Source organism: Lytechinus pictus, chromosome 10 (genome assembly GCF_037042905.1).
Source record: "Lytechinus pictus isolate F3 Inbred chromosome 10, Lp3.0, whole genome shotgun sequence".
In the NCBI taxonomy this organism is placed as follows: domain Eukaryota; kingdom Metazoa; phylum Echinodermata; class Echinoidea; order Temnopleuroida; family Toxopneustidae; genus Lytechinus; species Lytechinus pictus.
Genome location: NC_087254.1, coordinates 10,418,504 through 10,661,354, shown reverse-complemented (window position 1 = coordinate 10,661,354; position 242,851 = coordinate 10,418,504). Strand labels below are relative to the sequence as shown.

The following is a 242,851-nucleotide window of genomic DNA, read 5'->3' as shown; positions in this document are numbered from 1 at the left end:
AAATCGATCAATAGTACGTCCTCTTTATTCAAACAATTTTCTTTTCCTCCAAAGCCCCCCTCTTTTGTGAAATAATTGATGCGGTCTGGAATTTAACAATTATTTGACTATATAACCTCCCGGAGAAAATCAAAGGAAAAAGAAAACGGAAACCGCAGATATATAAGATCCACTCGGTGGGAAGTAGGGCAAACAAAAGCAGAAATATGTCGACATTCCTTGGCTTTTCAAACTCTCTTATTCCAATCGATCGTGAGAAAACAGACAAAATGAAAAGAAAGAAAATGTCATTAGTATACTTTCTTTCCTGAAATGCAAAAAAAAAGAGGTTTATTGAAGTCGTCTTTGAATGGATGTCCTTAGAAAGACAAGCTATTAACTGCAAAAAGACACCGATCGGCTGGATAGAGGGCATGTGTTGGAAACGAAATGTAAACATCGTAGTGAATGAGGGCGCCAAATGATGTAAATAGTTGTGGTTGACGCTAAGAACTGTGAAGTTACACTTGAGTTTCTTTCCGTTTCATTATCAGTCAAGTGTTGACACAGGTATCTTCAAACCATTTAAATTGCTATCAGCGTTATTCAACCTTTCACATTCATTTCATCAAAGTAATAAAGATAACGATATTGCTGAAATAACGGAAAAGGGAATATATCCACTTGCGCAATAATGAGAGTCGCCTGAACTTGCTAGGGTTAGAATTTGAAACCTGCCTAGGAATGGGTGCAATACCAACACCCCAATAGGTGCTAATGATTGTACCTTTATGCTCATCAGTGCACCTTCAAGGGTGCAGTTTTGTAGCTATATTAACCACTCTAAATTGGGTGCAGAGATGAACCGTGTAATAATAAAGGTGTTAATTTTGACCCTATTATCAACGTCAAGTACTTTACACCTTAAAGAGTGATAAGTTGCACCTTTCAGAATACAATACATTTCGTGGTGCTTTAAAAGGTGCATTTTTGCACCTTTTTCCACCTAAGGTTTAACCCCAAAGACGCATCTATAGTGTTGTGTAGTGCAAACAGCATTTATTTATTAGGCAGGGCAAAAGTCACTACAAAGTTACATACTTGCGCATTTACTTTCAATTTTGTTCAGTAATTAATAATTTACTTCGTATACTGCCCAAATTGCCAAACATTGTCGTGAAATACTTCTGTTTGATAATGATCCCCGGGTACTGGCAATGAGCGGGATGGTCGAGGGCAATGACCCGTCAAAGGCCTGGCGAGCGAGACACTGAAGGCCGCTCTTGCTATTGAAATAAAAGTGGGTTGAGGAATGGGGTGAAGTCTAGAGGACATTTGAGGGCGACGGGTGGGGGCCCGTTAGAGGGGGGGGGGGGCTTCGGGAAGGGTACGTGGTCAAAAGAATGTGGACTGGTAGGGAGTGGTGGTCAATATTAGTAAATGAAGAATAGTATCCCTGGGAGTGGGAGCGGTTTATATATAACTCTATTGTGAGAATTTACTAAAACATTTTTGTACAGTTTCAATTCTATCGCATACATCGGTCAAGTCCACCTCGACTAGTACGTTTATATGAATAACATGGATGAAAAATCAAACAAGTGTGATACTGAAAACATGCATTAAAGCTTGGATGTAAAACGAGAGTTATTACATTTAAAGTTTTGCTTATTTTTACAAGACGGTTATGCGCAACGCAGGTGATATGCACAAATGAGTGAATCTGTGATGTCACACACCCACTGTTTTTATTGTATTTCATCATAAAATGTGGATTAAGGAATTGTCTCTTCAATGAATCGCAATATATTGAAACAATTGGTATTTCATAGAGTTCAGGGAGGGGGAAAACCATTGTATCATATTGTAAGTATAATATTTAGCAATAAGACCAGAATACGCGACACAGGTTGGGACTCTGGATATCGGTACGGATGGTTGCAAAATTTTTGTCATTATACAAACAGGCCTAATGCGAAGGCAAGTAGCATGTTAAAATTTCATTTTATATACTTTCTTAGAAATAATCAGAAAGTAACGTTTTAAGGATCATTTGTGGGAAAAATCATTTACAAACACATATGGCAAGTTCCCCCAAGTCTGCGCAGTCCCCCTTGTCTGCGCACACGCGTATCTGTGCGATTCTAATAATAGAAGATACACAACGAGCACGAACTTTAAACATGCAATACATAGACAGGTATTCATAAAAAATCCGACTCAAAATGGTGGAAAAATAATGAATTTAGGGCATTTCATGTGACGGCCTCAAAATACAGCCTTTCTCATAAAAATCCCCGAATCGTGTGCAAAGCGAATGCGTGCGCAGACATGGGGTACCTTTTTTTTTCAATCTGAAATGACTGCCCGAGGTTTTTCAAGAAAATCCTATATTTTCTTTCATTTTTTAATGAGAAATTTGGTACACTTACTCTTAATAATGTAAGGAACATTATTAATTGAAAGATTTTGTGAAATAAGAAGAAATTCATGTTAAATCTTAACTCAAATTGTTAGGTGCGCAGACTTGGGGCCCACCATCATATATCTTACCTAAAAAACTAATGAGAGCGCCAAGCGTGAGCTGAAGCGTATCCTTTTGTATACTGACTTAAAAACGAAACATTTAAGGTATATACAATCGTCATGAATTATGATATGCGTCGCAATGTACAGGCAATGCAAGCGCGAAGCGCAAGCGAATTCTCATTTTTATATAGGGACCTGAAAGTTTGGATCCAAACTTTCTTAGAGCACGCAACCTTTCTTTCCAAATTGGATATTTGGGATGTTTGAAAATGTCTAGAAAATGGATGGATGGATGACTGTGACGTCACACTTCTCTACCATGTTGTCACGGATACTGCAAGAACATTTCAATTTCAGTTTGCTACAAATCCATACGATCATATTATATACTCTGGCTTAGTTCTCGTGAAACTGACGTCAGTCGGATTGTCCTGAAAGAAATTTGAAGAGGCTACTCATTTTGTGCCTACCCTGCGGGATGGTAAAGGTTTCTCTGACCGCTGCATGACTCCCGGGTAAATGGGTCGCGTATTTAGAGGCTGTCAATCCAGGCGATATTTCGGAAGGTTTCACTTAAAACCCAGCTTAAAGTCAGCAAAGTGGCTCGATGTAGCCCGAGTAAGCCTTTCACTGATACTTCAACTGTATACAGTATACATCCTCACTTCGGCGTAGATACGTAGCATAGAGTAAAACATGAAATATGATAATTATTTCATACATATTGTTTTGAAGGATTGAAGAATATAATTATGCAATTGCGAGTATAATCATTTTTATATCAATGCATGATCCCGTTGTATGAGGTATCCGAAACTAAGCTTTCTTTTAAAAAATCGAAAGTTTATAAAGGCCCTCCTAAAACCGCACCTGTCTACTTCTTCTTCTTCTCCTTCTTCTTCTACTCCTCCTCCCTTCTTCTTCTTCTACTTCTTCTTCTTCTACTCATCCTCCTCCCATCTTCTTCTTCTTCTTCTTCTGATTATCATTATTGTTTGTTATTATCACCATTGTTATTGTGCTATCATCATCATTACTGCTAATATTATTATTATCGTTTTCTCCTTGCCTATTCTACTCTTTTACAAATCCCATACAATATTTGTACAGACTCCTTGGATTTTTCTTCTCCACCCCCTCCCACCTCCTCCCCGCCCTTTAGATTTTTTTGTTTTTATGAACCCCTATGACTTTGCGATAAACGATGTACTTTTCTTTGGCCCCTGAATAACCTCCGCAGCAGGTGGAAGGATAATATAATTCATACATTTCCTCATCTCACAACTTGATGTCGAAGGAAGTGATTTCCAGGAAACAATTATAATTATTTATCTTCATGGTAATCCTTGTTTTAAAATCTTTCCTCTGTCTGGTAAATCAAAACCACAAACAAGAAGTGAAAAAGTATTTTACTCACGAACCACGAAGATACCAACGCCCCTTAAGTTTGTTTCATGCACACCAATATAAGAGTGAAATCATATGGATTATATAGGCAAAACCGGGGGTATCAGCCCCGAAAAAATCGGGTCCAAGGCCACTCACCCCGTGAGAGAACTACCACCAAAAACCATTGAAAGTGATGGTTGAAAGAGGGGAGAGGAGACCTTGTTAAAATTATTCGGGCATGTATGCCTAGGCCTATATTAAAAATAAAAAAATATAAAGGGCGATACGCAAATGAATAGAAAAGAGGATCTAGGCATTCTTCTCACACACATGACACAAAGTTCCTAATTATATTTCTTTATTAATCAGGTGGTTTCTTCATTAGTTTGTTAGTTAGTTAGTTAGTTAGTTAGTTAGTTGGTTAGTTAGCTAGTAAGTTAGTTAGTTACCTATTTTATTTACTTAGTTATTTACTTAGTTAGTTACTTAGTTAGATAGTTGGTTGGTTCGTCAGTTAGTTATTACCAATCTATTTCTTTATTCATTACAATGACAGGCATGCACTTATATAGCTCTCTGATCATGCTGCTTAGAAAACGGGAAATTAACAGATGTACCACTTTATGAATAATGTATTATGTGAGTCAATTAGCAAAATTAATCACAACCTTTAAAATGATAGATCGCTAAACAAACTACGGTATCATACATTTTTTACTGTTATATTAAAACTCTAAATTTTGCCTTCTATTTCTAAAAATCTCTCACTTTGTTATTATCTTTCACAAAAACTTAATTTAAGAAACAAACGGGTTTTTCTCAGATGTTGAAAAGATGTTTGGATGTTCCTTGAGCACGTACAAATTCCTTTCTATTGTGTACTAGGTTTTATGTACGTTCTACAGTCTGCACCGCTGAAAACTTAAGAAATACAAGCCGAGCTTATCCCTGATGAAAAATAAAGCTAAATCTGAATATGAAATTGCAGTTATTACAGTAAAGCCATGGAGGTATTAATAACTCCATGGTAAAGCGAAGCCTTCCTCTGGAGAAGTTTGTCTGTGAGTTGTTTCCATAATCAATATTGATGTCAGTATATATAGCCAGTAATTGGCTTGTGTAATCCTGTGAACTCAATTAAAAATGTTTATGTGGCAACACGCTTTCTGGCATTTCCTGTTGAATATATGGCATGACTTTCTTGGTATAACGCCGGGTCTCTGACCCGCTGGTGGTCCCCGTGGTCCCTCGACCCATCCATGGGATAAGAGAGGATCAACCCATCACTTCAGTCCAGACAATGTCCCAATACAAGAGGGATATCCAAGTTTGTTTTCATGTCTACGCTCTGTTATCATACCGATCGAGCTTTCACCCTTGCTTCCACTCAATCCAACGACAGCATCACCCCTGTCAACCCCCCCCCCCCCCCGCCCCCTTCCTTCCCGCCCCCTGTCACTCCCATCCGGGCTCCCATCCATCCCCTCCGCCACCAACACCACTCCTCCCTCTGTTCCCGCTAAAAGTCTCAAAGTTTTTCGTATTTCGTATTCATTTCCCTTTCTCTTCTCTCACCCATGCCATAGTTCATCGTATGAAAATGCGGGCATACTTAAAGGACAAGTCCACTCCAACAAAAAGTTGATTTGAATAAAAAGATAAAAATCCAACAAACATAACACTGAAAAATGTCATCAAAATCGGATGTAAAATAAGAAAGTCATGACATTTTAAAGTTTCGCTTAATTTCACCAAACAGTTATAAGTACATCCTGGTTTGAATGCAAATGAGGAGACTGATGACGTCATCCACTCACTATTTCTTTTGTATTTTATTATATGAAATATAAAAATATTCTAATTTTCTCCTCATTGCCAAGTGAAACAACGATTAATTCCTCTCTGAACATGTGGAATTAGCATTGGTTAATACTATATGGTTCAGTCAAGTTGGTCCTTATTGTCAAATTTGTAAAAAATGAAATATTTTATCATTCAAACAATAAAAAAAACAAAATAAATAGTGAGTGAGGGACATCATCGACTGTCTCATTTGCATGTCACTCAGTTGTGTATATCACTGTTTTGTGAAAAATAATTGAAACTTTAAAATGCCATAACTTTCTTATTTTACATCCGATTTTGATGAAGTTTTCAGTGTTGTGCTAGTTTGATTTTTCTCTATTTATTCAAATCCACATTTTCTGGTGTGAATTTGACCTTTAAGGATTATACACAATTGAAAAAAAAACACAGTCAAATGAGATATTCTCTGATAAATTATCAGACATATAATACGGGTGGAATGAGGTTTAAAAAAAATGAGTGAGTCAAGTTCTGGATACTGCGAATTCTAAAAAAAAAAAAAAAAAAAAAAAAGTATTGCGTAAGAGTGATGCGAGCGAGTTAAAATAAAAAGAACAATTGGCACTTCAATATTCTACCCTATTCTGTCATGGATAGGGTAGGCCTATTTTGTAGTAGAATTTGCCAAAATAATCAATAAAATTCGATGAAATATTATGCAATAAGCCCCAAAACAACAATAAAAAATAAATGGGCTAGACCAGGGATCCAACTATGCATGATTAGACCTCTTCAGTATATTTGACACAGACAGTGTGTTTGGGATCTAGTCTTCACCCTAGACATAGTTTAATTGGTTAAAGTGTCAAATATGAGTCTGAACTTCCAGACTATTGAGGTGAGACCACACGAAAAGTAGAGGAAGTGGGTGTAGACCGATTGGCAATTTACCTAGTCTGCAGGCACAGACCCTGATTGAAACTTTGATCAACAAGTGTGTCTCCACACAAAGACTAGCACATACAAAACTTGCTGTTAGCGAGAGGGCTGCAATTCCAGACCCTTTACTCGAGTGAAGGGTTTGCACAGCAGACTACAATTTACCCACAATCCATGCGAAGAGGCCTTCGATCGTAACAGAGGAAGTCAATGACCAGATTTATTTTGTTGATTTCAAAATATATGCATCTCTGCTTCTCCTTTTTCTTCCTTCATAAAAAGAAATAAACATCTACAATTTCAAATTATTTTCCATGAACTTTCCCCTTTGTGCAGTTGAGTGAAAACTTAGAAATCACCGTGACGTAAACAATGACGTCACAGTATGAATGCTCAAGTGGTTGATTTGCCTTTTTCGAGGAAAAGACAAGAAAAGGTTTAAACCGAGGTCCTATTCAAGGGAGTTGCAACCATGACAACCTAACAGCTGGATATTACTTGAACATAGCTGCTATCAATTCATTTGCTTAATAAAATGTATCGAGGTTTATTGTCAAACAATCCCATTTTTTAACAAAAAGGGTGCACATAAATAAAAAATATATATTATGAAACACCCTCGTAGATAGCTCGATCGCATCGCTCACTTGCGCCTACGAAGACCTTTTATCGTACATGTATCGTATTTGCCCCCCCCCCCCCCGAAAACAAATCCTGTGTAAGTTATACCAGATATCTAATGTTTTTACTCATCACATACCAAAATATCTGTCCGCAGCCATTACCGATATCCTGTAATGAAACAAAAAATATGCACTGGATCACGTCATCTCCACTGCATTGGTCCAAGGAAAGCGAAATGTGTTTTAGAGTCAAATGTTTGTCTATTAGGTGTTCCTATCTGGAACTAAGTATAAGTAATAAGGTAAAATAAAACACTATGTCGAACTTAAATCTGGATATTAAAAAATATTAATATCAAATTTCGAATCGATATCAAAAGCCTCCAATAACTAAATTCGATAGGTACATGTAGAATTGGACTTCAAAAATTGAACCAAAATTAAGAATAATGTTCATCTCTAGTGTGCGTTCAAAAAAGGAAAATTCATCAGCATGCGTCAACTTGGCTTTAATGATAGCGAAAAAAATAAAACTAACATAGTGAATGTTTCGCGAGAATTCGTGTAAGGAATAACCAAGCTATATGATATATATATTTGCGATTTTTACCTCTTTGCCATTTTCACTTGGCATCTTTCCAAGCGTTTATTTCGAAAAATGTCCTACTATTATCTGCCAAAAAAAATATGTTTGGACCTTCCCTTCATTGAACGAATATTTCTCCAACCCTGACATTTCAGTATAGTCATTCTATTTCACTGAACTGCAACACTAAATTGGTCCACGGGGACTTAAACAATGCTAATCGGTCTCCAGGGTACATTCAACATAATGTAAACCATGAAATTGACAAAATACACTCTCAATTATCATGCAATTCTTCAATAAATCAATCAAAACATTCTTTAGTAACCCGACATGGATTGATTTGGATTTTCTCTTCGAATTTGATTTCCTGTGTCAACTTTACCTGCTCTATAGCCCTAAACGGAGAGGGGGAAACCCCAAATGTTTTCGACTTGTGCTCTGCAAAAATTGAGTAATACGTGTATGTATTTCTTGATATGAATAAATAATTAATTGGTAAGTAAAAAGCACTGGCATATAGATTATGGGGCTACCCCCCCCCCCCCCCCTCCAAAAAGGATTTGCAACCAATAAAAGAGGGGGAAAGATGGAAAATGGGTGAAATATGATATCATTTTCTAAATAGTATCCAAATCAATCTCATAAATAGACTTTTGTTGAAAATCGTTCAAAATGTTTGCTCGCTCGCAGTTTCTTTTTAATTTTGCCCCATACATGTACGCCATGCCTGGCCGCTCAAGTTTTGGGCTTTTAGTATATAAAAAGGAATTGGCTATTCGTAGTTAAACCACAACTTTAAACCAGAGCTTGAAGAAAAAACGGGTGTAGCGACTTGGAGAAAACAAAGGTTAAACTCTGCAATGAATGGAGGGCAAATTAGTGACAGATAAGAGAGTAAACGATCGTAAATAATGAATCTGATGATGTACATACAGTTATCTTGCATGCCATCTTTTTATTGATCAGAAACTTTGTCTTTCAAAAGAATGGGTGACGGAGGAAGATACAGATTACGCGTCATAATTCTCTCCATACTTGCCCCTTATCTTTTTTTTCTCACCAACACTAATTTTGAAGATTGTCTAAAGTTTCAATTTAAACCCCATAATGAGACCCAAAATACTATTATTCGTAGAAACAGAAGTGTACGGTGACTGTAATATACATATATTTCAGTTATTGATATGAAAATCTAGAAGTCGCAATTAAACAAGAATTGAGACCCTGACTGTATTTTTATCATTTTTTCTTGTTGATAGGTGCGGGAGCTGTAATTTTTTTTTATCAGGGGCGGATCCAGCTTTCGCCAATAGGGGGGGGGGGATATTTTCATCTATATGTTTCCCGATTGGATATTCTAAGTACTTTTTGCAACCGTGAACATCATGGGTATACGTTTATCTAAACAATATTGATGCGAGTGCGAAACGCGAGCTTAACAAATTTTGATATTCTGACCTAGAGTTTGGAAAATCTATAAGTACCTTTGGTAATAAATAGGATGGGTATCTATCTCAACATTTTATGCGAGCGCGAGCTGACAATTTTTGAATTTCCGACCCAAAACTGGACATTCTAAGCACTTTTTGTAACCATGAACAAGATGGGTATCTATGTAAATAATTGGTGCGAGCGCGAAGCGCGAGCTGAAAATTTGTGATATTCCGACCTACAATTTGGACATTCTAAGCACTTTTAGTAATCATTAACAGGATGGGTATCTAACAAGTCTTTTTATGCGAGCGCGAAGGGCGAGCTTAGAATTTTTGATATTCCGACCCAAAGTTGGACATTCTAAGCACTTTATCCATGCAGGATCGTCACCTTATCTATCTCAACATTTTTTGCGAGCGCGAAACGCGAGCTGACAATTTTTGAATTTCCAACACAAAACTGGACATTCTAAGCATTTTTTGTAAACATGAACAGGATAGGTATTTATTTAAACAGTTGTGCGAATTTGGATTTTTTAGGCACTTTTGGTAATCATGAACAGGATGGGCATCTAACTATAAGCATTTGATGCGAGCAAACATGGGTTTGGCGCCCCAGGACAAACATAAAATCGGCGCCCCTCTAGGTTGAACATCAATTTGGTGCCTCTATGTCGAACATCGATTCGGCGCCCCCCTAGGTCGGACATCAATTCAGCGCCCCTAGGTAGAACATAAATTCGGCGCCCCTCATATCGAACTTAAATTCGGCGCCCCTAGGTATAACATCAATTCGGGTCCCCTAGGTTGGACATCAATTCGGCCACCACCACCGCCTCTCCCCTTCCCCCTCTTTCTCTCTTCCAGGACCCTGTGAACGTTTTTTTTTTTTTTTTTGCTGGGGGGCTGAAGCAAATTTGACAAGCAAATAAATAAATAAATAAATTAATTAATTAATTAATTTAAGGTTTTGCTACAAAATGAATGTAGTTTTGATCAAATTTTTTTTTTACAATAAAAAAAAAGGTTTCAACACTAAAGCTTGCTCATTTTCCATACATTTCTTCAATTTGACACACCTACCAGAATTCCAGGGGGTGCTGCCTATGGACAATAATACACGCAGCATCGCCTGGGAAAATCTTGGGGGTGCTTCACCCCCAGCACCCCCGCTTCCCAGGGCCATGTTCTCTTCCCCCTCATCTCGCTGAGATCACCAGTTTATATTCAATTTCTCGCTTCAGTAGTGGGCGTAATTGAAAAAGCTAAAAGTAAGCTGAAGTTAATACTGTGACAATCTAAATTTCATAATTCATTCGATGAAACGTTATTGCTATGATGACGATTTCATGGGATCTTCTTTGTCAAACGTATGTTCATAACTGAAATTTATTTCATAGTCATTTAACTTCCGGATGAAAGCAAAAACGTCAAAACTCAGAGAGAATGGTATTTCAAGTATAGACTGATTAATTAATTTACTTATTTATTCATTTATTTTATGCATTTATCATACATTTATTTATAAATTTAGTCATTATTTTATTTACTCATTCAAATACCTATTTATCAATTTATCATTCATTTATTTATTCATATATTTATATACTTTTATGTTTAGGCATTTCCCTATTTGCACAATTATTAATTTGTTTATTCATTCATTCATTCGTATTTCGGATTTATTGTCAAAACTTCTTTGTTATATTATTATGGTTTATCATATGATATTTTGATGCAAAAGAAAAAAAAATCGATCAAATCTTTTCAAATAATTGAAAACTGATAAAATCATGAATAAAAAACTATTATGTTGGGCAGATGTCATGACATACCGGCGAACAGGGAAAATCATATTGGCTATGACATGTATGACGAAGGGAAGGGCAAGGTTGACCGGTTTTTACCGTATTGACTTTAAAGGGGGAGATTGATGTTTGTGTGTACGTAAAGGGAAAATATTTATATAATATTGACTGGTCTTGAGGGGAACATCAAATATATTGCCAGCAAAAGAATCATATTGGCCCGAGTCTTTAGACGAGGGCAATATGGGTCTTTTAAGGCAATATATTTGATGTTCCCCAAAAGAAGGGCAGTCAATATTTTTATTATCATCCAAATCAGATATCTAGAGCAAAAATCATATCTTTTAAGAATAGAGTTCTGTTGTGTCATGATAATATCAGTGTCTAGGCTCTGCACTTTACCATTATGACGTACTTGCAAGCGCCCAGATCCAGCGTTGTCTTTATTATGACGTAGATCGTTGGTGCGAGGAACATTATGAAGCGTATCACTTCAGTCGCATCCTCAAAGGCCCGGATGTGAGACCAGGGAAAATACAAAGGTATATTTTGCGTCGTCTCTGTATGCAAAGTCAATACGCGCATTGAGACCGATGAAAATACAAACAATATACCTATCCCTTCCTGATAATAATAAAATACAGGGAAATACGGTTTTGTAAATGACCAGGGGCGGTATTCTGAGGTCATTTTATCTTTAAAATATTTTATTTTATCGCTTAAAATGAAATTGGTATTCTGAGATGACATTTTAAATACCGTGTTTACACTTAATCGGCATTTGGTTCTGAACCAAATGCCGATGCAGAATCGGCATTTGGATTGCGTTTACACGTTGTTACAGCTCGCGGTTCAGAACCGCGAGCCGATGCAAAAACCTGAAATGATACGCATACCAACAATATACGTCATAATAAAGACAACGCTGGATCAGTGCGCTTACAATTACGTCACAATGGTAAAGTAATTGAAATGCGCACAAATTGCCGGTGCAGAATCGGCTTTCTGTTTACACGTAGTAAAAAAGCCGATTCTGCATCGGCTTGCGGTTCAGAACCTACTACTTTGGTGGTGCAAATTGCCGGTTCTGAACCGCGAGCCGATTCAAGTTGCTCGCGTTTACACGCTATGAAAAAGCCGATGCTGAATCGGCTCGCGGTTCAGAACCGCGAGCCGATTCAAATGCCGATTAAGTGTAAACACGGTATTTATCTTTCAGATAAAATTTAAAATTTCATGTTGCGTATACATTTTATCTTGCGTATTTATGATGATACGCAACAGAGCAGTGGCTGCGTAGACATACCCATCGCGGGTGATGTGCTTGCGCCCAAGTTACTTTGAAGAAAAAATGAAATAAACTTAAAAGAGGGTAGGGGCTATTTTATCTCCGCGACGTTCATTTCGTCAATATTTCTAAGTGAATTAACTCCAAATGTTGGCATGAAAATTAAGAAAAATGATATCTTCATTGAGAACAACACCTTAAAGTTATTCCTGTACAATCAGGAAGCATTTCATAAGACTTTTCTTGACTAATATTGTCTTTGAAATGATGCTTGAAAAGATGCGATATAGACTTCGAAAAAAAAGATGAGAGTATTGCCATTTTTGTTAAAAAGAAATCTCTGTAAAGACGCACAAGCGTATAGTGCAAGCGTATTGAAGTCAATAAATTGACGCAATCTCACTCCTTCGCCACACCTCCCAGCGGAATGGATTTCCATTGGTTGAGTAATATGAGAGAGCTATAAAAGCGCGTTTCTAATTGGATATTGATTAAAAAATAGGTGTGTCTTACAGAGATAAAATGAAAATAAAATTGTTCTCAGAATACCAATTCGGAGAGATTTTAAGGGTATTTTATCTCACTGATTTTAACGGAGATAAAATATTTTATTTTATCTGAGATAAAATGGATCTCAGAATACCACCCCAGCTCAGATGTCTGATACGGGTGATAATCTACAATATTACATAGGTTATGTAGATTCGAATCAGTGATAGGTCAATACGCCATCACGTGACCATAGCTGCGAGGATCGCATTTGTTATATTCTAGGTTTTGACGTCACCTCAGGGAATATACTGCGTTGTATTTTCAACTGCGGCGTTATATTCACTAAGGTGACGTCACTCGCTGCATACAAGTTGCGTAACGAGGTAGTTTATTTGATGTACGCGCTAATGTTAACGCGTCGATTGCATGAAGAACGCGTTTGATGTATTTAAAAAAAAAATCTATTATGACGTAGATGGATCAGAGCTGTAACAAGAATTTCGGGTTTGAGCCAGATGATGAATGCAATTTCTGATGGCGAATCCACATATACTATATAATATAACAGATATTGCCTGGTCTATCGTTTTAATAAATAACATTTCAACTCCCCTCCGACGCTAGATTTTCCCCTCGGGGTAATATTTTCCCTCAGCGCTGCGCGCTTCGGGCAAAATATAATCCCTTGGGAAAAATATAACTCCGTCGGGGAGAGGAAATGTTATATTCAAACTCTAGGTAGGCAATATCTGTATATTATTACCTATACGAAGTGTTTCTCCGTGGCAATCATTATCCATATTTAGCTTTCTCTGATTCTGCAGCGGTCAATATCATGCCGTATTTTCTCTCTTCCGGGAGAGTGTTTCATCAACATTTTCATCCGACAAGTTGTCAGATCTGACATCTTTCTCTGATGTTGATTGGCTGAGAGGTACTCTTACTATGGTAACTGTCGGATAAAATGGGACTTGTCGGATAAAACGTCCGACAAGTCCTTTCATGAAACGCTCCCCCGGGTTTTCCCATTGACTTTGTGTGTAAATTTAACAGCGGGCAATATTCGCGAAATCCGGTTGGAACCAGTTTGTGAAGAGACCGCAGTTGTAGCGCAGCGCGGCTCTATATACAGCGCAGCGCATAGTGCGATGCGTGCCATGCACATAGACCAATAATTATGTGTGTGCACAGTGTGTACCGGTATGTGACGTGAGAAAATGGCTACTTCTAAGAGATTCGCTAGTTATGGTGCTGACGATTTTGAAGAAATAGTGACAAACAAAGATGCTGAAAATACCAAAAAGTCTACGAAACAGGCCGTTGCTGCAATCCGTGAATATCTGCTTGAAAAATCTCTTCTGGGCGATTTCGAGACACTGGATAAAGAGACCCTTGGAAAGATTTTGGGGAAATTTTATGTCAGATTTCGGGGAAATCTTTTTAATCAATTTTACTATATATGTAATAATAATAATATTAACTGGCATAGAATGAGACACAAACCTATATTTCCCTCTCTGCATCCAGTATTGCCCGCGCCTTCGGCTTGGGCAATATTGGATTCACATCGGGCAATATAGGTTTGTATCTCATTCTATGCCAGTCAATATTATATAAATATTTCTAAAACCACTCAGTACAAAACTAAAGATTATCTGGACAACAAACCAGTTTCGAATATAAATGGGTACTCCAGATTGAAAATAATATGATTTGTCAGAGCAGATAAAGGAAAATCTGACAAACAAAACACTGATTTTTTTTCAAAATCGGACAAGGAATAACAAATTTATGACATTTTAAAGATTTGCATTATTTCGGTGAAGCAGTTAATCTATGCATGTCTTCGTGAATATTCAATGAGCAAATTGATGATATCACATCCCCACTTGCTCTTTTGTAGTTTATCATATGAGATTGTGTTTATTAAAATGTTGTCCTCCAAGAAATAAAACAATGGGATTGACAACTGATTTAATGCAATTGATATTCACTGCTGCAACATATTTCATTATAAGGGAGACATTATCATACATGCATGTATGAACATATTAATTATTTCATGTAATAACATAAGAAAAAGGAAAGTGGGGATATGACATCATCAACCCGCCTAATGAATATTCATGACGATGTGCGTATAACTGTTTTCACAAAATATTGCTCAACTTTAAAATTCAGAAACTTCCTTATTTGTTATCAGATTTTTATGATATTATCAGCATTTTGCTCTATCAATTTCACTATATATAATTTCATTTAGATATACTATAGATATAATTTAAATATGATATTTATTCAGATATAATTATTCTCAGCCCGGAGTACCCCTTTAAAAAATTCTTTATAAATAAAAAGTTTTTATAAAACACTTTAAGAAGAGGAAGCATCCTACATATTAAATGCAGAATGCAGCTGTCAAAGTAGGTTGTCCTTGCATTAAATTGATGTCAGAATGTCATGTTTTCATTGTCATATTTCTTTTCCCTCGTTCTCGAAAAAAGACAATAGCATCTATTGTCTCAGTGTTCTATCTTTGATTTTGAGATCAGAGTAAAATATTTGGAAGTTAATTTATTGTTGAAGGAATGTTGGGTCAAATTGTCTTGTTCTCCTCCTCCTCCTCATCTTTCCTTTTCTTCATTATTTTTTTCGGTCATGTTGAAACTATTATGACGACACGCATGAAATATGCGTTTTAAATGTCAACGATCCGTAATTGATTGTAGTTAACGTTGCCATGGCTAATATAATGTGGAGAAATTTTCCTCTCCTCCCATCAACAAACAAATTAGTTTTTGGGGGCATTAAGAACGCACGTCATAATATCTATCATGTCTATGTATCGTGATTGATTTATATCATGGAGTCAAGACTCATGTAAACTCTGGAAGGGCTTTTCCCCTTTTGGGGATGTTTTATTCTCTTTTAGCTAGTCGAATATCAATTTCAGAGAAAGTATAAGTTGGGGCCAATGAACAGATAGGAAAATGAACGGAACAGCATATGATGCAAAATGTCAACGAAACAAGATAAAGACCATCAAAGGTACAATGATTTCAGTAAACAGTAGAAGTAGTAGTAGTAGTAGTAGTAGTAGTAGTATAGTAGTAGCAGTAGTTGCAGTAGTTGCAGTAGTAGTACTAGTAGTAGTAGTAGTAGTAGTAGTAATAGTAGTAGTAGTAGTAGTAGTAGTAGTAGTAGTAGTAGTAGTAGTAGTAGTAGTAGTAGTAGTAGTAGTAGTAGTAGTAGTAGTAGTAGTAGTAGTAGTATAAGAAGTAGTAGTAGTTGTTGTTGTTGTTGTTGTAACAGCAACAGTAACATATCAAAGTTCCACAGTCCCTCGGAAATGGATATTCGATCCGTCTGTCTCCTATACACAATGGCCCTGGGAAGTTGGGGTGCTGGGGGTGCTGAAGCGCCCCCAAAATTTACTTGGGGTGCTGCGTGTGTTACTCACCGTAGGCCGCACCCCTTGAAATCTCTTAGATATGCTTAATTTAAATAAAGGTCGAGTCCACTCCAGGAAAATGCTGACTTGAATAAGTAGAGGAAAATCTAACTAGCATAGTGCTAACAATTTCATCAAAATCGGATGTAAAATAAGAAAGTTATGACATTTTAAAGTTTCGCTTATTTTTAACAAAACGGTGATATGCACAATTAGGTGAGTCAGTCGATGATGGCCATCACTCACTATTTCTTTTGTTTTTTATTGTTTGAATTATACAATATTTCATTTTTTATAGATTTGACAATAAGGACCAATTTGACCGAATCATATGGTATTAAACAATGCTATAATTTAACATGTTCAGGGTGGAATCAATCGCTGTATCACTTGTTAATGAGGAGAAAATTATAATATTTCATATTTCATATAATAAAATACAAAAGAAATAGTGAGTGGATGACATGATAGTCTCCTCATTTGCATACCAGCCAGGATGTGCATAATTATAACTGTTTTGTGAAATAAAGCGAAACTTTAAAATGTCACAACCTTCTTATTTTACATCCTATTTTGATAAAATTTTCAGTGTTATGCTTGTTGGATTTTTCTCTTTTTATTCAAATCAACTTTTTGTTGGGGTGGACTTGTCCTTTAATAACCAACACTTTTTTTTTTTTTGGGGGGGGGCTTGTCAAATATTATCCAGCATCCCTTGTAAAAAAAAATCGTTGCAGGGCCCTGCCTATATACAAAATGTTTACTATCAAACTTGTCATGTTTAGCAGACATAGAAAGAGTTGTGAACCCTGTAGACTTTCGCCCGAAATGATTGCGATATCGGAGATTACTTGATGTTCTGAAAATTATTTAATCTTACTGAACTATAATCGGGTGGAAAGCGGCTCCCCGATATTCAATACATTTAGTGGAATGTACTTTAAAGTTGATGACGTCAGGTCGTCAGAGGAAAGAATATGATTTAGATTAAAAGAGAAAATACATTTACAAGTCAGTTCATATCGACAGACAGACATGAAAATTAGCTTAAGTGATTCGTCTCAAGGTCCTATTTGTTCTAAATGTACAACAGACAATATTTACCATAAATGAATCAACAATGAGCCTAACTGAAATAATTCAGCGTTAATGTACAAAACATCGACTATTGACGTAAATATTTTTTAATCTCGGTTTATTTGAGATAGGGAAAGCTCGAGACAAGGTGCTCGAGATGGATTGAGGGGGATGGAGTGGGGAGGGGCGGGAAGGGGTGGGAGTACGGAAGGAGACATAAACAAAGGATCAATAAAGGGGCGGGTTAATGTCTTGGAGTAAACCTCTTGATCAGAGTGCGCTGAACTCGATTTTTCTTGGAATTCCTTTCGTCAACCCTGCCCTGTCCAAGTCACCAGTGTATAAAAGTCTGATTTTCCAGAGGTAGGATTTCTTCGCCCTTGCCAATTCTTTACCTTTTAATCGCTCACGATTTCGAGTACATACGGACGCACTTGGGAATATCAGCAGTGGGAGGTCCACATTGGGAGAAAAGTGAATGAACTTGACCGTCGGGTGATTTGGCCTCAGGCCAAAATAGCCGTCTGGAGTAAACTGTATACAACACGTTCATAACAGGCGAACTTGTGGCGAGCACGGTATCAAAAGTCCGTTAGTCAAACAGGGCATATTTCGGCGGAGTCATGTTTAGAGTAAAAATGTAATCCAAATTATCGCGTCCGCTGCGACACTCGAAATTTCAACGATTAAAAATAAATCCTGATCAGTTAATTGTGAATGATGAACAGCCGAACTTTTGATTTAGTTTTAGTCCTAATGATTGGTTTTTAAATCTCAAAAGATTTAAAAGTAAATTTTTGAAGATATCTTTTTAAGATTAGGAATAGAAAATAATTGGCCCGTGTACTGCAACTTGAATTCAGGCAGGCGCGGATCGAGGGGGGGGGGGCACGTGCCCCCCCCCCCCCCTTTGAGAAGCAAAATGAAAATTTGTCATGTAAAAATGCCATTAAAACAGAGGTGTGCCCCCTCTTTTAAACTTGAAGACCTTTTTTTCAAATTTTTTCGGGTACGAAATATCCTTTATTTGTGGTTGTGGGGGGGGGGGGGGCTTGTCAAAATTTTCCTCCTAAAATTTTGCCCCCCCCCCTTTTGGAAAATCCTGGATCCGCCCCTGAATTCAGGGATGGGATATTTTATGGGGGGTATATAAACTGAGTTTGAGGACCCACTGCTCAAAGATTTCGACAAAATTATGATGCATATCAGTCTTACACATCCTCCTTGACGCGCGCAAACACGCAAGACATTTCGATTTTCAAACACTGTATAGTCATGCTCATTGAGTCCTAATTGCTTCTATAGGATGAAGCGAGAGCAGAAACTTCGATAAACTGAACTAAAAGAGGAGCCCTTTAAGGACTGCTTTGCATTGACTCATAAACAATATGTGTATCTCGTTCATAAAATGGTTTGAGCGCAAAGTCAGATCAGAAATATTATCAAATAATTCAAGCGCGAAGCGCGAGCTGAAAATTTTGAGGTTTCGATCTGACAAGCATGGATAGTCGCAAATAACAGGATGTGTATCTTGTCAAAATAATGAAAGGCCGAATCGCTAGCAAAAATGTGTTGTATAATGACTCATTGAACAGGCATTGGGAGCGCGAAGCGCAAGCAGAATTGGGATTTTTATATAGTGGTTTGAATTTTTTGTATCATCCAATTCTTCATTTTTCCTTATTTTATCCACTTTTTTTTAAATTTCTTATCGATCTCTTTAGTCCCCTTTCTCCTCTGATCATATTTTCTTTATTATTTTTCCGTCTTTCTTTTCCTTTTCCCCTACAACAGGGGGCAGCAGGCGCTTGTCCCCCCTCGTGTTCCTGGATTAAACCAGGAACACAAGTCCCCCCGGGCCCCCCTCCCTTGGATCATTTGGTAGTCTGTACCATGGAATAAGTCGTTATAATGAGCAGCTAGAGGAGAAGCGAAAATGCAAATCAATGGGGATTAATTAAAGAAATAAGGCTCAATCCGCATGAGGGAATTGAAAACCTAGTTTACACTGTAGTAGCTTTGTACTAGTAGCATTTTGTCCTGCTAAAGGTTCCATAAGCCTAATTACAACAGGAGGGCTGAAGATGGGTTCGACCCAACCCATTCGAATTTTTTTCAATTTGATATTGCTGATTGACAAAAGTGTATGAATATAATTGAAAATCTAACACAGCTGATTCTAGAAATGGTAACTACTGAACTTCCTTTGCCCAAATTGGGAAGATATAAAATGACTTTGGAATTATTTTTTGACTGGCCGAAAAATTAAGGCTATTTTACTGTTTCAGTTGATAAATTATTTTGATATCATCATAGTTATCTTCATAAATGGCGATTTATTCTTAAAATGAGCTGGCTACGATACTCTTCTCTAGTCAGATATCCTATCCAATGGTAGAAAACATTCGACCCTCTAATTTCACGTTTACTTTTTATGAATTTTTCAAAAGTGCCATTTTAACACACAAGTCTATGGGGAATGTTTTACGCGCGTGACACCTAAAACCTTGACAAAACGCGACGACCTCTTGCGACGAGGAACTTTTGGTTGTTTTGTTAAGGTTTAAATCACGACCTATCCTAATTCATTGACAATATTCACTAAAATTGTTAACGAAGCCATGTCTTTCGATAATCATATGAGGAGGAATAAAAGTAACTGAAATAAGGGGAGGGGGTAATTGGAAAATAGAAAAAACTTTCAGGTCATTGTAATAAAAGTCAAAACTTCAGTCGCGCTTCGACTCAATTTGATATCCTTTTCAGGTCTGAATATCGCATATTTTCAGCTTGCGCTGGTTTCTATGCAAATGCTTTCATTCAAATGATATATTCTTTGAGACGAGTCTCAATATTGCGGAAACTTATATAGGACCACTTGCATACAGATTTGGGGGGGGGGGGGCTGGGGCAATGGATCCCCAAAAACAGTTTCATCATTCGCTCTGCTATCTCCCAGATTTTTTCAGACCTTTTGCTCCAAACGACCTGTCTTGCCCCTCAAAATTGTAGGCGCATTACGATACTCTGTAGGAAATTATACGGAAAATAGATAAATAATTCTGTTCAACGAAGTAATATTATTATGAAATAGAACTTCAATATTTTTATTGGATAAACTCTTTGGCCTGTGTTTTATTATTACTAACTTTAGTAAGCTTTAGTTATAAATGCTTCAAGAATAAGGTTCCTAGGCACTTGACAACTTGCAGTAGGCCTATATCATGTTAAAGTATATAGAATAATTCATCTTTCTATTGAAATATTCATGAAATGTCCTGCGAAATTTTATTTGACTTTGAAGATTATTTTGAATTGAGTGAGGGTGCCAGGGTGGAATATGTATGGCTTCATTATTGATGATCGATCTGTCATTTAGGATTCATCAGCATATCATTTCTTCCTTTGTACCATTTTTAGTCATATAAAGTATAGGATAATGTTATTAGAACACGTTTGCCACTCTGATTGGTTTTTCTTTTTTCGATTGGATGTTTCGGCGACACTATGATTTGTCGCGCCATTTTTAAAGAGCAAGTTTGGAAAAGTTTTGAAAAGGCATGGCAAAAAGACGAAATAAAGGAAGAAAATCACGGTAATCATTGGTATATTCTAATTTTGTATTGTTGTTTGTAATGTCTTAGTATTATATAAGTCGTATGCATAAATTAAGCCCGATTTAGATAAAGATGATCTAGAATAGATGCATGATAATTTTGAGTGCATGCAGGGTCTCTGCTGTAACGTTACACTGCTGGACCAATTGTATGATCGATCCGAATGCAGCGGGTGAGAGAGGGCGTGGTGATACTGAGTGATATCTAGTCGTATCGTAGGTAGCTCTTTAATTTCGATCTTCGACTTGATCTTCGACTGTGCTGTTCACTGTATCAGGTGGGCAATGGTTCCAAGCCAAAGGGGTACTCACATTTTTAGTTTGGCTGGAGCTCCCGGAAGACGGGTCTGTCGACGATGACGTGCGCCCTCTCTGACTCTGATTTTCCAAAAAGGGTGACCAGATTTTCACGAAATCAAATTCTAACCATTAGACAGGAATAACTGTCATTTCTGGGGATTTAACAATTTCTGACATTTTAGTTTTTACTATCAGAATATGTATTGGTGAATGGAGCCAACGCAGTTCAGCGGAACAACCAAAATACAGAGACTGAAGCCAGGTTTTGGTCTAGAAATCACAATGAAACACTCAAACAGAGTCTACTAACGTTTATAATTATAGGCCTAGGGCTAGGCCAACCTCGCAATACTTGTGAGTGGGCCTAGGACTAAGAGCAAGACTCTGGGACAATCGACAAAGCACGATGCACGAGCGGATCGACCGAGCCAGGTCTTAATGAAAAAAAAATCAACAAAGAAGGCTACACAATGTTAGACTTAGACTTGTAAAAAATTATAAAGGAAGCTGGAACTTGGAATCGAGGGTGATCGAAAGAATGAAGGAGAGAAAGAAAAGAGCTTAAAGAGATGAATTGAGAAATGAGAGGAAAGAAAGAAAAAATTGAAGGGGAAAATGAAATTGAAGGAAAAAATTAAAAGAAAAGACTAACGTTAGGCCTAAGATTTTTAAAAAGGATGAATGAGAGAATAGGAGAGAAAAAAAATGTTTCTGTCATTCTTTGAAATGAAAAAAGAAAGGAAGGGAAGATGAATGAATCTCAAAAGAAAGAATAAAGGAAGAATGAAATTGAAAGAAAGAATTTTTTTCCTTTATTCTTTGACTTTGAAAGAAAGAAGAGAAACAGGAAGGGAAAATAATAATAGGGGGAAGGAATTAGAAGGAAAATAAAGAATGAAAGAAATGGAGGAAAGAATGAAGGGAGGAGAGAATGAAAGAAAGAATAATGGAAGGAGAGAAAACAAAGAAAAAGGAGAGGAAGGGAGGAGGCAAACTTAAAGAAAACTTTAAGGAAAGAAAGAATAAAGGAAATAGTCAAATACAAAGAAAAGAAAGAAAGAAAATAAACAGAGAGAGAAAGGCTCAGGAAAGAAAGCTAGGAAAGATTGGAAGTAAAGATAGATGGAACAAAAAAAAAGGCAAGCAGGAATGATAGAAGGATGAAGAAAGAAGGAAAGAAAAGAAAGAAAAGAAAAAGTTCAAACTTAAAGCAAACTAAAAAAATCTAATAATGTAACAAAAATCTTAAAGATATTTGGGGTTTTTAAATATATTTTAGAAAGTGTTAGAAAACTAAAATGTTTTGGAAATAAAAGATAGATGAAACATCGCGGCATCACACACAGGCATCTCTCATCCCATCACAACAAGACTCAAAACAAAAGCTGAAACTAGATCCAGTTATGAAAACTCAATAACTTGCTCCTCCGATTACATCACCAAATCAGTTATCTGACAATCCATAATATAATTATAAAATTTCCGGCCGATTTTGTGATTATTTTGGTGGAAAAAACTGATTATCATGTGAGATTGTTTGCACAATTTAGAATCTGTGCCGATGCCTAGCTAGCGAGTAGCCTGCCACACACAGGTGGGAGGCCAGTGCAGGCCACGTGTATGCAGCAGCTAGTACATGTATGTATGCTGACTTTGTGTGTCTTTGTGTCTAGATCAAAGAAAAGATATGTAACTATTTGTTTGCAATATTGGGTAGCAAGAAAATCACCGCAGAATTTGCAAAAGTTTACAGTAGATATAATCAATATTATTGTTGTCTCTGCTTTGTCATCTGTTGGTTATTTGATGAAAATGCTTCACTTTTCTGTGTAGATTTTTTTCAATATTCTGAAATATGGGGACAAATAGGCGTCCCGGGAATGGTTTGTTGGGACGCCGGGACAAAGGAGCAAAATAGGGAACAATCCCTGGAAATCCTGGACGCCTGGTCACCCTATACAGGGTGACCAGATTTCACAAAATGGAATACGGGACAATCGAAAAAGCACGCTGCACGAGCAGATCGACCAAGCCAGATTCAACTGAGCCAGGTCTTAATAATAAAAAATCCTGAGGGCCAGCCAAATGTATTGCTGTACTCATGCGTGACCAAATTATTTCCAAACACCCCCTAAACGAGCCTTTCTCTGTGTGCAAAATAACCCCCTAAACAAGTTTTGTCTCGGGGCCCAAACACTTTTCAGAAACAAGGAGGAAAAGCCCCAGGGAAAAAACATACCCTAAACATGTTTGGCTAGTCTTTAAAAAAAAGCTTTGGAAAAAAATACCCTAAATATACTATAGGGCCTACGTTTGACCCTGCGATTGACCAGTCTTTCAAAACCACCCTTTAAAAAAAAAAAATGTTTTTTATAGCCTTATCTAGTGCACCCGCAGCCCGCGCTCCCAACGTGGAAAAAAACGGCCCTTTAAACATGTTTTTTTGGTCACGCGTGTGAAAAGCCACAGCAATATATTTGTAAACGCGATAACTTCATTTAGCGTTACCTAGGCTCATACAATCTGGTGTGTATAATATAGCATGGATCCCAGGAAGCCCATTGATTTTGAGGTCCAAAGGTCAAGGTCACAGTGACATGTTTTCATTTTACCATTCTGCAGTCCTTGTAAATGCCATAACTAATGTTGTAACCCGCAAGTGAAAACCCGACCCGTACCGTCCCGTATAATCCAATAATTTGCAAGCGGGACCCGCTGACCCGTCGGGTTTTAACCCGCAAGTCAATTTATCTTTAAAAAATGAAAAATATTATTTCTGCAATCCCCACACTATACAGGCTCAAATCAGGAAAATATATGCCAACTACTAACCTAGCCTAGAGTGAATTTACTTACAATTTGCAAATTTGCCTTTTATTCCGGAGAGAAAATGTTTTTTGGGGTGACTTTGTACCACGAAATGGGCCCGCTCTCATCTCGAAATTGAAAGCATTACGCAATTAACTCCTCTGATTGGAGCCGCAGCTCAGCGCGCGCTAGCTAGCCCAGGCTGCCCAGCAAAGATCGGCAATGTTGTTTTTCAGTCCAGGTCGGTCGACACGGCGACTCACACCAATCATAATTACAATATTCAATTCTATGGGACCTCGTCTGTAAAGTAATCAAATTGAAATAAATACCAGGATAATGATACAGTCTTTTTTTCTTCTTGTATATCTCCATATTATTTCCTTCTGTTTTTGTATTTCTTCCAATTCTTTGTAAACTAATACAAACGTGCACGAGGGCGCCCATGAACTTACGTAAACAGCTCGTGTTACTAGTGCTTAGCTAGCTTAGCTAGGCTTTTATTTATTTTTTATCTCTCGATCGATCGGTCAAGAGAGAGGTATTTGCAAGAAACTTGCAATCCAAATTTACATCTTCAGAAATCTTAAAGACTTTCAATCAATTGTACATCGGAAAAATTAAGAGATCTGGGCATTCAGGGTGCGGGGGCTTCAGTTTTCATCAGAAAATGTATGAAATAACGAAAAAGGAGGGTTAGTTAGCCACTAGACTAGACCAGCTTAGCATGTCTTCAAAAAAATTACAAAAAAGGGCAGCTAACACTCTGACCTGACGGCACGCTCTATCAGGTCATGACCTAATTTGGTAATCCAATAAGCAAACAACTGTCTCACTGCCGTGCACCGCAAGTCCCTTGAGCTCAAACAGCGAGCGTTGCCGTGGAAACGGGCTCAACTCGCCCCACTCCAAGTCATAAAGCAATCCTTTCTCTATCACTCGCTCCTTGCCAGACATGATTACGCAATGTATTCTGGCTTCTGTCTACATTCTCCGAACACATCCCCTCCCCTCTCTCTCTCTCTCTCTCTCTCCCCCTCTCCCAGTCGTAAAACATTCCTTTCTCTGACTGAGCTGCACTGGCGCTTCTTTGAAAGAGCAACTCGATGTATTTTATGTCGAACTGTCTCAGTCCTGTTCAATGTTCACAAGACAAAAATACGCCGGCATTTTTTAAAAGGAAATATCTACGTCTCTAAAAGAATCCGCCACGTAAGAAGCACATGATCCTTACTCAATTTTCATTGTTAATGTTTTTATTATGCGTCGTTACTTCTCCCTTTTTTTGGTATGACGGTCTGCGGGTTTGAGAATGAACTCGGCCCAGCCCGCAACCCGCGATCGGGGGCATACCGGCACGGGTGCGGGTTACAACATTAGCCATAACTTCAGTTTAAATTAACCTACATGTATGCTCATATAATTTGGTGTGTATGATATTAGCATAGATCCCAGGAAGCTCTAGCTGAAATCCTTCTCTTTGGTCAAGTCTTAACTTTCTTGGTTTATCGTACATTTAAATAATTTTTTGCTTCCTCCTACTTTAGGTAGGTGCAGTGAAGCAAGACGTCTAAAGGAACAACTGAAAAGATGGATCTGTGCTTTGTCCAACTTCGCCACCATGGCATTTGTGAGGTGAAGAATTGCAGTTCAGTAAAATCATCCTCGGAAGCAGTACATATTGCAAAGCCAAAGGTGAGCAGAAATGAGAAAGTGAAATTTTGAAGTCGATCCTAATTGTGCACCAGTAGGCCTACCATGTACAAAAAAAAAGTAGAGTATGAAATGCGTTTAAGACGTTTCAAGATTATCTGGTCTGAGATGTCCAGATGAGATCCAGATTTTGGAATGCCTAGATGGTCATGGCAACCCTTGCTGATGATTGGGGAGTCTCCAATCTCCCAACCTTCCTGGGTGTCACTTTTCTTGGGGTTCATGACTACCACAGCATTTTAGATTCAATTTATTTTTCAATATTTATTCAATTCCAATGAAACTATATCATACAATTGTGTAATAGATATTAAATGAAATTGAGCAATTAACAATTTAGAATGCAAAACAACTGTCATAATTTACAACATTACAAGATACAAGGTAAAAAGAACAGTACAGTATTGGAATTGGGTAGTCCTTAAAACCCAGATGGAACTGTCAAGATGACCACCCTTGATAAGAATACAGTATATAGAATTAAATACATAATAAGTAAATAAAAATAATTTATGAATATGTACATTCCGAACTCTCTTATCCGGACACGTTGGGACCAGCACCAATCCGGATAAGGGATTTATCCGGATCTGGGAGACCCAATACTGTTGGATAATTTACCTGCTAAAATGGGTGAGGTATATATCGAGCATACTTTGAAAGAAAGAAAGAATGACTCGATGAAACTAAGTTTTACAATTAGATCATCGCGGCAGGTTTTGCAGCTTAGCAATGTCAGCCATTGTTACACTGACTGTAGGCTCAAACATGATAGATGGTGCTGTCCGTATTGAGGCCTAGTGTTAGCTAGTGAGACAGACATGTGCTGTTTTTCCCGGGAAACCAAAGAGAACGTGATGAAATGTTTGCGCTGCGCCCTGATTTACTGGAAAATTATCCTGCCTAAGTTCTTTTGGTGATTTGGGTGAGATATTTTCATGAAAAATAATGTTGTATGTAGACTATATTGGAAAATATATGTAATCAAAGTGAGTTTGCGTATAGGATTGAGTTTAGATTGAAATCTCATTTCCTCACGTACTAGAATGAATTGAAAAAGAAAAAAAATCTTGGCAAGTGTGCGTCCGGATAATAGAGAGATACAGATAAGGGGAGGCGGGATAAAGAGAGGTCGGACTGTATTGGGCAAATTATTTTATACTAAAAAAAAAAAAAAAAAAAAAAAAAAATGGGAAATCCACACAAACCTACCTCAAAGCAAGTGAGACAGTGAAGACATGATTACTGTTGATTAAATAAGAATTCAACTTCCTTTTGAAAATATACATTGAGTTGAGCGACCTTATTTCTATAGAAAGATTATTCCACACAGCTAGCTAGCTGATAGATTAATCTTGTATCTCAATTTGGCAAACAGGCTAAAGTGGTATCTAGCATTGTCTGAAGCTCTGTGGCAGCGTTGCTACTGCTGAGTAAGTAGTGCCACAACATCAGCTAGCACAAGAATCCCAGCCTAATGGCCATTGATGTGGCTAGTGTGTCTCGAACGGTTTCAATGAGGCCATCAATGAAGAAGGTATAAAGTGTTTGGAGAGAACACCCCATCCTGCTGACACCTTGTTGGATATGGGTGGGAGATGAGATTTTTTTCCCATCCCTGTAGAAAAGACTTTGCATACTTTCGTATACCGAAGACACGCAATTGTTTGAGAAATGCACAGTTCAAGTTTGTCTGGAAGGGCCTTGATGAGGCCATCGATGAAGAAGGTATAATAAGTGACCTGCCACCCCAAAACCTAAAATAAGTCGACCATAATGAATATTTAGATTTTTATTGAGCTTGAAATTCATTTCCTAAACTTTAAAATGATATAATACTATATTAAAATTGACCAACAATAACCATCACAAGTACTTGATTGAATGCAGAGGAAATTCAGCAAGAGCTTAAAAAATATGGAGAAAACAAGGTTTGAAGTTTGGGGATCACTCAAGCATGACATGTGCATACTGTGTAATCTCAGTGAACCTTCCAAGCAGTCCGAAAAAGTAGTGTCCAAGAAACTCTTGTATCTTTTCTTTTTTCTTAGATTTTTGGTTTTTGGAGACTATATTACTATTTGGCTATTAACAGAGAACCTTACCTGGCGACTTATTGGTAGTTTTGGGGTGGTAGGTCAAATAAGTGTTGGGGATAGCACCGTACCATGTCTCACACCCTATTGGATATAGATTGGAGGTGAGATTTTGTTTTCACATCCCAGTAGACAAGACTTCCCATACCCTCTCTAATGGACTTGGGTTGTTTTTGAAAGGTACAGTTCAGGATCAACTGCTCTCAGTTTGTCGAGTGAGCCTTGGTACCAGACACTTGTCGAAGGCCTTTTCAGAGTCTTAAAAGGCAACATAGGTTGGTCTTTTCTCAGCTTGTTGGATCTCCATGATCAACTTGAGACATAGAGCTGTATAGTCGGCAGGAAAATCCTTTTCTAAAGCCAAATCGGAGTTGGTCAGGTACATGCTTATCCGTGGCAGATAATTGGTGTTACAGGTGTGGTTTGAGGCAAGACTTCAACAGCTTTGAGATGTTATTTTTAACGAAATTAATTTACAATTCACATTTTAACAAAGACAATCTCAGAACAAATACACATTATATATAAACAACACTCCATGACAGGTTGAGATGACATGTTACAGATTAAAATCAAACAGAAACTTAGATCATTAATCATTACACTGTACACTTCCATATTAATAATGCATATAATATTTCCTATGGAACTCAGATCGATTCAGTTTAAAAGATATATAGCATTCTCTTTTTTTTTAATCTGCATTAAAAGTACATACACACTACTTGAAAAGTTGGGTGGTTTTTGCTAATTTACATTAGAAAAATTATTATTTGTCATCTGTATAGTCATTGTATACCAGTTTTAATTGTATCGCCCTTTTCACTGCAAAAACAAAATGAATAGCAGCCGTTGCATTACCCTGAAAAGGGTACTTTTTATGTAAATGTAAATAATGTAAATGTAAATTTGGGATAATGAATGTTTTGATTACAACTACATTCTCATAGAATGAAAAAGATCTCCCATTCCAGTTGTTTGACAGAGATTTGATTTCTTCCAATTTAGGTGTGAAGTTCAGGTTATAAAATGAATAGATATCACTCAATTGGATTTTTATGCCTAAATATGAAAAGTAATCCACAGGCTATTGAAAAGGGAAGTGTTGACATAAATGCATCATACAATTTCCAAGTTTAATAGTCTTTTCAACATTGACATTTAAGCCAGACATTTTATTTGAAGTATTTAATATAGATATGCACTTACCAAACTACTGTTCATTGGGTTTAGGTAAATAGCTGTGTTGTCTGCATATTCGCTTATTTTGATTTCAGTATGATCATATATTTTCAAATCAAAGATTTGTTGATTTTTTCAAACTATGCAACCTTAAATTGTGAAGTGTGAAGAGATGGTAAGATGGGACAACCCTGTCTTACTTCTCTGTGTAATTTTCAAAATTATTTGATGAGTATCCATTATTTATTACACATTCTTCAATATCAACATAAAGAAGTTCAACCCAACAAACAAACCCTTCACTAATATAAACCCAAACCTCAAAGGTTTGTACTTTGAAAAAACACCCGACTGCTCAAAGACTTTTCAAAATTAATACAATGTGCAAAATCACCAATGTCTTGAATCATTGATTTTGTTTTTGTCTGCAAATTGTCCTCAAAGTTTCACATCTTAAGACTTCTGGAACTGTACTGTTTTGTAGTGTAAACACAAAGGATTCCATTTTACATTCAATGATTTTAATGAAAATATATAGATATTAATCATGCAATTGCATAAACTATCATTAATTTTCACTCTTCTCTGTTCCTTGCGTAGCTGTTAAGATGACTATCAAAAGTGAGTTCGGTGGCATCTCCATGGACATGATGGCAAGTTTGTGGCAAAAGAAGAGGAAGAAAGTAGAGAGCCGAAACTGACATGGAAGAGTTTGATTTTATTCCAGTTCAGAAAATGGCTGGTGAGTCAAAAGGCATTTTGTTTCACTTCCACCAAAATGCATGAATTCCAGTCCTTCCTACTCTAGGACCCAGTTGGACTACCTACAAAGCCACACCCCTCAGAGCCTCGTCCCTGTATCCACTCGACTACATCGCCTGCAGGTTCACAAACCCCTAGATGCACCTATCCCCACCTTGTGACATACACCAAACCTCAACATTGGACCGAAGTAGTCTCCTATGTTTGCTACGGATGAGAAGCCTTCTCTTGACATGCCCAGAATGAGCTTGGCTCCAATTTCTATCAAATTGGGATCATCGGTGAGTTGAGTCTTTATATCTTTAAGATCAATTCCAGCAAGTTTCTGACAAAAAAAATGTGGAATGGAATTCACACACACTTAATTTGAAAAGAAAATAATTGCAAATCAGTCTGACAAAAAGATAAATGTAGAGGCCTGGGGCCGTATTCTGAAAATTGTCTTAAGATAAATATTCTTGTATCTTTAGAGTTACAATAAAGTCCGTATTCCGAAAATTCTTGTATCTTTTCTTGTAAATTTTCTTGTAACTTTCGCTGAGCGCGTATGATGTCAGAACTAGAATTAAGCGTAAAATTAAAAACGGTGCATAAATATCCCTTTGCGCAAGATAACATATCGAGATAACAGGTATTCTGAAAATTCTCTTATCTTTGCGTTCTGTTAACTTCCTTGCAAAATACAAGAAAATTTACAAGAGGTAGGAGGCTATTGTAACTTATTGTTGCATGCGATATTTATCCGTCTGCAATAATTATTTCTTGCTGCATCCCGCAAGAAAGAACATCGTGTTTTACAAAAGGAGACATTCCAAAGACATTATAACGATGGATTGGTAGACTTTTCAGCAATTAAAAATTGGTGTTCGAGACGATGAATCTTTTCAGAGAAAATATGTCTTTGAGAAGATCCAAGTGTATTTTTAGCACAGAAGCGCACAAGCAATAGCATCGGGGGCGCAAGGAAATTACGCCTCATATCAACAATGCGCTTCATTATTTTTTCAGAAGAGATGCTTCTATTGGTTGACCTAAGCATATATAACAAGCTCAATGATTGGTTGATGATGAAATATTGGGCGTGTCAGAGATAAAATATGTGACGTCCTTACAGAGATAATACAATTTTCAGAATACCAATATAAGAGAATTTTAGCGAGCTGTTATCTTGCTGACTTACAAGAAATGTTAAGACAATTTTTAGAATACCACCCCTGCTATCATAAGCAAAGCTTGAAGCGACAGCAGCCAAGAGGTTGTGAAAGGTTATCCTTTGAGAGAATATACTTCTCAGGATTAGGAATCTTAGGAACTTTCTGATGGTTCATAGTCAGACTTGTGTGCATTCTGTAATTTTGGGAGCAAATAGTGATTTTCACCGATTATTGTTATAAGCTACTGAAAATCCTTGCAAGTGCATCTTATTGGCTTAAAGGACAAGTCCACCCCAACGAAAAGATGATTTGAATAAAAAGAGAAAAATAAAACAAGAATAACACTGAAAATTTCATCAAATTCGGATCTGAAATAAGAAAGTTATGACATTTTAAAGTTTTTCTAAATTTCACAAAACAGTGATATGCACATCCAGGTCAGTATGCAAATGAGGGGACCGATGACATCACCCACTCACTACTTCTTTTGTATTTTATTATATGAAATATTTGAATTTTCTCCTCATTGTAACGCGGAAAAGGTTTTATTCCTCCCTGATCATGTGGAATTCGATTGTTTTAACAGTTTGTGGTTCAACAAGATGGCCATAATTGTCAAATCTGTAAAAAATGAAATATTGTATAATTCAAACAATAAAAAACAAAAGAAATAGTGAGTGAGTGACATCATCGACTCTCATTCGCATATCACTGAATTGAGCAAAGAACTGTTTCATGAATGATAAGCGACACTTTAAAATGTCATAACTTTCTTATTTTCCATCCGATTTTGATGAAGATTTCAGCATTATTCTTGTTTGATTTTTCTCTATTTATTCAAATCATCTTTTGTCTGGGGTGGACTTGACCTTTAAAGCAAAATGATCATTGGAAATTGGTGACAAATCATTTCATGAAATGTTCCCCCGATGTGATTTGGGATTAGTGGGGTAAGCTGTCGTATATCACTTTTATACTGACAGCCAAAGTGGAGTTACCCCGGAGTCCAGAAGGGGTTACTCCACTTCGGAGGGCAGTATAAAAATTCTAGGATTATTTTGATCCAGATTCAAAGTGGAGTACTCAGCCCACTTCGAGAAGAGGGTTACAAACTGAGTTAGTCCGCACCGGAAGTGCGGTATTGCCTATCTCACGCGTAACTTCATTCATTTCCACATGGGGGAGATTCTGTGCGCCACACATATGGCGCGAAGAATCTCTTGGAAACCACGGAAACGACTGTGAATACACCACTGCTGAGCTAGCCAGTTTGAAAGGTGGTGTAATGTCCGCAGTACAAGCGTATCAACTCAATCCGGAGTTAATCCAGAGTAAATTCAACTCCACTTCGCCTTCAGTATAAAAACACCTATAGAGATCATCATTTGTTTTCATCATAACTTATCAAACAAGTAGATAAATTAAAATTAAACTTGGATCATGAAATCATACATAATTTACCTTCCACAATAAGTTCAGCCCCTGTGCCATTTACCACTGGCATGCGTAAGCACTATTAACTCTTAAACTCGGGTGCTCCCATCTCCTGCAATCAATTTATTTTTGTAACCTCTGATTCCTGTTTGTTTTTGTGTTTTGAATTACTAAACAATATCAATGGTAGTTTGATATTAGATTTTGTTGATTCATAAAAGCCCACAACAATTTTCAAAAAATTGGAGCCAATCAAATTTCTCTAAATTGATATTGTGTCACTTAAATTTATTTTAGCTGTTTCTGAATTAGCCCCTGATCAACTTTGCCTCTCTATTCTATCTCTATGCAGTTACACACTTTACAAGTTATGAATGGAGAGGAGAAAGACGAGGGATCCAGTACTACCTCTCCACCTACTGGTCCCAAGCCATGCACTCAGGATGTATAGGACGTCATTTTCATACTGGCTACTAGATTTTAAATGGATGTGAAGAGGTAAGAATCAGAGGGACCATGATACCCCCTCCCTTCCCCCCCCCCAAAAAAAAAAATAAATAAATGGGTGTTCGACTGTAAAATGAATGCCATTTTCTGAAAAAAAACAGAGGATGGATGCTAGGGTTATTTGTACACAAACATATGACAAAACAGATATTGAAAGCTTGTTTTTTTTTCAGGTGAAAAAAAAGGAGAATTGGTCAGTTTAGTGAAAAAAGGGTCAGTTGGTGAGGGGAGGGGGGGGGGGCTGATGATGATGTGATGTCAGTGAGGATGATAACTGATATTTGATGGGTATAATGAAGATGGATGTGATGATGATGATGATGATGATGATGGTCATAATGGTGGTGATGATGATGATGACAATGTAGCTGAAGTCCTGGTAGCTCTTGTTGAGGATTAGTGTCCTCATCTGTCAGGTAATTTTTCTGAGATTCTGGGGAGGATTTCATGAAGAGTTCTGTGAGTGATGTGCAATGACTAATTTGCTCCCAGCCAATTAGGAAGAAGGATTTTCATTAACTTTTATGTTCTGTTGATAAAATTCATTGACTAAATTCTTTGTGAAACAATCCCCAGTATACTTCATTTGACCCCATATTTTATATGAAATCAAATTGTGCATTACAAATATTTGCTCTCTATTCTTCAATGGAAGTAATCACCTAACCCCCCCCCCCCCCACCAATTCGGTGGATTCACAATATGGTGCCCTCTATCGGTTGCAGTGGACAGACTGAAATTCGCAATGCCTCATGGGAAAAAGTTGACATCCGTGGCAGACGGTAGTACTAGAGTACTAAAGTGCATGCGATAATTCAGCGCTGGCCGACACGGCTCGACCGGATATGCTGTTAACTAGGGTCCAGGAGATGGGAGAGAAATTTGCCCGCATATTTCTTTGTGAAATTTTGACCGATTTGGTGAATTCTTGCTATATGGTTGTCATTTTTAGAGCATCACAGCCCACTACTGTAGCACTGTGTGCTGCAATGTCGATGTTGACCCCAAAGTTAGAAATTTGGCCTGTTCACTGTAACCGATAGATGGGGCGCATCATATTGTGAATCCACCGAAATAAGTAATTCTTATCAATGCTTAAGTAGTGCTACACAAGAACGGAATATTGTTTTTATTGCTGTCGTCGTCATCACTATTATAATGTTTCCCAACTTTGTCTATTTAATGGGCGATAATTATATCAATTCATGTCCATGTTAACATGATTATAAACGTGTTTGGATATCACATTTTCTCATTCATATTTTTTACATGTGTGATTTGTTTAGTAGGTTGCCATGGCAATAGGAAATACTGCTCATCATTATCAGAAGGAGATGGATAAAAACAGCTTTCAGCCTTGTGATGTCGTCACAGACCTTCTTGCCAGTCACATCAAGGATGAGTGAGTACACACTAAAACAATGCCATCATGCATTTTATATCCTTTATTGAGGGGCACCGTATTCTGCAGGCTACTTTGAACTAGGCCATGGGGTGATTTCAAATTCGGTGTTCGGTCTTGGTGTTGAGACCATGAAAATGCTGCAGAACTGAGCTCCAACACCGAGCTGGGTTCCGAAGAACGATACCGATCGCGTTATCGATAGCTTATGACGTCACGCCTCTCAACTTTACGTGAGAAATTACAGTTAAATCTCATCGTACAGAATGCAAAGGCTTAAATCACTTCAAGAATCCGAAATAGTAAAATTTATTATCCATTAAGATGTTTAAGGCTTGATGATTTGCCCTTATCTTAACTGTAAAAATCTAATTTTCCTGGGGTGTTTCATCCTGTTTGTGAGCTTCAAATCATCAACACCAACACTGAACTTGAAATCACAATTTTCCCAATCCCTGGGGGTTGGTGTTGGTGAATGGGGAAATTACCCGTAGATCGTCAACACCAGCTGTGATGCTCGGTTCAGCAGACGACATTCAACACGAACTGCGGGAAATATGTCATATTTTCCGTGGTCAATCCTAACACTTGCGATCCAACTACTCTACTGTCTGCGACTCATGTATGCGCTATTTGCTTTTTGCCATGTAGCAACTGAGAAAAATTACGCTTACTACTGCATATGCGCGTTGCATATCATGTGCGCGACGTGAATCTGCTGTCTGATTGGCTGGAAGGCGGATTGAGCTTGCGATTCAGTCATAAGGATTCGACATGTCCAATCCTTAAGATTTTCCTTGCGATTTGTCTATGACCGGTCTGCAACTCTCAAGCTGACAAGAGCTGTGACGTAACATTTCCCTTCACTCGGTCATAGACCAGTCAGGTCGTAAGGTGTGCGGTGGCCTTAAGTCGTACTTAAATCTTTGTGAAACACCCCCCATATTATATAAATGCAATAGAAATCATGATCTCTATTGAAAAACAATACCGGAAGTGTTTCACAAAGATTTAAGTGTGACTTTTCTCTTTGCTTATCATGCTTAAATGCTGTCATGATATGTAATGCACAATCTTATTGATTAATGTGCGGTAGTGCATGCCCACTTTAGTATGATTTGACCAATGCGCTGATGCCACTTATACCACACGAAACTAGGGATTTACATGTAAGTGCGACTCCAAGTCATCCCCCAGGATGCATACAAATACATAATATATCTTAGCAAGTGTTGTGTTATGAATTGTGTAAAGATGTATGCATTATAAAATCAAATTATTAAATCCTGGATGATAATGCAGGATTAATATGCAAGTGGAAAACTCAGATTGCGGTGTTGGTATGTCATCAGGTTTCGGCTTTTCAGAATTAAAAGCATGTATGTAACTTTTATCTTAACCCTGATAGCAGTCAGGGGAAGTTGTTGATATCAGCTTCAGTTGCACTTTCATCAATATTTTGTCCTTCAACTGATTGAGACAGTACGCTTACGTGGTACGCAATTCTTGTGTCAGCTTCCATGTGACAACATCAAAATCCATGCACAGATTCTTCTTTGCGTCCTGATTGATTTACGTTGTATTTACTATTGCCGACACTGATTTTCATGTGCATCAACAAATTCTTTTTCTGAATAATACCAGCATACTTGTCAATTGTCATTACTCCTTTGATCTATGAAGAATTGAACAGAAGATTTTGAAGCTCAAAGACCTAAAGGCATGTTGGGAAGTTTTTAGGGTGCAACTGCTGAGCACAAGTGATAGGAAATACCTTTGATAATACCAGGGAATTATTTGTGAGATACCTGATAATACCTTGGATGTAGACATTTGAAGTCGAAAACTTATTTGCCTTTTGCCTCTCGTTGACTTCTCAAGAAGAATTCTGGACCCTGTTTTAATGGCACTTTACAGCATTAGATCATGGACATGCAACACTTTTTTCACTTTGGTCAAATTTCTATTTTCATTAGCACCCTGTGCTTGTTGCTCTGCATTCTTGAAGCTTCTTTTATGTAATTATTAAAGACAGAGTAATCTCTTTGGCAAGAGATCTGCATATGATCCTCAAGACCAGTTCTTTTGTTCTGGCAAAATGGAGCGAGCAAGTCAGCAGGCAATGACTGGATTACGAACATAGCATCATATATAAACACTACATCAACTGATTCAGGCTTCAAGGTGTTGGGAGATTTTATGCCTTGTGGTCTTCATAACTGTGCCAAAAATACTAGCTCGAGTGAGAGGCCCTGGTGTCGGTGTAAAAGGGGACACCCTGGCAAGGTCAGTCTTATTGCTACAGGCAATATATACAGAAATATACTAAGCAAGTCTCGCATTGTCTTTGTTTCTACAATCTTTTCATTCTTCCCTTCACCGCTGCAGTGGCAAAATTCTTCACTCTCTTTTAAGCGATGAGCCTTTCAAACCTTGAAGGGTCTCTAGAGCATTCCTGCAGGAAGGAGTCTTTCCAATCTTTTACCTTATAGGATGCGTTCAGGAAAACTCTCTTGAGCTAGACAGTAAAGAACCGCATCGTTCGTCAAGGTCTTGGCAGAAGAACCCATAGAAGTGTCAAACACCTTGGACAGGTGTGTCAAGTCTCCATAGAAATTTGTTTTTTTACTTTAAACGTTCTAACTTCTTGGTTACGATTAGGGCTTACGATTACAATGATTTTGCAAATGCTTTAATAACAAACACATTTCTATTGCGCACCATATCTATTCCAAAGAATAATAATATATAATAATAATAATAAAGGTATATTTACCCAGGGTAGCCACTTCAGTTCCGAAAACTGTTCTCCCAGCGGGCCCTGCTATTATTACCCGGCTAAGCTAGGCTACCTATTCGGTGCACACAGCTCAATGCACAATGCTCAAGGCACCTGACAATCCAACATAAATACAACATAATAAACAGTAAATTAGAAAAAAAAGAGATCTTGCCTGAATAAAATTCATATACTGCAACCATCCTTGCATACAAGAGCACGGTTTTCTGATGATACTCTGACTATGTGTAGATCCAGAATGTTTCCAGAGAGCCATACAAAGTAACATAAAGGAAGCTTTCCAAAATTAGTCCAGCAAGAATTTTATTCTTAGCTCTGTAAAACAGTGTAAAACCTAAACATCAGCAAGTAGAAAAACTCTAAGTTCTGACACCATTGAAGTGAGAGCTACCATGAGCTGACATATGCGCTCCAGTGTCATAGAGTCATCACAAGCAGTTGTCTGACTATGGTGCTTCTGGCTGATTTTGGAATTGTCCATTGTTCTTGTGCAGGTCTTGACTCAGATGGAATTAAACTATGGCTGTGCATCGGGATGCTGCGTCGACATTGATGGTACTCTCTAGTGCCTAGTCAACTGGTTGTCGACAATGCATTAGATGAGAGTGCCACAGATAGCTCTCCTTGTTAGAGTTGCAGCCTTATTCCAAGGTGTGTTTGGACAGTAGCGTAAGATTGTACAGACACATGGAGCATGTTAGATGGTTTGCAGCAAAGATTACTTTGTTTCTCCAAGCATGAACGCGGAAGGATCAATGTGGTTTCCGTGTGACTCTAAAGAGAGGCAGATAAATGTCAATCATTTCAACATGACTCTCCTAAAGTTGTGCATTGACACAATGGCTACCTTCCAAAGTGTCTAACACGGAATAGATTGATAGATTGCAGGCCACTGTGAAGGATTTGTACTCGACGGGACTGTTTTACCTCTTCTGTACGTTCAGATGAAGGTGACGTCTGAAGAATTTTTAACATCTCAATCAATTGTCAGCCCACATTTGTCTCTCTTACTTGAAAAAAAAGGAGATCAATATGTTTGATCTGCATTGCAGCTGATAGTAGAACTATTGTTATTCTTGTCTGGTTGAAATGCTCTCCCGAGAGGAAGGCATTAAGGGAACCTTTGTCAAAGACACCACTTGCACCACTATCGGCTGCACATAGCCATCTATGAGGTATCCAATAGCATTTCCACTTTTGTTTTCATCATTCATGACACAACACTTGCCAAGTCCACTAACGTTTACAGTCTTGTGAAGTCGCAACACTCGTATTTTGACACTTAGATTTTTATGGTTTAATGTACTGTCCACAGTGGACTCTATCTTAAGTCCGTCTGATGCTACTAGAATACTGACCTATGACCTAATCATGTGACATGGAACACTCAATAAATGATTAGTAATATCATGTATAACAAACACTGGTTTAACATTTCCCTCACTGAAAGGTATGTCCAGATCACTTAATTTGCAACACTTCATTTGGCCTTTATGTGAGTTCGAGTCTGGAAATACGTAGATAAAGATAAGAAATACCGGGTATCATAAAAGATGTTTTTTACTTGAATAAAGTTGATTTTGTTTATACCAATGGATTCCTTGACCTAAAAAAAATTGTGGTTTTGGTGCCAAAATCATGATTCTATGTTACTTAGAAGCCGCGATATTGTCGAAAACACCGTTTTTGGCGGCCATTTTGTAAAAATCCAAGATGGTGGCCATATTGGTATCGGTGCAAATGGAAACATTGCTATTCTGATTCCTTATACAATAACCTTTCCGAAAATGTATATTATTCAATTTCTCCAAAAAAAATCCGGCGAAATCACATAGTGAAACTGACTATGGCTGGAATTCTCTGCTTATTTTGTCTATTTCTCAGCAATTACACAAAACCAAGTGCATGCTCTTTGATTAACCCATTGGAGACTGCATGCTTTTGCTTCATGTATATCACATGTTTTACGTAACAATTCAATGCAAATTTGTACTTGTGCTCAATTACAACTCAACTTTCTCCAATGCTCAATCATATATGATTTTTGTACTTCTGCTCGATTTGCGACTGAACATCAGTTTCTGAATTCCTCTCCTCTCCAGGACAAGTGCAAGCTGTCTAGCCTGAACAAGAAGGATACAGTGAGCAAGATGCAAGCTCAGGTCGTCCAGTCCCCGGAGCGGATGAAAGCTGACATATCATGCATGCATTCCACCTTAGCCTTGCATGAGGAGACTAAGAAGGAGAAGGGACACAGAGTGCTGGAGCTACAGGGTCAGAATGAGAACTGCCAGCTGCTTCTTCAGTCCAGTGATCAAGGAATGTGATGATTACATCTATCAACCCTGAGGTAGGACAGAGGTGGGTGCACCACTTACCAATATGCATGTGTTTTAACAATTGATAGAAAGATTAAATCATGGAGTTCTATATAATTATAAGAATACTAAAAAATTGAAATTTATTGCTATTTCATTTCTTTTCATAGATAAAAGCTAGTTCAATTCAGAATCATGATGTCTAGTAATGGTAAAATTAGCAACAATTTTCAGCCTATTGTGGCCATAATTGCGAACTAAACAAAATTGTGTAGATATATTAGTATTAGGCCTGGAACGATTTTACATGTAGGAGCTCTTTCAGGTTTGTGTAAATTAACTATGAATGTGATACAATTATTGTTCATTTTTGACAAATTACCTCGATAACATCATTTTTAAACCTGTATCATGTATTTTAAAAAATTATTATCATTGTTATCTTGTCATTTTGTTACTATTACTTGAGTATTTGAGTGATCCCAAGTGTCTAATCGGGATCTGCCGAACATTCGAACAGTGTAAATTTTACTAATCGAATAGCGATCGGCGGCAAGCCATTCGAACCATTCAATGTTTACTCCCAGGCCTAATTAGTATTCTTATAATTATCTTGAACCTCAAATAAGATCATTATTAAGAAAATATTTGGAATGCTATTATTTTGAACTGGGGTTGTAGACCAGTTGTAAGGTGTGCAACAGGATTGACCGTCCAACGATAGATAGCCAGGAAGATGAACAATGTCTCTTTGTTAACTGGGTTGGCTTTGTAGCAACCAAGGTTCTAAACTAAGATGATGAAGAAATTAGTGTCTTTTTGTAAGGTATCCAAGGAGCTGCCAAACAACCATCCTTTCTTGGCAGTTGGCTCAGAGCCATGAATCATAACCATCATTGCAAATGATATTAAAATTTTGTAACATCAGTACCTTCACTTTGAAATGTCCTCATCACATAAAGTCTCTCAGTGATTAATGGGAGAAATACAAGTAAATCTAGATGTCAAATCTGTTGAGACCCGAGAAACGAACTTTAATAGCTGACTCTGAGGTACATGTAAAAAGCACATGTTTTGAACAAACTGGTCTGAAAAATTCCTTCCACTATTAAAGATGAGTGTTCAATTGTAATATGCAAATTGCAGACTGTACTGGTATTTACTTTGAATGCATTCCATATTTAACTGTAAACTTCCATCATTTGCATAATACAGGCGAGTCTGCCTCAGTCAAATCTTTTGAGACCAAAGAAATTTGTTTCACTTGGGTGAAATTTGCCTCGGAACATGTATATAACACATGTTTCGTGCATTCTGGTCTGAAAACTGCTTCCATTATCGTGTATATTCAACTTGATACCAGAAGAAGGTCGAGTTTATACAGACTTTGAAGTTTAATGTGACCTTGTGTTTGCATCATTTGCATATTACAGGGAAGGTCAGGCTACATTAAAAGGTGTGAGAGATCAGATTCAGGTGGAGAAATACCAGCTGAGGGACTCTACAGCCCAGGGACCCATTTCATAACAACCCAAGAACTATCGTAACTTTGCCATTATGGTAACTACCATGGCAACATGGCCTTGCAGCCCATCACAATCAAGGTTACCATGGTTGTTTCAATAAAGGCAATGTTGCAGTAGTTGTAGCTCTTTATGAAATGGGCCCCTGGAGGGTCATCTCGATGGACAGAGGGATTCTAAGCAAGAGGATCTACAGCATCAACACGCCATCACAGCCTGCAGGAGATGTACAGAGGAACAAAGGTTAGTACTAAAGTCGATTTTGCATCAGCTTTCATTAAATTTTGTCAAATTTCACTTGATTCCATTGAATAAATATGATTTTTGTCTCACCTGCATAGCAGAGTGAGACATAGGTGCTGCTTTTCCGACGGCTGGCGGCGGCGTCAACACCAAATCTTAACCTAAGGTTAAGTTTTTTAAATGACAGCATAACTAAGATAGTATATGGACCTAGTTCATGAAACTTAGACATAAGGTTAATCAAGTATTACTGAACATCCTCCCTGAGTTTCAGGTCACATGATCAAGGTCAAAGGTCATTTAGGGTCAATGAACGTAGACCATGTTGGTGGGGAATCAACATCAAAATCTTGACCAAAGGTTAAGTTTTTGAAATTTCATCCTAACTTTGAAACTTTATGGATCTGATTCATATAACTTGGACATAATAGTAATCAAGTATCATCAAACATCCTGTGCGAGTTTCAGGTCACATGACCAAGGTCAAAGGTCATTTAAGGTCAATGAACTTTGGCCAAGTTGGGGGTATTTATTGAATTACCATCATAACTTCAAAGGTTTATGGATCTAATTCATGAAAACTTGGACATAAGCAGACCTGCCAACCAGTACGTTTTAGCCGTAATAACTACGTTTTTGCAACCAAAATATGGCAGTACGTTTTTGCAACCAAAATATGGCAGTACGTTTTTTCTTTGAAAAATATGTTTTTTGTAAAAAAAAAAAAAAAAAAAACGTACACAAATATGGTTATTAGATCAGTGTAAATTCAGGTAACTTATTTTTTTTTCAATCATTTTGTTAAAACAAGGGGAAGATATACACATGTTTTAATGTTCTGTATTTTTTCATCTGCAAGAGCAGTGCGCATTTTAGCTTGCATGCAGCTTGAGCGCCGCGATGAGCGAGTGCACCAAGCATATTATTATGAAATACACTTTTTTGGGGAAAAATACAGTTTTTTATATCACAGAATACAGTTTTTCATTCCCAGAGGTTGGCAGGTCTGCATAAGAGTAATCAAGTATCACCGAACATCCTGTGCAAGTTTAAGGTCACATGACGAAGGTCAGAGGTCATTTAAGGTCAATGAACTTTGACCATGTTGGGGGTATTTGTTGAATTACCATCATAACTTCAAAAGTTTATGGATCTGATTCATAAAAATTGGACATAAGAGTAATCAAGTATCACTGAACATCCTGTGCAAGTTTCAGGTCACATGACCAAGGTCAAAGGTCATTTAAGGTCAATGAACTTTGGCCATTTGGGGGGATATTTGTTGAATAACCATCATAACTCTGAAAGTGTATGGATCTAGTTCATAAAACTTGGACATAAGAGTAATCAAGTATCACTGAACATCTTGTGGAGTTTCAGGTCACATGACCAAAGTCAAAGGTCATTTAAGGTCAATGAACTGTGGCCATGTTTGAGGTAATTATTAAATTGCTGTCATAACTTTCAAAGTATACAGATATATTTTATGAAATGTGGACAGGGGTAATCAAGTATCACTGACAAGTCTTAGGTCACATGATGAAGGTCAAATATCATTTAGGGTCAATGAATGTAGTATTGTATCATATGAATGGTGTCTTTTGTGAATAATTATTTTATAGTAGTTTTCAAAGTCAGCACTGCGGCTATATTGAATCGTGCGATGCAGGTGAGACTCCCAGAGGCACTCCACTTGTTCTTTTATACTAGTATAAATTAGCAGGATACAACATTTAGTTTCCATAAACCAGAGCAAGTGTTCTCAGGCATTAGGCTCGGTGGGCTTATGCAGGGCTCGACACTAGCGCCGGTCCGACGGTCCCAGACCGTTAAAAATCGCTGTAGGGCCAGTATATTTTCAGAAATAGCAAAATTTACTGGTCCGACATGACCAGTAAAAAATATCATTGTCAGGCCAGTAATTATTCCAAAAATAGCAAGATTTATGGGTCCGACATGACCAGTAATAAAAACCATTGTTGGGCCAGTAACTTTTCCAGAAATGGTCAAATTCACTGGTCCAACATAAACATAAAAAATATTCCATGACTCAAATTGCAAACCATTTTCCTCCCGTTAAATTCTGTCATTCACACACAGAATACACACAGAATGAATCGCATGTAATTTTTACTAGGGTAACATACTGTACATGTACAGTGTACATGAAGCCAGCCACACAGCCCACATGGTAAATTTTCTACTGGCTGCACGAACAAAACTTGGCTAACCTCTGGCAGAAATCTCACACAGAACTGTCAAAATTCACAGTTCACACTCATGAAAAGCTCTTATAATGTCCATATTTCCTAAAAATTGGGGTAACTCTGTCATTTTTAAGCAGTAAAAGAAGGAAATTTTCACTTCTGTTTTAGTTCAAACAGATCGGGTTTCGAGTGATATCGTCTGAATACATGGTAGCCCCATATATGCATTTGTGTGTGTGTTGATACACTTGGTTTCTGACTTTCTTTCGTAGCTATATTTTAATTGAGCCAAAAAGAAACTGACAATTTATTTATAATGATAGTTTTATCTTTCTTCCTCTGTTTTCTTTCTATCTTTCTTTTAAATCTTTCTTTGTTTCTTCCCTCTCTTCTTTCATTTTTTGTTACTCTCTTTCTCTTTTAATTTCCCTTTTTTTGTTCTTTCATTCTTTCTATCGATTAAACAAATATTTCTTTTTATTTCTTTTTCTCTTTCTGTCTTTTTTTATTTCTTTAATTCTTGAGTCCATCCATCCTATGTTTATCTCTTCTTTCTTCCTTTCTTTCTTTCTTTTCTTCTTTTTACCCTTTCTTTCCTTCATTTGTTACTTTTTTTGTTTCTTTCTTCCTTCCATCCATCATTTCTTCACCCTTTCTTTCTTCTTTTCTTTTGTTCTTTCTTTTTTCCCTTCGTTCAATCTATCCTTTTACCTTCTCTTTCTTTCTTTTTTTTACTGCTTGCTTCCTGTCTCTCCTTTCTTCTTTCGCTCTTTCTTTCATTCCTTCCTTTCTTTGTGTCTGTCTTTTTTTTCTTCCTTTCATCTATTCTTTTAGCTTTTCTTTCTTTTTTATATTGCTTGCTTGCTTCCTTCCCTTCCTTCTTTATTTCTTTCCTTCATTTTTTTTTCCTTCTATCATTTTACCTTTTCTTTATTTCTTCCTTAATTCCTTTCTTCCTTCTTTCAATCCTTCCTTCCTCCATCTCTTTCTTTCTTTTTTCCTTCTTTCCATCTCCCATTTTACCCTTTCTTTCTTTTTTATTACTTCTTCTTTCTTTCCTTCACTACTTTCTGTCTTTTGTTCTTTCTTTATTGCTTGTTTCATTTCTTTCCTTCATTCCTTTATTTCTTTTGTTCTTTCTTTCCTTCCTTCCTTTCCTTCTTTAGTTCTTTCTTTTTTCCTTTCTTCACATCTATCCTTTCTTTACCGTTTCTTTTTTCTTCCTTCCTTCCTTTCTTTCTTTTATTCTTTCTCTGTTTGTTTCTTTATTTCTTTCTGTCTTGCTTTCTTTTTGTCTTTCATTCCTTCATTTTTTTTTTTGGGGGGGGGATAACAAGAAAGGACAGCAAAATAAACTCGCGCCTTTTTAAACTGTTTTCTTTATTTTTTGGGACCAGTAGATTTTAGGTTAGGACCAGTAAAAAAATGAAAAACTGGGTATCTACTGGTCCGACATAAATAGGTTGGAAAAGTAGAAAAAAAGGGTTAGTGTGGAGCCCTGGCTTATGACCAATCAATAAAATTCTTTGCCAAACCTATCGGTCTGTATTCTGAAGTCGGGTTTAACTTAAACTCAGGTTTAAAGTTGTGGTTTAAGTATGGATAGCCAATTGTTACATAAATCACTAACAGTAGAGATATCATATTTCAGCTCATTTGGCTCTCAAGTCATTCATAATTGTCTAGGAAGTGTAAAAAGATGATTGCCTTCACCATGGATGAATCAGGAAAGAGCACAGTAAACATAAAAAACATACAGGTACAACTTTGTAAAAATTTTGACACTTTTGGCTTCCCATAATTTTAGCACAGAGTTAGACCATGGTCTAAGTTAAACCTGACTTCAGAAGATGGGCCATCATGTTTAGTGATGTATTAAAAAGGGTAATTTTGGTCTGTAGTGTGCAATGTGCTGAAATCTGACAAATTCCCCATACATAGACCTGTGTACAAAACTTGCTGTGCAGTATCATGACATTTATTGTAATTTCTAATGAATAATGATCATTAAAGATAATTTAATAATAGTGGATCCATGGGATACCAGGGCCCCGTCTTACAAAGAGTTACGATTGATCTGATCAATCTCAAGTATATGGAAATCCATCAATGTCATAATTTTCTTTGGGAAATTTGCTCAACGTCCTTTGAAAACAAAGAGAAGAATATTGAACTGTCAAGAAAACGGTGAATGTATTGAATATACATCATTTCTAGAAAATATTTTGAACAAATGTGTGATTTTAGATGTTGACGTTGCTGGCTTTCCATAGTTGCAATTGATCGGATCAATCGCAACTCTTTGTAAGACGGGGCCCAGAAATATTCCACTGCTTAGCCCATTATTGTTATCATCTAACTTGTGGAATATATCAGGGGCCTGTCTTACAAAGAGTTGAGCTTGATCCAATCAATCGCAAGTATGGAAAGCCAGCAAAGTCAACATATAAAATGCTTGTTTTTCAAAAAAAATCTAGATATAAATGTCTATCCATAAATTCATTGATTTCTTGACAATTTGGTGTGTTCTCCTTTGTTTACAAAGGACATTTTGCAAATTTCCTGTAGAAAAAATTATGACATAGATGGATTTCCATAGAGTTATGCTTGATTGAATCAATCGTAACTCTTTGTAAGACGGAGCCCTGGCATCCCATTCTGAGCCATCCAAGGTAATACAGTATATGTATATAATTTCTTTTAAATCATTAAAAAACACTACAGGGTACTTTTATACATGGTTTGACTCTGATGGCTCTTAACAGGTGAATTGTTTTATTCAGGCTCTTCACAAATCTCCAAAAAAAAATCAATAGGTTCAAGTTGTGGCGGATCTATCCAGGTTGAACACTATACCATTTTAGGGGCCATATTGTTTTTGCACAATACTCGGCCTCTCAAAACGATTGTGTCTAGATCAGCACCTGTGTTCAAGGGTGTTCTGAAACATTCTGAAGTAATGTGATTCCAGACAGTTGATTTCTTAGTCTATTTTTTAGGGTTTCCTCCAAAATTCTATAAACCATGATAATAAATTTGAGAAAAGAAATTAAACGAAGTGTTTTGTTGATATTTCTGTGTGTGTTTTAGATGAATGATGAGGAGAATAGCCATGAACAACAGATGAGGAAAAAGCAGGATAACTTTGAACACCTCCTAGTAGCTGTAAGTAAACTCTGCACCCATTCCTTGCTTAGGTTAAGCTTAAAGGTCAAATCCATCCCAGAAAAATGTTGATTTGAATCAATAGAAGAAAAAAAAAACAAGCATACCACTGAAAATTTTATCAAAGTCGGATGTAAAATAAGAAAGTTGTGACATTGTAAAGTATCGCTTATTTTTCGAAAAACAGTTAATGCACAACTCAGTGACATGCAAATGAGAGAGTCGATGATGTCCGTCACTCCACTATTTCTTTTGTTTTTTTATTGTTTGAATTATACAATATTTCAATTTTTACACATTTGACATGAAGGACCAACTTTAATGATTCATAAAATGTTAATGCCACATGTTTCTGGAGGACTAAAACTTTGTTTCATAGGGCGATAAGGAGAAAATTAGAATATTTCATATGATAAAATACAAAAGAAATAGTGAGTTGATGATTTCATCACTCTTCATTCAAGTGAAATTTCTTGTACAAATATTTCTTGTTCATTTTACAGTAATTGTGTGCAAATCTTTATATGTGTGTACATCTACCTTTCTATATATCGTGCTTTATCTGATACATTACAAAATAAGAACTTGACTTTATTCAGATTCCTGTAGTGATTTACTTTGTTTTATTAAAGATTGTAAAATCTTTGTACCCCCCCCCCCCTTTCTCTTTCTTGTTGTTATTAGTCTATGGTATTTACATAGAAACATCATAGGAAATTTATATAATTTAGTTCCCTGTATTTATTTTCATTGTTTTATTAGAGATGTGAAACATCTCTTTTTGCCCCCCCCCCCCCTCTCAATCACTCACTCTCTTTCTCTCTTACAGTTGGACTTATACCACAAAGATCTCTCTGTTAGCTGGGAGCAAGCCGATCCAAGATAAACCAGGAAGTCAATGGATTGATCAGAGCCTTCCAATCTTATTGTAAAGTAAAAATATGGTGTTTATTGAAGCCTAAATCATGGTATTGAAATGGCACTAGATAGTGCCATTTGAGGTAATGAATTTAGTATCTTATTCTCAAATGAATTTTCTCCTTTTGTAAAACTTTATTCATCTGACTTTTTTTTTCAAAAGTCTGCTCTGCTGCCATATATAGAATTGCATAATGCAGACGAGACTGCCATCATAGGCATTCCACTTGACTATTTTATGATACAGGGGATTTCTGTCACTTAAATTAAATTGAACAAGCGTCAGTTTAGACTTATGTCAATTTATCCAAAAGACTGAGTATCAAATATTTGACATGCGTATGCATCCGTTAATCATGATCCCATTTTGTTATGTATTTTATGATAATTTTTTTTTTAAGGAGCCGGTCCAAGCTATCATCTCTTTGCTGACAGTTTCTGAATTGTCTATTGTTTCTGTAAGGTAGGATTACATTAAGTCTAGACAAGATTGGAAATGAGTTTTGTGAGGCTTAGGCTTCATAAGAATTAGATGGTTTGGTAATTAGGCCTAGTAGCTATGTGTGGATTTGACTTACCTTTCAACTTTAAGTTAGTATTTGTGTTTATTTTGTTTCGTCTATTCTGCAAAAGTGGATCCAAAGGTTTTCCAGAGTTTTTCCCGACTGTGTTTTATCTCTGGTTTTTTACCCTGGGCCTACTTGTCGTAGAATTGTTAGAGGGGAAGTTCATTCTGATACATGTAAGTTGGTTTTAACAATACTAGGAAAATTACTGGAAAATATTGGTGAAGGTTGATTGAAATCTATCAAAAAATTACAAAATTATGAATTTTGGAAGTTTTGATTTTGTGATGTCACAGACCATGACCCCGTCTTACAAAGAGTTACGATTGTTCCATCAGTGTCATAATTTTTTCTTCAGGAAATTTGCAAAATCTCCTTTGTAAACAAAGAAGATCACACCAAATTGTCAAGAAATCAATGAATTTATGGATATACATTCATGTCTGGAATTTTTTTAAATAAACATGTATTTTATATGTTGACTTTGCTGGCTTTCCATAGTTGCGATTGATTGGATCAATCGCTACTCTTTGTAAGATGGGGCCCATATGTCTTGTGATATACATTCCAAAAATTGTCATTTAAAAAAAATGAATAATTTTTTTCATGTGGGAGATATATCCCTGGACACATCATTTCATTCCTTCTTCCAAAAGAAAATTATTTTTATATTGTTTTGCTTTAATTAAATCAACTTATTATCAGAGTTAATTTCCCCTCTAACACGGAACATCCCCTCCCCTAAATTTTTCCCATAATACCTATATAAATATTTATTTTTCATTTAATATCTATAATATGTCCTATATAATTTTGTCATTTATACACCGAGAAAGTTCATGAAATGAAAATTTTCAATTTTGATATCTATTTTAATTGCTAAATTAGAGAATAGAAAATTATTTCAGTATCATCTGCATAACAGAATTAAATACAAAAATGCCCAACTATACTTCCTTTTCAGGACGCTGCATGGTATGGTCAGAATATCAGGTCATCAAAATTAGACTAATTTATTCCAATCAATTAAAGTTTTGGCTTTTAATCCAATTTGCATCAATTTTAGAGATTGAAATATTTTTTAGGTCTGGCATGCACTTACAAAATGTTCTGTAACTTTTTAACTCTGTATGGGGACATTGCAAATTTGTCTTAGAAGTTGCACAAAACTAAAAAAGACAAAGAATTTATAGGTGGAATGATGTGTTGATATATGTATGATGTATGTATGACCATACTTGGGAAATTTTTGTATGATTTTATCATTGATTTAGCTTTTAAATTTTTCTAAAACCCAGCAATATTTACTGTTGGGAAAGTTGTTTCTATAATATTAGATTTTTTTTTAATCCATAAAATGTTTATGACACAAGGAAATCAATTTGGTAAGGGGGTGTTTCACAAACAGTAAATCTTACTAAAAGTCATAAAAGTCATGCTAACTGTCTTAAGTTAAGACAGTGTGAATGGGCACATCATGTCTTATTGATATGCAGCAGAGCGTGTAATATGAGCGTGATCCAACCTATATGGTAATCCATTGTTTTCGACACGCAACTTGGAATTAAGAGCAATTTTCAGTCACTCTTAAATCTCTGTGAAACACCCCTTTAATTTGTCTCTTATATCACATGTAATATCTAATAGCTTGGACCTGCCCTTTTTAGTTTGATTGTATGTACTATATACTTACTTTGTATTAATGACTATTTTTTTTCTGAAAAGAATGTAAGACCAGCAGCACAGAAGATTCATTCGAGTTGGAAGACCATAGCAGTTGACCTCATTGATGGAGTAGGCCCTTGAACTCACAAAGATGACTTTCTGTCTGGCTTCAGCTGGGGTCTTCCTACCAGAATCATTCAATTAGTGACATCATTACCAAGAGATCTATTTTTTGGTGTGCAGAGGAGGGCGCAGGACACTGTTGTGCGTGGTATACAGCTTCCATAATGTAAGTGCTTTATTGATGATTCTAATGATATTCTGTGTAGCCTAGAGTATGCGAGACAATGCAGTTGGGTTTTCCAGCAATTATTACTACGAGGGTAAAAATTCAAAAATATTTAGCAGTCACACTTTTTTAATTCAGGACATTTTTAATCTTTGGGATGAAATTCTTTTAATGAAAATCTTTCAAAACCATCTACCAGTAGGCAATCTGATAAGTATATGAAGTCCCCATCTGTTGATGTTTATTGTAGTCTCTATTCTTGTACATTTAGCCATTCCCTTTCTGATTCCATAATCTCTTGTCTTTCTCATACCCCACCCTCCTCCCCTCAGCTTCCACTTTCTTCTCTCCTTTCACCTTGACAATACTTGCATTATCTGTTGATCCATTGATTGTCTTCTTTCTTTATGTACCTCCCTGTACTACCTGTTCTAGCTGCTGCTCTAAATTCATCTTTGTTTCACATCTTTGCAACAGGATATTTACCATGACTGATAAAAAATGCGCTAAAAACACAAACTATTATTTTACTAGAAAATTTATATGTATTTAGAGACTTTGATCTCATTTTGTGATTGATTCAGAACCATTTAGAGCATTATGAATTTTGCAATTAATTTATTCCATTTTCTGTACATGTTAATTTTGGGGACTGACTATTTGAGTCATTGTATTTCCCATTCACCATAAAACTCATGTTTGTGCAAAAATGTATATGCGTACGTATCATGTAATCGCAGAACGTGTAGAGATTTAAGTTGCCCCGCGTTGGAATGATAAGATATGTGATGAAGGTTCACTCTCATCATCGGTTCGTCTGCCCCCAATTTATTTTTCAATACTCATCTTCAGATATAAAAAAAAAAAATTATGAGGGTTGTGTGCTTCAATGTTTTTTTTCCACAATGTGTAAACAAAAAGAAAAATGCTCCTTCAGTCACAGCAATGCATGTAAGTCTTGAATCTAGTCTCAGAAGTGCAATGTCAAATTTAGGTTTCTTTTCGGCCAGCAGTTGTGATTTGCTTTCCAAGCTACTTATACAAGGGTCTTGCCATTGCAGTATTTCTTGTTGACCCTTATCAATGTTTGTAGTGGGAATCTTGCACGTTTGTCAAATTTCTTCAATTGAGTGGTTTAGCCGAGATGGCTGTTGGGTTCGTGCCATTGATCAAGGTTGATCAAGAACAGGTTTGCACTTCCAATTGACCCTTTTCCCCATTTGTATCTGCACAAAGAAGAAAGGAACTGTTGACCTATATATAAAGTGCTGCTCACTTCTAGAAATTTGTTTCACTTACATTGACATCTCTGTATTGGATGTTTGGACATCTAGTCATCTGGAAATGTGACAACCCTCAGGTTGTGTCGGAAGAAGAGGAATGGTGTTCTTTTCAGCTTACGCAGGATATCTGGAACTCTTCAAAACATCGTGCAATTGGCACACATTAACTGTTGGGTATTCAAGTGCTTATATTTTATGAGGCGCCTGCACCTTTGATTACTCTCAGTGGATCTAGTTCCAGTAATCCAGTTGATAATTTCTTGTCTATTCAATCCATCTGTGATGTTTTCCTGTGTTTATTGGATTTCCTCAGATTCATTTGATTTTGATGAAATGAAAAGCAATTTGAAGGCGTGGGAAGTTGGATTTTCTCAACCAGGTCATCCACTATCTGGTCTGTCAAGCAGGGTAGTGATCCACCAGGGGACTGTTTCATGAAAGTTGTCAGCACTAACAAGTCTTTCTCCTACAGTTACCATAGTAACAGTCATAGGCCAGTGCTTCTCAGCCAATCAAAAGCAAGGATTTCACTAAAAATAGTCCGCACTGACAATTAAGTCAGTGCCGACAACTTTCATGAAACACCCACCAGATTGTCAACTCTCCAGTATCCCCCCATGTTTATTCAATCATTGCATCATCTGGTAATTTCTCCTTAGTCTCCGGGAACATTTTAAGTCATATCCCGAGTGAACAAGAATTGCACTTATTCACTAGGCTGGCTTTATGTTAGAGGGTTTTCCATGTTTGGGAAGGCATTTGATGGAACTTGGTATATCTGATTTGGTAGATCCCATTGTCTTTCACATTCATGTTAGCTCTCTACTGGGCTTAATTCACTCCAAACCAGAGCTGCTTCTAGTATAAAGAGAAGGAGCCAGAGTGGAATGCCTCTTTGAGACCTGACCATGGTGATCAAGGAATACCTTGAATAGCCTCAGTTAAATCATCTGAGTGTTGCAGGGACGATTGTGTGCTGTAGCCTATTAGCAACCTCTTTTTGAATGGCCTAACAGAAGAAGCCAGAGCGGAATGACTTTTCGAGACCTGACCATGGTGATCAATGAAAGAGGCTTGTCATACCTTGAATAGCCTCAGCAACAAGTGTGGCGATGACAATTGTGTGCTCTAGCTTATTAGCAACTAAGTTTTGAATTTCTTGTTGAACATAAGGAGTATATTGTTCCAACTGTTAATGACCCTATGGCTGAAGGAATGGTTTCTTCCATCCAATCTGAAACGAGTTCTGGAAATTTACTTGGATACAGTTTCAAAAGTTTGGCATTGCTTCTCAGTGACCCTTTGTTTAAAGAAATGGTCTCCTAATTCCAGTCTTGAATAAGTTTTAGATCTTTTAGGGGTTCTATCTCTGAAATTTGACATTGCACTTCATGACTAGGATACATGCATTGTACTGTTGATGGTTGATAGGGGATTATAAACCATTTGTGGGATATAAAGTGCACTTCCTCAGGACAGGCTTATGTTGAGGTCTTGATTCTCATATCTTATCAGTTCAACTGCCTTGCCTTGTCTCTCAGAGTTGTGTGGAAATAAGTGATGGGTACAGTATGCAAACACATAACATTTGATCCTTTACCAGGGATATAGTCAAGGCTGGCCTCGAGGTCACTTTTTGCCGGCCTTGGCCTCAATCTCGCGTACAAAATCTATGGGAGAAGGTTTTCTCCAACGGCCTCGGGACTCGGAAGTCCTTGACTACATCCCTGTCCTGTACGAGATGGTGAATAAAATGATGGGAAAACAAAAAAAATATATAAAAATAAAAATAAAGAGAAAAACAAAAAACCAACAAATTATTTTTTTGTTGGTTTCGTTTTTTAATATCTATTTTGAAATGCAGTGTTCTTATAAACACATTGCATTATGTACAGAAAGAGGTGTATTTATTTGCAGAATTGTAATGGATTCTATTTGCTCAATTAAAAAGAAAATTCTTCCCCTTTCCCAATAAAAAATTAAGAAAAAATAAAGAAACAAAAACAGCCCCCCCCCCCAAAAAAAAAAAAAATGAATAAATAAAATAAAACCAAAACACAAACTAATTAATAGATATAATGCAATTATTTAGAACAATGTAATATCAGTCATGGATAAAATATGTTGAAAAGATGTGAAATAATGGAGGATTGGCAGATACAAGAATAGATAGTACAGGGAGGTATGGAGAGGGAGATTACAATGAATGGATTAACTGGTAAACCTGTAGAAAGGAGGAGAAAAGAGAGGAAGGGGGAGATGGTATTGAGAAAGGGGGCAGATTAAAGGAATGGGGTGTCGGCTTTGTTCAAGGATGAATAAAGAGACTACAAAGGAGATCAACAGATTGATTTGGTACATACAGAAAATTTATTCAAGGTATTCAAAATGTAGATAAAAATACAATTGTTGCCTTGTCAATGCATTGTCTTCATACTCTTGGCTACACAAAGTATCATTGAATTTGAAAATAAAGCACCTACATTACAGATGCGGTACGTCATGCATGGCAGTGTTCAGTGCCCCGCCCTGCACACTTAGAAATAGGACTATTGGTAATGATGTCACATATTGAGTGGTTTTGTTTGCGAGACCCCAGCTCGGATCAGGCTGTAGGTCACTTTGTGAGGGAAGGGGTTCGCTCCATTGAATCAAGAGGTTAGCTGCTATGGTATGAAGACTTGGATGAATCTTCTGTGCTGCTGGTCATTTTTTTTGGTATTTTTTTTTCAATAAGATACCCAATAAATCCTTATGAAAATTAATAATTCTTGCCTTTTGTCTTTACTTTTGTGATCTTTTATCATTTGTGACCCCTCCCCTTATCCATTGATTCCCTTCCCCACCCTTTTATCTGTTGACCCCTCCCCTTATCCATTGTGATCCCCTCCCCCACCCTTATCCATTGTGATCCCCTCTCCCACCCTTTGACCCCTCCCCCTTATCCATTGTGACCCCCCTAACCCCCACCCATCCCCCCCAAAAAGAGAGAAACTTGTTCTGCCCTTTGGGGTTATTTATCGGGGCGGCACCATTCCATGTTTTGGCCAGGTCCTTCTGACATGACCTCTGTGGCCTTATTTTGAGCATTATACAATGGGTGATTTCCAGTTCGATTTTTGTGCTGGTGTTAGTGTTGCATTCTATGGCTCCAATACAAAAATGGTGAAAATCATATTGATAGCCTTACACCAAGTAACCATTTTTTTTCTTTGACTAGTGTTGATTTTGTTTGGGTGCTGTGCTGATCTAAAAATCAGCCCCATACCAACACCAGTCAACACCGAACTTGAAATCACCGACTGCATATCAAAATAAAGTAATCCAAATTTGGAGGGTTGATTATGATTTACCAGAATATGAAAGAATTTTTTCGCATCTTTATAAATAAATCTGAAAGTAAGGATATTCCATATTATTTTTATTGTAATTAGTTGTATTTTTTAAATATTTTTTTGGGGGGGTTAAATGTGTATAGAAACTGATCAGCAAGCCAGGGCAACCTTTTCCAGTATTGAAAATGACCAAGAAAACAAATGTTGTGAAGGTTTCATCTCGGCCCTACCTATTGCCAAAATGGAAGGGGGGTATTAATTTTTTTAAATAGTTCTTTCACATTCTGGTAATTGTTAATATTTCAATACTCTCTTTAAAGACATTGGTTAACAAAAAAAGTCTTGGTTAACAGATGTGTTGTATTTCAAAGGGGAAAAAATCAAATTGATGCTAGATATCTGTGACAGAAAATTATCTGCGGACCTTTAGTATAAGGAATAAAATTTAGATGTTTAACTTTATTCTTCATTTTTGGTCATTGAATAATGAAAGGGATTCAGTTTTTACAACACATCGACAAGTGACATATTGGACTTTTGCAGCTCAGACTCAGCAATATGTTAACCAATGTTATTGATCATCTAAATTTGGATTACTTCTTTTTTTTTGGTAGTGCCACCCCTGTGGTTCTGACAATCATCCACATTTTCCTGGATTAGCTCATTTGCGTGTTTAACCTGAAAGATCCCAAAATATCCCCTTATCCCAGCCATGGCGCACTTTCCTTCAGCATGAAATTGATTCATATTGTGCTGCACTCAACCCAGGTGAGGTAAATTGGTACCTGAAAGGAATTTGATACGTTATACCGTATTTAATGTAGAACACTTAAGAGACTTCTGATAAAGTATTAGCGCAATTAAGTTTAATTCAAAATTTGTTTTTATTCGTTCGAGAAATAATTGCACCCCTCCCCAATTTGAAAGGTCATCATCACGCTTCAATTAAATGAGCTTCTCTAGGAAAACGGTGATGAATTTGAAAAAAAAAGTTGTTTATTCCCGTTAAGTGCCGCAATTTTAACCTTCATAAAGACTGGGGTATTATTTTGGAGGCTGGAAAAGTTGATCGCGCGATCACGACAAAAATCGACACACACGCCACCCATGGCAATTAAAAAAAAAAAAATATATATATATATATATATATATGTATTTAAAAATATTTATAATTTATTTGTGATTAATTGCTTGTTTTTAATTTATGCATGAAATTTGAGTTAGGCTGTAAACCTATAAATAAAGTCATTAATATTTAGTGCGCCACTGAATAGGAAACTAGATAAATCAGCGCCTTATAAATGCTATATATTATTAAAGTGCTATTTCTTTTGTTTAAAGATTCTTTGTGGAATTCTGATCAAAAGCACATAAATAAGATCTATTTTCTGCGCATTTATGTATTTTATTATGTATTTCTTTGTTTTCTTTCTATTTTTTTGGGGGGGTCGATGGACTTTGTCGAAACATTAAGATAATAGACATGAAATTATATGATTTTAATTAGTAAACCTAAACTATATAAAGTTATGATTTTTGCTGGAAACAGACTTTGCATATAATTTGTACATGAAATCACGTTTTACATAAATTTTGTTCCGACGTACAATTCCATATTGTTGCGTGAAAAGTTGCAAATTTGGTTTACAAACGTTGCGCGAGACTTTGAAAGGAAAAAAATATCATGAAACGACGCAGCGCGAACTTATCACGAAAAATGTTGAGGGTGGCAGTGCTCTTAGACCCCAGTCTTTTATGGTTAAAAGGACATGATAGGTTTTGGGAAACCTGGTGTGAACTTCATAAAATGAAGACGAAAAAAATAAGCCCAAGTTTAATAATCCTTCAAATCAAATGCAATTTTCGAACAAGATTATGTAACTGTCTCTTTTTTTTCCAATTTAAATCTTCTGAATTGAACATTCTTTTTTTGGCAGTATTTCGAATGCGCTATTTTTCTCGAGGCCTTCATTGTGTATAATATCAATTGTACACATTTCATGAAATTCACATTGTTCATTCATTCACGAAATAAACGGATAACATCACATGCAGAGAGAGAGAGGGGGAGAGAGAGATGGAAAGTAGTGGGATGAGAGGCGGGATGAAATAATAGTAGATTCACTATTGTGCAAACATATTAGTGTCAATAAGTATGAAACAAATAAGAACAAGGTAAGAATTGGAGAAAATTGCGATTAAATTTAAATGTTTAAATATAAATAGCCATACTTTAAATTAAAAAAGCGAAGCAGAAAAGGTGAATCAAAAAATAGGTACAACCGGATAACAATGTATTTGGATGCAAATGGATAATGAATGCACCCCCCCCCCCACCTGCCGAATGAAAAAAAGAGAAATGATTTTTGAGAATTATTAGATAAATTACATCGAGCCCTATACCCCCTCTAATAATAATAATATAGGGTATTTATATTGCGCACATATCCACCTTGTTAGGTGCTCAAGGCGCTCCTATATTACCCGGCTAAGCTAGGCGTTCATAGCGCACACAGCTTTTTAAGGAATTACTTCCTACCGGTACCCATTTACCTCACCTGGGTTGAGTGCAGCACACTGTGGATCAGTTTCTTGCTGAAGGAAATTACGCCATGGCTGGGATTCGAACCCACGACCCTCTGTTTCAAAGTCCGAAGACTAATCCACTGGGCCACAACGCTCCACTCTCTACTCGAATAATAATTAAAAAAATACAAATCGTGTTTGAAAAATGATGTATATTGTTTAAAAAATTGAGAAAAATAACTACACAAGTAGCCCGAGTAAAACGAAGATGCAAAATTAAAACCCCTTTCCTTACCACAGAAACAATCAGCAGAATTAATATAATCGAACGTATGTGATGAAGAAGGGGGGGCATAATTATATCAAACGAGTCGGGGAGTGTATCAATGCATGTGTTTGTGAAAATAATGATGGATGAGGGGGCGGGATAAGGGCGGGGGCGGGGGGCTTTGTGCAACCTTAATTTGGTATGATGGATTAATAGAAGATGACGAAATTCAGCGGGGGAACAGACGAAGAAAATGAAGATAAGAAGAGGATAGAATTGCACAAGGTGAATAACAACGCAGAAGACGAAGCGGGGAAAACGATACCATTTAATAAAATATATTTCCTAATGGAAAGAACACGGTGTCGCACAGTGTTTCCATGATCATGGTCTGTATGAAAATAGTCTGCTGTGCAAACTCTTCACTCGAGTAGAGGGTCTGAATTGCAGCCTACTCATGCTTTGTGCACTGAAGGCCCTCTAACAGCAAGTTTTGTATGTGCTCGTCTTTGCGTGGAGACACACTTGTTGATCAAAGTTTCAATCAGGGTCTGTGCCTGCAGACTAATAGTATGATCATACTATTAGTCTGCAGGCACAGACCCTGATTGAATAGGATTCACAATTTTAAAATGATTATATGTAACATTTTCACACAGAGTGTGTACATCATGGACAATGTGACAATGAAATTCACATATTGTTAAAATGCCCGAAAGTGACAGTGTAAAGATGATTTCAAAGGCGTGTTCCACACCGTGGAACTCACTGTGGGACATTTGTGTTCTTTCCAACATAGATATTCTAGTCCATATAAAAAACGTCGGTGCACAATGCCAAATTCATTTCTCAGATACATGTACGTGACTGCAGTCATGGCCGTGGAAAGCGGGATAATGGATTTTTTTTTGGGGGGGGGGGGGTACGCAGCACACCCTGGAAATCGGGTTGGTATGCTTTAACATATATCATTAGGCTTCTTTTACCCAATTAATATATAGACCAGAGTTACATATGGGGGGTTTAAATTCACCTTCATTCGGGAGAGAAATCCCTTGGTGAGCGGAGGGGGCTTATCAAACAAATTTGAAGAAAATTCACGTTCATTCGGGAATGATTGTTTTTTATCATTATTTTATGTAACATAGTCACCATCATCCTCTCTTCCAAAATCCCTGATTGCAGTGCACCTCGATCTGTTACCTCTGAACATCAGACATAATATACTACACTTCAAAAAAGGTTTTGTAACTAAGCCATATAGGAGCAATCATTTTCTTAGTGCTCCATTATGTGATTATGGTATCATTGTGAGGCGTTATTATTCCTCGTTTTTAATCGTTTTGCTCATGTAATCATGGAATGCGCAGCCCTAATAAAATATGCAGCAATGTCAAAATGAAATGTTGCAAAATTAGTTGTTTCCAGTTGTGATTTCCAAATTGTTTTGATGATGGATGGAGTTCGAATGTGTTTACCATTCCACAGATGTATAGTGTATCCAAACAGACCCTAGGTACCATGGGGAAATGTTAAATCACACTGCATATTTAAAACGAAATTGAGAATTTTGTAAAGACAATACATTTTACTTCCGACTTTGCTCAGTTTTCAAGGTAAATACACATTCCATGATAGCACAACATTATGGTACATCGTTGTAAAGAGGAAGAATGAATGTTGAAGGGGAATGAAACCTTTGGAACAAGTAGGCTTGTGTCGAAACAGAAAAATCAAAGAATAAGCACAAAGAAAAATTGAGAAAAATCACACAAATAATGAGAAAGTTATGAGCATTTGAATATTGCAATCACTAATGCTATGGAGATCCTCCCATTGGCAATGTGACAAGGATGTGTGATGTCACAGGTGAACAACTTTCCCTTTGATGGACTATAAAATACCCAAAAAATGTCTCTTTTGCTTTTACTTTATGGTAATACAAACTCTTTATCCATGATGTATTCTTTAAAAATTTGTATTACATGCCCTCCTATAGAAAGAACACAATGATCTATTGATAGATGTGATAAAAGAGGCAATTTATGTGAAATATCTACGAAAGTAATGGGGAGAGTTGTTCACAAGTGACATCACACATCTTTGTCGCATTGCAATTTGAGGATCTCAATAGCATTAGTGATCACAATATTCAAATGCTCATAACTTTTTCATTATTTGTCAGATTTTTCTTAAACTTTCGTTGATCTGTTTCTTTGATTTTTCTGTTTTCACACAAGCTATCTTGTTCCAAAGGTTTCATTCTCCTTTAATGATTTCAGATTTACTTTTCATATCAAAGTAACCCAAAAAAATAATCCTTCTATTTAAGGGGTTTAGTGTGATGTGAGTCAAAGGAAAAGCTTGTTTAAGAGATGACAAGAAAATGAATCCGTATTTCCCAGGTGTTTCATCACGATAACCATTGCATCTTTAATACTTAGTTTTTCAATCATTTTAATTATGCTCCTTTTGTAGTGATAGGCATATAAAGTGCGTATAAAAAACGGGACAGTTTTAAAAAGTCTATCAAAATTTTGTTTCATATTATGATGTCTATATTTTGATGTTAATAGATGCTCTAACGTCTTATCTTTTAAATGTCGTTTAAGAAATAAGTTTCGTTCATGCTTGAGCGCACACGGAACGTTTTTGTCGGGGGTTCAAACAAGGGCTTGCGCCAAATGGCAGAAAATTAGAAAATATTGAGAATGAAAGGTCTCGCTTATCAGCAGACTTCCTCTAAGGTTTTCATTATCTTTGCCATAATTTTCGAATTATGCTTTCAAAATCATTAGCAAATCATTACTTTATATAATATTAAATATTTTCTCATGTTCTGCCATTTGGCGCAAGCCTTTTTATAAACCCTGACAAAAACGTTCCATGTGCGCTCAAGCATGAACGAAACTTATTGTTTTTAATGGCATTCAAAAGATAAGACTTCAGAGCATCTATTGACATCAAAATTATACAAATAATAATTGAAACAAAATTTTGATAGACTTTTCAAAACTGCCCCGTTTTTGTCTCACCTGCATAGCAGAGTGAGACTATAGGCGCCGCTTTTCCGACGGCGACGGCGGCGGCGGCGGCGGCGTCAACACCAAATCTTAACCTGAGGTTAAGTTTTTGAAATGACAGCATAACTTAGAAAGTATATGGACCTAGTTCATGAAACTTGGCCATAAGGTTAATCAAGTATTACTGAACATCCTGCCAGAGTTTCATGTCACATGACCAAGGTCAAAGGTCATTTAGGGTCAATGAACTTAGACCATGTTGGGGGAATCAACATCAAAATCTTAACCTAAGGTTAAGTTTTTGAAATGTCATCATAACTTAGAAAATATATGGACCTAGTTCATGAAACTTATACATAAGGTTAATCAAGTATCACTGAACATCCTGCATGAGTTTCACGTCACATGACCAAGGTCAAAGGTCATTTAGGGTCAATGAACTTTGGCCGAATTGGGGGTATCTGTTGAATTACCATCATAACTTTGAAAGTTTATGGATCTGATTCATGAAACTTGGACATAATAGTAATCAAGTATTACTGAACATCCTGTGCAAGTTTCAGGTCACACGATTAAGGTCAAAGGTCATTTAGGGTCAATGAACTTTGGCCAAATTGGGGTATTTGTTGAATTACAGCCATAAATTTGAAAGTGTGTTGGTCTAGTTCATAAAACTTGGACATAATAGTAATCAAGTATCACTGAACATCCTGTGCGAGTTTCAGGTCACATGATCAAGGTCAAAGGTCATGTAAGGTCAAAGAACTTTGGCCACGTTGGGGGTATTTGTTGAATTGCCATCATATCTCTATAAGTGTATTGGTCTAGTTCATAAAACGTGGAAATAAGAGTAACCAAGTATCACTGAACATCTTGTGCGAGTTATAGTAGTTTTCAAAATCAGCACTGCTGCTATATTGAATCGCGTGATGCAGGTGAGACGGCCAGAGGCATTCCACTTGTTTTTATATGCACTGTATGTTCATTTTTTCTCAGAGTTCAATGTTTTCCTGGTTTTTTATGTAAGGCTCTTGAAAGGCTTTAAATAAAAAAAAACATTAGCAGAGCTTATGAAGAGCTGTACCCTAAATTACAAACTGAACAAACAAATAAAAAAAAAACAATGTATAATCATATCAATACATAGGATATAGAGGCTGGATGGAAGGGTATGGGGTAGGGCAATGGATAATCGCGAGTTAGATGTTTTTGTATGTCGTAAAAGAGTATCACTAGGAAATGTAAACCATAACTCAATGGTTATATAATGAATCTAGCCTCCCTTTTTTGAAGTTCGTATTTTACTTCAAATTCAAATAAGAAGTTTTACTTTTTTTTAATAATATGTTTCATTTCACTCTGTCGCTACACTTTCCCGCAGGTTTTCAGGGATGCTGTCACAGGCCTCCGTGCTGGTTTCTCCATTTTATTTCTATATAACCCTAACAAACAAAAAGGTGTTGAATTGACAAAACAATTTTTGTCACTGGGAAATGTAAACCATAACTCAATGTACATATAGTTATATAATGAATCTAGCATTTCTGAAGTTCGTACTTTGTTCAGATTCAAATAAGAAGTTTTACTTATTAAAATAACATGTTTAATTTCACTCTGTCGCTACACTTTCCCGCAGGTTTTCAGGGATGCTGTCACAGGCCTCCACGCTGGTCCCTCCATTCTCTTTTCAATTAACCCTAAGAAGCAAATTATGATAAATTGAAAAAATGAAATATATTATTAAACGATTTGTCTGTAGAAATTGTCGAAACCAGCTAGACCATGCAGCAATTTGATGAAAACTTTATTGAAAATGACAATACAATTGCCAATTAAGTTTGAGGAAAACTACCTCTTTTTACCTGGAGGGGGGGGGGTCTCCGTTTCCAGCCCCTAAAATCCGACCAGGGCCCCGTCTTACAAAAAATTAACAATTGATCCAATCAACGTCAACTATATGGAAATCCATCAATGTCATATTTTTTTCTTCAGAAAATTTTCACAATATACTTTGTGAACAAAGAGAAGCATACTGAATTGTCAAGAAAACGATGGATGTTTAAATTTACTTCATATCTTGAAAATAATGTGAATAAACATGCATTTTAGATGTTGACATTGCTGGCTTTCCATAGTTGTGGTTGATTGGATCAATCGCAACTCTTTGTAAGACGGGGCCCTGGACATTATCGGTTACCACAAAATGTCACTTTTACCATATACATCTTTCTTAAGCCCTGATCGCGTCTCGTCACGACGGTAGTGAGAATTCCATAATCCCAAGTCCATAATCTCGCACGGAGCGCCACGGCCTGCTCGATCCACTTGACCGAAATGCTGGCATGACCTTGAGTCGTGGTCGTTGACGAAGTCGTTGTCATTATCGAATATCACTCGATCCAACCAGGGTCTCATATGGGTTTGAAGGAGTCACTACTCACTACTCGGGGGCTTGGTCGACATGGACGATCGTGATCTATACCGCCGACACTGATAAGAAAATGAAAATTTAAAAAATGTAATTTTAGTAAAAACAAACAAAACAAGCCTCTGGCAGTCTCACCTGCATTATGCGATTCAATATAGCAGCAGTGCTGACTTTGAAAACTACTATAAAATAATTATTCACAAAAAGCACCATTCATATAATGATACAATAAAGGCGACGTTCATTGACCCTAATTGACATTTGACCTTGATCATGACCTAAGACTTGATACTTGATTACCCCCACATGTATGTCCACAATTCATATACTATATCCATAAACTTTGAAAGTTATGACAGCAATTTATTAATTACCTCCAGCATGGCCAAAGTTCATTGACCTTCTTCAATTATAATGAGGGGCAAATGCATCAGATATGATTGATATAAAATTTTGTCATTATTTTTAAGATGTCTTTCGCATTCCCCGCAGTGGCGTAATTTTGAAGGGGCCAGATAGGGCGTTCCTGACAAATTTTCTAAAAAAGCTGTGAGCAAGCGAAGTGAGCAAGCAAATGTTTTTATCCTTCTTAATACAAGAATCTATTTTTAATACATTTTGACTTGATATTCAGAAAATATATATTTCATCCTCTTCCTTTTATCTTCTTTCTTCTCTTTTTCCTTAGCCGTTAAACTTTTGAAGGATGTAAATGGCCCAAATACCACCCCTCCCAATTTGTACACCAGTGACAAAAATGTTTCATTTCAGGATTTCACAGGATTATTAAAAACTTTTTAAAGGGGTTAAGAATTTGAAGAAAGCAATGATACTATTGTTCTTTTGCTACATTTTATTGATTTTATTTACGCATATACCTCTTGCTAAAATCAGTGTCACTAGCATTACTAATATTTTATAGAAATCTGAACTTATATATCGGATGGGGGGGGGGGGCTGGCCAATTAATGAATTGAGAAGTGTTTTTTTAATGTTTAGTGTTAAATTCTGATCATCTCTACCTTGCAATTGTGTGGCCGATTTTGTAATATATTGTAATATTGTAATATGTTCTATAAAAAAAAAGAAAACGAAATTATTGTATTTAAATGATCGCTGCTTGGACGCTTCGATCGTTTGCTCTATTATAGATTCTTAGTCATTCTAAAGGAGCTACACCTTCACTGTTTGTCAAGAGCAAGTCGCATCGATACATCACTAAACAAAATATCTGCATTCAGGGACACCGCGTGGATTCGTAGCTTCAGACATTGAATTCCGTCTTACGCACACTCATCAAATGTTTAAACGTGAAAACAACGATGATTACCACCGTCATCGTCAACATCACAGTCATCATCGCCACCATCATCATCATCATCGCCACCATAATCATCACCATCTTCATCATCCTCATCATCATCAGCAGCAGCATCATCAGCACCATCACCAATCATCACTATTATTATAATTATCATCATCGCCATTATTAATTATTTTCATCATCACCTCATTATCATTATCACTATTTCATGGGAGTCAATCCGAACTTGAGCGAGGGGATGGCACCTAACCCCCCCCCCCCTCCTCCTCTGTAGTTTTGCTCTTTTTACGTTGGTTCATTAGTGAACATTTCATTTAATAGCGTTGCAAGTTTTATAGTTACCTTAATATTTGTTATGCAATGAAGTCCTGATCGCGCATCATGATGAGAATTGTGAGAATTTCATATAATCTCTCACGGCATCCATGCATGACCAGCTAGATATCCACCGCAGAGCATCCTTGGCCGAAGAACTGGCATGATCTGCAGTCGTTGTCGTCGTGGAAGTCGATCGTTGTTATCATCGAATACGATTCCACCAGGGTCTCATGGGCTTGAGGTCATCGAAGGCTTGGTCGACATGGAAGATCAAGATCTACAAGGCCTCTCAGCTAGCAGACACTGATAAGAAAATGATAATCAAAATTGTTTCATTATGGTTAAATCATTACCATTATCATCGTCACCACCATCGTCGTCAAGATCTGTACCTGAATGGAATAAACTCCCTCTTCAAATAATGCAGTTTCGCTTGACAGCTTCCAAAAGCTCCTGCAAAATCACCTTGAAAGTATCCCTCACTCCTCCTCATAACGTGCGTCCAAGTCTATTTTCATCTTCGAGATAGGCTGCAGAGCCCTTTGAAGATTACAGCAGATGATGATGATGATGATCGTCATCATTTTCACCTGTCCATCACCATTATCATCATCGTCGTCATTAACATCACCATCGTCATCACCACCACCACCATCACCACTACCACCATCATTAGGTAGGACAAAAAAAAAAACGAAACTGCATTTCTACTAAACAGCATTACCTTAATATATTCTTTATAAGCATTATTATCACAGACATTGCTCAAAACTTACCTCAAAATTTCCTAAGTAGTGAAAAATAAGGCTCAAATGTGCTGGAAATGAATGCATATTGGTGCATCCCTGGCTATATGCTATACTGTGTGGGCTAGAGTGGCTAAATAAAAATGCTGACCTGTGCTGACCTAGGACTGTGTGAGCCTCTGAGAGGAGCCGTGGAAACGTCACATCAAGAAAATAGATAATCAACTTGTCTGCCAGAAAATGTGAAGATATGTCGCCAAGTTTAACTACAATTAATTGTTCACTCAAAATATAGAAAGAAAATTTGAGGCCAACTCACCTATTGACTTTTTGGACACATGTCTACAACACAAATCTAGTGCCATTGCCTAGCCTATTATCGTCATCATCATCACCATCATCATCATCATTCATCGTCATCATGTCATTATCACCGTATCATCACCATCATCATTATCATCATCAAAATCATCATTATCATCATCAAAATCATCATTATCATCATCAAAATCATCATTATCATCATCATCATTATTATCACCATCACCACCATCATTATCACCTCACCGGCCACCACCACCATCTTCATATCGTAGTCATCATTATCATCATTTCTCAATCTTAGTGGAGGGGACCACTCACACGTGACAGCTCCCGGTGACCGCTACACTAATTCCCTTCGGTTTTGCATGATCTACATGAACACGTGTATATAAATTTAGTTTGTCAAATATCAACGTCAAAAAACAAACATTAAAATGACTAATCTTACCAAACAATAGTCCACTTGTTGTCTTATCTTGCATGTTGAAATACACACTGCAGGCGTCAAACGTTTGATCTTTGATGAATAAATATAGGAAGAAGACCTTTGACAACACCAATGAATATCTGTAGGTTTCTTCACTTTCCATCAAAGCCATGCACTGAAAAGTTGATTTCTCCTTCCCTGCTTTCATGCACGTTGAACGAAAAGCATCCCTTTTTATGTGTTTGAATACCGCCAATTGTTCTGAGGGAGTTATTCAGATTTTCCCGCCATTGTGCGCTGTGTCGCCTTGAGTGAGTGCGCATTACGTAATCGCCATGTTCAGCTCCAGCAGTCAAGTGCAATACATCATGGACCAACGAAGAGAAGTCTGAGTGGAAAGCCTGATTTCGCAGATTTTATAGATTTTTGTTAATTTGTAATAAATAATTAAATAAATTCCAAATGATTATTCCAAAATTGGCGGATCCAGGAGGGGGCACAAGGGAGGTATTTCCTCTATAATTTGAAATCCAAGCCATTAATTGAACATACAGTGGCTATCATCTATAAAACTTATGTATAAGTGTATGTGCCCCGTAAGAGGTGAATGTATCCATTTTCAGTAATCAAAAAGTGACCATTTTTAGATAAGAAATGTGCTGCTTCGTTTTTTTATTTGGTCTTAAGTGTTTTATTTTTTTAAATTGAATAGTACCCTTTTTAATCTGCTAATTTTCGTCCCTGAAGATTGATTCTCATTTTATTTGTTATAATTTCATGTTATCAAATATTACCTCTTTTTAAAAATTCTCTTTCACTCTTTTTTTTTTGGGGGGGGGGGGTCCTGGAGGGGCACGTATATAGTACAGAGAAGATATAAATTGGTACATTATATTCAACAAACATTTTATGCCTAAAAAGTGTATTTATGGCATCTCATCTCACCACAAGGTAGCAAAATTAGGCCCGGCTTCGAAATCCTTTTAAATTTGATATCTCATTAAAGGAGTAATCCTTCTCCCCGTCCTTTTCTCTCTCCTCTCTTTCAGTTCTTTAGCTTACAATTTTCCCTCTTTCTTTCCGACCATTCTCTCTACATTTTCCTTCTCTTTTTAACATTTTCCCTCTTCCTTTTCTTCTTCCATCCCTTTCCCTTCGCCTTTTCTCCCTTCCTCTTCTTCTTTACACTCTCCATTTCAGTACTTTTTATTCTCTCCCCTTTCTTTTCTTACCCACTTTCCCTTCGCCTTTTCTCTATTCCCCTTCTTCTTTACACTCTCCATTTCAGTACTTTTTATACTCCCCCTTTCTTTTCTTTCCCTTTTATCCCTTCCTCTTTTTCTTTACACTCCCTATTTCAGTACTTTTTATTCTCTCCCCTTTCTTTTCTTTCCCCTTCGCCTTTTCTCTTTTCTCCCTTCCTCTTCTTCTTTATACTCTCCATCTTTCTTTTCTTTCCCCCTTTCCCTGCTCTATCTTCCCTTTCCATTTTTTGTTCCCCTCTATTTCCTTCTCTTTCCCCCTTCCTTTACATTTCCCTCTCCCTCCTTTTTCTTCTCTAGCATTCCCCATTTCTCTTCTCCTTTTTTTCTGGGGGGGGGGGGTGGGTTGGCAGTGCCCCCTCCTTCTCTTTCCCCTTTCCTTTACATTTCCCTCTCCCTTCCCACTTTTTTCTTCTCTTGCATTTTCCCCTTTCTCTTTTTTTTTTGGGGGGGGGGGTGGGTGGGCAATACCCCCTGCCCCCCTATAAGGCTACCACCATCGATTGCATCCCTAATCCATTAAATTGCAAGTTTTTACATTAACCCACAAATGAAATAGAACAATGGACCATCTGCAGGCACAATATCACTGCTTACCAATTATCCCAAGCAGATTCATAAAAACACTGCCCCTCCACAAAAACCTTCAGCTCCAGTAAACATCCCAACACTTCTCGGATTTAAGATTCTTGAAAAGAAAAGGACCCAATTCAATCATATTATAAATCAAATAAATACAACTTTTAATTCAATATTACCGCTTTTCTGATAAAGAAAAAAAAATATGCAAAAATAACATTCAAAATCAGGCAAAACATTTTCAAGAGTGATGAAAGACTTTATATGAAAATCAAATACATCTGTCTGTATCTGATACGAGCTATAACACCGATTCCACAATAACAATAATCTCTTTTTAAAGCCGATATTTTGGCATACATGTACTTCCAGATTTTATATTTCACAGGCTTAATGACAAATTCAATAGATATATTGGTTTAAAGATGATGAATAATATCATCTTCAAATCAGAAAACCAGGAGCACAAGTTCAAACTGGAGGCTCAAAATTTCAACTGTTTAGCAGTTTTGGCCCGACCTACTCATTACATTATTACAATAAGACCGGCTTTCTGCCAAAGAAATTAAATCACACTTTTGCAAAATGCTTAATACTTTGAAATGTGTTGTCCTACGTCCCTTGACATACATGTATATGTGTCTTGGCTTACTTTCAAAGATGTCCAACTCATTATCATAATCATAATAATACAATAATAACTATACATAACATATTACATTAAAAAATAACTTTCATGAATTAACTAAAGCTTGTCTAAAACTTTGGCATTGAATGTGATTAAGAAGGGTCCACACAATACAAGCACTGCTTTTTAGTGGATCCCTCCATTTTCTCAGAATTTTATTTCATAATCTTTAAGATATTTTGCTTATATATAATACTCTGTTTTGTTTTACTTATAGATTAATATCATATATTGTACATGCCTCAATTTATTTTGTCTGTATAAGTTCATTGTAATTATTTCGACCACATTACTTTGTTCTGTTGAAAATGAAATAAAATAAATTGAATTATACTCTCATCTAATATTAAAACATTATAAAAGCGTAGTCGTCACTGGATATTTCAAATTCAAATTTGGCACTTTTTCAGCCGTTAGATTTAAAATCTGCCATTTACCTAACTTGTTTCAACTTCCAGACAGGACTGCTCCTCCATTTTCCATACAACGGTTAAGGTACGATTTTCCATTTGAACTCAATAGTCTCCTACAATAGTAATCATAGGATAGTAACACCCAAGTTTCAAGCAGTGGGTGTTCAAGTTAGAGCTGAATCCAAACTTGACTCTGGATTTAGAATACAATACTTAAGTTGTTACTGTTCTAGGTAGTTATGTACTGAGGGATGTAACACTAGCCCCACCACAAAAACTGGTGCATATTTTCTCCCCCAACACTAACATGACCATCCTTCGGCACCACACTCAAATGCTTATAAGCACCATACACTTCAGTCGGGAATTCACTCCCTACATGTGTACCCTCGATTTCATTTCGTAACAGATTCAAGCACCACCTGAAACACTTTTTGATCAAACATGGCTTTCATTAAGCTTTTTTAGGTATTCTTCTTGCTCCTATTCTAATCTTCTTTTCTCTTTGTTTTCCCTTTCTGCTGCTACTCCTCGTTTCTATTGCTATAACTGGCGGAGAAGCAAAATTAAAATTTGTAATGTCGTTTAAAACAGAAGTGTGCCCCCCCCTTTTGAAAGTGAAGAAAATCCTGGATCCGCCCCTGATTGCAATATATTATTGTTTGAATTTATTCTGTTTTTTTTTTATTTCACACTAATATTGAGATGGATATACTGCCTTAACAAGACGTCTGGGGGGTGTTTCACAAAGATTCAAGAATGACCTAGAGTCGCACTTAAATGCCTTAAAATGCACGACCACATTGGTCGGATCATGCCAAGAGGACGCGCACTACTGCGTATTAATCAATATGATTGCGCGTTACATAATCTATAAGCGTCGGCATTTAACTGCGACTCTAAGTCATACTTAAATCTTTGTGAAACACCCCCCTGGCTTTTATCACTCAGTGTATGTTGAGAGTCTTGGGGAGTGTTTCACAAAAAAAATTGAGTGTGACTTACATTTATGCTTAAATGCTAGCACGCACATGATATTCAATGTGCAATCTTATTGATAAATACACAGTAGGAGCGCTTCCACTTATCATGATTTGACCAATGGGGTGAGGCGTTTTATAGCTCACGCAACTGGGAAGTTAAGTGTGACTTTAAGTCACACTTAAATCTTTGTGAAACACCCCCCCCCCCCTTGATGCTTAACTGTGGTCCCCACCCCATGGATATATCAGTTGACCTCTGACAAGCTTTCTAAAGATGAGTAACAATGACATCTTCTCTGGTTTGAGAGAGACAGCGGGAGTATGTCCAACTTGAAGTGCTTCTTGTAAAGACATCAACTGAATCTGCACAAGAGAACAACGCCAATCATCATAAAAATTACAATCGTGTTAGAACGAGGTGCTTGGAATAATGTTATGGAGGCAAAACAATAGGAAAAGAAAACAAACAAAGGATATAAAGCTCAAATGGCAACGATAGAAATTGACACAAAGCTAGTAGATTCAAGGAGATGTACAAGGAGTACCGGTATATGTTAAAATACCATTAGAGCCTGTGATAGGGTACAAGTGACTGTAAAAACAAAAAAAGGGCAGAATAAAAAAAAAATAATAATAAAAGGGCAGAATGTTGGCAGATGAACGGATAGAGTAAAATAGTCCTTGTCGTAAATGCAAACAGGTTAAAGGGGAACAAACTGACACTGTGTGGTCCACCATACTGTGTGTCATAAATAGCTCGTCATAAAATATACCGTTTGGGATAGCTATGAATAATAAAGAAAACAATCAACCTAATTATTATTTGTATTGATGTGGCAAATTTACTACAGTACATGGAAATTAAATATTTTGAGAGGAAAAGTAGTTGTTTAGCTACTATTACTGCAGTATAAATGTGTTGAGTAGTGAATTCATTGACCCATCATCTCTTTCATCAAAACATACTGTACATGAATGGGTTACCTGCAGAGAAAGCGAAGCTGGTTGCCAAGGCGATACAGGAAGCACTTGGAAGTGGACTTCCTTGTTGAGCATGTTCGATCCGCCGAGCCATAGTAACAGTGAGAACCATGGGAAGGTATGGAGTAGCTCCCTCAAGAGAGTGAGTAGGCTTTGGATGCACAGTATCAATAGACGTAGCTAAAGGACACGTTGAAAAATTACAAATAAAACATGAAGGTTACTGCAATTGATATACCACTGTTGATGTTTTGAATGCCTATTTAATTCTTTCAGATAAAGAAAGCCTGTCTTTAGATTTGGTAAACCCCTCTTCTTAAAAATGTGTTCATTACTCTTCCAATTCATTACTACGTTCCAGAGTATGGATATGTATGCCCTAAACCAGTTGTGACGTGGATATGAAATGAAAATAAGTTTTACAGGATAATTTTTTCAATTTTACATGAACACGTATTTTGACTGAGTGCCCAATCAGAAAAGAAAATTGATGTTTTGACCGATCACTTATTGGAATCTAAATAACCAAAGTGAATATAGACCTATTTACTTACCAGGGTAAAGACAACATAGAAAAGAGCTGTGGTGGGTAGCATGAAGAACAGGATGGTGAAGAGGAGCGTCCCCATGAAGAGCTGATCAACGTCGTAGGAACATGAATCGACCCGCTGACGAAGAACATTCCACTTCTTGCCCTGAAACAGACGCGCCAAGGAAAGCAATCCTGCTATCTGAAGACTGTAGATTCTAATTGGGAAAAGTTTAGAATGGAAAATCTGACTAGGTGACTTGTTATGATCATGATTTCATTAATTTTCTACTTTCAGATAAACACTTTTCATACATACATATAATTTACAAACAAGGTAATAGATATCTTTGGTGGGAGGATCATAAAAAGCACATAGATGGCTTGGTAAAAGTTATCCTTTTTTGCCTATCATGACAAAGGTGCACAAGTTTGCCCCCCTAATAGATCAGTTCAGAGATAACTCATGGGCAATTTTGGTCAAATGACCTTTCTATTTTTTTTCATTATGATAGGCAGATTTCAAAGCAAGATATTGTGTAAGCATGCCTTACATAGCAGGATGGAGAAATTGCATAGACCAGGTGACTAGAATAGCACACAATGAATACTCCATGAAGGTATTTGTTGCATTTCTACTTTGAATGTATTAGCATGTTGTTATAACAATATACTTGGCCAACTGTGAAATGCGAAATACCAGTCGCTAGTGGGGACGCAATTTGTTTTTTGTGGATCTCGTGAAAAACACAATTCAAAAGAATATATAAATAATCAGGACATCAAAGTTGGTGCTTAACTCATTAAATATTAAATCACCATGTCACTTTAGTAAGAATGACCTTCTTCTGATCATGCCCAGAGTGGAAATCCGAACTGGCCTATTGTGGTGTAATCCTGAGAGATTGGTTGACAACAGTGTACACAACACCACAAAGTCATCACAGTGTGTTTCTCTTGCAAATGATTAGAAACCTCATTTGGATATTATGGTTTTCCTGGGATTGCACTGCTAGATCTACTGATTTGTCCACTGCACAACTTTGAACCTCTGAGTTTGGACAAATCGCATTTTGCTTATTTTCTGAAAATGTGAATGAAAAGCATCTTTGTAATATCAAAATTCTGGATGATTCCCAGAGGCCACTTCCATTCACGAGTGGAAACCATGTGTGACCATCATGGGGTTTCGAAAGGCACCCTAAACACGTATTTTCCATATTCTGAAAATGCACCCCCTTAACAAGTATTGGCGTGTGAAAACCTACCCTTAACAAGTATTGGAAACAAAATGGTACCCTTGACAAGTATTCCATTTAAAATAAGACCCTCTAAACAAGTACAACGATGTCTGAATTGTTATGGCATGGACGTCGGCTTACTTTCCTTGGGTTTAGTACCACCCCACACACCTCACTCAAATCGGACCCTAAACACATAGCTAGTGTAAAACTACTAGTGTTGGGGCAAAAAGTACATCCTATATTAAGTATTTTAGTCTAACCTTTTATATCCTCGCAAATTGGACTGTTAACATGTAGTTAACCTAGCAAAATATATACCCCTTTTTCATTATTTTAGTGTTTCTGACACCCCTATTACGTTACAAGCGTAACATGCCCTATCTTTAAAAAGAGATACTTTTTACGTGTTTTTGGTCACGCATGGTATCCACTCGTCAATGGAAGTGCCCCCCCCCCCCCCCCCTGGTGATGATTGCAAAAAACCTGTATCATAATGATCTACCTTGCAGCATACACGTAGAAACAGTAGATATGGAAAGTGAGAACTGATAGCAGGTCAGAAAACAGCGCTAGCTGAACAGATAACCCCAGTATCCCGGCTCCTGCTATGCACCACAGCAATGAAGTCATGATTGGAAGTAGAACACTTAGATATCCTGCAAAGAGAAAAACAAGAAATATGTTTCATCATTATCTATACCGGGACTTTAAGCGGTGAATTAAACAAGTATATCTCAGTCTGCATGACTTGCCTGTGCAATATAAGGGAATCGAAAGATGCATCAAAATCTAATGTACAAACCTTGCTGTACTTGTTGCTTTCTTGGGAGTGTCATTGTAGCGTCGTGGTCTGGTGGTTAAGACTCTTGTCTTTCAATCTTAAGGACATGGGTTCGATTCCAAACCATGCCGTATTTTCCTTCGTCAAGAAATTTACCCACATTGTGCTGCACTCAACCCAGATGAGGTAAATGGGCACTGGCAGGAAGTAATTCCTCAAAAAGCTGTGCCCACCGGGGTAATATTGGAGCGCCTTGAGCACCTAGCAAGGTGGATATGTGCCCTATACAAATCCTATATCATTTTTATTAGGTGGTCTGTCTATGACAGATCACCTCTTATGTTTGTCCGAATTTTCTTTCTTTATTTATTTTTATTTCTTATTTTTATTTCCTCCATTTCTTGTGGACAGCAAATCTCAGAAAGTTCATATTCAATAATCATCAAAATATCACCACATATCAACATCAATAAGACCTCAATTCTGCAAGAATCTTAATGTCATGACGTCATCATGACGTCATCTAGACGCCATTTTGTAAAATCACATTATCAATCATATCTCCATTATCAATTATCAAAAATAAATCAAATTCACATGACATAAACTTCAGATCAAGGGTCATCAGGTCATGTCATCAAAGGTCACCTGAAGGTCACGACGCGCGCGTACGCGCGCGTCAAAATTTTAAAATGCTAAAAATCACTTTTTGACCAAAACAGAGTACGTTTTAGGTCATTTTAAGGACGTTCCACAGTTAAAGTGAAATCCATGTCATTTTCACCAAACTTTGCACATAGATACTTTAGAACCTTAATATTCGAAATATGCAAAAATTAACATAGGTCCATGTGCTTGATTTTTTGCTATAGAGCTTCAAAGTTCACCTAAATTGATGTTCTTAAAAATTGCGCATTCAAAATAATTTGGCATTTTTAGACCTCACGAGATCACAATAATGAGTTTAAACCTTTATTACTCAGTCAAAATACATGAAAAAGTCATCAAATTTCGCAAGAGAGTTAATAATTGTATCGTTAGAATGGAGAATCTATTTATAGTGCTATTTGTTTGCAAATTTAAGTTTAACAGCACTGCCAGTTCTTAAAAATGGCGTAAAAGATAACAAAATCCTAATCTAAAAAATGTGAAATTTCAGTAACAAACTACAAACGTACAATAAATGCTGCACTTTATTCAAAATCCATGTCATTTTCACCAAAATTTGCAGAGTTGTAAAGGAAGGTATATCTAAGAGGTACAAACATTAAAAAATAGGGGTTAATGTGCTTGATTTTAAACTATCAGCATTTTTATTAGAGCAAATGTGCTTTTTAAAACACCAAAAATGCGCCGAATACTTTGTATCTATGTGAAGAAAAAATCAAAACCACTCTACCATTTATTCAAACTCGGGGTAATATTCGTGATTCTTGGCAGCACTGCAGAGTAAAGTATTTTGAAAGTGTAGATAATTTTTTTTAATCGTCCATGGAATAATTCCACTTTTTAGCTTCATGAAATAACACATCGGATCTGCAGTTTAAGTGCAGAAGATGAGAAAAATCAGCTCATACCCGCAGCTAATCAATCACCTGTTCATCCATTGTGACGTCAGCGCGCAGAGTGTAAACTATGCGCAGATCATAATGCGCACAAACATAACTGTGGAACGTCCTTAAGCATTTCAAAAAATTGCGCGCGCAAACGTATGCGCGCGCGTTTCCGCGCGTAACGCCTTGAATGCAACTCAGAAACACCGTTTTTTTTATTTCATTGCATTGATCATATAATTTTGAGCAATTTGATACCTTGATCAACCTTCTACGACCATTAATGAGGAAATTAACACCCGTTAAAGTTTGCAGCACGTGTGCGCGCGAGCTCTCACTATAGGCCATATATGGGCAAAAACATGCCTATAGAAAATCCGCTGTAGCTCTTCAGAACGCATGGGGACCCCCAATTTTTTTTTCATATTTTGATAGAGTATGAACTAGAGATATAATTTCATGTCTCATTTGACCCTCAAGTATATTATGACGTCATCAAAATGGCGTCGGAATTCAAAAAATCCATTTTGCCTATTATGACGTCATTATAATTATGCAAATCTTGCTCTAACTCCGTGAATATTGGTCAATTTTCACCCAATTTTTGATATGTTGTAGCTTAGTTCTTACTCTTTCTGAGTTATTGCCTTTATTTTTCATTTTGATAGACAAATCATCCTCAAAAATTGCAAATAATAATGGCATGTCATTTTTACTCATTTTGCGTGTAATCTCTATGGGACATGACTTTTTCTCAAAACTAGATTCTACATTCTTCTATTTCGTAAGCCATATCTCCAATTTTTGTTGCTAGTTATCCCTGAGCTTTTAGTATGTTGTAGCTGAGATTCTAAGCTTTCGGTTGCGTTTCCTTCATTTTCCGATCAGATGTCGGGATCATGCCCGTAATTCACTTGCAAGATTGGATTTGAGATTCTGGTGTTTTGCTTACGTGTTAAGTCTATGGGAAATATTCTAGCTCAATCGGTTAGGCGTCAGACTTACTTCTCATTCCATCATGCAGGCAGGGGTTCGAGTCCGCGGGTGAACATGATTTTTTTTTTTTTTTTTTTTTTTTTAGCTATCTTGTACGAAAGACCATTAGTGCCACGGAGAAAAAAAAACACTATTTCTACTAATCTGTTATAACAGATTACGGTATTTCTACTAATCTGTTTAAACAGATTATAATCTGTTATAACAGATTACGGTATTTCTACTAATCTGTTATAACAGATTACGGTATTTCTACTAATCTGTTATAACAGATTATAATCTGTTTAAACAGATTAGTAGAAATACCGTAATCTGTTATAACAGATTAGTAGAAATACCGTAATCTGTTATAACAGATTATAATCTGTTTAAACAGATTAGTAGAAATACCGTAATCTGTTATAACAGATTAGTAGAAATACCGTAATCTGTTATAACAGATTAGTAGAAATACCGTAATCTGTTATAACAGATTAGTAGAAATACCGTAATCTGTTATAACAGATTATAATCTGTTTAAACAGATTAGTAGAAATACTGTAATCTGTTATAACAGATTAGTAGAAATACCGTAATCTGTTATAACAGATTAGTAGAAATACCGTAATCTGTTATAACAGATTATAATCTGTTTAAACAGATTAGTAGAAATACCGTAATCTGTTATAACAGATTAGTAGAAATAGTGTTTTTTTTTCTCCGTGGCACTAATGGTCTTTCGTAATCTTGCCCACGATCAATTATAAGAATTCTAACAAATAATAGCTAAAATATTGCAAAATAAAACAGATTATAATTACTTTTTTATATCATATCTATTTATCTGTCTGTCTATCTACCTACATGACATATCTATCTCTCTGTCTAATATATATCTTTCTGTTTCAATACGTCCCTCTCTCTCTATCTATCCATATGTCTGTCTGTCTATCTACCTACATTGTATATCTATCTGTCTGTTTATCTCTCTCTCTCTCTCTCTGTCTAATATATATGTATCTATCTGTTTAGATATGTCTATCTATCTATCCATCCATCTGCCTGTCTCTATCTATCTATCTATCTATGTATCTATCTATCTATCTGTCTGTCTGTCTCTCTATCTATCTATCTATCTGTCTATCTATCTATCTATCTATCTATCTATCTATATGTCTGTCTCTCTATTCATCTATATGTCTGTCTCTCTATCTATCTCTGTCTCGATCTCTATCAATCTATATGTCTGTCTCTGTATCTATCTATATGTCTATCTATCTATCTATCTATCTATCTATCTATATATCTATCTATATGTCTGTCTCTCTATCTATCTATATTTCTGTCTCTCTGTCTATCTATATGTTTGTCTATCTATATGTCTGTCTATATATCCATGAAGCTATCACGAGAAGGAGAACCATCTTCCAATTTCTCTCTTAATCCTTTGTTATCGCTTCCTTCGGGCGAAGGAACGATATCTAACATCAATTGGCGAGCCGCCAGGCGAAAGTTAGAGCCCGCTTACATAACGCGATAGGACCACGCAGCATGAAGCTATTACGAGATAGCTCGTAATAGCTTCATGATATGTCTGTCTCTCTATCTATAAATATGTCTGTCTATCTATCTGTCTATCTATCTATCTGTCTGTCTCTCTTTCTATCTATATGTTTATATATGTTTTATTAATATAACCACCAATCATCTCTCTATCTATCTATATATCTATATATCTATCAATCTATCTCTCTATCTCTAAGTCTGTCTCTCTATCTATCTATATGTCTGTCTCTCTATCTATATGTCTGTCTCTCTATATCTATCTTTATATGTCTATGTTTTATTAATATAACCACCTATAATTTATCTCTCCATCCATCACTCCATCCATCTAATATAATTATCTTTCTTGTATGTATCTGTTTGATTATGTAAATCTGTTTGTCTATCTATTTTTCAATCTAATATCTGTTTAAATATTTTTTTCCTGTTTATCTATCTATACGACAGACCACCTAATTCGTCCGCATGACGAATTAAAATCTAGTTCTTATTATATTTCTTTTATTGATGAATGTCCCATTGCATTTTTTCGTTACAAAAATCTGCACTGGATCCTGGTCTATAAAAAGAAAACAACAACTAATGCAAGACCAGAGTGGATAGGTGTTGGCTCCTTCGCAGCCATGGTTTGTACAAGTCTTCTGTATCAGACTATTGCTCACGTATTGCATAACAGCATCACACTCGAACAAAGGCAAAGACAAAAACTGCAACCTCCACTTACATTATAGCCTGGGGCGAGGCAAGGGCATTTTTTTAACAAATTGCCTGAGAATTGGTGTGGGTGCCAAATGCAATTGCCTACATATTGGCTAAATGTAAGTACTTCTCTCACACGCAATACAATCTGATGAATTTATTCTTGCCTATCATCATGATTTGCTATAGAATTTACATTTTTCTAGCGTTACTTTCAGATTACTTCATGTTTATAAAAAAATATTACTCCGTTTCAAATATACTGAGGACATTTGCATGATAATGTTAACAAAAGGTGAATTAATTAATTATTTTTCATCACTGATACTTATATTGGCATCATTGCCATGTTAATGTATTGATTGAGATTCTGTCAGAACAGCATAGGTGAACAGGGGCCATTCCACAGAGAGCAAGACCGCTGAAAGACCTTTCAAAGACCATGAATTTTGGTCGATCTTACAGAGGTCTCTCAATGAACCTACAATGGTCTTTGAGGTCTTACACGAGTCCTGACCAATCTTTCAGCGGTCTTTGTGGTCTTCATGGGCTCCAAAACTTTTTGAAACGGTTCAAAACAGTCTTAAAACAGTCTTACAAGAAAATGGTCTTTCAGTGGTCTTTCAGCGGTCTTTCAGCAGTCTTTCGATGAACTTTCAAAGGTCTTAATAGTCTTTCAATGATCTTTCGGCAGTCTCTCAAGATTTTTGCGGAGATCACTGTAAGACTCCTGAGAGATCATTGAAAGATCATTGAAAGACCATTGAAAGACCAGGCAAAGTCCATGGAAAGAATTCTGAAAGATCACTTGTTGCATAAAAGATCTCTGAAAGACCATTGAAAGATCTCTGTAAGACTACTCTAAGACCAGTATGACAAGAAATATCCATCAGTCTTTCAGAGTTCTTTGAGGGGTCTTTCTGAGCCATTCCACAGAGATGACAAATTCCAGTGATCTTGAAGACCGCTGTAAGACCTCATCAATTTGAAGTCTTTCAGTGGTCTTTCAACGGTCTCCGTTTTGTGGAATGGGGGCCTATTGAATCTACAAGCTGGAATCTGTTGATTCATATGTTTATTGTGGTGCAAATTGGCCTTTGTTTGGCACTGCAAGAGTTAACATAATGTACTTACCAATCCAAAGGTAGACATGATAGAGAAAAAAGTTTCCTAAGAAGTGAGCCAAGAAAGTGTTGAGCTTCAGACCAGCTGGGGCACCCATTAACCAGTGTAGTAAATGCTGTAGACCAATGCCTGTTTGCTGACAAAAAAAACATAACAAAATAAGCAGTATAGTTACCCCACCGGTGTAATTATTGTAGTTGCACATATCCCAGGACGAAATTCCATTAGGGTCCAATAGCCTAAAGGACCATCAGAAACCATTAGAGCTGTTGGAGTCTAATGGTTTATGAAATATGGGACCAACAGAACCATTAGAAAAATATCTATTGGACCAACATCCACCTACAGAAAAATGCTGATGGACTAACAGAAAATTTCTGTTGGTTAAATATAAATTATGTTGGACCAACAGAAAACATCTAATGGACCCATAGCATAAATCTAATAGACCAATATGTAATTTATATTGGGCGAACAGAAAACTTCTATTGGGTCCTACAAAAAAAATCATATTAGACCCACAGGAAACTTTTATGGCCCCCATAGAAATCTGCTATTGGACCAACAGGAAACCTCTATTGGACCATCAAAAATATTCTATTAGACCCACAGGAAACTTCTATTGGACCAACAGAATAATAATATTGGACCAACAGAAAACCTCTATTGGACCATCAAAAATATTCTATTCGACCTACAGGAAACTTCTAAGGGACCCATAGAAATATGCTATTGGACCAACAGAAAACCTCTATTGGACCATCAAAAATATTATATTAGACCCACAGGAAACTTCTATTGGACCAACAGAATAATTCTATTGGACCATCAAAAATATTCTATTAGTCCCACAGGAAACTTCTATTGGACCAACAGAATAATTCTATTGGACCAACAGAAAACTTCTATTGGACAATCAAAAATATTCTATTAGACCCACAGGAAAATTCTACTGGACCAACATAATAATTCTATTTGACCAACAGAAAACCTCTATTGGACCATCAAAAATATTATATTAGACCCACAGGAAACTTCTATTGGACCATATTGGACCAACAGGAAACCTCTATTGGACCATCAAAAATATTCTATTAGACCCACAGGAAACTTCTATTGGACCAACAGAATAATTCTATTGGACCAACAGAAAACCTCTATTGGACCATCAAAAATATTCTATCAGACCCACAGGAAACTTCTATTGGACCAACAGAATAATTCTATTGGACCAACAGAAAACCTCTATTGGACCATCAAAAATATTCTATCAGACCCACAGGAAACTTCTATTGGACCAACAGAATAATTCTATTGGACCAACAGAAAACTTCTATTGGACCATCAAAAATATTCTATTAGACCCACAGGAAACTTCTATTGGACCAACAGAATAATTCTATTGGACTAACAGAAAACCTCTATTGGACCATCAAAAAATATTCTATTAGACCCACAGGAAACTTCTATTGGACCGACAGAATAATTCTATTGGACCAACAGAAAACTTCTATTGGACCATCAAAAATATTCTATTAGACCCACAGGAAAATTCTATTGGACCAACAGAAAACCTCTATTGGACCATCAAAAATATTCTATTAGACCCACAGGAAACTTCTATTGGACCAACAGAATAATTCTATTGGACCAACAGAAAACCTCTATTGGACCATCAAAAATATTCTATAAGACCCACAGGAAACTTCTATTGGACTGTCAGAATAATTCTATTGGACAAACAGAAAACCTCTATTGGACCATCAAAAATATTATCTAAGGGCGTGTTTATGCTTCCACTTTTCAAGCCAGAATCAGCGTTTCCATATGTGATTAGTCCAAAACACGGTTGCGCCCATGCTTACTTTCATTTAAACGACGTTTCAAAACGCCGATCGTAAACTCACAAAAAGGTACATTTCAAAACGTTGTTTGACCAGAATCAGGGTTTCTGGGGAAGTATTAACAGAACCACGATCGTAAACGTGTTTAAATGACGTCATTTGGTACATGCTTCCGGTGAGATGAAAATCCGCGGGCAAATAGAGTCACATGGTTCTATATCTCCACGGAATTACCTCTCATCTCTCTGGTTCTGATACTGACCAATGTACATTTGCATGTGTGATTAATAATTTAAGTACCGGTACTATAACTATACTCTTCTAATTTGTTATCACCATGAATAAAAATCTCGGAACATGAGTTATGATGAGGAGACATCGGTGAGCCTAGTAGCATAAACAAAGTAATAGATGTCTTATTATTTCCTTATGTATACTTTAATATTCTTTATTTTTCTCACTATTATCATCACCATGGTGGAAATTCTATGGCTATGTCAAGTTGCTCCATGCAATTACTAAAAATATCGGAAATTTTTGTTGATGTTTAAATAATAGTCGACCATAACAACACTCGGAAAAAATAAACTTTCGAAAAAGGGCGCGCCCAATTTGATCTCGCTTTCCTGTTCAACGAAAATGACGATGAGAAGCCAGCTGTATATCGTGATTTCACCTCTGAAAAGTTAAGCATAAACAGCACTCCCAGAACCACGTTTACGATCGGCGTTCTGAAACGACGTTTGAAAATGCTGATTCTGTCTACGCAATGGAAGCATAAACACACCCTTAGACCCACAGGAAACTTCTATTAGACCGACAGAATAATTATATTGGACCAACAGAAAACCTCTATTGGACCATCAAAAATATTCTCTTAGACCCACAGGAAAATTCTGTTGGCAAGGGAATCCTAAACAAAACAACCTTAAGTCTGGCCGCCTCAATCATTTTCAGGAGAAAGACCCGCATCTTTTTACATACTCTGATACGATTACACTCAGAAGAAAAATAAATCCAGCTTTAAACTATATAGATTGAGGGTATGATAAATGAATGAAAAGAAAATGTATTCCACTAGTCCATTCGCATTAAAAAATTAATTTGTATTCTTAGAAATATTCATCATGAGAACAACTCAAGTAGGAAGTGGGTGGATGATTATCTAAATGTGACATCACTTTTTCCTCTTTTAAATAATATGAGTAATGATAGAGTACACAGCTTGAATCTCTCTTTTAAAATCAAACGTTTTTCCTTGTCTCTTACCTTTTTCTACATTTTCCCCTTCTCTTTCTGTTTCACACTATTCAAACAGATGACAGAATTCTCGATAAACTTTTGCTCTTCCTTCCATTTACAGGCATTTGCTTTGATTTTTGACAATCGTAAATTCCTGTATTTATCACTTCCGCAAATGGTCCCTATTCTTTGATTGACTTTAGGGCAAACCTGCCCGCTATACTTACATCGGCCCAATCTTGGACATTAGCTGCTAGTAAGGACAGTAGATCAGCATTGTGCATCCATATCAACATCAAAACACCAAGTACAAGATCAACCATCAAAGTAGAAAATGAATTGCCAACCCTGAAAGAAATAATTAAAAAATACATTTATCTCATGGTTATCATAAAGTCAAGAAATCACTGAGGAAGCAGGGATCTGTTTCATAAAAAGTTACAGCTATGGAAACTTTGCCATCATGACAACTACCATGGTAACAGGGGCTCAGCAGCGAATAACAATCAAGGGTTCCATGATGGTAGTTGCAATATTAGCAAAGTTACCAAATCTTTATGACAGATAGCCCAGGCCTTAAATATCAGTATTGTAGGGCGAGACAACTTTTCTATGGGGGTACATTTAGATATTTCAGCATAAATGCAAAGAAAGAGAAGGGCAAGACAAATTTCCAAAGCCAACGAGAGAGGTATTGAGGCTATTCAATAAGGCATGGCTTCCGATATGGCTTCTGATTAATATCAGCCCGGAGACAATGTCATTTGTACTCCATGGTCCATATTCTGAACTAAGGTTTAATCTAAACTCTCGTCTGAAGTTGTGGTTTAACTATGGAAAGCCAAACGTAACAGAAGTCTCAAGGAAATGAGGGTGAATTAATCAGCTCATTTGGCACTCTAACCATTCAAAACTGTGTGAGAATAATAACTTAAACAGTTTTCTTTACCATTCATGCATGGATAAAGAAATCAGTAAACATAAGAAGCATTCAATGTTAAGAAAGTCTTCTCATTTTTGGCTTCTCATAATTTTAGTCATGACTTAGACCACGGTCTAACTTAGACCCGACTTCAGAATACGGCCCCATGAGCAGTATGAATGATTAATCAGTTTGCTTTTCATGTTTGCTGGCCCGGGTGACATTGAATGTAATCTTATGATGGATGTTTCTATTTCATCGAAAGTTGTGTTACACGTATATGGATCTTTTCACCTCATAGGATTAGTCTTTGGATTTTGAAAAAGAGGGTCACAGGTGTGAATCCTTCAGCAAGAAGATTGGGCGCACATTTTTCGGAAGAGGACGTGACACGCGGAGACGAGGAAGAGGACGTTACACGCGGAGACGTTGTCTGTAATGGCAGATTAAATTTTCCCTTTTTTCTGGATCTATGTACTTTTTTAGAATGCTCCATTACCATTGGTGTTATTATGAGCAAAGAGAATTCCAACAGATCTGAAAGAGAACCATATCTTTTAAGAAAGAGGAAAAATAAAGTTCTTGTGTCGCTCTACAAAGTAATACACATCCCGATATACGGATCTCTGAAGGTGCCACGTCGGGCAACCAGACGGCTGAAGCCTTTTCAACAAATCCGACTGTGTCTACGCATACGGTTACTACACCTGCCTGCGCAGAAGATACACACTACCAGTTTACCTCTGAGAAAACCAACATGGCATCCCCCCATGGAATTCCACACCGGTAAGTCACTCAGACTTTACAAAAACAACTGAAAGGATAATTGAGAAGTTAGATACCTTAAACTCGAATGTATCAGCCATATGAAGGGAAGATTCAGAGATTCGGGCAGATATGGCTGATTTGCAAGCCGCAGTCAAAGAAACAAGGGAAAGATTGACAGTTATCGAAAATGATACTTTGCCAAAGATGCAAACAAAGAACGAAAACGTTGAGAATGAATTAAAACAAATGATAATGGCTTTAGAGCTTCATGATCGGAAAATGAATCTAATGATATACGGAGTAGAGAAAAAGAAAGATGAACAAGTTGTTGAGGTTGTGAGAAAGATCATTCATGAGCTTGGGTTTTCGAAGGAAGAAGCGCTGAGTATGGTCATTTCAAATGCACATCGACTGCCAAGACACATCACACCCGGAAGTGATGAAAGTAGGCGTGGTCATGATCCAATCATTGTACGCTTTACTACTACTAAGTACTAATTATAATAATAGGCATTTATATAGCGCCATCTATCTAGAGATATTCTATTCCGAGGCGCGTTGTTATTATCATTATTACCCCGGCTTTAGCTCGAGCTGCCTGTCAGCGCTCATGCATTCAAGGAATTAATCCTGGCGGGTACCCATTCACCTCACCTGGGTTGAGTGCAGCACAATTTTTTCAAAGTCAGAAGACTAATCCACTGGGCCACAATGCTCCACAACTACTACCATGTTGGATAGAGATGCCATTCTAAGTGCGTATCAACGAGCCGAAAGTCCGGTGACCTCATCACAAGGTCAACATGCTATCCGTCACGCATTCCGCGTCGTAACCGACCTGCCTGCACCGATGAAGAGAAGGCGATTCTTGCTCTTGCTTGAGCAAAAAGCATATCAGATGAGAAAGAATGAGAATAAATCTACAAGAATCAGATTAAATGGTGTAAATCTGCATCTAGAGTGTAGGGAGAGAGGATCTTCATCAGCTTGGCGTATTGTTCTTGGCTGACACACCGTATATGGCTTGCAGATCGAAAACATAACAATAAAAAATGTAAGAAAATGAAGAGAGAAAAGTTGGTGAAAATAAGCGGCGAAATAGCTTACCTTCGATTTTATCAGGAACGCTTCTTTTCATAATGATTAAATTAACCTCTCAACGAACATATGTTTAAAAAACCTTCATACTTGCGATCAAGTACCTCTTATAATCAGATATCTACAGCTGACCAGACAGCTTTTTAAAGAGAATGTGATAATAGATTAGTTTAAAAAGGAAGGATTAAAAATGTGTTTATTCATCATTCCGGGGAAAATTTCTTTAAGAAGCACTGGTAAAATCAGCATTTACGTGAGATGAGGACACAGTTCCTTTCAACGCAAGGAAAGCAATTGAAACAATGAGAACTTAGATGATTATTTTTATTCTTAGTCAGCAAGGAAATGATCCACGCTGTGCCACACTCTACCTAGGTAAAGTGAATGGGTACTCAGCAGGATAGATTAGAAATTACAGGTCCAGCTAAAGCTAGGGTAATAATAATAACCAAAGTTTGCCTCAGAATAGACTACTAGTATTTCATGAGAGATATAGATATATCAATATAAATATCATTATTTAATTATCATTATCATTATTATTATCATTATTATCATTATTATTATCATCATTATTATCATTATCATCATTATTATAATTAACATTAATATTATTATCATTATCATCACTATCATCATTATTATCATTACTATCATTATTATGATGATTATCATTTTGATGATGATGATTATTATTATTATCATCATCATCATTACACCCAGACAACAGGGCACCATAGATATGAAATTAGCTTGAAAATGAAAGCACACAAATCCTCACCTGATGAAATCATTGCTCGACCTTCTGACCTCTTCTGATAATCCCTCTTCTCTACCTTTGTCGTCCTTCCTCATGAACTCCCAGAACTGGTTTAATTTATTGGCAAGATGAGATCCAGTCGAGGGGAATGTGAGAAATCCATACAGGCGGTCACTCTGAATTAATCTAGAATCATGCAAATAAAAAAAGATCAAAGCACAGAAGCTGACACAGTCAAAGATCAAGAAGAAGGTGCGGTGTCCTATGTAATCATGTTGCCAAGGCTGTGGGTGTTATTTACCGTTTGAGACACTTTCCAAGATATATTTTGATTATGTTATATTATGCTTTGATTTACTCCCACATAAATTATTGGAATATTGCTTGGTCAAATAATCATGATTATTTTATGACTAAAAAGCTGTACGAATTTTATCTAATTCACCGTATAATGCCCACTCCTTGCCAATATTTTCTAAGCTGACAAATATGACAAATAAATTGAATGTTGCCATATTTATGTTTATGTTGTCTAAAGGCATTTTACCTACTCTGATAGCATCTAAATTTGTCCTTAATTGTAATGTACATAAGTATACTACACGCGATGCTGTAGAATACCATATTCCTTAAGTCAGAACTAATTTTTCAAAGAATACTGTATTTTATAGCGGTCCTCATCTTTGGAGTACTATTCCAAACCATCTTAAGAATCAACTTTCTGTTTTACAGTAAACGTTCCTTTCAATTATTTTTATTAAACTTGTACTCAGTAACTTGATATTATACATGAATGTTTACGACTTTGACTTTTTCACTTTTTCATTTTTGTCCCCCCCCCCCCTTTCTTACTATATCTTACTTACTATCATGTGGAATAAGTGACCAAAGTGATTCCTTTTGTAAGCAAATCTTTATCATCTTTACCGTCTGTACATTATCATTATAATATACCAAGCATGTTATCTGAAAAAGTTATGACCACACATGTGTGTTCTAAAATGAATTTCAAAAATATTAACTAGGCAAATATAAGGCAGGTTACATGTACCCTGAAGAAAATGGCAATTATCAAAAACATGACAAGCAATCTTGTGGGGCGTTGCAAGAAACTTGTGATTGATTGCAAGTCTATTGTTGGTCCCTAAATCAATCATATGTCTTGTAATTAATTGTAGATTTGTGATTGATTGCTAAACTGCTTCTTGAAACAATTTGCTACAGTTGAAATTGATCTATTAATTTTAAAATTGCAACAGCTATTGATTGCAACATAATATTTGCAATTGATTGAAAATATTTTCTTGCAACACCCTGTTGGACGTTTACAGAGGCAGAACTTATCATAAATCAAGCCAACAGAAAAAAAATGTGACATCACAGCTGTATTCATCCCACAACTGGTTGTCAACAGCTCAAAATAGCCCAAGCTTTTTCAGATCACGTTTATAGTGCTTGCCTCTAACTTACTGATACCTACCTACTATAGAACAGGGATTTTTTTCACTTTCTGTAACAAAATACTGTGACATCACTAATTCTAACATTTTTATACTACAGCACAGCACTATCTCGAAGAAGAAACAGGAAAATACAAAAATGAAATAGAGATTCAACTACCATTTCATGTTGTGTATTGCAGGTAATCACCTTGTTTCCTTGATACTGTCCAAGCAGTAAAACAGAGATCTCATGAATAAGACTGGCAAGATAAAACAAATCTCACAGATTTGACTGCATATACGAAATCCTTTACTACTGGAGTTTCTTTGTAAACATGACATGGGTATATTGGGAGGAGACGCCGGAAGTGCATTCTTAGAAAAGTGACGGACAGCTGAAAATAAGAAGTCCACTGCCTCACATTGGTGGGTTATGGGTTTCTTATGTTCCTTCAACATGGAAGGCGTGGATCCATGAGAATCATTCTTCGCTGAATCTGCACCCCGCTTGCTATCGTCTAAACAGACGTACTGGGCGTTTAGTATATGATAATCATTGAACAGTACGAAGAGAATGCGAATGTTCCCTGGACCGCCTACATGTTGCCAAGGTGATCGGACGATCCTACAAGCCGGAATCTCATTGTGATGTTTTTGTGTCATTTCAACGATGCAGCCGATGTGACGACTCTTCTCGTCTGTATCTGGTCTCGGGTCTCTGCTCACGTTCTCATATATACCGATGACAGGGAGATTAATCTCCAGTTCTGGAGCATGATCATCTTCAGATGGATGGACGATGGCTAAAACACACATGCACCGTTTGTCCGGGTGTGTGGTTCCAAGGCACAACCCACTCCTTGCATTCAACAAGCTTTCAGGGAAGAAGATTTTGAGTACAGCAGTCCCCTCCATACTTCTTCCAGTCCGAGATGCATCCAAACAATTCAAATTTCCATTTAAATCCCACAGTGCAGGCTCTGTAGTAAAAAACAAAACAATCAAAGAAAATAATAATGTTATTAGATTAATCTTTTTATACTTATACAACATAAAACAGTCTTTTCCAATATTTGGTCATTTGCTAAAGCATGTGGTTTCACTTTTTATTCCTCAAGTGACCGATTGTCACAGGAAATGAAGTTTACTTGTATGTACGTAAGATTCAAATTAAATTAAAGAAACATTGAAAACAATTTTACATTTGGGCAAATAGCATGCAGAAGCAGATTCTAAATCTAGATCTAGACCTCTATATGAAATTGCTTTAAAATCATTACTCTCTTAAAATTAGCTGAAGAAAGGAGTCGGAGTGTCAGAAATGTTCCTTCCTGATTTCGGTTGTACTTGTAGGCCTAAACTAAAGCTACATCATCATCATCTACTAGTCTACGGTCTCTGTTATGTTAGTCGTTCCGCTGAACTCCGTTGGCTCCACTCACCAAATAGAGAGACCGAAATTCTAGCTCGATCGGTATATACAGGGACTCAATGGCCATACATGTATTAAGTTCGGATAAAACAGGGAAGTGAAGTTGCACGACAGCCGAAGTAAGTCACTGTTTTTTCCCCTTTTTTTGTTTATTTTTGGTGCAATTCAGGCCAAAACGGAATATTATTATCTTTACTTTGGTCATGTTGGTACAGTTCATTTTAAATATTTTTATGAAATAAAGACAAAAATCGATGAGCCCCGTCGGGAGGATTTTGCATTGTTAACCCCCTAATGGTGGCTGCACGATAGCGAGCCGTCTGATCGAGGAGAAATTAAAAAAAATATAAAAATGTTTAAAAACTCCTCGAAACATTAAACAGACAGCTGCCAGCTGTCTAGAAACACCATGTTGTTGTTGTTGTGGGTCGTTTCCACACCCAAATGATCTCCTCGGTATACTCTCAGTGTGTCTGTCACAAGGTTGATGAGCTGCTAGTGCTTGTTGGTAGTATTTGCTTAGAAACACCATTGCTTTTTTTTTAGCCCAGTCCCACTCATAAACATTTGTGTTAGTGAACATTAGAAGAGAAGGGAGTAACATTTTCTGGGGATCTAAATAAATTTCTGACATGCCCATTTGTATACCATTTTCATCACAAAGTCTGCCACAAATTCATTAGTAATTTAATTATTACTTACAATCAAAGATAAATACTTGGTCGAATTTCAGACTGTTGAACATGGTCCTGAACTTAGTCTTAGTTACAGCGTCTCGAATGACACAAAATTTTCACGCAATATTGAGCACTCGTCATTCATCCCTATAGTCTATTCATCCCCATTCGCATTCGAGTCTCTATGTGGCAACTAACATGTCACAGAAAAAAATCTATATTCAGATTCTCTGCACCTTTGATCTGAACTCTGAGAACACAAACAAATAAAAATAATAATAATACCCCCTTTTAAAACTTAATGGAAATAAGATGAGGTTATATAAAGGCTAATAAAATTTCCCCAATAAGTGGTACTCTTTATTGTGTGAAAATGATATACTGTATATTGGGGAAAATAATTTCGTAATATATTGCTGGCCAGCGAAGATTGCCCATTTCACCATTATGTAAGTGTGTTTAAAATAAAGCCGTTTAATTGTTCCATAATTAACTATTGGTCATACGAATCAAACTCATATTTTATTCTTAAAGCTAATAGGGCCTATTCTATGAAAACAATATAGTACTCTTGCCAGCTCTTAATTGTTAGATCACACCGGCTTATAGATGTTAGTATCCCCTAAGCCCTCTTATCAAGAAGAAAAAAAAATCATGTTATTATTCATGCTTTTAGCTTTATTTTTGTTACACACATACACTGCATCTATAGGTTCGATCCATATAATGTAATTTATGTAGTTTTGTAATATGTTTCATTTGTTCACTTTGTCTTATTACGTATTATATTTATAACGATCTCTATGATTCTATTTGTCATTTACATCATCAATATACCTGGCAAAATGAAAATGAAATATTCTAGAGAATATTAATTTAAAATGCTACCTAATTTGGAATCTTATCGATAGGTAATTCTCTTACTCTGGTTATGTTTATTTTTCTCCTTTTTGACATCTTGTTCTTTTGCTATTCAGAAGTGTACGTCGTTTTTGTTAAATACACCCCCTAAACTTGTAATTCTATTTCTTCTATTGTTCCACCAGAATAGGGCCTATATTTAAAAAAATACATTCATGCGAATTGCATATACTATTTTAGAGCATATACTGGGTCAGGGATCGGAATAATTAGCTAAGGCGGAAAAGAGATCCCCTTCCTATCGCCCTCTTCCTGCTCTTCCCCTTCCTTATTATTTTTTCGTTCTTTCTTTCTTCCTTCCTTCTTTTTCTTTCTTTCTTTTTTCTTTCTTTCTTTCTTTCTTTCTTTCTTTCTTTCTTTCTTTCTTTCTTTCTTTCTTTCTTTCTTTCTTTCTTTCTTTCTTTCTTTCTTTCTTTCTTTCTTTCTCTCTCTCTCTTTTTTTCTTTCTTTATTCATTTTCTTTCTTTCTTCCTTCTTTCCTTCCTTCCTCAATTTCTTCCTTCCTTCCTTTCTTCCTTCCTTCCTTCATTTCTTCCTTCCTTCCCACCTTCCTTCCTTCCTTCTCTCTTTCGTCTCTTCTCAGTTAAAAAAAGAAGAGGCTTTCACATTGGCTAATGATTTCCACTTTACATTTATTTTCAATTTAATTACATAACAATATTATCACATTGTGCATGATAAATAAAGGCATAAATATATAATTGAATAGCAACAGTCTTGATTTGGTGCTGGGTAAGATAAGAGCCCGGGAATAATTTTGCTCTTGCCAGAATGCTGAAGTTTTCGATAACATACGATGGTCTTGATATTGTCTGTTTGATCCCCCCTCCCTTTCCCTCGTAAGTGGCTTTTTGCAGGACAGTTTCAGAAACAGCATAGTAATTTATGCCACCATTTTTTCCTCCTCTTAGTATGATGTTCCTCGACCAAGTCATTTTCTCTATCCCTGTCCATATCTTCCTCCACAAGTTGAAGTTCGCAATGCTTCTTATCTTCACAGTGATTCTGCCCCTTAGGATTGTCCCCTTCCAGCATCTCAACCTCCTCGGTTTGACCCCGCTTGACTTCCTCTTTCACCTGTACCTCTCCCAGCTTTCTCACTTCACATTGTTCCTCTACGGCAGATGAGTCGTTCATATCATCCTCCTCCTCCTCCTCCTCCTCCTTCTCTTCCTCTTCATCCGCCTCCTCCTCCTCCTGTTGCTCTTGCTGCTGATGCTGCTCCTCCTTCTCCTCCTCTCTTTTATTCTGTTGTTGCTCCTCCTCCTCATCTTCCTCTCCCTTATCCTGCTGCTGTTGCTGCTCCTCCACCTCTTTCTTATCCTCCTCCTCCTCACCCTGTTGTTGCTGCTGCTGCTGCTGCTCCTTTATCTCCTCCTCCTCATCATCTTCTCCCTTATCCTCTTTCCCCTGCTGCTGCTGCAGCTGCTCCTCCTCTTCCTGTTGCTGCTGCTGCTCCTCCTCCTCCTTCCCCTCTCCCTTATCCTCCTCCTGCTGCTGCTTCTCCTTATCCTCCTTCTGCTGCTGCTGCTCCTCCTCTCCTTTATCCTCCTCTTGCTGCTGCTTCTCCTTATCCTCCTTCTGCTGCTGCTGCTTCTCCTTATCCTCCTTCTGCTGCTGCTGCTCCTCCTCTCCCTTATCCCCCTTCTGCTGCTGCTCCTCCTCTCCCTCCTCCTCCTTCTGCTGCTCCTCCTCCTCCTCTCCCTTATCCTCCTTCTGCTGCTGCTGCTTCTCCTCTCCCCTATCCTCCTCCTCCTGCTGCTTCTCCTTATCCTCCTTCTGCTGCTTCTCCTCCTCCTCCTCACCTCCCTTATCCTCCTTCTGCTGCTGCTTCTCCTTATCCTCCTCCTGCTGCTGCTCCTCCTCCGCTCCCTTATCCTCCTGCTGCTGCTCCTCCTCTCCCTTATCCTCCTGCTGCTCCTCCTCCTCCTCCTCCTCTCCCTTATCCCCCTTCTGCTGCTGCTCCTCCTCTCCCTCCTCCTCCTTCAGCTGCTCCTCCTCCTCCTCTCCCTTATCCTCCTTCTGCTGCTGCTGCTCCTCCTCATCTCCCTTATCCTCCTCCTGCTGCTGCTTATCCTTATCCTCCTTCTGCTGCTTCTCCTCCTCCTCACCTCCCTTATCCTCCTTCTGTTGCTGCTTCTCCTTATCCTCCTTTTGCTGCTGCTGCTCCTCCTCCTCTCTCTTATCCTGCTGCTGTTGCTGCTCCTCCACCTCTTTCTTATCCTCCTCCTCCTCCTCACCCTGTTGCTGCTGCTGCTGCTCCTTTATCTCCTCCTCATCATCATCTTCTCCCTTATCCTCTTTCCCCTGCTGCTGCTGCTGCAGCTGCTCCTCCTCTTCCTGTTGTTGCTGCTGCTGCTGCTCCTCCTCCTCCTTCCCCTCTCCCTTATCCTCCTCCTGCTGCTGTTTCTCCTTATCCTCTCCCTTATCCTCCTTCTGCTGCTGCTGCTGCTCCTCCTCTCCCTTATCCTCCTCTTGCTGCTGCTTCTCCTTATCCTCCTTCTGCTGCTCCTCCTCCCCCTTATCCTCCTGCTGCTGCTCCTCCTCCTCCTCTCCCTTATCCTGCTGCTGTTGATGCTCCTCCACCTCTTTCTTATCCTCTGCCTCCTCCCCCTGTTGCTGTTGCTGCTGCTCCTTTATCTCCTCCTCCACATCATCTTCTCCCTTATCCTCTTTCCCCTGCTGCTGCTGCAGCTGCTCCTCCTCTTCCAGTTGCTGCTGCTGCAGCTCCTCCTCCTTCCCCTCTCCCTTATCCTCCTCCTGCTGCTGCTTCTCCTTATCCTCTCCCTTATCCTCCTTCTGCTGCTGCTGCTCCTCCTCTCCCTTATCCTCCTGCTGCTGCTGCTCCTCCTCTCCCTTATCCCCCTCTTGCTGCTGCTTCTCCTTATCCTCTCCCTTATCCTCCTTCTGCTGCTGCTGCTCCTCCTCTCCCTTATCCTCCTGCTGCTGCTGCTCCTCCTCCTCTCCCTTATCCTCCGCCTGCTGCTGCTTCTCCTTATCCTCCTCCTGCTGCTGCTCCTCCTCCGCTCCCTTATCCTCCTGCTGCTGCTCCTCCTCTCCCTTATCCTCCTGCTGCTCCTCCTCCTCTCTCTTATCCCCCTTCTGCTGCTGCTCCTCCTCTCCCTCCTCCTCCTTCTGCTGCTCCTGCTCCTCCTCCTCTCCCTTATCCTCCTTCTGCTGCTCCTCCTCCTCTCCCCTATCCTCCTCCTGCTGCTGCTTCTCCTTATCCTCCTTCTGCTGCTTCTCCTCCTCCTCACCTCCCTTATCCTCCTTCTGCTGCTGCTTCTCCTTATCCTCCTTCTGCTGCTGCTGCTGCTCCTCCTCCTCTCTCTTATCCTCCTGCTGATGCTGCTCCTCCTCTCCCTTATCCTCCCCTTCCTGTTGCTGCTGCTGTTCCTCCTCTCCCTTTCCTCCTCCTTCTGCTGATGCTCCTCCTCCTGTCCCTTATCCTCCTCCTTCTGCTCATCCTCCGCTCCCTTATCCTCCTCTAGTTGCTGCTGCTGCTCCTGCTCCTCCTCTAGCTCCTGATCCTCCTCCATCTCCTCCTCAGCCCCCGTCATTGCCGAAGATTCACTGGATGACCTCATCAATGATGCTTGCTCCTTCAGCATGTGAATAAAGTCATCTATCTGTTCAACATTTATGTCGTTCAAATATACATATTTGTCGAACTCTAATACATCAGCAAGATGATATCTGAACGCTGGAATCACTTGAGATGCTATCGGATGGACAAATAATTATGAAACAAACAAAAATATTGAATTGATTTCAATTCGTGGTGAATTCTATTTATAATATATATTAATTTAGTTTCCATCAACTCGTCACAAAATGTTCTTCCTGTTTATGTCTCGGATGAAATGATTTCATTTCTAATCTATCATAAAAATATAGGAGCCTATTATTCATCTTTTGCATTTAGATTTAAGAATTGTGTTTATTCATATTTCAATTAATTTGAAGTATTTTAATCATGATTCATAATTTGGTAATTATGGGCAACTTTTCCTCATCTTATTATAGAAACACAAGAGAACAACATAAAAATACTAAAGAGTAACAGCGATTCAAAAAGATAATGGTGCCAATATCATATCTGAAAGTGATTCATTTTTTTCTGTCTTTTTTAATGTGTTCCTGTTGAAGGTAAATCTTCTCCAATGTACTTACGTTCGTCACTCATGATGAATAGATTTCTAATCGAATGAAGAATTCAGAAATTCAGATTCTACGCAACAATTTGCAAGAATACCAGAATATGTGAATGCACTTCCAATCTAGATGATAGTGTATTGATATTTCATGAAGAAGATAAGTTTGTCGCTATGTGCGCCCCCCCCCCCTACGCATGCGCAACTGTATAAATCTATTGTTACGTAATGACTGCGCGCAGTTTTCCTTTGACCGGTTTCAGAAAGAGTTGCAGTCAAACGTAACTGGATTTTCAACCAATGAAACAGGCGAAAAAGAGATTTGCGATTGATATCTCGAGTTGCGTTTAGACACAATTCTTTTTACAACTTGCCCATCATTTCATGAAGAACCAAATATACTCTTCTTCTTCTTCTGGAAACAGTACATGCCACCGTCTGGTGTATTGTCGTACTCCAAGGAGGAAATGTAACCTCCCTGATGACTGATATTTTTTTAAGTTCATAGCATAGGCCTAGAAGTGATTATCAAATTATTCGAAATCTACAAAGTAAGATGGAAAGAAAAGACGACGTGCAATACTCCCCAAACAAAATTACCCCCCCCCCCAAAAAAAAAAAAAAAAAAAAAGTACATAAATAAATAAAATAAATGAATAAATAAACAAACGAATAGATAAATAAATAAGTAAGTAAATAAATACATAAATAAATAAATACATAAATAAATAAATAAGCATTTATGATCTCAACATTTTTTTTCGGTGGGGGGGCGAGAAGAGGAGGAGGTTAGAGAGAGAGAGACAAACAGACAGTCAGACCGACAGTGGTGGAGAGAGGGGGAGAGAGAGAGATGGGGACAAAAGCTAATAAGTAGGAATGAATAAATAAAAGAATGGAATATAATTCTCATTAATTTTAATAGGTATAGATTCAATATCTTTATACAATTCACATAAATCAAAAACAGACTTTGGCAAAACGAATAAAAACATTTTACGGCAAAGAGAGACACAAATTCGATCCAATGTATAAACTATTCATATGGCAATTGGTTATCTTGATTTTTTTATGTTTTTGTTTTTGCATATTTGTTTTTATTTATTTGTAAATAAATTTCTTTGAAAACAATCAGATAAAACTCTATTTACATACATGTTTCAAAACATTCAAGACTGTTAAAATAGAACCAAGAACTGCAATATACCTTTTGTTTATCAGTTTTATATGGTAAATATCTCATATAATATGAGAGGGGCATGAAAGTATTTTTTTTTCATTATTAATCCCTCCCAAGCCATCGTCATTTTGTTCAGCAAAACGAAGTATACAAAATAATCATAATCTAACTTCAAGTATTGATATCTGATTATTATAGACCTTCATATTTAGGCCTATTTCTTATCTCTACTTTTTTATGATTCCACGCACGGCTGGCGCATGACCTATCTGAGGAGGAATTCTTGAAAGGACTTGTCGGATGTTTGATCCGACAAAGCAAGTTTTATCTGACAGTTACCATAGAAACTGCGCTTCTCAGCCAATCATTATCAAGGAAAGTTGTACGATGGCAAATGTCGATGAAACTCTCCGATGTTCTAGTGCGCAATTTCATAAAACTCTAAACAAGTTTGACAAATTTTTAAGGCTGTTTGAATGCTTTTGTAAATGCATTTAGATGCTTGAAAATAGAATAATTTTGATTTACAAAGATCGGTTTTCAACCCAATCTCACGGAGATAAAAAAAAATGATTGGCACCTCAAAACGGGTCTCGAAGTTGCGAGTAATTAATAAAAGTCATCCTTAAACAGGCCTATAATTTTTTATTTCTGCCTCATACTTTAAATACAATGGCCCGTATTCTGAAGTCAGGTTTAAATTAAACCCTGGTTTATAGTTGTGGTTTAACTATGGAGAGCAAATTGGAGCACAAATTCCTAACAGTACACATTCAATTTATTAACTCATATGACACCCAAATTGTTTATAATTGTCTGGGAATGATAACTGAAGTATTTTCTCCCGTATGAAAGCAAAAGGAAACAAAATTGTAATCATAAGAAATATACAATATAAACAGAATTTTTGAACTTTTGGCTCCCCATAATTTTAGCACAGAGTTAGACCAAGGTCGAAGTTAAACCTGACTTCAGAATACGGGTCAGTTTGTTTTATCAACAACCATGGGAATTAATTGCATACTATACACGTAAAACACCGTAAAAGATGAAGATCAATTATAATGGAAATTAAACAAAAACAAAAAAAATCGCAACATGGCTATCATCAAAATATGAGGAATTATAACAGCTTTTTTCACCTGGGTCCCGTAACACAAAGGTTAGCGATTGATCGCTAATTTCAAAGAACAATTCTGATTGGTTCATAGTCAGTCTACTTAGCAAAATGCGCATACAACGAGGATCTTGATTGGTCATTTCATTTAGCGATTAATCGCTAACATTTGTGTTACGGCGCCCCGGTTGAAAATTAGTCACACAAAAATAATTGGGAGTCATTAAATAATAATTCACATTTTCAGACCTCGCTGCAAATAAAAAAAAAAACATTGGTGCATAACCCATACTGCTTCAATTATCACTTTTCCTTTATCCATTTGCTATTTTTGCATGGACAATAAAATGAAAACATATCACTTTTGTCCACACTCTTATCAGTTTCATAAATCTATAAGATGTATGTCATATAAAATATATTTTCATCAAGAAGGTATAACATTTCAAATACACAGCGCCGTAATGAGATAAATTTCTTTAATAAAAACAAGTTGTGAGAGAGCAAAAATGTTGACCTTCTTGATACAAAAAAAATGTGATAGATTTTGACATAATATCAAGAAAATAATATATTTCACCTTCCTTTCCCTTTCCTTCTTTTTCTCCATTTTGAAAATGATCACGAAATAGTTTGGGATCCATAGTTCCCCAAGCCCCCCCCCCCCCTCCCCAATCTGAAAGGCAAGTCACTGACATAATTCCATTACAGTAATGAATCTAGGAATTCCATAGAGAGGGGGTACGATTAGTGAATTTGGATTAGAGCGGGCTTAGATGCTCCAGTACGCGCCAGTGGCGTAATCAGTCCCAAAAAAATGAGGGGGTGGGCAGATATGGCGGATGGAGCAAAAGTTCTTTAAAAAAAAAGTATTGCCTAGAAAATAAATTTATCCGATCTCGTGGGACTGGTTGGGTTTGATGTGGGACTGAAGGATGATGAAGATGGTGATGTTGAACTTGATGGACTAATTGGGCTAGTTGGTCGAGATCCTGGACTACTTGCCCCAGCTGATGACGAGCCATTGGCGTCCGAGGATTGAGTGAGTGCTCTGGATTTTGGCAACGTCTTTTCCCAAGATTCAAGGAGCTGCAAAAAAAGAACGAGAATGAAAGGCCATAAATTGCCAAGTGTGTATTTTAATTTCATATCTATTGATGTAAACGCAGCTGCCTCCTTTTTCTTTTGCAGGGAGGTAAAAGATTGCGGGTGCTTTAGTATGATTTTGCCCCGGAAATGCCCTGGAAAACTCCCATTCACTTCACTGTTAAAAGCTTCTCCAATGCTACAGATTCAGCCAGTAGGTTGGGAAATGTAGCCTTCGAAATAGATTAAAAGAATGATTTCTGTCCCCCCCCCCCATCTCTCTCTCTCTCTCTCTCTGTCCATCTGTCTCTATCCCCCCCCCCCCCTCTGCCTCTCTCTCTAGATTTTCACTGATCACTTTCTCTCTTGCTATACGTTTCCCCTATATACTGGCTGCAATTGAAGGACAAACATAATGACTCTAGAAAAAGTAGACGATCAACTATGATAAAAAGTAAAAGAATTTGAATACCGGTATTGATCTTGTATTTTGAACAAGTGATGATAAATTACATGTAAGTATTTTCATCACAGCTCACAAACCTCCCTCGTTTTATCATTTGAAATCATTGTGACTTAAAAAAAAAATACATGGCTAACACTTTTTCATCTCCATAACTATAATAATCTTTTATTGGCATTTCCATAATGAATAATACAATTCATGGCAAAGTCTTGGAAACCACAGCTATTGGTGGTTGAGCTCATATTGTATGAAAATGAATGATGCATAAATCATTACAAAAGTAGTAAATATAAAGTATTTGTGTTCTCTACATGCTTTACAATACAGGAAAGTTCAATAAAGCTACCTATTTAAAAAAAAACTCTCATAGATAAAGGATACAATCTTTCATTACATACAAATCATTCAACATTCGATGTCAACAAAAGACAGAAATATCTATGATAAGAGAATTGTGAATTTCAGCATTATATAATCAGCCCTTTCTTCAATGTAAAAACATTTCATGGATTTTACCCCCCGAGTTGCATCATGTAATAAAGAGCTATTGCAATACGTCCATCTCTAAAATGTGCAATGAAAGCTATGATGTCAATCTCTGTAGGTATGGAAACATTGTGTAAAACAATAAAGATAAAATGATAGCACAAGAAAGTGAAATGCTGCCAACATAAAGTTCTGGGGATGGAAAATAACTTGAATCTGAATAATAAATGTTATTTCTGTTTATACAGTGAAATAAAAATGAATATAACAAGGACTGGTAATTGTGGATTACATCATTGGCATATTTGCTCTGGAGTGAAGCATATGTTTGATGCTCACTCAACTGACTATTGTACAGCCAAAACTATCTTGATTAAAACTGACAATATACATGTTCAGGGGCCTGTTGCAGAAAGAGTTGCGCTTAAACGCAAGTCAAGTCAAAATATCAAGCACAAGTCCCAAATACGGGTGCTTCATTGGCAGAAAATTGAGTTGCGCAAGATTTTTTGAGTTGCGTTTGATTGCAACTCTTTCTGTAACGGGCCCTAGGACCTTTTAAAATATATTTGATCGATAAAAAAAAATGGGTTTAGATACAAATAACTGGATTTTTCAGCAGGTACATCTGTGGTAATATAGGACAGAATGTATGTCTATCAAATCGCCCCATTTTCCCTCAAAAAGTGAGAAAAGAAATCAAATTCTTTTCATGAAAAGCATAATCCATTTATAATGAGAACTACACAAGATGAAACTCAACTGGCAAGAGGAATCAAATACTGGCTTGCAAAAAAAATCAAAACAACTGAATCGATAGAAATTCAATGAATTTCATTAAGCTTATTTATAAACTGGAATACATGAAATCATGGATGATGTGGCGTTATGATGGGCAAATTTGATTGAATATTTGCATTTTTTTTTTGCATCAATTGCATCATAGCTTAAAGGTAAATGCCAGTTGTGGTAACAATATCAAAATGAGTTCGTACAGAATCCAATGAAATGACCACCAAAGTGTCTGTTTGTATAAATAATACATATGTGCCAAAGGATTCTGGAAGAAATTGTGTAATTGCTGAGAAATCAGCAAATAAGCACAGGATTCGGGTCAAGCGTCAGGCCGACATTCAAAGCAATAATAATACACTGTCCCACGTGCACTTATCTGTGTTGGTGATCTTCAGCGTGAACATTTTTCAGCGTAGATTTCAAGATTTCACAAAGTTCAGTTCATGTAACTGTACCAGATCTAGATCCTCTATGATATACTGACAATTAAGCCTGGTTTACAGACTTTCTTGTGAAATCAGTATTTACTGCAACTACTGGCATTTCTCTTTAAATGATTTTCACAAAGTTGACTGGAGTAAAATCAATTTTGCCAACATTATCACACGATTTAAAGTAAATTTGCATATTAGATTTTTTTAAATGTTTGATGAAACATACATTTATTCCTCCCCTACCAGTGTATCCCCCTCCCCTTTCTAAACAGACTAAGCTAACTCCCCCAAAAAAGATAAACCTTAAATCTTTCCATATCCATTTATACAAAACAATTTTTGAATATACAAACATTTACAACAGAAAAATAAAATTTCAATGAGCAATACTTTGGTTTAAATGATGTGATGGAGCCGAATAAGTTCTATTCAGATAATCAAAAATATGGAATGACATATTTACAACGTGGAAAAGGGGAAATAGAATTCATTATCAAATGGTGAAATGGATCCTAATCAAGTGATTGGCTGAAATCAATCACATGACCAGTCATCTGGTTTTGAGATGAGGATGATTCATCGAAAAGGAAGGATCCACATCATTATCTTATAAATCATTTAATACACATCGACTTGCACAGACATTGAAATAATTACACACATTTGCTACCATTGCAACAATTTAGAACTGTTCTAACGGTATCTTGTGCATGTAATTATTACTAATGTCCCTGATGATGTATATTATTAATATATACTTTTTATAATCTGTAAATGAGGTAAAATTCAATAGGAAAAAGGGATCCATTCCACTGAAGATAACATATCAATCAAGCTTTGCTGCTTACTTGACTCTCAATATGTAACTATCTACCAGATATAAATCTGCAGCTTGGAACCAACAAGATAATAATAAGTATGGACTGACATGATAAAACAAATAAGGCACAGTGAAGGGATGCAAAGGCTCATTCCAACTAGTGAATAATGAAACAATAATTTCTAAAATGTTAGCCGGAATGGAATTGACGCAAGCAATGCAAATTTATGCATTGCCTAACCTGGCAACGACCAATTTTTTGTTTGGTAACCAATCCCTTGTAACCAGGGAGGTGTGTCACAAAGCCGTTGGTAAACATTACCTGAACTTTACGAACGATTGGGGATTCCTCCTTAGATGCTAAGTCACATTCTCAATTCATTTTGATTCCCTCGGCTTAAAATTAAAATCTGATCTCTTTAGATCAAGAAAATCATATATAGCAACGTATTTCAATGGGAAATTCAATATTTCGATTAGGGTTCTGGGAAATGTGAACCACCATTATGTTAAAACTGAGAAAATATGGCATATCTTATGCAGCAAAGTTAGGGGCCCCAGTCATTTGTAAATTCTCTTACGAACAGCTTTATGAAATACCTCCCTGGGCCTTTTTGTAAAACAAAACTTGGCGCTTGATCTGCAGGCTGATTTTACCGATTGATTATATTGACGATCATGTGAAATTGAACATAGAAATTACCAAGTTTTTGTTACAGGCCCCGTATCACCTGGAGAGGACTACATTAATGTTCTCGATCCTTTGCTTCTTTACATTTCACATAGTGCTATGAAGATTATTGACGGAGTAATGCTAGATTAAATTGCCAAAATGAATATTCTGTTTGTTCTTTCAGCCTAATTTTGTTGAATGAAATAAAGAGAATAAAAAACCACACATAATTTCAGAAGTGATAAAAAAAAGAGCTTATTCACATTATCAATCAATAAAAATGACATCTTTACTTTTGAAGCTATTGGATGACTGAAACTTTAGAATGCTACCACAAGTCAACATCATGTTTATCAATGCGCAACTGGTATTTTAAGATTCATCTGATGTAGGCTACAATGATGATGACCAAAATCTTTAACCAATCAATATCTTGAAATATTGTTTCTTATTTTATATCCTTTTAAATGGATATTCTGACAGTGACAGAGATTGAACTATTCTGGAGGTGGATTTCAAGAAATGATTCCAAGGGCCCCGTCTCACAAAGAGTTGCGATTAATCCAATCACTCGCAAGTATGGAAAGCCAATGATGCCATTATCTAGTATGCATACATGTACATTATATCAATTCAAATACAGAAGACTGTGCATTAGTCGACCATACGTAGGTCAAATAATTGCTAAACTCAAAGCCCTACATCAGACCAGGGGCCCGTTGCAGAAAGAGTTGCAATCAAACACAACTCTAAAAATCATGCGCAACTTGATTTTCAACCAATCAACGCATTCTGGACTCGCGGTTGATTTTTTGACTTGTATTTAAACGCAACTCTTTCTGCAACGGACCCCAGAATATGTAAAAAAAATTTGCCAAATTCAAACAGATTTCAGTGGTTCCAAGAGATTAAACTTGGGCAGAGTAACCTGCAGTTTTCTGAATATGATGTATACCCATGTATGCATCATCGTCTAGACATATCAGTGTGCTGCTCTCTGTTTCCAATGGGACTCTTCCAAAGTGTGTTCAGACTCAATATTAAGAAAGCTTTGACTTTTGAGGATTAAAAAAATAAAAAGGCAAGATGACTCGAATAGACCTTGACATGACAAGCACATAACCCATCTGTGATTGGGTGGAATTCTGTGTGATATAAACTGAATATTGATCAAATAAGTATGACTTGTGGTGAATTCTCAAATGAGCTGCCTATGTATACATTATAACAGAGATTTTGAATCCATATAATTGATCAAAATTGTATTTCCAAAGGTGCTTGATCCTCATAACATGGCAGGAATTCTAAAATTTCATTTTAATTAAGTATGATAGTAGCTCCTACATGTAGCTCTTCCCCATGTGAAAAGTTCTTGAGATATTACAAATGCAAAAGCGGTCCTGCAAAAAACCTGGAAAATCTCAAAATGACCAGAAACGGATAAACCTGGAAAATGTCAAAATGACTAGAAACGGATTAAGCCCCTTTTTTAAATGAGCACTTCATATTATGGATTTCCATATTTGAGATTCATCAATCACAGCTCTTCATAAGACTGGGTCCTGGGGGTGTTTCACAAAGATTTAAGTATGACTTAAGTATGAGTCACACTTAAATGCCTAGTTGCATGCGTTATAAAAGGCGTGACAGCATTAGTCAGATCATGCTAAGAGGATTCGCGTACTGATCCATAACATTGCGCGTTACATATCATACACGCGTCGGCATTGAAGTGCAACTCTAAGTCATACTTAAATCTTTGTGAAACCCCCCCTGGTCTCTGCTGTTCATGACGGTAGTTTCAAAACACCATCTCTGTCAGCATTGAGATAGCTTGAGAGATTGTAACATAAGTGTGGTATAAAACCCCCACTACGGCAATAACTGTCTAATGTTATTTTTTTATAATCAGTCACTTCACACATTTCATAACATGGCATAGATGACGATGGATATTATCACAGAGAAATAAGACTTGGATGTTTGACATAGAGAAGGGGAATGAGAGGGTTGTTGATATAGAGAAAATATAAATGCTTTATACATAAACTATGTAGGAATGCCTTATTACAAATAATATTGTCGATATAATCTACATGTAATAATCATATTCATTCTATTTACATATTTAGTCACTTCCATGAACAAATGAAAAAGGTTTTTCTTCATACATTTTCTTCAGACATTGTTCAAAATATTGCTTCATTTCAAGTCATAAATGAATAAATCATGTGGCAGGATAGCAAAAAACATTGTCATACCTCAAATAGATTTATGACTAAATACCCATTGATACATAATGTAAGTATATGTCTGCGGACAAGATGACCTTATAGTGTATTCCTTTGTAGCACATGTCACTCGTGTATATCTTATTCATTTACAAATAGATATATATTCTTAATATATCATCATTTACGATCCATCACTTTTGAAAAATATGAGATATCAATAAAAGGGGGTGGGGTCAACCTGGGGAGTATTTCACAAAACAATGACTGCGACATTCACTGCTCTCATCCAATCAGAGGCAAGGATTTCAGTAGCTTATAACAGTTGCAAGGGGAATCAGCGACAAAAGAAATATTTATGAAATGCCTGCCCCCCCCCCCTCATTAAATGATGGAAGTATTTTGTATGCTAAAAACTTCCTGGATTAAAATGTCTCTTTATGTTTATGCTTCTTATTCATAATGTGAACTGTCCTTAATGTTATCTCGTCTGTTTTCCCTTTCTGCTTTGTCACAAACAAACGTACATTTATATCAGGGGCCTGTTTCATAAAGGACTTGCAACTGTTGTAACTTTGCCATAATGGCAACTACCATGGTAACAGGGCCCAGCAGCCAGCCAATCAAAATCAAGGTTACCATGGTAGTTGCCATTATGGCAAAGTTACAACAGTTGCAAGTCCTTTATGAAACGGGCCCCTGATGTCATCTTGAACATTTCTCCTACTTCCTCCTGCTCCCTGAAAGACTACGAGACAATGAAGGTAGTATGAGGTGAAAATTTGTGAAAGAAAACCATCAAACACAATAACCCTAAACCAGGAGAAAACTTACACAGGGGCTTCAGGTGATTCCACCCCAGAAAGCTCCAAAGAGCACTTGAAAATAAAATAGATACCCGGAAAATCCCTGTTCACTGCAATGTTGCAGATTAAGGCAGTAGGTTCTAAAAAGTACTAGTAACCCCTAAAATAAAAAATATAATTGTTTTCCTGCCGTAAACCAAATTTTCAGTCTCCAAAAGAAAGTGTCTTCAAAGTGTCGACTCTTTCTAACATTTTCCCATTTAAATGCAATTCTGTTTTCCTAAGCAAAAGAATACGTCTCTATTCAATGACTGTAAAAATTAACTATTCATGGGGGTGATATAATACGCTTATTGGGATATTAATTTGGTGAAAAAATTAGAACCAAAATATGCAATATTGCGCGACCCAGTGCAAGTGAGCCCAGAAGTACCATCACGATGATGTTGTATTCGATACTTGAAATACACAACATATTTTCACTTGAGTGATCATGAACAATGTGGGACAAGAATAACCAAAACCTTAATAGTGAACTGAACAGGTGCAAACAAGATTATGTGTCATACTCATTTTCATGGTAAACATATAAATAAATTGGGTGATGAATTTAAGTAGGGCATGAAACCTAAACATGAAAATGAACCATGAACAAAGAAAAGCTTGATCGCCTGCCAATTATTCCTGCTATAATTTCTCTTTTTTTCAATTTCTCTCCATTCATTTTTTTTTCTCTCCTTCAGAATGCTAAGGATTAGGATTGGCTTCTTCTTTTTTTTTTTTTTACTAAATACACTTAATTTCAATGGGGGAAAAATAGTGAAAATTTCATAAAACCAAATAATTGAATCATGCCTTTTTAAATGTCAACATAGGCCTACAGGAAGGTGAGAAAATAAATCAGATTATATTCAGCAAGACTTGTTTAATCTGAATCACAAACGTAACATATAATAGCCATTATTGTGTATTCAAGCGGGTATTGAGGACTTCCATCACAAGATCAATCTTATACAAATGATACAAAAAACAAAATTTGAATAGGATCACATCCACTGCACGGGGCCAAAGACAACACCAATTACAGCTTCCAAGGAAAGTATTTAATTTCTATGCAGAATGAAACTCTGGTTTTCATAGTTTCATAGAGGCAAGAGACACCCTAACCAATCATTCATGCATGCAGTCAAAAAAAGAAATCAATGCTGTTTGATCAGTCTAGAACCTGGGGGGGCGTTTCATGAAAGGACTTGTCGGACGTTTTATCAGACAAGTCCCATTTTATCCGACAGTTACCATAGTAACAGTACCTCTCAGCCAATCAACATCAGAGAAAGATGTCAGATCTGACAACTTGTCGGATGAAAATGTTGATGAAACACTCCCCAGAGCGTGTATCAACCGAATCATGTCCAATCTTATTGATTGGGACCCATATTCATGAATCCATATCATGTCTGATAATCACCTAATTGTGTATTTTGGCCTGTGTAATTAGGTGATAACAAGATTTATGCAGGTTTCATGAAAACGGGGGAGCTTGTCATTCAGAGTTTCGTCGGTGAATTTCACTAGCAAATATGCTCTGAGCCAATCAGATGGAAGGATTTTGGTAGCTTATAACAAGAGGTGGTGAAAATCACTGTCAACTTCCCTCATGGAAACACTGCCTTGTTGTCTGGTATCATCACACAGAAAGTGAATTCCATGAAGATAAAGATTAATTTGGGCTACAGATGAAAAAGTGAATGACGATTCTGTATTATCCATAAGTAAAGTCCCGCCTGCTATTTCAGTCCAACTGCAAATGTTGCATGCAAATTACTGCTTGGAAATTTGAGAAGTTACATGTTGATTGAAAAAGTTCTTTTAATCTTTTCAATTAAAGTCATCTGGACGTCAGGAGAGCACATTCACGAATTGACCCGCCAGTGACTTTTCATTTACAAATTTGCTCTCAGCCAATCAGAAGCCTGGATTTCAGTAGCTTATAACAGATTAATTGCGAAATGAAACATCCTATCAAGATCACTGTTGCATGCGCATTTAGATCAGAATTGTTCTTTCAACTTAGCGATTAATCGCTAACATTTGTGATACGGGGCCCAGGAGTGAATTTCACAAAAGCGACTTCCCCAGTGAATTTTCACTGACAAATTTGCTGTCGGCCAATCGGATGCATGGATTTGTCGTAGTTGTCACTAATAGCCCCTGCTTGTAACTGGTGGCAGCGGTGGGATTATCATAATGTGGCTGAAGATGAGTTGGGTGAGGACGGCTTGGTGGGCGACATGTGCTTCTCAACTTTGTCAAGGCTGTCTTGCCATACCTGAAGCAGCTGGAAGTGGAGAAGGAGGAGAGATGGAGAGCGATGATGGATGGACACACGGCATGGGTAGGATTATAGCGCAATGAGTATTGCTCGGGTAATGGATATTGTGTGAATATACTGTAGAGTATAGAATGGGAGGGAATCAGTCAGACGGCAGGTCCCAAGAAAGTGGCTTCTTTCATCCAAGTGATATTCATGATTTGAGATGTTTTGCATATTTAATGAGCTTGATGCGGACCAAAACACCTCTTTTCATTCGGTCATTGCTGCTCTAATTGTGCATCGAATTTCATGAATTTGGTATCATTGTAATGTGGTCATGTGGTTAAATTTATTCAAAGATTTTGTAATATAGGTTAAAATTTTGATCTAAAATATGCTACAAAATATTTATTTTCACCTGACAAAAGCTGCTATTTTCACACTTTATTTTTGTTTGAGCCCAAATGATTTTTAGATCATGATAAAGCTGAATATGTATGCTTCAAAATGATATAGGTTTCAAAATAAGAATTGGTTTAATCGGGTCAAGATCACACTTTTCATTTGCCAAGTACATAAAGCAGCTTGAAAACAAGAATACTGCACTCTGATTGGTCAAAGAGACCACACACTGGCAAATTCCAACGGTTCCAGTGCCTGGGTTCATGGGAAGGTCACACTTCCCATGTGGTAATCTCCTCAAATGTTGTTCTGTGAACCTTATCCAGCCAATCAGAACTCTGGATTTCATGCAAGTACAAAATTTCAGAAATCTTGTCTTGTACCTTGGTGGGAAAAGTGTGATCTTGACCCGATTAAAAGGTGCCGCATATCAAGAGTGGCATTGTGAGAAAGTACAGAAGTTCAGCTTCATGGTGATATAGATATCATTGAGGCTCAAAATAAAAAGTTTTGCACAATTTGCAAAAGAAAACAGAGGAAGAAAATTCAGTTTTGAGGCACATTTTAGGCCAGAAATTTACTTAATTTAACAAAATATTGTATGCAAAATAAATGACCAATATGAAAGAATAACATTTACTCTATCTGATAGTGCAATAATATTTCATTTAACTTGAGGTTAAAACAGGTAAATTCTTAGAGAAAGAAAATCTCACGAATCACAAGATTTTGCAAGGAGGAGGATTCAGCCACGAGATGATTTGGATGAATCTGGCCTTTTTGCTCATTAGCATAGGGACCTGCGGTCTGACTGGGAATCAAGATAGATGCATGTAATATGCAAATGTATAAAGACACAAGTTTGGTTTCCATATGCATTTGGATCAGGGGTTTGGAGTTCAGAATATTAGATAAACATAGGACATATGATATTCTGTTAAGCAGCACATTTTCTCACATTTGACATGAATTGATACAGATTTATATGCTTGGATACATGCACAACGTCCATAGCAGATGGAAGGGTGGAAAAGTGTGATAAATAGACAGGGTATTTATGCTGGATATACACATGTATATGGTTGTATAAATATCATAATTCAAATGATACATGTAGCAGAAGATATAATCACATGATTTATTAAAGTAAAGCATAGTGATGCTGCTTTTTAAAATAACAATTGCTATGCAGTAGGACCAGTAGCGTACCGTGAACCGCAGGAGACAAAGCATTGGGGGGGGGGGGGGCAGTGCATTGTCTGTGAACAATGCTTTGCCCCCCCAATGCTTTGTCTCCTCCGATTCACGGTACGCTACTGAGTAGGACTCATTTTACAGATCAACAAGAATGTACGATAGATTTATAGAATGAAATCTCATGGGCCTTCACAAATGAATGTTGATAGCTTGGTGAATATTGATTTGGTAATAGGGCTAAAATACTATGGGTATCACTGCGAAGGAGTTTCATTATGGCAATGGGAAAGGTCAGGTATTTCAGAAGAAAAGTGATATAAAAACATGCTTCAAATGTCTGCACCAATAAGGGATGAAAAAAGTGTACATACATGCTCTTATTACAGTACTTATAATCAATTTCTTTAATCATATATTTGCCATCGAGTTCATAAAAACTAGGTGGAAGTTTGCTGCTTTTTGGAGCATTTCAAGAAGCACACTGTCAGTGATTTTCACTAGCAATTTTCTTTTCAGCCAATAAGATGCAAGGATATCAGTAGTTTATAACAACCATCGGTGAATAGACCTTATGCATGTGCCATCATAGCACCCTCCCTCAGAGGATATAGGAATATGTGTAAACAAAGTTGTCAGAGATGCACCAGCTGCAAATCACCAATGCATGAAAGGCTACGGCTTCAGCCTCTAAGATGCCGGCGCGATGACATCAATGCATAAGTTCTTTCAACTGACAAATTACCTCATGAAATGATTCCGAGGTGGATAGCTATATAATATAAAGTTTAATTTTTTGACCCCTGACTAACCTCCTTTTGACTGTTGACCTCGGATTCTGCAAAGGTTTGCATGACATCAGCAATGAGAGGCATGTTGGCATGTATGAGCTGGGTCTCCATCTGAAGGCAGTGCAGTGAGAAGAAGTTCCTATTCTCCATGGTCATGATTTGGCTTTCTTGCTACATTAAAGAAAATAAGATATCAGATGCCGACGGAAATCACTAATGTATCTAATTTCTCACTTTGATTTTGGAGATGTTTCCCCGAAAGAAAGTTGAATCTTTCAGGAGAAACCAGAGGAGTCACACCCACAACATCATCTGAATATATCCCCAGATAATTCCAAAAGTATGTACGTCTGACCACTATATGTAGTGAAGTAAGACTTGATAAAAATGGGATTCGGACGTACAAAAAGGTTGATCATTTTATGGAATTGCCTTGTATTAAGGAATTGTCAAATAGTCCAATTAAAGAGGAAAATCACGAAAAACAAGTACTAATTGTGGAGCGTTGTTGCCCAGTGGATTAGTCTTCTGACTTTGAAACAGAGGGTCGTGGGTTCGAATCCCAGGCATGGCGTAATTTCCTTCGGCAAGAAATTTATCCACATTGTGCTGCACTCAACCCAGGTGAAGTGAATGGGTACCCGGTAGAATTAATTCCTTGAATGCATGAGCGCTGAAAGGCAGCTCGAGCTAAAGCAGGGGTAATAATAATAATAACATCGCACCTCGGAACAGAATATTTCTAGATAGATGGCGCTATATAGATGCCAATTATTATTATTACTAATTCATTAATCTCGGAAGAATTCATGCTCCAAATATGCAGGCTCACATCGATGTCAGTGGTGATAAAGCTGCGATGTTTCAGGCTACGATATGTTTTCGAACGGGATTCTGTTACAGGTTCTTGTACAACTGACCCCTACCCCAACATTAGAGTGGAAAAAGTTTTCAGACTATGAAATCTGCTCAATACACAGAACCATATTATTGTCCAGGTGATGTAAGACCCAGAAAATACCAAGTGAAATGATCGTCACTGAGGCCGAAACTGTGGAGCCCTCACTGAATTTACTGTAACATTCACATGTACAGTATTTCGAATACTGAAACCCACAAGTAAATGGCAGCGATATTCAGCACACTAAACCCCTGTGTCCTGTATTAAAGACATGTTATTAGAACAAATGCACAATTTCTATAAAAAGTTTAACAAAAGCCCATCATATTGAGTTATTTCAGTAGCTTTCAACTGTTAATGCAAACTTGTTGCTGTAAGAAGTTTTATAAAATGGGCCCCTGATGTATAACAGCAGGGCCTGATGCATAAAATATATTATTGTGGTCACTGAACCATCTAATGGTAACTACCATGGTAATGACACTCAACAGTCAATTAAAAATGAAGAATTTCATATAAGTTTCCACTGGATGGCAAAGTTACCATGAAAGTTATTTTTATGTAATGGGACCCAGTGCTAAAAAAGAGGGAGGGGGTGGGGTCTTTGGCTTATGTTAAGGGACCCAGTGCTAACAAAGGAAGGAAGAGGTTGGAGGAAGGGGGGGGTCTTAGGCGTTGGTAGAATCTTCTCACCTCAATAATTCTAGATTCGAGTTGTTCAACTTCATTTACATATTCTCCGCCCTTGATTGTGGCAGACATCTTCTTTTTCTTAATAGCAGCCATCTTCTGAAGAGCATTTTGATGATCCCTCAGCACTCCCTTCTCGTGTCTCTCACACAGGTCCTGAAAGTTACAAAATTAAAAACAATGAAGACTTCAAACCACTTTGAGCCAACAGCCTTAACCCTAAAAGGACTGGGCTATTCGAGATGTATTGAGGACTGGGGGGGGGGCATAATGACCCCCCTTCTGATATTGGCCGCCATTCGCACCGAAATTTGGCTAGCACATTCTTTACCACATAAACTTCAAGCCAGTATAAAAAAAAAATCTGAAAATAATTATAATTTAATTTATTATGAATAAAATATGCAAATTTATTCGTGAAATACGTTATTTGCATACTTAACACCCAATTTCACTTCAGATTTTCTTCTTTTTTTCCAGATGTCATCTTTTTAATCTAATTTAAAGGTTTCCACAAAGAAAAATTGCAAAAGCCACTTTTTCCCTGATGTATTTCTTTGTTTTTAGAATTTCTTATGTATTTCTCTGTTTTTTCATCTTTTGTTTTTCATTGTTTTTTTTCAATGTAAATTATTACAAACCATTTAAATCTAAATTAAACCCTAAATTAATAGAGCAGACCAATTAGAATGAAAAATAATCACCCTTTTATGAATTTCATCTCCTATAGACTTTGTACACAAAGTATAAAAATGAGCCATTTTCGGCATGACACTGTCCTGTAAAAAGTCATGTGGCGTTGCGATGCTATACCCGTATGTCGCGAATTTGGTCTCAAAAGTTGCGCAAGACTTCATAAAAGTTTGCGATGCTATCTTTTTGCATTTCGGAAATATCGCACGAAGCATCGAGGGGGACCATCATGGCCCCCCCCCCAGTCCTTCTAGGGTTAATAGCACTATCTCCAGTCCTCAACTTCTCAAAGCTGGTCATATTCCTAACCCATGATGCAACATTTTGAACAGTGTAGTCTTATACTAGAGGCCCACTTGAATGATAACTCACAAACTCCAAAAATGTCAAATTTTTCCTTGCATTGTATATTTCTTACGATTACTGTGCTCTTTCCTAACTCGTGAATGGTGAAGAAAGCTATGATCTTATTTATCCTTCCGAAACAATTAAGAATGATTTGAGAAAAAAAATGAGTTGATACATTGAAATTCTACTGTTAGAGATTTATGCCACTATTGGCTATCCATAGTTATAATAATAATAATAATACAGGTATATTTACCCAGGGAAGCCGCTTCAGTTCCGAAAACTGTTCTCCCAGCGGGCCCTGCTATCATTATTACCCCGGCTTTAGCTGGGCTGCCTAGGCGCTCAAAGCATTCGAGGAATTTCTTCCTACCGGGTACCCATTCATCTCACCTAGTTAAACCACAACTTTAAACCAGAGTTTTCATCAAACCCGACTCCAGAATATGGGCCTATGGGATTAGCCCGTGTGGCATGAGACTATACATGAAGAAGCCCAAGTGAATATAAATCATACAAGAGCAATTTAATAAACATTTTTAGCACTTACCTTGTATGCTTGTAGTAGATCAAGGAACAACCAGAATTTTTCAACCACACCTTCACTTAGTCTTTTTCCCTGGCAAAAAATGAAGAAGATGTAAAGTCAATCACAACTGATTTTTTTTTCAAAATAATTCCCTGTCACCACAAGTCACAAGGAATCATTATAGTCAAAGGGAACATATCGTACTATAATAATATCTATCCAAATCAATGATATAGCTCACTGAAAAAATATCTTGCTCTAAAAAAATGAAGGGTAGTATCTTAAAATAGTATACATCCTAAAAATGTATCAACCATTTTCCCATCGTACGGTATTTCACTAATTATTTGAAAGTCTCTGTATACACTATTAAAGTTGTCCTTGACACTTTTAAACTAGTTGACTATCAAAATATCTTCTTCTTTTTTGGGGGGGGGGAATATATCATGGACTTCTATGTACATAGACTTAACGTGAGTTGGACAGCAATCGCATTTATTATCAGGCATGAAAATTGGGTATGAAAAAAAAAGCTGAAAGGGTTTTGGAAATGTCGTTGACAAGACGGTGGGCAAAGCCCACCAGGCGAGCGGCTTGCCGCTCGCTGCTAACGGGTGGGGTCCAGGGGCAACGCCCCCGGAAGCTCCTGGGTTTTATCAATTTTACAACTCCAAAAACCTGTTTGAGTTGAATGATTGTAATGAAGTATTTATATGGATTTTTTGTCCAAAATTCAATTAAAAAAAACTAAAAAATACTAAAAAATCAAGTACCGTAAACCGGGGTGACTTTGGACAGTTTTTAAAAAGAAGATTGCTTCAGCTACATTCCTTTCGCCGTTGATTTTTGATCACTTCAAGCAGGTTGTATGAAGAATTGTCGGGTCCTCTCACCTCCACCTCTAACCAACTCCATCGCCACATATTAGCAAGTCCACGGTCAATTTCATGAACATCTTTTGAAAGTCTATCCACAACATCTGTGCGGTCACAAGTAAGTCCCCCACAAAATGCCATTTTTCTTGATTCGTTATTACAACAAGAAAAAACAAAATTCTTGGATTTCCAGCAAATTAATATTCGCGAATTATAAATGCGTCCTGAAAATTCCATGTCACGTCACAAATCTCTGCGAGCACATTCAGCTTCTTTATCGGTCTTCCACCGGTCCGATATGATATGCGCGCCCGGTCGCTGCATGCCCGGCGCGCCGGGTTGCCCCCAGCGATTGCAAGCACACCACCGCTGCACTGCATGCACAGAAACGTAAACCACACCGCGAAATACACGTGTAGAGTTGAGATGTGCTAGATAAGAGATTCCTGCGCAATCGTTGTAAAGGCCGAACGTCATATAACACGTAAGATATGCTAAAACATTTTAGCGCTAAAAATCGGAAATTAAAACGCGGATATTAGGAGTAAAAAAAATGGAAATTCGGCAAACAAAAAACGCGGAAAAACGCGGAAATCCGCGGAAACGCGGAGAATTTTCATGCCTGTATTATTTCAGCATTCAACTATTCTCGGTAGACTTTTGGTGTCATATGAAAACTGAGCCCATGAATTATCCATACATACAAAATACTGTATTTTCCCATGAATTACACATGCTATTATTTGGCAGCCATTTTAAAAGTAAACTTTTGTGAGTCATATTTTTATGTTGATATTGCACAACTAGTCCTTGGACTACAGCATTGCATCATTTGTATAATTATGATTATATTTTTTAACCAATATTAGATCCCCCCCCAAAAAAAAAAATATATATATATATATATTTTGTATATGCTAAAATAACAAAGACTGTTAATTACCTGGGTCATGTATTTATCTGAGAGAGAAGCAAACTCAACGGCTACCGATTTGAGACCATTTTTCAGATGAGGCCAGGAGTCGTTGTGACCCATCGCCCAGGCCGACGCTGGCTGTGAGTCTCCTCCTAGACTGCTCAGTTCCTTGGCGAACGATAGGGTATCGGCTGCATTACCTGTTTAAACCAATTCACATTCATCCAATCAACATCTACCGGTAGTCTGCTGTGCAAACCCTTCACTTGAGTTAAGTGGACTGCGCAGCCTAAAATGACTTGTGCTAAAGCAAGTTTTATAGTGCTAGTCTTGTTTGAAGACACACTTGTTGATCAAAGTTTCAATCAGGGTATGTGCCTGCAGACGATTAAATCAACATCTGTGGAAGCATTGCAATGGTCTGCAGGTACAGACCTTTGCTTTTCGCACAGTGTAAAGTCTGAAGCAGTGAGACTAGATACACTCATGTACTGTGGCTACCTCTACCAAAGACACGGACAGATAATTTGGAGTCTAGTCTTAACTCTAGACAAGGTATAATTTGTTAAAGTGTCAAATAATTTGTTGAAGTGGATCAAATTAGGTCTGTGCTTGCAGACTAGCATCATGGTGCAGTGGTACTCTCACCTTTCAATCATCAAATCCCACTTTGCCTTGTTAATTTTCATTGGTACGAGAACTATCCATATTATGCTTCACTCAACCCAGGTAAAGCATAAAGGTACCCAGTGGGAATTCCTCCTTGAATGCACAAACCAGTTGCTCAAGCCCAAGCCAGAGTAATGATATCTCACACAGAGATTTTGGTTCCTAATGATATGCGGTTTACACTATACATATTGTGACCTCGGGTGAGAGTTTCATCAACATCCCAGTCCGACAAGTTATCAGATCTGACAACTTTCCTTGATCTTGATTGGCCGAGAAGCACTATGGTAACTTTTAGATAAAACAGGACTTTTCGGATAAAATTTCCAAGGCTCCCCCGCACATCAATTCTATTTGACAAGTTTGTCCAAAACAACACTTAAAACACTCTTTAAGTAAGCAGGGTCATGAAGCAAAATAATGTATGGCAAGTTCCCCCAAGTCTGCGCACACGCATATCTACGTGATTCTAGTAAAAGAAGATACGCAACGAACACAAACTTTACAAATGCAATACATAGACACATATTCATTAAAAAATCTGACTCAAAATAGTGGAAAAATAATGAATTTGGGGCATTGCATGTGACGGCCTCAAAATGCAGCCTTTCTCATAAACCGTTGCACAGACATGGGGTACCATTTTTTTTTTTCTGAAAATGACTGCCCCAGGTTTTTTTCCAAGAAAATCCTATATTTCTTTCAAATTTTTATGAGATATTTGGTACACTTACTCATAATAATATAAGGAACATTATCAACTGAAAGATTTTGTGAAATAAAACAAAATTCATGTTAAATCTTAACTCTAATGCGCAGACTTGGGGACCACCATCATACATAATTAAGTTACAATTAGACCAATTGAAAACAACTTACCCATAGCTCTCGTTGTAATTTGATCAACAAATCCTTTAATGAGATTCATACTATTGAAGAGACTCTTAATCTGTTCTCTGCTATTGCCAAACTGCACTTGTGTATCCATTGGCACTAGATCCTAAAACAAGATATGTAAAGAAAAAAATATGAATAAATTACAAAGGAATTCTTCAAGAAATAACAATATACTGTCCCACGTGTGCTTATCTATGTCGGTGATCTTCACTGTAACTGATTTTCAGCTTAGATTTCATGATCTCACAAAGTTAAGTTAATATGACAAAACCAAGGTCCCGTAACACAAAGCTTAGCAATGATCGTAGACACATTTAACGATTGATTGCACTGACTACAATGTACAATCAATCATAAAAATCAAGCGTACGATTAATCGCTAACCTTATGTGTTACAGGACCCTGATCTAGATCTACCATGTCTACAATGATGCAGTGACATTTAGCCTTGGTTTTACAGACTTTCACATGAAATAAGTGTTTACCGCAACTACATTCATTTATCTTTAAAAACAACAACAATAAAGGACAGAATTCATACCTTGGCCTGGGCAGCTAGCTTGCTGGTAACAAATTCATCAGGTATACCTCTAAACTGTTCCTTGATTCTATGTTGCATGTCCTAAACAATACAAAAAAATGGCAAATGTTGATGAACATCAATATAGGATGATACTCTCTAAGGGACTTCATCTCATATCCATTAAACTTACTGAATGAACAATCACACATGAAACTATCTTAAATAAACTGTCAAAAATAAACATTGTGATTTATTATGGTAATCCACAAGCATGGAAAAATACAAGGGGGCTCGGGGCAATTTTACCCCCAAAATGCTAAAAAGACCCCTGGAAAATTAAATTTAAATAGAGCCCCCCATTCCCCATTTACTGCCATTTTAAAGATTATACATCCAATGTTGAAGATTTAGGCAATTGGTTATGGAAAGTAGCCCCCCACCCCCCCCCCCCCAAAAGAAAAAAATAATAATAATGAGAAAATAATATTTTGCCTGTGAAAAAATATGCATTTTTTTTAAGATTGAGCATAATAATACAAATTACATTAAAAATATTAAAAGTAACATTTTCAGGAGAGTGAAAACATTAATATTCTTAAACATGATTGTATACACTTGGACATGGCAGAGACACTAGTTCCTTCATTTTGGGAGATAGAGATGTGGAATTTAGACAGGATATAACTCGCTTTCTTAACTAGAGATCAATGTAAATATTGGAATTTTTAATGAAATTAGGTGTCAAACATCAGTTTTATAGCTTAAGACTTAGATAAATAATATTCAAATTAAGTATGATTTCATTTCATTTATGTTCACAATACAAATTATGTACAAAGAAATATACTAATACAGAAGGCAAAAATAGTGGAGGACGACAAAGGGAAAAAATACAGGGGGGGTGGCTTAGGGCGATTTCACTCCCAAAATGTTCAAAAGAGCCCTTCTAAATAAAAAAGAGCCTGGAAAATGCCCATATTACTGCCATGTTAAAGCTTATCCAATGATGCAGAATTAAGTATTAGGTTGTGAAATGTAGCCCCCTAAAATTTTTAATATTTTTTTTTTGCCTGGTGGGGGCCAATAAAAAAATACTCCAGGGAGTGTCTCATGAAACAAAATCAGAGATTTTCACTGACAAATTTGCTCTGAGCCAATCAGACGGAAGGATATCGGTAGCTTATAACAGCCACGTATCATACTTACTGATCCTGAAAATGTGAGGAAGTACCTAACAACCTCGCTTCGATGGAACGTAGGATGTCTGACTACCAGTGTTAAGAACCTGACCAAAGATTTTCTCCTCTGCTCAATGAACTCACGATTTGCTGTGAAAATGATAATCATAAGTATATATAATAATAATAATAATAATGAGATCCAATTTTTATATAGCGCTTTTCCCAGAATGGCTTAAAGTGCTTTACAGCATATTATTACCCCGGTCATTGGATTCATTTCAATCCCGCACGAAATGTGCAGTTTCCACTCTCTGGAAAGCATTCCTTGCATTCATCGCAGCCTCATTATGGCGCTGGCAAATTCAAACATACAACATCTTTCGCATCCTACCAGTTACCCATTTAGCACCTGGGTCGAGAGTGGCAAAGTGTGGATTCACGCCTTGCCAAAGGACGCTAGACCGCGGTGGGATTCGAACTCACGACCCTCTGTTTACAAGGCAAGAGTCAGAACCACTACACCATGGCTCTTCCATATATATACAGGTCAATTCTAAGTGGGGCTACGATCTTTGGAAGATCATATCTGGGGAGTGTTTGATGAAAGGACTTGTTTCATCCGACAGTAACCATAGTAACATTGTTTCTCAGCCAATCAAAAGGAAGAAAAGTTGTCAGATGATGAAATGCTGCCCAGTACTCAGTGTTTAAGAATTCAGTACTTATCCCTCAAAATTCATATTTTTTTGTATGACCCAGTACCTTTTTCGACTATGTTTACGCAGCCAAAATGCACAATTCTTTGCCATACACTAGATCAGTCAAGTTTAGACGGAGCGGCCAACTTGGAAAGGCACATCGGTGCTCATTTAAGAAAAAGGTGTAGCCTTACTGGATATTAGCAATAATAAACAATAAATGGCTAAATGGTAATAATAATAAATCATTAAAAAAGTTCTTGTATACCACATATCACATTATGATTATTATCATAACATCTTTATGCGCTTCAAAAGGACTTTTTCCAAAGGATATTAATACCCTGGCAATTAGACCATGTGTGAAGTGACCAAACACAATATACAAATTGGCAAATGACCTCCTGAACAACTGTTTTAATCATGGTAAAAATATGTCGCCACAACTGTAGAGCTAACATGCATACCTCCTAGCATCTTTTTAGGCGGGAGACGGGGCACCATTCTGTAAGGATAGCAGTTTATCAACATATCACTCATTGCTGCAAAGTCACTGTATCTCCTAAACACTGTTGATTTGTACATCTGTAAAGACAAAAAAAAACACATTAAAAGAGTCAAGTTGACAACATAATTAAACTCTAGTTTTCTTCAACTTGAATGTTGTTGAATACACATGAACACTATATAATTGTGGGCGCATCTTGGTCTAGTAGTTCTGAGTTTCGCCCTTCAAACAGAGGGTTGTGGGTTTGAGTCCTAGCCATGGCGTGTTTTCCTTCAGCAAGAAATTTATCCACACTGTCCTGCTCTCGTCCCAGGTGAGGTGAATGAGTACCCGGCAGGATTTATTCCTAGAATGCACCGAGCAACGGTAATGGTAGCTCGAGTTAAAGCTGGGGTATTAATAGCCGCGCTTTGCGTCCTCAGGCGAAAAGCGCTACATAAATCCAGCTATTACTGTAAAAGTGGAAATTTTCGCGAATTTAAAAACACGAATTTATGACCATCTATTTTAATGCAAGTTTCGAATCACGGTTCAATTGCGTGTATAATTTTGGTAAAATTGCACAATTTGACCAATAGAGGGCAAAATTTAAGCAAGCAAGCTTGAGCTCCAAAATCACACGCATCGCGAGAATTTGTTCCAAAGCAATGCGATCATTTTTTTAACAGTTTTGGTTTAAATATAAATTGTTTTTGCTGTTTGACTTTGATTGGTGAGTGTTAAAGTATACACACAAAGAAAATTCACGAAAGTGATGATTATAGACAAATTATATATGAATGGAAAGGTCTTGTCTTTTTATACACAAATATGTCACTAAAAAGTCTTATCGATGTCGTGGAAATGCAAGAAATGAAATTATTAGAGACCATTCTAAGCCCCCCAGCCGCCCCTCAGACCGACAGTTCACGCAGTGAAAACAGTCGAGAATAATGACGTCACACAATAATCGAGCTCATCATCCCTCTGTGCATAATACACTGAATCACCTTGCTGACCTCTTCAATATCTTCCGAATTTACCGTTTTCTTCATGTAATGTGACATCCGAATTCTGTTTTCGACAACTTCAGACTATAAGGGAACCAGAACTGTGTTATTTTGCCCGTTTTTTATTGAATTGTGAACTGGAAAGATCGATTTTGTCCACTCGACAGTCTTCGTTGTGTTGCTCTACCGTACTAACTATTGAAAAACTCCCAAGCTGCACGGTCCCATTCACTTGCTCCCGATGCATGTTGCAGGCTACGCTGTTTGATCCAGTCAAAAGTCAAGGTAAGCATGTTTGGAAACTGTACTTGTTCTGACGATGCATTCAGGTCAGATGACAGATACAGATCTGATATAAGTTTAGAATCATGCATTTTGGCATAACTACTATTAAAATTAAAAAGTTTTTATTTTAGAAATAATGTTTTTGTACAATTCCACCCAAGGCAAGGGTTCATTACATGCCGCCACGCACAGAAAAATCAAGCCATAGAAGTCGTGTGTTGTGGACCCAAGAAGTGAGATCCCAGACGCCTCCAGGCTAAGCACGCGCGACCCACTAGTTAGAAATCCACTGCCAAACGCGGTTCGTGGTGCGGGGTTAGTATACTTAATACGTGTGAGTGGCACAATTCCAGCAGATTTTTTCTTCAGATTTCTAAAACTGGTCAGGACTCAGGCAGGCAATTAAATTATTTAGGAGCACTGAGTGGTATGGACCATGGCTGAAAATCTGCTGTTTCAGAGGAATGTTTAAGTTTTTATTATACACAGAATTATATCACCATGATGCCGATGTCATGAAGCCAGACAAATTTTCAGCAGTGATTACCCTGATTCCTGGCCAAAGGCAAAATCACTCACACGTATTGCGAGGTTAGTATTAGTATACTACTAGTACGTATTGCGAGGTTAGTATTAGTATACTAACCACGAACCGCGTTTGGCAGTGGATTTCTAACTAGTGGGTCGCGCGTGCTGGGATCTCACTTCTTGGGTCCACGACTTCTATTGCTTGAATTTTCTGTGCGCGGCGGCATGTAATGAACCCTTGGGTGGGCCAAAATTAGAGTCTGGTGTTTCTTTCTGATTAGAGTGTTGCTGCATATATGTATGCGTAATGCCTTCAACAATGAAGATAAATGCAATCTTTGTAATGACACAGAGACTCAGAGAGCACCGTACCTCAAGTGATGTTCGTGTAGTCTCCACTTCACTACTGGAGTACTGCTACAGCCTACACTACGCTACACACTTACCCGGGTAGGTGTGGCGTACATGTACGGTAGTGTAGCGGTAGTGAAGTGGAGTGGGGCCTACACAAACATCACTTGAGGTAGAGCACCAGTGTTCTGAGTGGAACTTTTCAGGTGTCTAAACCTACTATCATTTGTTGTTGACCGGGAATTACATGCCACCGCACGTCATCAATCATCACGATAATTAAATTCATACTTTGATTTGATTATTTAAACTATTTCTTTTTTTCTCTCTTCTACACACAGATCTGCACAATTGCTAACTCTGGTGACTTCTGGTCTCTGCTTGCTACCTCAATCTGGGAGATTCCATCATGTCCTTTTACTATGATTTGGATATAGCCATTTTTTTCTTCACTCTTTCCAGGACCTACGGTTTGCAAGTTGTGGAATGATAATGATACAAAAGAAAAAATTTCTTTATCAATCTTGGAAACAATTTTGAGCACAGTTTTGGAGAGAACTAAGAAATTTTACTCGGACAGGAATACAGCTTGTCAAAAATAATAACACACAATTTAAAACGAAAGAACAATTTTAATGTTACTAGGGCATTTTGCGAGAAATGTTATACTCAATCACACGTCCCAAATCAAGGGAAAGTCCTTTGATTAAACATGTAGTTGAATTGCGATTGCAACTCGACCTTATTACGCTTGAATTTGAATTTAAGACTTACGCTTGATTTGCAATTGAACATAAGTTTCTTGCAGTGCCCCATAATTATGTTTTGTTATCAGATATTTAACGTGCTGATTTTTCTCGAAAGGTATAATATATTTGTCCTTTTAAACGGTATTTGAATATGGGTACGCCTTTTATTTGTTTTCCACAATATTTATTGCATGTATGAACAGAAGTGAAATATTTATTGTGAAGCACTGTGAATGTTGTGTGATGGTTCATCATCAGACTGAAAGCCTGGTGGATGTGAGGAAGTGGCCTGGATGAAAGAAAAGTGAACATGTGTCCAATTACTGATTTGCATATTCTAAGACAATTTTGTTTCTGGATAAATTTTGCTATGCATTCCCTACATTAAGAGTAAAGGAGAAGTCCACGCAATCAAAAATTCATTTGAATTTAAAGAAAAATAACAAGATATTGCAGGAAATTTCATAAAAACTTTGATTCAAATTTATATAATTACTATTTTAACAGTTCCGTAAATATAACCTATTGTGATCAGATGAAGAGTTTCCTATCGTCAAATCTGCAAAGAATAAAAAACAAAATGCCACAAAAAATAGAAACGAATGTGATGTGAGTGACAACTCTAATTTGCATATCATTGTTTTGTGTATATGACTGTTTTGAGTAAAAACAACAAGGGAAATCACTCTATTCAAATAATTTTTAGTTGATGTGGACTTGACTTTTAACTCTACCCCTCCCATCCCAAATAAGAGTAGAAATAATCTAATCAAGAACTTGAAAATCAAAAGCAGCAATTAAGAAGCAAGATTTGATAAATACAGGTCTGAATAGAATTTCACAAGAAAATAAAAAGAGAAAAAAAAGATGGGTAGGGACGGGGAAGGAATAAAAAAAAAATACCCAGAAAAAAAAAATCCGAGTTTCGAACCAGGGTCCTCGCACATGACAAAACAATGGCCAACGCATTTGGCCACAGACCATCGCCCTATCAGGAAGGCATTTTTAAGATATATGAAAGAAAGTCCGCTCGCCGCTGTTTCCTAATAATGCTTCGGCAATTCAACTGCAATTTCAGTCATTTCGCGATGGATATTGCCGTGTTTTTTTTGTGATTCCTGACTTTGCTACTTAATGAAATTTCATAATTTTTGTTCAGTCATAAAGAAGAATGTCTATGCTTTATATTGACTATAACATTAATGTGACGCAAGTGTGATTTCTACGTGAAAATATGCTTTGTTTATTCACCTATATTTCTTGAAAAAAAAAAAAAAATTCGAAGCTAAATATCGGTCACCAAAATACGTTAAATGTGCACTTTTTTTCACTGTTCAGTAAATTCAAACTTTTATCTATATAACAAGACCAATCTTAAGAGGAATAAACAATTCTAAGAGCAAAAAACGCTGATTGGAAAGATCGTCTCCAATGGGCTGCTGTCAGCTCAGCTGCTCACTGCTCATTGTGTGACGTCACTCAGCTGGAGCTCGCAAGAGGACCGGTGGAAGGCAGAAATATGGCATGAAAATAAATCATTTTTGAGAGCTGATTTCTGCAATCTCTGATCACTATTTTGAAAAGTGAAGTTATATATCTGATTAGTAATACTTCCCCTTTACAATGATGACCACATAAAGTCATTATAAAATACTTTTGATTCTTTGGATGTATACTTTAAGATCTGTTTAGTTTTTAAGAAGTCGTTGGGTCGATCGCCCAGGTTTGATTGATCCCGTGCACTTTGAATAGCCGTAATCCCCCGGTCCTTACCCGGTGCTCGGCCATCCATACCCGGCCAGCAGCGCCTCTGTTTTGCCTTCCCCCGATGTCCGCCTCGCAAAGAAATGTTGTGCTAAATGTCACAAAAGCTCATGATTGGATCAAAACAATGCTGAATTACGCCGCTTTAGAGCTAGAATTATGATTAGATTTTGTCGCTGAAATATTAATTAAAACCATTCACAGATGGGGAAGAAGGAAGTGACTTTGTTTCAAGAAGCCGCCAAGCACGAAAAATTAATCCCACAAAAATAACAGCGTTTACAGTATTGTTTAATACAAACCCATGACATCCATAAGTTCTAAATACATGTATGCATACATGTACTATTCATGCCATCATTCACAGAAACAGTATTTTTTATAATTGTTACTGTACATAGTTTGCATAATTTTCTTTTAATTAGTTCAGGTTTTGTTTCTTTCTTGGTTTAATCAAGTACATGTACAAGCCAACTATACAATGACTTCTGTGACCTTTGACTCATGACCCTACACTGTAATCTTAACCAAGATCAAGTTTCATAGGCACAAGTGGCAAGATGATCGCTGGTGATAACTTCATACTCAAATATTTCTCATAATCATCATTCTTTTCTACATAAAATTGTACTTAAATATCTGTTTTAAAGATCCCTTATGTTAGAATAGGAACCAGTTACTATGTAAATACTTTTATTTATTTCATATTAACAGAACAGCTTTGTTAATTTGATTGTTTCATTCATTCTGTATAAATATGTTGAATAAATAAAATGAATACTGCTACTAGTGTATAAAGTGAAAAATTTACTATTCATAGTAGCCAAAGAGCATGAAGTGCTATAAAATTAAATTAATAAAAATTTCAGATAAGGATTGTTTTTTGAGAAAACATTTTTCAGTACAGAAAAAGAAAATGTTTTTAAAATCTTTTGAAGAAACTTACTCTGCTAGATACTTCATACTCGACGTGTTTGAGAAGCAGACCCTTTTTCTCAGGTATGAGATCAACCGTTATATGATCAAGTGCACTCAGTTCAGCATAGTTGTAATTTAGGATGTTAGGCGCTCTTTCCCTTCTCACATGCTGACTTAAAGTCTTCAAATCTGACAGGTCGCCAAGAGAGGGCTTGGGAAGCTCTACAAAAAATAATTGATATTTTCCAAAAATAAATGGTTATGAAAGCTGCAATGCTACTTACATAGTGTACATAAAATGAAAGCAAGAATAATTGCTGATAGAGTGTTCGGGAAGCTCTACAAAATAATATAATGAATATTTACCATTATCATCTATATAGAGTGTTCTAGCGATGCATTAAAAATGCGTATTTTGGTCCGCATCAATTGCCCGTGCAGTATCAGAGCGTATCCCTAAAAGGACTGAAATCCGATGAATATCCCATAGGCTCCTGTACTAAATTTGCTATTAAATATGAGAGCATATTCAATAGTTTAGGGCAGGTGCGCGAATGCGTAAAATATACAACGCGTACAACAATGAAAGCAATGCAATGCGCATTGCGCAGCATAGATCACAATTACGCTCGATGACGTCACAGAGAACTACATGCAAGTCCTATGTCAACGACCAAAATTGAGTCTATGAAGTGATAATGGCATAATGTGATAAGTGATATGACTTTATTGCATGGCTTTATTTCATGAAATACCAGAAATATTCCACTCGTTAGGGCCAATATTCCACTCATCTGCGATATTTTTCCGAACTCTTGGAATATTTCTGATATTCCATTTTCAGCCATCCAATATAATATAAAGATTGAATGATTATGAAAGCTGCAAATCTACTTACATAACATTAAGGCAAGAATTGAGTGAAATGCTGATAGAGAGGGTTTGTGAAGCTCGGCAATAATGAATATTTACCAAGATCGAATGATCATGAAAGCTATGTGTACTTACACTGTACATAATGCAAGAGTAGAGTGAAATGCTGATAGAGAGGGTTTGGGAAGCTCTACAATAACAAGGCAAAAGCAATTTTGTGTCTCGCCCACTGATGAAAATAACCAGAAATATCGTGATTTGCAAGAGCACGCAACAGAATTGTATCGAAACTTCATTGTGAAATGACTGGGATGGAATAACACTTGTCATAAGAGCCTTGCACGTAAACTCAAATGTTGACCTGAAAATGACCTTTGACATTACCATGTGACCTCCGACTGCAGCATAACATGCAGGTCCCCCAAGTCCATCTACCATCCAAGTTTGGTTGAAAAGTGAATTTCGGTTGCGGAGTTAGGTGTCATAAGAGAGTCTTGCATGTAAACTTTAACGTTGACCTGAAAATGACCTTTGACCTCACCATGTGACCTCCGACCTCAGCATACATGTAAGATGCAGGTCCCCCAAGTCCATCTACCATCCAAGTTTGGTTGAACAGTGACTTACGGTTGCGGAGTTAGGTGTCATAAGAGAGTCTTGCATGTAAACTTTAACGTTGACCTGAAAATGACCTTTGACCTTACCATGTGACCTCTGACTGCAGCATAACATGCAGGTCCCCCCAGTCCATCTACCATCCAAGTTTGGTTGAAAAGTGACTTACGGTTGCGGAGTTATGTGTCATTAGGTTTGGGACAGACGACATTTGGATCAGGTGGGCGAGACAAAAATTGATATTTACCAAGGTTGAATGCTACATATTAAAGGTTAAATGTATTTTTTTTTCAAAATAACTGTAATAACTCAAGCCTAGATATTGCATATTGGCATATTGGCCCAAATTTTTCAAGTCCATGTCTCTGCTATGAACTTTCCTCTTGCTTTAAATGAGAATTTAGTTATTCCCACGCAGTTATGGCTGAATTGAGTGTGAAATGAGTTGATAGATTGAACATGTCGAAGTCAAGTCGTCATTGGTTTAGTACTTATTTCACTTTTTATTGTTGATTTATCGTCGAATATGCTACATTTTTACTTACTTCTGATCATCTTCAGTATGCTGCTTTAAGAATTCGGACACTCAAGTCATCAGGGTCATTTCTAGTGTAAATATGATCATCATCGTTATTTTATAGAACTTTTCATCGATTTTTGTCTGCCTGACTTGCTACATTTTCCGTTCTGATTTTTCATTACGGTCCCATTGCATTATTCCTGTGTTAGTGTTGTTTGACCGTTGCAGTTATCATCGTACCGGTGCGGTGTCGTGTCACTGTCACGTCGACTTCCGGGGACTGTTCCTTGAATCAACTACATTCTTGAATTATCATTATTCTGTGAAAAAGAGTCTCCATCACGATAATGGCTAGTAGTACTAGATCAAAGTCGGGTTGTGATGCTACTTCCAAGATCCATGAATTCTTTGATAGTGACATTTTTATCTCCAAACTGGAAGTTATTGCAAAACGAGTTGCAAAGGAAGTTGTGGAGCAATCATTTAGCAAGCTAAGTGATCTCATCAGTAGAATTGAGGGCAGACTACATGATATTGATGTGAAAGTCAATGAAAGGCATACAGAGCTAACTACTCTTCAAAAGGTAGTTGAACGTCAGTCAGATAGAACAAATTCAGTAGAGCAGTCGATAAATCAACTTGAGCAGTACTCGAGACGATCCTGTGTGAGAATTTTTGGTATCAAGGAGACAGAAGGGGAGTCCACGGACACCATCGTCTGCGACCTTGCAAACACCAAGATGGATGTTACTTTAACGACAGCAGATTTGGATAGATCTCATCGTGTAGGCAAGAGAAGCAACAACAGCCAGCACCCACGACCCATCATTGCCAAATTTGTAAGCTACAGAACGAGGAACTCGTTCATTAGAGCAAGGAGAAAGTTGAAGAACACTGGAATTACGGTTCAAGAGGATTTAACAGCGAAGAATCAAGAAATCTACCGAAAGACATACAAATGTCCAAAGGTTGACTCAGCTTGGACTATCGATGGCCGTGTTTTTGCTCTTGTGAATGCCTCAGGTGGGAAGAAGATAAAAAAACTTATTACATCAATCCAGGATTTGGAAAGTCTTTGACTTGTCAAAGATTGACTCTGCTTGGACTACCAATTGCCATATTTTTTTCTCTTGTTAGATTGTGATTTGTGAATTGACCCTGATGGACTCACTCTTATTTTTTACCTTTATCCTCAGATCTTTTTTTTTTTTTTTTGTATTGTAACTTATGTTAATGGCTTTATTATGTGTGTTGTGTAACAGGCAAATTTCTAACCTAAGCTCATGTGATATACAGAATAACTTATGCATTTCTTGCCATAAAGTTGTTTCTGAATCAAATCATAATACCTTTTGTGAATCAAATTATGTTGACTGTAAATACTATGTTCCAACTGAATTTAATATCTTATATAACTCTTTGAAAGCAAATATTACATTCTCAATTGTTCACTTTTAACTGTCGTAGTCTTAACAAAAATTTTGAAAATGTCCAACTATTTCTCCAATGCTGCAAATGTAATTTCACAGTTATTGGTGTCAGTGAAACATGGCTTAATGAAAGTGAGAATTCTTTTCAGTTACCTAATTATACTTTTCACAACATCAGTCACCAAAATAGACGAGGAGGTGGAGTAGGTGTTTATATTCAGAATAATATTAAATCTATAAGAAGGTTTGACCTAGAAATATTTAATGATGTCATCGAAATGTTATCTATTGAGATATTTTGTAAAAAGAAAAATATTGTAATATGTGTTATATATAGACCACCTGGTCACTCTATTCAACAGTTCATTGATAATATTCAAATTCCCTTTCATAATATTTTACAGGAAAATAAAGAATGTTTCATATTAGGTGACTTTAATGTTAATTTATTAGAACTCTCACCTTATGTTTATAGCTTTACTGATACAATGTCATCTCACTCTTTTTCACCTTTAATATCAAAAGCAACCAGAATAACTTCTACTTCTGCCACTCTTCTGGATAATATTTCTACACTCAATCCTTCTAGGCTACTTAAATCTGGAATATTTGTAACAGATATAAGCGATCATTATCCTGTTTTTGCATTTGCAAATTTTCATTGCACTCAAGCACCATCCCATATTTTTAAACGCATTATTAATGAAAGGTCTATGTCAGAGTTCTTGTCACTTTTGTCTGGAGTTGATTGGAGTGATGTATATTACACTATGATGCTTCAGATAGATTCTACTGTTTTTTAGACAAATATATCTCTATATATAACAAATGTTTTCCCTTGAAAAAAATTGAAACAAATAATAAACTTAATCCCAAGCCTTGGTTTAATACTTTTCTTAAACGTATGTGTAATAAAAAATATTCCCTTTTTCGTAAATTAAAAAAAAATTCTACAGCTTATCGGGAAAAAACATACAAACTGTTTAGAAATAAAGTGATTTCGGAAATTCGGAAAAGAAAACTTGAATATTACACTAAGCAATTTCAGAGTGCTCAAGGAAATATTAAAAATACTTGGAAAGCGATAAATAACGTTTTGAATTTCAATAAAACTAAAAAATCAATACAGTGTGAATCTATTGAAGTTGGTGGTTCTATGATTGTAGATAAACAAGTTATTGCTGATAAATTTAATGATTTTTTTAGTTCAATAGGAGAAAAGGTTGTCAATGAAATGCCTAATTGCAATGCAGATTTCAACAGTTTCTTGCCAAATCAGTGTCCTAATACTATGTTTTTTCAACCCATATCACATACAAATATTTTTAATGTTGTGCATGAACTTAAGGATGGAAAGAGTTCAGGTCACGATGGTGTTGATGTCAAAGTCTTTAAGAAGTCCATTTATTTTATCATAGATCCATTATGTAATGTTCTCAATCTTTCCCTTGAACAAGGTGTATTTCCCAACTGTTTGAAAATTGCAAGGGTTGTTCCTATTTTCAAAAAAGGGCATCGGTATATATTAAATAACTATAGACCCATTTCTATACTTTCTGTTTTCTCTAAACTTTTAGAGAAATTAGTATACAACAGACTTTTTACTTTTATTTAAAAAAATAATATATTATATCAACGTCAATTTGGTTTCAGACAAGGATTTTCTACACATATGGCATTATTAGAATTCACAAATGAAATATCGGAAGCTTTTGAAAAAAAATAATTTCTTATAGGCATATTTTTAGATCTTTCCAAAGCTTTCGATTGCATTAACCACCAAATTTTATTACAAAAATTGCAATGTTATGGAATCCGAGGTACATGTTTGAAATGGTTCTATAGTTATTTAAGCAATCGAAAACAATACACAAACATTGATGGTTTTAATTCAAATTTATTAAATATTAATATAGGCGTTCCGCAAGGTTCGGTCCTCGGGCCCCTTCTCTTTATATTATTTATCAATGATCTTCATTCTGTCTCACATCATTTGTTTTCAATAATTTTCGCTGATGATACTAATTTTTTTATATCTGGCAAAAATAGTAGAGAAATCAGTAGAATTCTTGATTCCGAGTTGTGTAATATACATAAATGGTTCTCGTGCAATAAGTTAATGATAAATCTTGATAAGACTTGTTATATGATTTTTAAGCCTTTAGAAGAATAAGACTGTTGAAGTTAATGAATTGGAAGTATATATGCATAATTACAAACTCAAGAAAGTAACCCAGACTACATTTTTAGGTTTAGTCATAGATGATAAATTAAGTTGGAAAGAACATGTTAATGATACTTGCTGTAAAATGTCAAAATCGATTGGTGCAATGTATCGTCTTAAACAATTTATACCAAAACAAATACTGTTAACTTTATATAATACTATGGTATTGCCTTACATTGTACATTACTTACTGTAACATTGTATGGGGCCATTGTGCCAAATATTTGACCAAAAGAATAATTATACTCCAAAAACGTGCAATCAGAATTATAAGTAATACTCATCCTCTTTCACCAACTGCTCCTCTTTTTTATCAATATAGAATTTTGAGAGTAACAGAAATATGTGAAATCCAAACAGCAAGTTTTATGTTTCTATACTTCAAAAAATCTCTGCCTGACACTTTCAATGATGTATTTTTATCTGACAACTTGACCCGCAGATATGAAACTAGGTCATCTATTACATGTAGTATGCGTCTCCCTTTATTTAGATATAACTTTTCTCATACAACTATAAAATATTCAGGACCTAAATGTTGGAACAGTGTACCATACAACTTGAAAGCTTGTAACACACTTGCATTATTTAAACGTAATTATAAATTTTTTATTCTGAAAAGATTCACATTTACAACTTAGAATGCCTGCTTAGGGGGGGGGGGGTTCCTTTCTTTTAAGTATTTATTTGTGATTTGTTTTTATTTTGTTTTGTCTTTGTTTATATCTATCTTTTTTAACCATATGACCCTGGGAGCGACCTCGATAGGTATTTGACCTTTGTTGCTCCCCCACATTCTAGACATATATTACTATTTTTTTTGTTTGTTCATTTTTCTGCTTTGTATTCTGATGTATTATGTAAGTTTTCTATGTACTGGTGTCTTTGACATCATCTTTTTATGTATACGAATGTGGAAATAAATTTTTATGAACTTATGAACATGTCCTGTTGAAGAATTGTGTCACAAGTGGCTATCCATAGTTAGATCACAGCACAGTTTGAATTAATATGGGAATATATGTTTACCTTGGCCTGTGTAGTTTTCCAAGAGTTTAACATTAGGTTGCTTCCCTTGCTGAGCTAGAGCTGTGAGAGCTAGAGCTTTATACAATCCTCCTCTCGTAATGAAGCCTTGCTTGCTATCTACAGAATCCCATATCTGTTGACATGAAAATGAGAAGGGGAAGAAAATTATAGCTTAATAACATAAGTTGAACACCTCTTGCAGTCTCGTCTGCAATACACAATTCAATAGAGCATGGATATGGACTTTGTGATTTTGAAAGTATATCAAACATTTTCTTTGTAATTTGTAAACTAATTTTCGGCATTACTCCTATGTGTTTAAGATCGCATGCTCGAACTGTATTGGAAATCTGAAGTCAGAAAAAAATGGAACCAGTGAGATTCGAACCTGCCATCTACTGCTTGCCGGGCAGCGACTCAACCACCAGGCTATTCTGGTTCACGGTTAAGTCACGATGAACTGGAATACGAATACCCTCCATCCTCTTCTTTCTGACTCATAATATGCAAATGCAGTCTGCCGCGGTGGACAATAAATAAAGTAAATAAAGAGGCTTTAATAGGAACATTTTTCTTGTTTTCATTTATCCTTTAAATAATCTTTTAATAATCCAAGGCCATGAGGGGGAATGTGCACTTCAAGGAATGAGAGATGACCTGAGATGACCTTTCACCGTGATCCAATACCTGAAATTTTACACAAATAATGGCTGCTAATATTCCTTATCTTGAAGGAGTATTAAAACAAATTCAGATGCACAATTTTTTCCAAATAAAAGAAAAAAAATCATTATTTGATAATAAAACCCAAAGCTCATAGACCTACTACATGTATAGAGCATGACCTTTAACTTTGCCAAGGAAACATGTTATTCCTTTAATATCATAATAAAGAATCATTATCTTTCTTTATTTACTATTACTAAAATCATTATAATAATTTTTATTTAATGAATTAAAAGTAGATGCATCTCAACTTCAATCAATATTACACCAGAAGTTGGCCTACGCCTACATGTACTTCAATTCTAAATAGCATGTTAATCTCAAGCGAATAAAATGCGCATAATCAGGTCCCTACAGGCTACATGTATACAGGGAAAAGCTTAATTAACACCTATAATTATCCAGAGCACCAGAAAGACAGTCTGTGGACCCTGTCACACAAAGGTTTGTCATTAATCGCTAATTCGAAAGACAAATTCTCATTGGTTCCTAGTCAGTCTACTGAGCAAAATGCGCATGCAAGGATGATATTGATAGGCCATTTCAAAATAGCAATTAATCGCTGGTCTTTGAGTTATGGGGACCAGGGGATAAACTTTGTGTGTAATGTATGTCATCAGACACAATATCGGTGCACAGTATGCACATACTACGTAACAAACACTGTATTAGAAAAGGTCACTGCTTTTACTTGTACTTTAGTCAAATGTTCCATGAAGTCAACTGGTGCTCCAGTGATAATGTAAAACAGATGGCAGAATTCTTTTCACAAGTCACCCTTAAGTGCATGGGCTAAATATTCATGAAGGGCTACCATCACTTTTACAGTGATTTTAACTCAGAGCTTCAGCTTAATGGTGTAAAAAAAATCCTATTTTTCTTTAATAAATTTTTTGAAAAAACACAAAAATCATCTCTTACAACTACAACTTGTACAAGTTTCATAAATCCTACATACATGTATTTATAGGGGGCAAATCCTACATGTATTTAGTGTCACTTTCCCTTTAAAAATCCTACTAACTGGCAGATCTGTTTATTGTATAAAAGTACCATAGCAAAAAAAAAATTAAAAAAATATGTGGATGTTTCTCATAGACATAATCTATTAAACATGTTAACATTAACAATAAAAATCATGTACGGTAGTCAAACTGTGCATTCTAATTGGCAAAATCTATAAATCTCTCATATAGGGCATTTTAAGAAAATTGCAATCGATTCCTAGTCGATTTTAGGTCCCAAACTCAAGCATACAACTCATGCAATTAAATGCACATTTGAACCCAATTTCTTTTATTATCTCTTATTTAAACAAGGAGTTGAAATCAATTTGCTACAGTTGAAATCAATCTATCAATTGATAGAACTACAAGAACTCCATGCCATTTTACGAGATCGCTTTAATCAAAAATATGAAATGCTACTGTACATTGTATATTGATTATGATTAAGTATTTTATAAACATCATCATTGAGATCATTTAAATGTTTTGTTATTAAAATACCTATTTTAAGGGCATTCAGCTGTTCTTTAATAGGTTTATTTTATAGTAAAACCAGACATTTTGACAAATGAAAGCAGCTCGCCTTTTTTGTCTTTGAAGGCATACTACAATGTACATGTACGTAAATGTAAATTCCCATAATAAAAAATCCCAGAGAATGGACATCTAAATAGAAAAACTTTATTACACAGTGATTAGTTCTTAACAACTTCCTGCTAACACAGATTTCCTGTTATGAACCTTGTTTCCTGCTGCAAGGTATGTAAAATAAAGAAAACAAAACGGTACTTAGCATACACGTACAAAATATCTCTTGAACCCAATGAACAGCAACCTATTTACACGTTCATGTACTCCATTCACATTGGCCCGTATTCTGAACTCTGGTTTTAAACTGCAGTCTAATACCCCTTTCATAAACCCATCCTCCAATTAGCCGCCTAAGAAGTAATGCGGATAATTCAATAAAAATTGCGTTCACAAACTCCGAAAATAATCCGCACTATTTTTACGAGCGCCCGTCCTGAAAAAGGCGGATAATCGTCATGAAAACTGCACACGCCCCCTCCGATGCAGTTGTGTTGGAAAAGGGTGACCTTGTGACCGCACCATGGCAATTATCCGCATTATTTGGAAATGCGTTCATAAAGTCAAAATCTGGTCCCGATGCCGCTATTATGCGGATAATTGCAGCATCAAAATAATGCGGATAACTCTGGTCCTCCTCCGATTTTACGACCAAATTATGCTGCTATTAGCCGCATAATTGGGTTTATGAAAGGGGTTTAAATCTCTGGTTTAACTATGGGAAGCCAAATAGGACAACAATTTCTATAATTAGATTATCAATACATACATATCATCACATTTGGCATTCAAATCGTGAAAAAATTCTTGAAATCATCATTACAAGACTTCTTCACTACTAAACTATGAGAAGCATCCCAGGAAACACATTTATAAGCATTCAAGTTTAAACATTTTTTCACACTCAGCTTCCCATAATTTAGACCAGACTGAAGTTAAACGAGAGTTCAGAATCCTGGCTATTGAGCATAAATTTCCCACATTATCTTTCAGTAATTAATCACCAAATTAATGATTATTAAGCATATAATCATTCATAAAGGGAATTTGGGTCATGCCCATGCCAAAAGATGTAAAAAAAAAAATGATGCCATTGCCATATTTGAGCATAGCTTGCCTTTAAAGGGATGGTCTGGGCTGAACATATTTATATCTAATTAAATAGAGTAAAATTCACAGAGCAAAATGATAAAAATTTCATCAAAATCGGATAAGAAATAAGGAAGTTATTGAAATTTTTAAGTTTATCAATATTTTGTGAAAACAGTTATATGCACATCATCATGAATATTCATTAGGTGGGCTGATGATGTCACATCTCCACTTTCCTTTTTATATGTTATTACATGAAATCATAAATGTTTCATTTTTTCATACATGTGTAAATGATGTGTCTCCATTATATTGAAATAAGTTGCGGCAATAAATAACTATGCACTTAATCAGTTGTCAATCTAATTGTTTTAGTTCTTGGTAGAAATTTTTTGAATAAACCTAATTTCATATAATAAAATACAAAAGAACAAGTGGGGATATGACATCATCAGCCCACCCAATGAATATTCATAAAGACATGCCTAAAACTGTTTCACCGGAATAATGCAAATATTTAAAATTCAATAACTTTTTTATTAGTTATCCGATTTTGATCAAATTTTCAGCATTTTGCTCTGTGAATTTTACACTATTTATTAAGATATAAATATTTCCAGCCTGGACCATCCCTCTAAGTGTGCCTCAAAGCTGTTTACAAAAGAAAGGGCCCCAAATGCTAAACTAAATTTCTTACAATTAAATACAAAAGAACAAAGTAGGGATATGACATCCCCTGCATTTATACCAATTGGTCCAGCAGTGTATGTACATGTACATCCAGTTCAATTTGCTCAATGAATATTCATGTCTTTCATGAAGACATGCACTGTTTCACCAAAATAATGCAAATATTTAAAATGTCTTAACTTTGTTATTCCTTGTATGATTTTGATCAAATTGCTTGTCTGAATTTTCTTGTTATCAATTCAAATCATATTATTTTCAAATGCAGTACCCCTTTAAATTTTGTTTTTACCATCTGCCGGCCAGCAGGCAGGATATGGTTTTCCAGATCTTCAGATCTTTCTTTACAAGCAGTCATTTTCTAATAAACCATAGTGCCCTGCCAGGTACTTTGATAACCTTGATTTTAATAGCGAATGTTAATGGTGCTAATTCTTGGACAGGTTGTTTGTCTGGACAAGACGGTTATTTTGGGAACTTTGCAATCAAAATTCATATTAACGATTGAAAGTAAATATCAGATAATATTAGTTTTGCTAATTAATGCACAATTTTTTTAAAAAATCCAGAGCAAAAGATGTTTTTATCTGCTGAAGTGTCTGGACAACCATCTGACTAAATCAACAGTTTTTCTTTTAATTTTTTAATGTTTTCAGTTCTCAATATTTTTTTTAATGTAGACCCGGGCTCTACTGACTCTGTCACAATTAGAATCGGGGTCATGTCACTCACGAATGCCACCATATGAGCCCTATGAGAAAGGAGCTACATTTCTTCGAAGGAAAAGAAAGGAACACACTTACCGTGCTTAGGGTATTCTTGGGTAAGCTCGACTTGATCAGGATTTTGACGAAGAGATCTCGATCAATTCTATCCTGCTCAGGACAAACAATGTCGTAGACTTCGCGGTAGTATGGGGGCACCGAACCTGAAAATACAAGGTTGAGAGAATGTAAGACTGAAAACCTCACTGTTTCGAAGGAGTAGTGGTGGTGGTGGTGGTGGTGGTTCGCACAACACTTAACTTCGTTTATGAGGAAAAGGATGAGCTGCCACACCCTTTTCCTTTACTGCTTAAATCCCACTTTTAATGGGGGAAACAAAGCACCAGAATGTAGAGTAACTTCTTATGAATATAATCAGTTTCTTGAAATGTATGTGATGTCTAATACAAATTTTGATTATAAACAGACTGGATTCCATTTGTCGTCAAGACTTATGCACATGCAGTTTGAGCATATACTAATGTGCCAGCCAATCACATTTGTGTTACCATGCTCAGTTCATGAATATTAATTTGCATTATGGAAGGTCACAATGGCTTATTTGCATTACTCATTATTCATCAAAGTTGACCTGCGCAGATAGGAACTAGTTCTTCAGTCAGTCGTGAGCCAATCAAAACAAGCGTTATATTGGTGAATTCTTAATTCTCTAAAAATGAATGTTGACTTAGAACTAGCCCTAGCAACCAGAGAACCAGGGACAATTCTGACCAAAGGACAAATCAGCCCCGCCTTCAAAACAGGACCGAGTTGTCCCACCTGTTTCTTGATTTTTCCTTCACAAATTTGTGTTCATTTTGTCTTAATTACAAAATTTATTTAAACAATTCTCAAGGAATATGGTATGATTGATGAAAACATTCTTCACTTTCTATAACTTTGTTCTCATTAAAATAACAAAAAAGGTAATTCTAGATCTAATCCTCTAGGTCTATGTTAACCCAGAAGGTAATCATAGGCTGCCACAGGTAACAAATACTAACATGGGTACGTTTGAGGTTGGGGTACCAAAAAAAAATTAAAGGAAAAAAAAAAGAAATCTCAATTCTATCATGGATGAACGTCTAACAGACAGCAGAATCCCGAAGCAGAAGCCAGACCCTCAAAAAAGGGGAAAAAGGCAGCGTTCGTTCACTCGCTTTCAAAACTGCAAACAAAACTGGCCGATCGATATACCGATGGCGCATGCGCGAAATAGATTCGGCCCAATTCATGTATGTGCCCTTGGTATATCGATCAGCGACGCGGGCCGGAGCTTTCTGGATAGGTCTATGTATGTGCTTTTTCTATATAAAGTTATGATCCTCGTACGCACACGTGTATTAAAATCTTGTGCTAGTGCTCAACCCGCTCACCGACTGACAAATTTGGGAGTGAATTTGGGAGACTGTCTCCTATGTGGGAGATTATCTCCAATATCAGAGACCTTTGTAAATAATTTGGGTATCAAATTTCAGAGAGTCTCCAGTTCGGGAGACCAATTTGTTTACATTTGCTGCAAAAGGATTACCTTGGCGGCAAATGGAAATGTGATAAGCAAATTCCTCATGAAAAATTACCCCTTTTCATCGTCTACTTACGGGGGTGGCGAACAAATTCGCCCCGGAAATGCCTAAAGTCGCCCTCGAAATCACCCAAAATCATAATTTCGGGGGCGACATAAAATCTCAATGTCGCCCCCGAAATTATTGCCGAGCGATAACAACTCAGCGGTCCACGAGCGCCATATGCTCGAGCTCCACTTACCATTTAAAAATCATCCAAAATCCGCTCTCTAATCATGAACAAGCCTTGAAAATAGCGAGGAGCAGTTTCAAATTCCGAAGTTGCGTCTTTTTTCTGTACGTTTTTCCATACACATGGTATGAAAAAAAAATCGACGCAACGGTTGGGAAACAGTTGCATGTATAGGGGTCCATAATGACTACCACCATATGCAATTTCTAATGCACATTTTCCCCTACAGATATCGCAATTCTGTGATAAAATAATTCGAATTACGAAGGAAATAAATCCCATAGTCTCGTAACCTCGCATTGGTGAGTTGTCATTCGGCTTTCGGCTTTGCTTTTCAAAACGGCCTATTAACATCCAAAGTAACTTACCTTATTTGTTAATTATAACTTAAAAATCATTTGTTTCATTTTTCTAGGGAATGAGGTAAATATCAGACAATAAATCATCAAACAAAGCTCCATCTATTTTACAAGGCCGGCGAGAGGCTCAGCACGCATGCATTGTCTCTCTGCCAGAGCTCTGGGGGACAATTCGCTCAGTAAAGGCCTCAATGATGGTGATTTTCTGTTTCAGACAGAGTATACATTTCGGGTATATTACTAGTATTTAAAACTGCCAATAAAGTTTGATGATTTCTTCATTGTCATATATATGTACGGTATTTAAGTTATTAATGAATACATTCTCACCAAATTTAGACTCCCCCACAGAGAAATGCAATTTTCGTGGAGATCTGCGTTTTCAAAGAACTTCAAGAAAAGTTAGGGTATGTGGGCCTTCATTACATGGCCGAGTACATGTTATTGTACTGGAATAGACAGAGTAGAAATTAGATATTGAATTCATTTATATCCAAGTTCAACTCACAGTCACACCCACACACACATCCACATCCAAATTTCTGAGCATGAAAAAAATAACTTAAAAAATCATACAATATTAAACAATAAGTAATAATTCATTAATAAGTGAACAGGTATTCCTCAAAATACAAAAAAAGTAGCATTTGAAAAGAGCCCCCGAAATGCAAAAAGTAGCCCCCCAAAGGTAGAAATGGAGCCCCCAAAATTTTACAAAAACTTGGAAATGGAGCCCCCCCCCCAAAAAAAAAAAAACTAATTTTTTTCCCTGCTTTTGATAAGGATTTTTGTTGTCACCCACACACAAAACAAATATGGGCTTCTGACCTCAGTGAGACAAAATTTTGGATGGAAAAAATCATGTTCTTGTTGGTGTTGTTTCTTTTGTCCTTTTGCAAAGCAAGTCTCCGATATCCTTAATGGGAGATTGTAACCCATATTGGAGAGAGTCTCCCATATTACTAGTAGCTGTGTGACTCTACTTTGTATGTAGAATGATAAATCCGCTGTTCTTTGTCCTCCTTCACAGACGGATGACGGCCATTGGGCTTGTAATGGTGGAGCAAACAACCGCCCTTTTAACTACAGCGTCTATGGAGAAAGGGTGCGCTTTTGCACCCTCCTCGATTACTTACTTACTTGGATGTGGAGACGTAAAGCAATGTGCTTATGTGCCCCTCGTTGATTTTCTTATCTTTGGTAAGGTCTGTATTTCAGAGGATGGTTGTGCCAAAATTTTTCACGTCCTGATTTGAACTGATTCAGACTAGTTGCACTTAAAACTGACTTACAATTACTGCTAAATTTTGCTGGAAAATAGCGAATTCTGATAACAAACAGATCAGGATTAGACTGATAAATCCGCTGTTTCGGAGGAGTTTTTCAACATTTTCTGATTTTTTATTGTTCTCCTACACAGACGGATGACGGCCATTGAGCTCGTAGTGGTGGAGCTTTATCGACGCCATAACTACAGAGAGAAGGGTGCAATAACAATTATTATTTAACAAATATCAAAATTTAAAACGTGATTATAAATAATTATTATAATAATTATTTATTATCATGTTTCAAATTTTATTATTTGTTAAATAATAATTTTATCCATAAATTGTTCTTCAAAACCGCTTTTTGTAAAACCGCTTATCGAATTATTATAATAATTATTTATTATCATGTTTCAAATTTTATTATTTGTTAAATAATAATTTTATCCATAAATTGTTCTTCAAAACGGCATTTTGTAAAACCGCTTATCGAAGGTACGTCATAACGGAGTGGTTCAAGGGTCAAGCCAATTGTATATGCGTTGTTTACAAATAGTTTGAGGGATCTACACGAGATCAGTCTGGTAAGAAACCTCTAATTTTTCATATTCATAGTGAAATAATTTTTATCCCTTCATACGCATTAGGTGTATGAAGGGTCTAGACTTAGATAAATAAAATAAAGTAAAAGAAACCGATTTCACCCTCTAAATATGGATTTCCTAGGGAAATCCATCCGGGTGTATAGGTCTCGCTTATGCGTGTATGAAAAGATTTTCAACTAGGCTCCGTGATGAAGAAGTACACTGTATATGTAAAAATATTAAAAATTATCACGGAGTCCTCAAGGCTCGAGAAAAACCACAACTGTTTGGAATTTTGGATATATATTCGCTTTAATTTCATATTATCCTATAACAATATGAACATATTTTAGAAATTGAGGCACAGGAAATGCTATTTTTTGGCATGATAAATCGAGTGCGTAGCTTTTATAAGTTAAGTAAGGACCCCTTCTATATTATCGGGCAGCGAAATCAAGAGGTGCTCTGAAAACATGGCGGGATATGCGGGATTTTCGTAATAGCGAGTTTTGCATTTTGTGATATTTTCTTCTTGGTTAAGGATCTTGGCCTTATCCTGAAAAAAGTCACCTCTCTTCTTGTGTGTGTCAGGGTGTGTGCGCTCATTGTGTAAAGTCAATGGGAGAAGAAAGTCCCCAGCCCGCCGCTGACGAAATAAACGGCAGTGAATGGAGTGGTGACTTTATTTAAACGATAATGCCAGGATCTTTAAGACTTTAGCATATTTACCACAAAACTGAAAGATAATTTGTTCAAATATTAATATTAGCATCATTTTTATCGTTAGTAAACAAAGTGCGTAGCTTTTTGCCTTTAGGCTTTAGGTCCCCCCATCATACAGCATCGTTGACGATGCGTATGGAGGGGGCTGGACCTGGGGCCGGGGAGGCCGGAGGGAGGGAGGGATGCCGCGAATCCAAACGAAGTCTCAATCTTACTCTTTAGCGCGCAGCGGAGTACCGGTATGTATCCTGACTGAAATAAGACCGACTTTCTGTCTAAGAGAGTGTCAAACATCAAATATATGATCTCTTGATTCACAACATTAATCAAATCAATATTTTACTCACACACCACAACAATTCACAAGCAAAAACGGAAAACAAGAGGTCAGAAACTCACCGAAACTTAATTCATCAGCCATGTTTTCCAACAGCTGAAAATAAAATTGGCAATGTTCTGAATTTAATGATTGCTCCAAACTCTAAAGTTTATAATTCATAATCACCTATAACATACAATGATCAAAATGTGTAAATACATTTAAGGTTATAAATAATATTAAAAAATATACTGATAATAATTTAACTTTTTTTTATTAATATCTATGATCTTAACCACTAATTTATTATGATGATTCTCAAAATATGAAAGAAGGTCACTGCTCGACTTCCTGTGTGGGGCGGATGATGATAAACTCGTCGCTGACTGGGCAGAGTGGCACACGCCTACTTTTTTTAATCGGTTTACTATCATGTGAGCCAGGACACAAAGTGAAACCGCAAAGTCTTTCAATATTTCGCATCGACTCGAAAACTCTATATATACCTTGCTAGTACTATATAAGACATTGCAAAATTATCATAACGATGTTAGCTTAAGGTTATAAAATGTCAAAATGTACGTGTATGAGAAATTTGGTGAACGAAGACGAAGAGTAAGACTACATATCATTATAGACAATAGGAACGGGAATATTCTAAATATCTACATGATTAAAAGAATGTTGTTATATAAATTAAGAACATTATATGAAAACTATATCTGAGACCATTCGGAAATTCGGAAAAAAACACAACCTATCAATGTTGTTATGATATCTAATATGAAAAATATTCTGAGACCATTCGGAAATGTAAATAAAAACCACACACAATTAAGCCTATGATGAACATATACAAGATAATCTATTTGGAAAATATAATTGGATTTCCAAAAATTCATTGCTTTCTTGGAAACTTTCCTGTAATGATAATTTCGAAAAGATATAGGCCTTTAGAGTGCAGTTTTATAAAATATTTTGGAAACAGCTTATGGACAATAGGAACGGGAATAAATATTCTAAATATCTACATTACTAAAGAATGTTGTTATATTGAGAACAATATGAAAACTACATCTGAGACCATTCGGAAATGTAAAAAACACAACTTAACCTGAATATACTGGCCTAGATATGACTATACGTGCTCACTCACCGTAATGACATTACATTTAATGCTGTAGTATATAGCCTATACTTATCCATTTTTTAATATCTACTATTTTTCCCTCGGCAAATTTTGCCCCCGCCCCCCCCCCCCCCCCCATGCCCTATAATCAATTATGAATTTAAGACCGGATAACCGGGCGGATTCAGGAGGCAAATAATTGAGCCTTGCATTGATCCCGGGATATGGATCTTTGGTTGTTGTTGTTAATGATTGTTTTGTATAGGCTGCCGGTGAAGTACCTCCAGTACCCCCAACAACAGAAAGAAAGAGAGCGGGGAGATTCCCTTGAGACTGCGCGTACTGGAGGAAAGAAAATAAATAGAAAATGAATAAAAAGGAAAAGAGGAAAAACAATAAGAAAAACAATAAGAAATCCAAAGAAAATGAAAGGAATTTAATTGACCAACTTCCCCCTTCCAAAGGAGAATAGATACATCCCCTCCCTAAAAAAGGGGGGATCAATGAAAACAGGCGTGATTTTCCCGAAAACAGGATGTAGATGAGGCTATTAATTTATTGCAAAAAAAAAAAACAGGGCCGTGACAGGGGTCTGTGGCCAGAGCAAAAAACTTCCCGGTCATAATGTTGTCAACAGGAATTTTCATGGTTGTACGCAAACGTTGGCGCAAATTAAGCTCCAAGTAAAGTGACAAGAGTTTCTAAATAAAATTCCGAGTAAGCAAAGCGAGCGAGAAATTTTTCAACCTTTTCATTATGATCTTATTGGTAATAAATTTGATATGATATTCAAATTCATTTTTCCTGTCCTTTTCTTTTCTGTTTTTGGTCGTAGAACTTTTGAGGGCCGTGATACTCAAACCATTCCATTTGTACGCCAGTGCTTGTGGGGTCCCGGGGCTCCCGGCGCGCCTCTCGAGATTCAGACATTTTAATCCTTAAAGATGGCCGCTGTATGTTTCATCAAAATCACGGGTATATCTTTTTTTAAAGGACAAGTCCACCCAACCATTAGTTGATTTGAATAAAAAGAGAAAAATCCAACAAGCATAACACTGAAAATTTCATCAAAATCGGATGTAAAATAAGAAAGTTATAATATTTTAAAGTTTCGCTTAATTTCACAAAACAGTTATATGCACATCCTGTTCAGTATGCAAATGAGCGTACTGATGACATCACCCACTCACTCTTTCTTTTGTATTTTATTATATGAAATGTGAAATATTTTTATTTTCTCGTCATTGTCATGTGAAACAAAGTTTCATTCCTTCCTGAACACGTGGAATTCCATTATTTTAACATTTTGTGGTTCAAGGAGATCCTATTTGTCAAATTCGTAAAAATTGAAATATTGTATAATTCAAACAATAAAAAACAAAAGAAATAGTGAGTGAGTGACATCATCGACTCTCTCATTTGCATATCACTGAGTTGAGCATAGAACTGTTTTGTGAAAAAAATAAGCGGAACTTTAAATTGTCATAACTTTTTTATTTTACATCCGATTTTGATGAAGTTTTCAGTGTTATTCATGTTTGATTTTTCTCTATTTTATTAAATCAACTTTTTTTCTGGGGTAGACTTGACCTTTAACAAAGCACATTACTTCAACGCAGTGGCGTAATAAACCAAACATTTTGAGGGTGCACAACGTGGGAAGTGTTCGAAATTTCTTAAACGTAACGAGCGAGCGAAGCGAGCCAGACATTTTTCGGCCTCATGAAAAGGAAATTCTAATTATGTAATTAAAGTTGCAAGTTTAGCTCTAAGCTAGGGACATGGGCAATGCTTGGGCGGCTCCTTTGATTGGAACCTCGCGAAGTTCAGTAATTTTGTACGTTGCTCTTCATTGCGACCGTTATTGCATGAAATTTTAACAAGATAAAATGACTTCATACATGCACTATACCATCCCATTTTTTTCTTACTCATTTATTTTTAATCTTCTGCAGCCCGGCCATGTTCTTAAATGTCAAGTTCACTGCCCAGAACAACGGCCCTGTATAATCCTGGGAAGGGAAGGACGATGGTCCTCATAAATTTATTCGGGGGTAAACATATCGATTTGCTCCCAAAATATTTTTGACAAATTTAGCATTCAATGTCAAAATATATGTTTGAAAAAGCATCAGAAAGCGCTACAAAACCATTATACTTGACATTAAAATATAATCAAACGAACCAAAATTGTCAAGTTTTGGACGCTCTTCATGTACAAATTCTATGTTATAATTTGGCACGCAGACCGCGCCATAATTTTTGATCTTTTTTAACCCCCCTCCCCTCGCGTTTTTTCATTATATATTAAAATTAAGTTGCATTCGATTTTTTTCAGTTACGTTTCAAGGGCCGCGAAGCGGTTTTCAAAGTGGGGGGGGGGGGGCTGACCATGCAAAAAATCATTATCATATGGTCATTTTTAAGTTTTTGTACACGGTTTTGGAAAAAAGTGGGGGGGGGGGGGGGCTTTCCGCGGCCCCTGCGTTTGACCCGACCCTGGTTTGACCGCAATTCTGCAACCGGTCCCATGAAGTTGCGTACAGACATTACGTAATAATATATTTATACTGTTGCGCATGCGTAGGGCCGGGGGCGCACATAGCGACAAACCTACTTTCTTCATGAAATATCAATACATAATCATCTTATGTGATTGGCAGTGCAATCACATATTCTGGTATTCTTGCAATTTGTTGCTTAGAATTTGAATTAATTCTGAATTCATATAGAGATCATCATGAGTGACGAACGTAAGTAGATTTGAGATTTTCCTTGAGTACAAAAACACAAAACCCCGAAATTTTACAAGTAATAAATACCTCAGAAAAAATCTTTCTGGAACAGCCGTTAGTACCTGTATCGCAACAATCTGATCTGAACAAAATATAGTTTAATAAACAAATTTCAATTTATCCGAGACATAATCAGATAGATCTATAGGAAAGTATGTGATATGCGGGAGCAATATATGGGGGGGGGGGTGGAGTAGTTTGTGCATAGCGCTTTGTAACTGAAAGGAAAGGGCGCTATATCAAATGACCTTTGGATTGGATTGGGGTGGGGCCATGGACCCCTAAAAATTTACGACAAATGAAAAAAAGGGAATTGTGAAACATTATAGTTTCTTGATATTATGTAAAAATCTACAGCTAAATAAGATTTCTATATTAAGACAAAATGATGGAAATGTTTGCCCCTTACTCATGCATGTCATGTCTGGGGCCCCCACAAAAGTTTTGCCTCAAAAATATTACACCACTGTTGGTCAGGAGCAAACTTTATTGCAAGATATAAACAACAAATTGACATAATTCAATTTATGTTTCGTTCATAATTATTTTTTCATATCCGATAGCATCTCGGGTGATTCCAGCGTTCAGATATCATCTTACTGATATCTTAGAGTTCGACAAGTATGTATATTTGAACGACATATAAATGTTGAACAGATAGATGACTTTATTCACATGCTGAAGGAGCAAGCATCATTGATGAGATCATCCAGCGAATATTCGGCAATGACGAGGGCTGCATGAGGAGGAGGTGGAGGAGGATCAGGAGCTGGAGGAGCATGATGAAGAGCAGCAGCAGGAGGTTAAGTTAGAGGAGGAGGAGCAGCAGCAACGGGAGGAGGGAGAGGAGCAGCAGCAGCAGCAGGAGGAGGAAGAGGTTAAGTTAGAGGAGGAGGATAAGAGAGTGGAGAAGGAGGAGGAGGAGGAGCAGCAGCAGCAACAGGAGGAGGATAAGGGAGAGGAGGAAAAGCAGCATCAACAGGAGGAGGATAAGGGAGAGGAGAAGAAGCAGCAACAGGAGGAGCAGCAGCAGCAGCAACAACAGGAGAAGGATAAGGGAGAGGAGGAGGAAAAGCAGCTGCAACAGGGGGAGGGAGAGGAGGAGGAGCAGCAGCAGGAGGATAAGGGAGAGGAGGAGGAGGAGCAGCACCAGCAGCAGCAGCAGCAGCAGCAGGAGGAAGAGGTTGAGTTAGAGGAGGTGCAGCAGCAACAGGAGGAGGGTAAGGAAGAGGAGAAGGAGGAGCAGAAGGAGGAGGAGGAGCAGCAGCAGCAGGAGGTTAAGTTAGAGGAGGAGGAGGAGCAGCAGCAGCAGGATAAGGGAGTGGAGGAGGAGGAGGAGCAGCAGCAACAGCAACAACAGGAGAAGAAGGAGGATAAGGGAGAGGAGGAAAAGCAGCAGCAACAGGATAAGGGAGAGGAGCAGCAGCAGCAGGAGGAGGAAGAGGTTAAGTTAGAGGAGGAGGATAAGAGAGAGGAGAAGGAGGAGCAGGAGGAGGAGCAGCAGCAGCAGCAACAGGAGGATAAGGGAGAGGAGGAAAAGCAGCATCAACACGAGGAGGATAAGGGAGAGGAGAAGAAGCAGCAACAGGAGAAGCAGCAGCAGCAGCAGCAACAGAAGGAGAAGGATAAGGGAGAGGAGGAGGAAAAGCAGCTGCAACAGGGGGAGGGAGAGGAAGAGGAGCAGCAGCAGCAGGATAAGGGAGAGGAGAAGGAGCAGCATCAGCAGCAGCAGCAGGAGGAAGAGGTTGAGTTAGAGGTGCAGCAGCAACAGGAGGAGGATAAGGGAGAGGAGAAGGAGGAGCAGAAGGAGGAGGAGGAGCAGCGGCAGGAGGTTAAGTTAGAGGAGGAGGAGCAGCAGCAGGATAAGGGAGTGGAGGAGGAGGAGGAGGAGGAGCAGCAGCAGCAGCAACAACAGGAGAAGAAGGAGGATAAGGGAGAGGAGGAGCAGCAGCAGCAACAGGAGGGAGAGGAGGAGCAGCAGCAAGATAAGGGAGTGGAGGAGCAGCAGCAGCAACAGGAGATGGAGGAGGATAAGGAAGAGGAGGAGGAAAAGCAGCTGCAACATGAGGGAGAAGAGGAGCAGCAGCAGCAACAGGAGAACGAGGAGGATAAGGGAGATGAGGAGGAAAAGCAGCTGCAACAGGAGGAGGATAAGGGAGAGAAGGAGCAGCAGCAGAAGCAAGAAGAGGAGAAGCAGCAGGAGGAGCAGCAGAAGGAGGAGGACGATAAGGGAGAGGAGGAAAAGCAGCAGGTCGAGGAGCAGAAGCAGTTGCTGCAGGAGGAAGAGCAACAAGAGGAGGAGGAGGCGGCGGAAGAGAAGGAGGATGATGGCATGAACGGCTCATCTGCCAAAGAGGCCTCTGAACAGAGATCGCTGGGGGAGCTACAGGTGAAAAAGGAAGTCAAGCAAGGTCAAACCGAGGAGGAGGAAGTGCTGGAAGGGGAGACGGAATTAGAAGAGGAAAGGCCCAAGGGGGAGAATCACAGTGAAGATAAGAAGCAAAGAGGCGTAGAGCTAAAGGAGGAAAAGAATCAGCTACTGGGTAAGCAGGAGGAGCACGATGAACAGGTGCTGGATGAGGTATCGGATGAGCAAAAATTACTGAAGGGAGCCGAGCAGGAGGAACCGGTTGAGATGGGCGGCCTTGAGGAGACGGAATATAAAGATGAACAGCTTGAAGAGGGGAAATTGGAGAAATTCAAAGAAGAAACAGGAAACCAGGAACAGCAGTTGGCACTTGGTGATCTGTGTGAAGGGGAGGGGGAGCAAGGAAAGCTAAAGAAGGCAGACGAAGAGGACGGGAATAGGGAAGAAGACTTGGCCGAGGAACAGTATACAAGGAGGAAAAAATGGTGGTATAAATTATTATGCTGTTTCTGAAATAATTTGGGGTCAGATTTTTATTAAAATACTGCAAAACGCCTCTCACTACGAGGGAAGGGGGTGGAGGTAGTAAAATAAACAGACTTCGAGACTCAATTGCACCGTCATTACCGAAACATACCGCATTCATGGCATTCTAGCAAAAACGAAATAGCCAAAACTCTAACAATAGCCAGCACCAAATACACTTCTAACAAACCAAGACTACATTACTATGTATAGATATGATTAAAGGCTTATTTTTATGTGATGTAAATTAAAAATAAATATTGCAGGATGGAAATCATAAGCCGATGTGAATGCCTTGTCATTTTTTTTTTCAAACTGAGAAGAGATATGAAAGAGAGAGGACTGAAGAAATAAAAAAAAGAAAGAAAGAAAAGAAGAACAGAAAAGATCAGAACAGAAAAGAAAAAACATAAAAGAAAAGAAAAGAAAGAAGCCCAAATGTTGTTGTTATTTTGAATAGGCAAGCTAGTCAGTTTTGACTATTGTTGCCTTGTTAATTTGCTTTCCTTTTTTCCAAAACAGAATAATTTCTTTGTTGAATCTATATCAGTTAGAAAAGTAAAGGAAGGAGAGGAAAGAAAAGTTCTTAGGAAATCCCGAGGTGATTTCTTTTATATTGAGACCAGAAAATTGGTAGGCACTCGATCTTTATCATGATTCATGAACATGATTATTTTTCTTCTCTACGCACAATAAATGCAAGCAAAAATATTTTTGTTTATGAACAGCACATGAACATGTATCTCATTGAGCAGGAAATGTGAGTGCATAGTGCGAACAGAAATCTTATTCAACTTTTTTGTAATTTTTGTCAATTATTTCTCTCTTTAAAATAATTTTCCCTCTCCTTTTTCTCCCCTTCCTTCATAATCTCTTCATTCTCCAACTTTTCTCATCTGGCTGGTGTTGCTGCTGCTTTTCCTCTTCCGTTTCCTCTATCTCGACCCTCTTTTAATTGCCTCCTTTCCTCATCCTTCTTCTTTTCATTCTTCTTTTGTCTTCTTTTTCTTGATAGTTCTTCTTCTCCTCCTCCTTCATCTTCCATCATCATCTTCTTCTTCTTCCTTCTTTCTTCTTGACAGTTATTCTTCCTCTTCTGTCTTATTTGTTTCTCTCTCCTTTGTCTTTTTTTTGCAGCCAATTGGGGGCCAGGCCAGCCCATTCCGGCCCTGGATCAGCATAGCTCTTATACAGCATTATCAAATAAGTTAGTTGAAGACAATCAATAAAACACAAAATAGCACAAGATGTAAATAAGTAAAGTACCATTTAATGATGATGATATTCACAACATAAAATTATTATAAAAATAGAAAGTGTGGCATTCTCATAATCAAACCTAGGTTTATCCTGTAGAATAAATAAGATATCTAGTTCACACTTCAAAGGAATGTTAGATTTCATTTTACTTCCAAAATACTCATGACAAATATAACGTATATAAATATAAAAAGTAATTTTATTCTCACATTATCACATATTCTTCTTATTTCACAATACAATTATTTTTTGACATTTTGCCAAAGGATCAAAATAACTTTCATTTTAGTGAATGAGTTGAAAACTGACACTCCATAAATGCATGCTGGTCTTGAAGGGATGCTCCGGGCTGAGGATAAATAAATATAGTAAAATTCATAGAGCACAATGCTGAAAATTTCATCAAAATTGGATTACAAATAAAGAAGTAATTGAATTTTAAAGTTTAGCAATATTTTTGGGAAACATTTATATGCACGTCATGAATATTCATTATTCACCGGAATAATTCAAATCCTTAAAATTCAATAACTTTGTTATTTGATATCCGATTTTGATCATATTTTCAGCATTTTGCTCTGTGAAATTTTTATTGAAATATAAATATCTTCAGCCTGGAGCATCCCTTTAAGTAGTTACCTAGGGTTAACTAAAACATGGCTATGAGAATATCACCAAATCAAAAAGGTAGTACTTGAAATTTCGAACTTTGTTTTGAATGAAGAAATATATTGCGACAATATAATAATCTATTTTCAGAAAGATGTACCCTGAGAATATGTGAATTTGCAAGTTATTATTCACACAAAAATGTTGGCATCTCATTCTACACATGCACGTCTAATAAACATCAGATAAGAGTTAGATTTCAGACCAAGAGATTTGGAAATGTTTCTTTCTTCAACTTTTCATGTGATGTATCCAGAAATGAATATATTCACCAGTCTTCTTTAGCATATTACATCAAACATTATAGCCACCAATTACTCTGTTGAATTAGACGCCAAGTATTGTAATTTTGGTCAGATTTGTACAGTGATTATAAAAACATAAGACCTATCACTTTGGAAAATAGTAACTGACAATTGTGAGTAGTCCAATACTTTTTTTTCCAAAAATGTCACAGCTATAAGAATATTCCAGAATAGATTAAAGATATAGTAGACCTTCCTTTTCATTTCATCACAATAATCTCTCATAAAAACTAAGTGATTTCATAATTTCTCCTCACATAATTCTTAGTGACTTAATACAAGGAGTATTCAACACGAATATTTTCAATCATTACCTTGATGACATGTGGTAGCATTTGTCATTTATTAATGTTTTCATAAGAACCAATACATTTTGATAAAAAAACATTCCTTGATCTATGGCTAATAAATCTTTGGTGATTTTATCATTAAAGGAGAATGAACCCAATTGGAATTTTATTCTCAACAAAAAGGTAAAAATATCAGTGAAAATTTGAGAAAATCCAATCAAATGGAGAGCCTCCATTGCAATGCAAACAAGATATGTCAAATCAAACATGAACTACCCCATGATATCAGTATATAAGTCTCTTTTATCAAGTAAATTGTTACATCAGTGCCTCAATCTTTCTCAAAATTGTGATAGATTCAATCAATCAATCAATCAATCACAATTATGGATAGCAAGCAACCCCTACATCTAGAACGAATATGTCTGTTCAAGGTTTTTTCTAGTTATGATTTATACTCATACAGATTTAAAAAATTGAAGAATCTTGGTTTCTAAAGAGATGGTTTGTACAATTCCTGTATGAAAACTTACTAGAATGACATTGATATTTCATAGTTGAGATTGATTGGATCAATGATAACTCTTTATAAGACAGGGCCTAGGTATTCTTTTGTATGGGAAGACATTTAATACAGGTTTCACCCACTTTTTTGTCCTTCAAAGATAAGATTTGTTAATGCGTGACATTGTATGTCTTCAATGCATCGCCAATATTATCTCCGTAGCGGTTCCATGACATTTGCTCCGGCGACAATTGCTCCGCTGCAAATTCCACATATTAATGGAATGACCATGCAGCTTCAACCCTGGATTTAACACCATACCCTATCCTGAACCTAAGATAAAACCCCATTGCAACCCTAACCCTATATCCTAGAAGAAATAAAGCCTGGAGCAATTGTCGCAGGAGCAAATGTCGTGTCACCCTCCAGAGCATCTTAACATTTGAACCCTCATTACTTTCTTATTGTTTATCCATTATTCTGAAATATCCATTGATCGTGTCCTAAAAATTAATTTTGCACACAAGCAAAATTGTTTCATGGGCTCATTTTCTTTTATAGCACATAGAACCTTGGATGCCAGGTGAATAGTTGTATTTATTATCACTGAAAATACAATTCTATAATCAAAATAACATTTCCAATGACACGTACATACCTGCATAAAATACAACTTAAACAATAAAAATAATAATTTTCAGGTACGGTAAAAACTCCAGAACAAATTTATACCAAGTTAAAAATATAGTATATAAGAACCAATATATACATAGACACCTTTATTTAAAGTATTGCAGAATGAAACAGACTCTGAGATAGTATTTCAATATTTAAAGGAAAAATACTCTTATTCTATTACAAAAATAAATAAGTTTTAGAACTATTATCATTAGTTGGTTTATTGCAAAAACATATCTAAAGAGTAGCGAAAAAGAAGACTAATAGTCACACACAATATCATATTATATAGCATCAATCACCATGCAATGTAGAAAACAAATAACCAAGCTTTTGAAATAAATTATGATTCGATTCTACCTATGAAACAATAATATCATATCAATATGAAATAGGTGGGCACTTATTCTTGGAAAGAATTGAAATTACAATACTCCATTTGCATAGTTACCTTGGCAGTCACCATCATCACCATCATCATCATCATCATCATCATCATCATCATCATCATCATCATCATCATCATCATCACCATCATCATCACCATCATCATCATCATCATCATCATCATCATCATCATCATCATCATCATCATCATCATCATCTTCATCATCATCATCACCACCGTCATCATCATCATCATCATCATCATCATCATGATCATCATCATGATCATCATCATCATCATCATCACCATCATCATCATCATCCTAATCATCACCACCAACACCACTATCATCATCCTTATCATCATCATTACGATCACCGGCACCATCATCATCATATCATTACCATCACCATCAACATCATCACTCTCATCATCACAACTGTCACCATCATCAGTATTGTCATTTATGTTGGCACTTACTCCCCCCCCCCCCCTCTGGTTATCAGACATTCTTGAATTATATCATTTTTTATACCATACTCTTCCAGTAAATATTCTTTGTATACAGTTATAATCAAACATAAAAAAAATGATCATTATCACATTATCATCCATAATACGCATACAGAAATATATCGAGCCCAAGTACTACTACTGCAACAGAGTTTAAGATGTACCTATCTCTTCTATCCTGGATCACTTTGTTCATCTGCCTTGTCTCGCGTTGGCGTACCTCTTCATCAGTCAGGGCGCCCCCTTGAGACGAGAGACCACAGAACCAGTTCCATCCACGACGCCATCGGCCCATCTCACTGTTATCAATGAGGGGAGACTCTACAGGAGGTACAAAATTAGTATGATATTGTGTATATTCATTAGATGCAAAGAAAAATATATGAATTCCGAATTCAGATAAGACTTCCAAATACTTCTTTGATTGTAAAAATTAAAAAAAAAACTTCTTCAACTATTATTTCATGAGTGTTTTACTATTATCTATATTAAATTTATTTTAATATCATCACTATAAACTGTTCTGCTCTAATGTTAGATATTTCTTTCATCATAATTATTTGAAATAGTTAAGCAATGTTAATGACCACAAGAAGTAATAGCAAGATAGGAGTAAAATGATAAGTAGTAGTAGAAGTAGTTGTTGTAGCAGTAGTAGTGGTGATAGTAGTAGTAGTAGTAGTGGTAGTAGTTGTTGTTGTAGCAGTAGTAGTAGTAGTAGCAGTAGTAATAGTAGTAGTAGTAGTAGTAGTAATAGTAGTAGTAGTACTACTAATAGTAGTATTAGAAGTAGTAGTAGTAGTAGTAGTAGTAGTAGTAGTAGTAGTAGTAGTAGTAGTAGTAGTAGTAGTAGTAGTAGTAGTAGTAAAAGTAGTAGTAGTACTAGTTTTAGTAGTAGAAGTAGTAGTAGTACTAGTTTTAGTAGTAGAAGTAGTAGTAGTAGTAGTAGTGGTGGTGGTAAAAGTAGCAATAGTAGTAGTACTGTAGTAGTAGTTGTTGCTGTAGTAGTGATAAAAAGTAGTAGTAGTAGTAGTAGTAGTAGTAGTAGTAGTAGTAGTAGTAGTAGTAGTAGTAGTAGTAGTAGTAGTAGTAGTAGAAGTAGTAGTAGTAGTGGTAATAGAAGTAGTAGTAGTAGTTAAAGAGGAAGTGTTGGTAATTGTAAGAGTATCATCAGAAGTTGTAGTATATATCAACATTTCAATGTAACCATTCCATATCCTTATTTCTCACCTTCATCAGATTTCTCAACCTCCTGATCAGATAGCACTGTGCCATCAATTGAAGATTCCATTTCATCCTCTCGTAACAGGTCTTTCTCCTGGTCAAAGGTCAAAGATATCACAATCAATAACGAAGATGTATGACTAGATCTACATGATAATAATAATATACAGTTCTTGTATAGCGCATATCACATTATGAATAATGTCTCTATGCGCTTCCAAAGGACTTGGATATTATTACCCCAGCTGTAGCTTGGCAGCCGTAATTACTAAGATTACAGCGCACACGCATTTAAAGGAATAAATTCCTGCCGGGTACCCATTCACCTCACCTGGGTTGAGTGCAGCACAATGTGGATGAATTTCTTGCTGAAGGAAATTACGCCATGGCTGGGATTCGAACCCACGACCCTCTGTTTCAAAGTCAGAAGACTAATCCACTGGGCCACAACGCTCCACATATCTACTACAAAGCCTGTATTCTGAACCCAGGTATGATTTAAACTCTAGTCTGAAGTTGTGGTCTAGCGATGAAAGGTCAATTGTAAGTAATTTTTTCTAACGGTGCTGGATTAATTTATCAGCTCATTTGACACTTGAATCATTGACAACTTCCTGGATATACTCCTAAAATAGTTTCATTCAATATCAAAGCATGAAGAAAGAGCAGCGCACATATAAAAAAAATATCAATTTTCTGCATCCTGCAAGTTTGGCACAGAAATTCAACACAGCCTATAAAGTTAAACTTTACTTCAGTATATTGCTTTTGTCTCAAAATATTCTTCTTTCTCCCTATCTGCACCTACTACATCATATTTCCCTTATTGGTTTCTTCTAGATATTTCAAAAGACGTAAAGTCAATCGGTGCACATGTACGAGGTGGTTCAAGTAACAGATTGTTCTCGATTGAATATGAGATCATCAGTGAAGCTAGGTAGGTACACAGAGCAAGCTTTCAATCTACTACCATATAATAACCATCATGATCACTATTGCGCCTGCTGGGAGAAGTTCACAAGAGCTGAAGTGGCTACCATGGGCAAATGTGACCTGCAACCCAAAAACCAAAAATAAGTCGACCAACATAAATATTGAGTTTTTCTATTGAGCTTGAAAATCCGTTTCCTAAGCTTTAGAATGATATATAATAGGTTAAAATTGACCAACAATAACCATTACAAGTACTTGATTGAACGCAGAGGAAATTTAGCAAGAGCTTAACAAATAAGGAGAAAACAAGGTTTGAAGTTTGGGGTTCCCTCAAGCATGAGATGTGCATACTGTGTAATCTCAGTGAAACTTCCAAACAGTCCAAAAAAGTAGTTTCCAAGAGACTCTTGCATCTTTTCTTTTATTCAACTTCATGACTTCAAATTTTCACAGAATGAAGAAGAAGACGAATGCTCTTTCAGATAAGCTATTTCGTTTTAATTTTTAGTTTTTTGAGACTAAATGACTATTTTGGCTATTTACAGAGAATCTTACCTGGCGACTTATTGGGGGTTTTGGGGTGGTAGGTCACAAATAGAACATCATCATCATCATCATTATTATTATTATCATTAGCACCATCATTAACATTACAATTATCATTATCATCATCATTATTGTTATCATCATCATCATCATCATCATAATTTTTATTATTATCATAATTTTTATTTTAACTTACCTCTTCTTTAACTTTACAAGATCCTTGCCTTGACTCTTCTCTTAAGTCTACTATATCTTGATGCTCTTCTCTACTGAAGCGGGTCCAGAATGTCAAACGATACAACTACATAACAGAAACAAAAACATGGTGATTCACTGAAACAAAGCCATTCACAACTTTATATCTATTCACATCATATTGCTTGATGTATATCTAAATATTGACAAGGAGAATGCAGTATACATGCTATCCTGTTTTAGCCTTCCCCTCCATTTTCAATATTTGATAAAAACATGTGGGAAAGAACAAAAATTGAAACAAGTGGTATTTAAGTTCACAATGATTCCATGATTACCGGTGAAAAATGTATCTATTTGCATAGTCAAAACCACAAAATGGTTACGATAATGAATTATGATTGATGGGATATTGATATTCATACACTCACATATTGGGAAGGGATCCGCTCTGTAAAAAGGCTGATGATTATCACCCATGACATCGACCATACAAAGAGAATCATGGCAAAATACATATAGTTCACAAGGATTGCTGCTACAAACGGGGGTCGACTGTCCACCTCCCCACACAAAGGCTCTGGAAATGCCACAACCAAACTTATCCTGATGATGCCCAGAACCAAACCCAGCAATAACCCCCAGAATGCACCCTGTTCCGTGGTGCCTTCCCACAATACAGCTGACAGGAAGACGGCCGTGATAGAGGGCGCTAGATAGGCCATGACCTGCTGGATGTAAACAAACAATTGTCCGCTGGGGTTGTTTTGAACGATGGGGACCCAGAGGATACTGATTATGATGATTAAAACGACAAACAACCTGTGAGAAAACAAAATAAAGAGAAGCTGCAATTGAGTGATAATAATAATAAAAGGCCTACATGTAATAGCTATTTTTTCATATACCGCTTTTCCCATAATGGCCCAAAGCACTTTACAGCATATTACCCCTGTCATCGGATCCTTGCATGCCCTCAAACAATGTATGCACCTTCTCCACTCCCTGGGGAGCATTCCAACAAGAGTTCCAAGACTCAATTGCTAGGCATACTACATAGGCTTTCGCATCCTACCGGGTACCCATTTAACACCTGGGTGGAGAGTGGCAAATTGTGGATTGACGCCTTGCCAAAGGACGCTAGGCCGCGGTGGGATTTGAACACACGACCCTCTGTTTTTAAGGCAAGAGTCAGAACCACTAAACCATGGCTCTTCCACAATTATAGAGTGCCATCTATCTAGAAATTATCTATTCCAAACCACACTTTTGTTATCACCCACATTTTAGCTTAAGATTCTTTTTCTAGTGTTGTGAATTCAAAGGATTCCCTTCACCTGGGTTGAGTGCAGCACAATGTGGATCAGTTTCTTACCAAGTACTAAACATTTGGAATTCGAATCACTTAAATTCATTCTACTTTCTTGTACAAGAACTAAAATGAAAATAGATGTGCCCATTGGTGGAACCGGGGAAAGGCGCAATGGATGCATGCCCCCCCCCCTTACTCTGAGAATCACCAATATAGCCAAATCTGAAATAGTGTCATCTTCACCACCTGTATATTCAAATTTGCTTTGTGCTTCCTCTCTATTTTAAAATCCTGGATCTACTACTGGTTATGGATGGCACATTGACTCCTATTTAAAATCAATTCTTGAGTTAACAAATAAAGAATGAGATGAAGATAACATATAAGATATATCTGGTTCTATTCAGAGTGTGGCTATAAAAACAAAAATCAATTGGTGTGAAAACATTACCACTCTTTCTATTTTAATATGTAAACATTTTACTTTGCAATATATGGGTATACACTTACACAATTACACAAATTCATTACTGCTGTCCATAAAGAACTATTAGGAAATATCCAGTTATGTCAGGAAAATTTGCCTGACCTAATAGTCAAATATATTTGAGACAACAGAAATCTGTTCGAAATTCAACTAAGAACAGGTATCAAGTTATGCATAATCTAGTCTAAAAAGCTGCTTCAACTGGGGCCAATATTTGACAAATGAAAGAGGTTGATTTACGTAGTTTCAATAAGAAAAAATAAAAAAAAGAAGATAGTAACACAAAGGTGATGGGGATAAAGTTTTTGAAAATCTAAATCACAACAAATTTACCTTCCAACAATCATCAACTCCATTTCATGTTTCTGGGCGGTCTCTCTTGGAAGTTGCCCCATCTCCCGGTCACCTGGTATCTTGCGGATCCACCGCCACAGGTCCATGGTGAATATGGTGGAGCTGCTATTGAAGGTGGAGGTCAAAGAACTCATGAGGGCGCTCAGTATAACAGCGGACAGTAATCCATGGGCCCCTGTGATATTTGGGATAGTTCAAATTCAAATTCAACTTTATTTCCAGTTAAACATATACATACAAATCATTGACATGAAAAGATATTTTACATGTTGAGAGGTCAAAGAAAGCACAACTGCTTGTATAAATTGACCCATACTGATAACAAAAAAATCATATTAATACATGTAAAATTAGCACATGATGTTTATGTTTATAAAGACATTTTAGTAATGATCAAAAGTAAAACTTAAAACCGAAAATAATTTCACACCACATGAATGTACACTAATACCGATTTATTGAGGAAAGAAAATGCTGCCTTTTTTCTCTCCTCCTACTCTCCCTCCCTCCATCCTCCTTCTTTTTCTCATTCTATTCCTCCTCCTCCTTCTTCTTCTCCTTCTTCATCTTCTTCTTCTTCATCTTCTTCTTCTTCGTCTTCTTCTTCTTCTTCTTTTTCTCCTTCTCCTTCTTCATCTTCTTCTTCTTCTTCTTCTTATCCTCCTCCTCCTTCTTCTTCTTCTTCTTCCTCTCCTCTTCCTCCGTACCTCTCTCCTCCTCCTTCTCATCTTTCTTAATTTTTCCTTTTTTCCCATCCTACATAAAAGTACATTCATTTTGATACTTCATGCATAAAATGGTCTGCAGTCACAGGAACACACACAAAGGAAGTGCAGCAATAAACAAATAGGAGCAACTAAAACTTATCACACAAGAAACAAAAATAACATCTATCACTTCATATTTCTCCATGATATATTTCTGTATGTTTTCTTCTTTTATTTTACCAGGTGGCTTCAACTGTATCTTACCTTCGGGCAGGAGTTCAGGGTCAAATACGAGAAGGGGAAAGGCAAGATTTGAACAACTGGTTTTGGAACCACATATTTCTTCACATTTATCCACACATGCAACAATATCTGAAATAAAAACACCAAGAATGATACAAATAAAACTATTGAAACATTAGTATAACCTGATAGTATTTCTATGTTTCATTTCATCATAATTATTTGAAGTTTCAGATGTTATCACTGAAAATTATAATTTAGGTGGAAATAAGTGAAAATGTAGAATAAAAGCATGCAAACAAAAATCAAAGAAAAAATATCAAAAGCAAAATTGTGCACACTAATGCCCCATGATGGAACAACTCAAACAAACACAACTTTGTGAATCGACAATTCTGCATGCATAATACACAATTAAGCAAGGTTGGTACCGAAGTCAATCTTTCATTTATCACCGTAAAGCAGAAACAATATGGTCCTGAACACCAAGGAGCATATACATTTACAACGGATAAGCATGGGATTTGGAAGTGGATGGCACAAGGGAAAAGGGGAGAGAAAGTATTGCAAGGAAAGACATGGTAAAGAAGGAAAAGTGTAGGGTTAGTCTGAACGAGGAGGATGCTCAAGACAGAAAGAAGTAAATAAGAGTTTGGTACCGCAAAATCGTAAAATAATCTTAAAAACGGACATACTGAAGCTTTTCGACATACACTCATCGGAGTAAAATTGCATGAATGACTAAAACGCTAGAGCAAAACAATATATAATAGAACCAAAACTAGACAATGGACGCTAAATGGCGAGCCATGATTGGCTGTCCAGGTAAAGTTAGGCTTAGTACCAGTCGTAAATTTAAGCGAAGCAACTAAAATAATGCAGTTCTTACGACCTCCTTCTGGCGGCACAGAATCGGGTCTGTTAGCTGGATATACGCTGCCTCGAGCATGCGCAGATGAGTGAAACTCCTTACTCGGCTGAGCACCTTAAAACAAGATGAACAGTATTGGTCAGCGCGTGCTTAGTTGCTCAGCAAGTGGTTAGCAATAGCTGAACTACCACCACCATCCGTCGCAGTACTAGCGGTACGTTTTCTGCATGCAAACGTCCGAAAGAAGTGGAAAGAGGGACTGTCATCATGATGTGAGAGTCAGCAATCTCTTTTAATAGGGAAAATGCTGACTGAAATACAATGATGATGGTGGTGATAATGGAATACCATAGCACCGTAAGAAAAAAAAGCATGCACAAGTAGATATTTACCTGTGTAAAATATTCGAGCAATCATTCCTGGCATGACAATCAGAAAGAGAGGTAAGGTCTTGAGGAAGCCTGCCAACAATGTTGCACCTTGGCCATGTGAAAGATTCCTGGCTGATAGGGCTCTTTGGACAATAACCTGCAGATAAACGGAGAAAAAAATGGAATCTCATTTGCTTTTGCAAGCATCAATTATCTTATTTCCTAGATCCAAGACCAAAAAAATTTGATTCTTTCATCACAACTACATGTATATCATATATTCGCCAAAATCAACAGTGAAAGTCTATAGGATCAGATACTGACTTTGCATCTTCTATTAATGATGCCAAGCATTACACATGCACATACATGACGTAAGCCTACGAAACATATCTATCATCAATTTTAATCCAGATTGCTGAGTTTTAGATCAGATATATACTAGATTTCAAAATAACGATTGAAGGGAATGTGTGTCTCTGCTCAAAACAATATTTCAATAGATGTATTTGCACATCATCAGAAAAAGAAGAAGAGTAATGAAAAGCAAGATATAGTGACAAGTTAAACTGACCATTTTTTGAGAAAAAAACTTAGGTTCGACATCACAGATCCCAATTTACTTTAATGAACACACACCTTGTTTGTATTTTAGACTGATACCCTTCCACTTCCAACATGTCTATGACAAATAATGCACAATCTTTATTTCAATGCAGACTCCTGTCCATTGCCGCAATAATATCAATGTAGCAAAATCCACAATGTTATGATATCTTATCCCACTGCAGCTAGCCCACATGTTCATAAAGGAGAATCCAGTAACTAGTCATTTTAATGGTATGGGTTCCAATCCTCCTGCTGCCTCAATGTTAATAAGAAGAATCCCACTAAACTAGTCATTTCAATGCTATGGGTTCCTATACTCCTGCTGCCGCCATATTAATGAGGAGAATCCCACTAAACTAGTCATTTCAGTGGTATGGGTTTCTATCCCACTGCGACCGCTGCCACCAAGTTAATGAGGGAGAATCTATCAACCAGTCATTTCAATACAATGGGTTTCTATCCCACTGCTGCCACCATGTTAATGAAGGAGAATCCACTAACCAGTCATTTCGATGCAAAAGGTTTTTATCCTACCGCTGCCACCATTTTAATCAAGGAGAATCCACCTACTAATAATTTCAATGCTATTTGTTGTTATCCCACTGCTGCCACCATGCTAATGAAGGAGAATCCACTAACCAGTCATTTCAATGCAATGGGTTTGTATCCCACCGCTGCCACCATGTTAATGAAGGAGAATCCACTAACCAGTCATTTCAATGCAATGGGTTTTTATCCCACCGCTGCACAGTGGGCCAGAAGTGATTGGAAGTGCGCCAAAATTATATTCCGAATTATATTTTTACTTTAACATGTTGATTAAGGGTAATTTTGGGCGTAGAATCGACTGGACATAATTTAAAGCCGATGTGACGTCACCTTGATACCAAATTTGATTGGCTACTTAAAACCTATCTGTGAAAAGACAAATTACGCTAAACAACATGTAGTATACAAACTTTGTGTTATGTGCTACTTTCAGATTGACCAGAGTGAATGTTGGTTTATGCTTCTCACATGCCTAAAAAGTGTGTATGAGATGCCGAAAATAATTTTATGGCATCAAAATGATCATTAATTATATTTATAAAAAAAACCTTTAAAATCTGAAAAATATTAACCGTGCTTTATCTAGCTGTGTTGGCTTGTGTAAAACGCAGGGTATATAACACCACGAATGTATCACTATGAGGAGGGTTTTTGGCTGAAATTATTCTACAAGTAAGTTTTCTATCTGGAAGAGTTGTGGGTATAGCCCTTATTTGCGTTAGCAACCTTTATTTTGTTTACATTATGCCCGGAATTCATGTCATTTTCATGGAATGGGAGGGGAATCGTCCTCGCTGTGCAAAACCGAACGGCAATGTACACCCATACGGTGCGCTATGACGACTGCGCGGTATAAAAAATGACCGTTTTTGAACAGGTTTTTGGGGTGTTGTGTCAAGTAAAATCGGCTCTAATATGAAAACGGGCAAAAACGGGCAGCTAAATTTGGTATCGACTTAAAGCTTAGACTTTGGGAAAAATGATGCTTATAGAATTTAGACGGGAATCCACAGAAATCTAAACTTTTTTAATTTAAATGCAAAAAACATGGATTTTCAGCCTATTTCGAGGAATAATCATCCTATAAACCACCTGAAAGGTGTCTATTATCTACTTTGAACACTTTCATACGAAAAAAGAATATATCAGGATTATGTGGGAGCCATTCCAGATTCCTACATGAAAAACCTCCTGTGAAATGGCCTGTTTTTCAACTAGGTTGTCATCCACGCGACATTTCGCAAAATGTCACATTTTACGATTTGAGGTAGGAAATTAACAACCTTTATGCAAATTTCTGAATGAAATATTTTGCTGAAATATTCTTCAAAGTGTTGTCTTTCAGCTGGGCATGACAAAAATTAAAAATCTGAAATTGCCCAAAATGACTTTTGGCGCACTTTTGTTTCGCCCCGGCCCTCTGTGCGCTGCCACCATTTTAATGAAGGAAAAACCACTAACTAGTCATTTCAAAACAATGGGCTCCTATCTCACTGCTGTCACCATTTTAATTAATTAATTAAGAATTCAATAACTAGTCATTTCAATGCAATAGTTTTCTATCCTGATGCTGCCACCATGTTAATGAAAGATAATCCATACATTATTAATTTCAATGATATATGGCCTCTATCCCACCGCTGTCACCACGTTAATAATAGAGAATCCACTAACTAGTCAATTCAATGCAATGGGTTTCTATCCTACTGTTGCCACCATTTGAATTTGGAGAATCCACTAACTAATCATTGCAATGCTATGGATTCAATCCTACCACTGCCACCATATCAATGAAGGAAGAATCCAGTAAACTAGTTATTTCAATGCAATGGGTTCCTTTCCCACCACTGCCCCTATGATAACAAAGGAGAATCCACTAACTAGTCATTTCAATGGAATGGGTTCTTTCCCACTGCTGCCACTGTGTTAATGAGGGAGATTCCACTAACTAGTCATTTCACTGCAGTGGGTTTCTTTCCACCACTGCCACCATGTTAATGACGGAGAATCCACTAACTAGTCATTTCACTGCAGTGGGTTTCTTTCCCACCGCTGCCACTGTGTCAATGAAGGAGAATCGACTAAACAGTCATTGCACTGCAGTGAGTTTCTCTCCCACCGCTGCCACCATGATAATGACGGAGAATCCACTAACTAATCATTGCAGTGCTATGGATTCAATCCTACCACTGCCACCATATCAATGAAGGAACAAACCAGTAAACTAGTCATTTCAATGCAATGGGTTCCTTTCCCACCACTGCCCCTATGATAACATAGGAGAATCCACTAACTAGTCATTCCACTGCAGTGGGTTTCTTTCCAACCTGCCACTGTGTCAATGAAGGAGATTGACTAAACAGTCATATCACTGCAGTGGTTTCCTATATCACTGCAGTGTTCTATCCCACCGCTGCCACCATGGAGAATTCATCAACTAGACATTTCAATGCTATGAATTCTATCCTACTGCTGCCACCATGAAATCCACTAACAAGCAATTTCCAATTTCAGAGCAATGAGTGACTACCTATCCGACCACATGTCAGTAATAGGGGAATTAGCATGGAAGTTGAAGTGCATGGGCACCCACTGCCATTGCTGTTATCACCATTTTGGTATATACTATTTACCAGAAGAAATGATCATTAGTCGTTCTTAAAGTTGCTCTTAACTTACGAACTAGGCGTTGTGGCGTGCGCCTGTAATCCGAGCTGTGGGGGAAGTTACAAATTGATGCAGGGGTTAGAGGTTTGACCCCTGGTCACGTCTTTCGGATGGGGATGTTAAAGGTCGGTCCCAGACGTATATTATCATATCTGATTGATAAACGTCTGACAAAACTAAAATATGCACACACACACACACGAAAAGCTTTATGAAACACCCACCTGGTCCGTTGCCCAATACCAGAGTGCTACAAAATTCTGACCAAACATGAATCCAGGCCAGGGCGTATCCGAGCCTACGGGGGCCCTCAGCATGTGGAAGAAATCATCCCTCGGCATCCCACAAGAATCGTTGCGATAGAGTGTCTCATTAGGAATAGCTTCTGCATAGAGCGGTTCAAGCATGGCATAGCCTCCAATCTTTTGAAAACCTGAGGGAACAAGTCAAAAGAAGATATCTATGTCACTCGAAAATTGGCCACATCAGAGTCAACAGAAATCGCTTTGATCTTAAAGCATTCATGAACCAAGCTTATTCCAATATATCTATTTGACCTATAAGTTAGTGTGACAAACCATGGCATCTATGAACTTGGAACTTTTGACTACCAAATTGCATTAGTTTATCATCAATCCCGAATGCCTACGTGAACCAAGTTTTTTTTAACTTAATTAATGAAAACAAGGATGAGGTACAACCTGAAATCAGATGCCTCAGGCACACATCTATGGAATAAAACTTCATTATTAAAACAGAAATAGATAATGAATGAAGGTAACACAATATATATCTTATGATGTAGGAAGCTCGAGCTAAAGTCAGGGTAATAATAATAACATCGCACCTTGGAATAGAATATTTCTAGATAGATGGCGCTATTATTATAATTATGTACATTTAAGATTGTCAACATTGTGATTAAGAAACATCATTTTCTCTACTTATATCATCTCTTCATCAATTATCTGTGGTAAATTTGTGGTAAAAAAATCATTATTTTGGTCTGGAAACAAAAGAACTAAATCCATTGCACTAAAGGTCAAACATGTCATGGCTGACCATCTAATAGAAAGCAAATGTCTTGTACGACCCTGTTCATAAAAACCATCTGTCTACACCTACCACTTCCTATATTCCCTTTGGAATTTGGATGGTTTCAAAATGCTGGATAAGGGGCTGTGTCACATCTGGGTGTTTTAGACCTCCGTATGACAAGTAATTTCTATGCTTAATCCCTATTCTTGATAACAAGATTTGCCATTTTATAAATAAGTCCAGGGAGTTCTCACTGATAAGACAAAGTGATTTCTTTGACAGGGCTCGATATTAGCAGTGGCCCGGGGCAACCAAAAATGAGAGTCGGGCCACCAAAATTATGTAAAAGCCCACACTTGGTGGCCCAGTCGGGCTACCAAAGTTTTGATAAATTGTAATGTTTTTTGATAAATTGTAATGTTTTCTATTGTTTTAGGGCCACAAAAAATATGAATTTGATGATTTTGGTGAGCCTATCGGGCCACCAAGAAAAACAGGTAGTGTTGAGCCTTGTCTTTGATATCAGGAAATGAATTCTTAATATGGAGAATACCTACAATAGCATGCACTGGCTAAACCTCCCGGTGTGACAGATCCCATTTATTAAACTGCATGTCGTTCTTACTTGCAATACACAGCCACACGGCCCCGCCGATCATGATACTGGTCTGAAGGGTCTCTGTGTATATGACCGCCACAAGACCACCGGTCACAGTATAGATGGCTGTTATCCCCAGGAGACCAAAGATAGCAGGATAGAGGTCCCATCCTAAGGCTTGCCGGATGAACAAGGCACCGGAAAACAAGTCGACCTGATGACCAAGGACAAGATACGAGCATATTTCACTTGATAAGACATTTCAAAATATAAAAATGTAAGATTATCATTTCAAATATATACCTTTCACAAATCTTAAAGCAATATTAGGATACGTGCCTTTTCATCTATTGCTCCAAGCCTTTAGAACTTCCTCCCTTCTTCGCTGTGTAAAATTGTCAGCATTGAGCATATAAAACATCATGCCTCAAAACTCATTGATTTCCACAAATGTGTATTATAAGTAACTTAATTGATAATCCTACGCCTTTGAATGTTTATAACAGAAATATGGTACAATATAAATACTTTAGATCATCACATACAATCAGGCTATATGCTTTATATTCCATATCTGATACCGCTATCAAAGGACCCAATATTTTTTACAGAACGACGCTGTAACAACTGGGGTGTGAAAAATGACACAATGGTGCCCCTTGAGGGCCATATATTTTCATGTAATCCACATTAAAATCACACCCTAAAAATTGAACATAACACCACAGAGTGTAAAAGTAACACCCAACTGTGTCATAATAACACCAAAAGGAGTTGAACTAACACCAGAAATTCACCATAGTAGTAAAATGACTGGTGTGGTTGTTTATGTAGACCTATCAACACCACAGGTTTAAATGTGTATTCAAAAGTCAAGGAATGGTGGCAGCAGTGGGATAATGAAACCCTTTTATAGAACACTTAGATATATCAAATGTTCAATTTTTTATTAAATGGGCCTATTACTTTGAGACCCCTTAAATGTCAGACAATATCCATGTGTTTGTGAAATGGTTCTATGAATAACACTAAATCCCATCACTTCCTGAGACTTGACATTATTCAATCTAATCTTATCTAATCTTTATATGAATATATACACATTTTTTCTTCTGTTATTTGCTCTGAAGTGCCTTGAGCATCAAATAAAAATGTAAAGTGCACTACATAAATCAGACATGTATGTATGTATTATTATTATTATATGATCTTACCCAATAGATAACCCTAAATCCCATCACTTTCTGAGAAGTGACATCATCTTATCTAATCTTATCTTGTCTGATCTAATCCAATCTATAACCCTAAATTAAATCACTTACCGAGATTTTTGTAAAGATGTAGATGACGAGCGAGAGAATGGCAAGGTACATCCTGATGCGAGTGCTTCTAAACCTCTTCTGGAGATACTCTGGCATTGTATAAACCCCGCTGGCGAGGTACACGGGTAGAAATATCCATCCAAGGAGCTGTAGCATTACCAGCGCCTGAAGAATGATGGGATACCATAACGATGAGAATAATAGGCCGGTTTGCAATCACATTCTCTGCCCATGGGCAGTAAAAGGTCATTCAAGATAAACCATCAAGGTGGTTTTGTTTTTTTGATGATTATCCATATATTGCTTTTAAAATATTATTTTCATCACAAGTGTTCAGAATCATTGGTATTTGACAATAGCCCAAATAACACTAGTCAATGTGCCAACATCAGAGAAGTATACAACAAAGGATTTCCAAATTTGATCACTGGCCAAGTACTTTTCTAGTCACATGGTCTATGCCATGTCTTTCTTTGTAGAATTTGAATACCACATGAAGATATGTCGGGAAGGTCAACCTTAAATGCAACATCTCGATTTGAAAGTGTTTAGTGTTCATCCTAATGAAAATGGGAAAGGTCAAATTTGAGAAAAGTTGATCATGAACTCACTGTGAATCAGCTTATCACATGATGCCATGCCAGATACAAGGGACATGGCCCTCTCCATATTTTGAAATTCATTCCATGGACATTAATACAGCCACATGTAAAGTTTAAAAAAGGACATTTTGTAACCCCCTCTATTTCAAAATCCTGGATCCATGACTGTGTGATGAGAATACTTAAATGATGGAAATAATTCAGAGTAAATAGTTGGACAATATATGGGTAATAATGGTAAGAACAAGCATTTTCTTTACAAGCACCAAAAACCATCACAAAAATGTAATATCTGAGAATCAAATATTTTGTGCTTGCCTGTTTTACTATGCCGCTATATAAGCACTTAATCAAGAGAAAAGATATCCTGTGATTTGTGATATATCAACTAGAGTATCCAACATGTTTTGTAAGTCTACATGGTATGTATACGCATAAATGACATGCCTAAAGCCCCTTTCACAATTGGTGGTGCGACTGCTTACAACTGTTGCAATTCTGTGCAACATATATTGTGACCAAATGATTGTGAAATCCCCTTAAATTGTGACGTGGGGTTCTGCTCTTAATGCGCAGCAATGGCTATGAACAGAATAGAAATTCATCATTGGAGTTTAGTGAACAAAGAAAATAAAACCACCGCAATGGTTCAGCTTCAACAGTTACAAATACAGTTACACTAATACCATAATTGAGTTGCAGTCTTTCTGTATTACAAGTCATTTGGCTAAGTATTCTAATTACTGGATGGGTAGGTGTTTGAGAAATGAATAATAGAACTAAAAAAACACACATAAATGACAGAATTAGAGCTTTGAGAGCACAACAAAATGTTGAAGTCATATTTAGTTTCATTGAAATATAAAGTTTAAAAATATTTAGGATCCTATTAAAGAAATGACAGAATGAGAGCTTTGAGAGCACAACAAAATGTTGAAGTCATATTTAGTTTCATTGAAATATAAAGTTTAAAAATATTTATGATCCTATAAAACAGAGAAGAGCAAAGTTCATGTCAGTGGAGCATTGAAGGAAAATAAATTTGAACAATTGAAAGGTTTTGAATCCATTAATTTATGAGGTACCGTTATTAAAGTTATTACTTTATCACAGCACACAAGAGTATATTGTATTAGCCTCAAGATATGAAATGCATTTATTTAAATACAAAGCTCTATCAGTATGGAACTCTCTGCCATCGGACATAACTTTTACAAAAAGTATGAATTTATTTTTTAAAAGAAAACCTTCAAAAATATATAATTTGTTATAACTCAAAATGTGAATGATGAAAATAAACATTCCACAGTGATGTTGTTCCTAAGTTCTTCTCATATTTTTATTTTCTTGTTCTTTTTGCTGAACTTTTTGAATGCCATCAAACTACTGTCATGTTTAATTCCTTCTGTACGAATTGATATGTGGTGGTGGCTGTCAAACCATCCAGGGTTTTAATGTACAGCAGCCATTTTTCATTTTCAATCATGCAATTTCATCTGTATCATTGTATTTTGATTACCATATTTACACTATTACTATATTTTTATTCCATTCTGTACAAAAAAAAAAGTTACATCAACTGTTGATGTAACTCTTTTTAAACAGAATGGAATAAAATCAAATTGAATTGAATTTATATCTATGGAATTATTTGAAATATGATAATAAACTTAATATGTTTTTCCACATGAAATGTACAAAGTTCAGGAAAACCGAGCTGTATAAGAGAATTGAATAACAGCATATTGTAAACTCTTAACAAAAGGCATCTACAATGTACGTGAAATATTTCATTTCAAGAGATTTATATAATGCTTCAGTGAACTGTATGTATATATCTGCTCTACTGTTTGGGCATGACATTTTCTTACATGGAATGAATAACATGATGCATTACAAGAGAGAGAGAGAGCGAGGGTGTGTCTGTGTGTGAGCATACACGTCTGAGAACGTGTGAGAAACCTTGTAAATATTGTGTGATTCTATTACATGGGTGGGTGCTCTTTATGGAATTGTGTGAAAGAGTAGTTGGGGCTCCAGAAATTTTCATTTGATTTATGCACATATTGATTATTGATATTCATCACAGTTGTTCAGTATATTCCATGGTGTTGGCCATCTTTCTCATTCTGGAGCCCCCTCCCCCCTTCCCTCCCAACAGGAACACACATATATATACACATATGTATGTATTTTAAAGTTAGAAACAATCTAATAGAAATTTTTGAGAGTAGGCTTACTGTTTTTAATTAATGTCTTAATTCACATCTGCACAATTCTTATCTTTTTCAAAACATAGTCCAATAAATGAGTAATTGATATTATTAACATATCCTGTTAATATGTGTTAATGAAATAATTTCAACTTGAAGTCCATAACAATTTCGGCCCACAGATATAAAGATCTCAGGTCTGTAAGATTTTAGTCAACATAATCCTTGAACGTTTTCCTCACCTAGGGGCCGTTTCATAAAGCCATTCGTAAGCTAAGAGTGACTATTGATCGACTGGTGATAGTTTCTTGTAGTGAATTATATTCACCATTGAATGTTCATTGGTGATTATTTTATAGCACATAAGAAAAATTCACCAGTCGTTCTTACAGTCGCTCTTAACTTTAAAACAAACAGCTTTATGAAACACCCACCTGGATTGACTTGTCCACTATTGGTCAATCAATCGATTAACCGTCGATACTAATAAATATATACTTACATTGAGTTCAAAAGCTGCAATGGCTATGCCAGCATAGGCTCCAGATCCCGCAAGACCGATGAAGTGTTCACTGCCAATATTACTAGCAAACAAGGAGGCCCCAACCTACCAGTAAAGGATCATAGAAAAATCCAATCAATTGTATAAATCAGAAATAAATTCTGAACATTTTACATCATCATTATTGCTATCACAGGGAGGTGGGAGATTTATATGCTTTTCACACTGCACTTTTTTTCCTTAACCCCAGATAATTGGTGGGGCTAAAGGGGGGTCTGAGCCCCACCAATTTTCCGGGGTTAAGCTAAGCCCACTTCGTATTCACACTACGTGTTAGCAAAGTGGGCTAGCACGGTAAATAGTACGATACTATCTGGCCCTGCAAAAAAGCAGGGTTAGCCAGCTTATTGTGGTGCTAGCACCACAATTGCGGTGCTAAGAGATGCAGTGTGAAACGAAACTGGGCTATATAAGGAAAAGTGGGGCTAAGCATTAGCCAATCATAGAAGTCAAATCGCACGTTATCGCGCTCTGTATGGTAAAATCATCAATATTCATGAGCTATGTGATAGTCCAGGGTTAAGGCGTTAATCCCGGCTAGCAAATATTATGGGGTTAAGAAAGACATTGTGAATCCAAAAAAAAGATAGTATTGGGTTAAGGATAGACCGGGGTTAAGGATAGTATAGAGTTAAGAAAATACAGTGTGAAAAGCATATATTAGAGACACTGATATTACAAGGTGGATGTAATGTTTATTGACAAAAGAGGGTTGATTTTCACAGCTGGTCAATGGACAGTGAAAATGGTATAAAAACTATCAAAATCAGTAGATACTGTACATGAAAAGAGTGTATATATTTCACAATTCACACTGTTATAAAAACAAAGAATACTTTGAGGCATAATTCATGTTGGGGAAAACATGGCAAATATTTGTTGAGGCTACCCTGACTAAACATCTTAAGGAAGATAGACCTACTTGTTTAGGGTCAATTCTTAAAGTCCATGTACTTGTAAGCATGATAAAATCCACCTTGTAATGGTAGTCCCCCCCCCCCCCAAGATTTTTATACAAACATGTCAGAAATAAGCCACAGAAATTGATTTACAGAACAGGTGGTAAATCTAGTCATGACAGTATATTGAAATATTGAAATTTATCCTTGATTTTAAATTGCCCTTGCCCTTAAAGGGGAATCCAGCCTTGGCCATTAAATGTTGTGTTGGGAAGGAGAAAAATAAATTAAACGGAATGGTGAAAGTTTGAAAGAAATCGGACAAGCAATAAGAAAGTTATAGCTGCTTTGATATTGAGATCACTAATACTATGTAGATTTCAAATTGGCAACTGGGTAAGTAAATTATGACAAGGGGCAAGGACAACTTTCTCATAGGCCATGTACTTTATTATCAGGGATTTGTGGTTTTCTCCTAAGTACCCATTCCCCTGGGGCAGTAATCTAAATATAACCCAGGTAGTATATTGTTTTATGTCCTCATGAAAGAAAAATATAATTTGAAATAAAACTTTTGGGGAAAATGACATTTTAGCCATAATATGTATTGGAGTACATGGAAGAGTAGTCCTTGCCTTACATCACCTTGACATCCCATATGCGGCCAATTTGAAGTCTCCATGGGTATAGTGATTACCAATATTTACAACTTTTAAAAATTCATAACTTTCTTGTTGTTTGTCCAATATTGTTCAAACTTTCACCTATCAACTTCTCTGATTTTTCTTTTCCTTATAAAAACAAGTTTTTATTTGGGTTGGATTCCCCTTTAACTCTTTGTATACCAGTACACACTTGGCCCAATTTCCGCTGTTTAAAAGCTTTATAAAATGTATAGGCCCTTCATGTAACTAGAAATATGTTTGTGTCTTAATTCCCTAATACATTGTCCTGTAGATCACAGACCTTGCTTAATTTATTAGTTCTTGTGGAAATGTAGAAAGGTCTTTGTTACTTCATTGGTTTCGAATGTACACAGGCTCAGAGCGGAGTACGTGCTTTCCAGCCCATTTCAATTTTGACAAGAAATAAAAGGAAGAGCACATAGTTGCAGACATATATTATATATCATGCTTGCCTCAACTGAGCTCTGATTTCTGTGAAAGCCTCAGTCTAGATCGGTTGAACGAAAACTATTTACCTCCACTTATTTTACACTGGATGTCTTCCGTTTATTATCACTCATTGACCGGCTTGGAAACCTCTATTGCACATGTTTTTTATGCACATCCTTGATTTGTTCTATTCAGGACAACCGATGCAATAAAGGAGCATATAAATATATAATAATATATATTTAGGCTTATCATTGTCCTCCTCATAATGGTGACTTTATGCACCAGAGAGGTGTGATGCCTTCACACTGCACACACATAACACTGGATTTCAGACTATATACGCAACAGTGAGCATTCCCTGAGCAATTATTTGAACAATGCAGTGAAACGTTTTATAGGCCCCTACTGTGTGCACAACTGGGAATTTACTGCTAAGTGGGACTCTAAGTCACTTACACTTAAATTTGTGTAAAACAACACCAATTGGTCAGATCCCGGATAGTCATAGAGAGCTGCTTCATTTAAGATTTACAAAGAGGGGAAGCAACACACTTTTTCTTTAAAAAAAAAAAATAATTGGTAATCACAGGGGCGTTTTTTTCACTATTAAAGGGATGCTCCGGGCTGGAAATAGTATGATTTAAACAGATAAAGAAAAATCAGACAAACATAACACTGAAAATTTGATCCAAATTGGACAAGGAATAACAAAGTTACGGTATTTTAAAGATTTGCATTATTCCGGTAAAACCGCTAAAGGCATTCATGAATATTCAATGAGCAAATTGATGATGTCATATCCCCACTCGTTCTTTTGTATTTTATTATATGAAATTAGGTTTATTCAAAAAAAATTTACCATGAACTGAAAAAATTGGATTGTAAACTGATTAACTGTAAGACATTCATTGCTGCAACTTATTTCATTATAAAGGAGATACATTATTCACTCATGTATGAAAAATGAAACAATTATGATTTCATGTAATAACATATAAAGAAAAAGGAAAGTGGGGATTTGACATCGGCACACCTAATTCATGACGTGCATACAACTATTTTCACAAAACATTGCTAAACTTTAAAATTCAATTACTTTGTTATTTGTTATCCAATTTGGATGAAATTTTCAGCATTTTGCTCTGTGAATTTTATTCTATTTATGTAGATAAAAATATTTTCAGACCGGAGTACCCCTTTAATACAACAATGTTGATGGCCCTTTGCCCCCCCCCCTGCCTGATATTGACTGCCTTACTGTATCACTGTAAATTTGGAATGGGCTTAGAACTAAAGTACTATATTCCTTTTTACAATAAAAAAAATGGTCATACATATTTCAAATACTAGATCAACTATTATCTAGTTGGCACTACAAACACAATAATTACGTTATACGGTCAATATCAAAAGACAAAATGAGGTAAATTATCATACAAATGCAATTATTGGTAGTAGTAGTTGTCTACCCAGTGGAGATCGGTTAGCTACAAGGGAAGAGAGTAAACTTATAATCACTGTAACCTAAAACATCCTTCTGCCTAGCCAACTGAGGCACTTGGATTGGAATACTAGTAAAATATAGCAGGAGGCCAATTGAAATGACAAGTATACCAGTAGATATGGATAATGGTTAGGAAAATGGCAAAATCAAATTTATACAACACCTTCATAAAGAAATTAGATACTAAAGGTAGAAAAAATCATGAATTTGAAAATCAATTCAATATAAAGCAAAAGGAAATCTTTAGAATTAAAGGACAAGTCCACTCCAACAAAAAGTTTGATTTGAAAAAAAAGGAGAAAAATCCAACAAGCATAACACTGAAAATTTCATCAAAATCGGATGTAAAATATAAAAAAGTTATGACATTTTAAAGTTTCGCTTAATTTCACAAAATAGTTATATGCACATCCTGGTGGGTTTGCAAATGAGGAGACTGAAGATGTCATCTACTCACTATTTCTTTTGTATTTCATTATATAAAATATGAAACATTCTAATTTCTCCTTATTGTCAAGTTAAACAAAGATTAATTCTTTCCTGAACAGTGGAATTACCATTGTTTAAATACTACTAGTATATGGTTCAGTCAGGTTGATCCTCATTGTCAAATCTGTAAAAATTGAAATACTGTATAATTCAAATAATAAAAAGCAAAAGAAATAGTGAGTGAGGGACATCATCAACCGTCTCATTTGCATGCCACTGAGTTGTGCATATATAACTGTTTTGTGAAAAATAAGCGAAACTTTAAAATGACCTAACTTGTTTATTTTACATCTGATTTTGATGAAATTTTCAGTGTTATGCTAAGTTTGACTTTTCTCTATTGTTTCATTTTTCTGGGGTGAACTTAACCTTTAATTTTACTTACGGGAAGCCAAAGCATAGATCCTCCAGCCAAGAAATACCCTTCTGCAGTGCTCCTGTTGGACCTCCATAGTGACTGATGAACACAAACAACAACAAAAAACAATATAATAAAATCAGGGGCGGATCCAGGACTTTCCAAAAGGGGGGGGGGCACAATTTGCCGAGGAAAATTTGACAAGCAAAAAAAAAAGGTTTTCACCCAAAAATGAAGGAAATTTCATCCACAAAAAAATTTGACAAGCAAAAAAGCTTCCACAAGGGGGGGTATACTTGTGTTTAAACGGCATTTTCACATTACAAATTTTAATTGTGCCTCTCAAAAGGGGGTGCATGGGCCGGCTGTGCCCCCCCCCCCCCTGGATCTGCCAGTGAATAAAATGCTAAATCCTGGATAATAACGTGTTTGAGTTGTCTAAAAAGATTTATAATCATTCATCAGGGGAAGGGAGGTCCAGTGGGAAACAGGCAACCCCCCCCCCCCATGCAGGGGTTTTAAGTTTGGTGGATAAATGCAACTAAAATTATAATGCAAAGAGAAGAATTTAGAAAAAAATCAAAAACAAGGAATTTGTAACGATTGATTTTGGGTGCATCATAATAGAGTATTAAAACTATAGTTCAGGACAAAAACACTGGTAACCAATTATAACACACGGTCACACCTATCAATAATCTTAAATTACAAGATGTATTATGTATAGGCCTACATGTATAGGCCTACATCAATAATCAATCATCTTTTAAAAGCTGATTGAAAATCAGAGTGTGGGTTCTGAACAAAAAAAGAAATTGCTGAACATTGTGAAGATCAGAATGCGGTTTATGAAGAAGAAAAAACGTTTGTTCATGACTGTAATAGGGGTGGAATAAACATAAGGCTATTCAGGTCTTTAAAAGGGCGATATCTCATATCATTCCACATGAACACAACTCTTTTCTAGATAAATATGATACCATTGTATAGAGATTCAAGTGAAAAGTGGATCGATCAAGTTGACCCAAAATGCCAAGTCATCATGTATTCTTTATTTGAAGGGCAATCAAAATGATTCTGGTGCATATTTGGTTACAATTAGGCCTGCAAAAAATCACTGCACTGACCCTGTTAAACTTGCTGGTAGTACTCCAGATGAAACTAAAATTGAGTACGCTTGACATCAATACAAAAATTGACAATATCATTTTAAGACCATAAAAACCCAGAAAATTGGGATTATACTACATGATTTGGAAGAATGGTGTTTAATAAGCCTGAACTCAATAATTTTACAAATTATGAAAAATATTTTCCCCCAAACAGCCCCCCTCCCTGGGAACCCCACCCACCCCCCCCCAAAAAAAAATAGTTATCAGCTTTTATGATTGTGTTAAAAAGTTGAGGCCTTTTGAAATTTAATTGAAGACTTTTTGAAACTATGATTTACGTTTGATTTAAAGAGGGCACGAACTAAACAATATGCTACATTGATGTGTTGTCTGCCATTGCGGCCTGTGCATTATAAATAGCTACATGAAATATACAAGTTGAAATTGTCAATAATACAGAGAATAAATTAGCCAATAATTTTATTTGCATATATTATAAAGAAACTTTGAATTTTGAGAGGGAATTATTTGTTTTGCAACTTGGTGATTCTTCATTCTTGTATGTGAATCATGAACGAAATGGAACAAGTGATGGTCTCAAAAACTAACTGTGTAGAGGTGAAGTTTATAGTGTGAAAATAAATTTCTTGATTTGGATGGCTTCAGAATAACAATTGTCAAATTTCTGGTCAAATTCAGCAAATAAATAATTTGATTTGCATGAGCAAAGTATTACCATGATGGCATGACCAACTGACAATGGAACCTGTCGGGTCATGTTAGTCTTCACAGCAGGTACCTTTTACCAATGTTAAATTTTTACATCTTTGGTTCTTGATTAGGCTAAATGTATGAGACAGAAATAAAACCACTGAGTACATCTGGGTGCATATACAGTGGTGCACTGGTGCTAAAAAGTTAGTGCACCTTTCCAGAAAGAAATAAACATATTTCAAGTGTTCAAGTTCTGCCATATTTTAGATATTTGATTGCAAAGTCAGGTGATAAAATATTACATTCAATAAAGTTTGTTTCTCTGGGCTTGCCGAACACTGTAGTGTTGTCTAGATTCAACACTCTGCATGAAATGGTGCATTTTTCTGTGGGGTTCACTAACTTTATCGCACCACTGTGTTCATATTGCTTAGTGATGCAACAATCCATGCATTTAAAAAATAAGTATAGTTTGTCTGTGCATTTAACTTCAAGTGGTTAGGCCCAATCACATGTTATGGTTTTTACAATTATTTATGATTAGACAGAGGGCCTATTTTACAGCAAATAAAAATATATACCTCATGATCATCAATATAAAATTAGGTAGGCCTATCTATATAAAACAATCACTACATGCATAATTTTTCCAGTTTTATAGACTCATTGTTAGTAGAGAAACTTGTTCAGTTGTTATACTCAGGCCTTCCCGGCCCTGCCCCCCCCCCCCCCACCCCCAGAAAAAAAACCATCATACTGAGTAAAAAATGCTTTCCAAATCACAACTTCCCATACATTTATAGATGTACATGCATGATGTATACATGAATATAGGCATAGTCGCCTCTATAGCCCGGTCCGGTCCTACCTAGGCTAGGCATATTATAACATATGGTATATAACCTTTGATATCACCGATTGTTTGAAATATTTTTTGGTTCGTAAAACAAACTTTTTTACCATTACAAACTTTCGACTCTCGTCGAATAATTATACTCACCGCTATACCAATGGTTAAAATTGCGAAGAAATAAAGGACGAGGACTACGACGTCCCATGGTAAAAGTCCTGATTGCTCCATGGTAGTTATTTCGTAAAATAAATATTGGCCTGCATGCTCACTCTCACTAAACTGACTGCTGGCAGCTGGCCCGATTCAGGCGCGGGCGCAGTGCTGACTGCGACCGACATCATGTGCACAAATCTTTACTCCCAAAACGATACTTTTTCGTCCTTGAGCTCGCCGATCGTCTGTTCGTCTGCTACGAGGGGGTGTGGCTGTGGCGTAGCGGTACGTGCCCGGGGGTACGTGCATGGTGGTGGTATAGTGGTGGAGTGACTTGGCATGGTGGATGCGGGGGGGGGGGGGAGGAGGGGAGTATTCCAGACATGGCTGTCGATCGGTGTTCATGGCACTTCATGGTGCGGGGGGGGGGGAGGGGGCCGGGATGACTGACAAGTACCAGTGGCGTACTTGGCATATTACGTCAGGGGGGGGGGGGGGGCAAGCGACAAGTAAGGATGAGCACGGTGGGGGGGGGGTAGTAGGCATGGACGTATAGGCACAATTATTTCAAGGGGGGCTAAATCATTGCCCGAATATCAACTTTATAGTTTTTAATTTTCGAGCGAACAATTTTTCAATTATTATTTAGCCTTTTTACATGATGTGAAAGTGCAGAAATTATACATTCGGTCATAAAATTACCAATACACGAGGATATTTGGACGCATCACAGTCCTTGTTGCCCTGCATTTTACAGCCCACCCCCCCCCCCCCCACCCATACACGTTTGGATGTGTAGGTCAATTTTCAATTTCAATTTATTTTATTTCATTTTCAACAGAACAAAGTAATGTGTCGAAATAATTACAATGAACTTATACAGACAAAATAAATTGAGGCATGTACAAATAAATTATATTTATCTATAAGTAAAAGTAAAACAAAACAGAGTATTACATATAAGCAAAATATCATAAACAGTATAAAATAAAATTCTGAAAAAATGGAGGAATCTACTAAAAAGCAGTGCTTGTATTGTATGGACCCCTCTAAATAATTATTTTAGATTAATAAAGTGCAGCACTGAAGGTGGGAAATGTTACCCAGGTGTGCCTAATAAAACAATTGGGATCTTGCTACTACTGATATTTGCTATCGGGCGATCGCACTTTATTGTCCAAATGAATTCTTTTTTGGTATATCATTCCAGAAATGAAATGTATTGGATCGTGATCGATATATTTTTATCCGGGATTTCTATTCAAGTGGTAATTGCAATGTTTATATTAAAATACTTCTTTTATTCCTCTTTGAAGGTGTTACATTATGTTCCCAATTCTGCTCATTTGGAGACGTTATAAAAGAGGTATTTGACATTGAAATCAGTTATAGTCATGTATTGATTTGCCTTTGTTTTATTTCCATTTACACAGTAAAAACAAAAATAAATGCATCCATTCACTCATAAAAAATAAATATGAACATGAAAATATATGCGACAGTAACATGATATATCACTAGATATGGGGAAAATCACTCACTCACTGGCAGGAATGTCAGAAGGTTGAGGAAATTGAAATTGGAAAAAGATAGGCGGATGAATTAGGGATCGGGTACATAGGATAGAAAGGGGGTGGTAATAACCAGAGGAATGTGTAAGCCCCTGCTTACACATTCCTCTGGTTATATGGATATAATTCCTGAAACTTAGACATAGCTAGGCCTTTTCCAGTGGGGGGGGGGGATGTGGAGGACCTTGATTACCGACAGATATCAGCAACGATTACTGACGACCGACGACCAAAACTCATTTATATCCAACCAAGGATTTTCAAGTGGGACATTTTTGTTTACAAAAATTTTCACAAGCCCCACCCCCAAAAAAGTCTTTACTTTCACTGACACGTGCCTAACAATTTACACTAAAATAATATTAAAATAATAATTGCGAGCGCGAAGCGCGAGCTGATTTTTTTTTTGAAAATCTAAACCTAAAACGATAAATTTTGTGCACTTAATTATAAATAGGATGGGTATCTTCCTTAATAAATTATGCGAGCGCAAAGCTCGAGCTAAAAATTTTGATATTTCTAACAGGACCCTATATAGACATTCTAAGCAGTTTTACAGGATGGATATCTAAACGGTCGTGCGGGCGCGAAGCGCGAGCTGAAAATTTGAGATATTCCCCCCTGAAAACTTGACATTCTAAGCACCTTTTTTTTCTAACTATGAACAACATGGTAGTTAAAAACAATTAATTGGTGTGAGCGCGAAGCGCGAGCTGAAAATTTTTGATATTTCGGACTGAAAACTTTACATCCCTTCATTTAATTATGAACAAGATGGAATTTTATGCGAGTGCGAAGCTCGAGCTGAAATTTTTGATATTCTAAGCAATATCTGTAACCGTGAACAAATTGGTTTCTATGATATATTGTTGATATTTTTTTATATTTTGACCTGAAAACCGGACATTCTAAGCACTTAATTTAACTATGAAGAGGATGGTTATACCTAAACAGTTACATGAGAGCACGAAGCGCGAGCTGAAATATTTAAAATTCCGGCCTAAGAACTGGATATTATAAGCACTTTTTGTAACTGTGAACAAATTGCTTTCTAACTAATCAATTGACGCGAGCACGAAGTGCGAGCTGAAAATGTTTGATATTTCAACCTGAAAACTAGACATTTATCTAAGGTATCCAACTAAAAAATTGATACGAGCGCGTAGCGCGAGCGAATTTTTTATTGTTATAATTATATTACCTAAAAGTTGTTATCTACATTTTTCCTGTCCCTGGTCAGCCCAGTCCGTCCTCACTATCGGTACAGAGAGCTCTAAAAGTCGCATTGCGTAAAAATCACAATTTACCGATAAAAGTGTACAGTTTAATTGACATTTACCGACAAAGATGGTGGAAGTAAAAAACCGAATCAGTTGGAACAGCCCCGTGTGCCCGACAATTATCATTTTTTCCGACAGTCTGCAGTCGAGTTTTTGTTTTCCCTTTCTCTTAAACTCTTTCTTCTTTTGCCCCTTCCCCTTTTTTTCTTTCTCTCCTTTTTCCTTCTTTTCTTTCCCTTTTTTCGCTTCCTTTTTTTTGCTTGTGACTCGTCAGGGGGGGGGGGGCAGTCTACCCCCTCTGCCCCCCCTTAGGTACGCTAGTGACTAGTACTACTAGTATTGTTCGATCTCTGTGAATGATTTTTTTTTTTTCTTTTTTTTTCGGGGTGGGGGTACGTGGGCCAGACATAATGGCGTTCAAGAGCAAAATTAATTTTTTTTCAAATCAGTGAGTGAGCAAAGCAAGTGAGCATAAATTTAGATTCTTTGAATAAAAAGTATGATTTTGTGTTATAGATTATGACATGATTAAAATCATATTTTACACTCCCCCGATTTTTAATTTTTTTTCTCCGGCCGTGAAACTTTTTTTGAGGTTTAGCTAGCTAGGGTCCCGGCCCGAGGCGCCGATCCTGGGGGGGGGGGGCACTAATGAAAATATTGGGGTGACAAGCTAGCATATCGTTTTGCCCTAATAATTCCGTAAGTGCAAAAATAAAATTAAATTGTAATGTTAACACAGAAATCAGCAACATTAACCGAGCACAATATAAAATTTAGATTTATTACATCTATAGATCTAGTACAGTACAAAATCATGAGTCTGCGCGGGAAATGATTCCATCTATCATTGCAAGTTTTGTTAAGGTATAAGCCCTACATTTACGCAGGAATCTCATCATATAGGCCTAGAATACTTTTCTGCACTAGCGTACCTACGGGGGGGGCAGAGGGGGCAGACTGCCCCCTGACGAGTCACAACCCATGCAAGGGACATATCCCTGCCTCCCCTGACGAGTCTTGAAGACCTTTTTTTTTTTTTGCTTGTCAAATTTTTTTCTGGTACGAAATCCTTTATTTGTGGTTGAAGACCCTTTTTTTTTTTTTTTTTTTTATTTGCCCCCCCCCTGTGGAAAAAAAATAATGGCAAGCCCCTCTTTTCATAGGTTCATATGTAGATCAAGGTGAGTTATGTATCTCTCTAAATTAATTCTAACAAACTACTTTTAAAAAAACTTTACCTTGACAGTTGATAAAAAATTTCGGCTCGAGATTTGCGCTCGCATCAATAAAGTCCTTAAAATTTCCAGTTTTCAGGCCTTAATATCAACAAATTTCACGCTCTCATTAGGCTTATAAAAAATGATTGGATTAGATCAAAATAACACTAATCATATCAGCTCGCGCCTCGTGCTCATACCATTAATTCATTGGGATCCATTTCCACTTCACAATTTCCCTACATCACACGTGCTTGAAATATTGCATAAATTGACCCTTCTTCAGATCCAGATCAGAATAATTATAATTTTTTTCAGCTAGCGCTTCGCGCTCGCATTAATGACTTTCATGATAAAAGAAATGTATTTAGAATGCCCAGAATCCAGGTATTAATGTAGGAAGATACCAAATTACCCACCCTTTTCATGATTTCCAAAACATTATTGGAGTGTCCCATGTTTAGGTCTAACTGTCAATTTCCCCCCGCTAAGTTGCGCTTCGTGATTGCATCAATTATTTAGTTATATAGCTATCTTGTTCATGATTTTTAAAAAAATGCCAAGAATTTCCAGTTTTTAGGTCGGAATGACAAAAATTTTCTGCTCGCGCTCGCATTATTTGATTGTTGAATCATGTTTTATCTTCATGGGTCCAGAAACGTGTGTGTGTGTGTGTGAGTTTTATTGTTTTGTGCGATCAAGCGCCTTTATTAATTTTGTAATGTTGATTTATGACTCATGATTTTGCCCCCCGCCATCTGAAAAATGGATTGAGGCCCCTGCCCCCGGCCAAGCCTCTACGCAAGTGGGAAGCCCGGGTGGGAAGGGGGTGTATAGCAGTTGAGACCAAATAGTGTATAATGTTTATTTCTACTTTATTTCTGTTTATTTCTACAACAAGTCTATAGGTACTGCATAAGGACTAGGTGAATAATTAATGTGAGCTCGAAGCGCGACCTGATTTTTTTTTAATTGACGTAATTATAATTTGCCATTTTGGGGATTCTTATCAGTTTTAATTGTTATTTCCCTTGTCTACCCTCTTAGATAGATTCATTAGCGACCATCCGATTTCCTATATTGTATTACTGAACATTTTTTTACTAAGTGCCCATTCTTAGCTCCTTATTTTTATGATTAAAGCCAACTTCTGCAGTATGTCCCTTTAAGTCCCATATATGCCCCTATCTACATTGATAAATAATAATACTTATTAATTATATGGCGCTTTTCCCATAAGGCCAAAATGGCCAAAATTGCTTACAATGGAAATACTTGAAATAAACCATGAAGCTATTATAGCGCCGTGAATAAATTATATAATGCTAAAAAAAACTATATATGAAACTACAAACTACGAGAGAGAAACGCCCCTAATTTTCTTTTCTTGTTTGTTACAGGGCAATTCAATTAAGCACACGTATACTATTTTTTAATTCTACATGGGCAGTATACGTGGAACCGGGGGTCAGGGGGCATGGGCACTTGCCCCTAAAAATCCCATATGCAGGGATTTTTTTTAAAAGTGAATGTGCCTATTGCGAAATAAATCTTTTTAAATCATTTTCGTTCCTGAAGTTGTTATGAAATACCGGTATTTCCTTCTTTTTACATCGTGTACATTGGGCCTATTAAGTGTCCGTTTAGTGTCCGCCCTATACTCCCAAACGAAATACGTTCCGCTCTGCCCATATCCCACATGCTCCTACATTACAACAAAATAATATGCTGACTCATTTAGAGTGGGGCATGATTTTTTTTTTTTTTAAGATAGTGCCCCGATAGTACCCGTTTCAAAAGGGGAAGTGTCCCGAAGTGTCCCCATTTCCCCCAAAGTCCTCCCAGCCCTCCCACTTTCAACATCGCCTTTCCGCCCCAGGCCCAGTATGGTGAGCGTTTCAGGAGCAAGCCTTGGGAAATTCCCTAAAACCGTAAACTGAATAACCAGTCGTAAATATGCGTAGATCTATATACTGCATCATGTAAATACTGAGTCGATATTTCTTCAGCTAAATATACGGCCTGTCATCAAGTCTATATGGCTTACGCGTTACGCCTATGGTCTAATACGTGGTGCATTTTTGGAAGGGTCTCGAAATTCCACCGGATGTCTTCTTCGATTATTTCAAGAATTTTTAAAGACTGTGAGAGAACATTTCATATTTTTACCTGGTCCCGCGGAGTCAACAACGTGTTGTAAATGTGAGTTCAGTCTGGTTTTGCTCAAACTCAGCTTAGGATCTTCAAACTAAAGTAAAAAATACAATCGTGTTCGTCATGTTCGTGTGCAATTTTTTGTGCACACAATTAAGCTGGGAATATCACAATACCGTGATACAAGTATTCAGATAGCACACGAGCAAAATGACCACTGACTAACGTGCTGTATTTTATTCGGGTTGGGAACTTAGTTCCTGTGCAATGCAATTCAAACCATCATATCAAAGAGGGGGGGTTTGAGCCTGCACCGCCATGACCGCACGCTGCCTGCGGTGTGCCTGAGGCGCTGAGCTACGCTGCGCTGCAGCAATAAAATTATTTTTTAAAAACAATTTAAAAAACGTGGATGTGGAAGTGCCTGGCCTGGAACTGGTTGCATGAGTCCACCACATATCGACCACCTCTTTTGAAACCAACCACCCTGCACACATTAAGATTATTACAAACAACACGCTTGGGATGGTAGGCGAATATTGATTTCATAAATAAATATTAAAAATGTTTAAATAGTCTAAAAACTGACATACTTCAGTCTACTGAAGCTTTTTGACATGCACTCATGGGCCTGGGAGTAAAATCGCATGAATGACCAGAACGCTAGAGCAAAACAATATATAACTTTAATATAAGAAAACCGAAAGAGCAATGGACGCTAAAAAAAAGCCTTAACAACTTGTTCATTGAATGAGTGAGCTGTGTCTGTGACTTGGCTGTCATTAGCTCGTCGTTCAGCGTCCACTGTCTCTTCGGAAGTTCGGTTCTATTATCAAACTACAATGAATGATACTATAAAATACCAACAGAATTATTATATTGTTTCATCTAGTTTTTTATGAAATTTGCTCAAATAATGGTGAAAGTATTCAAAATTGTTAAAGGGGAATGAAACCCTTGGAATAAGTGGGCTTGTGTGGAAAGAGAAAAATCAAAGAAAGTTTGAGAAAAATCGGACAAATAATAAGAAAGTTATGAGCATTTGAATATTGCGATCACTAATGCTACGGAGATCCTCCTATTGGCAATGCGACAGATATGTGTGATGTCACATGTGAAAAACTTTCCCTTTGATGGACTATAAAAATACCCCAAAAATGTATCTTTTTGCTCTTATGGTGATACAAACCCTTCATCCATAATATATTCTTTGAAAATCTGTATTACAAGCCCCATAGAAAGAATTAATGATCTACTGATAGATGTCATAAAATAGGCATTTTAAGTGAAATATATACAAAAGCAGTGGGAAAGTTGTTCACATGTGATATCACACATCTTTGTCGCATTGCCAATGGGAGGATATACATTACAATAATGATCTAAACTTCAAATGCTCATAACTTTCTTATTATTCATTCAATTATTCTCAAACGTTTGTTGATCTGTTTCTTTGATTTTTCTGTTTTCACACAAGCTATCTTGTTCCAAAGGTTTCATTTTCCTTGAAGATTATGATATGTGCTTAGTTTCACTCCAGCTGACGAAGTAGCAAAGTACAAGAACACAAACCTTTTTTTGTCTTGATTCTGTTGATTTCAATTTCGGTCTCATAATCTCATTCTTAACACCAGAAGCCAGCATATGCTGACCTGTCAGGATTTTCCTGCTTCTTAACTTTCGAAATGTTAAAAAAATCATATATGAAAACAAGAATGTCAGAAAAATCTCCTTGGACCATTCATGCCTCCAAGTCCTCAATATACTGTATCTTAACTCTTCATGCATTCCGTTTGCATTATTGCACGTCTGTAGGCGTGTTATATATTTCGCATTTCTGCACAACCGCGCATTCCCCTAATGATGCCTCTATGTCCAGGTAAATTGTAGTTTTCAGAGTTTTGTTCTGTTTTATATACATTTGCTTTCAAAACCACTTAGTGGGAGATTAATCAGATTATCTACCTTCTTTACATGTTAAATAAATCAATATATCCTTCAGCTGACCCAGGAAGTTCATTGAAAAAAGGAGAGAAAAGAATCAATTATATCCTCCTCACAAACAATACCAAGGTCAGGTTCATTGTTATTAGGAGTTAGGACTAGATCATGACACCTGTATGAAAGAGGTGCTTTTTTTTCTTTGACTAGTCGAAGATCTACTCTCTTTTATTTATTCACAGTAGTATGGTCTACTTTTGTCAGATTACCAATGATATTAGAATCATGTCTGTGATAGACTGCCCAGGTGAATACAAAAATAGAATCACGCCACTGACCCAAGAACCAAAATAAAGGGCTACACTTTTGTTGAAAATGTAAGAAGAAAATGTTTTTAAAAAATTATTTGCAATGCTTTATTTCTTTCGTAATGCAATAAATTCATACATGACAAGAAAACCCACCAAACACTACAAGTTTGCCTCACAACATTTCCTTTCTAAATGTTCAGATAAAAGTTATAGCTGTTTAACTAACAGAGTATTATACCAGGTAGAACGGTTCACTGCTAAAATAATGCAACATATAGAGGGTTTACAGGTCAATGCACGATGAGTTTAATAGCTCCGTAGTTTAAGGGTTGAAGTTATTAAAATACAGTGCGTATAAAAAAAAACGGGACAGTTTTGAAAAGTCTATAAAAATTTTGTTTAAAATCATATCTATATTTTGATGTTAATAGATGCTCTGATATCTTATCTTTGAAATGCAATTAAAAAAAATATATTTTGTTTATGCTTGAGCGAACATGGGACGTTTTTGTCGGGGGTTCAAAAAAGAGGCTTGCGCCAAAATCGCAGGAATGAGAAATTTGATGATTAGACTTTTGGCCAATAAGCAGACCTCCTCTTAATCTTTTCATTATCTTTGCCATAATTTTCAAATTATGCTGTCAAATTTCATTTACAAATTTCTTTATTTACCTTAATTTTTTTTTCATTCAAACTTCTTTTACCTTTGAATTTTTCTTAATAAGTAAGAAAAGAAGACTTTTTGTCAACCCAAGTAAGAAGATTTGCATTATTAATTGGGAGAATTCGCAATTATTCAAATCCTTTTATTATATGAAACAAATTATGTTATGGTACCTGTAAAAGACACGAATCCTATTTTCAAGGGGTCATTGAATCCTTCACCAAGTTTAATTATGTGCTTGGCAGGACAAACAGGAAAGGATTCATGTCTTTCAATGGCAATGGTGTAGCCTATTGAGTCGATTTTGAAGGAGCAAGATATGGCAGATCGGGTAAAATGTATTAAAAAGTTGTGAAGTGAGCAAGCAAAAAAATTTCATTATTTTATTAAAATATCAAATTTTGTGATTTTGATATGATATTCTGAAAATGATAAAATTTTTCACTTTTTATGTTTTCTGTTATTTTCCTGTCCAATTTTTTTGTAAGTCAGGATTTTTTTTTTTTTTTTTTTTTTTTTGGGGGGGGGGGGGGGTGGGCACCCCGATCCCCCACCCAACAGTATGCCATTGTTCAAAGGCACCATAACCTTTGTAGCACACAATGAAAGGATTTGAAAGAAAAAATACATGTACACGCTCTCCCATACTTCGGTTTAAAAAAATTGTTCTTGCCTAAAGAAGGAATATTCAAAGCTGAAAGAGAACATACTAAAAAGGAAGAACAACAGAACTATTCAAGCAAACAAGAGGATTTGGAAACAAGTTTTGACTGCATAATTCGAAAATTATGGCAAAGATAATGAAAAGGTTGAGAGGAAGTCTGCTGATTAGCAAGAAGTCCAACCATCATATTTATCATTTTATGCCTTTTTGGCACAAGCCTCCTTTTAAACCCCAGACAAAAACATTCCGATAAGACCTTAGAGCACCTATTGACACCAAAATATAGAGATCATAATTTGAAACAAAAATTTTATAGACTTTTCAAAACCTGTCCCGTTTTTTTTATACGCACTGTACAGGACATTCAGGGGGAATTGCCTTCTTGAGCCCAGCATGGGGCTCTACTCATTGACTGCAGGGGCTTAGTGGGCCCCTTGGACCCACGGCCATTGGATGTCCAGATTTTGCATATGTTGGCATGTATGCATATAAAAAACTGTGTACTTTGAGCCTTGCACATGCGCTAACTCTGGTAGTGCATGCCGTTGCGTTGTTGGCAGAGCTATTTGAGTAAAATGTTATGACTGCGATTCAAGCAGAATTAAACAAGTCAAATTTCACTGGAAATTAAGGGTTAGAAGGGAAAAGAAAAAATCATCAAAATTATAAGTCAAACATTTACTTGATAATAGCCTGTGACAAGCACATGAATTTGCTTTTTTTGTAACTCTGTACATTTCATTGCATTTTTAATCATAGTGTGACATGCAAGATTTGTTTTTGTATAGGAGTTAGATTGAGATTGAAACTAACGGAATAGAGACAGAAAACTTCGGTCTAAATCCAACCCTCTAAAAGACATGAATTCAAATTTCAATTTTTGTTTCTGTGAAGAATCACCAGAGGACCTCTAGAAGGCTTTGTGAGAAGAGTGAGAAGAGAGAATGGCATCAAAAGCTCCTGCGAAGAAGAATGATCGAGGCGGGTCTAGCAGAGTCCTGGGGAAACTGAAGAAGAGCGTTGAAGATGGCGATTACTATGAAGCCCATCAAATGTACAGGACCCTCTATTTCAGGTTAGTCAATGAGTTTATACTCAATTGGACCATATATTTTTTATTATATTTTTACTTAATATTATATTTTGTATATATTTATTGTGAATCTTAATGAATTATAATTCTTTGCATCATATTTTACTGGCATTGGGTAAACATGTACAGTGCAGTCTGTGAGTGGCAATATATTTTTTTTTGCAATAAACCGGAATTGAGAACAAAATTGAATTAGATTTTGAACTCTGGTTAGGGTTGTGCTCAATTACTTTCTTCAATTACGTAATTGTAATTGAAGAAAAGTTCAAATACAATCACTTTTCAATTAAATTACATTTTTTTCATTTACAATTACCAATTGATTTTGTCAATTACAATTACAATTTTGATTACTTTCTATAAAAGTCATAAATTAGATTAATTTGTATTCTATACGTACAGGTAGCACCACCTATTTCAACATTATTCTAAGTTACATACAAACTGACAATATGAAGGTTTATGTTAAAGAGCACAGATTCTGCCTATTTCACTCTTTGATGCTGTAAAGCAGTTGACATGAAAAAGGTCATACAATTAAATCATAAATTAAGTAAGTTTATTGTAAAGTAATTGAATGTGCTTAAAAGCAATTGACAGTGTTTGAAGTCAATTACATTTTTTTTCAATTACAATTACAATTACTTTCCCTTTCAAAATTTCAAATACAATTACAATTACTCAAAAAATTTAATTAATTTTACGTAATTGATCAATTACCTTGTAATTGAGCCCGACCCTGAGTCTCTGGTTTGACTCAAACCATGGTCTAATAGAGTGTTGCAAGAAACCTGAAATTGATTGCAAGTCATTTTTTTATCCCTAAATCAGTCTTAAGACTTGTAATAAGTTATAAAGTAGTAATTGATGGCTGGTCTGTATATGTATCAATAAGTAAATGTTGATTTTCTATAACTGAAATTGGTCCATCACTTGTAAAGTTGCAACTTAAATTTGCAATTGATTGCATATATATGTTTCCATGCAACACCCAAGTCTGGGGTAACATTATGGGAAGCGACGAGTGTAAAAATGTGTTTAACTGTAATGCTTCTTGTGCAGCTTACTGGTTTTCATCTCATGGTTTAATGGTGAAGAAAACTATTGTGAAATTATCATTTCTAGAAACATTTTTATGACTTGAATGACAAATGTGAGGATAAATTGATCATCTGATTCAGATATTGATGTCATTTCTGGGGCCCGTTTCATAAAGAACTTGCAACTGTTGTAACTTTGCCATTATGGCAACTACCATGGAAACCTTGATTCTGATTGGCTGCTGAGCATTGTTACCATGGTAGTTGTCATAATGGCAAAGTTGCAAGTCCTTTGTGAAACGGGCCCCTGGTTTTCCATAATCAAACCTCAACTTCTTTTTTTTACCCATTTATGGATAGACTTGATAAAAGCGGCAATTTTGGTGAAATATGTAGAAAAGCAATTGAGTGTTGTACATCTGACATAACACATGTTGGTCGCATTGCCAATAGGAGAAAATGCCTACATCATTTGTGATGTCCACATTTGAATGCTCATATTTTCTTATCATTTGTTCAATTTTTCTCAAACTATCATTGAATTGTTTCTTTGATTTTTCCGTTTTCAGAAAGCTAATTTGTTCACAGCGTTTCATTCTCTTTATTAACAACCTTATATTTCAAAATTTATTTTGTGTGTAAAATAACTGACACTAGTCTTCTTGAATATTCCATCTTTAGATATATCACACAGAAGAAGTATGCTGAAGCCATAGAAATGCTCTATTCAGGAGCATCCCTTCTTTTACAACACAATCAGGTAAAGAGTATGTGAATGAATAATGACTCCCCTCACCCTGACTCCCACATCCCGCCCCCATATCATTCTTGAAAAAAATATGCAATTTTTCTGAAGCCTGTGAGCTATAGATAATTATTTTTCATGATTTCTGTATTTAATTACATTTTTTTCAGCCAGTGATCGATATTTTCTTCCAGGGGATAGTCTACCTACATGTACATAATTCTTGGATATGACCCCACCATATAAAATTAGTTATTTCAAATATGTTAATTTGCTGTAAACAATATTGTGATAGATTGTATAATTAAAGTAATAAATACTTGGTGCTTTCATTGTTAATAAAACTGAGCAATACTGCATCTTCCTATGCAGTGAAGTACATGTACAATTTTAGAATGAAATATGGAACTAAGTTATAAGTTAATGTACTAATTGCTCCCTGCACAGTCATCACAATCCTTCATGTTTGTTATTAGTGTAAAGGACAAAACTCAAGTTTTGTTCGTGCTTTAATAGTAAATGTGGAATGAAGAGAATGAATCACATCTTTTATTTATATTCTGCATTTGAATGAAGAAAATCCAAAGCAATACCCCCCCCCCCCCCGGTCTTCTAATTCCTTAACCAATACTGCTGTTTGAATTTTTTTAAATAATTTAATTGATTTTTTCCCTAGCATATGAGTGGAGCTGATCTCAGTCTTCTGTTGTTAGAGGCCTTAGAGAAAGCAGAAACACCAATCTCAAAAGAAAACATTTGTAAGTCTCTTTCCCTCTCTCTTTCTGCCCCCCAATAATTTTACAACTTATTAAAACAGATCAGAGTTATTGTGATAAAAAGCGATATCAACAAAAATAAAGATTAACAAACCAAACAATAAAATAATACAAGGCTAACACACTAACAACAGCATTGCACAGTTGCTACTTGCTGTACATGTATGGGTTAAAAAAAAATTGAAATATCGAATAAAAAGTATCAAACTATAAACACGTTTTTTGAATATCAGGGTTACATCTCAAATTTCCATTTTTTGTGTCTTCCCCCTCTCTCTCTCTCTCCTCATCACTCTGTTTTTTGTGGTCAAATCTTTGAATGGTCAAAATTTACAAACTTCATAAAGAAAAATGATCTTTGTCATTTTATACTTGTCAAAATTTATTCAGGGATCCCATTTTAACAGAGCTCAACAGCCTATCAAATCGAAGGTTTCCACGGTAGTTGATTTGTGGGGCAGTGTAATCCTGTTTACTGGTAAATCAAAACAGAATATCTTTTGAAGTTCTTTAGAGTTTACCTCGTGTTTTCCTTCAGCAAGAAATTTATCCACACTGTGCTGCACTCAACCCAGGTGATGGAAATTGGTACCGGCAGGAAGTAATTCCTCAAAAAGCTGTGCGCACCAGAATCGGTAGACCAGCTTAGCCGGGGTAATATAGGAGCACCTTGAGCACCTAGCAAGGTGGATACGTGCGCTATACAAATCCTATGTTATTATTATATTATCATTTCTGAAAATCAAAGATTTTCAGAAACAGAACACACTATTTTTGAAACAGAAAACACTATTTTTTTAACAGAATACCACTGTTCCTATTGAAAGTACAATAATTGCAAATTAACCATTATTTTGTAAGTCTATAGGAAACAGACTACAAATCACTTAACTCGCTCTATTCAATCTGATTTTTAGCAAGGATCGGTAGCTTGGCAAAGCAGTTACCTCCTGAGGCTCCGGAGAGGGGGAAGTTTATCGTGGCAGCCATTAAATGGTCTCAGAGGGATTCTCCCACCAGTCGAACTGGAGATCCAGAACTCCATAAAGAGTTTGCCAACATGCTATGGCAAGGTAAGCATGAAAAAATGTGCATCTGTGCATTTCATGATACCAAGGGTGTGAGAGTTCAGCTTTTTTGCTGATATCAGCTATTTTTTCTTTTGATTTTCAGCTTAAAGGTAAAACACAGTAGTTGCAGCAAACAATTATTTCATGAGAAAGTCTTTTAAATCAAGGTTGATTGTCGAAATATTATCATACATCTAGATCTAGTACATTAATGTAAACTTATCTTTGTAAAATCATGTAATCTTAGCTCAAAACCAATAATTCTGATGATCGCTAACACGGAAAAGCATATGTGGGACAGTGTATTAATATTAATATGAAAAATACCCAAATTCTGTACTTGTTTTGCTAATTTCTCAGCAATTACGCATTTTCTTCCAGAGCTATTTGGCACATATTTTTTTATTTGTAAATACAAACACTTTGGTGGTAATTTCATTGGATTCTGTTTGAACTCATTTTTACCACAACTGTTATTCATCTTTAATGTCAACGTATTTTAGCTTTCCCCTGTACAAAAGTATGAGAGCTCTTTTAATTTTCAGGTTTTATCCAACACTCTTCAAATTCTTCTAGCTTTTTTATTTGTGATCATTCACAGTTTTTCACACCCCTGTTATACTTGCGCATCCAACGTTCATTATCACTAGAATAGAAGCTTGTGGGTCGACCATGTTTTCCTAAGACATACATGTACAATTACAAGATAGCACTGGCTTCAAGGGACAATTTGAAAATTAAAGAAATATTTAACTGAACTTGAAGTAAGGAAAACTGTTGTTATTGAATATTTTGTTATTATATCATGCAGGCTAGACAGCCAAAGGCATTCCACTTGTTAAAAGTATTATTTAATGGAATCCCTCTTCACTTTTATACATGTGCACTGTGTAAAACAAGCATGAACTCATTTCGGGGGCTCATAAACGACAATTTTATGATCGTTTTCGTTTCAGAAAAGAACTACTATGAAGCCCGTTATCACTTCTTGCGATCTTCAGATGGCAAGGGATGTGCCTTAATGCTCGTTGAGTACCAGCTCAGCAAAGGGTACGGAAGTGAGGCCGATATGTTCATCGCTCAGGCAGTACTTCAGTAAGTTAACATCAGTTATTTATCAGTTGTTATTGAAAGGATAAATGATATTGTCATATTCTGTAATTGAAAAAGTGGAAAATACTCGTTGGTGCTTATATGTGATAATTTGACCTTCCATGATTCAAATAATCACCCAAGTCAAAGATTTTTTTTCACACTGGAAGATGTAACGTGTGTTATATTCACCTTCCAAGTCTAATTTTGCCTCAATAAATAAGATTTTGTGGGACTAAGAGATTAAAATTCAGGATTACTTCAAGATTACTTCAGGAATGATGCACTAGGTTCTTTCTTTTACAAGGGATGTAAACCCTGGGTTTTTCAAAATATTCCAGGGCTGGTATTCTGAGATCCATTTTATCTCAGATAAAATAAAATATTTTATCTCCGTTAAAATTTTCTGAATTGGTATTCTGAGAACAATTTTATCGTCATTTTATCTCTGTAAGACACACCTATTTTTAAATCAGTATCCAATTAGAAACGCGCTTTTATAGCTCTCATCACTCAACCAATGGAAATCCATTCTGCTAGGAGGTGTGGCGAAGGAGTGAGATTGCGTCAATTTATTGACTTCAATACGCTTGCACTATACGCTTGTGCGTCTTTACAGCGATTTCTTTTTAACAAAAATGGCAATACTATCATCTTTTTTCGAAGTCTATTTCGCATCTTTTCAAGCATCATTTCAAAGACACTATTAGTCAAGAAAAGTCTCATGAAATGCTTCCTGATTGTACAGGAATAACTTTAAGGTGTTGTTCTCAATGAATATATAATTTTTCTTAATTTTCATGCCAACATTTGGAGTTAATTCACCTAGAAATATTGACGAAATCAATGTTGCGGAGATAAAATAGCCCCTACCCTCTTTTAAGTTTATTTTATTTTTCTTCAAAGTAACTTGGGCGCAAGCACATCACCCGCGTTGCAATGGCCAGATACGCGATGGGTATGTCTCCGCAGCCACTGCTCTGTTGCGTATCATCATAGATACGCAAGAGAAAATTTTAAATTTTATCTGAGAGATAAAATGTCATCTCAGAATACCAATTTCATTTTAAGAGATAGAACGAAATATTTTAAAGATAAAATGACCTCAGAATACCGCCCCAGATTTTTTTTTTTCTGTGACATTATTATCATGTGTTTAGGCATTATCCAGGGATTAATCCCTGAGGTGCATGAGCGGTGTGGCACACCAACGCGTGCCTAAAAGCCTTCAAAGAAGATATTACAAGAAATCAGCAAATTTGTTATGGTTCAAATAAAATCAGCGGACAAAATTTTTGAGAGGGTACTAGACAATCAATTTAACATACAAATATTGTTTTAAACCGTCTCAAAACATCTCATGATTCTCTTTTACACTCATTATATCTTGCATACCGGTATTTTTGTTAAAGGAGAAATATGTTGATTATGAATGTGGTCTTATTATATATCAGTGGTAAGGTAATGATGTGGGGATTATCATTTGGTCATTCAAAAATAACGAAAATGATACATAAAGTGGAAACCGCCAATTAAAAAGCGCTAAAATGCCTCTCCGAAATATGCCTCGCATCGGTCTCTGAATTGACTCGAATTTGATGACGTGTATGTCTGTACGAGAGACGTGATTGGCTCTCCCACGTCAAGCTCCACTTGCATGCAAAACCTGTTGCAAGGGTACGTTTTCTCCACTTGGTGCATATCGTCTGCTGCTATTCGTTGAGTTGATTTGCCTTCAGGTTCGGATATATTCACTTGTTTGTAAGCACAGTTATATCATTATTTTCCTTCTTTAGAGTAAATTTTGTTGATAGAGGGAAGAGACTGTCTGGATGTGGTCAATTCATATTCATGGATTAGTTTGGCCCTTTATTTTGGTAGCGAATTGGCATGCAAGTTGAATTGTCCGACTCATCATCATCGGCGTAATTCCCCTAATTTACCTCCATCCACGTCACTTTGTTGTTCACTAGAGCTAGAAACTTCATCATCATTCTCTTCATCTTCAAAATCATCAATTTGAAAATCCAAATCTAGATAAAATTATGTGTTTTCTTTCATTTCGTGATCGAAGTATTCAGTGACAGTGTGGAGAAAACGTACCCTTGCAACAGGTTTTAAATGCAAGTGGAGCTTGACGTGGGAGAGCCAATCACGTCTCTCGTACAGACATACACGTCATCAAAAATCCCCAATTTCGCGAACATAATTCTGCGTGTTTGAAGCATTCAGAGGGAGAACTTTAAACTATCAATTAACTGAGTTTCATCGGTCTCCATGATAAATGATGTACACCATCGTGTTCTTCTTATTTTCTCCTTTAATTTTATATATGATTCTCCATTTTTATGATTTTCAATATATTTCTACTTCAATTTCTAGATACTTGTGTCTGAGGAATAAGACTACAGCATCGATCACGTTAAAAGTCTACACTGAGAATCATCCAGCAATCAAAAGCAAACCTCCCTTCATTTTACCTCTCCTTAACTTTATGTGGCTCCTACTCCTTGCAATCAAAACGTAAGTATGACACATGAGTAGCAGATCGGGGGCCTATTTCATGAAGACTTCTTAAGATAAAAAATGCCAAATCTCTATATTAAGGTTATGACCAGCCAATAAAATTGAATGATTTCAGTAGCTTTAAACTGTTAATTGCTAATTGGTTATTGTTACAAGATTTATTAAGCGCCTCAGGAACTGAATGGTCAATTATGTATCTAAAGTGGCAGGGTTCTCAGTTCATCAGAGAAAGCAGGTGAAATTATGTTCCTTTTTTCCAGTCAGGGAATTTGAATTTTAGAAATGCCTTATATCAGGTAAAAGTAACTTAATTTGATGAAAAAAAGTCTTTTGTTAGGGAAAATTGAAAGTACAAATTTCTTCATTACTGTGTTTCAAATGCAACATATTTAGAAAAGGTGTAAAACTGGAAATGAGTCGGAAAAATTGTCCTGGAATTTGAGATATTATCAGGGAAAATCAGGAAAAAAAATCTGTATTTTTTTAATGCTGGGAACCCCAAATAGAATTGAGCAGTTATTAAATCATGCCTGTTCTTACAAACCTTCCCCAGAGAAAATCAGATTGAAACAAACGCTGAGATAAATGTGATAATTATTTTTTTTGTGGATATGAAAAGCATGTGATTGCATCTAATTCTTGATACCTTATACATTATCTGAGGTATTGTATGAGATCATTTAGGACTCTGAAATATTGTGAGATTATAGACATTCAACACTTCTAGTTCGAATATGGGAGAGGAAATGACATAACTGTAGTACATTTCCGGGTCATGACGTCTTAGGTCATAGATCTCACAGAACACGAACATGACCTTTGGGGAGACATCCATCTTCACTCCCAGAGAGCATTTCGTCGACAATTTTAGTCCCGATTAGTTTTCAGCTCTTGACAACTTTCCTTGGATTTGATTGGCTGGGAAGGGCAGTCCCCATGGCAATTGTCGGATTAAACAGGAGTTGACGGATGATACGTCCGACAAGCCCTTTCAAATGATGCTCCCTGACGAGCATTTCATGAACATTTTTGGTGTGAAAAGTTGTCGGATCTGACGACTTCCCTTGGATTCGACTAGCCGAGGAGCGCTGTTGCTATAGTAATTCTCAGATAAAACAGAACTTGTCAGATAAAAGGTCCAACAAGTCCTCTCATGGGGAACATTTTATCAACATGTGTTCTCTGGCTAGTTGTCAGATCTGACAACTTCCCTGATTTTGATTGGCTGAAAAGCACAGTTACCATGGTAACTGTCGGATTAAACGTCCTTCAATTCCTTTCATGCAACGCTCCCTGACCCGTACTCCCCCTCCACTTTCTTCCTGCAGTCAGAAGTTGACAGCCTTCACCGTGCTCTGTGAGAAGTACCAACCATCCCTCCAGAGAGATCCAACCTATGCAGCGTACCTTGATAAGATTGGCCAGGTCTTCTTTGGTCTACCTCCTCCCATGCCGACAGGTAGACAAGGGTTTATAGGTCAGTAAACAATTCCAATTTCAGCTTTCTTTATTTGAATACGTTCATCCAATTTAGCATTTATTAAATATGCTCAAAGTGGTTTATGATATATAAAGAGGAGGAAAGAGAAAAGAATTTTTTTCTATAACATCCTCTCTTTTAGTTTGTCATACCTTCCTCCCACATAAGGTGATGCTGGAGGAAGTATTCGATAATTGTAATGAAGGACATGAAACGAATGTTGCTGGGGGGGACTATTCCAAATGTTAGGACCAGTGAAACTTACTGTATGCATTGTTGGCCTGAGTTATGAATTACTAGCATTTGAATAAGAAGAACGATTTCTTTTAATTTCCCCGTATGCAGGCAATCTCATTTCAAGTCTGTTTAGTGGCGATGGTGATGATGACGACGACGATGATGAAGGGCTAGCCTCATCTCCTCCAGCTTTCCTGGTTGAGGACTTGGATTAATGCTTCAAGATTTTATTGTAAATGATTGCAAGACAATAATAATAAGAGATTTATATTCTTTCTTCTTATATTTAACTTAAATGTCATATTCTCTTGTCTCTTTTCCTATTTCTATGCATTTTCCTCCTCTTTCTCTGTTTCTCCTCTTCCTGGCCCTCTTCCCTTTCCTATGACTCTTTCTATCCTCCTTCTCTCTGTCTGATTTATGGGTGTGAAAATTTTTAAATGGTATTTTATTTTCTCTCTTTTTTCTGATTCTTTATCCATGATCGGACTTCCATTCATATATCACTTTTGCGTATATTACATGTGTTTTGTTATTTGATTCTAAAGCTTTCTCACATCTTTAAGCAAACAATGTCTATGTAAATGTTCGGTATGTGACGTTTTACACAAGATGTTATTTCTTTTAATATTTCATAGTATATGTCATCTTAGTCACTTTTAACTAATGCTGCAAAAATTGTAACAAAAATAGAAAATTTATGATTTCATCTCTTTGTCATTCACTCCAAATGCTACCAATGTTTCTGTCGTTAGACAAATGATATTATTTCAATTAGTACCTTTTAAGCTGAAATGGAAATAAAGAATCAGCTAGTTTTTCTCTAATATAAAAAAAAAAATCCAGCGAAGTTTCTATTAAAGATGAAATATGGAAAAGATAATTCCAGCTATTTCTCTTCAAAAAGATAATAAGAGAATTTCAACAATTTTCTTTTCAGATGAGATGAAAGTATAAGAATTCCAGCTTGTTGCCTTCAAGGGCTGCTAGCAGGCATATAAGGGTTTAGTATAAAAAAGGGGGGATGTATATAGATAAAATGCTTTGTCCAACATGGACATTTCTATATGTGAATAAGCGAAATTTAATACATTGCATTATTTGCAATATACATTGTATGACCTTTTTTCAATATGCTTTCAAAATATTGATAGGATTTATTTTAAAGTTTTTAATAGATATTAAAATGGATCTCTTTAGATATCATAAACTACATTGAGCTGTATAACATTGTGAATGCTTTTGGTATTTTGTAATTATTGTTACAATTTTTTATCTTCAACAATTCCCACTGATTTTTTTAAGGTACTCCTCATTGGTGTACAGTTCAGGAACCCGTTTCATAAAACCTTGTTATCATTACAAATTCACAATCAAATAAACTATCAGCCGATCAGATCGAAGGATTTCAGAAGCTTTCAACTATTATTGCTAATTTGTTATTATAAACAAGTTTAATGAAACAGGGCCCCCAGTTAAATTGTATCCAGCAGCTGTAGACTTGTACATTGTCTCAATTCTGTTGAAACAAAGAGTTTTGTATCTAAAACTCATGAAATTTGCATTTATGCTTTAAAAAAATGTTTTTTTACTTCAGCATTTTGTTTTAGAAATGGCTATTTGGAACCTTAGAAATGATTGTTTTTCACAGGGTCTAATTACAAATTTATTGATATTTGGAATGAGACATACACAGTAATGTACTATGATTCCAAGATGTTGTTCCAATTTGCATGTATACTCATAGTAAACAGCTCATTTTTTTCCCATTACACTGTGGTTGTAAAGAAATACGAATGAGCTTAATAATAGGATTTTAGGTAATAATGTGGCCTTTTCAATAAAATATTTGTTGTGGCATGATTTTTGTTTTTATATATGTAAATTTGGTAAAAATGTATATGTTATATTAAGGACTTATTTTGATTTTTTAAAAGTTATGTTTAATACATCCTGTTAATTGGCACGTCATTGCTTTATGCAAGTAAATTATTTCAAGATGAATTTTGATTAGCAGCCTGGCAAGGAGACAGGGTTGCGAAAAGGAACGAGTGGGAGGTGGAGGCTAGAGATTTAATGAGGAAATAAGGATGAACATGGTCTAATTGTCGAGGTTTCTTGATATATGAAATATATAGGGTGTCAAATGGGCATGAAGTATGGACTTAAAAATGGTGATGATGAGGAGGAAGGGGAGAGAGAGGGGGGGGGGGAGAAGGGTTGGTGGTGGTGGTGGTGATGATGTATGACGATGATATTGATGATGGTGATGATGTTGATGGTGATAAAGGACAGATTCTCTGTAATGAAAGGCACTAAATTAAATGTATTTTCTGTGAGGATAATAGATTTATGGAAATTCTCAACTTTTTGTTAATTTTCCATTTGCAACACTTGAATCTTTATTATTATTTTGTCACATGACTTGCGTGTTGGAGAAAAAAAAAGCGTTTTAAACACTTTGGATGTAAGAATGCACTTAATTTATTATCTAGTTTCCTAAGTAAAAACGTAATCGACTCCTATAATATGCATTCACATTTTATTTCATGAAGTAAACTTCAACAGATTTTAATGTTTTCATTTGAACTGTGGCAAATTTGTTTTCAATAAGTACTTCCTGTATTTAAGCATAAATGTATAGGTTTTGTCTTTGATAATCACAAATGGTTTATTAAATGCTGTAGCAATAAAATTAAGAGCACAGCGTTCAAAAATGAAAGGTAAAGTCACACTCTTTTGTCTTTAAGATGTTTTATGGTAGCTCATCACATCAAAGTTTATCTCTCTTTTAAAAGAAATGTACGGTAGTTTGGCAAGCAATTGGTAATAGAATGAACATAAATAAATATTTGGGTTGAGATAATGGGTCTCTTTTTAAAGTTCTGTTACATTGCCAATGTCTCCTTTATGTGTTATCTGTTTTCTTTGACTCAAAAATTATTTTTTCAATCAATAATTTCTTTATTATTTACACAAATAAATATTATCAATGCTTCAATGGTTTGTTTTTGGTATTTTTTTTTCGCACTAGATGAGCCCTCCCTGCCCTAGCCTATAATCTAGGCGGAGGCTGCAGTTATTGTCTTTGCTGTTGTGCTGAACGCAAGAAATACGTCTGATCTGGCTTTGCAGCCACCAATGCGTAGTCTTCGCCAGATCAGATGTATCTCTTGCGTTCAGCATAACAGCAAAGACAACTGCAGCCTCCGCCTAGATTATAGGCTATCCCTGCCCATACCCCCTCTCCCTAACTATTTGGGGGTGTTGCAATGAAAATATTTGCAATTAATTGTGAATATTCCCTTGCAGTTTTACAATTGATAGATCAATGTAAGCTGTAGGAAATCAACTTACACTCCTTGTTTCAAGGAGCAGATCCTCAAGTGCCCATTTTCAATTCGTTGCAAGCATATGATTGATTTTGGGGTCCAAAGTAGAGGGGGGGGGGGGGACTGAAAAGATTTAAGCCTAACATTGAAAGGATTAAAGATAAATGCCAGTTGTAACGTTTTCAAAATGAGTTCGTACATAATCCAATGAAATGACCACCAAAGTTTCTGTTTGTATAATTAAAAAATATGTGCCAAAGGATTCTGGAAGAAACTGTAATTGCTGAGAAATTAGCATATAAGCACAGGATTTGGGTCAAGCGTCGGGCCGACATTCAAAGCAATAATAATAATACACTGTCCCACGTGCACTTATCTGTGTTGGTGATCTTCAGTGTGAGCATTTTTCAGCCTAGATTTTAAGATTTCACAAAGTTCAGTTTATGTAACTGTACCAGATCTAGATCCTTGATGATATAGTGACAATTAAGCTTGGTTTTACACACTTTCTCGAGAAATCAGTGTTTACTGCAACTACTCTCATTTATCTTTAAGATATGAAGACCAAACTGGTCCGTAAAATCTTTCACATTTCTTAATTTTTACAGTTTCCTAAATTTCTGTATCAGGTCTCGTAAAAATCCAGACAAGCCTGAGTATCTAGCTGTTATCAAGTTTCTGCGGCTGAAAGGCATGACCCCAGCTGACACTTGGTACTGTTACGGTAACCAATCCAATTTCTTGTGACTATGGAGGAGATTTGGGTTCATCATTATCACCCAAAACAATGAAAATGACATCCCATGTCATCAACCCCCCAAAAGGCCAACTCGAATGTATCCATTTTTCATAACACACTTTGATGCAGGAACCTGTAAAATCATAATCAATATAGCAATGACCAAGAAATTAGGTGGGTAGGATTAAGAAATGTGAAATATTTTACGGACCAATTACAGTTGGTATTCATATATCTCAATCCTTCCTATGTTAGGCTCAAAACTTTTCAGTCACCCCTCCTAGACTTGCATTTGATCGAAAGTTTCTCCTTTCCTTGTAACCTCATACATCACTCCCTCTACTCTCTTGAACCTCTTCCTATTCTAAACACAAAGTTAAAAAGGGTACTGCCTTTCGCGCCATGCTGACACTTTCTCCTTTCCCTTCTTTCTGTCTTCCACGGACAAGTCCACCGCAACTAAAAGTCATAACATTTTCAAGTTTTGCCAAATTTCACAAAACGCTATGCACATTCTGAGGGGACTGATGACGTCACCCACACACTGTTTAGTATTTTTACTACATGAAATATTCTAATGTTCTCCTCATTGTCCTGCGAAAGTATTTTTTTAGTCCTCCCTGAACTTGTGGAATTGCCATCGTTATACAATTCTATGGTTCAGTAAAGTCGATCCTTTATTTAAATCTGTAAAAAATGATAATTCGAACAATAAAAAACAAATGAAATAGTCAGTGAGGGGCATCATCGACTCTCTCATTTGCATATCACTGAGTTGTGCATGCGAAAAATGTATAAATCTTATGTAAAACATTTCTACATTTTGCCCGTTTCATTTTTCACCATTGATTCAAATCAATATTTTTATGGGGTGGACTTGACCTTAATGCATACCCCACCAGTCCAACCATACTGCATTCCTTTTTCACTGTATCTTTCCATGTACTAATTCTTATAATGAACCAGATGTGAAAACATTGTTAAAAGATATTTCACCATCAAAGATCATAGATTTTCTTAACTCTTTTCATTAGATTTTGAGTAAGAAACTGTCAGATTTCCAATCATAAAAGTCATGCCCTTAGGCAAGGCATTTTACTCAAATTGTCTAGTCTTTTAGAGGAGGCTTAAAGCAGTCAGTCCTTTGTAGGTGGAGTCACACCATTTGCATTTAAAGAACCTACTCCTCTGTTTGAAAAGAGTAAAAAAAATAATTATCACAAGTCATCACCATTATCATCATCATCACCATTACCATAATCACAAGAATCATTATAGCATTACATAATATCCAAGTAACGCTTGTTGATCAGTTGACATACATATTCAATTTAATGTCATATTTCAAAATAAGTATCGACCATTTCTTAAATGGAAATTAGCTTCAATCAATGCATTAATAGACATGCTCAATCACAGATGAGCAAAAACAAAATTAGGAAACAAATAAAATGAACATTACAATCGACAAATTCATCATGCAGATATTTTTTTCCTATCTTTTTCTAACAAAAAAAAAAAGGAAATAAATATTTCAATTATCTGTGCATGACCTCAAGCATTAGCATCATAACAGAATCAATTAAAGACGGCTTGTAAATGCTCAATGTAAATTAGTCGACTAAGTCTCAGCCATTGAAGAATACAAAAGCAATATAAACAATTTTTACTTTATCGAATATGCTCTACTTTATATATATAGAAAGGGTGGCTAAAAATTGCATTTTTATTCCATACCAATTCCCTCTTTCTTACTACATTTCTATTCTCTTTTTCATGATTTTTCTATTTTCTTTTATGCAATACACTTCATGTTATACACCGACAATACTCATGAATGGACTATTCAGTTACAAAGGTGGTTGATTTGAGCTACAATAGAGCCTTTCCCTAGGTGGATATTATACATAAAGTATATAAACCAAAATAGATCAGCTTTACATTCTTTGCTTGTAGCAAAGAGAATATATGTTTATATCATTATACTTGAGAGTGAGAGATATCTGTTCAGGGGGCAAAATTTCGGAAAATGAATAAGCACAGATAGAGTGGACAACATAGTAGAAATTATTTCATGGAAAATAATTACGTACTGTATTCCAATACACTTCAGATGGTAAAAAAGAAACTTACATTTTTACTACCATCCTATTATGCTTTTGTGTAATGAAGGTTACTTTTCTTTCATGTACTATGTGTGTGTCAGTCATCTATGCGTTGCAACGATTATAAAATGTGTGTTATAAAATATGTATATCAAGCACAAACAAGTTTACTCATCAATATCCCTTTCCTCGTCAAACACAAACAAATCTCCAATAGTGCACAAAGTAACACATTTTTGGCTTCATTTATATCGGGTTTTTTGGCATCCTATGGAGATTCAGCAGCATAATTTATGACAAAGAGCCATCTCTCAAAATAATCAGAAGAAAAAAAAACACAAATTAAAAACAAAAACTTTCAATTTCATTTCAAAATGAAGAATGACATAAAGGAAAACTGAATAAAAGAATACTCCTTTTCAAAGTAAACTTCTCGAAAAGGGGGAGTTAGTCTGCAGGCACAGACCTTTGGAGTTTCATAATTTGCATAGTGCATAATGCAGAGTCTGAAGTAGTGAGACTAGATTCGCTATGTACTGTGGCTGCCTCTACTTGACACGGACAGAGGGCTTGGAGTCTATCCTTCACTCTCGACATGGTATAATTACTTAAGGGTCAAATCTGAGTCTGTGCTTTCAGACTAGGGGGGTAGGGGGGAAGTCCCCATCCACATACATGGTAAGAATTGGCTGTGAAATAATTATGCATTTAGATGATAGTGCAGTAATTCCTGTACTTCGTTACAGTACCAAAAGCAAGCAAATGACAGAAGTGACATTTCTTGTTAACAAGATGTATCTGTCATTTACACTGACACCAATGAAACACCAAAGTGCAATTGCCTGACATATACCTTAATAGTCTGAGTGTTCATGCATTAAATGCCGGTTGCTGGTAACAATCTCAAGATGAGTTTGAGCAGAACCGAATAACTGTTTGTATGCATCAATAAAAATATGTGTCAAATGATTCTGAAAGAAATTGCCTTAATTGCTGTGAAATAAGTGAAAAAATTGTCACCCCAGCTAAGATTTCATGAATCCACAAAGGTAAATCTACCTGATCTAGATCTCCAATGATTATGGGGACAATGAGCTTAATTTGCTTTCAAAGACTTTCTCACAAAAATCATTGTTTGCTACAATCACATTCTGTTAGCTTTAACCAGAAAGATGAACACACTTGGGGAAAAGACTAAAATATCACGAACTCATATTTTGCTGATACACATTAGATGATTGATCAAGTGCAGTATTGAGCTTTTGGTGTTGGGCCGATTTTGAACACAACACCAATATCATTTTTTAAAAAGAAAAAGAGACTAGTCTTGGAACAAGTTTGACTTGGTGCTACGCTTCCAATAATGTGATTTGGATAATTTTTTAAAAATTAGGTGTTGAAGCGCCATGTATGGAGGGCAATCTGAATTGTGTGTGTAAGGCCATAGGGGTCTACCAGAATACCGCCATGCCAAAGATTACCGACAAAGGAATCCCAATGGAACATTAAAATATAAGAAAGGAAAAGAAAGCAAGGGGGTAAATAATAAGGGGATAAACATTGTGGCAATCAATCAATATGAGAAACTCGGTACTCAAATAAAACCATTACAAGATGCCTATAATATTAAAAAATAAAAAAATATTCAGTACATGCATACGGCACCTGAGATGCAACTAAACAAGAAAAGAAAAGAAAAATGAAACAATAGTACAGAATCTTACAGAAATTCAAAATCATTAAAAGACAATTCAAAATGTCAATAAATTAATAAGAAAAAGAAACACTGGTCTCTAGGGCCCATATTCTGAAGTCCAGGTCTAACTTTAGCCATTGGTCTAGGTCTGTAACTAAAATTTATGGAAAGCCAAAAATGTCAAAAGTTTGCTGTGTTCTTTTGCCATTCTTTAATGGTGAAGAAAGCTAATTTAGTCATCGTTCCAAGACAGTTATGAGTGTATTGATCACCGTATGCTGACAAATCAAACAGCTGCTGTTATAGATTTGTGTCGCAATTGGCTTTTTATAGTTGAAACCACAAATTTAGACCATAGTTTTAATTAAACCCGAGTTCATAATACAGGCCTGATAATTTTCATCATAGACCCATAGAAGTAAAAAAATAAAGCTTGTGTACCAACACACCAACTCTTCTGACTTTGTCCCATAAATATGATTAAAAGTATTTGGATCCGGTAATGAAACTATTTGCAGACTTTTTCGTTTTGACGGAGCATACCGACATCGGAAAGGTACAGACTAACTTGTAAATGTATACATTACGGTCCATATTCGAAAGTCTGGTTTGAATTAGTCCATGGTCTCAGTCTGTGCTAAAATTATGAGAAACCAAAAATGGAGAAAAAAAATTGTTTACACTGCTTGCTTTTTGTTTATGTTAACTGACTTCTTGACCATCCATGAATGGTAAAGAAATTAATTTACAATATTATTCTTAAACAGATTTGAGTGCCAAATAGCCCGATACATTTAACCTCGTTTCCTAGAGAGTTCTGTCACGATTGGCTTTCCATAGTTAAACCATAACTTTTGACCACAGATGAAATTAAAGCCAAGTTCAAGAATACTGGCCAAGATGTCTAAAATAGAGTTTTACTCAAGGAACCCATGTTAATGTAAACATATCACATTTCTCATGGACAGTGCAGTAAAATCACACTGATTTATGAGGTTTATTAATTCTTAGACATCTATCTTCACTGAATTTGTGTTCATCTTTCAAATAAAAAACTAAACCAATAAAAAATTTAACAAACTACAGGAATAAAAACTTGATTTAAAGAGATATTGCTTTGTAAAAGATGCTATTTCTGGAGATTCTGTCAGTGTTTGTCACTTAAAAGCCTGTATTTGAAAAATGATTACTAAAAACTTCTGGGAGGAATTGTTACCAGAACAAATGACAGTTTACTGTAAAAATCATATTCAAAATAAAATAAAAATCAAACTAAAAAAAAAGTAAATAACGTTTTCAGCAAGGTTGATTTGACTTGGATGCTGATGGAAGTTGGGAAGTGATAAAAAATAACTTCAAACACATTCATTCTCGGGGGAAAAAAATAGTGATTATCTCGGGAGAGAAAAGTGCAGAGATATCCAACCACCTTGCAGTAATGTATGTGGTCTACTGGTTTTGACTCTCGCCTTTCTAACAGAGGGTCGTGGTTCGAATCCTAGCCATGGCGTGTTTTCCTCATAAATGCTAAGAGGGCTCACAAATTGCAGTTCTATTTTTTTTCTAATGATGCATGCTCAGAATCATTAAAGACAGGATACAAATAAATACACTGACCTCATTACCTGAAAGAAATACTTGAACCAGCATAGTCTATCCCTGCAATCGGTCAGGACAATGACCAAAAGTTTGACAAGATACCATCATGGCTATTCAACCATCTAATCTCCACACTATCATACTATAGAGAATGTGTTTATTTGGGTTCAATGTAGTATTGTTGGTCAATCAAGCAGATTCAATCAGCTGTCTTTAAAGACCAAGTGCCAGGTTTTTTTTTGAAAATTTGATACCATTAGAATCCCAAAGACTTTTTTTATAGATATATCTAATAAATGTATAATTATGTTATGTTTATTCAACATTCAAGCAGATTTGTTGAGTTTAAAATGTCTTTAAAGACTCTCACGACCAAAATCTTATGTCGAATTTGACACGATTAGATTTCAAAACAAGTTACCTATCCAGAATGGAAATCATTTTTGTTGTCAATTAATGTTTATAATATTCTGTATAACTCTACCTCATACATACAGTAACATCACTTTCTCCCTTCCCTTGGGCTGATATAATCGGTAAATTGCCAACTCGTCCACTCACATGGTCTACCTTCATTTAGTCTAATCAGGGGCCGCAGAACGGTTTTCAAAGTGGGGGGGGGGGGGCTGAGCCAAAAGTGGAGGGGCTGACCATGCAAAAAATCACAATCATATGGTCATTTTTATGTTTTTGTACATGGTTTTGGAAAAAAGTGGGGGGCTGAATTCACTCGTGTACAATATTCTGGCTTATTCCACCAGAGGGAGAGAGTTTGGAGTCTAGTCTCAATTCCAGACAAGGTATAATTTGTTAGTGTCAAATTTGAGTCTGTGCTTGCAGACTAACGTTGTCCTATGCAGATCACGGAATGTCTCCAATGGGACAGTACAGATTGCTGAGCCGCAAGGTTCTACACTTCAGGTATTTTGCAGTGCCTTTCTTCAGAGTCTGGCGTCAGCAAATAGTATTCCACTTTCTATGAAACTCAAGACAGAGTTGGCCATACGGTAGAAACTAGTTTAACTTTATAAACCATGGTCTAATATCATGGGGAGTTGAAGGTGTCAAATATCTGTTTACACTGTACGATGTCTCTCCTTGTATTCAATTGATTCTTATCACAAGCTTTAATGATGAAGAAAATCATTTCGATCATTATTCCTAGACCTGAATAATCTGAGTAACAAATGAGCTAATAATTTGAACATATACAGTGCCAGATTTATGTCACGATTGGCATTCCATAGTTGAACCACAACTTCAGACCAGGATTTCATTTAAAGCCATTTCAGAACACGGGTCAGTGTAGGATTAACATGAATAAACATTCCTTGGCAGTAACCATGGGGATCATTCATGATAGACCAACATCACCCCATTAATAACACTGTGCTTCACACACAAACCAGAGTTTAAGTGCCACGATATATATATCTAATCCGTGCCGATTTGTAAGCTAATCTAGATAACAATGCCCTTCAGCTAAGAATGGCAGCCAATGAGCTTTCTTCAGGAATGCTCCTGTCCAATTTTAGTTAATTACATTAAGAAAGTAGATCTTATCGATTTTCAGAGACCAGTAGCTGAAAGAGAACAAGTGAGAGAGAGAGGGGGAGACAAAAGAGTGATGGAAAGACAGGGAGAGACAACTAGAGAGAGAGAAAAAAAAATGAAAGAGGTAGGTAGAGAGAGAAAGAAAGAAACAGAGAGAGAGGAAGACAGTGAAAAAGGAATGGGAGAAAGACTGACAGAAAAACAAATAGAAAGATAGAGAGCAAATAAAGAGACAGAGGGAAGATAAGACAAAAAGACAGACCCTTGATAGAGAAAAAAAGACAGAGGACAGAAGAGACGGACAGGTAAAAGAGGAATATGAGAGAAAATAAGAGAAACAGAGTAGAGTGGGAAAGAGAGATGGATATATATCAAACTAATAAACAGACATGGGACTTAGAGGACAGACTGAGGGGGTGGGTAGAGATTATAAACCAATGAGGTATAGAGCATTGTTGAAGAGCACCTGTAATGAAATGCCACAATCCCTCTACATTTGGTCCTTGATTCACAATAATATTAAAAAAAGAAATCATATTGCTAAGCTAGACATAGTGACAGCCTTACAGAAGGCGACATAAACAGTTTATATTCACTTATATTCAGTTGGCCTATTGGCTAAATCCATTTGGTCTACTTTCAATTTGATCTAATTGCCATCTGGTCTACACTCCACTTTGTCTCATACTCATTGGGTGATATTCTGATAATTAAATCTAGCTTTAACCCTAGTCTAAACTAGAATTTCAAACCACAATTCTATGGGATGCCGACATCACAATATTCCTTCTGTATATAATTTATCGACTAATCCATTATAATTCATTATCTTTTTATATTCTTCCCATTACACGACTCGACTAAGTTTTTTTTAAATAACTGTTTGCAGCAGTGTAAGAATAATTCTTAATGTGTTAATAAGTTGGACAGTAGTCCTGGCACCCCATAAAAGTGTGGTCTAACTTAACCCAGGTTTAACTAAACCATGGCTATGAGAATACCACCCATTTAGTCTCATTCTCCTCAAGTCTAATGCTCTGATAGTAAATTTCTACTTCATCTACTCTTTATCTCACACTTTGTCGAATGAACATTTGATTCAATAACAGTTCATCTCATGATGTGGATCATGTGGTATTGGATTTAAAAACAACTGGTGATCCTTTCTTACACGCTAAATCAATGAAAATTCTTTGGATATCATTTACCACAAAGATCACCAGTCGTTCTTAAAGATGTTTGGTACTTACAAACAGCTTTATAAAACACCCAGCAGGGGCCCGTTTCATAAAGGACTTGCAACTGTTGTAACTTTGCCATTATGGCAGCTACCATGGTAACCTTGATTATGATTGGCTGCTGAGCCGTGTTACCGTGGTAGTTGCCATTATGGCAAAGTTACACCCGTCGCAAGTCCTTTATGAAACACCCACCAGATGGATACTAGGAGAAATGAATTTAGCACCTAAGAACAAGGAAATTAGGCAAAATAGTAAATAGGCTAATAGACCAAATGGTTAGTTCAGACTGTATGGGATGAGATCAAATAGAATAAAAGACAAAGTGAGAGTAGATCAAATGCCAATTTCCCACATGAGCATCTACAGAATCATCATTTGCAATCAACAATTGAATGTCATCCATGTCAAATTGGCAAAAAGAAATGACTTACGTTGTTATGACTGATTCGAAACGACGTCAGGAACTTGGCAAAAATTTGACCCTCACCATACCATCAGGTTTAAGGAACATATACTATCATGGACATGATTAATTTTCAGATTAAGGAGCACTCTCATTTGAAAGAATAAGTCCTCCATGTTGCTACCTAAGTTGCTTGATAAATCTTAGACCATGTTTGATTACCTTTTAATATAGAGTTACTAGAAGGGGTTCAACCTATATGTTAGCTTATGAACTGGCTTACTGGGCAGCAAAGTATGACTCCAATTTTATATCATTTCATTTCATTTTCAAACTTGCCTGAGAACACTCTCAGATAAGGTCTTGGACAGGTTTCAAGCCAGATGTACATATGCCAAACCTGCCTAATATCTCATACAAACTAATCTCAGACGGGTTTCCAGTAGTTTGCAGCACAGTCCCTGATTTGTTGAAACATGTTACAGCAGTCGGAATGCTAGACCGAAAGAAGCAAACGGGGGTTGCGTAATGTTGCCGCTCCAAACATAGAGAGTAAGAATCAGCGCTTGACTCCAAACAATAATAATGAAATTTATCAGAGAGCCAAGTAGGGTCTGCGTTTAGACCAAGTACAGTGCAAGTGTCTGGTCAGAAATATCAAACTTCTTTTGATGAGATTTAGAGTAGCTTGATGTCAACAGATGTCACCCTGTCTTGAATAGATTACCTAGTAGATTTTTTTTTTAAAGAAAAGCTTAAAACATAGGTTCAGCAAGTTTACCAATTCCTGTCCAAGACTACTCCTGGAAGATGTGATACTGAATGCCTGGTTGGCTGTGTGACTGGTTTAGTGAAGAGTCTCCAGAATGAAGAGAGAGAACACCAGGGGCCCGTCTTACAAAGAGTTACGATTGATCCGATCAATCGCAACTATGGAAAGCCAGCAAAGTCAACATATGAAATGCACGTTTGTTCAAACAATTTCTAGATATGAATGTATATCCATAAAGTCATTGATTTCTTGACAATTTGGTGTGTTTTCCTTTGTTTACAAGGGACATTTTGCAAATTTCCAGTAGAAAAAATTATGGCACCGATGGATTTCCATAGAGCTACGATTGATTGGATCAATCATAACTCTTTGTAAGACGGGGCCAAGAATTCATCTCTGCAGACCATCCTTCCTATGCTCATCCCCTTTATTGGTGCAGTAAAATATACCTCTGGCTCTTTTCCAAAACACGACAATGTTTTAGAGATCTGTAGATTATCCATCCCCTCAAGGCTTGCTCCACCTACTCCTAAGTTCTCAATGAATTTATCCATGCTATTATTCTCTTCATAACTACTTCTTCTCTTTCGGCATCAGAAGCAATCAAATCATTAGGAACACATGAAATCCAGACGGTGAACTATAAGTGCTGCTTTGGTGCCCAGCTATCCACTCAACGAAGACAAAATTTTCATGACGACGCAGGTTCACAAACACAGAAAGGTACTACAGATGCGTGAACACATATTCAGTCCCACTTGGAATTCCACAATACAAGATTGTTTTTTTTTTTATACAATTTTTGGACTACAAAGCATATTTAAGTCTCTTTAGTGGTCTCTTGCCTCGGTTTCACACACAAATAAAATTGAAATAGTCTTTGATTGCATCCGAACAGGTTCTGATGAGTGCAGAATACTTGCGAAATAGAACTGGTGCTAGTATGCTATCCTGTGTCACTCATACTCCAAAATCCGTTTGTGGTAAAAGAGAAGGTACCTATACACAAAGACAATAATTTTCAATGCATTCATAAAAAAATATTGCAATAGAAATTAGGTTTTATCTTTACCAAATCATATAAGCATGAAAAAAGTCTGTAATAACGAGCCAAGAATAAATAAATTAATTTAAAGTTGCCACAAAGAAACCTACAATGATAGTATTTAGACTCGCACATACTATTAGGTTATTACAAGTACAGTCAAACCTGTCTAAGCAGCCACCTGTCTTTAATGAAAGTCGGTCTTAAGTGGCCATTAAACTTGTCTCCCATTTGAAAGGAAAATGTGTTATAGAACCTGCCTATAAAAGCAACCTGTCCCCAGTGACCACTTTTCCGGTTTCCCCTGGCTGGCCTGTATAGACAGATTTGACTGTAATGTGACTGTAAACCAACCTATGTAGGTAATATGTTTAAATAATCTTGCTTTTCACTCACACATTTCGGTATTCAGTTTGCGATGATATATGGTGAATTATTTGACAGCAAAGATTTGAAGATGAATAAATTCCTCTGATGAGGTAAAGAGTACTGTATTGTATTTAAGTTATTATTGATAGTTTTTCACTGTATCCATGGATCTGCCCCAGGATATAATGTTAATTTGTTGATGCCATACAATCCTCCTTGACGTTTAAGATCTTCCGATTCAAAATTGCTTGCAGTTCCTAAATCCAAGAAATCGTGGGGGATCGGTCATTTGCACATGCCGGGCCCTCCTTGTGGAACCATTTGCCATATTCCCTCCGTAATATTTCAAATATCGATTGTTTCAAAATTGCTCTAAAACCCATTTGTTTAAAATTGCCTTCAAGTAGTTTCATCTCAGTATCATGATTGTGTTTCCTTTATCCTTTGTCTTTTCCCGCTTCATGTAATCTTTCTGATTTCCTTTTCTCAGCGCCTTGAGCCCATAATCAATGTGGATTTGGCACTTCAGAAAACCTCTGTATTATCATTATTATTATAAAAGAATAAAAGATAAATGAGTGACCTACCCTTCGCTCTGCAGGACATCATGAACGGATGCCTTCGTGATGAGGGCATCATCACACTTGAACCATTGATCTTGGTGCTGCCTGACATAGCACGTATAATGACCTGCTTCGAGGGACCCGTGGTGGTTGACCACTGCAAACAAGGAGTATCTACAAGGAACAGATAGTGAAAAGAGAATGACGTAGATTAAATACATGGCTTGTCACCTTCCTGGCCTGTATTCTGAAGTCGGGTTTAATGTTGTGGTTAACTATGGATAGCCAATTGTGACATAAATCTCTAACATAAAGGTTCAACGTATCAGCTAATTCGACTCTAAAACCTTTCGTAACTGTCTGGAAAGATTAGAGTTAATTGTCTTCACCATTAAAGAATTAAGGAAGAGCAAAGTAAACATAACATACAATGTAAACAAAATATTTCACATTTTCAGCTTCCCATAATTTTAGCACAGAGTTAGACCATGGTCTGATTTAAACCAGACGGACCATTGAGTTTGCGCAGTGCCCCTTGTCTGCACATAAGCGTATCTGCAAAAAAAGAACGCAACTACCATAATCTTTACATCTGTCATACATAGAGCTGTAATATTGAATTTCCAGCATTTCATGAAAAGGACTCAAAATGCCATCTCCTTCATCAAAACCCCCAAATCATGTATGAAATGTGCGTGCAGACATCTAAAATCTAAGAATTACAGGATGTGGTTTTAGGAAAGGAATTTTTTTTCTTTCTTGATCCCCCCTCCCCGGCATTTTAAAGTCTTCAGATTCGCGCAAATAAACCCTTGATGTGCATGAGATAAGGGCCAAGACTCACTGATTATCTGAGGTAGTTGTTCTGTTTGGCCTGTGATGACTCAGACCATTGGCTCTCCGATGAGTAGACATGTACGGCGTCATGTCCAGTTCATGGGGGAAAGAGATGAACGTTGAAATCTTTTTCCTGAATCTCGTTGAATGCTCAAATCTCTGCAAGATGATGAAATGAATAAATTGGCAACCTAGTCAAATTTTGTGAATCTTAATGAATATTAAATAAAGGTCATTGATTTTCACAATAAATTGTACATTGTAGTCAATGCAATCAATTGTAACAAAATTGTCCTACGTTAATTGTTAAGCTTAGTGTTACCAGCCCCAGGTGGGTGCTTCAAAAAGCTGTTCACACAAAGAGAACACGTTCTTAGATGCTATTGCTAATTAGACTCCTTGGCCCGAATTCACACAGGTGGTTTTTAAAACCATCGGTTGATCAAATGGTTTATGCAAACTTCCTGGATAAATTACGCTAATTTACCGCGTACATTAAGAAAAGAGTGGACTCATTAATTCAAAACAGTGGACTCGTGAATAAAATAGCGTACCATGGCAACAGGGAGGGAGGCGTGATAGCTCAGTCGGTAGAGTGGGGGTTTCGGATTCCGGTGACCCGGGTTCGATTCCCAAGTGGTGCGCTAGTGCCCTTTGGTAACGCATTTATCCTCATTACCAGGTCCCTCGGAGAGGACCTTAAGCCATTGGTCCTCTGGTTGATTGCTCACAGGTATTCGTGCTTTCTTAGCAGTCAGGTAAAAAACCTTGGTATAACATATAACAGGTATCAATTTGGCGCACTGTGACAAAAGCGTGCATCAGCATTGGACATTTTTTAATATGCATGGTAAATAAGCATAATTTATACAGGAAATATGCATAAACCATTTGTTCAACCGATGGTTTTAAAAACCACCTTTGGGCATTTTCACAGTAACTGACATTACACGGCACAATGTTTTCACACCTTTCATTGTGTGTATCTCTAAAACAACAAATGATGGGAGTTTGCTTTTGATAGAGTTAATAAAGTGAACCTTGCTGTATACTCTGATACTAAGTTTTCCTATGTAACCACATTTTTTAACGCATCAGCAAGCAAAAATGTGTCGGTAACTGACATTACGCAAAAGGACATGCAATTTCAGGGTGTTCATTAAAATTGAAATATCTCATGTCCCTGAGTAGATAGAGTAATAATTTGAATATGTAAATATACAGTCTCCGTTCCTAGGTTAACATGTGTCAAAATATTAAACAATTCGTTTTTGTCTTTTGGGGACTATGATAATTTTTCCACAACCATGTTGGTAACTGACATTACACTTAATTTGCCATAGAGATAACACATGGAAGTCAAATGTGTGGAATCATTGCATTGTATCTTCTGTGCAGGGCTTCACATGAAAGTGAGCTTGATGTGGAAGTATGCCCGAGTTTTTAGGAACATTTCAATGAAAAAAAAATTTCTTGTTCTTAATTCCTTTCTTTGATTTGAACATTTTTATCATTACTTGTCGGTAACTGACAATACACATTAACATTTACCAGTGCTATATGATTTTCAAAGGCATAATTTTCTTGGTACTTATATGTAAGGCTTTTTAAAATCATAAAAGTTTCATAATACTTCACATTTTTAATTATCCAAAGATAAGAAATGTTTTACTTACCCGGGGGGGGGGGGGGGGGGGGGTGGGGTCATAGCAGCTACATGTTTTCCTATAGTAATTTAATATTGCATTGACTGTACACATTGATTTTTCTGATTATACACCCATAATATATTCATCAGTTTTATATTGACTTTTTAAACCTTTTCCTTCTCCAACCTCCCCCTCCCCTCAAAAAAGGCAAAATGAATAAGGGTCTCCTCCCCTAGGCTACATGTACCCCTCCCCCGAATCTCATGCAGCCATGTAGTTTTATTGATTTCTATTCTGGTCAGTGCAAGCAATGCTTGTTCATATCTGTCGGATTTCAATTCTCTTCATAATTTGTTTAATCATTTTCTTTGCTAATTTCTTTTATAAGCTGTCAACAAAAAATAAACTCCAGCTTCTAAACTGAAACTGAACTATTTGTAAATTTGAAAAAAAAACATAGTTTTAGTAGATCCATGCAACATTGATCAGAACTGTCAAATTTCACTTTTCATCTATACTTTACCAAATCATATAAGCATGAAAAAGTCTTTAATAACACCACTAACAGGTATAAAAACCAGGAATTTACTTTTAGCAAGGCAATGCTCAAAAGAATCCTAGAAACTGAAAAAGGGACCCTGGAAATCCCCTTCATCACAATGTTAAGCTTAAAAAATGTTGCAGATTTAGGCAATAGGTTGGGAAAAGTACCCCCTACCCCCCCCCCCGAAAACCAAACAAAAAATTGTCTGATACAAACAATTAGGTACTTGGTAAGTGCATGTACAAAACAATTTCATAGTAATTTTTTTTGCACGATGGGAATGCAACTTCCTTCATAATTTCATATAGTAATCCTTGTGAACTATACCTTTTAAAAGTCAATAGCAAGCTCCTTCTGGTGTGACTTTTAAAGTGAAAGACTTAAATAACAAGTATACAATATTTCTTCACCATAAAATTTACCACATATTTGCATTTCAATATTGGTAACCAACGTTTTATCATGGTAACTGACATTACATCTCGGTAACTGACATTCCACTTGGTAACTGACATTACATATATTTAATGGTACCCTATGGCTTCATTGTTAATTAGTAATCTTTAATTTTGGTGTAGAAGGGAGGGGTGTTACCTAGAGAGGAAATATACCAAGTTTCATATAATATATCCTCTTTTCCAGGAAATGAGAAAAAAAAGTTCATGTTTTCGGTAACTGACATTACATACCATATCACATACTTCATCAATGTTTTTTTATCAGATTAATGAATTACTGGTGTTTCTTTCTGTGGGATTTTAAAAAGTGTTATAATAGCAAGCTAAATCACAGGCAAAAACATCATGATCAAACCTGTTCTTTAAAAATCTGTCAAAACAAAATATGTATCAATATACTATTTTCAACACTAATTTGTATCCATACTTTGGCAGCCATTTTGAAATAAAAAATGGCTGCCAGAATCGGAAAAAAAATTTGTCTCAGAAACTTCAGGTCTTGTTTTATTAAAGAACATAAAGCATTTGACATGAATATCAACTTGATTTTTTTGCCTCTGTGTCCATCTGTGGTGAAAATGCCCCTTTGTAATTTCGGGCCTTTGTGCCCCCTCTATTTCAAAACCCTGGATCTGCCATTGGCAGTTGAGATAGGCACAGGACATGCAGAATTCCCTTCCTCTTTTTGCTCCTGTAATTGGTATGATTTTGGGGCTCCATATCTAAAGTTATAGAAAAAAACAACAAACTGTATGCCCTTTAAACAATGGAAAAACATTTTTTTTTCAAGCTATATTATAAGTGTCAGGTATTTTTCAGTTAAAGAATATTACACTGTTCCGCATCTCATCTGTGTTGGTGTTTGTCATTGTGATTATTTTCTTTCATTTTTTTTTTTCAGTTTAGCTTTACAGATTTCAGAGTTGGGTTTATGAACATATGGGCTATTCCACGGTTACTCACGTTACATTTGGAGACACCTTGACTCATACTTGGAGCTGTAACTCCATTATTATTGATAGGAACTAAACATCTCTTTATCACAACATAGTACGCAGTCTGACTATCCTTTGTATAAAAACAAAACTTGGGAAATTTCATTATGCTCCTGGCAAATCTTTGAAATGTGTCGGTTACTCATGTTACATGATTTGGACATGCATAAAATGAAAAGTGGACATAAGTGAAAAGTGTCCTCATGCAAGGCTTTTATGAAAGTTCATTATATCCATTTCAAAGAAGTATATTAGGGAGACAAATTTGTATATAATTCAAAAAATAAAGAACACATGGCTTTTACAAGGGGTGCAGATAAAATGGTTACTCACGTTACAGTTCAGATGGGCTATATGTACAAAGACACATTGAGCTCATGTCCACCAACCTATGGAATTGCCCATATGAACAAGATCAAGAATGACATGGTGAAAATTGACCTGGGGCCCGTTTCATAAAACTGTTTGTAAGTTACGAATGACTTTACACACGACTGGTGACCCTTTTTTGTGCTAAATGATATCCCTATGAAACTGATTTAGCACCTACGAACAGGTTTCAGTCGTGCGTAAAGTTGTGCATAACTTTACAAACAGCTTTATGAAACACCACCCAGGCTTTATAACATCTTTTTCATGAAATCATCGTTTGCTGCGAATACGGGATCCTAGCTTGAAAAATTGAGCAATGAAATAGGGGATGATTCCTACCTTTAGATGAAAGCATGCAACCAGTGGTAGAGTCTTCATAGTGAGTTGTTTGGTAGATTCCTGATAGCTCTGACAAACACTGCATTTAATCTTTGCACTGCTGCCCAAATACTCTGGACGGGTAAATCTATCAACAAAGACAAGCATTATAATAATATAAAAGGAGGAAATATCATCATGAAAGTGATAATAGTATAAGGAAGAAAGGGGCAAAAGGCGTCAAAGTTATCAGGCCAGTAGCAGAGTTTTCACACACAGTGAGTTGGTTGTTTGGTAGATTCCTGATAGCTCTGACAAACACTGCATTTAATCTTTGCACTGCTGCCCAAATACTCTGGACGGGTAAATCTATCAACAAAGACAAGCATTATAATATCATACAACTCCCAAGAATGTTCTGTAATCTGATTGGTCCAAATCGGATCACATGATATTCAGCGAATTGCACTATTGCATCCAAAATGCACTATCCTGCACTCTGACGTCAGAGTGCAGGATAGAGCGAGTTCTGGAATTATCTAGAATTATCTAAAATTTAGATCAAATATAGCATTCGGGGCAACTCAGTAAACATGGGTGGGGGGGGGTTGTATAAAACAAACAATACACGCATTCTTGTGCATAGAGGACCTAAATAATGAACTCTGTGCTCGACTCGCCAAATGGTATATCCATTGGCTCTTCTCGCACATCGTTCAATATTTGGCCCTGCATGCACGCGCTTACGTGCATTATTTGTATAATATAAAAGGAGGAAATATCATTGTGAAAGTGATAATAGTATAAGGAAGAAAAGGGCAAAAGGCGTCAAAGTTATCAGGCCAGTAGCAGAGTTTTCACACACAGTGAGTTGGTTGGTAAGTGTAGATTCCTGATAGCTCTGACAAACACTGCATTTAATCTTTGCACTGCTGCCCAAATACTCTGGACGGGTAAATCTATCAATAAAGACAAGCATGATGCACAATTCTTAAAGGTCAAGTCCACCCCAGAAAAATGTTGATTTGAATAAATAGAGAAAAATCAAACTAGCATAACGCTGAAAATTTCATCAAAATCGGATGTAAAATAAGAAAGTTATTGCATTTTAAAGTTTCGCTTATTTTTCACAAAACAGTGAAATGCACAACTCAGTGACACGCAAATGAGTCGGTTGATGATGTCCATCACTCACTATTTCTTTTGTTTTTTATTGTTTGAATAATACAATATTTCATTTTTTACAGATTTGACAATGACGACCAACTTGACTGAACCATATATTATTAAAAAATGCTAATTCCATATGTTCAGGGAGGAATTAATCTTTGTTTCACTTGTCAATGAGGAGAAAATTAGAATATTTCATATTTCATATAATAAAATACAAAAGAAATAGTGAGTGGATGATGTCATCAGTCTCCTCATTTGCATACCGACCAGGATGTGCATATAACTGTTATGTGAAAGAAGCAAAACTATAAATGTCATAACTTTCTTATTTTACATCCGATTTTGATGAAATTTTCAGTGTTATGCTTGTTGGATTTTTCTCTTTTTATTCAAATCAACTTTTTGATGGGGTGAACTTGTCCTTTAAGGATGGGACCAAACAGACCTTAAATATAAACATATTACGATAAAATGAAGAGAGGCAAAATCATTGTAATAATGATAAAAGAATGTGATGGTAAATGGCAAATGGTGACAAGTTTCTGAGGTTAAAGTGCCACAGTGACTCGGGGAAAAAAAATTACACGGGGCTTGGGGCGATGCTGCCCCTGAAATGCTCATAAGAGCTATGGAAAGTCAAAATAGAAGCCTGGAAAACCCCCATTCACTGCAATGTAAAAGCTTGACCAATGTTGTAGATTTGGCCAATAGGCTGTGAAAAATAGCCCCCCCCCAAAAAAAAAAAAAAAAAAAAAAAAAAATTCCTGCAGTAAAGGATAGTTAAGCATCACAGAATTCATCTCCAGAATTTTCATAACTCGTCCAAACCCATACAATGTAAAATTGTTGAGTTCAACTGAGGACAAGTTAAAAAAGATGCAGAGGGGCCAATAAGTCTTCTAAACTTTACGCCCAACATCATGGTAAATCAAGGTAAAAATCACTTCATTCTGAAAATGTGGCGATCACGCTCCATCCATGCCCACCACAGCGTAACTATAAAGAAGAAAAAAAAATGAATTTCCATTTCTCACCTTCGTAAGCAGTCATCTAGGGAATGTGGTACATCATCAAACCCAGGGGGTGACATAAGGCCTGAATCACCATTATGGAGACTGCTACTACTAGTACTGGAACCTGAAATTCAAATATATAACCATAACACAAATTAATCATTCACCTAGACAGGAGAATACAAGGAGTGTAGTTCAGTGTGAGTCTATCTATTTATGGGATAGCATAACAATCCATTTCTTAGTTAACTGATGTCTCAAATATATTTTTTTTTAAAGAAAGAAGAATCCATTTGTGTGTACTTCAAACAGTCTCATGATGAACTAAGATTAGACCATATGGGACACGACCTATAAGAACTTCAACAACGTGGCTGTAGACAAAATCACAATTTACCATCATTATCATTACAAGGGCAATTAATCGCTAATTTGAAAGAACAATGCTAATTGGTTCCTAGTCTACTGAGCAAAGTGAGTAGCAAGGATTGATTAGGCCATTTCAATTTGTGATTAATCGCTAAACTTTGTGTTACCGGGCCCGGATGAACTAGGATTATGTGGGATGAGACCAGGCAAAGGGAAATTAGACCAAGTGGTGGTGGACCAAGCGACAAGGCTTACCTGAAGAGTTACTGTCTACTGAGAAGTCTTGTATAGGGGTAGGTACAATGATAGGTACAGGCAGGGGCGCACTACCGGTACTACTAGATGGTCCGAGGTCTAAAGATATATCCCAAAATGGATCTACCGTTGTTGATATACCCCTGTGGGAGATGGTAAAGAAGGAGAAAATACAATTGAAAATGCGAATACTTGTATACTACTGCTGATAAGAATATGATGGTTACTGCATTATCTGATTAAACAGGTGGGTGTTTCATAAAGCTGTTCGTTAGATACGAATGACTTTAGCACGACTGGTGGTCCTTTCTTGTGCTATGTGATATCCCTTTGTAATTGTGTTATGACCTAAGAACAGGATCCAGTCGTGCGTAACTTTACGACAGCTTTATGAGCCTGTTTCATGAAAGCAGCTAACTCCAACTTGATCACTCTGGAAAGTCAAGCTGGACAAAAGGCAGATGCATGGAACTGGCGTATGGAAAGTATACATCTGTTCAGACAATAGTTGTCCATTTTGGCTTTTCATAGTGATGGTGTTGGGCTGGAATTATGATACTTTCAAGAAACTGGCCCAAGACTTCTAAAGAGAGAAAGATGTTGCAATTTGATTCAATTTGATCCAATTTTACAATAAAAAAGGACCATGCAGAAAAAAATGAAAAATTAATGAGCCATTTAAAAGTTACATAGTAATATTGAGGATACATTTTAAGTGTAATCTAACGTCCTTTCATTGGAAATTCTAATAGTTCAATTTAAACATTAAGACAGGACAGGATAAACAGATACTTCTTATTCAAATCTGTATTATAGATCATTTTCTCTTTTCTCCAATGAAATTCTCAAGAACACTAAAATCAACATAAAACTATTAGAAATGCATATGACATCAACAGCAACAGTATTCAAGGCCTAAATTTGAATGGTTTCTACAGATTGTAAATTACACAAGTATTGTATGTTTTTAACATCATTTTCTTGCGAACTTGTTTAAACATACATGTACTTTGGGAATTTCAGAAAATTATGCATTTGGCAAGTCTTACTTGCATGCTAGGCAAGTAACAGGAGACTGAAAATCTATGAAGTATATCAAGTCGTTCTCATTATTCTCCAATGAATTTGTTTTCAAAAAACAATCTGAATGGAACCATTAAAGCACATATGAACCCGTAGCCATCTCGAGCCCTTAACTTCCCAAATCTGGCCAGGTTGCTAACCCACAATGCAACATTCTTAGCAGTGTAGTCTTGCAAGTTAGGCCCACGAGAATGATGTCACACTAAATCACCACTCAATTCATTTAATCATTCTGCAATAAGTGCTTGTTAACCAAATGGGTAAACAAGTACTTTTCCTCTCAAACAATTTAGCTTCTCTGTACTTTATAACAAGTGGAACGCCTCTGGCAGTCTCGCCTGCATTACGCGATTTAATATAGCAGCAGTGCTAACTTTGAAAACTACTATTAAATAATCATTCACAAAAACACCATTCATATAATGACATAATACCACGTTCATTGACCATAAATGACATTTGAACGGTGACTTAAGACTTGTCAACTACACCCATGTCCACATTTCATTCACTCTATCCATAAACTTTCAAAGTTATGATGGCAATTCAACAATTACCCCAACATGGCCTAAGTTTATTGACCTTAACTGACCTTTGACCTTGGTTTGGTGACCTGAAACTCACAGGGGATGTTCAGTGATACTTGATTACTCTTATATCCAAGTTGTATGAACTAGATCCATATACTTTCTAAGTTATGATGTCATTTCAAAAACTTAACCTTCGGTTAAGATTTTGAAAATAATTCTCCCAACATGGTCTAAGTTCATTGACCCTAAATGACCTTTGACCTTGGTCATGTGACCTGAAACTCAAGCAGGATATTCAGTAATACTTGATTAAGCTTATGTCCAAGTTTCATGAACTAGGTCCATATACTTTCTAAGTTATGATGTAATTTCAAAAACTTAACCTTAGGTTAAGATTTGATGTTGACGCCGCCGCCGCCGCCGTCGGAAAAGCGGCGCCTATAGTCTCGCTCTGTTAGGGGCTAATTTATTCTCTATAGTATTAATAGCCATCTCAAAATGTACATTTTTAAGACTAGCTATTTATAACACAGAGTGAATGAGAGACCTCACACAGTTCGCTCTCTTTTTAAGACTTACTTGCATGCTTGGCATGTAACATCAGACTGCAGCCCTCCAGTAAAGATTTGGTCAATGATACAATTGCAATGGTTTGGATTATTGCCTGATGCTCCATTGTGCCCTGGAGAAGAAAGACAAATAACAAGTAAAAGATGGGATTATGGAAGCTGAAAAATGCCAACCAGGGCCCCGTCTTACAAAGAGTTACGATTGATCCAATCAATCGTAACTCTATGGGAATCCATCAGTGTCATATTTTTTTGTACAGAGAATTTGCAAACTCTCCTTAAAGAGAATCACACTGAATCTTTAATAAGAGAACGATAAATGTATGAAGATACATCACATCTAGAAAATATTGTGAATGAATTTGCATTTTTTAGATGTTGACGTTGCTGGCCGTCCATAGTTGTCATTGATCGGATCGATCGTAACTCTTTGTAAGACGGGACCCTGATGTTCAGATAATCATCTCGTCATGTCTACGATCCTTTGAAAAGATGATGAGATGACAAGAACTCGGATCTCGTCACGTCTACATCCTGTGGGAGAGATGATGAGAAGCGAGATCACGAGATCCAAGATCTTGTCATCTGATCATCTCTCCCACAGGATATAGACATGACGAGATCCAAGATCTTTTCATCTGATCATCTCTCCCACAGGATGTAGCCATGGTGAGATCAGAGATCTATTCATCTGGTCATTTTTTAAATGGAATGTACACATAACAAGATGATTATCTGAATATCTGGATGGCAATCTAAAAAGATTCCATATGTGATCTTATGAGATAAAAAATCATGTGTACAAATCCCGTTTCCATTAGTAATTGCTATGATTTAAGGGGTCCATTGTAGAAAGTGTCAGAATAAAACACAATACAAGTCATATTCAACATGATTGTCAACTAGTATAACTTGCCCTTAAATTTTTCAGTTGTGTTATTATTACTCGGGTTAAAAAGCAACTCTTACAGAAACGAGCCCCAGGACGGTGTTAAATCAAACTGACTTTGTAATATATACATACCCTTAGGAATATTTGGCATATAAAATGAGTGGGCACATTTTTTTTCTGACATTTCAAAATTTTTCATTTTGTGTATTCAATTCCATCCGAATTGTATAAAATCTAATACTCCATGAAGCAGTACGGTTCTAGGAAGGAAATTAAGATCTGTATAATCATTTCCATGTTCCAATAAATCATAATGTCATCCATTATTTTATTAATAACTCTGCAGAACATCCCCTGCTTAATCATGTTTGCTTATTGCTCATTACCTTTACAATGTCTGTGTAAGACGTCTAGTGCAGCAATGAAGAATTCATGGGCATCTTGCTGCTCGTATCCAGCTAGATGCCTCGCATGAGTCCAAACCAGATGTAATAACCGATAAGGAATGTGCACGGATCGGATTCCAGAATAGAACTAGATCAAGATAAAAGCACAAAGTCATATGAGTTTGGGAGTATGATAAATAATAATAATAATAATACATAGGATTTATATAGCGTCTTTTCCATTTTGATTAAATGCTCAAGGCGCTTTGAAGAGAGCAAAACATAAAAGTAAAGAGAACTTAGAGAAGTACAAAAAAAAAAAAAAAAAGGTAAATTAAAAATGAGGAAAAATGACTGTCTTCAAACCTAGTACCTGCTGGTGAACAAATGCAATTTTAGGTTGCCCTTAAAGGATGTTGCAGAGTTTGAATTCTTCAGCTCCTGTGGTAGCAAATTCCACAGGGCTGGTCCGGCATGAGCAAAGGCTCGATCGCCCCAGGATTTTTTAGATAGTGGGATATGCATGAGACTAGATTGGGATGATCGCAGTGTGCGTGCAGGTTGATAGTGGTGTATAAGAGACTTGTTGTAATCGGGTGCGGATCCATTGATGATATGATGAACCAAAAGTAGAATTTTGAAAACTATACGATCCTTTATGGGCAACCAATGGAGGTCTTTAAGAACAGGAGTGATGTGATCATATTTATTTGACAGAGAAACAATGCGAGCTGCTGAATTCTGAAGTTTTTGAAGTCGGGTAAGTAATAAATATGCCCCACTTGAATAGATTGAGCAAATGCGATCACCAAAACTTTTCTAATGAGGTCTTGAGCTCCTTAGTTTATGAATACATGTAGTTAAAGGACAAGTCCACCCCAACAAAAACTTTATTTGAATAAAAAGATAAAAATTCAACAAGCATAACACTGAAAAAATCATCAAAATCGGATGTAAAATAAGAAAGTTATGACATTTTAAAGTTTCGCTTCATTTCACAAAACAGTTATATGCACATCTCTGTCAGTATGCAAATGAGGGAACTGATGACATCACTCACTCACTATTTCTTTTGTATTTTATTATATGAAATATGAAATATTTTGATTTTCTCGTCATTGTCATGTGAAATGAAGTTTCATTCCTCCCTGAACACGTGGAATTCCATTATTTTAACAATTTGTGGTTCAGGCAAGGAGGTCCAAATCGTCAAATTCCTAAAATTTGAAATATTGTATAATTCAAACAATAAAAAACAAAAGAAATAGTGAGTGAGTGACATCATCAACTCTCTCATTTGGATGTAACTGGCTCGTTCATATAACTATTTTGTTAAAAATAAGCGAATCTTTGAATTGTCATAACTTTCTTATTTTACATCCGATTTTGATGAAATTTTCAGCATTGTGCTTGTCTGATTTTCCTCTATTGATTCAAATCAACATTTTTCTGAGGTGGACTTGACCTTTAATAATGGAATAACAACAATACTCAAAATTTCCATCTCCTGGGGCATGGCTATCCATGCATTTATTGCATCTGTGAAGTATTCCGAATTTCAATAATTGTGTGCTTTTCATTATTTGTACATAACTGCCAAGATATATGTGCCTCCAGTTGCAAAGATAAGAGGTAATATCTCTACAATTAATTGAGTCAACTTGATTCAACTTCAACATGAAGCTAAAAGATGACAAGAATGAATGAAGATTTGATTTACCTTCTGAAAAACCCTGTTCATTTCACACTACAATAATTCTTTGTGTGAATGAAAGACCAATTCACACCAGCTGAACATGAAGCTTAACAATGACAAGAATGAATGCAGGTTTGATTTACATGTAACTCCTGAAATACCCTGTCCGTTTCACATACTATAATGATTTGTTTTTGTATGAAAGACCTGTTTGCACTAGCTGAACATAAAGTTTAACAATGAAACAAATGAATGCAGGCTTAATTTACCTCCTGAAAAACGCTTATCATTTCGCACACTATACTAATACTTTGTTTTTGTATGATGGATCCATTCACACTAGCTTAAAATAACAATAAAATGACAAGAATAAATGCAGGTTTGAATTACCTCCTGAAATACCCTGGTCATTTCACACACTAGACATTGTTCTCTGCTGCGTTCATTGTCGCAATGATGCTTGTCTGAAAGGAAGAAGTCCCTGAGAAGTGGAGTGTGTGTCAAGGCCTGAACGATGCAATTCATGAAACACGTGTTTCCTAGGTTGATCAGACCTCGTAGACCTGAAAACAAAACAATTTTTTTTAAAGAGTTAATTTGAACTTGCATTAATGAAATGTAAAAGCTAGTAATTGTGGCAAATTTTGTCACAGGAAAGTATTGAAAATCAAGTTTATTCGTCATCATATCACCACAGATCTAGATCTGAGCCCCGTTGTTACATAAAAGTTAGTATTATAATAACTTTGCAGTCCAATGGTAACTTCCCTGAAATCCTTGATCCTGATTGGCTGATTAGCATTGTTACCATTGGATGACAAAGTTACTATGATATTAACTTTTATGCAATGGGTCCTGGGGGCCATTTCATAAAGCTGTTTGTAAGTTAAGTGCGACTTTAAGAATGACCGGTGAACCCTTCTTACGGGCTAAACCAACACCAATGGTGTACACCTTTTACGACAAGAAAGGATCACCAGTCGTTCTCAAAGTTGCTCTTAACTTACGAACAGGTGGGTGTTTCATAAAGCTGTTCGTAAGTTAAAAGCAACTGGTGATCCTTTCTTATGGTAAATGGTATATTCATTGATGGTTTAGGGCGTAAGAAAGGATCACCAGTCGTTCTTAAAGTGGCTCTTAACTTACGAATAGCTTTATGAAACAGCCCCCAGCTTTATGAAACACCCACCCGGTACGTTTACAACTCCTTACTTTGTGAAATCATGAAATCTAAGCAGAATGACTAAAGTTCATACTGCCAACAGTAGATAAGATTTAAGAACATGTGGGACTGTGTGTGATCATTGCCTGGAAAAAGACCCATGGAATCCCATGCTTCTTTTGTCAATATCTCAGCATTTCTACTCCATTTCATTGGATTCTGTTTGAACTCATGATGAGATTATTACCACAAATGGCATTCATATCCGAGTTTCACCTGTCTAGATCCATGGTTAAATCATTGACCAGAAAGTAGATAGAATCACTTTCAATGTAAAGAGTAATTCTAATTATTTGGCAGAAAATTCTTAGCAGAGATATACTATCAAACAAGAAATCAATCTAAAACTTTTTTTTTTAATAATCGCTAATTGGTCATTTGTTGACCCATAAAATAAATTTAGGTATGATCACCATCCATGCTTCCAGACATGGATTTGATTTTCCTGAAAAATCAATCATTTTGAATGCTCAGTCCACACAAAAGATTAAAGTCAAGGGGAAACAGCTGTTGATAAATCAGTCAGAATACTAATCGTCTTATATCATTCTTCTCCATATTTCATCTTATTTTCTCATGAAGAATTAGGAGAGCGATTGTAGCGCTTCTTCACCTCCACTTGCAATCTGCATTGAATCATTAAAACATGAGGTTATGAGATGAATCATTGCTATAAAAGTATAATGAGAGTCTATGAGACCATTCTGATTTTGTAGAGCTTCCAGCTCTCTCCTTTCGTCTCGGGGGGGGGGGGGGTGAATACAATTATCTCATCTACTGTATACTGAAGCTCTTATACCTGTCTAGTCAATACTACTTTGTATGGTGGAAATAGAAATGGGACTAAAGATTCTTGCAATTTTGTGTTTCGACTATCATATGATTCAATATGAACTTAACCTCTAGTATATTCTTTACTTCAACCTTTTCATCATTTCATTTCTCATCTCCCTCCCACTTATTTTCTAAAATCCCAGCCCCTCCCCCCCCCCCTCCATAGCTCCTTCTATTTTTCCCTTTACTCCTTCCCCTCTCTCCCACTCACTTTCCAAAATACTAACCTATGCCCCCCTTTCTCCGCAATACACTCATTTTATTTCATCTATCACTACATTTTTCCTTTACTCCTTCCCTTCTCCCTCCAACTCACTTTCCAAAACCCTACTCTCTACCCCCCCCCCCCACATCTCCTTATGATAGCTCAGTCGGTAGAGCGGGGGTTTCGGTTTCCGGTGACCCAGGTTCGATTCCCAATTCCCAAGTGGTGCGCTAGTGCCCTTTGGCAAGGCATTTATCCTTATTACCAGGTCCCTTGGAAAGGACCTTAAGCCGTTGGTCCCCTGGTTGCTTGCTCACAGGCATTCGTGCTTTCTTAGCAGTCAGGTCAAAAACCTCGGTATAACATATTTCATCTCTCTATTATTACACTTTCCCCTGTCCCTCCTACTTACTCACTTTCCAAAATGCTATCCTCGGCCCCCCCCCCCTCCATTGTCCCCTTTTATTTCACCTCTCTGACATTACATTTTTCCCTTACTCCCTCCCTCACATTCATTTACTAAAAAATCTTACCCCCCCCCTGCCTATCCATCGTGACGTACCTATTGTAGAGCCTCCCGATACTTTCTTTCTTGTGGGGTTCCTCCTAAGGAGCTCTATCTCATAGCCTGTAGCTTCCCAAGCAGAGAAACCTTGGACGCTAGAACCTGCAGAGAAGAAATGATGAACAAAGTTCGCTTTGGACACACCCAGGCAGAAATCAAAGCAACAAGCTTTCAAGGAGCTTTTCACAAGTAATGCTCTAGTCTTATCATTGAGGCAGAAGCTGCAGCTCTTGCCTCTGCAGTTATGCTAAAAATATAAGTGATAGGTCTCATGCAGCCAACTTTACCCATTCGCCTTGCTGTAGATGTTGTATTCTTATCATAGAACTATAATTTGCGGCAGTTTTTGTACAAACAAAAGGAGGGCCTCTGGCAGTCTTGCCTACATTATGCCATTGAATATAGCAGCATTGCTGACTTGGAAAACAAGTCATATGAATATATTTATTCACCAAAAACAACTTTCATATGATTTTAAACTGACCCTAAATGACCTTTGACCTTAATGTTACCTGAAACTTGTGCAAAAACGATTAATGATATAAGATTACTCTTATGTCCAAGTTTCATGAAGTAGATCCATAAACTTTCAAATTTATGATGACATTTCAAAGTTAAAGAAATACCCCAACATGGTCTAAGTTCATTGACCCGAAATTGACCTTTGACCTATTTCCTGTGACCTGAAACTGAACTGGCTGCTAATGTGATTCAGGATGACATCCTGGGGTGTTTCACAAAAATACAGCTGTATAGCTAACAATGTTTATATGTACAATGCCATCTTAATAGAAGATTGGCAAGCAACTTATGGCGCAGTCTCATTCACCTATGATGGCCGTACGGCGAGTCTAAAACAGCCGTTTTCATAATTTTTGTACCAGCTTCCTGGGTGTTCTTATGGAAATCCATAAAAAGGCCACTTTCGACTCACCATGAGGACACCGTAGGAGAAATATGACTGTAATATCAAAGACCTCCCAGTTTCTAGGCACTATCACTATCTCACTTAGTTCTATAAAGACTTGCGACTGATGCGATCCAGTAAGCCATGTGGGTATGTAATTTTGATCCCCCCAAACAGTGATTTACTGTGTATACCTACCATGGAACTTTGAGCAATTCAATCTCTCCTCCTGCGATATCTGCTCAAATTCAGAGTCATAGACATAGTCTCCACACGCCACACAGAATACCGTTCCATGAGTCATGTCAACAGCTGTAACAACAGAGGAAAGTGAAATAAGGAAAATGTCTCATCAACTCAAAACAAAGATCATATGTGCATTACAATTTTAAAATAATTTACCCCCCCCCATGATTTTGCAAGTGAAGAAAAAAAAGGAGAAGAAAGAGTATAAAAAGAGAAGACTGGGTAATGTAAATTTATACCTCCCCTATAATCCAACTGAAAAAAAAGAAGTAATTTTTAGATTGTCGACCCCTCCCTATCCTAGCACCATCCCGATTGAAAGCATAATAGTCATTAAGGGGGAAAAGGCTTGTATCTCAAATTATAGGAAAGATCTATGCCACGTTTATGAAAAGACGAGTCCAAAAAGATCCCTTTCAATAGAATTTAAGCAACAACGTTTTTATTTTTAATTCTCATATGTCTTACTCCATACTGCACAGGTATGTTCTTAAAATTCATCAATAAAGTGAGCATATTTTTGCTGGGAATATATTTCTTTCCTTCTAGTTTATAACTAGGCCCCATTTCATAAAGATGTTGTGACAAGCACTTTGCATGTAATAACTTTGCCATTATGGCAAGTATTCTGGAAAGGAAACCCTGATTTTGATTGGCTGCTGAGCCTTGTTGCTATGGCAATTACCATATTCGCAAAGTTACTATAATTGTAAGTTCTTTATGAAAAGGGCCCCAGATGTTGATGGAATCGACACCAGGGGGCCCACTTCAAAAAGAGTTAACTCTCACTCTAAGTTACTATGGTAACTTTGCAATCATGGCAACTACCATGGTAACAGGGCTCAACACCTAATCGCAATCATGGTTTCCATGGGAGTTACAATAAGGACTGAGTTACCATAGTTGTCTTTTTTTAAACAGGGCACCAGATCAAGCAACTACCAATTAGGCCCAACTCATTTTGGCATCTTTCTGATCTCCAGTTTCAAGAGGATCAGGGGCCTCTTTCATAAAGACTTAGAGCTGTGGTAAGTTTGCCATTATTGTAGTTACCATGGAAACCTTGGTTGTGATTGGCTGCTTATTCCTGCTATAATGAAATGTTACAGTTGTTGTAACTCTTCATTAAATGGGCCCCAGAATCCCCCCCCCCTCCCCCACTGTGAATATTTATCATTTTAACTATGCCATAATACAATATGAATATGAATGAGGATTTTCTTTTTAAGAAAACATTTGACCCTTTCTCATTCAAAACTTTCATGCTTATTATGAGTAAGAATCAAGGGATTCCTCATGAAAACCCTCATCATCCATGGTACATTTTAAGAAACATCTTGTCCAAAACTTTTACTAGCAAACTTGCTCTAACCAATCAAATGAAATTATTTCAACGGCTTTAAACAGTCAACCAGTGAAAAATGACTGACAAGTTTCATGAAATGCACCCTGCGAAGTCTTTCACAAAGCAAATAGTTATATAATATTGACTGGCCTTGAGGGGAACATCAAAAATATATTGCCCACAAAAGAATCATATTGGCCCGAGTCTTTAGACGAGGGCAATATGACTCTTTATTATCATCCAAATCAGACATCAAGAATATGGTTCTGTGTGATGTTTAATACCAGGGGCCAGGCTCTGCACTTTACCATTTTGACATACTTGTAATTATAAGATCGCGTCACTAGGGATGCATATCCAGCGCCGGGATCCAGTGTTGTTTTTATTATGACGTATATTTTGCTGCGCGGATCATTATGAAGCATATCTCTTTCTACGCATCCTCGTATGCCCGGATGTGAGACCAGGGAAGATACAAAGGCATATTTTGTGTCGTCTCTGCATGCAAAGTCAATAGGCGCATCGAGACCGAGGAAAATACAAATGATATACCTATGCCTTTCCGATATTCAGAAAATCTAGGGCGATACGGTTTTGTTAAATTACCAGCTCAGATGTCTGATATGAGTGATAATCTGTTATATTCATTGACCAATTGGTTCTAAACCAATCAGATGCAATTATTTTAGTAGCTTTTAAAGTCTTTCAGAGAACAAATAGTCAATCGTTTATTTGTTCTGAGCCAATAAGATTTTAGAAGCTGCAACAGTCATCAGTGAAAATGACTGACAAAAAGATCCATGAAATGCTCGTCCGAACTTGACGACGCCGATGAACCTACCCAGGTGGTGTTTGGTGGACCTAGCATGATCCTGTATATGGCCCATCATATAACAGCCGAAGAACACACAATGTAGGCACGCATGAAGACGTTGGTTATACTGATGACATACGTGACAGCTACCTGCCCGAGCCTGCCCAAAGAAAGAAAACATTGTCAAAGAAAGAAATATTTAGTCAAAGGATTACTTTTTTAGCCTTAGTGACAATAATATTCAGAAAGTGTTCAGTTTCTCTTTTGCCCAGTCAAAATTTGTCATGATTTTAATTGCTCAATACTGGAGTTAGGAAACACCAAAATATTGTTATCAAAATAAAATTTGAATATGTGTGGGCATGTCTCCTTATTATAGATTTGGCATAACTTAGTTGAAGCTTGGAGATACAATTGAAATGTTGAAAAATTATTTTACTTTAATCTAGTCTAATCTAGGCTATATTCATTTGATTTCTTCCACAAGCACAATTTGCGATAAATTAAAAATGAGAAAGAAAAAACACTTTCCTATGTTTAGTATTAATTTGTTTTTATAACTAGCGAGGGCCAAATGCAAGGGAAACATCTGTTCAAACTTAAGTATCTAGAATAGTCCCCTGTTACAACATCATCATTGAATCAAGGGAAAGTGAGCCAAGCAAACAAAGACAAACTAAACAATCACTTTGTCTTCGCCTTCGCACTGCAGTGGCAGTTAATTCACCGACAGTGACACCACTGTCACTGTGTCACTTTCTCCTCAACGACGTGACAAACTGAAAGGACAACAGACATGACATAACAAGAAAGATGCTCACTTTTCTCTTAACATTTTCGACAGAGCTACAAGACACAAAGAAAGCTTGAATAATTCTAAAGGGCTTCGTTCCTTTGCTCTTCTTGAAGGCAGCTACATGCGGGCAGCCCGATAAGCTCATACTTAGCAGCGGCTGCCCGTTGGCTTTGTACCACACTCCACTCCGTATCTCCCTGGTCCAGCGGGGCACGACTCCCCGTGTAAACCCTCTGCTCGCCGGTAAAGAACCCAGTCTAGCTGAAACTTCAATCACTCGATATCCAAAACAGTCGATTCTTCTTTCGCAACGAAGGTCGTCATCATGATCCAAAGTACTTATTTTGATTCACAAATTCTTAAAGATACATAATAGGCTGTTTATCGAGAGAGGTACCGGTACAAGTGTTTTTAAACTCCGATAACGTGTCTATTTTGAAATAGCGTTCCCTTGTTTTCTACGCGATGCTGGAATACGCACAATAAAAGGCGAGTACGAGTTCCCAGCCGGCCAATGCTAGTGACAAATGCAAGCCACAAGTTGTAGAAAATGATTACGGTGTTTAACTATACACTTGAAATATGTATGCATATAACGCCCCGGTAATCTATATAGAGTCATTCCTCTCGGGTCCTGGAAAAGTTGTTTCCAATGCGCAATCGCAGTACCCCAGTCAAAGAAATTGACTTCCGGATTTGGGTCAATAAACCGAAATCATATTTCTCTCTCCCTCTCTATCTTTCATTTTTGTATAATTCCTTCCTCATTGCTGCAGTATGCCAGATTTTAGCACAATTAAGCAGCTTATATCATGATTATGGAAGTGAATGGTTTTCATGGTATGCACATTATCAGCCTCTTCCATTGCCAATCATTGCAATGAATCATGATTTATTTACATGTTTTCTCGTTTTCTTTTCTTGAAAACAGTAAAAGAAAATGAACTTAATAATAACTAGGCCTAATTTGATATTTATTTGATTTATTCTTTTTTCCTGCATTCATAACATTCGTATATAAAACGTTTTTCATTACAGAACAAACATATTGGTTATAGTTTTTGGGCATAAATCATAAACTTATGGACTGAATAAAAAGTCATATGAACAAATATGATCTATACTACCAAATGGTTTCAACATTTACAGTTTGCAGGAGAAGGATTGTCATTATAAGCAGATTGCTTAAAATGACAACCATGGAATAATATTCATTAAATCAATCATAAAACATTTATAAAACAGAAAGGTAATAATAATCATAGGGTTGAATGTCGAACACTTAAAACAACTTTTGCCTATCATTTCACAAATGCATAGCGAGACTATTGCAAGTAGGCTTGATTACTCTAGAACAGGGGCAGATGAATTTTCGAAGGGAGGGGGGCACGAAAAAAATTGACAAGCAAAAAAAAAGGGGGGGGTAACCTAAAATTTTAAGGGGATTTTGTCCACGAAAAAATCATTTGACAAAGAAAAAAGGTCTTCACTTTCTAAAGGGGGCACACTTATGTTTTAAGGGCATTTTTACACTACAAATTTTAATTGTGCCTCTCAAGGGGGGGGGGGGGACGTCCGGCTGTGCCCCCCTGGATCCGCCAGCTAGTGCTCTAGGATCATTCAAAATTCTTGAAAATGTCATAAGCCTTGCCCGGATACTGATGTGCAACAAGTTTGGGCTCAGGTAACGGTTCCGAGGGGGTGCCCCCTAAAAGAAAATGATGTATTTTTTTCTTTTTGAACCGGGCAAAAAAGGTGCCCCGATCGACCGTCAAGGAAAGGGGGTGATTAAAGTGATGGGCTTTCTTTTTTCCCCTTATTGCATTTATTGTTGTGTTTTTAAGTGGGGGTAGCATTGTCATGCAACAACCTCAATGCATTTGGATGAAAGAAACGGTCTATTGATGAAAGCTTTCAAAAGGCAGGCCACAAAAATTAAAATTTGATTTGAACCTAAAAACAGAAAGACATAATTATTCATAAAATCGGATGAAAAATAGGCCCGAAAGTTATAAAAAAAAAGTTTCAATTTTCACAAAACCGTATATAGGCCTATTCAAAGCATGTATGATGTGGTTGATGTCACACACTATCTATATGAAGTATACAGATATTTCATTTTTGCATATTTCCACCCCAACAAAGAGGTGATTTGAATAAAAAGAGAAAATCCAAAGGCAAGAATAACACTGAAAATTTCATTAAAATTGGATGTAAAATAAGAAAGTTATGACATTTTAAAGTTTCGCTTAATTCCACAAAACACTGAGTTATAATTTATGCACATCTTGGTCGGTATGCAAATGAGGAGACTGATGACGTAATCCACTCAATATTTCTTTTGTATTTATTATATGAAATGTTCTATTTTTCTCCTAATTGTCAAGTGAAACAACGATTAACTCCTCTCTGAACATGTGGAATTATTATTGTTTAATGCTGTATGGTTCAGTCAAGTTGGTCCTTATTTCCAAATCTGTAAAAGATGAAATATTGTATAATTCAAACATTAAAAAACAAAAAATCATTTGCATGTCACTGAGTTGTGCATATTACTGTTTTGACGGTGAAAATAAAGCGAAACTTTGAAATGGCATAACTTTCTTATTTTACATCCGATTATGATGACATTTTCAGCGTTATCCTAGTTTGATTTTTCTCTTTTTAGTCAAATCAACATTTTCTGAGGTGTACTCGAGTCAAAGTAGGTCGAAAAAACATGCTCGTGAACCGGAGAGATTACCTGTTTTCTTGTTTCGCATCATAATTATTTAATGAGGCAAATAACATTTCATATTTTTTATTCGACCGTTACAAAGTGAACAGCTATACTGCGTGACGCCATCGGTTCCCTTATTTGCCGGCCGACCATGTGCCAGGATTGTCATATTTTTTTGTGTGTGTGAAAATAAGCGAACTTTAGACTGTTTGTACTTGCCCCCACCCCCTTATATTTACAGGGTATGCCCTTGTTGTTGATTGGTCTGCTGCATGTGCAACCCTTCACTCGAGTTAAGGGTCTGATTGTGCAGCCTATAATGCCTTGTGTACTGAAGGTCCTCTAAACAGCAAATCTTATGTGCTATATTTATAGTCTTTGAGTGGAGAACCACTTTTTGATCAAAGTTTCAATCAGTTTCTGTGCCTGCAGACTAATTTTTGATTGATTTGTCTAATATTGCTCTCTTTATTTGCTCTTCTTTTAATTCTTTTCGTTTCCTCCACTTTTTTTTTCTTTTGAAAAATCATAAGAGAGAGTCACCTCTGCCACCTGTCGGATGTCGTGCTTGCTGCTCCTACCCGCTAGCAGTCAATGAGTGCATTGATCATCAAGTATTATCTAAAGTGTATACTTTTTCACCCTCATCGAATTTATGAAAACTTAAGTTTTTATTATAAAAAATCTCGACAAACAGCCGTGTTTGGCAGGGTTGTTAATCTTACTGCACTGTGTAATATTACATGCATTTGTGTAAAATTACAGAAAATAGATATTTGGTGTATGTAACCTTACACATTTATTTAATTAAACTATTTTCCCCCTTTTTTAAGCAGACCTGTTCTGTAAAATTCTATAAAAATTGTATAAAATCTTCCCTGTTTTAACAATTTACAGAATGATTTGGTGACTACTTTCTGTAAAATCTGTTTTTTAATTTTTCTTCTGTAAAATCTTCTGTTTTTCTAACAGTGTATTTTCTTTTGATTTTGACTTTGATTTTCCTTTTGATTTTGTATTTTCTTTTGATTTTGCATTTTCTTTTGATTTTGTATTTTTATTTTGATATTTATCGACGTGAAGTTGTGAACAAAACAAATTTCCAATATGGATAAATAAAGACGAACTTGAACTTGAAATGAGAAAGATTCAAACTGAAACAGAAAAAAAAATGTTGACATTTTTTAAAAAAAAACTAAGGGTCGCTAAAATTTTCGCAGATGCATGGTTTTACTATAGAGGAACATTCATAATGATATCATGAATTTTCGATAATTCTTGCAACTCTTTGAAATAATAACTTGCATTTTTAAATCCTCAAATACCAGATCGATCAAACTTTTTTCTGTTTATACCGCCTGTTCGTTGAATGAATCAGTAATATGTTTATTGTAGACTAGCGCCATCTAATGTTAATCCGTTGAAAGGACCACTGACTGGCCACCAGTACATGGCGCTCAGGTGTAAAAATACAATAAATGGCAAAGAAGCGAAATTGACCCTTTTGAAATTTTAACATAATATCCAAAGAATGATTTCTTATTTTCTCGTAGTCTTTTCAATTTAATATTTTTCCTTCTTCTTATCTCTGTTTTATTCGTTTATATAGGCCTACCTCGGTCTGAATTTTGAATATTTTTTTTTTCTGAGGGGGCAACAGTCCCAAGCCCCTGCCCCCGAATATTTAGGCCATTTAATACCGAGATGAGGCGAGGTATATGCTTACAGTCGAACTTTGGTCGAATATCAAAATCACCACTTCACAATGAAACAAATGTAACTTTACAAACTATGTCACGATGACCCACCCCCTCCATGCACCGAAGAAAGCAATGGGTTGGCTCGCCGCATCTTAATTCCTAACTGTGTATTTGATTATTATTATTATTATTATCATCATCATCATCACATCATCATCATCATCATCATCATCATCATCATTATTATTATTATTATTATTATTATTATTATTATTATTATTTATTGATTGCATTTATTCTTTTTCATTCCAAAATTTAACAAAAGTTACACTGTATAGCAAAACACAAAAAATATAATATACAGAAATGAAAAAAGGGAACCCATTGGAAAGCAAAGCTTGTTTGTATCGGTTCCCTGCAATAAATAGTTAATTAAAGTACATTATTATTATTATCATCATCATTATTATTGATTGATAGGTATGTTTAATGTACATGTTTTGGCGCTCTGCATGCACGCCAAATTATTATGTCAAAATTTAAAAAATTGACAATATATGTTTAATATAAAATAGTATTTTTTGCAAAGTTGAATGATTTGCAGTGCTTACCAATGCTTTAGAAGAACTTATATTTGCATTGTATGTCATGAAGTTTTGAAGTTGTCAAAATTATTCAAATTCGTCAAAGGAAATGGCCCTGGGAAGCGGCTTTGCTGGGGGTGGGCTGAAGCATCCCCAAAAATTTCCTCGGGGGTACTGCATGTATTATTTTCCATAGGCAGCACGTACCCCCAGGTATTCTGCAAGATGTGTGAAAATTGAAAAAATGTAACCAAAGTGACTTTAATTTTGTATTGAAACTTTATTTTTTTTTTTTTTGGGGGGGGGGGGGTTTTCAAATTTCTTGGACCAATTTTTACCTCCATTTTGTAGTAAAAACCCTTATTTTTGGGGGGACAATTAGCTATCCATTGTGTTGTCAAAACCTTTTTTTTTGCTTTTCAAAGTTACATCAGCACCCCCAGTAAAAAAATCATTCCTAGGGCCCTGTCAAAGGGGGCAAATATGCCCCCCCTCCCTCCCCCAGGATAGATGTCTTTTGTTAGGGTCAGGGTCTTCTAGAACCAATATTATTCAACATTGTTATAAACTGTAAGCGGATAGCCGCTGATCCTCGAATACCGGGGGAAGAACAACAAAGAAGAAGAAGAAGTATTAAAGCAATGCGCTTATGAATTTCACCTATTCTATATATTGGCCGTCACTATATCCCCGAATCCCTCAGTTTCGAAAGCGTTCGTTAAGTTTATTGCTCTTTGTTTTTGGAAAACGCCATCTTCGGTTTCTGCGTACCAGAGTTTTGGAAAACAATAACAGGGACGATTGAGTTGGCAAAGCGGTACAGCTGTGCACCCTAGCGTGGATCTTTGAAGGGTAATCCTCGCGTGTATACGAAGGTTACCCAAAGATCGACAGTTTACCGGTACGGCCTGGTGGTACTGGAAGCAGCGGTGGAGTCGGCGGCCGTGGTGGGAAATGCGAAAATCGATAGCGCTGCCGGAATATGGGAAACTTTGATTTCATTCCACTTTAGCCCTTCAAAGCGACAAGATGGTGCGATTCAGATTGAAGAAAATTCTTCAATACTTGCTTTTTGCATCGGTTGTGGTGCTAGTCTGGCGAGAATTCGAGCGTCTCGACGGCAGCCGTGGATTGAAACCTGGACGTTTTGAACCCGAGGCGAGGAACCAGCCACTTGTTGCCGGGGTAAACGTAGCACCGGATGGCCCTGTACGGCGGTCGGTGGGCGGCCGGGGAGGCGGAGCTGATGATGGTGGTATTCGTGGCGGAGTAGGGGCAAGGGGACGCGAGCCGTTATGGCAGGAAAACAAACAAATAGACTCTGGAATTGTGAGAGCAAAGCAAAGGGATATCGTTTCAGAAGTGGACCCTAAACCTGTTTTACCTGCAAACATAATTCTCCAAAGAAATTCATCAAACCATAAGACTTCTAGTGAGATTTCTTCCAGAATTGACCTTCAAAAAGAAGCTGCAAAACCAAAGATACATGAGAAAGAAGCTAAATTAGACGGTCATCAAGTATTTTCTGTAACAATAGATGAACCAAAAGTTGTGCAGAATGCAAATCCCGCCGTGCCAATCAAAAACTTGTCAAACTTGGTGGCGAAGAAGCAGGCTTCAAATTTTACTATTGTAGTTCAAAACGGAGACATTCCATCCCAGTCACTCGCACACAAACAAACTGAACTGTCAGATGTATTTATTGGAGTGAAAACAACTGAGAAATACCACAGCAGTAGACTTCAGCTCATCTTGGATACCTGGTACTCATTAGCTCCTGAACAGGTGTGTATGATACAAGTATTATGGTCCAGATTTTCTGGAATTTCGAAGTCTGAAACAGGGAGTGAGGAAGTTGAAAATTGTTCATGAATTGTATGTCATTAATGTAAATATAAAGGGGATCTAGAATGCATTGAAAATAATATCTTTTTCTATTATCAAAATGATTTTTAACAACATGTTGATTGCATTTGCCTGAAAAATAATTCAATTTTTTTTTATAGTTTAGTACATTTGGAAAATTAATTCAGTTCCTCTTCACAATGGTTGGATTATAATATTTATATAATATTGAGTGGTCTTGAGGGGAACATCAAATATATTGCCAGCAAAAGAATCATATTGGCCCGAGTCTTTAGACGAGGGCAATATGGGTCTTTTAAGGGCAATATATTTGATGTTCCCCGAAAGAAGGGCAGTCAATATTTTTATTATCATCCAAATCAGATATCTAGAGCAAAAATCATGATAACAGTGACATCTTTGAAGAATAGAGTTCTGTTGTGTCATGATAATATCAGTGTCTAGGCTCTGCACTTTACCATTATGACGTACTTGCAAGCGCCCAGATCCAGCGTTGTCTTTATTATGACGTAGATCGTTGGTGCGCGGAACATTATGAAGCGTATCACTTCATTCGCATCCTCAAAGGCCCGGATGTGAGACCAGGGAAAATACAAAGATATAATTTGCGTCGTCTCTGCATGCAAAGTCAATACGCGCATTGAGACCGAGGAAAATACAAACAATATACCTATCCCTTCCTGATAATAATAAAATACAGGGAAATACGGTTTTGTAAATGACCAGCTCAGATGTCTGATACGGGTGATAATTTTAGATATTGACCTCTGTTGTGAAGTTTCATTTCCTAATTCCTACCATATGGCATTGTCTTGAAAACTGCAATTTTTTAATGGACTTAGTTTGATGATATTTCTTGAAAGAATTAAATTATTAAAAGAAATTTCCTTTAATTCTTTAGATATATATTGTCCCATTGATTCAAACCACTGACTTATGAAACAGTATAGGAGTTACAGACCCTTGCTGTGCTATCACAAATATGGTTAAAAAAAAACCCAACAGCATCTAACCAAACAACTTCTTGACACGTCATAAATAAACACTTCATCATCCACAACACATGTACATGTACCACATCATGGAGAAGATATTATCATGAATATATTGATTCTATTCTTTGCATCATTTGTCATTTGATGGCTTACTGTAGGGAGTGAGTCAGAGAGAGGGGATTGTGCATTATTTCCAGCACACGTCCGTCTATTGTTGGGATGTTTGGAGAGAGGTGTGCTGGTTGGGAGGGCAAATAAATGAGAAATGATGAACACAAATTGACCGCAGCTGAGCTGAATTATTAGTGAGCATCTGGAAAGTTGATGCATGGGTGATGATACCATAGATAGTAGATACGACAGAAAAATGATTTCAAAATTACTTTATTCACCCATACATTGTAGTACACAAACAGGGATCTACATGTAACTTCCAAATACATTGTAAATGTAAAACTTGGGTGTTGTACATGTAATTATATTACAGGCATTGACTAGGAGGTAGGGGGGGGGACATCCCTTTTTTGTCTCACCTGCATAGCAGAGTGAGACTATAGGCGCCGCTTTTCCGACGGCGACGGCGACGGCGGCGTCAACACCAAATCTTAACCTGAGGTTAAGTTTTTGAAATGACAGCATAACTTAGAAAGTATATGGACCTAGTTCATGAAACTTGGCCATAAGGTTAATCAAGTATTATTGAACATCCTGCCTGAGTTTCATGTCACATGACCAAGGTCAAAGGTCATTTAGGGTCAATGAACTTAGACCATGTTGGGGGAATCAACATCAAAATCTTAACCTAAGGTTAAGTTTTTGAAATGTCATCATAACTTAGAAAATATATGGACCTAGTTCATGAAACTTATACATGAGGTTAATCAAGTATCACTGAACATCCTGCATGAGTTTCACATCACATGACCAAGGTCAAAGGTCATTTAGGGTCAATGAACTTTGGCCGAATTGGGGGTATCTGTTGAATTACCATCATAACTTTGAAAGTTTATGGATCTGATTCATGAAACTTGGACATAATAGTAATCAAGTATTACTGAACATCCTGTGCAAGTTTCAGGTCACATGATCAAGGTCAAAGGTCATTTAGGGTCAATGAACTTTGGCCAAATTGGGGTATTTGTTGAATTACAGCCATAAATTTGAAAGTGTGTTGGTCTAGTTCATAAAACTTGGACATAATAGTAATCAAGTATCACTGAACATCCTGTGCGAGTTTCAGGTCACATGATCAAGGTCAAAGGTCATGTAAGGTCAAAGAACTTTGGCCACGTTGGGGGTATTTGTTGAATTGCCATCATATCTCTATAAGTGTATTGGTCTAGTTCATAAAACGTGGAAATAAGAGTAACCAAGTATCACTGAACATCTTGTGCGAGTTATAGTAGTTTTCAAAATCAGCACTGCTGCTATATTGAATCGCGTGATGCAGGTGAGACGGCCAGAGGCATTTCACTTGTTTAAAGATTGTTACCCATTTTTGAGAGAGAAATTTTATATTTTGTAATCTTATTTTTTTTGTTGTTTCTTTTTGAGTGATTCTTTTGTTTTTGGAAGGAGAGAGAACCTACTACTGTATATGTATATTTTGGATGAATTTAATTTCTGTTTTTGAGTGACAACCTCTTGGATTTTCTTTTTGCTCATCTGAAAGCTCTCATCAAAACCAACCCATCTTCCATGTCCCCCCCCCCTTATTAAAAGAATGTTGAATCTGATCAATTGCCATTGCTCATTCCTTTATACTCACAAAAAGTGAAATGCTATTAGTGCACATAAGATACAAGATGTGGCCTTACACACATCATGTCATGGTATTGTGTTTCGGTTTGGATGACATACTTGAACAACAACTATATGCAGACCTGTATGTTCATTGTTATTGGTAGATTGTCTTTTGATAATCTTGATATTGGAACTTGAAAAAGATATCATCATATGGAATGGATCAATAGTTGATTGGAGATATTGATTGATTATATTTAGGTATGGGGATACTGTGGGTTATTTTGTTTGATTGTCTCATTACACCACTCACCACCAACCCTGCTTGATTTTAAAAAGGAAAGATAGGAGGAACAATGGATGTTATAGCTGATTTCAATTTAGTACAGCAATGTGACATCACATTCATTCATCCCCATAGGCAACTCTAGTTCTCAAAAAGTTTTGAACTCAAAGAGCCAATAAAATGTTGATTTCGATATAAAAGGGAAAACCAATCATAATTCTGAAAGTTTACTCCAAAATCCCAGACGTAAAATAAGAAATTATGACGTTTGAAATTCTGCCTATTTTCACAAAACATAATTTTACAAAACACAGTGACGTGTGCAAATGAGAGAGTTGATGATGTTGCTCAGTCTCATACATTTAAAATGGAAAAATTCAGCATAACATAACATGCTTGGTTATTTTTTTTTTCTTAATCAAATTAACTTTTTTTAGGGGCAACTTCCCCTTTAAAGGGTACAGATACACTCCATATCTCTTCATCTC

General features: G+C 36.6%; 8 protein-coding genes and 3 long non-coding RNA genes across 13 annotated transcripts; 5 read left to right on the top strand and 6 right to left on the bottom strand.

Annotated features, from left to right (window-relative positions):
* The first annotated feature begins 20,917 nt into the window (after nt 1-20,917).
* LOC135155640 (uncharacterized) lies at nt 20,918-47,547 on the top strand. The gene is made up of 9 exons (XR_010294788.1): nt 20,918-20,998; nt 25,675-25,822; nt 29,719-30,161; nt 32,821-32,966; nt 34,262-34,377; nt 39,280-39,527; nt 40,929-41,261; nt 46,559-46,633; nt 47,463-47,547. It is a non-coding gene; the product is annotated as an uncharacterized LOC135155640 (long non-coding RNA).
* A 14,297-nt stretch (nt 47,548-61,844) lies between these two features.
* Nucleotides 61,845-66,336, bottom strand: LOC129269821 (uncharacterized). Its single transcript, XR_010294787.1, has 3 exons — nt 66,095-66,336; nt 64,601-64,879; nt 61,845-62,996 (listed from the first exon to the last, which is right to left on the bottom strand). It is a non-coding gene; the product is annotated as an uncharacterized LOC129269821 (long non-coding RNA).
* Nucleotides 66,337-68,054: 1,718 nt separating this feature from the next.
* LOC129269088 (phosphatidylinositol N-acetylglucosaminyltransferase subunit Q-like) lies at nt 68,055-89,824 on the bottom strand. 2 transcript variants are annotated; one of them, XM_064105317.1, is made up of 9 exons: nt 89,662-89,824; nt 87,736-88,507; nt 86,107-86,271; nt 82,765-82,885; nt 79,461-79,587; nt 73,255-73,408; nt 71,534-71,726; nt 70,983-71,159; nt 68,055-70,361 (listed from the first exon to the last, which is right to left on the bottom strand). In XM_064105317.1, the coding sequence occupies exons 2-9, from the start codon at nt 88,440-88,442 to the stop codon at nt 70,215-70,217; spliced, it is 1,791 nt and encodes a 596-aa protein (XP_063961387.1). In that variant the 5' UTR covers nt 88,443-88,507; nt 89,662-89,824; the 3' UTR covers nt 68,055-70,214. The 2 variants fall into 2 exon arrangements, with proteins under 2 accessions (XP_063961387.1, XP_063961386.1); XM_064105316.1 differs by lacking the exon at nt 89,662-89,824 and adding an exon at nt 89,368-89,530.
* A 1,597-nt stretch (nt 89,825-91,421) lies between these two features.
* On the bottom strand, nt 91,422-94,743 carry LOC129270141 (trichohyalin-like). The gene is made up of 2 exons (XM_064106000.1): nt 94,731-94,743; nt 91,422-93,994 (listed from the first exon to the last, which is right to left on the bottom strand). Exons 1-2 carry the CDS (start codon nt 94,741-94,743, stop codon nt 91,422-91,424), a joined length of 2,586 nt encoding a protein of 861 aa, XP_063962070.1.
* Nucleotides 94,744-104,674: 9,931 nt separating this feature from the next.
* Nucleotides 104,675-141,447, bottom strand: LOC129269086 (sorting nexin-8-like). Its single transcript, XM_064105315.1, has 13 exons — nt 141,168-141,447; nt 136,116-136,240; nt 131,213-131,345; nt 124,547-124,740; nt 118,894-119,011; nt 117,754-117,875; nt 116,566-116,646; nt 116,007-116,127; nt 114,486-114,658; nt 112,689-112,757; nt 111,101-111,253; nt 109,528-109,677; nt 104,675-107,143 (listed from the first exon to the last, which is right to left on the bottom strand). Exons 1-13 carry the CDS (start codon nt 141,187-141,189, stop codon nt 107,048-107,050), a joined length of 1,557 nt encoding a protein of 518 aa, XP_063961385.1. The 5' UTR covers nt 141,190-141,447; the 3' UTR covers nt 104,675-107,047.
* On the top strand, nt 119,875-121,980 carry LOC135155639 (uncharacterized). The gene is made up of 2 exons (XR_010294786.1): nt 119,875-120,208; nt 121,429-121,980. It is a non-coding gene; the product is annotated as an uncharacterized LOC135155639 (long non-coding RNA).
* Nucleotides 141,448-144,956: 3,509 nt separating the features above from the next.
* LOC129270147 (trichohyalin-like) lies at nt 144,957-147,892 on the top strand. The gene is made up of 3 exons (XM_064105999.1): nt 144,957-144,969; nt 145,746-146,842; nt 147,290-147,892. The coding sequence occupies exons 1-3, from the start codon at nt 144,957-144,959 to the stop codon at nt 147,890-147,892; spliced, it is 1,713 nt and encodes a 570-aa protein (XP_063962069.1).
* A 1,262-nt stretch (nt 147,893-149,154) lies between these two features.
* LOC129270146 (sodium/glucose cotransporter 4-like) lies at nt 149,155-177,372 on the bottom strand. 2 transcript variants are annotated; one of them, XR_010294785.1, is made up of 14 exons: nt 177,110-177,370; nt 174,311-174,382; nt 169,856-169,960; nt 166,539-166,703; nt 165,244-165,430; nt 163,805-164,013; nt 159,777-159,912; nt 158,535-158,642; nt 157,543-157,738; nt 155,842-156,232; nt 155,412-155,516; nt 153,743-153,830; nt 151,374-152,833; nt 149,155-151,172 (listed from the first exon to the last, which is right to left on the bottom strand). XR_010294785.1 is itself a non-coding variant. In XM_064105314.1 (13 exons), exons 1-13 carry the CDS (start codon nt 177,188-177,190, stop codon nt 152,607-152,609), a joined length of 2,070 nt encoding a protein of 689 aa, XP_063961384.1. In that variant the 5' UTR covers nt 177,191-177,372; the 3' UTR covers nt 149,155-152,606. The 2 variants fall into 2 exon arrangements, 1 of the variants encoding a protein (XP_063961384.1); XM_064105314.1 differs by having other exon boundaries at nt 149,155-152,833; nt 177,110-177,372.
* Nucleotides 177,373-183,220: 5,848 nt separating this feature from the next.
* On the top strand, nt 183,221-199,980 carry LOC129269084 (Golgi to ER traffic protein 4 homolog B-like). The gene is made up of 9 exons (XM_064105313.1): nt 183,221-183,388; nt 187,815-187,995; nt 189,735-189,813; nt 190,475-190,556; nt 191,492-191,647; nt 192,601-192,739; nt 195,119-195,259; nt 196,591-196,739; nt 197,088-199,980. Exons 2-9 carry the CDS (start codon nt 187,865-187,867, stop codon nt 197,192-197,194), a joined length of 984 nt encoding a protein of 327 aa, XP_063961383.1. The 5' UTR covers nt 183,221-183,388; nt 187,815-187,864; the 3' UTR covers nt 197,195-199,980.
* An 8,553-nt stretch (nt 199,981-208,533) lies between these two features.
* LOC129269083 (ubiquitin carboxyl-terminal hydrolase 22-like) lies at nt 208,534-233,146 on the bottom strand. Its single transcript, XM_054906536.2, has 13 exons — nt 232,496-233,146; nt 231,702-231,834; nt 229,468-229,581; nt 228,360-228,464; nt 225,927-226,099; nt 223,841-223,988; nt 222,573-222,675; nt 220,381-220,523; nt 219,778-219,880; nt 217,592-217,718; nt 213,242-213,393; nt 212,422-212,571; nt 208,534-211,419 (listed from the first exon to the last, which is right to left on the bottom strand). The coding sequence occupies exons 1-13, from the start codon at nt 232,613-232,615 to the stop codon at nt 211,377-211,379; spliced, it is 1,614 nt and encodes a 537-aa protein (XP_054762511.1). The 5' UTR covers nt 232,616-233,146; the 3' UTR covers nt 208,534-211,376.
* Nucleotides 233,147-238,298: 5,152 nt separating this feature from the next.
* On the top strand, nt 238,299-239,345 carry LOC129270144 (uncharacterized). Its single transcript, XM_054907546.2, has one exon. It carries the CDS (start codon nt 238,503-238,505, stop codon nt 239,343-239,345), a length of 843 nt encoding a protein of 280 aa, XP_054763521.2. The 5' UTR covers nt 238,299-238,502.
* The last annotated feature ends 3,506 nt before the right edge of the window (nt 239,346-242,851 follow it).

Coding starts and splice junctions, on each gene's coding strand:
- LOC129269088 (XM_064105316.1), bottom strand. CDS start 89,491: ATGGTGTTTCTAAGCAAATACTACCAACAAGCACTAGCAGCTCATCAA. Junction 82,886..86,106: donor TCGAGCAATGATTTCATCAG/GTGAGGATTTGT, acceptor TATTTCTTTCAG/GGTTGGCAATTCATTTTCTA. Junction 79,588..82,764: donor ATGTCCAAGATTGGGCCGAT/GTAAGTATAGCG, acceptor TTTTTTTGTCAG/CAAACAGGCATTGGTCTACA.
- LOC129269086 (XM_064105315.1), bottom strand. CDS start 141,189: ATGGCTGATGAATTAAGTTTCG. Junction 111,254..112,688: donor ATCTACTACAAGCATACAAG/GTAAGTGCTAAA, acceptor TGTAACTTTCAG/GACCTGTGTGAGAGACACGA. Junction 109,678..111,100: donor TCGAATCTAGAATTATTGAG/GTGAGAAGATTC, acceptor TCTTTAATGTAG/CAAGAAAGCCAAATCATGAC.
- LOC129270147 (XM_064105999.1), top strand. Junction 146,843..147,289: donor AGGAGGAGCAGCGGCAGGAG/GTTAAGTTAGAG, acceptor CAGTTGCTGCAG/GAGGAAGAGCAACAAGAGGA.
- LOC129270146 (XM_064105314.1), bottom strand. CDS start 177,190: ATGGAGCAATCAGGACTTTTACCATGGGACGTCGTAGTCCTCGTCCTT. Junction 158,643..159,776: donor TGCTCGAATATTTTACACAG/GTAAATATCTAC, acceptor TTTTTATTTCAG/ATATTGTTGCATGTGTGGAT. Junction 153,831..155,411: donor CTTGTAAAGTTAAAGAAGAG/GTAAGTTAAAAT, acceptor ACCTTTGACCAG/GAGAAAGACCTGTTACGAGA.
- LOC129269084 (XM_064105313.1), top strand. CDS start 187,865: ATGGCATCAAAAGCTCCTGCGAAGAAGAATGATCGAGGCGGGTCTAGC. Junction 189,814..190,474: donor TTCTTTTACAACACAATCAG/GTAAAGAGTATG, acceptor TTTTTTCCCTAG/CATATGAGTGGAGCTGATCT. Junction 196,740..197,087: donor AGGTAGACAAGGGTTTATAG/GTCAGTAAACAA, acceptor CCCCGTATGCAG/GCAATCTCATTTCAAGTCTG.
- LOC129269083 (XM_054906536.2), bottom strand. CDS start 232,615: ATGAGCTTATCGGGCTGCCCGCATGTAGCTGCCTTCAAGAAGAGCAAA. Junction 228,465..229,467: donor GAATTGCTCAAAGTTCCATG/GTAGGTATACAC, acceptor TCTTCTCTGCAG/GTTCTAGCGTCCAAGGTTTC. Junction 226,100..228,359: donor ATCGGGAGGCTCTACAATAG/GTACGTCACGAT, acceptor TTTTGTTTTCAG/GTCTACGAGGTCTGATCAAC.
- LOC129270144 (XM_054907546.2), top strand. CDS start 238,503: ATGGTGCGATTCAGATTGAAGAAAATTCTTCAATACTTGCTTTTTGCA.